We start from the raw sequence: 256,810 nt of genomic DNA, 5'->3' as shown, positions 1-256,810 counted from the left end.
CCCATAGGCTTAAGCAGTTCTCTCTGAGCGAACCAATGAGCTGCTAGCTAGCCTGCTCTAGGTCTGCCGCAGAGGAACTGCGTTGTCAATGGATACAAATTATGAAATAATTTTTTGGCTTCAATATCTCAGCAAAGATGAATCTTTCCCGCAGCGTAAGCTAGCTTACGCAATACGAAAGAACCTCTCATAAGAGAACGAATATTTCCCACCCCTGCGTTTTCAATAATAACATCGTGCACACAACCCGCATAAATACGCCGCGAGCGGCATTATGACTTTGCCAAACCTATGGGCGGCAGTGTAGGGAATAGGATAAAGCCATTACAAGCCCATCAGAATCCTCAGAATCGACAAGAGAGAACCAAAAACGCTGTTTTTCCCAGTTTACACGGCAACACATAACCAGCATTTTCAGAAATCTCCACTTTGGCCGGAGTTTTTAGAAATAATCGTTTTCTGTGATAAAAACGGGGTTTTCGTGTAAACGAGAGGCCAAACCACAGGGAAATATCTGCGTTTTCCCTTCATGTAAACGGGGCCTTTGTCTTGAGCTGACCAGCCAATTCTGTTGATTGGTGTTTATATTTGTTCAAGCTTGACAACTGTAGTGGCTTTCCTATAAGCCCAAGACAGGTGGTAAGGTGTTCCTCACACATAAAACACTGCACACAGCGATATCCGTTTGAACAGTTGTTTTTGTCCATTTAATGAGATGTTACAAAGTTTTTACATGGCATTGGTTCTATGGTAAGAAAGAACCATATTTCCGCCACCTGTCCCTTCTGATTCAACACAATTCAGTTTAAATATCATGTGATGGAACAGGTGTGGCTTTCACCTGCACCACAGATGAACACCGCCATCTAGTGGTGAAACAAACTACATTTGGCTCCTACACACCGGCCCTATAATTGTAATAATGTAAATTCACAATTAAACAACATATATATATTAGGGAGCCATAAATGTCTTTGTAAGTGAATTCCAATTCTGCTTCAGTGCTCAGCTTCTAGTAGTAAACAGATTTTGGACACAGGCCTATCCAACTGTCCTGTTTTTGTCTTCAGTTGGACTGATCGAACAAATCCATTTTTATCAGGATAGGTTTTAATTACTCTTCCCATCAACCAGGAGCCGTGAGGAGCTACAGGATCCATGATAGCAACAATATCTCCCACAGTAAAGCTTCTTCGTGGTTTCCATTATTTCCATGAACTGTTGGTCATTTTTGGACATGGTAACATCATTGTCTGATAGTTTCTCGTTAAAATCATGATTGTATTGAGCAATCAACAGATCCTCCAGCCTGGCAACAGAGATCATATTAGCAGTGACTACAGGACAGCCAGTCTCTCCTTTGTCACTACTACCACCTCTTATGCCGAGTTCAGACTGCATGATTTTAGCCCCGATTTTGGCTCGCCGACAGGTTTTGAGAAATCGCCGACAAATGCCCGAAATCACGGTGCTCGTTCACGCGAGTGACAATCAGGCAGTGTGAATGAGCAAAGACGCGATCTGAGAGAATCGCCGACGAGTCGCCGACGCCCGTGAGATATTTGGCATGCTAAATATCTGGACCTGTCGGCGATTCACAATCCTGCTGTGTGAATGTGTTCTGACTGAAAACTACATCGGCGATGACCGACAGCCAATGAGAGAGCAAGATACAGGGAGGAGGAGGGGGAGTTATAGACCAGAATATCAGTATTTTAATAGATAGGCCTATATTTACAATTATATCAAACAGAAACAAAGCACAAACATTTTCATGACCAGCAGCAATAGCAGGACATTTGCAAAATTATTTATTTACCCCCAACTCTCTTTGCAAAACACAGTCCTTGCTCCCCTCGTCTTCCCAACCATTTCCTGCATAAACTGTTTTTTTTTTTTTCATTTTCGCTTCAAATTAGTGCACAGACAATTTGTAGGCTATCATTTTTAATAACAAATTCAGTGTCGTGCGAGAACTCCGGTCTCACGCACGCGTGATCTTCCGTTATTTTCTATCACTTCTCGCGTTTGTTTGGTTGTGAAACGTAGTTTGCGGACCAGGCAGAAGTTGTCGGCGATTCTTTCTTTTGTAAAGTCATGCAGTGTGAAACCTTGTGTCGCCGATCCATCGTGCAGTGTGAACACAGCAGCAACTGAATGTTACCCCAGATAGTCATGCAGTGTGAAAACAACAGTGACCCGATTATTTTGAAAATCGTGCAGTGTGAACTCGGCATTAGTGGCCCATTCATGACCCACCCCAATAGGGTCTTGACAGCATAGGGTCCCCCGCCTTGGCTGTTAATGATTTCCCACGGTTCCATAAGATTTGAAGCATTGAGACCAATCAACAGCTCAACCTCTGCATTAATACTGGGAATTCTGATACTCTCCAGATATGGATAATCTTTCAAGTCATCCAGAGTGAGAATGTTATTCTTGTTCACAGGCATTGATGTTTTACTATACAGCTCTGGTAAATCCACAAAGGTCCGTCCATCCAGGCTTGAAATTTGAAGACCACGGAGCATGAACGTATCTACGGACTTTTCTTGGCCTAAAGTACGGAGCAGTATGGAGCTTCTTGTTCCTGTAAGATTCAGTTTTCTCATAAGATGTTCTGTACAGAAACTGGCTGAACTTCCTGGATCCAAAAATGCATAGGTGTTGACAATCTTGCTGCCTGACTTCGCCTTGACTTGTACTGGAATGATAGACAGAACACACTCCTTGTTCCCGGCCCCATTTTGACCACACGCATGTCCAATCTTCAAGCACCCAAAACAGGATCTATTTCCTTTTAAAACGCTCAGTTTTTCTCTATGTGTCATGTTCTTTAGACGAGAACACCTATCCAATGAATGGCAGCCTTTACAGACAATACACAATTTATTGATGTTCTTTTGTTGAGCAGAACTAGTACAGGTAGTTTGTACTTCAGATGGACACAGCTGTGAAACAGTATGTACAGCTGCAACAGTTGCAAGACCTTTACTAGTCGATTTAGGCTGAGCTTTAGCATGAAATGAAAAGGATGCCTGTCCACTCTGCAGATCTCCGAATAATGGATCGGAAAGAATCTTCACCTGATGCTCAATAAACCTTACCAAATCAGAAAACATGGCCCTGTTGCCGCGACGCTCCTGTAACTCACAGGCAGCAGCCCTCCACTTTTCTCGAAACTTGTAAGGCAGCTTCATCACAATGAGTCGAAGGTTAGATGGAACATTAATTTCGTCCATTTGCTGTAAATCTTCCATTACATTACAACAGCTTCTCAGAAAAATTGAAAAAGATTCCAATGCATCAACATCTTCACCCTTTATTATAGGCCACCGCATGACCTTCTCCATATATGTCTCCATATATGCTGCTGTTACTTTAATTTCACTACCAAAATGTTCTTTAAGCAGATTCTTTGCTCGGTCATATCCTTGATCAGCTCTCATATTGTGACAACTACGGACTAATGCTGCGTTCCAGGCAGGTTTTTGAGCAGGTAAATCACGACTTCAAACCACGACTCACGACTTTGTAGCGTTCCATCCAGTCACGCCAAACTACCTGTGCGCAATATATACTTATTGTTTCAGAAACACTTAAAATTGTAATACATAGTCGTGTGTGTATTTTTATCATTATAATATAATTATTAATTTGACTGAAACGTTATATTGGCCTAAAGTGCATTCTCACCGTGTGTGTGTGTGGGGGGGGGGGGGCTGCCATTGTTGTTTTGTATGGTTCCGCGGGCTATGTGACGTCAGAACTCGTAACTGGGAGTACATCGATCTAGTACGAGTTCACGGGTGGGAAGTCACGGGTTTGACTGCCGTTCCAGTGCTCTTTCACGGGTATAAGGTTGGAAAAACACAGGTTACAGGTTGCCTGGAACGCGGCATAACTCTCTTGGCCGTCCTCTTGTACACTCACCTAAAGGATTATTAGGAACACCTGTTCAATTTCTCATTAATGCAATTATCTAATCAACCAATCACATGGCAGTTGCTTCAATGCATTTAGGGGTGTGGTCCTGGTCAAGACAATCTCCTGAACTCCAAACTGAATGTCAGAATGGGAAAGAAAGGTGATTTAAGCAATTTTGAGCGTGGCATAGTTGTTGGTGCCAGACGGGCCGGTCTGAGTATTTCACAATCTGCTCAGTTACTGGGATTTTCACGCACAACCATTTCTAGGGTTTACAAATAATGGTATGAAAACGGAAAAACATCCAGTATGCGGCAGTCCTGTGGGCGAAAATGCCTTGTTGATGCTAGAGGTCAGAGGAGAATGGGCCGACTGATTCAAGCTGATAGAAGAGCAACTTTGACTGAAATAACCACTCTTTACAACCGAGGTATGCCTTAAAGCATTTGTGAAGCCACAACACGCACAACCTTGAGGCGGATGGGCTACAACAGCAGAAGACCCCACCGGGTACCACTCATCTCCTCTACAAATAGGAAAAAGAGGCTATAATTTGCAAGAGCTCACCAAAATTGGACAGTTGAAGACTGGAAAAATGTTGCCTGGTCTGATGAGTCTCGATTTCTGTTGAGACATTCAGATGGTAGAGTCATAATTTGGCGTAAACAGAATGAGAACATGGATCCATCATGCCTTGTTACCAGTGTGCCGGCTGGTGGTGGTGGTATAATGGTGTGGGGGATGTTTTCTTGGCACACTTTAAGCCCCTTAGTGCCAATTGGGCATCGTTTAAATGCCGCGGCCTACCTGAGCATTGTTTCTGACCATGTTCATCCCTTTATGGCCACCATGTACCCATCCTCTGATGGCTACTTCCAGCAGGATAATGCACCATGTCACAAAGCTCGAATCATTTCAAATTGGTTTCTTGAACATGGCAATGAGTTCACTGTACTTAAATAGCCCCCACAGTCACCAGATCTCAACCCAATAGAGCATCTTTGGGATGTGGTGGAACGGGAGCTTCGTGCCCTGGATGTGCATCCCACAAATCTCCATCAACTGCAAGATGCTATCCTATCAATATGGGCCAACATTTCTAAAGAATGCTTTCAGCACCTTGTTGAACCAATGCCACGTAGAATTAAGGCAGTTCTGAAGGCGAAAGGGGGTCAAACACAGTATTAGTATGGTGTTCCTAATAATCCTTTAGGTGAGTGTATATTGCTCTAGACAGTAAAGGCATTCTTGCTTGTCCCCGGTTTTCTTTTCAATGGCTTGTTCAAAAGCTTTAAAGGGGTCATATAATGCCATTTTTGTACAAGCTTATATGATTCTTTAGGGTCTAAATTAAAAGTTTGTAATATACTTTAATTAAAAATTCTCATTAGTATTGTAAGAAAACAGTTATTTTACCTGGTCAAAAACAGCTCTGTTTTCAGCACGCCGTTTCAGTGCATATGACTTTAAATGATAATGAGCTTTGCTCACCCCGCCCCTCTGTTCTGTGTGTACACCGTTTGTAACACAATAGCCATAACGCGTTGTTCATTATAAACGTGGGATTATGAATTATATTGAGAACGTCGTACATAGAAAACATGCCGTAATGTACCCTGAGTGTAAACCTTAGACTCATTCATCGTGAAGCGTGCAAGCGCTTTGCAAAGATAAAAATATTAATATAAAGGTTAATAAAATGTTACACTCACTTCAGTTGTTCTAGAGGTTCAGCAGGAACACGAATAGCTGGTACCGATCCTTTATTCAGGAGTAGCTTCTTAGCAAAACCAGCTTTATACTGACCCTCGTTTATAAAGCAGTCTGCTGAGAAATGATTCGCGCAAACATGAGAGCATTGACGTTGCTCGTGGGGAATATTCCCTTCGAAAACAAACTCAGCCACTGCGTCTTCAGCGGTTCGGATTTAGGAACATTAAAATGACTGCTGTGTTCGTTATTACACCCAAGAACAGAACATCACAATCGCTTAGACGCCATTCTGCTCATAGACAGTGCTCCAGCATATCAACAATGACCGCACCGGTCCGCGCAGACTGTGGCTATGATACAGACTATGAGCGAGGGCAGTTCTGTGTTGAAACCCGGCTGTCAATCAACAATCGCGGGAGGGGCGTCCGACCGTGTGACGTCACACGGTCGAACGGCTCGATTTGAGGCAGGGGAAAACATATAAGGAGATTAAAACAAAAACACTGGATGGATTTTTATCATTATATGATGGTTGTGTACAGGCACTGCCAACACACACTTCAGTACAATCAACTTGAAAAAGTGCATGTGCCATTATATGACCCCTTTAACAAAAGAGCCATACTGCAATGGATCTCCATCGAACTCCAATATCCTTCGAGGTGGAAGAGAAACCAACGCTTGCTGTTGCAACAATTGAGCAGCAATGTTAGTTTGCTGTTGTACAACATCGTACAAAGTAGAATTTGTAGTAGAAACGTGAGTGGTAATTTGTTGAGGCTACAAATGTTGCATCTGAATGTTATCTTCAGGCCTGTAGGAACTTAAATTCTGCTGCTTTGCAGATGAAGGTTTACAGTTCATTGAAGCTGGTGCTTGAGTTTGCATGCTTTTTCTCTCCTTTGGACGTACAACCATACGTTGAGTACTTCCATTGCTTGGCTGTAAAGACATCTTTGGGTTAGAGAATTTATTTGATATACATGATTTTACATGCTTCACATAATATGCATTCATTGGATCCTCTTCCTTACTCATTCGTTCAACACTTCCTTCCTTCATTTCCAGCACAGACAATTTTGCAGTGGCAGCAGCTAATTTTGATTCCATTTGTAATTGTTCCTTTTCTCTCCGCAGTTTCTCCTTTTGTCTTTGGAGATCTTCCTCTTTGGCCTCAAGAACATGCAATTTTTTCAAAGCGGTTACAGATTGCAATAGGGCTGCCTTTTCAGCTTTAGCTTTGAGACGAGCAGATGCAGTGCTTGAAGCCTTTGAAGAACCTGACGAGGAATGGGTTTTAAAGCGAGATCCTTGCTTTGAAGCATTAAATACACTGTCATCAGGATTTACGTTTGTGTCTATTAAAGACATTCCATCATCATATAAAACTCCAGCATCAGATAACCATTGTTTGACATCAGTGATGAACTCATTATTTTCTTTCAATTTGCCCACAAGCCACCTTTGTTGCTGTTCCCACTCCGTTTTAAGCATAGGCATTTTCAGCAATGAATTATGAGTTTCAACGCCATCTTTGCACAGGGTTTCATAACTCTTGAAATATTTTTGCACATCAGAAACAGTTTCTTTGGTCACTTTTCCAGAAAGAAGATCGTTGATCCTTTGTTTAATTTGATTTGTTTGAGTGAACTTTGATTTACATTGCTTTTGTAAATTCTCTATAGACAATGAAATTTGTCAGTCATTTTCCTGAATCTTTTCTCTGTTCCAACAGCACTGTTTCTCTCAATAACAGCATGGCCATGCACTGAATTACTTTCAACAACATCGGCATCATCCTTTTCACTTATGAATTCATCATCATTCATTTCTCCAATGACGCTCATTGCGCACATACGCGCGTTCCCTTTAAAGGTGCAGTGTGTAAAATTTTTGAGTATTTATTAACAGAAATGCAATATGACATCCATAACTATGTGTTCAGTGGTGTATAAAGAACTTACTTAACAAACCGTAATGTTTTTATTACCTTAGAATGAGGCATTTATATCTTTTTTTTTTTTTTTTTTTATTCTAATGAACACAAAGTACAGGGGATACATGTATCAATCACAAAAGATAAAATAAATATAACAGTACAATCAAGCAAGGCAGTAGATACGGGATAGTCTACAAAAAATCAAAATAAAAGTTCACAAAACATGCACAGAAACTACAAATACACAAAATGAATACAAGTAATTAGAAATAAATAGCATTGGAAATAGATAAATAATAATCTTCCGACAATCAGGAGGTAATTTATAATGAAATCATAATTTCTTTGAGCAACAAAGTAGTTTTAGTAGCTTTCTTATTAGCTGATAAACAAAGAGAGTCATAAAATAATTTTAAATCAACACAAAAAAGTGTAAAATTGGGCTAAGAGTCAGTCACTTTACATTTATGAAGATGAAACATACCACATAAAGTAAGTAGTTTTAATCTGTCATCCATCTCCTTTAACCCAGAGTCCCAAATCAAAAACAGCACATTCACAACCTCAAAAGTAAAGAGTTTGTAATAAGTAGAAAAAATAAGCCAGGCTACTTTTTTCCAGAACTCCTTTACACAATCACATTCAAAAAACAAATGTGGTATTGTTTCAAGATTAGTATTACAGAATGTGCACTGTGAAGAGACGTCCAACTTAAATTTGGAAAGAAAAGAGTTACAGGGATAGTAATTATGTAGAATTTTAAAGTGAAGCTCTTTCCATTTGTTAGGTAACAGAAACTTATTAAAGCCAGTCCATATATTAATGGTAGAAAGAAAAGGATAATTTAGTTTCCATTTGAAAAAAGCTTTAGGATGACAGCTGATCTTCCTAATAAGAAATCTTCTAATCCAAAAATTGTTACATTTGCCATTGGAAAGCTCCAATCCTCCAATAGATAACTGGGGCATTTCACAAACGGATACTCTGTAGCTACAGTATGACCTAACCATATGCAAAAGTTTAGGTGAAATAGAATTAATAACCCAGTTATAAACTTTAGGTGAGGAATTCACTCCAAAAAGGTTGATAAATTCATTAAAGGAGTAAAAGCTGCCATCCTTCTTCAACAAATCCAAAACAAAAATAACACCTTTGTCAACCCAATCCTTAATAAAGATAGATTTTTTTCCACGCAGCACATTCTGATTGTTCCATATAATACTCCTATGAGGGGAAAAATTGTGGCAAAAGGCAAGCTTACATGCCTCCAAGGCTTGCTTATGAAAATTAGCAAGCTTGAACGGAAGTTTGTTGCATTTAAAATCGCAAGACAATAAAAAATGTAACCCCCCACATTTTTCAAAGATAAATTTAGGTATGTGAAACCATAACAAATTAGAATCAGCATTCAGGCAGCGTTTAATCCAGCCGATCTTAAAAACCTGATTGAGAGTACTGAAGTCCAAAGCATTCACACCTCCCTCCAAAGTATTTCTTATCAAAGTCTTCCTTTTAACATATTCAGTTTTATTTTTCCACAGGAATTTAAATAGTATAGAGTCGATAGATGAGCAAGTTTTCAGGTTGACATATAGGGACAAAGCTGGGTAAACAATCCTAGAAATGCCTTCAGCTTTAGATATCAAGACACGACCATAGATAGTTAAATTTCTTTGTTGCCAGCAATTGAAGACATTCTTTAATTTTTTCGTCCGTTGAGAAAAATTATCTAAAATTCTATCTTTGGGAGATTTGCTTATTAAAATGCCTAAATATCTAACAGAACTTTTAACCTCAATACCTTCTATATAATCTTTTTCACTACTGTGAATGGATATAATTTCGCTTTTATTTCGATTAACAGTGAGACCAGAAGCATTAGAAAAAGTTTTTAAAGCTTCCAAAATAACAGGAACCTGTTTCTCATCTTTTAAAAACAGACAGGTGTCATCCGCCAGTTGACTAATTAGAAAAGTATGTTCAGCTACAACAATACCCTGAACATCTACACAGCGAGTAATAAAAATATTAAGAAACTCTGTGACTAATAAAAACAAAAATGGTGAAAAAGGACACCCTTGTCTGATGCCCCTACTAATCGTAAACCGGGGAGAAACACCATTCACCAAAGACACATTGCTGTTAATATTTTTATAAAGAGTCTGAACTATTCTAATAAAGGAAGATCCAAAACCAAATTTGCGTAAAGATTCAAACATAAACTCATGCTCGACCGTATCAAAGGCCTTATAAAAGTCTAAAAATAAAATTATTGCACTATCGTTGATCAATTCATTATAATCTAAAATATCTAAAACAAGCCGAATGTTATTTGCTATATGTCTACCTTTCATAAAGCCCGATTGTGAAACTGAGACAATTTCTTCTAAGCATGGTTTTAATCTATTTGCATAAAGGGAAGCTAACAATTTATAATCCGAATTAAGTAAAGTAATTGGGCGCCAATTATCTAAATATGAAGAATCTTTGTTAGGCTTTAGGATTAAAGTGATCAAGCCCTGCTTCATAGACTCAGTTAATTCACCTTTTTTTACACAGTCTTTGAAAACTTCCAAAACAAACTTTTTTATGTCTTGCCAAAAGGTCCTATAAAATTCAAAAGGCAGTCCATCTGGACCAGGGCTTTTATTGCGGGGGGCTTTCTGGATAATTATATCCAACTCTTCCATAGTCAAATCCATCTCACAAGACGACCGACTTCCATCACTTATAATAGGTGTGAATGCTTGAACCCTCTCAAAAAAACTATCAGCAAACTGAGGTTTAAATGAAGTAGAATAAAGCTGTGAATAAAAATTGGAAACAAAATTAGAAACTCTAGCTTCATCTGTGACCAAATTGCCCTCAATATTTAGAGAAACTATTTTCTTAGAATTCCCTCTTTTCTTTTCCAAATTAAAAAAATATGCTGAATTTTTTTCTCCGAATTCCAGCCACTTTACTCTTGATCTAACAAAGGCACCCTTAGCCTTTTCTGCATAAAAGTTATTTAATTCTTCTTTAAGGTTGTGCATTTTTACTTTATCATCTTCACTTGTCTGTTGCTTGCCTAAAATTTTATTCATTTCATTTAATATAGATGTATACTTTAAAGATTTTGCCTTTGCTAACTGTTTACTAAATCGAACAGAGAATTTTCTACACTCGTATTTAAACATTTCCCAATTAAAAGATATTGAAACACCAGATTTTGCTTTAACTTGTTCAATGATGCTCTTAATACCTAAACAATATGAGGGAATCTGTAGTAGGGAACAATTTAGTTTCCAGTATCCAGGGTTTCTGTGACAAGTATCAGAATCATATAAAATAAGATCGATAAAAGCATGATCTGTGAGGGGAGCAGGACAGATACCACTGGACTTAATAAAAGGAGACATAAAGTCTGATGTAAGCCAGTAATCTATACGCGATTTTTTTGAGAGATCTTTACTAAACCAAGTATATGAACAATCTTTATCATGCATAAACCTGTAAGCATCCAGAAGAGAAAGGTTACTACAAAAATCATTAATAATGGCGTTACAAGTACATGACTCTCGTTTTGGAGGAAATCTATCCAGACATAGGTCAGGAGCTTCATTAAAATCTCCTCCAACTATTACTGCAGCAGATGGATATTTACCTTTTAAATCAAGAATTTTAGAAGACAGATCCTGAAAAAATAATCTATTTTGTGTATGATTATTAAAACCATAAACATTAACCAAGATAAAGAAAAAATCCCCTAGAAGAATGACAACAATAATCCATCTACCCTCGGCAGAAGACAATGACTGCAGAATCGAGCCACTAAAATTTCGGTCAAATAAAATCAAAACTCCAGCGGAGTGATTAGTACCATGACAAAATAAAACCTTACTACCCCACTGATTGCGCCAAAAGGTTTCATCTTCATAACAAGAATGTGTTTCTTGAAAAAAATAAACATCCCTTTTCTGTGACGTACAAAATAAAAATAAAGCCTTGCGTTTAGATAAATCACGAATCCCCCGTACATTAAGAGAAAAACAAGACAGTTTAACCGGCATATGAACAGTAACAAACCAAAAAAATGAAAATTACTTTACAACTACAATAACAAAGTTATGAAATGTAATACAGAATACAATTAAAGTGCAAAACTTGAAACATATCCATACCCCTCGATACAGTTTAGGCTATCTGTTATGTCCCTTCCTTTCCTTACCGTATTAGCTAAATGCTCTTATATATGTCGTATTTTGCGAATGTCAATACTTATTTCGCCAATCAAAAGTAGGCCTACTAAAGTCAAAACAGCATTGAACATCCCTAGCATTTACTTTCGATCTCCATCGTCATAAAATAAAAAATCAGACATCGTCCGCAGAAATTCTCCTTCCATCCACGATAGCATTTGGACCCCTGAAGCCAGCACGACGACCCTCCTTTCGGGCTTTCTCCACCAAAGGCCACAGCTTGTTCCGTGCTTCCTTCGTCCTCTGCGTCAGGTCCTCCGAGATCCTAATCTTTTTCTGTTTCAGCACTTCTGATCTTCTTGCATCAGCCCAGATACGATCGCGATGAGACCGAGAGAGAAATTGTACAATTATCGTGCGATTGCGTGCATTGCCCAGCTTAGGCCCAAGCCTGTGCGCAACATCGATCGAAGACTGCAGAACATCTGCTAAGCCTGGTGACACCTGAAGAAAAATGTCCATTATTACCATCTTGACATTCTCCCCATCTTCCTCCAGCACACCCGAAATCCTCAGATTCCAACGCCTCTTGTAGGCATCCAGCTCATCCACTTTATCCCATAAGCGCTTGTTTTCTGCAGCCAGCGAAGACAGCTGGGAGTCCATTTGACCAGATTTAACAGCTGTATTCTCTGATTTTTTATCAACGGCGTCAACTCGTGTTGTGAGATCGGAGATGAGGGTGGAATTGGATGCAACCGATTTCTCGAGCTCCAGAAGTCTTTCCATAAAGTAATCCTGCTTCTTACCCAGTCTCTCTATTGCTTCCAGCAAAACGGCATTTGAAGGATCTGAGGCCGGGCGTCGCATTTTCGGTAAAGGGCTTGCCGCTGGAGACTCGGGAAAACAAACATCCAACGAATCCAGATCATTGGCAGCTTTGGAATAATTATGCATACGTTTAACGCTTTCAGATTTCGGGATGTCTTCCACCTCCATCCTGACGCCACACAGAAGAGCTCAAATCCACGTGTTGTGCGGCCTATCGTTAATGATCGTTGAGGGAAAAAGATGAAAAATTCGCAACAGACAGTATCTTTGATGCGGAGCGTGAACAAAACTGAAATCAGCGCATTGAGGACAAAAAAAAGTCTTTAACGGGGAAGACAAGTCAAGTTTTGCACAAAATTCAAGACAGAGCCAAGAAAATGTGACCTACACCGACGCCATCTTAAAGACGCCACTCCATTTATATCTACATAGGCACGGGAATCCCCTTCTATGAAGGTCGCCATATTGTGACGTCATATTTCTACAGTAGCCGAACGCGAACAAACAACGCTACAGAGCGCGTTTCGTCACTACCTTGAAAGAGAAGCTGCAGGAAGCTAGAAGAAGCTAGTCATAAACACCGTGAGTAGTGACTTTTCCCTTGTCAGTGGTGTAAATATGTAGTTGGATTGTTTCATGTAACTTAATTCTTCTCCCTCGCTGTGTTATGGCTTTGCTATGTGGGGATAAATGTGCTGGTTAAGTTCGTGAGACAGCTGATTAGTAGGCTACTCTTGTCATTGACCGTGAAACAGTTACAGGAATCACCAACCCGTCGATCTTGGAAGCATTTTAAGTCGATCGAGTTTCCAAAATCAGAGAAAAAAAGCCTATTGTGTGTGTAGTAACGTTAAGTGTGTCTAGGGATGCGGAGGCGCGCGCGCCTTACAATCAAGTCATTTTTGCCGCACGCATCTTTGGGCTCATGCGGACGCGTCAGGTTTAAACAACAAGGCTTTACGCTTTAACGAGCTCAGCCACAGTAACAGCTCATATTAGCCAGCTAAACTTTTACTACCCTGTTAGAAAAATATATAGTTTCATGTGGTTCTTCTCCCTCGCAGTATTATGGGTTTGCTATGTGGGGAGAATGTGCTGGTTACGTTCGTGAGACAATCAGCTGATTACTATCATTATATTATGTAACATTAAGACCCCTGATCCTCACCTGAAACTTTATCCATGATGTGGTTTATAATGGACTGTGGTACAGAAACTTGGTTTACGCTGGCTATTCTCTGCTGTCTCAGACGACGATGTTTGTCCCGTTTTAGCCACCGTAGCTTCTTCGAAAGGGAGGGGTGAGCGGTGGGCTGAGCCCTTAGTGTAAACCCGCAACCGAACCGCTAGATGTCGCCAAAAATCACACACTGGACCTTTAATGCACGTTCAATAAGCCACAAGGCGAAGATAATAATTGTAGCGATTGTACGCACGTATAAATATAATTAATTATTATTCATAACAGATTATGATCAATAATTAATAATTGAATTATTTTCAGAATTTACTGTAGCAAAATCAATAATATGATCAGTTTATCAGTTCATCCAATGAACGGAAAGCATAAACAATTTATAATTCTAGGAAATATAATATCTTCTTGGCCAAGAAAGACTAATTCCCAGCTAACAGCTAAATTAAGAAATAAATCAAGGGTCAAAGCATAGGTAACTTAGATCGAAGTTCAAGACAATAAATCGGTAAGCACATAACACAAGTAATGCTTCTCTTTTCAAATACAAACAATACTTTATTGATTATAAGCCTATGACTAACACACATAAAACTAATATAACACAAACACACGCACACGCATTCATACAAGTTGAAGAAAGACAGAGAGTGAGGAAGACTGAGTTTTAGGAGTTAGATGAGATCCCAAGTTTCTATATGCACTTAAAAGACATGACCTGAACGAACCATCAATAATTAATTTCACCCTTTTATCGTTTCTTAGGCGGGTAATTCAATTTGATATTAAAATGCACCTGCAGTTTCAGCTAAAAGTCTGGAGGTACTTGCTTGTCCTTGCGTTGCTTTTGGGGATTCCCTTTTGTCAGTGTAAAGGTGTTCCCCGGGTCCGTGGTTTGGCTGGCGGTCTCCTCGTGCTTGATAGATCTTGGGCAGCCAGTCACGTGGTGTGTTGGCGCGGATGAATGAAAGTCTTTGAAGTTGAAAGCTGGTTTTGCAGTTGAAACGTTAAAACGAAACTTTGCAGCAACACTTAACTTAGAACCGAGACTTTTAAAGGAAAAGAAAACAAACTAAGAAAAGAAAGAAAAGTGTGACGATGTGGCTTGAATTAAATCTGTTTTAACCCATATCTTGATTTGGGTCATTTGTCTCTGCGTCTACATGGTTACTATAACCATCGTCGGCTCCACCCGGCTTGTTCTGCCGAAAGAGAGCATCACAAGAGAGCAGAGGGCAAGAGCACATCACAAGAGAGGATCACAAGAGAGAGATTCTGTGTTCGGGTCTAAGATTTTAAACTCAAAATGTTTGTCCCGCCTCCTGGAGGAATTTGGAATTCGGACAATAAGATACTATATGGTTATTTGAGAAGGGAGTCTTTTCTATCCCCCCCCTTTCTCTCATCACGAATCATGTGTTATCTGTGGTCTGCTTACTCATCAGCTGAACAGAGGATTCAGTTTAGACATAATTTCCTTTTTTAAGAACATAAACATTTTTACACAGATTTCAATCAAGCCATCTTTTGAATTAAACACATACGAGCATAATGATAGGAAACACGACACTTTCATTCCAGTATCTCTAATATTCAAAACAATTACATGACTTAGATGTGATCTAAGCAGAATAGACACATACAGGGGTTGTAAACACAATATATAATTGTTATGTTACATGATTTTGATTCTGGGTCAGTCAAGAATTGTTCTGGGATGAGTTTTATTGGTATTGGAGAATTGGAGGAAAGTCCTTATGTGTGTGTGTGTGTGTGTGGGTGTCCTTATGGTCAGCATTTGTGCATCCGTGGTGTGTACCACGTGAGGGTTTAGTTTCGCAAATGGTTGTCTTCAAGATAAAGGGTATTTTTGTATGCAAGTCCACTTTTTCAGCCTTAAGGAGATGTAATAATTGATGAGGGGAAAACTAGCTCGGGACGCTGAATGGTTCAGTCTGTTTAGTCGCAGGGGTCAGGTGACTCCTTGTTAGGGCCTCTTGTTTCACCATTTCTGAACAGATCTGTTCTTGCCAAATTATAAAACATTGACAACGTCCTTCCTTTAGTTAAACAACACAAGGGTCTTTTGCCTCATAGCCTGGGGCTAATCTGGAATATGCAGTTTCTTGTGTTTGATTATGTACGAACGCTTCACTCGTGTGGGTTGCATTCTCGTTGTTGCTACATAATACTGAACAAAGTGAGATCCAGTTCAACACAACATGCAGAAAGCTGAAAGTATTGTTGATTGTAGAAGAACATAATCATTCGATTTCGCACTCAGGCCGCGATTCAAACTTCTTCCTGTATCAGTATCCAGGGGTGAGGAGTGGCAATCGGGAGAGTCGGGAGTTTCCCCGGTGGGCCACTAGTGTTTCAAGGCCCGCGAGGGCCGGTCTGATAAAACCATGTTAAGTGTTATAGCCATGCGCACTTGAGGGCCAAGCGAGGGAAAAGAAAACGTTTTTTTCTTTTTTACATTTTTGATAACGGAGCGTATATTTGCACTAAGTGCCTGTCTTTTCTGCAAAAAGACACCCGTCATGAAATAGCTACAGTGGCGTAGGTCGCAGGGCGTGTATTGCTTGAAAGCAGCTTTTGACGCGTTCGACCCGAGTTCGAAACCGCCTTTTGCCGAACTCTCTCTTCTCCCTTTTCCCAACACATATGAGATGTAAACTGTACCGCCTATACCATAAAGGTCTCTAGCGTTATATTTTGACAACGAACTAAAATCGAAACCATGATATGGCTTTGTGCCTTTATAAAACACCACAAGACTTTAATTAAGTATATAGGCATTCTGTTTGTAGCATGCCCCCCGAACAAGGATGAGACTTTTACTGGTGGTTTTATGATGTTTAATCCTTTATAATCCTTATCCATTCACCATATTACCAATGTAAGAGCTGAAATGTATACAAAACATGATCAGCTAACATTGTTCACATTCACATGCTGTCTTACATTTGTGCAAAAATGAACATATTAACAGACAAAATGCTCATATCTCAACTAATTACATAACGTAGACTAACCATGTTCCGTACAACAACGATGTTCCGTACAGATTAACTTTAACCGCCGATCGCTGAATAAATACTTTTAGGTCATACACAAAATATCTGTGTCGTCTTCATTTCTCCCTCTTTCATACCCGATCAAAACAGAGACACTCCAGCAGTTTGTTCCAGTGATATTTCAGTAAGTTTGCCAGGTACGCCCACTTCGCTTGAAAATTGCCCGTGGGCAAGCTAACCTAGCCTATACTTCAGACAGCGGCTTGGGTGGGGAGACAACTAGAGCAGCGAAAATGTACATTTCAATTTCATTTATGCTTTTCCCAGTATAACAGTCTTTATTAAATGAATAATATGTTATCACAAATTGTTAAATATATTACCCTTTTGTTGACTAAATGCTGTGAAATGGGAATTTTTAAACTATTGCGGCCGATGATCGTTTGGCGCCACTCTCAGGCAGCAAAAAAGGCAGCACGTCTGTCAGCAGTGCAGTGATGATGTTTATATTCATAAAGGGTCAATTAAGTTAATATTAACATAAATTGTTACATGATTAAATATTTTAACATTCAAATTGATTCAAGTTAATTTTCCATTTTCGCCGTTAAAAATAAGTTATTCAATCTGTACGGAACACCATTATAAGCCTGTACGGAACATCGTTAACGCTTATCATCTTCCGTACACAGGTGGAGGAGGTAGTTTTCCCCACTTTTCTCAAAAACTATTGGTCCAAAAGACATCAATCAAAGTGTGGACCAATCAATGGGTATTCCCCCGGAGCATGATCACACAAACATGCTAGTCTTGCTCTCAGAAACGGAGGAGTGGTCGCTGACGTGCGGTGATAGGCTAAAAGTGTACGGAACATGGTTAGTCTACGTTACCTTTTGCCTCTTCAGAGGGGCTGCAAGTATAAATTTGACGTTTAAACACGGCTCCGCGTCGAAGTTATTGCCGTATTTGAGATGACAAGCTATGCTATATACTGCGCTAGCCAGGGCGCGCGCGCTTCCAAAAAGAAAACAAAAGCGTGCAGCTTAAGACCGGAAGTCAACCATCTCAGTACAAAAATTTCAAAATAAAAGACAATAACCTTCTCTGTGACAAAATATACTTATGGTTATTTACACTCCCACCAAATTATGAGAGTTTGTTATATCAGGATAACAACAACGAAGAATTTTCAACATGAAATAACCATTTCTCTTAATTAGCTCATGAACATTCTAATATCAGAATTAGCTTTTGCACAGGACGCTCTACACTAGAGAGCTTATTACTGCGTTGACCTTTGTTATTCAGTCTCTTATCTCCAAAGGAGATTTTCACTCTTCTCACGAGTCCGTCCTTGCCGCTTACAGTCTCCAGGACTCTGGCAAGTCTCCATTCACCTCTGGGTGACAGTTCATCAACGTCCAACACAACATCACCTACTCTTAGATTTCTTTTTGGTGAGTGCCAGCGCTGCCTAGCAATAATGTTGTGCAGATACTCGTGCCTCCACCTGCACCAGAACTGCTCAGTCAAAAACTGCACACGACGCCATCTCTTTGCTCCATACAGGTCCTCCTTTGGGAAGGCACCAGGTGGGGGCAGTGTTGTGCCGAATTTCATGTGGAGCAGTGTTGTGCCGGATTTCAACATTGGATTTGGCGAATTGTACCTCTGATATAAATAAAACACCTTAATGCATTAATGAATGTGTAAAGACTCATGGGCGGATCTAATCCGTGGGGAATTTGCATATCATAATTAATAATTGGTAATTAATAATTATTCATGCATGTTTGGATTAGATCAGTCTTACATGTTAATAAATCTCCCGATAAGGGAGGATCTGTCATTTTACCTGCATGCATGCATGTGAATCCTTGAAATTAACCACAAGTTGATTGCAATTAATTACACGGACCACGTTTCACAAAACAGGTAAAATGAATTAGCTCAATTGTCAGGATAATATTTGTGGGGATCCACCATATCATCTTACTTTATAGGATTTCAGGAAACGCAATTCTCTGGCCAGAAGAATTGGGTTTCCCGCCCTATAAACACAACACATACTCTTTAAGGTATTTTTAATTTTAGTAAGCTTGTAGCATAAGATCTTTGGCACTTAAGGGACTTGAAACTGAGCAAAGAGACAGTACATCAATCAAATGAATATATAATTAATTTAATAGAGGCATGACTACTTATGTATTTACTACGGTTACACGGAATATATGTATTTACAAACACATAGACATCAATGAACAATACAATAAGACATCAATGAACGAGAAATGCGTAAAGTTTGGACAATGGATAACTTACACGCATGAGCGAGTAAGAGAGAGAGAAAAGGGGAGGGGGAGAGAGAGAGAACAGTGGCAGAATTTCTCCTAAGACATTCACCTCTCCGATTACAACACGAAACATCATCTTAAAGCTTCTTAGAAGCTCTATAAAGAGATTATACTTGCACAAGTTATGTTATGGTCTCTCTCTGTGTCGAGGCATTCCTGTACGGCCCTGTCTGGCCGCGTGAGCTGAGTCCTTTGTGTGTGAGGAAGCGTCACGTGGGCTGCTTGGCGCGCGTGTTGAACGGAGGTTCAAAGTCTTTGGGGTGACATTACCAAAGGGAAATAGTTCGGCTAAGTTCGTTTCACTTCGTGGAAGTGAACTGAGTCAACTACGGAAAACAAAACTTTGACTAACAAAAAGAAATAAAGATCTCTACGGGGAAATCACGCGGAGTTAACGTTACATCTTTGCATGGCTGGTGAAGAAGCGCGTGCGTCGCTCGGTCCGGCGCGTCACGCGGTCACGTGCGCGTGTTTCTCCTTCAAAGCGAGCGCGCGCTCGTTTAAAGGTCCCTTGTAGATGGACTTGCTGGAGAGATATGTCACGGGGTTTTCTTTTCAATCGTCGATTGGAATTAAACACAGAGACTTATCTAAACTGAAAAACACAAACTAAACTAGAAACAAATAAAAGAAAGGCGAAGAGCTCGCCCGGAGGCGAGACGTTACATTATGACACGAGGACAAGGGAGGAAGAGCGCGAGCGGAGGGGGGGAAGCGTCATTTATCACATTTGGAGAAATCCAGCCTCTTCCTGTCGGCTTGGCCAATTAGAGGGTTGGAATTCACAGGCGGGACTTTGGGTTTTATGGCTCTTTGTCTCAGAGAGAGACATTTGAAACCCTAATTTCGTCGGGTGTTTAAGAGCAGAATCTTCACAATTATTATAGTCCTATGTGTCACAAAGTTTTAGCAAGATGTGATATAAATGGCTAAATGGGAAACGAAGACCTCCAAAACAGTCCAAAAGTCCTCTAATAGGTCAATGTGAATAGCGCGGGAGCAAAAGCAAGTGAATAAAAGTCCATACCGTTTATGTTGTTTTCGGCCTTCTATAGTTACAAAAGGGCCAAAACAGTCCATACCGCAGTATGTGAAGGGCGGAGTGGGCTCTTAGTGTTCTGCAGGTAAGTCACTCATTCTCTGACCCTCAGGAGCTTTGCGGAGTCTGCGACAAATGACACACTGGCGGATGAAAGAAGCAACGGTTCTGCTCATCCCTGGGATCCAGTAGCCACTGGATCTGATTTCATTTTTCGGTGAAGCCTTTTCCTTGGTGTTTTACTTTGTCGTGACAGTGAGCTATTATGAGTTTGGTCACATGATGTTCCTTTGGAATCACAATAGGGTGTTTGAAAGAGTCTTTGATAGATGAAAGTCTCCCTCCGACCTTGATGAGACCGTCTGTGTCCCTGAAAATGTCTAAGTGGAACAGTTTGTTTTGATGTGGGAGCTGGTTGCCTTTGTTTAATAGTTTTATCTCTTTTCCATACGTTTGTTTTTGTACATCCTGAATGATGACATGTACTGCACTTTCTTGTTCACTCACTGTAGCCGGCGCATCTGATTTGACTTTCTTGGCCCTTCTTATGAGACGTGCTACAGCTTTGACTGCTTTGGTCCATGACGAGAACTTGGACAAACGTTCTGCAAGGCTGAATGTCTCTGTAACTTTGGTTAACATTGTCTGTGTTTTTCTGACTTCTGGATAGAGACGGTTCCAGCTCTACTTTGTGTTGTGGGCAGGTCCCTCTCCCAGAGAAAGGAGGGTCCAATGAACCAGTTGGATGAGAGAAGCTCATACCCCTTTTCCACCAACAAGAACCGGGTGCTGGTTCAGAGCCAGAGCCAGAGCTGGTTCGCAGTTGGTTCGACTGACAAGCTTACTAAGAACCGGTTTGCCTTTCCACCGGCTAGAAAGCCACAACAGAGCCAGATCTTACGTCACTGCATACGTCTCATGTTGCCCAGCAACGCTAGTGCGGTAGCGCCAAACACAAACATGCCAGGCTTGTTCGAGATGCATCGGCTTCTCGCAGATCGATCGCCGCATGACATCAAAGCACTGCGAAAGCGATCCAAAAGCACAAGGAGTCGTATGATCTCCAAACACTCCCGCAGCTCCGATCGGTCCGCGCCGCTCCGATGCATCTCGAACAAGCCATCAACAATAACGGACGTTGCCTTACTATGGATGCTCATGGGTTTGCAAAAATACATCGGAATCCAACGCGTTTGTGCAGCTCGCCGTAACTTACATAGAAGGATATTATAATCAAGCTGCTATTAGCTCGACTAGCTGCTATTTAAAAATGGCGGTCACAAGTTTCTATTCGTCTTGTTGGTCACGGTAACCCCGCCCCCAGCCCCTGAAGCAAGCGGTTCTTACTTGGCTCTGTTCTAGACCAGCAATGATTTGGTGCTACTTAAGAACCACTTTTCCGGGGGGCGCTAGTGCGCACGCGTAGGATGTAGACGTGTTTAGCTTGTGCTCTCCACCACAACTTATGCAAAATCACCAAATACCACGATAAAACTGTCCAAGGACTGATATTTTTGCTCGCCCGTCTATCTCATCCGTTAAACTTCGCTAATTTGAAAATGTCGCGGCAGAGAAACCCTCCTGGGAGGCATAAGACCATCGATGGATACATCGGCAGTGCTAATGCTAGTGGGGCTAGGGTTAGTGGGTTATGGTCAACCAAGAGCAAACAACCAGTGCACTTGAAGAGCGCGTGGAAGTGCTTGAAGCGAAATGTGAGGATTTCACAAAATACACCAGTCAGCTTCAAGCCAAATTGCTGGATTTAGAAGCTCGGTCCTGTAGACACAACATCAAGATTGTTGGTATAAAAGAAAATGCAGAAGAGGGAAAACCAACTGATTTTGTTTCCAAACTTATACCTGAACTGCTGGGGAAACAGCACTTTCCACATCCGGTGAAAGTTGATCGTGCACATCGCTCTCTGCAACCCAAACCAGCGTCGGATGGCAAGCCGCGCACCATTATGGCTCGTATTCATCATTTTCAAGTGAAGGAGCAAATTCTACGCCTCAGCAGGACACAATCAATGGAGTACAAGGGAAGCAAAGTTCTGATCTTCCCTGATTATACCAACGAAGTGATGAGCCAGCGCCGTGCCTTCCGAGACGTGATGAAAGCCTTGAGAGACGGGGGAGTTAAGCATCATCTGCGCTATCCGGCCAGACTTTATGTTTACTGGGATGAGGAGGAGAATAATCCGGAGGTCTTCAATGATCCAGCAGCAGCTGAAGCCGCTCGTTTGTTGAAGGAACGTAGCGTTTCGGCGGATGGTTAAAATGTGATGATCACTTTTTGCTTTCTATTCAAGGTGAGCGTGTTCGTTTATCAGTAATAAATGCGCCGCACTGCTGGCCAGCCTTCGAACTGTTTGCCAATAAGAGACTGTCCGGACACATGGCAATTATTAATACATCAGGGCGCGGGATAACTTCTTTTACAGGCGTATTTTATTTTGTTTTCAAATGTGGTACTAAATTTCATTTTTCAACGTATTTACGTTGTGGTTGGGGGCTATTTGAGTCGGGCCTACTATTTGTCCAGCAGCTCCTGTTTTGACCAAGATGGGAAGATACGCGTCATGTTCGGGGGACGCGGAGATGTGGGGGGGAGGGTGGTTGTCGGACTGTGTTGTTGTTTTTTGTTCGGCTCAGATGCACGTGTTTTATTCAATTGTATTCGATATTGCAACAGCATTTGTGTTTTCTTAAATTTTTCCAAAATGACTCAAGTGCAGGGTAGAATGGATGTTGGAGGCAGAGATTTACAACTAATTTCATGGAACGTGAAAGGGCTTGGTAGTGTAGTCAAAAGGGGGAAAGTTTTCAAGCACCTGAAATCTCTTTCTGCGGATATCATTTTTCTACAAGAGACCCACATTAAAACAGCAATGCAGCATAGGTTGAAATGTAACTGGGTATCTCAGATATATCAGTCGCCATTTACCTCAAATGCCCGTGGTGTGGCAATATTGTTTCGAAAAAATATCCCATTTCAGGTAACCTCTGTTAACAATGACCCTCTTGGTAGATATTTACTGGTCTCTGGTACAATAAACTCACTCCCAATAACCCTGGTTAATATATATGGTCCAAACACGGACGAGCCTAATTTTTTCAGAAAGGTTTTCGACCTGCTTCCAGACGAGAGTGACTCAAACATAATAATAGCCGGGGATTTTAACTGCTATTTAGATCCCTTTTTAGATAGATTATCTACACGACCAGCTCCTGAAATTGCATCTGTAAAGCTCTTAAACAACCTTTTGAAAGCTAGGAATCTAGTAGATATTTGGAGGATTCAGCATCCTACAAGCAAAGAGTATTCATTCTACTCAAATGTCCACAAATCCTACAGCAGGATTGACTTTTTTTTGATTAGCTCTAACCTCATTTCTCAAATCACTAATTCCAAATATCATAATATTTTTATTTCTGATCACAGCCCTTTAGCAATATCATTAAATATTTCTCTCCCAAAACAGACTTATTCCTGGCGTTTTAACCCAAATCTTGGTAACACTTTACAATACGGGTGCACTAATAAGCATTAATTCATGCTTAACTAATGCACAGATAATATTGAATTAATGTGTAACTAATGATTATCTAAGCTATTAATTAATGATTACCACATTAGGAACTAATTAAGAGTCTGTATGGTTAATGTATTAGTTCATACATTAATTGGTATTAATTAAATATGTAATTGTGAATTAATTCCCTAATAACTCATTTTTTTAACTAATAGTGTTAATTAATATGTTAATTACCAGAATGAGCCAAAGCCTTGTATTTCAACTTCCAGATAATACAGGTACACTAATATGCATTAATACATGATTAATTACTTCATTGTTAGTGCAAATTCATGTGTAAATTACTACAATTACTAAATGACTAGTTAATAATGATGTGCCTCAACAAGTAAAGTCATAACATAATGATACCTTTGCAAATCATTAGCTAATGATTAATTAATGCAGACAACTGGAAGTTGAAGTGCATAGCTTTGACTAATTGTGGTAATTAACACATTAATTTACACTATTAGTTAATAAAATATGTTATTAAGGAATTAATACACAATGACACATTGAATTAATAGCAATTCATGTATTACTTAATCTATTAATTATATAGACTCTTTATTAGTTGCTGATGCAGTAATAATTAATTAATGGTTTAGTTCATCATGAATAATACATTAACTCATGATTATCTGTGCATTAGTTAAACATGAATTAATGCATATTAGTGCACCCGTATTGTAAATTGTTACCCAAATCTTTTAAGTGATGACAACTTTGTTAAGAATATAAACTCCAAATTGAAAGATTTTATAGATTTATGTCATGATTCTGCCCTCGTGTCCTTGATTTTCTCTAGTCTTGAGGCAGGATCATGACAGAATCATGTTTTGTGTGCAAGCACATGGTCGTGTTTTGAGCCATGTGCTTGTGTTGTCTCGTTACGTTACCCCGCCCCCTTGTTATCCTCGTCTCGTCATTATTGTCTAGTCAGTTTCACCTGTCCTTGTCTAGTCTGCTTCACCTGTCTTTGTCATTAGTGTTCCCCTATTTCATCCCCTTGTGTTTGCTGTCCTGTGCTGGTTCATTGTGTCACACTTTGTGAGAGTCTACCTGTGAGTACCTTGTCTTTGAAGAACGTCTTGATCTTGTATTTGCTGTTTAATAGTCTAGTGTTTGTCAAGTGTTATCTAGTTTAGTTATCCCTCGTTTGTATTGCCTCTGTTTTGCCCCCTCGTGGGCTTTATTTCCCCCTGTTTTTCTGTTATAATAAACGTTGTGTAATTGTCTACCGTCTGCGTTTGGGTTCTTCTGCTATCTACATAACAGATTTAAATGATAATGGCGAAGTGTCTGACCTAACATTATGGGAAACACTAAAAGTTGTTTTGCGTGGTGATGTAATCTCTTACACTTCAGCCATTAAAAAGAAGAGAGAGATGAGACTACTTGGAATTAACAGCACTCTTTCTATTTTGGAAAGAGCCTACCAAAATTCTAAATCACCAGATCACTACAAAGAGATATTGAAGCTTAAATATGAATATAATGATATTATGAGTAGCCAAATTAAGAACTTGCTTCTAAAACTAAGGCAGAAGCACTTTGAGCTTGGAGATAAACCAGGTAAATACTAGCACAACAACTTAAAGGTGCCCAGGCTTCAAGAGCAATTCGTGCTATTAAGTCTAAAACAGGCATTCTTCTAACCAATCCTGCTGACATAAATCATCGTTTCAGGGAATTCTATTCTGAGCTTTACTCCTCCAAACACAATGTTTCACAATCTAATTTGAATGATTTCTTTGACTCTATATCGTTGCCCAAACTGAATGATGTTGCTATGAAATGTCTTGATTCAGACTTTACACTGCAGGAAGTCATTAATGCCATCAAGTCGTTTCCGTCGGGCAAGGCTGCCGGGCCTGATGGTTATTGCGCAGAATTCTACAAGAGATTCTGTGATATTCTTGCACCACTTATGCTCAGAATGATGCATAATTCTAAAATTGATGGGGAATTGCCAAGAACCCTTTATGAAGCAAACATTTCTTTAATTTTAAAAAAGGGCAGAGATGAAACAGACCCTGCAAGCTTCAGACCAATTGCGCTTCAAAATTTTGATCGCAAAGTACTACCTAAAATCTTGGCTACTAGGCTGAACAAATATTTGGCTTCTATCATCCATCCTGACCAGACAGGGTTTATTCCTGGCAGACTCTCCTTTTCTAATGTCAGGCGGCTGCTCAACACTATTTATTCAGATTTTAGTGGTACTAAGGGAGCTTCTATTTTGTCTCTCGACGCACACAAAGCTTTTGATCAGGTCGAATGGCCTTATTTGTTTGAGTCACTACGCAGGTTTGGGTTTGGAGAAATCTTCATCTCTTGGGTGAAATTGATATATGCAAAACCGTGCTGTTCTATTTTGACGAATGATGATCAGTCAGCCCCCTTTTTTTTGCAACGCTCGGTTCAGCAAGGCTGTCCATTGTCTCCGGCACTCTTTGCTATTGCACTGGAGCCGCTTGCTGTCGTAATAAGAGAGCACCCACAGGTGAAGGGGCTTCAGATTAGAGGTGTGGAAACACTTATCAGTTTATATGCTGACGATGTAATACTGTATTTGGATAATGCTGAAAAATCAGTTCCCCCTCTTCTTGAGTTGATCGAGTCTTTTGGTAGAATATCGGGGGACACGATCAACTGGACAAAGAGTGAGTTTGTGCCTTTATCCAGTACTTATTCACCAGGTTTTTTACAAAGTATTCCATTCAAAATAGTTAATGATCATTTTACTTACCTTGGTCTGGCTATAACTAAAGATCCAAAGCTAATATTCAAATTAAACTTCGCAGAATTTATTTCAAAATTAAAGCAAAATATTGAATGCTGGAAAATTCTTCCCTTATCAATGATTGGACGAATACACTCAATTAAAATGGTCTCCCTTCCAAAAATTTTATACATATGTCAAAATCTCCCCATTTATCTCACCGCAGCCTTTTTTAAAGACTTGGATTCAATTATTTCGTCCTATATTTGGAATGGCAAAAATGCCAGAATCTCCAAGGCTCACTTGCAGAAGTCTAGATTAGAGGGAGGGTTGGACCTGCCTGTATTTAACGTTATTACTGGGCTGCCAATGTTAGGGCATTAGTGTTCTGGCAGCAGGGATCCCTGGATAATCAGACGCCTACAACCCCTTTGTGGCTTAAGATGGAGGCCAATTCTGTAAAAAACTCTTCATTACCAGCTATGTTATTTTCCAAGCTTGAAAAGCTAGAGTCCAATAAAAACTTATGTTTTGTGGTAAAGCAGTCAGTTAGAATTTTAAATCAGGTTAGGTGCTTTCTAAAACTACCAAACACATCAGTACAAACACCCATATGTTTCAATCATTGTTTTCTACCTCCCTGGCATGACATATTGTACCATGACTGGAGAAAGAAGGGCTTGGTTTCAGTTAATAATCTGTACATTGATGGTAAATTTGCATCATTCAACCAACTGAAAGGAAAATATAATCTTCCTAACTCCCATTTCTTTCGGTACTTGCAGGTTAGGCATTACACCTGTAAGACTGGAAAACTGGTTAAAGAGAAATTATCTGACCACTGGTCTCCGAAGACACAGGACCTTGCTTGCAAATTAACATGTGAACAACTCTCTCTCACACACACACACACACACACACACACACACACACACACACACACACACACACACACACACACACACACACACACACACACACACACACACACACACACACACAGCTTCCCCCCACTCTTGCAGATCACCTGAAACTCACATAAGAATATATGTATGGTTTTAATGTGAATGATTATCATTAAGGATTGTGTTTAGTATCATTTTAAAGGTCTCAGGGTGGCTGGTACGAGTGTCTCATTCCAAAAGAAGTAAAACAAAAGGTAATTAGGTTATTAAGAATATAGAAATATCCTTCACACAGAAGGGTTTGTCTTGGAGTTGACACCTTCTGGCCTTTTGTTTGAATGCAAATTACAACTAAGCAAATGGTTACCTACCAGTAAATTTCCACTGGAACTTACATATGAAATGAGGTCATGGTATATAAGGAAATGCAACTGGAAGATCAGGGCTGTTTTCTGTATCTCAGATCAGCCCGTGAGGTTAGCTCATGTAGTTCTTAAATGTTGGGTTTGCATCTATTTCTCTTATCAGAGCATTTGATGTTTTGTATTGATGATCTTTGAACTGATTATGAAATTGGCATAATACTTTTACCTGACATAATAAATTGTTATATTTGATTATTCTAACAGACTTTGACTTTATTTTCCTTGGAGTTAAAAGGAATAGTCAAACATTAACGTATACTTAATGATGCACAGATATCATTGAAAAACACTTTCATTTTATGGAGTCAGATGAAACGAGTTAATACATAAGATAATGTATTGCATTTAATTAAAAATCCCTTTGCCATTGGAAGAGACGGAACGCGCGTTGAGACCTTCACCGCTAATTTGAATGCCGCCCTTGGATCAAATTAGCCAGACTTACAAATTGGTGACCCCCGCGACGTGATGTCGCAACAGGATTTCGCGAGCAACGTCCTTTCCAGCTAAATATGGGGATTTTAAAATCAGCATGAGGTTTGAACATCTTGTCTTTCTTCTGCCGCTGCGGTAAGTCATTTTTTCTTCCCTTCTGAGAAGTGTTGAGAAAATGTTGTTTGCATTGTTATGGGTAGGAAAGCCCTTTGTTTAGTCCGGAACTGAAATACGTGAGGACGTGATAAGCGACAGCGCAGATGAAGAATGAAAACCCTTGTTAATAGATTAAAGATATCCTTGTTTGACTAAGCAACAAAAAACGAAACCTAAAATCGGAATAACATCTTCCAAATGTTTTTCGTGTAACGTGACTTGATGAGGAGCTGTAAAACAGCCTAAAAGTTTTCAAATCAGCCGCATGTTGGTCGCCATTGTGGTATTGGCTTTGTTGAAACGAACTAGCAACACAGAGAATCGGCAAACAACAGAAAGAAAAATCTAAGTTTGTAAACGGAGAAATCGGAGAACACGTGATTTTATAAATAAAAAGGCAGATCGATGCATTGTTTATAAAAAGCTAAATTTGGAAAAACAGGATGATATTATTTACAGGCTAAAATCGGATCTCAAGGCTAAGCTCAATGTTATTGTCCATGCTGCTTCCAAAAGGAGACTAAGCTAAATGCTAGTACGGTATTGCTCATGCTACTTAAAAAACAAAGCTAATGCTAAATGCTAAAGCCATGCTGCATTCAGGAATGCTTAAACCTTTGTGTGACCGGCCCAACGGTGGGCACAAAAGCCACATTGAATGATACTAAACCTAAACTAATCTTGACAAACTCTATATTGCATTTGAAAGCTTCCACTTTAACACAGATGGGATTAAAAAGCAATAATAGAATAATTTGTATTTTCAAATTTGGAGTTGTGCTTTAAACATTGTAATGCACTCATAGAACACACTTTATAGTTGTTTGTGCAATATGTGCACATAGGCTAATTGTAAGTTTATTCTTTAAACACAGGATTGCTTTACTGTTTGTGTATTTGGAACACTTAGGTAAAGGCTGTTGATGTTGTATTCTAGGCTATGTATCCTGTGTGAACTGAATTAAACGCGTGTGTCTCTATGCTGAATGTGGTTATAATGTGATTCACAATGAATTTGAAATTCAGAAACCAAGAACGCGCATCTCATTAATCCTGAAACAAAAAACCTTTTCATATTCAAAGCTTTAGAGAACGTAGACTTTACCTCTCCACTCTATGGGAGCTGTTTCGCATACCAAATTTGTAAATGGTTACGTTTGAATTAATTCTGAATGACTCTGAAAGACTGTTTTTTCCATAGATTATTGGATTCGTATATTTCCACATCTTTCGCGTCAGATTAGCGACGGCTAATATCCGATACCATTTTAAGTGTACTTGAATGAGGAGATGGGTTAATTTCCGTCTAGGATCAGCTAATGCTGCAACCTAGATTTGGGTACGTCTAAATACTAGGGGTGTAACGGTTCACAAAATTCACGGTTCGGTTCGATACGATACACTTGTGTCACGGTTCGGTTCGGTACGATTCGGTACGTTTCCGTTACAGCAAAAAGAAAGAAATGCCAGAGAAATTTCCTTGATTTAATCTTTTTAATTATATTTTTATTAAAACTAACATCATAAAGTATGATATTTTTTAACTTTGAGCAATGATGGAGCTATACTTGACTTTTCTTAGGAGCTTATAAAACAAAACAGCTCCTTGGACAAAATTAAATGTAATATTGTAGTAGTTATAAACAAAGGTTTATTTTAGTTCAGATTAACATTTGAGGGCAGCAATTGTATTCATAATGTCAAAATAAAACCGACGTGATGTTACTTGAAAGCATTATAGCCTACTATTCCTGCCAAACTTCCATGGTTACAGTTAGTAGTTACTACAGTAAACCCATGGTGAATGTTGCTGATCTGTGGACACTGGATAGTTCATTCATGGCACAATGTTTCTTCCTGGTTTCCACGTCAGCGCTGTTTGATCCGTTAATAACGGAGAAATGCGAATGTTTCTCACTAGATCTTGCAGCGATGTTATTACTTCAGTGGCGAATTCAAATGCTTTCTTTACTGGATTTGGCTGTGTAGTAACAGTGCTGATGATTAAGATCGGCTCGCGCTGTATTTGTCCAAACTGATAAACGGTCCTTCAACCACACAATAACGAGTGGTTTCGTTCCGCTTACATTACATTTGCCATTTGATGTTGGGCAATGTTGTGGTCACGCACATTATGAGCGCGCTTGCCACGCGTGACGCGCCTTCATTTGAAATAACGAAATTTTGGTCGGCAGGAAAAATGGTCCAACGAACCGTTCGGTTCAAAAATGCGTACCGAAAACCGAACCGAAAGCCTCGTACCGAACGGTTCAATACGAATACGTGTATCGTTACACCCCTACTAAATACCTCTGTCCTAATTTAATGTTACTTTAGATAAGTGCTAAAGTAAATTATTGAATTAAGTTCCTGAGATGGCATTCAAGGGGGCTATGTATATGTCTTCGATTGTGTACGTGTGAATTACGGCAGATCCCAGATATTTAGCCAAATTACCTCTGAATTGGTTATTGGAACTGACGGGAGTGTGCCGTGCAGCCTTGGGAGAAGGAACGCTGAGCGATATAGATTCCCTGATCTAAACAGATAAAACTAAAATTAAGAGTTCAAAAGAATAATCAAACGTTAAAATGGCCATTTAAAAAGACTAAATGAGAAGAAAAGGTATTTGAAACCTAGCAAACAGAAAGGAGAAACAGCGAATGTACAGCTTATGAGCCTTGAGCCAGAAAGCCTTTTCATATTCAAATGTAAACACATGCGAACGAGCAGAGACTCTTCAGAAGACCAGAAATAATATAATTTAATTTATATTCTTAAATATAATGTAACTGTATTATAACTCAAATTATAATATACATTATATTGTAATCGCCAAGCAGGCATTAATTGGAGAAGTGTGACATTAATCCTTACAGTTCGATTTCGTTGACCTGCTATCCAGTGCCAAAAGGGCGGTGTGTTTTATTAATTTTATTAATTTTTGCCTTTAAAAAACACTCCCAGAAGTGTGGCACAGGTAATAGCCAACTGATCAAGGAACCAAATTTAGAAGGAGGGTGTGAACTAAACATCAGACAGACCACAGCCTTTTGCAGGTAACTAGAGATCTGCACTAACCAAATGTGTGAACGACACCATGAAATAATTCATGCCCACAGATCTGGCTGTAATGAAAGCAACTTGACGTAAAACCCGAAAACTGGGATCTCTAATGCTGTGACACAGCAGACTGTGAAGGCTCGACTACAAGAGCAGCTTTTAGGTGTCGCACACTGTACTGAAACAACAGCAATAATTCAGACCTGGTCAATGAAACTCGGTTTCATGTGACAGCTGGAATTAAAATTGCAATGGACATGATAATGGAGCAAGCAAAAGAATCCCACATGTCTGAATTTGAAACTGTTGAAAACATCAGAATTAACTGTGGTTCTCTCTGCACTTGTTTCTGTCAGGTTTACTTCTGCAATTCCTCAGGGGACGGATGCCAGGACGGCCGGACCTCACGATTGTTAGAACATAACCTGAGATTCGGGAGATGGGTGAAAAGACACTTCAAAGGCCATTTACATCTCACAATAGCACATCACTACATTAGCATGGCCTCCCAGTTTAGAACTGGAACTAAAATTTGCAACACAATTGTTATCCAGTAGATTCCACCCATCTCCTAGACATGAACACTGAACACACTCCTCCATCACTACACCCTCACAGCATCATCACCTGGAATAGATCAAGTCTATTCAGACTGAACCCTACACATCATGAGAAGATAAAGATGACAGAGTCCAAAAGTGTCACTTCACTAAAGATCTATTGTGCATCTTCACACTAACAGATCCAGATAGCTTCACACACATAGGATGGTAAAGCTGATCCCATGATGACCGAGGCACACATAGCATACGCTATTCACAACACTCTGCCAACTCATGGGAAAACACTGTAATATACATATGAATGGCTACAGTCACAAATCAATGATGCAAAAACAAAATTAAAGCAGAGGCAGACCTGCTATTAAATTTAAGAATGTTTAAACTTTCTGATTGTTATTAGGGTGGTTGGAAGGTCAGAGGGCCCCTGATTTCTCAACAACCACTAATAACAGAAACATCATAACAAATAGATCTGAAGTGTGAGCGCTTCAAACAATTACAGAATTTACAATTCAACCCTGTCATTGACTGTGACTTAGCCAACAACAACACACACACACACACACTCTCTCTCTCTCCCTCTCTTTCTCTCACACAAACTATCACACTCACACACAGACGCACACACACACACAAACCCTCACACAAACACACAATCTCACACCTGTTACAAGGAATGAACAATCTCCATTCATGTTCCAAGTCACTTCTTAGATTTGCATAAGTGGCTTGCATTGGAAGATTCCTGAACAAACAGTGATTCTTCATATTTTTTTTTATTTTTGAATATTATTGTTATTACAAGACGTATTGATGCATACCATTTATTTGATTGCTTTGATTACACTGACCTCTTGCTGCATTTCCTTTGAATAATTCAGACCAAAAAAATATATATATTTAAGAATTGGACATTTAATATGAGACACCCTTACCATTCAGGACCTCGAGAAACATATGAGACAGATGTACCATTCACACCTGCTGACAAGAACATGGTATTTTACATTGAATGACATGATGTTGTTTTGTTGCATTATGCGTTTCTAAGGATTTCTTCGCGAGTTCAGGTTCATATGTGTTCAATCGTGAAGCGGACATTTAAGATGCTTTTCAGGTGTCTCACACAAAGCAGTGTGAAGCAAAGGAGAACACCTTCATCCACTGAGGTCTGCCCAGACAGCCGCACCATTGGGAGGTGACAGGATTGGTCAAGAAGGGACAGATTATCATCATGGGGAAGGTGCCAGGGAAACGGAAGTTTCTCCATGAAGGAATGACACGTCAACTGAACAAGTCAAAAGGTCCAGATTGACTATATGAACTTTGCTCACATCACAGGATCACCGGAAGAAAGCCTGAACGCCTCATCCACCTGCTGGACTCAAGCTACATACACCTGGTGAGAACAGGTGTTCTGCAGGGGAACACAGCCCTCTGAGCTTCTACAGATGCTGACATTGCAAAGACAATTGTTGAGTTACATCTCAATCACGACAAACGTCTTACTATGACCCCTTAAGTGTCTGAATGTGACCCACGGGATCAAGGAGGGAATCTGTAAGACTGGAAAACTGGTTAAAGAGAAATTATCTGACCACTGGTCTCCGAAGACAAAGGACCTTGCTTGCAAATTAACATGTGAACAACTCTCTCACACACACACACACACACACACACACACACACACACACACACACACACACACACACACACACACACACACACACACACACACACACACACACACACACACACACACACACACACACACACACACAGCTTCCCCCCACTCTTGCAGATCACCTGAAACTCACATAAGAATATATGTATGGTTTTAATGTGAATGATTATCATTAAGGATTGTGTTTAGTATCATTTTAAAGGTCTCAGGGTGGCTGGTACGAGTGTCTCATTCCAAAAGAAGTAAAACAAAAGGTAATAAGGTTATTAAGAATATAGAAATATCCTTCACACAGAAGGGTTTGTCTTGGAGTTGACACCTTCTGGCCTTTTGTTTGAATGCAAATTACAACTAAGCAAATGGTTACCTACCAGTAAATTTCCACTGGAACTTACATATGAAATGAGGTCATGGTATATAAGGAAATGCAACTGGAAGATCAGGGCTGTTTTCTGTATCTCAGATCAGCCCGTGAAGTTAGCTCATGTAGTTCTTAAATGTTGGGTTTGCATCTATTTCTCTTATCAGAGCATTTGATGTTTTGTATTGATGATCTTTGAACTGATTATGAAATTGGCATAATACTTTTACCTGACATAATAAATTTTTATATTTGATTATTCTAACAGACTTTGACTTTATTTTCCTTGGAGTTAAAAGGAATAGTCAAACATTAACGTATACTTAATGATGCACAGATATCATTGAAAAACACTTTCATTTTATGGAGTCAGATGAAACGAGTTAATACATAAGATAATGTATTGCATTTAATTAAAAATCCCTTTGCCATTGGAAGAGACGGAACGCGCGTTGAGACCTTCACCGCTAATTTGAATGCCGCCCTTGGATCAAATTAGCCGGACTTACACACCCAATCAAGAATTGAAGACTTTCAAAATCTACCCCAGGAACATGAAATCTTTGATATTTGTAAGAGCCCTCCTTTCTCCAAGCGTCTTATTTCGAGAATTGTACGTTTATTTGATGACTGTATAACGGCGCACACTTTGAAAACTAGAGATACTTGGAAAGAAGAGCTAGGTGTGGAATTATCTGAATCCATGTGGAACACCTGTCTGTCTAATATTCATTCCTGCTCTATAAACAGCAGGCACCAATTAATTCAATTTAAGATTGTACATGGCTTGCATTATTCCAAAGTCAGATTACATAGAATGTATCCGTCAGTTTCTCCAATGTGTGACAGATGTAATATGACGGAGGGTACACTGTCCCATGCTTTTTGGACTTGCTCCTCATTAGCAAACTTCTGGTCCAAAATATTTGACTGGTACTCCAAAGCATATCAGAGGCCCATCCAACCCGAGGCTGGACTTGCCATTTTCGGCTGCTCTCAAGCAACGAGGACAATTCCAACTATAATGCGGCAACCATTGGAACTGGGAATGATAGTTGCCAAGAGACTGATATTGAGGGAATGGAAGTCCCCCACCCCTCCTTCCTTTCAGACATGGGTCATTGACATGCTATCCATAATACAAATGGAAAAACTCCGCACTAGTCAAATGGACACATTTTTCCGTTCTTGGAACCCATTCCTAACTCATTTTGAAAGAGTTAAATTACAGTAAACTAACTGTGTTCCTGTGTTAACAACTTTTCCTGCTACCGCTGCGTTAAACATGACTGTAACAACTGGCAATTGCTGCATCTGAGCCCTGTTTGTTTGTGTTTGTTTTTGTTTGTTTGTCTGTCTGTTTAAAAAAAAAAAAAAATAGGAACCACTTTTCCTGGTTCGGAGCTGGTGCTTTGCGTGTGGAAAAACAAAGAACCGAATTGAAACTAGGCTCTGGCTCCGAACCAGCACCAGCTCTACCTTGGTGGAAAAGGGGTATCAGTGACCTATTTACCCCTAGATGCACTATCAGCTGGATTCTCTTCTGATGGTACGTAAAACCATTGCTGAGGGTTTGTACTTTGGCGAATCTTTTGTACTCTATTCGCTACAAAAGTATGGAAACGACGTGCCTCATTGTTTACGTAGCCCAAAACTACCTTTGAATCAGTCCAGAAATACTCTTTGACTTGAGCGTAGCAGAGTTCATCTCTCAACATGTTACTAACCGAGACTGAAACTACAGCTGCAGTTAGCTCGAGTCTGGGGATTGTAGTCAGCTTGGAAGGAGAAACACGGGCTTTAGCTATTACCAATGAGCAGTGAATCTCCTCTTTAACGTTTTTGGCTCTTAAATAGGTGCATTGTCCATAACCACTCGTGCTTGCATCCGAAAAGTGGTGCAACTCTATTTCTTTAAGCTCTCCAAAACTAGCAGGAAAGTAACAGCGAGTTATGTTTACTGTGACGGGGCGCATAGCTATCGTCACGGCAGCGATATGCTGCCTATTCCAGTACACAAAGACTGAGTGCAAATGTGACCTGTATGTGTTTGTCTAGCACATTAAGGTCTTCTGTTAATAATTATACTGTTACAAATCTGCTGTTAATCTAGCTGTAAGGACTGGGCTAAAAGGGTGAATCTGAATAACTAAATACATCCTGCTAAAGACCCAAAAGGACTGAATGCAACACACACACACACAATCTCTCTCTCAGGAATGGCCAGAGTCATAAAATGCTTGAAACATTCCATGCCCTCCCCCATCTCTGCAAGAGAGATAACAGAACTCTAACACACACACACACGAACCAACACACACACACACATAATGGACCTTTACATTACACGCATAAAACGAGCCATTACCAATTGTATACGATATATTCCTGTATGTCTGTGTGTTTCCCAGTCCATGGTAGTTTAGAAATGATCTCCTAGCGTATCAGTGAAACTCTTGAGAGTTTAAAAGTTATGTATTAAGATGTATCTTCATATTCCAATTATGTGTAAATGTTGTGTTTGGTACCGTTTTAATTATCTCGTTCCAACTGATTTGGTCAGATACAGAAGATTACAGTAAAATGTATGTTTTCTATGTTTTTATCATCTTGTGGAATGATTCTGACAAATTCTGACTGGTCATAAAAGAGGCGGACACGGCCATAGTTTAACTTTGACAAGACAAAGAGAATTTGGCCGCCAAAAGTTTCGTTGAATGTCATTGGCCAGTTCGCACCTCAGAGGTGTGGACTCCAGTTCCTCTAAAGAGGACTGAACCTCCCTCTGGACTCTCTCTTCCTCCCGTGTCCTCGTGTCATGATGTAACGTCTCGCCTCCGGGCGAGCTCTTCGCCTTTCTTTTATTTGTTTCTAGTTTAGTTTGTGTTTTTCAGTTGTAGATAAGTCTCTGTGTTTAATTCCAATCGACGATTGAAAAGAAAACCCCGTGACATATCTCTTCAGCAAATCCATCTACAAGGGACCTTTAAACGAGCGCGCGCTCGCTTTGAAGGAGAAACACGCGCACGTGACCGCGTGATGCGCCGGGCCGAGCGAAGCACGCGTTTCTTCGCCAGCCTTGCAAAGATGTAACGTTAACTCCGCGTGATTTCCCCGTAGAGATCTTTATTTCCCTTTGGAAATGTTACACTAAAGACTTTAAACCTCCGTTCAACAGGCGCGCCAAGCAGCCCACGTGACGCTTCCTCACACACAAAGGACTCAGCTCACGCGGCCGGACAGGGCAGTACAGGAATGCCTCGACACAGAGAGAGACCATAACATAAGTTGATTGCAAGTATAATCTCTTTATAGAGCTTCTAAGAAGTTTTAAGATGATGTTTCGTGTTGTAATCGGAGAGGTGAATGTCTTCCTGCCAATGAAATTCTCCCAATTTCTCTGTTCTCTCTCTCCCCATCCCCTTTCCTCTCTCTCTTACTCGCTCACGCGTGTACGTTATCCATTGTCCAAACTTTATGCATTTCTCGTTCATTGATGTCTTATTGTATTGTTCATTGTTGTCTATGTGTTTGTAAATACATATATCCCATGTAACCGTAGTAAATACATAAGTAGTCATGCCTCTATTAAATTAATTATATATTCATTAGATTGATGTGCTGTCTCTTTGCTCAATTTCAAGTCACTTAAGTGCCAAAGGTCTAACTTATGCTACAAGCTTTACGAATTAAAGATACTTTAAAGAGTAACGTTATGTGTTGATAGGGCGGGAAACCCAATTCTTCTGGCCAGAGAATTGCGTTTCCTGAAATCCTATAAAGTAAGATGATATTGTGGATCCCACAAATATTATCCTGACAATTGAGCTAATTCATTTTACCTGTTTGTGAAACATGGTCCGTGTAATTAACTACAATCAACTTGTGGTTAATTTCCGGGATTCACACGTATGCATGCAGGTAAAATGACAGATCCTCCCTTAGAGGGAGATTAAATTTAATGTAAGACTGATCTAATCCAAACATGTATGAATAATTATTAATTACCAATTATTAATTATGATATGCAAATTCCCCACGGATTAGATCCGCCCTGAATCCTTACAAAATGGTGGAGAAAATGCTAAGCACATTTTAAACTTGTTTTATGAGCAAAATCAGTTTTCAATCTATGTCTATATTGTGATTTAATATTGTATGTGCGCCTCGAGTGAGCGAACGCAATGCGAACTCACCGCTGCAAAATAATGTCTGACATTCCGTTTGCCATTGTTAATAACTAAAAGTAAACTGCAGTTCATAGTATTAAATTTGTCCCACAAAAGACGAAGAAACCTCTTTTGAACGACGACATTTTTAATGTTAAACTCCCCTGTCCGAACGATGTTCTTCTGTCAGGGTGAAGACAAGATTTAGTGAATCGATGCTCTTTCACTATTCTTAAAAAGGCCTTATTTTATAATCGTTAGATTAACGATAAACTCCTGGTTAAAACATTGACGTAGCTACTCAATTGTAAAAACCTAAAGCATATTTAATCATAGGTGCTATTTGATATGTTATGGGAGTCGAAAAACAGATGAATAATTCCTGTTTTCTCTCGCACAACGCAGCGACGAATCCTGCTAGATGTGCTTGTAAAACATAGCACCGAGAAAAAAAAATCCAACACTGAAAACATTTTTCATCATAAATGCTATTTGATAAATGTTATTTGGATCCGAAAAACAGATGCCTAATTCCTGTTGTCCCTATGTGTGTGTGTAGAACAAAAATCCTGCCACGCCGTTTTGTGAAATATAGAACCGGAAAGAAATCCGTCGATATTTAAATTCCGCACTATTTCGGATTGATGCAGCAATTGAGGCGTGTAATTCTTTGCACGTCCTCTGAGACAGTCACATGTGAAAGCAGGCGGGTTGCAATGCTACTGCCAAACGCTAGGGCGCGCCCTTGAGTTTCCCAGTATCAGACGGCCTCCACGTCCTGACTTTACCCTCCATGAGCGAGATGTCGCCATCGTGTGGACAATGGTAACAAGGTCATCCTTTCCTAAATAATTTTCTCTCAGCACCATTTCAGATTATTCCAGTGAATTCCTGAAATTGTGTTTCTAACTTTCAATGCATGTGCAAGTTCCAGTTTTAATAACATGATTTCACTACTGACTGTGTACATTTATTTTGAATTTAGTTCAAACCACGTTTGAATTTAATTCAAAAGTAGGTATTAGCAGTTTCTGATGACTAATCAAATATAATGCCAACCTTCAATTTCCTACACTTATTCAAATTTGGTTTGAAACAAACAAATTTCAAATTAATTTGAAGGAAGTCTCCGTTCCTGTCGGGAATGGTTTTATGGCTTTATTTCTATATTTCCTTTTTCAAATTATTTTTAGTAATTTTGATTCGATACGTTATGACAACTGTATCCTTACTTTCTAGAAGTTACTTAACATCTATGCATATGCTTGATTTGAATTGTAGTTAAACCAGTTTGAATGCAATTTAAATCAAGGTCTCTGTCAGCCAGATTGACCACTAGGAGGAAGTGGCCCAAACCCTTAGTGGCCCAAACACGCCACTGCAGCTTGCTTCCTCCTGTGCTCTTCCTGCTGCACTTAATCTCTTCTCTGAATGGAGGCTAGGTTGTTCCGATAATTAACATCGTCATAATTTCCTTTTTGTTTGTACCATAATTTTAGTAAAGCCGCTGCCTTCGATTTTTTTTTTTCTACAAAAAATAGACACTCAATTTGATTGAGATAAAGAGAGCTTTAATTCACGTTGAGGTTCACTTGTCCTTCATCCTGTTTTGAGTTTGTAGGTAGAAATTTCTCTCGTGCTGTGGTGATTTGACAGTCATCTTTGCTTGGGGTCCAGCAAGCGGGTTCGTCTGACCTGCGTCACCAGCGCTGACTGAGCGCGAGTCTCTGACTTTCCCGTATCTCTCCGTTGGTGCAGCCCGCAACACATTACCAATTTGGCACTGCCGGTTGCGTGAGAGGGCGCACATCGGTACAGACATACGGAAGGGCCCGGGACACTGCTGTCAAGTGTTTGGGGATGACAGGAAGACCAACCACAATGCTGACTCCAACCCGAATGACCTCATTTCACCCCAGGCAAACTAGAAAAAGGTATTAAACCCATCCACTTAGTATTGGCCACAGAATCTATGAATTCCCCCGGTCATTGAAGCGTTTGGCTCCCTTCTCCTCTCCGAGCCACAAACCGCAGGCTTAGGCCTCCTCTTCCCTTGTAACACTTCCTGTGTACTATTGACGCCATTTCATTACAGACCTTTCCATCTTTGATGGTTGCATGTTACTTCAAACTTTGCTATCTTGCCACTGCTCTTTTCTGTTGTGCTCTGTTCCTTTCAGTTCACCTAGAAGACAGAACCTATCTGAGACAACAAGGAACGCTGAATAATAGTTTGACAAACCAAGCCGTTAGCATCAACAGGTGACCACTAAGCTACCGCCCTGTTAAATTTTATTCAGGCCCATACTGACCTACCTAAATTGTCCCACCGAATGATTTAACTGTCTGCATCAGTTAACCAAAATTTTCATACACGGCATAGCCCGTATTATAGCTCGTTAAACGTAGAACGAAATTGCACTGGTCTCTCTGCGTGTGTTGTGTTCCTCTCGCCCACAGTGAAGCCAGGTTGTTCCGGTCCTACAGTCCCACAACCCGCTGGGACAACCTCGACACATGGCTGACGGCCATGACGGCTAACTTCCTGCCCGAGGACGCTAGTGACTCAGAGCCTCGAGCCAAGAGCATCGCAGACGTGGACAAGCTGACGGCGCACAAACCAAGCCAAAGCTCCCACGACAAAGACCGGTCATACAAGTCAACCTCACTTGCCAGCTCATCACACAAGAACGTCTCCACGAAAGGAGCCGCATCGCCCTGGAGCACAAAGTTGCAACGCTAAGGATGCAAGCCGAGGATGACAACGACCCCTAGCTACAAGAAGGAAGTGGAAAGACTTCAAACTGCCCTGTCTGATCTTCGTCGACACACAGACCGAAGAGAGCAGTCAGAGAAAAGAACCAGAGAGGAAATCAACGAGAAACTCCGACGAAGTGACGCCCCTTGCAAAGAGCAGAGACTGAACTTAAAGAGACTCGTAAGCCACAGCCTGCGAAAGAAACTCGCAAGAGGCCCGTGCCACAACCCACAAGCTCGTTCAGCAGAGACTGAACTAAAAGAAAGAGACACTAAAGCCAAGGCCTTTAAACACTTACACACGGGCCGAGCTGAAATCCATGAACCTGCTCAACAGAGACACGATCTCAAAGACAAACTTAACATTTGTCCACACCGAGTTGAAACACTCTTATAGACTGCAGCATGACCGGAAAAGGGGAAACACACACCACAAGTTTCCCCTGACTGGTCTGCACCCTTCAGCCAAGAACCCAGAGCTGTAAAGAGGGGTTGAAAGCCCACTGTTCAAAACATCACCAGCCGCTGCGGCAGGCCTTCATTAAAGAATTCTCTGATCCAGAATCCGAAAAGACTTTGAAAAAAAAAAAAAACACAATCTACTCTGTCTCTGAACACTACTCAGAGCTGCCTCTCGAGGGCGCCCCACCAAACCATCGCCCTGTTTACAGAGAGCCAAGACCATTCCAGCCTGGAGCGGTACCCCTCTCAACATGCCACTGGTAAGCACAAGTCTGAGCACACATCAGACAAACACAGTGCCGCCACGTCTCAGACAGCCGAGACACTGGAGTCGCTGAAAAGCTTCTTCACAAAAGACTTTCCAAAAATTCAAGAGGTACGAGCCTTACATCCTATGGCTGAGCGTCATACCTACAGCAGCACACAGCCACCACAGCTGACAGCTGCACAGCCTGAGCGAGACAGCACAGTTTCCCACAGCTGGGTCCGAAACCCCAAAAGACCTGATCAAAAGGGGGGGGGGTGGGCCCGGAAACTCTGCCTACCCATCACTCTAGACAATGAGGTGAGCCTTGAAACCCGGGTAGACACCGGCTCAAACCTCACTCTAATGTCAGCTCAACTCTTTGAAAAAACTCAGTGCTAAAGCTAAGAGCGAAGATCGAACTCTTATACCCCAACTATGTGAGCTGAATGTGCAGTCGTACAGCCAGAACGACCTCCGGCTCGAACAGAGAGCTCCCACTTACCTGACAATTGGTCTGTTGAGGCCTACCCACCCGGTGCACCTCTCACAAATGGACATGTACCCCTTTCCGATGTGCAAAGACCTGCTAGAATGCTCTGAGCTTTGATTAGACTTCAAACACCTGACCGTCTGGGCCCAAGTTCAAGAATCCCGCCCCTCCAGTCACACAGGTCACCAAAGCCAGACTCCAAGGTCACAGAGTTCCCAGGAACTCCAGCAGCCATCCAGGAATACACAGCCTCAGCACCAAGTCAAGGTTCAAGTTCGCGACCCTGCACCTTCCAGCTCGCCAAATACCACGCAATGCCCACTCAACGATGCGTGACCTAATGCAGAAGGCCTCCTCACAAAGACTTCCTAAAACCCCACTGACTTTGAACTGCACAAACACAGTGCAAGACTCTTCTAAAAGGGTCCCTGATCAGCATAAGGACATAGAACTTTTAAGAATAGACGAAAATGTGTGCTCAAAGAGACACAAGACTCTGCAATAGGAAAATTTAGAACTTTACTGATTTAAAGAAAATCTCGAATAGACGTGCACACCTCACCTGCCAATAGACTACGCACGACTCCTTCGAGCCAAGCATTTGCTACATGCTGGTTGAAATGACACTGCTAAACACTACTTTCTATGACAATGAAGGGTTACAAGAAACACTAGCTCCAAATAGGGCATACGTCACCTTAACGCCAGGGTGTAGGAAAACCACCACAGTTTTAAACTACCGTTAACCTACAGGCGTGCTTTTGATCGTTGCGATCCAACCAGAACACAACGTGCGATACGCATTTTGATCGCTGGCTTGTCCACATGCAGATAAAACGATAGCTGGAATTGACATCTCTACTTTAAGTAAAAAGCCTTAGATTTCCAACTAAAAGTAGCATGTTCAGCAGTAAAGCGTAAGTCTGTTTGACACAGAAACCTCATCTCAGCAGCTTGTAAACTGTACCGATATCTATTCTGCTTTGCTTAAAAGAAATCCAAATTGTAGTATGACTAAACCTGTGTCTAACAAAGAAAGCTCAGGACAGAGTTATATCTAGGTAGACCTGGGTGACGCTCCCCTGTCTACAACTGTAAAGGCCTTACAAATTATGCTTAGATTGATGTAATTCACCTAAATGTTAGCTGCATCTACAAGCCGAGAGCTACCTAGCGATCAAAACTGTTTACTCGCTGAAAAGTCAGCATTCGTGCACGAGAGGGACGTAACTATATATGCTTAGACAAGCTTTGACTTACAGCAAATCTATTACCTTACTCTGTAAACAAATAGAATAAGTTGCGTAAGATACAGAGAAGAGTTCCATGAGTAAAATTAGCAAATGCTAAAACACATCTGCATTTTACTTAATGTAACACCGAGTCCTAGAAAGACTTAAAATATAGGTGCATCCTGTTAACCCGTTTAAACATGCATAATTCATGAAAAATGTACATACATTCGTTAGGGACTGTTGAATTGTCTGACATGCTATGGTTCCCATGACACCGACTTGTCACAGGAAGTGCTAACTTGTGATGTCACTTTGTAAACAAACCAGCCTAGGTGGCTACGTTAACCTAGCATCCCTCCAGCTTACGCTAAGCTAAACTAACCTAGCATCCAGCTAGCTCACGCTACGCTAACCTAACCTAGCATCCAGCTAGCTCAAGCTAAACTAACCTAACCTGGCGTCCATCCAGCTTATGCTAAGCTAAATAATAACTTCTACAGTTAGCAGTTAGCATCATTTACTTGAACCCTTAATCACCGCTTGTGTTCACACAATGTAACGTATTCTAAAATACTTTCCTTAACATCGGTTAGGGTTTCTAATTATTCACTTTCCGAGTTTGCAATTCCTCTTAGCTAAAGTTTACCTTCCCTAGTTCAGGCATAGTCCTTCCTAACTGTCGGAGGATAACTTCGCAGATGACCTGTTAATTAAACTTAAGTTTAACTACATGTAAACTGTGTAGCTAGAGAAGAATTCATATAGCAATAGGGATTTTCATTGGCAGGTGACTAACCCTTCGATGGGGCACACACGGTGTGGTCTGGAACACGCAATCGCCGTAACCCACTATGAAGTGGTGACCCAGGTAAATCCAAAGTTTAGTCACTAAGGCCACTGATTATTCTCGCCTTAAGATCATTCCCGTAGTTTTGATCACTTTTATTTCTTTTCGCTTTTAATTTTTTTTTTTTGCTCTTCGTTAATTCTTTAATTTCTTTGACTTTAAAAATAATAGCACTCAGCTATTCCCTTGGCTATTCGATCATCTATATGATTTACTTTTATTTCCTCTCTTATTCAAATGTGGTTCCAGTCCCCATAGGGCCCAGAAAGGAAACAGAGACACCTATACTTGTGATTGTGTTTATTTTCAACAAGCGCACTCATTTTTGTGACCCTGAAACACAAGTATTTCAGCACTTTACTAGGGCACAACTATAGTCCAGAGAATTGATAATAAGCATTATTCAAATAGGACAGCTGTCCTTTTTCCCCCTATCATTCACTTCGTCAAGCCGTAGTGAACCATGACTATGCCCTTTTCAGGACATACTCTCGGAACCACATAAAGTCTTGGCCTCCTAACATCCACAGCTAAGATAAGGATACAAGACACACTTCACTAGCTAGCCACACGTGAAACACCTAGCTTTATGCTACATACCTAGTGAACCCGTTAAACCGTGGTTCTGAACTTTTAGGGTCATGCATTAGTCTCTCCCTACAAGTGTGACAATAGTCACAGAGCCCCTGCTTCACCTGACCTTAACCTTTCAGCTCACCAAAGACTATGACAAAACAATGGACACTATGAGAAACCACCTCTCATTACCCCTCCAACCACCCACGACGCCGTCTGCACAAACCGACAACCGGTGCTCCAGACAACCTGCGTCAACAAGCACATGCTGCGTGCACTAAACAACATTCAGCGTTCTGCACCTGATGCCATCACCGCGCCACGGCTTGTGATGCCACAGTGCAAAAGGGGGGTAATGCCAATGTATGCCGCTGCACGCCGCAGCACCAGAGACACTTGCAAGACACCGAAGCAAGTGGCATACCGGCGTTCTCAAAGCGAAAAGACTGTCCTAGCCAAAAGGACGAGACTCGCTGAAATTTTTCCTCCCTTTCTCTCTTTCTCTCTCCCTTTCACTTTTACCAGGATGCTGCTGTGCCTCCAGCCAACCAGAGGGCAACCGCACTCGGACATCTCACCAGGTCTGGCACCAGGACTCCTTTTCTGCCGGACCCGCACTCAGAAAGTGAATGTGCCACCTGATCCTTACAACGCCTACAGAACACACTACCCCAGCGTAACAACACAATACAGCTGGGTAGGTGCCGATGGACAAAGGACTCCCGCACTCACGCTGAGACCGTGGTTGAACACATGCTCAAGCAACTTGAGAAAATGACTGTCACGAGCACTCACAACAGAGTGCATCCCTGCAGACCATCGACAAGACACTGAAGGGAACTGTGGTAACTTTCAACACTCACAGCGTTGAACCCCATGCACTCCAACACTCACTCCATGAAACAGCTGTTTACTGTCTTCCAGAATGACTTTGCTCAAACTCAGCTGGTAACAGCCCTGATGACAAACCTGCTGCAGGGGGTGAACTCCTCCATCGACAGCCTCGCCAGGGGTAGAATTCCACCGCACCTGATACCCTTAAGCCTCGTGAAAACCGTGCTGGCGTCCGCCATCACCACGCCACGAGTACAAATACACCTTTCCTACTCTTTCCTGCCATCCCTCTCTGCGCCGACTACAAGCAGAGAAGTTGGGGGGTTTTCTCTAACTTGCCCATCATAGAGTCAAGCCGAATCTACCGGCTCAAGAACATTGTCAAGGTCAGATTTTGAAAAGTAACATTCACATCAAGATCCACACGCCGGACGGGGTTGACTGCAACGACGGCAACACAAAGCCGTCCTAAGCTCCGAACCCGTACGTGTGCACATTGACCAAAGAAATTCACTATCTCTGCCCTAACAAGCCTCTCCTCAGAGACAACACTGACGGAATCTGCGGGCTGCAGATCAGCGACACTCGCTGCCCTGCCGAAGCCAAGCTACGCACTCAAGGCATCAAGACCCAAGCAGAGAGTGTAAGTGACAGGCGGCTCGCTAACATTCCTGTGCGCACAGCTGCACTCACTTACGACCAGAATGACACCGACACCTGTGTCACCTCGCTCCACTAGAGCCTGTGAATCCAAGCACCGGAAAGTGCCATCCTTCACCTTGACGACCTGGCATGGTACCATCTTCCATGCAAAGAGTACAAATTAAAACTGGAAATCCCATCCTTCTCCAGGTACCACACTTTCACCCTAACTCCAGAACGGGAGTTGTGGTTTGCGAAAGGGGGGTGATCCCAGCTAATTGACATTGCTCCTATCGACACAGCTCTCCAAGCTTTGTCTCGACTACCCATTCTGACTACCTCACCTGTTGTCCAAGCCTGGACCGCAGCCGACACTGCACGGTGTACCTCTATGGTAGTCAGACACACCCTGACACTGGGCTTGACCTTCATCCTATACAGGAGACTCAACGAGATACAAACATCTTCAGCCAAGCTCACGAAAGGTTTCGGACGAGACCCGCAAAAAGGGGGTGCCAAGTCAGAGACCAGGCCAGAGGCAGCTTCGAACCTCATAGAGCTGAATCCTCAGCCCTAATAACCACCTGCTGCATGAGTCATGATTCACCTGCCATCCGTCCATTGTGATGATTGTTGTCCGATTAAGTCCACACAGGGACTTCATCAGACAAAAAGGGGGACTGTAAGGACTGGGCTAAAAGGGTGAATCTGAATAACTAAATACATCCTGCTAAAGACCCAAAAAGACTGAATGCAACACACACACACACACTCTCTCTCTCAGGAATGGCCAGAGTCATAAAATGCTTGAAACATTCCATGCCCTCCCCCATCTCTGCAAGAGAGATAACAGAACTCTAACACACACACACACACGAACCAACACACACACACACATAATGGACCTTTACATTACACGCATAAAACGAGCCATTACCAATTGTATACGATATATTCCTGTATGTCTGTTTGTTTCCCAGTCCATGGTAGTTTAGAAATGATCTCCTAGCGTATCAGTGAAACTCTTGAGAGTTTAAAAGTTATGTATTAAGATGTATCTTCATATTCCAATTATGTGTAAATGTTGTGTTTGGTACCGTTTTAATTATCTCGTTCCAACTGATTTGGTCAGATACAGAAGATTACAGTAAAATGTATGTTTTCTATGTTTTTATCATCTTGTGGAATGATTCTGACAAATTCTGACTGGTCATAAAAGAGGCGGACACGGCCATAGTTTAACTTTGACAAGACAAAGAGAATTTGGCCGCCAAAAGTTTCGTTGAATGTCATTGGCCAGTTCGCACCTCAGAGGTGTGGACTCCAGTTCCTCTAAAGAGGACTGAACCTCCCTCTGGACTCTCTCTTCCTCCCGTGTCCTCGTGTCATGATGTAACGTCTCGCCTCCGGGCGAGCTCTTCGCCTTTCTTTTATTTGTTTCTAGTTTAGTTTGTGTTTTTCAGTTGTAGATAAGTCTCTGTGTTTAATTCCAATCGACGATTGAAAAGAAAACCCCGTGACATATCTCTTCAGCAAATCCATCTACAAGGGACCTTTAAACGAGCGCGCGCTCGCTTTGAAGGAGAAACACGCGCACGTGACCGCGTGACGCGCCGGACCGAGCGAAGCACGCGTTTCTTCGCCAGCCTTGCAAAGATGTAACGTTAACTCCGCGTGATTTCCCCGTAGAGATCTTTATTTCCCTTTGGAAATGTTACACTAAAGACTTTAAACCTCCGTTCAACACGCGCGCCAAGCAGCCCACGTGACGCTTCCTCACACACAAAGGACTCAGCTCACGCGGCCGGACAGGGCCGTACAGGAATGCCTCGACACAGAGAGAGACCATAACATAAGTTGATTGCAAGTATAATCTCTTTATAGAGCTTCTAAGAAGTTTTAAGATGATGTTTCGTGTTGTAATCGGAGAGGTGAATGTCTTCCTGCCAATGAAATTCTCCCAATTTCTCTGTTCTCTCTCTCCCCATCCCCTTTCCTCTCTCTCTTACTCGCTCACGCGTGTACGTTATCCATTGTCCAAACTTTATGCATTTCTCGTTCATTGATGTCTTATTGTATTGTTCATTGTTGTCTATGTGTTTGTAAATACATATATCCCATGAAACCGTAGTAAATACATAAGTAGTCATGCCTCTATTAAATTAATTATATATTCATTAGATTGATGTGCTGTCTCTTTGCTCAATTTCAAGTCACTTAAGTGCCAAAGGTCTAACTTATGCTACAAGCTTTACGAATTAAAAATACCTTAAAGAGTATGTGTTGTGTTTATAGGGCGGGAAACCCAATTCTTCTAGCCAGAGAATTGCGTTTCCTGAAATCCTATAAAGTAAGATGATATTGTGGATCCCACAAATATTATCCTGACAATTGAGCTTATTCATTTTACCTGTTTGTGAAACATGGTCCGTGTAATTAACTACAATCAACTTGTGGTTAATTTCCGGGATTCACACGTATGCATGCAGGTAAAATGACAGATCCTCCCTTAGAGGGAGATTACATTTAATGTAAGACTGATCTAATCCAAACATGTATGAATAATTATTAATTACCAATTATTAATTATGATATGCAAATTCCCCACGGATTAGATCCGCCCTGAATCCTTACATAGCCTTTCACTACAAAATCTCATATATCCCGTAGCTTTTGTGTGCACACTTTTAACAGCTAATACTGCGGTGATTTATATGCTATAGCTCCTTCTATCAATACATATCTTGCCGTTTTAAAGAAAATCATTTCATTTACGTTACAGTCATAATCAGTTACAATAATCACGCAACACATGTTTTCAGTATCTATCCGTTTATTTAGTTTAAGAGAAACATAGCTTTGACATACCATCTTTGTCGTACTGACGTCTCCGGTGTGTTTGTGTAAAGGAAAATTTGCCGCGATTGTGGGGTTTAAATGACGCTATGACTTCCGGGTCAATAGCAAATGACCCGGAGTTTGAGTTATTTATTTGTAGCTGTAGAATATGACTTGTTGCTTGTCAATTGTTAGCTGAAAATGTAGAAATAATATTCTGTAATTTTCTAGTTTAATAGAAGTAGTATTTTAGCTGTTTTTAAGCATTTATGTCTTTGTCAACTGAGCCACCCCTGCACCATAATCATGTGTTGGTATGTTCCAATTCCAGGGGTGACCTCAGGACTATAAAGTTTAGTATTGTCATTCTGTCGGGAGGAGCGTGAGTGAGAGGACATAAGTCTGTCTTTGCTCTAATTATAGTGACTTGTGTTAAGGTCAATTTTCAAACAGCTGTAAACATTTGATTGTTGTTGTTGTTGTTGTTGTTTTTTTGACTCTCATGTCAATTTACTTTATTTACTAAACAGTGTTTTTTTTTCTTTCTTTTTTTTGTTTTGTTAATTTTTTATTGCCTTTCATTGGCCTTAACTGGGAAAAAAAAAATATATCCCATCTGAACCAACTCATCCAACCTCTCCTGAGTGCTTTCATCTGCTCACGACAATTCAGTCACGTCTACCCTTAACATTTACCTTGTCTAAGTTGGCAAAGTCACGTTGCCAGCTCTCCCACCTTGGCCTCAGTGCATCTGGCAGGGAGTCGTCCCAGTTGATACCTTGATGACACATTTCCTGCAGGATCTTTTTTCCATGAAGCACATATGGCGCCAGGAAGCCAAGGGGGTCGTAGATGGATGCAACAGTAGATAAGATGCCTCGACGTGTTCCTGGTTGGTCTTTTAAAGTGTTGTCAAATCTGAAACAGTCCCTTTCAATGTTCCATTGGATGCCTAAGGCCCTTTCTTGTGGCATGTCTTTGAACGTTAAGTCCTTTGTTTTTGTCTCTACTGCACATTCAGATGGCGGGATGCTTTTAAGGACAGCAGGGTTATTTGAGATAAATTTGTGTAGACGGAGCCCCCCTTGCTTGCATATCTCTGTGGCCTCTTGTGCAAGCTGTATTGCCTTTTCAACTGTGTCTGTGCTTGTGACTCCGTCGTCCACATAAAAGTCTTTTTCCATGAACTCAGATCCTACAGGGTGTGTGTGATAATGTTCTTTAGCTAAATACTTTAGTCCGTAATTTACACACCCTGGTGATGATGTTGCACCGAAAAGATGTACCTTCAATCTGTATACCTGTGGCTGTGTCTCTGTGTTGCCGTTTTTCCACCACAGAAAACTCAGGTAATCTCTGTCGCACCGCTGGACGTGAAACTGGTGGAACATCTTCTCTATATCGCACATTAGAGCAATAAGATGTTGTCTGAACCATAGGAGGATGCCTCTTAGATTGTTAATCAGGTCTGGCCCTGGGAGAAGATGATCGTTTAGACTTGTACCATTGTGCTTGGCTGAACAATCGAACACAACACAAAGTTGAGTGGGCTTTTTGGGGTGATAAATCCCGTGATGGGGAATGTACCACTGTTCACCTTGTTTTCCTTCATTGTGTACTTCTTCGACATCACCCCTTTCAATAATGTCTTTCATGTAAGTTATGTAGTCTCTTTTGTACTTTTCATCTTTTTTGAACTTTCGCTTTAAGTGTTCGAGTCTGATTTCAGCAAGCTTTCTGTTGTTGGATAAGTGTGGCCTTTGTCTGAATGGCAGAGGCATCTCACAGTGTCCTTGTTCGTTTTTCCTTATTCCCTCCTTGAGCTTGTCCAAAAAGATGAGATCCTCTTACAAGACTGTTTTGTCGCTTGCCTTTGTGTCCTTAAAATCTGACTCTAGCACATTAATCACGTCCATGGGAGTTACAGGGGGTAATTCCTTTATTTTGATTCTATGACACAAACTTGGCTGAGTTTCATTGAGCGCTGGTGTGGAGCCTCCAACGATACTCCACCCTAGGTCTGTGCGGATAGCATATGGCTCCTCACCTTCTCCTAGTAGAACTTGTCTTGGCGCTAAAGTCCTGGGACAGTTAAATCCAATAAGGAGTCCAACATCACAACTCAAAAGAGGTGGTATCTTATCAGCAATTTCTGTCAGGTGGGGCAATTGTTTTGCTGTGTCACTAGTGGGTATGTTGTCATTGTTAACTGGAATAAACTCTTTGGTATATGAGGGGGGTAGGTTAATGAGAATGTCTGAGTCATAACCTCTCACACGCAGTCCAGATACTCCGTGACTCTTAACAATAGAGTGAACACCCAGCATGGTAGTTAGCTTTAACTTTACAGGATGAGTGTCCGCTCGTAGCTGGTTGCTTACTTCTTCACAGACAAATGTGCTGTCACTTTGTGTGTCTAATAGTGCGTAAACGAATTCCTCTTTAGACGGGCTCTGAACCGTAGACACCCATACAGGAACGATCATGGATGTGCTAGTTGACTGACCCACCTTAGTAACGTTGAGAGCTGTGACTGCCGTGGTATCATTTGGAGTACTTGGAGCGGTGTTGTCAGAGCTTCGAGACCTTTCATATGCCTTGTGATTGTCATTGTGTAGACAAGTGGGATGCCTTCCTTTGCAAATGTCACAAGTGTGTCGATTGTAACAATCTTTGGTGTTATGGCCCACCTTTAAGCATCCATAGCACAGTTTGTTTTCCTTAACATATGTGCGCTTCTCTTCTAAGGGCTGATCTGAAAAGTTAGGGCACTTTGACAACTGGTGTTTTTCATCTTTGCAAAACATGCAAGTTACCTTTTAAATTTGTGTTGCTTTTCCTTGCCTTGTTGTTTTGTACCGGTTTGCATTGTGAAGACTTGTGTGGATCTGTTTGGTTTAAAGTCCTTTGTGGTCCTTTTCTCGTAGGATGAGCTGCATGAGTGAAGAGCATATGAAGAAGTAATCGGGTTGCATGCGATCTCTGCCTCGACTGCCACAAGTTGTGCGAAGTCCTTAAAGGGGAAATGAAGCAGTCAGTCAAGTTTACATAATTTACAAGATGGATTACCACTATAATCAAATGATATAAGAAACGTGACAAATGTTAACATATAAAAGAAAAAAGAAACACCGTTATATATTTCGCGGCAAGGGCACCACCATTGTGCAGTATAACTGGTGACGTCACGGGGTTGGTTGGCTTTAAAGGCTCTGTGCTGAGTTCAGTAAAATACAGTGAAAGATGCATGTAAGCTGGTCGATCCAGCGAACAACTAACGTTAAGGTACAGTCATTGTTAGCTAACAGCTGTAAGCATGAACTAGCTAATGATAACTTGGTGTTTAGCTAGTTAACTTTATTAGTACCAGACAAAAAAACGACGTCTAACGTTAACAAACTGCACATGGAAACATTGTTGGTGATATCTGCAATCATATTCCTGTCTCTTGTCAACACCAGAGAGACGTGAAGTCATTCGTCTAAAAATCTGTTTGTTTTATTTTTTAGTAAAGCTGCAAGTCACTTGTCTTAGTTGTCCTGGCATACAATATTTTGCACAACTTCTAATTTCCATAAATCTTTGCAACAGAGGTGGAGATAGTGCATGTTAGCATGACCACAATAGACATGTTCATGGGAAATACCCTAGGTTTAAATAAACCACAATTATCAATATACAACATACCCTCTAATACTCACAGGTTGCTTTATTGCTTCAAATATTGACTTTTAGATTGAACTTTAAGCTCACTGTAGGTTGTGTTGGGCTTTTAATTTTAAGGTTCAATGTAACTCATAGAGTGCTGTAGATTGACGACAGACAAGTGGATAAAAATGGACACTCATGTCCAGCTTGATGAGGATATAGCCAAAGCTTTGAAAGGTAAACTGAGAAGTCAACGGAATTCTAATGTATTTTTATTAGGGCTGTCAAATGATTAATCGTAATTAATCACATCCAAAATAAAAGTTTTTTTTTTACATAACATATGTGGGTGCACTGTGTATAGTTATTTTGTATATATATAAATACACACACATGCATGTATATTTAAGAAAAAAATATTATTTATATATAAAATATTTATATTTATATATAATATAAATTATATATAAATCTATATAGGCCTACAGTATATACATGAAAATATATACAAGCGTGTGTGTGTATTTATATATATATATATATATATATATAAAATAATTATACACAGTGCACCCATATATATTATGTAAAAAAAACTTTTATTTTGGATGTGATTAATCACGATTAATCATTTGACAGCCCTAATTTTTATGCAAATTATTATACCGTATACATACAGTATATAAACATCTGTGCAACCGTATCAATTTGACCCAGAACAAGATAACGGCCGCAAAGAAGTTCGATATTTTTTTATGTACTGGCAGGGTAGAGTAGTGAGATACGAACACTATGTGTTAACTGATGTATAGGTTAGTTCGTTGACAGATTGATGTTACAGTTAATGGTCATGAACAAAGTTTTTTTGCGATTTGCAAAGAAGATTATATAAGGTCAATCAAACTTTACACTCACTTCTTCTGGAGGTGCAGCAGGAACATGAACAGTTGGTTACGACAGTAACCTATTGTTCTCTTTCATCATCTCGTTTCGAGATCCACCTATGGGAAAATCTTTTTTCAGGAGCAGCTTCTTAGCAAAACCAGCTTTATACTGACCCTCGTTTATAAAGCAGTCTGGTGAGAAAAGATTTGCGAATCGCGCAAACATGAAAGTATTGACGTTGCTCGTGGGGAATATTCCCTTCGAAAACAAAACTCAGCCACTGTGTCTGCAGGGTTTCGGATTTAGGAACATCAAAATGACTGCTGTGTTCGTTATTATACCAAAGAACAGAACACCACAATCGCTTAGACGCCATTCTGCTCCAGCGTTTCTTCTTCTATTAGAGTTTTTTTGGCGGTTGGCACACAATGAAATGGTGCATTACTGCCACCAACTGGTATGGAGTGTGGAACTGAATTGGCGCTTTTCCACTGCATAGTACGGTACGGTTCGGTTCGGTACGGCACGCTTTGGCGCTTTTCCACTGCATAGTACGGTACGGTTCGGTTCGGTTCGGCTCACTTGTGGTGCTTTTCCACTGCATGGTACGGTACGGTACGGCTCGCTTCGGCTCGCTTTAAATGGTACCTGGTCTGTTGAGGTTCCAAGCGTATCGTACCGGTACTAAAATGTGACGTAAAAACACTGCAGATCACTGATTGGTCAGACAGAATCGTCACTACCAGCATCATTGGACACTAAACCCGCTAGATTTAAATAACCAGTAGACAACAGCCAACGCGGTAGCATCTGTTTTTTAAACTTTAAAAAGAAATGGCTGAATCGTGGTCAGTGGACGAGGTGCAGACGTTCCTCTCGTTGGTTGCCGAGGAGCGGATCCAGCGAGAGCTATCACCGGACCTACAAACAGTGTAGGGACAAAATAACGATCAGTCCCACCCACTTTGAAGGGGTACTAACTGCGGTGGAAAAGCAACCGAGCTAAAGCGAACCGAACCGTGCCGTGTCGAGTCGTACCACGCAGTGGAAAAGCGAAGCGAGCCGAACCGTTCCGCGCCGAGTCGAACCGTACCGAGCCGAACCGAGCCGTACCAGCAGTGGAAAAGCGCCAAATGAGTATTACTTACATTTATTACAAAGGAAAAAAATAAAAAATTAAATCCTCTCAATCATATTAATTATTCTAAAATAATGAAAAACAATTCCATAACACTTTTCTTTAGAATTTCCCCTAAGAATAACTACTAAATCAAACCGTACTCTTTCCTTTTTCAAATTTTGGATCATTTCCCTCCTTTTTCCCTATTTTTTTACAGTGTATCATGACATGTTCTATTGTCTCTTGTTGTTCACAGTATTCACATCTGCCGGTGTTATGTTTACCTATTTTAAATAACGTGCTGTTTAGTCCTGTATGTCCAAATCTAAGTCTAGATATAATTGTCTCATCTCTCCTTTTCCTTCCTGTACATCTCATTTCCCCCACTTTCCTCTGAATTTTGTAAAACCATCGTCCTTTTCTCTCTTCTTCCCATTGCTTTTGCCACCTTTTCTTCAAACTCTGTTTAATAATGCTCTTCATTTCCATCTTACTGATGTTAACTTCTACATCGATGTCTTCTCTTTTTGTGGCCTCCTTTGCAGCCTTATCTGCCTTTTCGTTTCCTTTAATTCCAAAGTGTGCTGGTACCCACACAAATATAACTGTAATACCTATCATTTGAATTCTATATAATGCTTGATGAATTTCTATCAATATATCGGCTCTACTATCTGAATGACTCTTTAAACTGACCTAATGATGATGCAGAATCTGAACAAATAATAGTTCTCAATGGTCTTACTTCCTCTATCCACTGTACTGCTAACAGAATTGCTAACATTTCTCCTGTGTATACTGATACATTATCACTTATCCTTTTCTCTGTTGAAATATGAAACTCTGGAACAAAAAAAAGCTACTCCTACCCTATCTAAACTCTTTGATGCATCTGTGTAAATCTGAATATAACTATAATACTTATCAATATATTCCTGTACAGTATATGAGTAAAAAATTAACTCCATGTCTTTGTTCTTCTTTCCTTATAATACTAGATCAATAGATTACTGTCGTAACCCCGGTTCTCTGAAACATCGAGTGGAGAGATCCACCTATGGGAAGGGCATCCGTACCTGACCTCTGCAGAAGCATCCAATTGCAGAAGCATCCAACAGACAGAAGCGCGCAGCCAATGCCAGGTGAGGCCACACCCCCTTACCTACGGGCATATCACAGCTGGGCGCGCTGCTATTCCTCAGTAAGTATATTCGCTTCTCGTGCGGCAAGCGGGGCAAAGCTGGTGGATCTCTCCACTCGATGTTTCAGAGAACCGGGGTTACGACAGTAACCTATTGTTCTCTTTCATCATCTCGTTTCGAGATCCACCTATGGGAGAGACATGGACAGCTCCCCGATTGCCCAATACACTCACAGTGAGGTTCTGAAGGCCAGAGAAGGACGGTCACCTCAGAGAGGCGGTGCCTGACACGTCCCTCAAACATTACCCTGCAAGTTTTCCGCCACGCTAACTGTTGTGGACAAGCAGGGCATGAAACATGCATGAGACACATACATGATAATGGCCCCCGCACCACCAATGCACATAGCTAAACCCAAGAAGGAATGTGAATGCTTGGTGACAGGAATGAATTCACTCCTCGTTGGTTAACCAAACGGGGCTGTGGGAAAGGGCTAAGAGGACCCTACCCCTACGACCTGAGTGTGCCACCGAAGTTCTGGTAACATCCAACCGGTAGTAACGCTCAAAGGTATGAGGGGAGGCCCAGCTGGCCGCGGAGCAGATGTCCTGCAGTGACACTCCCCTGAACAAAGCCCAAGGGGTGGCTAAGCCCCTTGTGGAATGAGCTCTGATGCCCCTTGGGGCTGCACACCCTTTGCTTCATAAGCCATAGTATAGCGTCCACAAGCCAATGTGAGAGGCATTGCTTTGAAATGGGACTCCCCTTGTGCAGGGGAGCCCTTGAAACAAAGAGCTGGTCGCTCTTGCGGAAAGCACTGGTCCTGGTCATATCTGCTTGCAGAGCACGGACGGGACACAGAGCATTCAGCCCCTGATCCTCCGGGGAGGCAAAGGGTGGAGGGTGAAAAGGGTAGTTACGACCCCTTGGCTCAAGGAGTAGCAACATGAATGGAGAGGCCATACAACATGATCAAATTTGCACAAATGTATATTTAATCAAGAAAACAAACATAACTACATTAAAGTATAACATAAAATATATAGATACAAAAACAACGACATCAAGCCTTGGACTGGAAAGGGTGAGAACGTCAACAGGACAACCAAACAGCAAGACCAAGCTCCTAGCCCCCAACAGCTATTCTCCAGCTTCTTATGAGCAGCATGGTTAATCACCGTCAATTCTCCACACCTGTTTCACAGCAATTAACCTGAGGACACAAATAGTTACCCAGAGACACCTACTGGACAAAATAAAATACTACACCCCGTGATCCATCACACCTCCCTCCTAAAGACAGAGGCCCTTATACAAAGGTACTCTGTAAAAATAATACAGAAAAACACATACAACGAACAGATATAGCACAGGACAAGATTTAACCAGATTTAGAAAAACAAAATTATTGGTTCCACTTACCCTCTCTCCTTCACCACCTACCCCTTATTACTCCATCTCCTAATGCTCTCAGGCGCCTTGAGAGCACGAAGATGAGGTGAAAGATAAAGAGAAGAACCAACAAAAATGTAATAGAGCACTAGTTCAATGGAGCTCGTGACAAGGTATCCGCCATAATATTATCTACCCCTCTAATACGACGAATATCCAAGCTGTAAGACTGCAAGAATAAAGCCCAGCGAATAAGTCGTTGATTTGGACTATGCAAGGACTGTAAGAAAGTAAGTGGGTTGTGGTCTGTAAATACTACCAGCGAGACAGAACCTCCCCCCACATACACATCGAAATGTTGTAAAGCCCAAATTAATGCCAACAACTCCTTTTCAATGGTTGAATAATTTCTCTGACACAAATTAAACTTCTTAGAAAAAAAGCCAATTGGTCGATCAATGCCGTTGTCATCCTTCTGCAATAATGCAGCCCCAGCACCCAACCCACTCGCATCCACTTTTAAATGGAAAGGACGGTCCCAACAGGGTGCTGTTAACACGGGAGCAGAACTCAGCAAAAGTTTGGCATTATCAAAAGCGTTTTGACAATTTGAGGACCATTCATATTTCTGTTTGCCTTTTAACAAATCCGTTAAAGGAGCAACCACTGTTGAGAAATTTTCACAGAATTTTCTATAGTACCCAATCATTCCTAGAAATCTCATTAGCTCTTTCTTCGTAGAAGGAACTGGGAAATTATCAATGGCCTTGACTTTTGCCCAAACAGGACACACTTTACCTTGTCCTACCACATTTCCCAAATAGACCACAGTGGCACGTCCAAATTCACATTTCGCTAAATTTATCGTCAACCTTGCTCTCTCAAGACGAATAAATAAAGCGCGCAATTTGCAAAGATGTTCCTCCCATGTCTGGCTATACACCACCACATCATCCAGATATACAGCACATCCCTCAAGCCCAGAGATTACCAGATTCATCAGGCGCTGGAATGTAGCTGGAGCGTTTCGAAGACCAAAACTCATACGTTTATAAGAATATAATCCAGAAGACGTTGTAAAAGCACAAACTTCTTGAGCACGAGAAGTTAGGGGTACCTGATAATATGCCTGAAGTAAATCAATCTTCGTAACAAACTCAGCTGACCCCACCGAATCAATGCAGTCTTCAATTCGTGGAAGTGGAAAAGAGTCGGATTTAGTAACAGCATTCAATCTTCTATAATCGGTACAAAACCTAAATGTTCCATCCGGTTTCGTAACTAGAAGACAAGGAGAAGCCCAACTTGAACTAGATCGTTCCGCAAGTCCATTCTCCAAAAGATACTTAACCTCTGATTCCAAAAGTTTTTGTTTTTCGGGAGACACACGATAAAATCGCTGTCGAATAGGTTGGGAGTCACCGACATCAATATCATGCTGAATCATGTCAGTGCACGAAGGAGTATCAGAGAAAAGCACTTGAAACTCTGTTATCAGATGTATTAATTCCTTACCATTATCTTGAGATAAATGCCCAAGCATAATCTCCAATCTCTTTAACTGCTCAGAATTAAGGAGTCTAGGTTGAATTAAATATTCGTCAAAATTTCCTTCTCAACTCCATCTAACAAAGAACCACTTTCACCCCCTACAGCAAACGCAACAGATTTAATTTCAGCACCTCCGACAGCGACATTTGATCCAGTTGCACGTAACAAATAAGGCTTCAATAGATTTACATGGCACAGCTGAGACTTCTTCTTCCTATCCGGAGTGGAAATCATATAATTTTGTTCAGAAAGTTGTTCAAGCACAGTATAGGGTCCACAAAATTTTGCAGCAAAAGTGGAACTAGTCATTGGAAGCATCACCAAAACCTGATCTCCAGAATTGAATTCCCTGTTTTCTGCCTTTTGATCAAACCAGGATTTCATTTTAGATTGTGCCTTACCTAGATTTTCAAGGGCTACTGTACCGGCCCAATACAACCTATATCGGAACCCGTTTACGTAATCCAAAAGATTTACAGGCGGTTCAGTTTCCAATAAATCATCACGCAAAAGCGCGAGCGGTCCCCTTACTTTATGTCCAAATACTAAATCATTGGGGCTGAAACCCAAACTTTCTTGAGTGACCTCGCGAGCAGCGAGCATCAACCAAGGTAGTCGGCCCTCCTCCCAGTCTTTCATCAACTCAGTACAGTACGTTCTCAACAACTGTTTTAGTGTTTGATGAAAGCGCTCGAGGGCACCCTGACTCTCAGGATGGTAAGCACTGCTTTTTTGATGATCTACACGCAGCTCTTTTAATATTTGGGCAAACAAACGAGATGTGAAATTTGTTCCCCTGTCAGACTGAATAACTAGAGGAATTCCAAATATGGAAATAAATTGAGTCAAAGCTTTCACTACAGACTTTGTAGTAATATTTCGCAACGGATACACAGCAGGGTATCGCGTAGTTTGGCACATCACGGTCAATATATAGATGGAACCAGTTTTAGAAGGAGGTAATGGCCCCACACAATCAATAGTTAGATGCTCAAAGGGATTTTTCACCACAGGTATAGGATACAACGAAGCAGGAGAGATCACTTCGTTCGGCTTTCCGACCAACAGACAGACATGACAAGTTTTTATAAAAGCAGCCACGTCTCTCTTTAATCGAGGCCAAAAGAAATAACGCATCACGCTGTGATAGGTTTTCTTCACTCCAAAATGACCAGCTATGTCACCGTGAGCAGCTCTCAAAATTAACTCCCGTAATCCCTTCGATATCACTATTTGAAACACCGGTTCACCCAGAATCTTATCATAACACGGCGTCCATTTACGAAGTAATAACCCGTTCTGTGTGAAATATCCTCTAGCCAAACTTTTCATCTCATATTCTGTTTTAACAGATTCAAACAGTGTTTTTAGCTGCGCATCATTTTTCTGCTCTACAATCAAATCCTGCCGGGAAATCGACGGAACAAGCAAAGACAAATTCTTATAAAGATCATTAGAAGATTCCTCTAGGCCTTCATACTCATCCATATCATTGTTCTTACTCATCGCTCGTGTTATGGCACAGGAAGAGAAAACTTCAGGCAGTTCTTGCACACATTTGTCTGATTCTACCGAGCAGACCGGAGTGGTTTTAACAACGGGAAACACTTCCGTACCCCATATTTTACTGCCAGCCAAATTATTTCCCAAAATCAAATCCACCCCCTCGATAGGCAAAACTGACCTTAATGCAATTTCTACCTCTCCTTTCACAACCTCAGAATCTAGCTGAACTCGATGCAGAGGAGCCGAAAATATGTCTAATCCTATACCTTGAATTAGAACGCTTTTACCCGTATGTGTTTCAGAAGAAAACGGCAGTTTCGAATCCAATAAGAAAGATTCAGAAGATCCCGTGTCACGTAATATCTTAACAGGTACCCTCACCAAATCTTTCAAAGACACAGTCCCCATAGTTATGAACGGTTCGTATCCTGCTTGCAAAAGATCCTTATTCCTTCCGTAAGTCTTTACTTCTCCTGCATCTGATTTTAAACTCATTCCGGTAGTAGACACGAGACCAACGGCTTTCGGAACCACGGACTTGAACTTATTTCTTAATATAGGGCACTCTTTTTTCCAATGACCCTTTTCCAAACAATACCTGCAACTCGAATCTGGATCCACTTTTCTAGCATGCTCTGATTTGTTTGGACTCATCCTCACTGTACTTGCGCTGTTATTTGGCTTTTTATACAAATAATCACCGGCACTTTTATGAATTAGTACATATTCGTCCGCAAGAATGGCAGCCTCAGCAGCCATTGTCACCTTATGTTCATTTACATACATCGCGACACGCTCTGGGATAATGTTTTTAAACGGCTCCAAAACTATTAGATTAGAAAGCTCTTCAAATGTACTAACACACAATGATGTACGCCAACGATTAAAAAGACTTGCCAATTCCCTTGCCACCTCAACGTGTGTTTTACGCTCGTCTTTTTTCCATCCCCTAAAACGTCGCCGATACGCTTCAGGGACAAGTTCATATGCTTTTAACACAGCCTCTTTTACTACCTTATAGTTCTTTCGGTGTTCAGAAGAAAGTGAGATGAAGGCTTCTTGAGCTTTACCTTCCAAAACACTTTGTAGTAAGAGTGTACGTTCAGCATCGTTCCAACCCCTATCCTCAGCCAAGCTTTCGAACAGAGAAAAAAACACATCCGGATCCCGGTCATTGAATTTAGGCAAGAGTTTAATCATCTGTACTAAACCTGTGATTCGATTTCCACTCGTCCCCCCAAGTTCTTGCTCATTTAAGGAATCAACATTACCACCAGAAAGCTTTCCTTGTCCGATCAATCTTAACCGTTCTGCATCATGTTCTTATTTAGCTTCTTCCATTTTTTGTTGCATTCTAACTGTTTCAAATTTTCGTTCTTGTTCTCGCTCTTGGATTTTCAATTTCTGTAGTTCAAATTGTCTATCCAATTCACGTTCTTTATTTTGTATACTAAGGATTTTCAACTGTTGCTCGAATGTTAACCCGACAGGCGCTAACAACGCACGAGGCGTCGAAATACCTGCAGGTGTCAATTCTTCTTCAGGATGTGTCTCGTAAGTTAAAATTAGTATCTCTCTTAATTTCTCCTCTACAGCCTCTCGGAGAGGTTGTACCTTAGTACTTTTTGTTAAAGCTAATTCAAGATCAAAATGTTCAGCTACTTTAAATAATTGCTCTTTTGAAAGACACCCTAATTTTCCCATCGTAGGAGCAATTAAAAAATCCTGTAACAATTCCATTTTTTTTTTTGCCTTATTTTGTTGTTACTAAAAGAACATCTGAACAAACAAATAGATAACTTACCAGATCCAACAGATCACACTTCAACTGTAGGAAAAAAAGCCACCCTGTATCTAACTAATACATAAACAACTAATTATACTCAACCCTAGTCTTCAGTAAGCCCACATACAGCTCAACCAGTCTACCCGCGTCCGACGCACCAAACACAACAAACTAAAATAAAAAAAAAGCGTTAAGCGCTCTTCAGCCTAACACAGGGTTATATGGCTTATTGCAGTCTAAACCGCAACATCTAAGCAATTTAGTGTGACTGTCGGTTGGTTTTATCTCTCTCTCTCCAGTCCAAAAACCACTAATCAAAATAAATAAACAAAACCAATCCTTTTATATGACAATCCCCAACTTATTTTACCCAAATAATCCAATCCAAATTTCTCAAACCAATTATTCTACTTAACCCTCTGGGGACCAGAAACGTTTATGTAATCTGTAATCTATCTCAGTTTATGTAATCTGTATGAAAAGAGAGTGCTGTCAGATTCCCCCCCCCCAGCTCATTACACTTCATTACGCGTTAATCTGACACGCCCACGGAGGACGCGCGCTATTCAAACGCAAATGTTGAGGCAAGCCATGACAATGCCCACATCAGCCGTTCCACCGCGGCGGTAAAATGTGGGGTGTATTTTCTGCCTTTTACCGCCAAGAGGCGCTACAATCATAGACTCTGGAAAGTGTTTGTTTATTCTCTCTAATGCGTAATCTGCCGCCGCACCGCGGCTCATTCAGAGCGATTGAAAGCTGGTAGCAGATGAATTCAACAAGTGAAACGTAGTTAAAATAATTCATAATCACAATACTGAAATTAGGCTACTGAAATGAAATTGAATAAATAATGAAAAAATAAAACATTGCAATAAAAACATTTACAGATGTACAGATGATAGCTCAGTGGTTAACGCAACAACACGAGCTTCGAGGAGCTTCAATCGACCCGAGATCGAATCTCAATGTAGCATAGGCCTACACAGGGCCGTAGCTAGAGGATTTTGGGCCCCCTGAAAAATATTGATGTGGGCCCCCACCACCCTCCACCAATATCATATACTGTACAATAGATGAACATGGAGGCCCACATATAACAGAAGATGGTGATGTTGTTGTGAAACCTTTATTTTAAAAGTTAAATGTTTATATAAAAATTACAACTAATAAAAACTAACAAAAAGCAAGAAATTGCTAAATAATAATAAAACCAATTTTTAAAAAGTAATATTCCCCCCCCCCCCCCCCCCCCCCCATCAGTCTGTTATAATTCATAAATCAAAAAGTATACATTTAGAAATTGACAAGAATGCAGTCTAATTAAAAAAATAAAACCATATTGCCGTATTTTTTAATAAAGATAATATGGAACTGGTAATATTATTAAATAAAGCGAATACATTTATTCATCCAAGTGCAGTGTGTTGTATTCGTGTTTTCTCGATGTTTTAAATATCATCAGCCGGCAGGTCAGATGCATAATGCAATGCGTCGTGACTCGTGTAATTTTTTTAAAACTCTTTTTACAATAGTGTAAAAAGACAGGAATTTAGACCACGTAATCATTCGGTCGATTGTGGCGCGCACCGATAATAAAAAATGACTGTACACGGCAGACTGTAGACACAAGTTTTCTAATTCCCAGTGAAATAACAATATATAACCGGTCTTTAAGAACGTCTTGATCGACTGGGATACAACCACTCTCCTTGCCTCCCTCTCCGTCTTTTCCTGGCATTTCTGGTACCTGATTTTTGTTTTCTTTTCCCCGACATTTTTCAGTCAGTCAGTCTCCTGCTCTTCCACCAAGTTCATCGTTAACTTCAGGCTGCCGCCTCAACTCTGATTGGTTCTGTTCACGAGCTGGGGTGGGACTTACAATTTTATTGGGTCCATCTGATGTTTGTCACTGACTCTGACTGAATAATTAATAAATACTTTACTTTAGGTCGGACTAAACCATTTTTATGGAGGTAAGAGAAGCAGATATTTGGAAAAATATTTACCCAAATTCCACGTTTTTGTGGTTTTCATTTAAATCTCAGGCATACAACTAATATAAATATTAGAATTATTCATACAACAGGGGCCTAAATAGTATAACTGCTGGATTTTGTGGGGCCCCCTGGGCAGCGGGGGCCCCTATAATTGTCACCACCTTTCACCCCACTAGCGACGGCCCTGGGCCTACATGTTGTTAACCGATGTTGGCCAACAGCGTTTATATTTAACCTTCTTGATGCTTAAATAGCTAACTGTTTATAACTGTTTACTTATTTAAAGTCAAGAGTTTTGTTTAATTATTATTACAACATAAATTTGCTACATTCCTGTAGAACCGCAGCCGCTGCACAAAGGACATAAACTGATGAAGGAAGATTGTCAGCCGATTGCATCAGAAAATGAAAATGAAGAAGCACGTCTTTAGTCTGCTAAATTATTGTGTAATGTAAAAGAACACTATAATTACTTAAGTTTGAAACCAAGTTCGAACATTTCAAGGTTTAAATAAAGTGTCGGGACAGTTTTTTTTTTATTTAAAACAGGGTTGCATCGGGTTTAGAGTTTATTTCTTTTGCGATGCAAAATAAGAAACACTAGGCTAATCTTATTCTTGCGACATTTTAAATTTGTATTGCCAAAGAAATGACAGCTATATTAAACAATTAAAACAGTAGGCCTACAAAACGAAAATTGTCCAAAGCAACATAATTAAATTAAAACATGCGTTTTTCTTTGCCTCTCTCGCGCTGAATCTCTTTTTAACAAATTTATTTAGTCTCCCTCGCTCTCCATATGAAAGAGGAACATTAACACCTAGGCCTATTGTCCTGCGCGCTCGATACAGCACTGAACTGTCCCTCCAACCCCCCACCGGCTATCGGAGTCTGAGGCTGATTTAACACAAAGAGAAGTCGCAATTTACACTTAAATCGCTATTCTAGACAGTGTTGATAATGAAGGAATTAAATGATTTAAGTTACATGTAGCCTAGTGATATTTCTCTCATAAAAGTTTATTACTAAATATTTCATTATTTCAGTAATTGATGAAATAAAACTGGTTTGGGCCAGCTTTTTCCAAGCAAAACTAAATATAATCTGAAAAAACGCATGTTAATTTGTTGTCATGAACAAAATGTTCAACTCAATATTAAAGTCTACAGGGATCTTTGGATCCTTTTAACCAGGCATGCAATTTGTGAATTATTTTTAAAAAAAAAAAATTTTTATTATTCAAATAAATATCGAACCACGGTGCTTCGTGGTAATGCTGCTAAATTAAATAACATGTATTGAATAATTATGAACTTAAATGAAACAATATCGCAACATTTCGACAAATACATTATTTGATCTGTTTTTACATTTTAATTCAGGGCGATTTAGCCTGCTACATTTAATTAGAGCGAGATTTTCACCCTTGTCATTTTCTCATTGGGAAGCGCTTACAGGCTACATATCTGAGTACATCCTCTGTACCTCTCGTTTTCATATGGATTACATAATCAGATAACATTTATTAGCCAGAATATTTAGACATTTAAAGGCTTTAGACAGAGCCGATTTCTTATAGTGACTGAGCTGAAGTGGCTTTCGGTTCATTTTTGTGACGCGCAGTTCCCGGAGACAGAGACGACAGATAAACTTTTGTCGTTAGCAAAAGTTCGAATAAAACCCGACTTTAGAAAAATGCACAGGGCCACTCGGCGTGGTCTGCCAAAACACTTAATTATAAACTTCAATATTTCATTCAAAATAATCTCAAAACACTTTGTGAAATTTTGAAAATTTTCAAAATTTCACAAAGCATTAAGGCCACTTGAACTAATGAACAACTGAAACGCTGGTTTTGATTTTATTGTTTGTCATTGTTTAAACGTGCTTGTTGCATATCTCTATTTTATATTTGATATGGTCTATTGGTGAAGTAGCCTATAGCATTGATTACTGTGGAGGGAGGGGTGTGGGGATTCAAATAATTCAGCAGAAGCAGGGATGTTTAGACCAGAAGGAAATCCCCGTCCCTCCTGGCAAATCACACTTTACTTAAAACCATGTTTTTAAAAACTCTAGGTTGTAGGGAATCAAAATAATAATAATAGGCCTAATAAAAAAATATATATATACACTCACCTAAAGGATTATTAGGAACACCTGTTCAATTTCTCATTAATGCAATTATCTAATCTACCAATCACATGGCAGTTGCTTCAATGCATTTAGGGGTGTGGTCCTGGTCAAGACAATCTCCTGAACTCCAAACTGAATGTCAGAATGGGAAAGAAAGGTGATTTAAGCAATTTTGAGCGTGGCATGGTTGTTGGTGCCAGACGGGCCGGTCTGAGTATTTCACAATCTGCTCAGTTACTGGGATTTTCACGCACAACCATTTCTAGGGTTTACAAAGAATGGTGTGAAAAGGGAAAAACATCCAGTATGCGGCAGTCCTGTGGGCGAAAATGCCTTGTTGATGCTAGAGGTCAGAGGAGAATGGGCCAACTGATTCAAGCTGATAGAAGAGCAACTTTGACTGAAATAACCACTCGTTACAACCGAGGTATGCAGCAAAGCATTTGTGAAGCCACAACACGCACAACCTTGAGGCGGATGGGCTACAACAGCAGAAGACCCCACTGGGTACCACTCATCTCCACTAAAAATAGGAAAAAGAGGCTACAATTTGCAAGAGCTCACCAAAATTGGACAGTTGAAGACTGAAAAATGTTGCCTGGTCTCATGAGTCTCGATTTCTGTTGAGACATTCAGATGGTAGAGTCAGAATTTGGCGTAAACAGAATGAGAACATGGATCCATCATGCCTTGTTCCCACTGTGCAGGCTGGTGGTGGTGTTGTAATAGTGTGGGGGATGTTTTCTTGGCACACTATAGGCCCCTTAGTGCCAATTGGGCATCGTTTAAATGCCACGGCCTACCTGAGCATTGTTTCTGACCATGTCCATCCCTTTATGGCCACCATGTCCCCATCCTCTGATGGCTACTTCCAGCAGGATAATGCACCATGTCACAAAGATCGAATCATTTCAAATTGGTTTCTTGAACATGACAATGAGTTCACTGTACTAAAATGGCCCCCACAGTCACCAGATCTCAACCCAATAGAGCATCTTTGGGATGTGGTGGAACGGGAGCTTCGTGCCCTGGATGTGCATCCCACAAATCTCCATCAACTGCAAGATGCTATCCTATCAATATGGGCCAACATTTCTAAAGAATGCTTTCAGCACCTTGTTGAATCAATGCCACGTAGAATTAAGGCAGTTCTGAAGGCGGAAGGGGGTCAAACACAGTATTAGTATGGTGTTCCTAATAATCCTTTAGGTGAGTGTATATATAGGCTATATCTGTAAAATTACTTTTTTTACAGAACTGCTTTTGAAATTACGATTGGTAGCCTCGTACGATTGGTACAGATGCAACGTCGTTCTGTTGGATACTATTGTTCCTTAGTGTAAAATGGAAATGCATGGTAATTTTATTTTATAAATATAAGCAAAAAACTGTATGGTGTAACAGAGTTTTAGAGCTAGACAAATCTCTCTGCATTAATAAATATAAAATTTGCAGTAGACCATGTTTGATCGGGATTTGAACCCATGTCATCTTGATGATCGAACCGTAAGTTCTACCGCTCGGCTATGAATTTTCTCACTGAGCAATGCCCAAACGTTTGTTTCTCACGTGAGCGAGAAAACGTTTTGTCGTTAGCCTGTGAGTGTAGGCCTACTTTAGCCTACATGAATAAAAGTAGACCTTTTACAGTTTAAAAGATGATATCTTATCTGTATGACCAACAATTACGCAGTAAGTTCTTTTAGCTGTTATGAGAAAAATAAATCCAAATGAACGCGCCGCCGCGTTTGTCAAACTCTAATTCAACATGCCAGAATAAAGCCAGATTTTAGAATAATGCATAGCCACTCGGCGTGTTGTGCCAAAATACCCTAATTATAAACTTCAATATTTCATTCAAAACCACCTCAAAACGCTTTGTGACATTTTAAAAAGCCGTGAATGTATTAAGGCCACTGGAACCAGGATCGTAACTGAAACGCGCTGCATGTCTCAATACAGGAAGCGCTGGTTCAGATTGTATTGTTTGTTGTTTAATCGTGCATGTTGTATATTTAAACATATTTGTTTAAAAATAAATGTTTGTTGTAGGCTTATTTGTAAATTACCATAACTTGTAGAATTTCATCCTTACTGTTAATTGACATTAGCCCCACTTACGTTTTGATAAATGTCCCTTTGCGCCACCTGGCGGTCATTTCGCGAGCGACTTTGAAATGCGACTGGTTTCTTTTTATTGTATTGGTCTACTTTAAAAAATAATACTTTATTGGTCTACTTTAAAAAATAATACTTTATAAGACATTTATGGGAAAAGACTATTTTCTTTTCAAGATGTTTCCAACTGTAACTTTGAACCAATTCTGTAGACTGGCCCATATAGCATTTGACCAGGATTTGTTTCCAGGTATGACTAAAAATGTGCTTTTGGCTTTCATTTATATTTTGATTGTTTGTATATATATATATATATATATATATATATATATATACGTGTGTGTGTGTGTGTGTGTGTATATATATATATATATATATATATATATATACATGTAGGCTATATATATATATATATACAAGAAAGAATGCAATGCCATATATACATATATATATATATATATATATATATATATATATATATATATATATATATATTGTCCTTACATTCTTTCTTGTGTGACACCCCTGAATGAAAGGCTCATTATTATGCAGGGTCACTGTCTGAGAACCACTTAATTATTCATGATAGGGGTTGGGCCGTTCCGCCCATCCGCATATTGCCTTGCAAACAAAAAAAATGTTTTTCACAATTTAAAACAATCTATTGTTTTATGTGAATGATTAGGAAGGATGATTTTCAGATCATTTTGAAGCAAAAACTCTAGGCAACAACATACATTAGTCAAAAGTCTTGTGGACTCATATTTAGTATGTTTTTTGTGTCCTTATTTCAAAAACTTTATTTTTTAGTTTTTTCAATAACCACGCATAAACAATATTCTCTCAAAAATACAAACATGTACATACATGTTGCTCACACATTATGGTAGTCCTGTTTGTGCTAAATAGAGTGCAATTTCACCTGTGCCATTAATATGTTTATAAGCAACTGAAAAAAGCACAAATGTCAGAGCATGTCAAAACATCTCAAGGACCCCAAAAACACCTTGGTCCCCAGAGGGTTAACCTCCTGAGACCCTGCGACCTCATATGAGGACATTACATTTTTGCCTCTTGACACAATGATAGTCAAATTTGTAAAATTTTAGACCAATTGGCAACACTTAGGGACACTGCCCACACCTCCCTGTGGTGATATCACAACATTACACCATTGTCAGTGAGAAGAAAGTGGCTGGAAAATGTCTGGATTTTCAACAAAACAGTTCTACAGCAGTTCCCGAAAGAAAAATGACCCGGGTAAAAAATCTATTCAAAATATATGAATGAAACAAATGTATTTATGTACAATACTCTCTCTATCATCATATGGGGATTAAAATTTGACATATTTTAGTAATAGTAGCACTCTAGGACATCAGTAAATGTGAAGCACTTGTTTGAGGACATTGGGACTATATAATGGTATTTATTCTACCATGTGGTTAGCTAAACTTAGGGATATTTAGATGGATAGCATTAGCAATAGCATTGAAAAAACAGCATTTGTCTGCGCGCATGTGTGTGTGTGAGTGTGAGCAGAGTAAATCATGGTGAATCACACTTGAAACATTGTAAATGATAGTAAATAATACTACAATATGGTTTATCAAAGTCAATCATGCTAGAATCCTGGTAAATCATTCTGGAATGACAATAAAAGAAGACTTTATTGATCTTAAAATGGAGAAAAGAGTCAATTCAATATTTCACTCAGCTAAAGCTACACGGATATCGGCAGATAAGCCTACTAAGACCCCAGTATTAGTATCTCCAGCAAAAAAGCTGGATCTCTAATTTGTTCACGTTATCATTACAGCGAAACTTTCATTGTCAAGAGCAGAACGACTGCTCATGGCTGGCAATTGCAGACAACTCTGAGGTGGAGGACCTCTCAGATGGGGAAGATAATGATCCTGCTGTGGACGAAGTGATTCCACAAGATGTTGACCTCATGGATGAACAACCTGATTTTTCGCTACTCGATGTTTCACCACCCGATTCATCAGATGATGATTCCGGTGAAGAATACACACCCTCGGATGCAGCTGAAGATACTGAAGAGACTGACTCTGAGAATGAAATTCAGCCAAATCATCCACAAGTGCACAGACGTGGACGTAAAAAACAGCATGCTGAGAATGATGAGCTGGATGAGGAAGATCAGAGACATGGAGAGCCCAGACAGAATGCTGAACGCTGGAGGTTTGTTCCATTCAGACCAAATTTGGTCCAGTTTCAGGATGGACATGATGGACTGAAAGATGAGCGAACCGGTTGGCAGCCACTGGATTATGTGGAGCAGTACATTGACTCAGACCTGATGAAACTCATTGCTGACTGCACAAATGCCATGTCACTGGGTAACAGTGGGAGATCTATCAAAATTTCGGTAGATGAGATGTATCACTTTTTTGGAGCAGCAATCTTGATGTCTTGCGTGGCTTATCCACAGATAAGGATCTTTTGGTCCAATGCCCTACAAATCCCTGCCATTAGTAACACAATGTCACGTGATCGCTTCTTCAAACTTAGGAGCCATCTGAAAGTAGTTATTGACTATGATGTCTCAGAAGATAAGAGGGAAACCGACAAATTCTGTAAGGTGAGGCCTTTTATGGACCGTATACTTACCAGCTGCCGCCTTCAGGCTCGTACAGAATGCGTCTCAATAGACGAACAGATGATCCCGTTTACAGGGGCATGTCCATTCCGACAATACCTGCCACTAAAGCCAAATCCAGTGGGATTGAAGAACTTTGTGCTGGCATCTGTGGATGGACTCGTGTTAGACTTTGAAGTCTATCAAGGTTCAAAAACCCTGGCTTCGAAGGTTCAGGACTCAGATGGATTGGGTCTAGGAACACTAGTCATCAAACGTCTTTCTGAAACCCTCACAGCTGGCACTCAAGTGTATTGTGATCGCTTCTTTACTACCATACAAGTAGTTGAGCACATGCTGAAGGATTATATTTATCTTACTGGTACAGTGATGAAGGGCCGAGTCAAACAAGCAATGAACAAGTTACCCGATGACAAAACCCTGAAGGACCAAGGGAGAGGTTCCGTCTCCACAGTAACCAGGGCAGATGGGAAACTATGCGTGGTCAAGTGGTACGACAACAAGCCAGTTGTGATGCTCTCCACTGTTCACTCAGAGCAGCCAGAAGATACTTGCCAGCGGTGGTCCAAGAAGGGAAAAAAGTATGTGACCGTGACACGACCAAGCATCGTGCGCGAGTACAACTCAAAGATGGGAGGTGTTGACATGTCAGATAGGATGATGAGCTACTACCGAATGTCTGTGCGGACGAAGAAGTGGACAATTTGCATGCTGAGGCACTTCACAGATCTTGCCCTGGTCAACAGCTGGCTGCTGTATCACAGAGATAACCAGGAAAATGGCACCCCAAGGAAATCTATCATGAAGTTTCTTGAGTTTCGCATGGTAGTGGCTCAGGTATTCCTCAGAAAGTGTGATGTTCTTCATGAAGGTGCTCATGTCGCAGAAGAAGAGAATGAGAACGGAAACCTTCCACCACCAGGCAAAAAATCTCGGGTCGCTCCAATCCCCCATATCTCAGTCCGTTCCAGTGCTGCTCATCTCCCGGAGATGATGGCCTTGAAAAGCCCCATGCGTTGCAGAGTCAAAGGCTGCACTGGGAAATCCCGTGTGCGATGCATGACATGCAAAGTGCATCTGTGCTTGCAAAGTGAACGAAACTGCTTTGCAGCATTTCACACCGGCCAATAGGGGCTATTCCAGACAGGCTGGAAAGATAGAGGGAGCTAGTTAGAAAAAAAGCCACAGTTCAAAGGCTGCCCTGCTGAATTCAACTGTTTTTGGACTGTTACTGTTACAGTTTGCACTTTAGCTTTTTTACTAGCCATGTTTCAGGCTGTTTACATTTTATGTAGGCTATACACTGATGTTTACATTTTCAAATAAACTGTGAAAATTTGGACTGTTACTGTTACAGTTTGCACTTTAGCTTTTTTATTAGCCATGTTTCAGGCTGTTTACATTTTATGTAGGCTATACACTCTGATGTTTACATTTTCAAATAAACTGTGAAAATGTCTCAAATGAACTTTTTTATCAATGTAGTCTATTTGTGTCAAACAGTAAGGTAGACCCACTGTACTCGTATGAGGACATTCATTTTTGAGAGAACTACTTATCGTATTAAGCTGAAATTTTGAATTTTGATTAATTAGGAAATTCTGGCCCCAACAGCAAATAATATTTTGTAAACGATATGATAGACCCACTGTCCTCGCATGAGGACATCCTTTTATGCAAAAACTACTTCCTGTAAAAAAACAAATTTTAGTTATTTAAAATTTGGGTTTAACCTCCTCTCGGGTCTCAGGAGGTTAAAAAACTACCCAAATCGCAATTCTAATTAAAGAATTACCCAAACCATAATTCTAATTAAAGAATTAACCAAATCATAATTCTAATTAAAGAATTAACCAAATCATAATTCTAATTAAAGAATTAACCAAATCATAATTCTAATTAAAGAATTACCCAAACCATAAGCCAATTTAGTTTGATCTCGGACGAGCCCCCATATGTTACGACCCCTTGGCTCAAGGAGTAGCAACATGAATGGAGAGGCCATACAACATGATCAAATTTGCACAAATGTGTATTTAATCAAGAAAACAAACATAACTACATTAAAGTATAACATAAAATATAAAGATACAAAAACAACGACATCAAGCCTTGGACTGGAGAGGGTGAGAACGTCAACAGGACAACCAAACAGCAAGACCAAGCTCCTAGCCCCCAACAGCTATTCTCCAGCTTCTTATGAGCAGCATGGTTAATCACCGTCAATTCTCCACACCTGTTTCACAGCAATTAACCTGAGGACACAAATAGTGTTACCCAGAGGTCCCTTACCCTACTGGACAAAATAAAATACTACACCCCGTGATCCATCACAGGGTCCACTGTGGGTCCACAGAGGGTCCACTGTGCTGAACTTTCCCTCACAAGGTGCCCCCAAAAGTGGGGGAAAACACATATCTCCTGAAAACATGAACTGGGCAGTCTCAAGTGCAGGCAGAAAAATAATATCCGCGGATATTATTTAATTCGTTTTTTTTTTTTTTTTTTTTTTTTAAAGTGTTATTTAGTTATGTGTGTGTTTTGTGTTGGGGAACACAGGATTAACCGACCTTAGGTGGGAGACCCTGAGTTAATGTTACTCCCAATGGTCGAACAACAGGCAGGCCGCTTGCGTTCGGGACCGCCTTCCTAGGAAGGCATAAATTGCAAACCTCAACACGTAATCGTAACACATCAAGGCCCGTGAGACCGTGTTAACAGTCTAGCGGGACGCTCCAGCCGTGCTTATGAGCTTCGCGAACGCTGGAAAAAACGTTTTTAAGAGTTGTTTCCTCAGACTGGGCGGTGGTCCCAGCGTTTACCCGTCGTAAATATTCCTATCCTGGTCGGTGGCGCTCTGTGGAGCTGGCCACACAATGTTGAGACGAACGGCCGCTCGCTCACAAACTTCCAGGAGGATGGACTGAGGCAAAGCCGCGTGAGCGCTAGCCTAGGGAACGCTAAAAGGACCGCGTCATCCCCGTCGCCGGAACCGACCGGTTCGTCAACGAGAGTGAGGTTTTCCCGTGAAGATGTCCTCTTCAGGGAATGCGGATTGGCCTGATGTCAGCTCAAATATTTTAGAGAGGTGGCGCTCCGGGAGTCCCCCGGTAGCGCGTCATCATCACCGTGTCTCCCCTCCGAGTCAGAAAGGCCGAGCACGGCGCGCTGGGTCGTGCAACTAAAAGCCGGCTTAGTAAAAGCTACATGGGCAGCAATTACAATGACCGCAATTCTCCGGGTTCTCCAAAGCTTCTTGAGCGTGTTAAGCCCAAGCAGACTGCGCAGAACGAGAGGGTCCTTAGCGGCGATGAGAGCACCACACGCGGCCTGGCAGGCTCGTCGTGATAGGCTGTTCCCCGGGGGAAGCGGCTGTTTAGACGGTCACATAGCCATGGGTGGGCCAGCGGTGAAGAACTCGGAAAAATCCGTGGTGGGCAGCCATGTAAGGAGGAGCAGGTGAAGGACAGCGAGAGCTCGGGCGGCTCCGGATGCAAAAAACACAGCGGCTAGGCTGAAGAAACGACTGTCATTCACGTCTGGCGGAGGCTGATCTGGCGATATGTCCTCCTGAAGACTTGAAAGTGAGCAGCGTAATGTTAATCCAACCAAACTGTCAATGCAGAGATCGCGAGAAGCGAATGTCAAATGAGGAATAGCAGCACGCCCAGCTGTGATATGCCCGTAGGTAAGGGGGTGTGGCCTCACCATGGCCGTAGCCAGCTATGAGGTCACCGAGGTCCGGACCTCGGTCATTTTTTTTACATTCAAAAATAAAATGTCAAGCTCTCTGAATGATTAATTAGCAGTGTTTAAACCACCTCATATGAGTGTTTGCAATTCATGTTGCTGCGAGAAGCTGGCGCAGTGAACTGAACGGGGCTTGAGAGCGCGTTGTGAACGCGGGTGCAGCCTCCGTGTTGCCAGATCCACCTAATAGAAAGGTGGCAGTAGTCACCTGTTTTTCTGATTTAATGTGACACTTTAGGAAGTTATTAATGTGGAAAGGTTTAGTGATATATTAACCTTATTTCCAAAACACAAGCTTTGAACTTATTTCGGATTATTATTATTATTTTGTTTTGCTTGTTTTTCGTAGCAATATCTGGCAACATTTAACTGTCGGCATTAATGTCATTTAAAAAAAAGAAGCTTATAGACAAACTGTAATTGCATAAAGCTACCACATTCGGTAAGACAAACGCAATGACAATCGATTATCTGTAAGAAATGTATAACACTATCAAAAACAATAGCATAAAACAGATCTGTTAGCCTACAGAATGAAATTTGCCAAATAACTTACTGGCCAGCTGGAAGACGGCGCATGCTGTTTAGTTAACCTTTCACAAAGCCATCATAAAAACATGAATTAAAGCAGTGTTTCTCAACTAGCAATCTATTCAGTCAGCATATTTGTGTTTGATCTGTGTGAATTTCGTCCGAATTTGACGAGTGATTAAAAGATGGCTAATTCGTAACAGTTCGTACGACCTCACTCGTACGAATTAGTAAGATTTTTGCTAAAACGTACATATTTGACGAGTTGCCCAATTCGTATGAATTCGTACGAATGACCCTGACCCCGCCCCTAAACCTACCCATCACGTGGGTTTAGACAAATCGTACAAATTCGTACGAATGAGGTCGTACGAATTCGTACGAATTAGCCATCTTTTAATCACTCGTCAAATTCGGACGAATTGGTCGTGAGATTGCGTTGCACTTGCTAGACCTACTTTTTCTTTGCACAAAACTCTCCAGAAAGTGCCATTTTGGTTTATTTTTCACAAAAAAAATCCCGGGGGGGCAAACCCTCGGACCCCCCTAGTGAGAGACTACCCCACACATAATTAAATCCAAATTTAACCCCTGTATATATATATATATATATATATATGCCAAATTCCATTAAAAAAAAGGGTCACAGCTTAATGTCCATTGGGAAATGTGGGTCCAATGGCCAAACCATTATTATAGCAAAATTCTTTACACAACACCCCGGACCTCACTAATTTTCAAACCCTGGTTACGGCCTTGGGCCTCACCTGGCATTAGCTGCACGCTTCTGTCTGTTAGCCAGACTTGGTGCAATTGGATGCTTCTGCAGAGGTCAGGTACGGATGCCCTTCCCATAGGTGGATATTGAAACGAGATGATGAAAGAGAATTACTTATACTTCTGGTAATATCCAAGGTGGTACTATTGGTAATGGTACTGTTGGACTGATTTTTAATTCCGTTAATTTTAACTCTGTCGCTTTTTGTATAACTGTCCACCCAAAGCTTTTTGTCTCCCTCTTCTCCCTTTCCCAACAAGATTTTAAAGTGATTTGTGCTGGGTGATCTTCATTATGGCCCTTTATTTTAACCCAATAATTCAGAGATAGCTGTATTTGTCTCAACTCGAGTGGCATTTCTCCCATTTCCACCTGCAGTGCTGCCGTTGGAGTTGTTTTTAAAGGCCCTGTACATAATCTCAAAGCCTGAAACTGAATGGTCTCGATGTGCTTGATGCCGATCCATACACCACACATCCATAATCTAATACTGATCTAATTAATCCACAATAAATTGCCTTCAGTGCTGTTCTGTCAGCTCCCCAATCACTTCCCACCAAACACCTCATAACATTTAACACCTTCCTACATTTTTTAATTACTTTCTGGATATGTACATCCCATGTTATTCCCTCATCAAACCATATCCCCAAAAATTTAAAGCACTTCACTCTTTCCAATTCTTGATTATATAATTTTAGTTTTACCTCAGTACATATTCTTTTCTTTGTAAATGACATTATCTTTGTCTTATCTACTGAAAACTTAAACCCCCATTTATATGACCACTCCTCTATTTACGTAATAGCTTCCTGTAGCTTTTTAATAATAAATTTCATATTTCTTCCCCTCTTCCATATCGCCCCATCATCCGCAAAAAGTGAAAATCCCATCCCATTCTGTACACATCATTTATTAATATGGAGAATAATAAAGGACTTATTATACTCCCTTAAGGTCTTCCATTTTCAACAATATATTTCCTTGAATAACTCTCCCCTATTCTAACGTATCAATCTTCCTTGTAAAAAGTCCTTAATCCATCTATACATTCTTCCTTTGATACCTAATTTACATATTCTAATTAACAAACCTTCTCTCCACATCATATCGTAGGCCTTCTCTATGTCAAAGAAGACAGCCACTACACTTTCTTCATTTACTTGTGCTTTTCTAATTTCATGCTCTAAACATACAGTTGGATCCATTGTATTTCTTCCTTTCCTAAAGCCACTTTGATATTTGGCTATATATCCGTTCTTTTCCATATAGTACGTTAACCTTTCATTTATCATTTTCTCCATTATTTTGCATATGTTAGAAGTCAAAGCGATTGGTCTATAATTCCCCGGGTTTGTACAATCTTTTCCTGGTTTGCGTTTTGGCACTACCACAGCCTCCTTCCCTGCTCCAGCGTATCAACAATGGCGGAATATGATGACAGCTCGCTCAGGGCGGGTCTGTGTTGAAACGCTGCTGTCAATCAACAATCGTGGGAGGGCACTGCCAACACACATTTCAGTACAATCAACTTGTAAAAGTGCATGTACCATTATATGACCCCTTTAAATATAACTCTGCCATAGCATTTCACTGATCTTTATGCATTTTGTTCAAGAGATTATATATGCTGCTGCACTTTTTTTAATGTACAATGTATTTTGTAATGTACACATAAAGATACTATATTAAAGTTTTCTTGATTTGAAACTGTATGTCTTAACATTTATATTGAATTATTTTTGCACTTTTAATATACCATTTAAAATACTGAATAAAACAGCTTTATAATAAAGTATTAGTGTAAAGCTAATCCATTTTAATGCTATTTAAATGTTCTTGAAGTACATTAAAATTAAGCTTCAAATATATTATAACTGTACTCTAAGACAAAAGTATATTTAAAATGAACTGTAATGAAGTACACTTAAATGTACTTGAAGTGGTTCCATTTTGGCACAATTTAATATTAAAATATAGTGCAAATAGCTTAAAATTGATCTTAAGCATATCTTGAAATACACTTAATATACTTGAAGTTGATTCAAAATAATACATTTTACTGGGTATATTGCTTACGTTTCAAAGACAATAATGAATTTGTAATTTGTAACACAAATAAAGTACACTTTAATATCACTATAAGCATGTAATTAGTCCCTACACAGGCATATACTTAAAGTATAAAGTTGTTCCAATTTAGTACTGTTACATCCCCTGATGACATAGAGGTATGAGGAAGACGTAAATAATACAATTGAAACACACTCCTATAGTTTTAGTCTCTGGGAGTACTGTGGGTGAATGACGCAATGACAACAAATTACTGCAGGCAGGTGGTTCGCTTTATTTACAACATAAAATGTTATAATTTACATAAATGAAAACAAACAAATAAAACTTAATCACAGCTATATACAACTTATAAAAAATTGAAAAATGATAATTGATATAAGCCACAGAGAGAAAGAAGATGAGCGGTGCTAAACAAACAAAATAACAAAACCAAAGCACACACACTAACTAATCCCCACTCTCTAAACTAACTGAAAACAAAACAGAAAATAAAGAATTCTTCAGCGCTTAACACGCCATAACTAAAACTTCAAGAACTAAACAAACAAAAATTACACATAGTTGCACACGCTCCTTCCCTAGTGTGTCTAACAATGGTAATTCTACATGTATGTAAGATGTATGTCACGTGACGTACTTTCCTTTTCTCTTCTCTCCGGACTGGTGCAGTTTTTATATCAGTCAAGAAGTCCTCTGGGTGAGCAAACACAATCAAATAAGCACACAAGCGAACCACCACAAAGTCAGTACTTTTCAACAACAGTAACACAAGCCAACAAACACTCCAATCTCCTCCTCTTCCGTTCTTCAGAGTGCCTTATATCCACAGAGTGCCTTAGAACCACAGCCGATGATTGGTTGTCTCCGACCAATAGCAGCACCTACAAACAAAGATAGCAGAGAATGGGAAAACAGGAAGAAACCAACAGCAGAGGGGAGAAATCATAGACAGTAAAAGACATGGACACAGCGACCCCATAGACTTCAAAGGAGAAAAGTGAAGTCAAGTAGAAGCACTCACTTCCTGATGGCCGAGCGCACTGCGCAGGCTCAAACTGAGCTTGACGACATATATGTGACGTGAGCAACCTGTCTGACAGTTGTAAGTCTTCTAGTAGCTGTGCCAAGACGAATCTGAATCATTCCCTTCCGAATCTTGCAGAGCCGGAGAGCGTGAGTATGAAGCTGTCCATGAGCTCGCAGCAGGAGCAACTTTATGACTCTATGGGCTTCTCCCTTGACTTTATCGGACGTTATGCCTCCACGTCCCCCCAATTGCCCGCAAGCCTCTCCTCCTGTCTATACGGTAATTTCTCTACTGTGCGACAGAGAGTCGAGTGGTTATGACGCAATCGTTAGCCTACATTTACAAAAACGGCTTCTACGGGGCCATAATGTAAGATGCAAGGTAATGGAGCCTTTTATACATTGTCGTGTTTCTTTAGAAATAAACAATGGACAAATGGAGTCTTTAAACGCCTCCGATGTAAAGTTATTCGCTATCAAAGTGACGCCAAAATGAATGGGAGTCAATGGAATGCTAACAGCAGGTGAAGGCTTGCTAGCCAATGGCGGCCCCCAAGGAGGCTTCACGGATTACCCCCTTGGGAGAAATGCAGCAACCAATGAGAAAAGGGGAGGGAACAAAAATGCTAGCATGTAACAAGTACACTAAATACACTTTAAATTATGCTTTACTACAATTTAATTACTACTAAATATACTTAGTACAAAATTAGTTGTTTCAAAATAGCACACTTCAAGTTAACTAATCATTAACACACTTGAAGTATACTGATAAATAGTCTGGCTGCAAGTATACTTACAGTAGCATTTTTTTTTTTTCACCAGGGTTGCAACTACATCAACTATCAGTCATTAGAGTATTAGTAGTTTGTCTGCTTAATATCTACGAACTTTTTATTTTGATGCTCCCCAACAAACAATACTTACTATGAGTAACATTTCAAGTACATGCCAACTTATTCTATTAACCCTAACCCTAATCTAACAGTATACTAATAATCTCATAAGAGTTAGTTGACATGTAGTTGGAAATTAATAAGAGTTAGTTGACCTGCAAAGTTACTTATATTTAATGTCTAAAGTGGACTGAAATGAAGTGTAGGTCTAACGCATCTTTGAAAAATTCTACAATTGTCTCTTCAGTGTTGCAGATAAAACTGGTTTGACTCTTATATTTTAAACTTTGCTTAAGGAGAACTTTGGACTGGTGTGGTTTGAGCAGCCGCAAAAAGGCAACGCTTCTATGATAACACCTAAGTCAACACGCAGGGCTTCAGCAGAGCAGGTGAGCAGTTATCTATCCCATGTTATATTATTTTAACATATATTTTCTAATCCTTTTGTTGTTAAACTAATGCAGAGTATGCGCCTACGCAACTGGGAACCAGTCCCCTAAAGATATTAAGATTTAGTTTGTACTATTTACTATTTATATTTTAAATGTACAGTATGGTGAATTCAACAAATTGTCGAACAGATTGTTTTGCTCAGGTGATCCTGTAATAAATTGCGTGTTCTGTCAGGTGTGAGAACGAGGAAGTGCGTATATAGTTTCATTTCCACGCAAATCTGAAGAGTGTTTGTAACCCCATTACATTAAAAAAAGTAAGAAACTATTGTGCATAATTATTCTTTTTATTTGTCGTTGTTACAGGCTACTCGAGTACTGTTTCTTGCTTTTAATCAAGTTTTGTTTGTTTTTATTTTAAGCTTTAAAGAATGAATCTGTGAGACACAAATTGACTTTACTTTTTCCTTAACGCATCACTAACAGAACACAGATCTGATCATTTGCCTTTTTAAAATCGGATGCAGTTATGACCAGCAAAATATTCAAAGGCTATATTAATTGATAATATCAACAATGAATGGTTAATAAAAGTGGACGTGCAAAGTCCTAACCTGTACTTACAGCCGAGCACAGACGGTACGAGGACCCTAGAATTTACTCCTTTTATTTTAAATGTTATTTACTGGCACAAATAAAAAATGCATATTTATGTAGGCTAAGTGAAACATCAGTAACTAAATTTATTCGCTATGCCTGGCGGAACAAAAATGTTGTTCCCATGATAGGCTACTGAAAGATGTGGCTGTTTTTTTTATTAATAAAACTGAATCTATTTCACACTGATCTAAATTGCTATGTTCTGTTTTTATGAAATTGACAATTTCATATAGGCCTATGAATTACATCGTAAATGTTAATCGTATTGTTATAGCTGTTGGTTAAACAGGTAAACAAAATAAAACTCACAATGTTATAGGTGTTAAAACTCACAATAAAATAAAATGTATTGATTACAATATTTGTTGGCCAACAATGGTCTTGGATGTTATACATTTACCTTATGTACATTTTTGATTTCTTGTCGCAATTGTGTGTTATAAAGTCAGAATTGCGTATTATAAACTCAGAATTGTGAGATATAAACTTGCATAGAAACTCATCACCTAACTAATGATTAAAAAACTAATTAAGCGCTTGTTGGTAAGTAAGGTTGGGAATTATTGTATCCAATACGGCTGTCACGTCACGTAACAAAAGAACGAAAAACTTATGCCGCGTTCCAGGCAACCTGTAACCCGTGTTTTTCCAACCTTATACCCGTGAAAGTGCACTGGAACGGCAGTCAAACCCGTGAACTTGTACTAGATCCATGTACTCCCAGTTACGAGCTCTGACGTCACATAGCCCGCGAAACCATACAAAACAACAATGGCAGCCTCTACGGATGCAGTGTTTCTGCAGGCGGTACACGGTGAGAATACACTTTAGGACAATATAACGTTAACTAGTTACGTTAACGTAAACTAGTAGTTTTCAGTCCATTGAGTGCAAGGATAAATTAATACCAAATACTTTTCCAAATATACAAATAAAGTAAAATAAAAGGTATAACAGCTTATCTTGGCTTATGTGCCGTTTTTACTCCTCCGTTTCCCTCAAATAAACAAGGAGTGAGCACCTTTAGCGACATAAAATATTACAAATGCGCATAAGCCCCGTAAGGTCCGGCATGCTGGTTTGTTTACATCTAGCTACCACAATTCCTTGCGCTCAGGTAGTTTGGCGTGACTGGCCTGGATTGCTACAAAGTTTACGTTAAAATTTACGTGGTCAAAAACCTGCCTGGAACGCAGCATTAGACCCGAAGACTCGGGAGGTGAACTGATCATTTCTGTTTTCGGTGACTGCATTGCCTTAGCCTATGGGGCTATCACAGGATGAACGAACGACTCAAACCCACTCGAGAGGTGAACTAATTATTGCTGTTTCTGGTACAGAATTGGATGTTGTGCATGCGCGGTCAAGACAAATTGAACGAATCACTCTCTGAGACAACTCGTTATTCTTGTGTCATGTCAAAATGAACGAATTGTTCATGATCAACCTATCACTAATTTGAAGAAAGACCGTGGAAAGAAAGATAGCTGAAAGACATTTCAAAAGAGAAAAGGTCAGAGGAATATCACTGGAAAAAGAAGGGTTATGATCAGACAAGAGCTTTAGAATACGCAATAATATTAGAAACGCTTTCCAGCGCTGGAGAGACAGAAGCGGGAGGGCCTGAAAACGGATGCAGAGGTTGTGTTGTTTCTGCTCCATACGTGAGTAACTTTGGTTTTGCTATGTTTCACAGAACCAAGATATTCTGGTGTTGTAATGTTAGCTATAGTAACAGGACAGTTTGAGTGTCATTGTTTGTCTGGAGCTCTTGTGCTGCTCGTGAGACTAACAACAATCTATTCCTTGTATATACTCTTGTGTACTGTAAGTTCATTTTTAAACTTGACGTTAGTTTGTCATCTTCAGCTTCAGCTATGATAAAGAGACATCCAATCTTGCATTGCATGTTTGTGCATTTTGGGGTCAGAGCAATGAAGGGAGAGGTGTGTTTGTTTAGATTGATTTCAAATATCAACAGTGTTTCTCAGAAATCGCTTAGTTCATGGCCGCGTGAACTAGGGGTGCTGAGGGTACTGCAGCACCCCCTGGCGACTGATAACATTGTTTTGATGTGCGGTAAGGAGAAGACACGAGACATGTTTTAGGTTTTAGCCATCAACGTTTTATCTGCGTTCACCCCGCCCCGTAACCCCAACATTATTGCTTCCGGCTGGCAATAGGTGACGTATTACATATCATGACATCTCCTTTTTTTTTTTTTTTTTTTTGAGAAAAAACAACAACAACATCAACTTTAGTCACCTTGTATATAAACCCACCATTACAAAAAAATCTGTATCACTGCCCAACATACAGTAACAGCATTTTTTTTAGCATCCGTCAGGCTTTAATTTAACATAACACTGTCCTTGGAACTGTGACATTGTTTAAACTTAAAAGGAAAAATCATAGAACTACTCCTCAATAAGCCTTCTTGGTTTTGAGACTACTCATCCACTTGCAGTTTTCACAGCTAGACTTGAGAGCTAAGTGGGACTGACTTCTCTTTTCCCTGTTTGAGTGTCCATTTCCTGTTTTTTCTCTGTGTTGTCACACCCATTTTGTAGAGTCACATCTGGATTGTCCGCGTCCTTCCTTGGTGTGCCACTTTGTTCTTTTGACTTCATTAAAAACTTTCTGTTCCTTCTGTACACCTTCCCCTCAGGTGTCTCAACGACGTAAGATCTTGGCTGCTCAGAAAGTCCAGTAACTTCAGCTGGATTCCATGTTCCATCTTGCCATACTCTTACATTGTCGCCAACCTGAAGTTTCTGAAGAGGTCTGGATCTTTGGTCGAAATATTTCTTCTGCTTCTTTTGTCTGCTTTCTAGCAACTGCTGTACTGGGTTGGTTACCATGCGAAGCTTCAACAACTCTGATATAATCGGAAGTCTTGTTCTCAATCTTCGACCCATCAACAGTTGGGCTGCCTGGAGATGCTCCAATATCCTCCATGGGTGTGCTTCTCAGATTCAGCAGAGACAAGTAAGGATCTTTCCCATCAGCCTTAACCTTCTTAAGCATATGCTTAACAGTCTGCACCCCTCTTTCAGCCATTCCATTCGACTGTGCGTGATGGGGGCTTGAGGTTTTGTGCATGAATTCCCACTCTTTCGCAAAAGCTTGAAATTCACGTGAGCTAAACTGTGGCCCATTGTCTGAAATGACTGTTTCAGGGATTCCATGTCTGGCGAATTGTGACTTCAAATGGGTAATGACTGTTGTACTCCTTGTATCTGACCTCAACCACTCTACTTCAATAAATTTGGAGTGGTAATCCACTAAGATTAGATACTCCTGTTGGTCAAAAGTAAACAAGTCAACACCTATTTTCTGCCAGGGTCTTTCAGGAACACTGTGTGGATGTAAGGGCTCTTTGGTTTGGCGTTTTTGGTGTGTGCTGCACACTTCACAGTTGTTTATCATCTCCGTTATGCTTTGTGACATTCCAGGCCAAAAGAGCACATCTCTCCAGTGGTGTAGTCTAGTTTTTTGTAGTGAGTATACTGTGATATACTCTCTCTCCTTCTCTCCATTCAACGCTGTTTGCGTCATATCCCTAACTATATAGTACCACCCCTTGCAAGGCTAAAGAGTCCTCTGATTTGCTAGATACGTCATGGTAACCTTCCTCTGATTGGATAAGAAAAATATTTCGCCATCGGCAATTTTTACATTGGTTGTTGCTTGCGGAATCTGCCAAACAACATCGATTTCATTGGCCCTTTACATTGTGGTATTGCGCAACAAGGAAGTGTGTTTATTTACAAGTCGGCTAAGTTATCACTGTTTTTAGCTGAATCTGAGGAAGACGGTAAAAAAGACCACACCTCTCTATCATTAATAGTTTTTAAGATATTTACACATTTGTAAAAGTATGCCATTTTGGGCGGTACCGCCCAATCTGTCCCCAGAGGGTTAAGGCAAATGTGTTCCTATTCACAAAATGAGAGGCTTTTATGGTCGCCCATCAATGCAAATGTCTCTGTGTATAGAAGGATCATAAACATGCTGGTACAGACGTACCAGTTCGGCCTGATTCGGCTCGAAGTCGTTCATCTTCGGATGCGGCGCCGCGCGCGATGTTACAAAAAGTGACGTAATTTTGCTGTGCGCACCTTCGCGCTCTTGCGGACGCGTCGAGTATAAACAAGGCTTCACGTGTCACGCGCGCTTCAGTGTGTAGTAGAGCATACATTGAGCGCTCATTCACAGAAACACGCAGAACATGCTTTAATATTCATAGACACTTAGTACATATCGAGATTTGATTAATTGTATCATTACTTTTGATTTGTTCATTCAAAAATGGCCAAATTGCGTGACGTTACGCTTTACAGCTAAGTTACATTATTTTGTTGCTGGACTCCGCGATTCGATCCGTGTCGCTGCGCAAACATAGACGTCACGGCGGGCGGGCGGCGGGGTGAATTTATGAATGAAAGTTCTTTCACAAAACGATGTTGTTACGAATCCTCACGCTTTTTAAAGAGGGTATACGGAGATCTTTGACATTTCCTAGTGGGCATACGGAAATCCTTGACATTTTCTAGTGGGTATACGGCGTATACCTGCGTATCACGTAGACTACACCACTGCATCTCTCGCTCTCCGTCTGCAGCCTTCTATGCCTAGGTGACTTTCATGAATTCGCTTCAGCATTTCTGCTCTCATTGATGCTGGAACTATGAGCCGTTCTCCTTTGAACAAAACTCCATCCACAACTGAGATTTCCTCTCTGAAGTTCCAATATCCTTGTATTTCTTTTGCTGCTTGGCTCTTCTTTTCAGGCCAACCATTTAGCACTGTCTCTGTGAGTTTTGTCAGAATCACATCCTCTTTAGTTTCCTTTTTGAATTCATTTAGTTTCTCATTTGACACAGGTAGGTTTGACATTACCATATGCACCTGAGCTTCTATTTCTTTATCAGGAGAGCCGGTCTCTGGTAAGTATGCTCTGGATAATGTATCAGCTATATACATCTCCTTACCTGGCTTGTACTGTACGTTCACTTGATATTTTTGTAATCTCATTAACAGTCTCTGTATTCTAGCTGGAGCACGGCTTTTTCATTATTGCTTCAAGAGGTTTGTGGTCGGATTGTACGTCTACCTCTCTTCCATAAACGTACTGATGAAAACGCTCTGCTCCAAACACAATCGCCAACATCTCCTTCTCTATTTGCGCGTAACGCTGTTCTGTTTCAGTCAATGCACGTGATGCATAAGCCACTGGCTTGTCGTCTTGAAGTAGAACAGCACCCAGTCCACTTTTAGATGCATCGACAGAAAGTGTTACTGGTAAACTGACATCATAGTATCTGAGCAAGGGGGCCTCAGTGAGCATTGTTTTCAATTTGCTGAATGCGCGCTGATGTTCTTCCTCCCACTGCCAGGCAACGTCATCTCTAGTAAGTACATGCAATGGCTCAGTATGTTGTGACATGTTTGGGATGAACTTTGCGAGGTAAGTGACCATGCCTAGAAATCGCTCCACATCCTTTTTGCATTCAGGAGTGGGCATTTTTCTGACAGCCTCAATTTTGGTCTGATCTGGTTTCAAACCATCCTTTGCGAAGATGTGACCGAGATATTTGATTTCCTCTAAGCCTATCTTGCATTTCTCTTTATTCAACTTGAAGTTCTTGACTCTTGCTCTCTCTAACACTTGCCTCAGTCTGTAATCATGCTGCGCTTTTGTTTCTCCCCAGATCAAAAGATCATCAATGTATGTCTCAACACCTTCAATTCCCTCAAAAAGTTGCTTCACTGTCCTGTGAAAAACTTCAGGAGCAGAGTTGACCCCAAATGGGAGACGGAGGAATCTGAAGCGGCCAAAAGGAGTGTTGAATGTACAGAGGCGAGAGCTGGCTTCATCTAATTTGAGTTGCCAAAAACCTGAACTTGCATCCAACACTGTAAAGTATTTGGCTTTTGAGAGTCTGCTAGTTATTTCCTCTACCGTTGGTAGCTGGTAGTGTTCTCTCATTACCGCTGTGTTGAGATCTTGGGGGTCTAAACATATCCTTAATTTCCCATTAGACTTTTCCACAATCACAATGGGGTTGACCCACTGTGTGGGCTCTTCGATTCTTGCTATTACATTCATTTTTTCCATTCTGTTCAGTTCTGTTTTCAGGTTTTCTCTCAGGGTAACTGGAATTTTTCTAGGTGGATGAACTCTCGTAACCACATTTTCATCTATTCGGATTGTGTGCTCGCCATCCAGGCAACCTATGCCTTCAAACACATCAGCATATTCTGTGAAGATATCCATTTTGTCACTTTTGCTCAATTCCATCACTCTCTGCATGAGCCCCATTTTGTCACATGCATTAATTCCTAATATTGGTTTAGTATCTGACTTCACAACAATGAATTCCAGTACAAGAGTTTTCTTTTTGTATTTCACTGTCCAGTTACACTTTCCTTTCACTGGTATTTTGTCTCCGGTGTAAGTTGACAGTTTCACATTTGTGGGTCTTAGAATGTTCTTTTTTCCAATTCTTTGCAGCAGGCTGTACGGGATTACATTGGCTTGCGCACCAGTATCTAGTTTAAATTTTACAAGTTTGTGCTCCAATTTTAAGTCAACTGTCCATTCATCTGTCCCTGTCTGCGTTTGCACTGCACCAACGAACAGACTAGGTCTCTGATCTGTGACGTCATCATCAACCGCATGCACTTTCTTCGATTTACACATCTTAGCAAAGTGGTTCATTTTCTCACAGTTCTTGCACTGTTTGCCATATGCGGGGCAATTGCGTGATGCATGCTCCGTTCCACATCTTTTGCAATTAAAAGTGCTTGCTTTGTCTTTTTCATTCGGTTTGTATTTATTTCGTTGCTCGTTTTTGCGTGTCTGCTTATGTTTCACTGCATCGGCGTGTTTGCTTTCACGTGCAGAGGCATGTGCGTTGTGATCCTCGTCATGCATTTGCTTCATCTGAGCTTTTGTCATTTCTGACGCGATACACAGCTGGGTAGTTTTTTCGAGACTTATGTCAACTTCTCTTAAAAGTCTCTCCCTCATGGCATCTGACGTGATTCCACAGACAACTCGATCTCTTATAAGAGATTCTTGCAGCAGTCCAAACTCGCACGACTTCGCTTTTAGCTTTAGTTCTGTGATGTATTGGCTAATGGGCATGTCCCCTTGCACAGACGTGAAAAACTTATACCTCTCATAGGTTATGTTCTTTTTCGGGTTACAGTACTCTTCAAATTTCTCCATTATTTTCGTCAGACTATGTTTATCATCGTCTTCTTCGAACGTGAAGGTATTGTACACTTCAACCGCTTCTTCACCGGCTACATGAAGAAATAGTGAGGACTTTACCTTGGCTGGCTTGCTAGCGCTTCCAGTCGCGTCTAGATACAGCTCAAATCTTTGCCGAAATCTCCTCCAGTTTTCCGACAAATTACCGTGCAGTAGATCAAGTCCTGCAGGTGGCTTTAATCCTTCCATTTTCGTTACTTTTTTGTCGCTTTATCTCCTTTAGTACTTTACTTCTGACACCATGTTTTGATGTGCGGTAAGGAGAAGACACGAGACATGTTTTAGGTTTTAGCCATCAACGTTTTATCTGCGTTCACCCCGCCCAGTAACCCCAACATTACATTTGCTTCCGGCTGGCAATAGGTGACGTATTACATATCATGACAAACATGACTTTAAATAACGTTTTTTTAAAAACACCTTCTACCTTTATAAAATTACTCTAAAGATTATTTCATTTTTATATGTTGTCGAGTATGTTTTTATGACTCTAAAATAAATAAAATATATCAAGGCAAGCCGATCTCGCATGGAGTGAGTGACGTGACACTGGTTAAGAAACAGCATCTCAGTTGACACTTATTTAAGCTTATTAAAGGTCATATAATGCCATTTTCATACAAGTTAATTTGATTCTATAGGGTCTAAATGAAAAGTTTGTAATATACTTTAATTAAAAATTCTCATTAGTATTGTAAGAAAACACTCATTTTACCTGGTCAAAAACAGCTTTGTTTTCAGCAAAATTACCACGCCGTGGTAATTTTTTTCAGCACGCCGTTTCAGTGCATATGCCTTTAAATGATAATGAGCTTCGCTCACTCCGCTCCTCCATTCTGTGGGGCATTTTGACAACACAAGTGGAGTGTTGCCTTGACAACAGTTGAGGGTATATTTTGGAGAAAGAATGGCAGCGGGAGTCTCTGAGGACACATCTGTGCAACCATATCAATTTGTACCGGAGTCATACCCGGAACAAGGTGGCGGCCCCGAAGAAGTTGGACAATTAAGGCTCGAACAGGACGTTTCTGAATGGTTGTTTAACGTAATGTCACTTTTATCTATCTTTGTATGTACTGGCAGGGTAACGTTAGAGTAACTTAGTGAGATGTACGAACGCTATGTGTTTACTGATGTATACGTACTCAGTTTGTAATAACAAAATAACCATAACGCGTTGTTCATTATAAACGTGGGGATATGAATTATATTGAGAACGTCGTTCATGCCGTAATGTACCCTGAGTGTAAACCTTAGCCGCATTCATTGTGAAGCGTGCAAGCGATTTGCAAAGATTAATATAAAGGTTAATAAAATTTTACACTCACTTCTTCTGGAGGTGCAGCAGGGACATAAATAGTTGGTACCGATTCTTTTTTCAGTAGCAGCTTCTTAGCAAAACCAGCTTTATACTGACCCTCGTTTATAAAGCAGTCTGGTGAGAAAAGATTTGCGAATTGCGCAAACATGAAAGCATTGTCGTTGCACGTGGGGAATATTCCCTTCGAAAACAAAACTCAGCCACTGCGTCTTCAGCGGTTCGGATTTAGGAACATCAAAATGACTGCTGTGTTCGTTATTACACCCAAGAACAGAACACCACAATCGCTTAGACACCATTCTTGTCATGGCTCTGAACTGATGACAGGAAACAATCGCAAGTCAATCACTCTTTATTGGCCAGATGAACAAGAAGACAAGACAACGGGTGCGGAAAGATGGCGCAGGGACTTCGATGGTCAGATCCAGATCCGGGTGCAGTGGTGAAGTGAGCCAACGGTGATGAATAATCCAGATATGAGACGATAACCACAGGAACACGCAACAGGAATGCAGGAAGACAGGACTGGAATGCTGAGGGGGGGGGGGGGGGGGGTGGAGGGGTAATAGGTGGCTGGTAACCTAAACTACACTCAAACGGAGATAGACCCGTGGCCGACACTGGTAACGCGTTGTGGGCATACTCCACCATGGACAGTTGTTGGCTCCATGAGGAAGGATTCTTGGAAACCAAACATCGCAACACCGTTTCCAGATCCTGGTTGGCTCTCTTGGTTTGGCCATTGCTCTGGGGATGAAACCCTGAGGACAGACTAACTGTCGCTCCCAGTAATTTACAAAACTCTTGCCAAAATTTGGACACAAACTGGGGTCCCCTGTCGGAGACCACGTCTATCGGAAGGCCATGTAAGCGAAATACGTGATCTACGACTGTCAACGCTGTCTCCTTAGCTGAGGGTAATTTGGGTAAGGGAATAAAATGAGCCGCCTTCGAGAACCAGTCCACCACGGTCAAAACGACTGTGTTACCTGGGAGGGTGGTAATGAAATTAGGGATGCACCGATCCACATTTTTTCACTTCCGATCCGATCCCGATACCTGAATTTGGATATCGGCCGATACCGATACTTTTCCGATACCAGAGCTGTGTTTGCTTTAATATTATTATTATCATTATTGTTGATTTTATATGATGCTGAAATAAACTCCTCTCTACAGGCAAGTATGATATGTACGTATGTATGCATGTACACTCTAAAAACTCCTGGGTTATTTCTTCAACCCATTTTCTGGGTTATTTGTGTTGGGTTAAAATTATGGGTTATTTTTTCAGAGAGTACCCATTTTCTTGGTTATAGGGCTAATATTTTGACCCAATTCCTGGGTTGTTTGAGTTTCTGGGTTATTTTTCAAAGAGTAACCCATGTTCTGGGTCCCCCCTCGGCCCCCCCCCCCTGCAGTTGTTCTGGAATTTTCTCACAACAGTCATTTGAAATAACCGACACTTCGCGCTCGATCCGTTTTGGCCTGTGCTTCCTCGATGCAACTTCGTCGTGTATTCAAGGTAAGCGAGTATTTTCAGTGTTGGTATAATGTAATATTTTCTGTGTCCATGTCCCCGTTGCTAGTTTAGCACCATTTGCTGAAAAAGTTACCATGGCTTATAGTTGCTACGTTGAGACTAGTGTTAGCTGTGGTAATTGTGGTTGTCATGTACGTTAGCTACACTATCGCGAAAACATCTAACTTGTAAAGTCAAAATAAATATGTGTTTTGAGTTTGTCAGACTAAAGAAGAAAGTGTTATTAACCACCCAGACAGTTTGAAATGATTAAAAATAACGCTAGGTTCATGAAATTAGGGTGAAATGAACAAAATGGGTGAAATGCTTTTTACACATTGTTGAGAAATACATTATGACCTATTTAATGTGTTTAGAAGAAAATTACTGAATTCACTTTAAAAGGTCTTTAAATTCTATTTTTCATAACATGTGCTGTACTTATCTCATTGTTATAATAACGGCAATAATACGGTAACGTAGCTACAGTGCAGCTAACTTAGTGGCAACGTCGCGGCTAGAGCGACAACACAATCGTTGAGTTATTTTTACCAGCTGCGCCGTGCTTATCATATTATACAGTGCTCTACTGGCTGAAGTAGTGAGAGTTAAAACCTGTTAAACTTTGCAAGTGTGCCGCGCACTGAAGCGTTTTTTGGTTAAATAGTTCAAAGTTACTATAAGATTTAATGTTATTACCGTGACAAACTATACATCATATGACTCAAGTTTCAGTATTTGACCACTATTGTATTCTGATAAACTTATATTGACAGTTATGTCTTAATTTGTGTCAGAAGTTATGAAAAATATAGTCGATAACTTTAATATGAATTATGATCGTCAGCCGCTCTCATTGAAAAAAAAAAATCCTGTGCTGTCGTCATGACAGCGCTTGACAAAACAACGTGCCTCAGGGCTTTTAGCTAAACAATTTGCAGATTTGGAGAAATATTGATAGATTCTCATAGGTTTACATCAGAGTTCTATAGACAGGAATAATATTTATTGAATTTATACCCAAATGTGTCGATGTAATAATTATGAGCACTGGATACTCTGATGCTGTGTTTTCAATCCATAAGAGCAGCCTGAGGGCGCCCTATGCACATGTAGTCCATATATGTTACACACTAAGAAGTCATAATCATGTGACATTCCAGGACGTCCCTGACATAAACAAAGCTAACAGAGATCGCTGTAACATGCATATAAAGATGTTGCGAAGACAATAAACATGATTGCAATGATATTTGATTGACCTGTGTTCTTCGAGCCATGCCAGGTATTTTCATAATAATAGATTATATTTATAATGTAATGCTAATGGATATAGACTTTATCATCGTGCAGAATACTATAAAATAATATATTGTTTGTCTGATTTTTTTATCTGAAGCCAAATCAGATCACAGAAGGTTATTTAAAACAGCCAGTCGTTAGTAATTATAATGCAGACAAAAGAAAAGCATATTTTATGCTTTTAGTACAAAGGGTTCATGAACTGTATCTGTTTCAGTTTGGGTATGCCATTTCTGGGGATTTTTCAAAAGTGGGGTTTGCAGCCTAACAGATTAAAGAAGCGGGTCAAGTCTTCGAATTGTTGCTAACCTCTATATTACTATGTTTTCTCCAGGTCATTTTAAATGGACAGCTTTGTCGCTGATATGCTAACTGAGGGGCGGCTGTCTGAGCTGATAGAGAATTTTAGAGGTGAGCATTTTACTCTTACTGCCCTTATATCATCTCTCTATACCTAAAAAAATGTCTTTAATTGGGCTTAAATGTGTCGGTGCAAGATTCTGTGAAAGTCACAACTTCTTTGACAGTGGAGTATGCATATCTATATAACCCTTATAGTTTAAAAAAAATACTTGTGCCTTGTCTTTAAGCTGTTATGCATAAGAATAGGCCAGATATTCACCATTAATGTCATTACTCTTGTTAATGAAAGAAAAGATGGACAGTAGTATAGACTGTCATTCACACTAAATGGGTAATGCTGCAAAATTACCACATTAGTTAACTAGGAAATTGGGCCACGTTAAAAAACAACAACACAACATTCCCTTAAAAGTGATTATTTTTTTAGCTTTATAATCAAAGAGTGTCTGGTGAGTGGTTCACAATTGTCTCGACTTATTAATAATAATACTCATGTTGTCTTGTTTTCTGTCTTTCAGATGAAGACATCTCCATAGATGAGGAGGCATTTCTTCTCTTAGATAAGGACACTATCAAAAATCTTGTCCCCAAAGTTTGTCCCAGGCTTAAATCCCTGAAGCTCTCCAGAGACACAACCAATGTTTGAAGACTTTAAAGGAGAATTACGGAGAAAAATTAACCTAGAGGTAATTAACACATGGTTACCGAGTCGACCATTCTTTGGGATTTGTTTTCATGATAATCGAATGTAAAGAGTATTATCTCTAAAAACTGATTAGCTTATAACGCTAGTATATGGGGCATTGAATACAAGTAAAAAGAAATCGTTAGTTAATACCACTAACAAGGCTCAAAATAGCCTCACACTAACATGGTAGCATAATGAGGGTCCCTACATGCAAACAGATTCAGTTATTTTTAATCATTTCAAACAGTCTTGACCAGTCGAGCCACGAACGCCGTGCTAAGACAGCTGAACTGTGACTTAAACCTATAGACCAGCTCACGTAGCACGGCGTTCGTGGCTCAACTGGTCAAGACTGTTTTCCAAAGATGGCTCCTGCCTGTACGCGTAATGTACTGTCTTTATAAAGTATCTTCTTTTTAAACTGTCTGTACACTTACACAGTTCTCAATGCTTCGGTTTGCATGTAGGGACCCTCATTATGCTACCATGTTAGTGTGAGGCTATTTTGAGCCTTGTTAGTGGTATTAACTAACGATTTCTTTTTACTTGTATTCGATGCCCCATATACTAGCGTTATAAGCTAATCAGTTTTTAGAGATAAAACTCTTTACATTCGATTATCATGAAAACAAATCCCAGAGAACGGTCGACTCGGTAACCATGTGTTATTAACCCCTAGGTTAATTTTTTCGCCGGAATTGTCCTTTAAAGGACAAGTTCGGTATTTTACACTTAAAGCCCTGTTTTCAGATCTTTTCTGATGAAATAGAACGGTTAAGATTGAAATTTGGACACATGCTGCTGGCCCGAGAATTTTTGGTTTCTGTGGTAGCACCCCCCCACCTCCACAATGGCTGCATAGGTGCACTGGAACAGTCCTACGATTAACTACGATAAAACCTGTTGGAAAGCATCTTTTGCAGCGATTTTTGTGTGCGCATATCAGTGAACACCCCGGACCACTCGGTGAGTTTAACGTCTTTGTAAACGAAAGTTTAATGTGTTTTAGGAAGGATTGTTCCAGTGCACCTATGCAGCCATTGTGGAGGTGGGGGGGGGGGGGGGGGGGGGGGTGCTACCACAGAAACCGGAAATTCTCGGGCCAGCAGCATGTGTCCAACTTTCAATCTTAACCGTTTTATTTCATCAGAAACTCTGACAACAGGGCTTTAAGTGTAAAATACTGAACTTGTCCTTTAAGCCTTAGGTTCAATCAAGTTATTGAATGTTGTCAAATGTTTTGAGAGTTGTTTATTTTTCTATTTTTTCTTTCTAATATTGTTATTACAGTCTGACCTAAAATAAATAGGAAAATAAAGATGTCCAAGTGTGTGTGTGTTTTTTTATATATATATATATAGTTTAATTTAATGCAATAAAAATGTAAAAGTGCTTGAAGTGTGTAATATAATTTAAAACAAAGTTTTATTTTCTGAAATAAGGCATACTGGCATAGTAACCCAAGTTAGGTTATTTCTGACCCAACTCCTGGGTTAAAAAGGGACCAACTAATTTCTGGGTTATTTAAACCCAGATATTGGGGTTGTTCTTTTGACCCAGAAGTTGGGTTATATTAACTACAGTGTTGGGTTTTTTTAACCCAAAATTTTGGGTCAGGTATTTAACCCAGAAGTTGGGTCAAAAAGAATAACCCAATTTTCTGGGTTGAAATAACCCATAAATTAGTTGGTCCCTTTTTAACCCAGGAGTTGGGTCAAAAATAACCCATTATGGGTTATTTTTGACCCAGGAGTTTTTAGTGTGTATGTCACAATATATATAGATATATATTAAACAATAGATAAACAAAAGATAGACAATTAAACAAAGATACACATTATACAGGCCTACACAGTGCTTTAATTTCAGGAAGGTGTACTAACATTATTCAGGTATGGTCTAAAAAGAATTATAATAAAGTAATCAAAAGTAAAATAGCACTGCAAAGTTTATCATAGATAGATTTATGCTTATTAAAGCTAAAGTTACTCATTCAAGAGCTGTGAGTGATTTTCTCTTTGCCTTTTGTTGTTTGATTCTCAGTAATGGTGCAATCGTCAGCATGTTTATTAGACTGCTTCCCCTTTTAGAACGAGTGCAGATGCGATGCACCATATTTTCTCCCAACTATTTCCATAACTACGTCCATTTTAGACATAAACTGTTTAAGTGAATCTCCAAGCCGGTCATTTTGACATTTTTGTGTAGGCTACATTTGATCGTTTAGACGCGCATATGAAGCCCAAAGTATACAATGTGCGTGTCTCGTTGCGGTCTGTTTCGGAGCGCGCGCCGCATTGGGAACAGCATCTCTTGCTCAGATTTTTGTGCTTTTAATAGCTCTTTTTATTATTAAAAGGGTCCCGCAATTTAGCAACAGTAGAGACTGCATTTTACAACAATCACCGATCATGCTGATTCTGTCTTAAAGTTTGAGTTTTAAGGAGAAATGACAGCGCACTGCTGCGAAGGGAAGGAAGTTGTGCTAGACAGAATGCGGCTATAGTTTTTAATGGTTTTACCTCAATATATTCTATAATCTTTGGAAATCAGACTAATATCACAGATCTAAAGTGTAACCATATAGGCTACGTTTGAATGTTTAGTTCTGTCTTCCGTCGTCACTCATTAAGCAGGGCTGTCGTGTTGTGTGCGCTGTGGCACCGCGTGAGAGATCTCTCTCTTTCTATTCTGGACTGCGAATAGCAAACATGCATCACAGACAAATGGTTTAATTAATACGGCTTTGCAAACATTGCATTTTGCTGTCTTGCTCTGCTGTGGTGTTTCCAGTGTGAAGTATTTCCACCATAGCATTTCCACACAGCGAACATGTTGGCAGCTCAATGCTATCCTGCTAGCTGGCTGCAAACTGCGGAATGGATTTCCTGAGGGGGGGTCTCTGTGTCTCATTGAGCCGCGCCTCCGTTCAGGATATCCATTCCACAGTTTGCAGCCAGCTAGCAGACTAGCCGGCGGGCCGCGAGAATCACTTTTGGAGTCATTTCAGCAGACAACGTTAAAGCGCAGACATGGCTCATGGATATCGAATATCTCCGCAGGTTGGATTGGGAAAATCCGATACGTGAATTACGCTGGTATCGGTCCCGATACCGATACTGGATCGGATCGGCCCCATCCCTAAATGAAATCTAGAGCGATATGGGACCAGGGTCTAGAAGGGACAGGCAGCGGTTGGAGTAACCCATCTGGGGGTCGATTGGAGGTCTTACCAGTGGCACAAACCGAGCAAGCCAAAACAAAATTGTGAATGTCACGAGCCATAAGTGGCCACCAGAATCGTTGCTTGACTAAAAATCTAGTGCGATTGACTCCTGGATGACAAGCCACGTTGGAGCAATGACCCCACTGGATGACGTCAGACCGTAATTCCTCCGGCACAAATAAGCGATTCGGTGGGCAACCGGGCGGAGGCGTTACCCCTTCTAAGGCCATTTTGACCTTCGATTCGACCTCCCATGTGAGTGTGGAAACAAATAGGGTTTCGGGTAAAATGCACTCGGGAGTAGACGGGCGTTTGGAATGATCAAAAATAAGAGATGAAGAGTCGGGTTTGATGTTCTTGGAACCCGGGCGGTACGAGAGAGAAAAATCAAAACGACCGAAAAAAAGTGCCCACCGAGCCTGCCTGGAGTTCAATCTTTTGGCAGTTCTGATGTACTCTAGGTTCTTGTGATCAGTCCAGACGATAAAAGGTATAACAAATAACTTGACTGCCAACAATTCCCTGTTACCAATGTCGTAATTACGTTCAGCTGGGGATAAATGATGAGACAAAAACGCGCAGGGATGCAGGGATGCATCTTGTCGTCTGCAGAAGAGCGTTGGGATAGCACTGCACCTACCCCCACCTCTGACGCATCGACCTCCACCACGAACTGACATGAAGGATCAGGGGCAATAAGGATGGGGGCTGAAACAAAGCGGCCTTTCAGTTTAGCAAACACAGCTTCTGCTGTGTCTGACCACCTGAACGTAGTTCTGGGGGAGGTTAAGGCAGTCAGAGGCGCGGCTAGTTGGCTGAAATTGCGAATAAAACGCCGGTAGAAATGAGTGAACCCCAGAAACCTCTGTAGGGCCTTACGGGAATCTGGGCTTGGCCACTCTACCACAGCCTTAACCTTCTCAGGATCCATACGCACTCCTTCAGACGAAATGATGTACCCTAGGAAAGGAACAAACTGTGCATGAAAATCGCATTTCTCCGCCATGACAAAAAGCCCATTCTCTAGCAACCTCTGAAGCACTCGTCGGACGTGTTACACATGTTCCTGGAGAGGAGAAGAAAAAATCAATATGTCATCCAGGTAGACATATATGAACTGATCTATCATGTCTCGCAACACGTCATTGACCAGTGCCTGGAAGACTGCTGGGGAGTTGGACAGCCTTAACGGCATGACCAAATGTTCAAAGTGCCCCCTGGGGGTGTTAAAAGCAGTCTTCCACTCATCCCCCTCCCTAATGCGAACCAAATGATAAGCGTTACGCAAGTCCAATTTCGTGAAGAAATTGCAACCTCTCGAAGGCTGAAGACATCAACGGCAAAGGATACATATTCTTTACTGTGATGTGTTTCAACCCTCGGTAATCAATACAAGGTCGCAGAGATCCGTCCTTCTTCGCCACAAAATAGAACCCCACCCCCGCTTGAGAAGATGAAGGATGGATGAACTTGGTTGCTAGAGAATCAGAAATATATTTCTCCATAGCCTCCCTCTCTGGGACAGAAAGCGAATATAACTTGCCTTTAGGCGGAGACTTACCTGGCAGTAAATCTATGGCACAGTCATAGGGACGATGCGGAGGAAGAGAAGCAGCACGAGACTTACTGAACACCTCCTTCAGGTCGAGGTACTCTTCAGTAACGAAAGAAATGGTGGGGAGTTCTTGACCGTTCAGTGCGTTTACAGCAATCTTGTGTGTGAGAGGCTTGAGGGGAATCTGAAACTTGTGTGCAAATGTATGGTCCATGAAATTACCTTCAGCCCCGGAGTCCAGAAGTGCTTTACAGTTGTGTTGGTGGACTGACCATCTTAGTCTTACCGGGAGGAGCGTAGATGTAGATGAGGTCTTCTCGGCGGAGATCCCACCCGATAGTAGCCTCATACTTACTATCGGGCTTGACCTTTTACCGCGCAGTTGTAGGCGTAATGTGCCGTTCCTCCGCAATAGAGGCAAAGGCCCTCGGACCTCCGCCTCTCCTTCTCCTCCCAGGAAAGCCGAGCTCGCCCTACCTGCATGGGTTCGGGATCGTAGACGGGGCTGACCACGTCCCTGCCGCTGGACCGTGGACCCTCGATTCCTCCAAGCGTGCGTCGACCCGCAGGGCCAAGTCTATCAGTCCGTTCAAAGACGTGGGGAGGTCCAGGGCGTAGATCTCCTTCTGGACGCGGTCAGCGTGTGACGTCACACGGTCGAACGGCTCGATTTGAGACTGGGAAAAACATCTAAGGAGATTAAAACAAAAACACTGGATAGATTTTTATCATTATATGATGGTTGTGTACAGGCACTGCCAACACACATTTCAGTACAATCAACTTGAAAAAGTGCATATACCATTATATGACCCCTTTAATGCATGTTCTGACGTCCTCGTTCTCACGGTGTCTTTCACGTTTGACTTCATTTCCCAGCATTCTGTCTGTCACTCATCAGTTCATTGCACTCAGCTGTTTCCCATCACCTTGTTAGTTCTGTGTGTATATATACCCTGTCTGTTTTAGTGTTTGTCACGGGATCGTTGTTTTATGTCCCACACTTCGGATGTTGGTTTCTGTTTCCTGGTTCTTGTTTGTTTCTTGTCTTTCGGATTGCTTTTGTATGGATTTTGACCTTTGCCTGGACTGTTTGTGAGTACGGATTACCCCAATAAATTAACTGCACTTGGATCTCTCTCTCCTGTGTGTGTTCGTGACACGTGCGTGCTGGGATCCAACACCAAAGTCCCAAGGGCAGGTGCCCGGGGCTCATATAATGTACAATCACCAAGGACTCACAGAGAGTCTGAGAAGAGAGGCTAACAGCGTCATTCCCAATAAATTAGCATCTAAGGGAGCTAATCACTGTCACAGTGTTTCATACAGTTAGGGTGAAAATATTCGGCCTGAACTGTGTAACAGTATGGGTCTTTTGCCCATGGGGTAATTTTATCGGTCAGCGAGCGGTGCTCGAGCGATTGTAGTATTCTGCGCCAAAGCAGCGGGGCAGACAGTACTTGATTTTATACTGACAATAGTTTAGCCTGTAAGGCGGGAACCTCTAGGTTATAAAACCTTATAAATGTAGACGGGGAGGCCCAGCCTGCCGCCATACAGATATCAAGGTAATCCGCTAGACCAAGCCCACGATGAGGCCATGCCTCTCGAGGAGTGCGCTCTAACACCTAAATGGCATTTAAGGCCTTTTGACCTGTATGCCAGTGCTATAACGTCAACTATCCATCTGGATAGGCTCTGTTTCGACGCGGCTAGTCCCTTAGCACGTCCGCTGAACGAAACGAAAAGCTGCTCAGTCTGTCTGAAAACGGACGAGTGAGACACATAAGCTTTTAATGCCCTGACTGGGCAAAGGAAGCTCTCACTCATCTCCTCGTTATGAACCGGCAGGGCGGACAGGGAAATGACCTGGGCCCTGAACGGCGTATTGAGGGATTTAGGCACGTATCCGTGTCTTGGTTTGAGTACGACTTGAGTCATTTGGCCCAAATTCCAGACACGTTGCACTCACTGAGAGCGCTTGCAAATCCCCTATGCGCTTCACTGAAGCGAGCGCTATGAGAAACGCTGTCTTGAATGACATGTGTTTCATGTCCGACAGGTGGATCGGCTCAAACGGGGCACCTTTCATGGCTTCCAGAACCGTGGAAAGGTCCCACATGGGGACTGAGGGGGGTCTGAGAGGATTTATTCTCTTAGCTCCTTTTAAGAAGCGGATGACCAGATCCTTTTTCCCCAGTGACTGGCCAGTTGCGGGTTTTGTAAACGCAGCTATGGCCGCCACATAAACTTTGAGCATGGATGGGGTTCTACCCTTATCCAGCAGCTCCTGAAGGAAGGAGAGCACTTCCGTAATCCCGCAGTCTGGGGGTGAAAAGCCTCGGGCTCTGCACTAGCCAGCAAACACTGACCATTTCGCGGCATAGAGTCGTCTAGTGCAGTGGTTCCCAAACCTGTCCTCACGGCACCCCAACACTGCACGTTTTCTTGAGCTGATGAGTTGAATCAGGTGTGTTTGATTAGGGAGATAAAGAAAACGTGCAGTGTTGGGGTGCCGTGAGGACAGGTTTGGGAACAACTGGTCTAGTGGACGGCGCCCACCAAATAGGTCTACCTGCGCTCTGCCGAATGTCTCCCACAGCAGGAGGACCGTCTGCGGGTGGAGAGACCATTCTCCTGCTGGAACATTGCTTCTGGACAGTCTGTCTGGCCCCAGATTCAGGTGACCAGGCACATGTGCTGCTCTCAGTGAGCGCAGATTGTGCTGTGCCCAGACCAGGAGGCATTCCGTCAGCCTGGAAGAGGTTTCAGGATCTGATGCCGCCCTGGTGATTTATGTAGGCTACCACCGACATATTGTCCGAGCGGACTAAGACGTGGTCTCCTTTTATTCGGGGACAAAAGCGCCTCAGCGCATTGTCGACTGCCATCATTTCCAGACAGTTTATGTGTAGGAGCTTCTCTCGTTCTGACCACAGGCCAAAGAACGGTCTGCCTTGGTGCAGCGCTCCCCATCCCGAGGTGGAGGCGTCCGTAGACACCACCTGCACACTCGAGAAAGTCCCCAGGCTTACACCTGACTGGTACCAGTCGGTCGCTCTCCAAGGTAACAGAGCTGTGACGCATTTCTGGTCGACCTTGAGGCGAAAATGACCGCAGGCCCAGGCTCGAGGAGGCGCATACGAAGCAGACCCAGCTGGAGCACTGATGATGCTGAGGCCATGAGACCCAGAATTTTCTGAAACCTTTTGAGCGGGACTATAGTCCCGCCCAAAAGGTTGAGCGGGACTATAGAACCGGCGTTTCATAAGGGCTCTGATCTTAGATCTAAAATGGGTCTGAGACCCCCGTCTTTTTTCGGGACCAGAAAATATCTGCTGTACAAACCCCCTTCGCTCTGAGCTTGAGATAAAGGCTCTATTGCCCCTTTGCTCAATAGTGTCGCTATTTCGGCTCGAAGTAGATGGGCTACTTCTGTTTTCACTGTGGATTCGACGCGCGCCGTGTAACGGCGGGGGCGTCGAGTGAACTGTAGCGAATAGCCTCTTTTTCTAATGTTCAGCACCCATTCTGATATCTCGGGAAGCTGTGCCCACGCGTTTGCATGAACAGCTAGGGGTAGAATGATATTTGGGCTCTGGTCGTGACATAGGGACGACAAGGGAGCCCTGGCGTGCTGTAACGTGAACACTGTGTTTGCAGTGACTGAGGCGGGGGGCGCGCCGATCACGGCGGGCAGCCTGGCCGCGCTCATTTCCCTTATAGCAGTATGCTGAGAAAGAGCGAGCGGGGCGAGCCCCGTGGGGCTTAGCATGTCTGTGAGTGAATGTGGGCGCGGGACAGCGGGCACATTTACTGCACTGAAAACACCGTCGGCCAGGGCTGACTGTATGTGTGTTGGTTTTGTTTTTACAGAAACCGTGGGACATGTATTGTGTAGTGTTTGTGGGCACTGGGTCGTGGGCACATTCACTACATTTGATGCACAATCGACATGAGCCGATTTTATTTGTGCGAGCCCTGTATTGTGGCGGGCTGTGTCTGTGTGTAGAAATGAGCACTGGGTTGTGGGCATTTTTATTACACTCATAACACCATCGGCCGTGGCCGGAACACCAGAAATTGCACTCTTTCCGCGAAATCTTTGACGGAAGATCCGAAGAGGCCTGTCGGGGAAATGGGCGCGTTGAGGAACACAGAGCACTCCGTATCCGGCATTTACGACAGCGTCAACCATAGATGTCTCTCGGCGACAGTGAGAGAAGCCATAGTCCGCCTCATAGCCTGTGCAGCAGATTTCGCGGCGCGAAGAGCCAGGTCTGTAGCGCTCTGTAAATCCGGCACGTTGATAGCACCTGGGCCTTCCTCGTCCAGTTTTCGGAGAAGGTCGGCATGGAGTATCTGCAGTATGACCATCAAGTGGAGTGCCGATACAGCCTGCCCAGCGGCGGTGTAAGCGCGGGAGTGCATGGCTGAAGTAGTGCGGCAAGCCTTAGATGGTAGCGCCGTCTTAGCTCGCCGTCCAGCAGAGGGAGGGCAAAGATGGGCTGCTACGGCTTCTTCCACGGGGGGGAGCGAGAGGTAACCTCTGTCTTTCGCACCGTCCACCACGGAGAATGCTGCAGAGACAGAGGAACACACTCGGGCTGAGAAGGGGGCGTTCCAGGATTTCGCGACCTCTTCGTGAAGCTCAGGAAGAAAGGGGGCGGGTCTGGAAGGCGGTGGGGCGCGGCCCCCTTGAAGGAAGCACCCATCCAGTCGGTTGCGCGCAAGCTGCGCGGGCGCCTCCCATTTGAGGCCAAGGCTCGCCACGGCCTGCGAGAGTAGACGCATCAGCTCCGACTCGATGCTGGCTCGTTTACCTGACGGTCCACGGGCGGAGGAGGGGAGGTCCACAGTAGAGTTGTTCCGATTCCGATACTAGTATCGGAAATGCCGCCGATACCAATAAAAATTCTGCCATCGGTATCGGCGAGTACTTCTATCCGCGTACCGATCCGATACCATTTTCTTAAACAATAACTAGTTATGCACGCTAGCTTTGCGTAACGCTGCAAATCGGAGCTCAATTCTTCTTCGCTGCTCTAAACAGTGGTTGCTTGTGGCAACACAGGAAGTTGTGCTGTTGCCACACAAGCAACCACTGTTTAGAGCAGCGAAGAAGAAAACGAGCGCGCGCCCTGCAGTATGTCCGCAGTTTGGCAGTTTTTCAGACTGGACAACCAGCTAGTAAAACGGCGACATGTCTCATATGCCATACTGCAATTTCGAGGGGTGGAACAAGTATTGGCAACTTCAAGTAACACCGAGTAACCCCGCAGAACACGATTACACAAAGGCAAGGGCAGAGAAGGATGAGCCGTGCCAGAATCAACTATCTCTGAAAGCTTCATTCAAACGAAGAGAAATGTTTTCAAAAGACAGCCAACGAGCAATAAATGTAACCGACAACATGTAAGTTATTAAGTTTATTATTCTGGATGACCAGCCGATGTCAAAACTGAAATGCCGTTTATTTAACAAAACTGTTTATGGACCTTAAATTATAAAGAGATAATTTTCTTATATTATTCATATATCATTTTTTTAGATTCCTAGATTTATTTGTTGCACTTTTTTTATACAGTTATATATTGTAAATCTAAAATACCTTTTTTCAGTTTACAGTATTAGATGTGTGGCTGCATTTTAAGTTATTTTTCACTTAAGAAAGATAAATAATATATTGCTGTGAAATGTATGTCAGATAATAAAAATAATCTAGTTCACTGTATGTATTTGTTCATGTTTAATTAAGGGATAAGTCTGAAGCACACCATAAAATAATTCTATCAATTCATACAGTATAGATACTGTACAGACCCAGGTATCGGATCAGTACTTGGTATCGGCCGATACCCTGAGTCCAGGTATCGGGAAGGGAAAAAGGGTATCGGAACATCTCTAGTCCACAGAGCTCGCCCAATCCTCGCTGTCCGACGCTAGTAGAGAGCAGCTGGCCTCCTCTGCAGACAAGGCTGGCTCGTCGTCACCGGCAACGGAAGCGGCGACGGACGGCGGCCGCTGTCTGTCGGTGAGTGAGCCGAGCGAAGCTGGCGGGCGAACCGGCGAGCATTCGCGGGCTGGAGAAGGCTCAGGGACCCGTTGAGTGCGGTGCTTCTTACGGCGCGGGTGGTGGTGCAGTCTCGGAGAAGAATGGCAGGCGAGTCCTCAGTCACCATAGGCAATAGCTCGCAGTGAGGGCATCCGCCGTTAGCGAGCGCGAGAGCTGCATGATCCTCTCCCAGGTAGGAAACGCAAATCACATGGCGGTCCCCGTCGCTAAGTGGGGCTCGGCAAGAGCCACAGGATGATGGCATCTTTAAAAAGACATCTTTAGCTTTTAGAAAAGGTGAGTCGCGGCGGCGAACACACACTTAGCAGAGTGTAAAAGGATATAGTACGCCGGGTAGCGTAGCAGGAACGGCAACTGAAGGCGTCGAAGTGAAGGCCAGCAGCTTCAGATGCAATGGCTCGTCCTGCAGAAGGCTTTTTCCAACGGCGCGGCTTCTCACTCCGGATCCAACGCTGCGTGAGCTACGTTGAAGAGATGAAAAATCAGTGATATCAGCCATATTTATAGGGCTAGGCCACGCCTACTTTGGCGGGAAGGTGACGCAGTGGGCGAGAAGCGCCCCCATTGGACCGTCACCAAAGGGCCTCTCTGAGCTACGTGAGCTACGTTGAAGAGATGAAAAATCAGTGATATCAGCCATATTTATAGGGCTAGGCCACGCCTACTTTGGCGGGAAGGTGACGCAGTGGGCGAGAAGCGCCCCCATTGGACCCTCACCAAAGGGCCTCTCTCGATAGGCTGCTGCAGTTGCCGCAGGACAGCCAATAGGCACGCAAGCCGCCTATGTCTGTATGCTGCCGCAACGCGTTTTACATTAATTCAAAATTAAGGATAATTTTTGGGCTTCAATATCTCGTGGAAAAGAGGTTTTCCCCTAGCGTAAGATATTACGCAGTACGAAACAACCTCTCGTAAGAGAACGCCATCTATCGATCTGCGCTCGATTGCTCTTCCTTCATCCTTCAACCCGGATGTCTGTCTCAGTAAATTGAAATTGAATTTGAGAACTGAATCTGAATTGTGAGAAGTGAATGTGAAGATATATAGAGAGTTTAATTATCAGTGAGGATCAAATTTTATTGGACTTCAGTTCCAAATGAACAGATTCAATTTCAAATTATGTTATTTAAATTCAGTTTTTCAATGCAATGATTCAAGTTTAGCAATTCAAATTCAAATATAAATTATTGAAATTCAGTTTCTGGTGGCACATATTTCAGCCCATAGTTAGCTTTCAGAAGGGCCACCGGCATGTTTCATCAATGATGCAGGTGATATTATAAAAATTACATTGAATTATGCCATAATAAACATTTCTGGGTCAAGACAAATGGATTAAATTGGCTGATGGCCTGCATTCATTTACGTTATAAACATTATAGGCTGATCAAAAGCTTGTTTTTTTTTTACCATCTGCCTCATTTGGTGCATAACAAAATAGAATTACAAGGGAAGAATTACAAAGCACATATAATTATTTCAGTGTGTTCATTTTTGGATGTTTTATTGTTATCCATATTATACTAGCATACCGTAATGTAACATGGTCGACAGTGTATATTATACAGGAAGCTGCCAAACATTTCAGTATTGCATAACCCGTTCGCGCGGTAGATGACGCATACAGTGTGTAAGAACCAGGAAGCCTATGGCCTAGCCTATTTTCCAGGTATCAATATCGATAGTCTGTCTCTCTTTTAGACAAATCTCTTTTCATTTGATTTTTGATTTAAGTTTTTGCCATTCCTGGGAATAAAACAGGTAATTATAACCATTTAAGTAAGATTATATTTGAAAGCCGTAATTTTAACAGACAGACATCATAGATAGGCTAATATATCTTTTAGCAACTTTTAATTTGAACATAGCAAATATCATACAAACCAGTTTATTAAATGTCACATTTTCATCCGTGGCTATTCGATGTATAGGCCTAGTCTAAAACAATTTCATATAGGCTATCTTTCTGGCTATTTATGAATGAGGAGCGCACTGTTATCGGCGTATGGGCAGCAGGTGTGTTCAGAAGTGCATTGCACAAACTGAAAACTATAATATTGTAACAAATTAATTTATAATTTAAGTGAAGATCTTTCAAGTGAGGACCCATTACCGAAAGCCTATCAATTCTTCGAGGTCTGTCCGCACATCCCCGAGTTTAATTTTTATGAAAACATGCAAACTAGTCTAGTGTAGGCTAAGCCTATATTTTAGAATCTATATTATTAGAGACAAAATTAAGAGGTTTCCCGAAGCACAACGGATACCGGTGTGTCGACGCGCGCAAACCACGAGACTATTGGTGCCGACAAGCAAGAACATTTTTAACACCAGGAAAAGGAAAAGGAAAAGTAATCGGAGTGTCTATTTACACTAAGTGCAAATATCCCGCATTGTTGGTAGAAACTACCAACTAGTTTCGGATCGGATAGGAGTAGGTGTGAGGTAGGCTATTTATTGTTGTCCCAATAAGGCGACATTCATATAATAAATACATAATTTACTCTCAATATGTTATAATGCTAACTGTTTTATAATGTACTAAATACTGAGTTGTAAATGTTATCTAATAGCCTACTATTTAGTAGGCCTACTTATTGCAAAGAAAATAGGCTGCTATTTTTACAGTGTAAATATAATCTATAGCAATTTTCACTTGGTGTAAGCATAGAAAAAATACTGCTAATTTCAGTTAGTGTAAGTAGAATTTATCGCTATTTGCACTTAGTTTAAATAGCATAGCATATCGCTAAGAAAATGGAAAATATGCTATTTTCACAGCGAGCATCTAAATGCTATTTACACTTAGTGCAAATTTTTTGCAAATAGCTGCTGCCAAAAATAATAGGCTACTTCAGTGTACTCCTATGGCATTATTTCAGGAGCTAAGGTTTTCACAAAGACAGTTTCATGTTTATACATTTTCAAAATGTTTATACATTTTATAAAACGATTTAATCAAAAATGGACTAAAAAACTATGTAAAGATTAACACTGTGTCTATTATCAATGTAAATTAATAAGAAAATAAGTAATAATGCTACTCAGTGCCTGAATTTGTGTTTAACATCTTTTGACAGTTTATTTGAAGATCCATGGCATTCCAGTTCCAAGTAGTTCCAGCAGTACCTAGAAAAACAGACCCCCTAATAAAATGTTTCATAGACAACAGGGCAGAGAGACTTCCAAAATTATTAAAAGGCAGAGATATTAATGGTTTGTACTCTTCTGAAGATTGGAATGATGATGTTACACCATTAACAGCAGCAGTTATATGCAGAAATGAAGAAATCTGCTCATATCTGCTTAAAGAGTCGGCTGATCCTAACAAACCCTCAACAAATGGACAAACACCTCTACATTATGCTGCTTTTTCTGGAGTTCCATTGAGTATTGTGAAAAGATTACTTGCAGCAAAAGCTAACCCAAATGGACATGGAGTACACATGTTTACTCCATTGCAGTGTGCTGTTGATCATGACCGTGAAGACATTGTGAAAGCACTTATAAAAGCTGGAGCTTCACCCGGAAGGAACTATGGGGTTAATCTAGAACTTGATGAAAAGGTGGAGAGAATGATTTGTCATCTATATTCACAGGGTGAAGTGTCTGAGAAAGTACGTATATCTTTCTCTTTTCCTTGTGCTGTACGAACGAAAAAACAGACTGAAGTTTACAGAGTCTATAAGGAACATTTCTTTCAAGAGGATCCTTTTGTTCCTTTGATTTATTTTGAGCAATATTATGGTGTAGTTGGTCTTGGCGTAGAGCAATATCATCAGAGCGCCATCAAGTGGTTAAAAGACACAAACAATGCAGAAAGATACATTGAGGGACTCATGAAGCGCTTCCCAAGAATCCCTCAGGAACACTGTCCGATTGCACTGAACTGCTTAAATGTTGCTTTGTGTGTCAGTGAAAGCATCTCTCCTCAGGTATTCAGTGAACTTGTGCCAGTTCTAACAAACAGTCTTCAGCGCTTTGGAAATGCACAAGGAGAAATAGTCAATCATCTGATACTAAAGATACTCAATGTCATGATGCAGAAGACGTCTGAGCAGAAGCTAAGTACAAACAATTCTGTCTATGAGAAGTTATGCAAAAGTCTATTGCCTCTCACACATCCTGATTATTCAAGTCTAATTGGAGTGTGGACATATGGACTGTTCGCCAATATAAATGTCTTTGCTCCTGAACTTGTTGCATTGTGTGGATTGTCTCCCATTCCAGAGATGATACTTATAAAAGCAGAGACAGAGATGGATGAAGTCATGAAAAAAAAGCTGCAAAAGTTTGATGAATCACTAAGACATCCAGCAGGTGCAAGTGCAGTGGATAGTTTATGTGAGGAGACTGCTGCTCTATCAACATGCAAGAAGAAGAAGAAGAAGAAGAAGAAAAAGAAGAAAAAAATCCAGCAAGAAGTGGGATCACAAGAAGGTGAATTGCAAGATAAAGAGGATCCGTCATTTCCAGACACTGTAGTTAAATCCATCGAGGAATCAAACTCAAGTGTGCAGCCGTTCACACCGCCTGCTGAGAACTCAAGAAGGTGGCATCAAACCAGTCATCGCTGGAGGCCCAAGCTTGAGAAGCTAGCTAAAATGGATGATAACAAGACATATAAGCCAGGAAGTCTTACTCTTGTACTCAACCCTGAATTTCTGATTGCTAGGGGAAGTGATGGAACACAAGTTTTTCTTGGTTTGAGGGATGACGGCACAGAAGTGGCTGTAAAACGAATGGATAAGTTTAATTACCAAGACCTCAAAAATGAGGAGGAATTTCTACGACATCCAGACCTTGATAGTCCCTCCATTGTGCGATATGTGGACTTTACAGAAGATGAACATTTTGGATACCTTGTTCTTCAGCTTTGTGAGTACACACTGGAGGAATATATCCAAGAGCATTTACCAGATGATAACACTGAGAGAAGTTTGGTTCTGAAGAAGCTGGTGAATGAAGTTCTCTGCAGCTTACAAGTTTTACACCAACCGAAAACCAAAGTGCTTCATCGGGACATCAAACCCCAGAATGTTCTGATTGGTAGGAGTTAAACCTGATTTGCAACATCTGTGTAATTAAAATGTCATCCCATATTTTTCCCCTTGAAATAATGTGGACTTTCCATTTGTTACAGACATAAATGGAAAAGCTAGATTGGCTGATTTTGGCATAAGTCGCCGACTAAAACAGGGTGAAACCACCATACGAACAAGAATTGCTGGAACCAGATGCTGGAAGGCAAAAGAGACAATAAAGGAGAAGGTCAACACTGGGTACAAGAGGAGCTCCGACATTCAGGTGTGTTTTCAACATAGACTGTAAGGTTTTCAAAAATAATCACTTAACTCAAAGTGTATTGTTTAATGAGAAAGAGTTTAAATGTAGTTGCAATAATCGCTTGAGAATCCGTACAACTATAACAATGGATGACTATTATTCTGATGCATGAAACTGAGGAAGAACTGTTGGAGGCACAGTTTGATCTTTGGTTAACCAATCACCGAAAAGGGGAGTTTAATGCTTGCCTACACTTAGAAATCAAATATTCAAGCTGTTTATTCATTTTCTACCACTGAATATTTTGAAAAACTAAAGGCAGTTTTTTATTTATATTATTTTTTATATTTTTCGGCATTCAATAAAAAAAAAAAAAAAGACTTCAACAATGCAACGGGTTTTTACTGAAAATTCTGCATTAGTGATAACTGTAACCTGTTTGAAGGTTGCTGGGATGTTAGTGTACTACATTCTCTCTGGAGGACACCATCCATTTGGTGAAGATGTTGATTGTGAGTCCAACATTTTAAGAGGAAGATACTCACTGGAACATCTGGATGATGAAGTAGCGAAGGATCTCGTCGAGTGGATGATCAATGAAAATCCAGAGGAGAGACCAACCGTGGAGCAAACCCTTGCACACCCCCTCTTCTGGACTGATAAGAGGTATACTGTGATTTTGATGATATTTGTCTGGTTAAAAACAGCAATCAAATTGAATAAATATGTCCAGAGTGTCAATGAGCCATTAATCCCAATATATTCATTTTAGGCCTAAAAACAATCTATGTTTTCAATCACAATTTATATAGCTTTTAACATGGTGTCACAAAGACACTATTAGAGACACTATAGAGATGACAGAGCTGTCAGCTGTATATGATAAAGCTGATTGTATAATGTTTCTGAAATCGTTTCAGGAGAGTGCGGTATCTGAATATATTGGGAAATGAGAAAGAGGCTGAAAACTGTCGTAATGCAGATACGGAGCTCCTTAATGCCATTGCAAAATACACAGAGGGGAAAAGCTTTTCTGAATGGAAATCTAAAGTAAGTGTAACCTCAATGCAGTTCATATAACTTATGAATACATACAAATGAAGATAATTTATATTCTTCTGTGACTGGTGTTTTTTTTTAATCAGACATAGCAACCTAAAGTGAAAAAGCAATCAATGGCTTTAGACACCTGCCTCTTAGTTACTGTCGCTATGTCCGACAAGCTACGCTGCTCACACACACACACACCATGTTCTCACGCAGTGATAAATACATCGCAGACTGACAACACGCTGACAGACAGGACAGACCAGGTTACTTTTCGGTTACTTTTGATATGAAACATATTAAACAAAGTCTCACCTTTTAAATTTGGTCATTTTTTAAAATAAATTTAAACAATAAATACCGTTTTGTGGCTCTTTAATGTGTCGTGACAGATCGCTGTAGAGCATCAGTTAAAGCTGCTAGTGATCCGATCATCTCTTCCTTCTAGTTCATTTATAGCATCAAATAAACATGAATGAACATAAGAAGGAATGTTGTTTTAACCGCAGAAGGGCATCAGTACATTCTGTTTTTCAAGTTCAAATCCTTCCATGTTAATCTACCAGGGCCCTGTCCCAAATGGCACACTCCGGACTTGTAGACTTCCTCAGAGTCCACACCTCGGTGACGTCATGTAGTGCAGACCTATAGGGCCCTTAGCGCGAGTCCGCGAAGCCGCATTGAGAGGTATTTTTGGGACAGACTCGATCATCACGCCGGAAACAGGAAGACGGTCTGATTTATTTTATTTTATTTTTTTAACTCAGATCAGATTTTATTCTGCATGAATAAAAGGAAGAATCAGATTGTTGTTATGGACAGGAGCTACAGGTTTGGGGAAATATGCTGCCTATATTGTTGTTGTGTTTACATATGACTCAGTAAAGCCCTGACATTCTGTTCTATTTATTTAATGAATCATAATGCGATCGTATTATTCAGCTCGCTATTATTAGCCTGTTTGAGACATCAACCACTGGTCGATGATCATAATGTTTGTATAAACTGTAATGATAATTACACTTAAATATTTTCTTCTCAGGCCCCATCCACACTACTGCGTTTTAGTTTAGAAACGGAGAATTAAAACGAATACGATCTCCGTCCACACCAGCGTTTTAGCTGTGTATTAGAATTGATCTCCGTCCACATTAAAACGACTGAAAACGCGGATCACGTGACCATTCACCAACACTGGGCATGCGCGTGCCGGTGTAAACACAACTTCATTGATAAAATTATCCCACCATGCTCTGGGTTAACCGCAAACCGACGCTCCATGTACGGTCAACGCCGCCGCTGCACACAGGAATTGTCACAGATCGCTTAATATCGCTTAAAATAATAGCTTGACTCCGGCGCATGTAGGCAGTTATAGCGTTGTAAAATGCAGAATTTACTTGTACAACAGCTGCTAGCAAAGATATACGCCATGACTGATGACACCCAATCATAGAGCCGAGCGTGAGCCTCTACTTTGTCATCATTTCTAAAGTCCTCCGTTTTGACCCGTCTACACTAAAACGCCCTTCGGAGATTCAAAACGAAAAACGGATCGGCAGCGTTTCTAAACTTCTCCGTTTTGGGTCTCCGTTTTTGCCGTTAGTGTGGACGGGAGGTGCAAACGTAGCAAAAGGTCTCCGTTTTTAAACGAAAACGCAGTAGTGTGGACGGGGCCTCAGCCATGTTAACAATTGTCCGTGAGCGAAATCTCCTCCCATCCGTTGTCTGATTGGCCTTTCGCAAGGATTCCTGGGTAGTTAAAAGTGCGTGGAGCCTGCATCTATGCGGGCTTCGCGGAAGACCGCTTCAAGGGCACAAAGGGGGCGCTGTTGAGCACACTTCAGAGCGTTAAAATGCTCAATGGGACGGCCTACGGACTCGTAGAATCAGCGAGCACGCGCAATTTAAGTCCACGAGACCGAAAGTCTGCATGAAGTGCGCCATTTGGGACAGGACGCAGCTCTCCTGACTGCTTTGTCGGACAAAATGGCGGATGGCGAAGTATGATTGGTCAGATCACCTGTCAATCAAGCTCCCTGCGAAATGTCAATTATTGCCCAAATTAAGACATACAATTGGCCTTTCTATTATTGTTAAAGTTGAAGTAAATTTGAAGTGGAATACATTGCAGCTTCATTGTTAAGTGCCAAAATATCTTTTTTCTCAGTTGCCATCTGAGATTGTCCAGAAACTGGATGGTAAGAAGAAAGCCTATCCTGAGAACACACTGGGCCTGCTGCGTTTTATACGCAACCTACATGAGCATCAGTGAGTTACAGGAATAATTAACAAATTAATTAATTACTGTTAAATTATGGAAAAACAATGTACAACCCAAGCTGTGACTGTGTTTACAATGCAAGGTGGAACAAATGATCAATAATGATCAACAGAAGGAAAGAAGTATCATACATTTGTAAGAAATCAAAGTAACTACGTTGTTTGTGTGTTGTTCTCTCCACAGGAAAGCAGATGCTGGGAAAATCAACCTGATGACTATATTCCCTGATCTTTTTGGGAGTGTGTACCTGTTTGCTAAGGAGAGAGGATGGAACGCCAGAGAAAGTGTCAGCATGGACATCAACTCAGCATCATGATTGTAACCTAAATCTGAGATAAAATGTAATTTTGCAGTCAACAATGATTTCTACATAGTGACTGATCACAAAAAAAGGAAAATGACAATGAGTAAAGCTTTTATATATATATATTTAGGTTTTCTCTTAGTTACAAAAAAAAACAGTTAACTGTTTTATATATATATATATATATATATATATATATATATATATATATATATATATATATATATATATATTAAATGTAAAATATTTTTTAATTGCACACAATTGACTTCATGGATCATGAAACCTCAGTGCTGCGAAAAACAAAAAAAAGTGCCTTAACCTGTGATTGGCAGAAAAACATGTCATACATTAATTTATCATAATCACACCTTTTGATAACCCTTTGGGCATATTTAACAGGAAGTAAATAAATTGTGTCAACTTGATATGAAGATTGCACATTACAGTACTTTAAAAACTCCCCATCAAAAAACATCTCATGTATCATGCATGCATGATTTGCGATTTAATTAAATGGTATAATGATATACGTATGTAATATGATATAATATAATGATAAATAATGATGTCGTGTTTTGTGATTCAAATATTAATTGTTAAATAAATAATACAAATATTATAAAAAGTTATGAATAATAATAAAATTATTTTGAATCAGTGGTTGAGTGGACATTTTGAAGAACCTAATGAAACCACAGCAGCTTTTTAATCGTTTGCCGACTTGGAGTGCATTCAAGACATGGTTTTAAAAAGGTTTTAGGCTACGGCTGATATTATGCAAATACTCAGTACACAATATATAATGACTATTCAGCTAATTTGAAACAATGAACAAATGTTAATCACAATTCATCTTAAATGGTTTTATAATACTTTCCATTATTTTGTGGTCGCCATCTACTGGTTGGATATGTACTATGCCTCTCTACAATAATAATAAAAAAGAAACTACACTTTTATTGCATTGCATTATTCATTGTTTCATAAATTCGCTACTAGATATTCACAGTTACTCGCCACGCCCTCACTAATATTCTGAACACTGATGCTGGTTCAGTGTTTCACAAACCCGGATCTTGTGCACCAGCTGACCCAGAGTAAACAGTGGTGGCTGAGAGGAAGGGTGAAGTTTCTGCCTCTCAATAAAGCTCGCGCAAATACTAGCCTAGTAGCCTTAGATATAATAACATCAAATATTATCGGCAAACACTGGAAGAAATGAACTCGTCCAAAAGAAGTGAAAGTGACTGGCAAGGTTTAGTGAGCGAGGTGAGTGCTGCGCTACTAAAACACGGTGGTGATGATGATGATGATGATGATGATGATGGCTGTTGCCATATGGTGCTGCATCGCTGCCAAAACCACCTGAACTCAAGCTTTTATACATAATCAAATGTGCTTTTAAGTTGTTAAAAACTGTCTGAATTTTATCTTGCCTATGTTTAAGAGTGCCTCCCACTTAAAAAACTCATGTAAAATCTATAAACTACGTCAAAAAAAGTGTTCTGTTTTAAATTATTATTTTTTTAAAGTAACGTACCTCCTATATTCAGGTTTTCCAAGACCATGGGAACCCGGTTCCTTAAAGAAAAGAAGGGGATAAATTAAAATGAGAAATATATTTATTTTTTTAGTTGTTTTTGCTTATTGTAATGCTTATTTTAAATAAGTTAATTGTTAGTCATCATGATAAGGCCCCCTTTGAAGTTTACTATGGACCCCTGGTGTAGAAACACTGGTGAAAAGGTGGTTTAGCTGGTTTGCTGTGGATTCAAGGTGAACTACCAGCGCTTTACTAGTCTGACCAGCAGCTAATAATAATTTAGAGAAGACCAGCAATGAGAAATTAGTGACAACAAAGGACCAGCTAGAAACCATGTAAAAACCATCAGTGGTTTTAGCTAGAATTTTCAATAACGGTTTAGCAATTTATGATGAATGTTAGACTTAATGTGTTTTTTAATCTGATCATACACAGTTTTGGTTTGCTGATATATTTTCTTGTTTTCTAGTTTAGATGAAATGTGTTTTTTATGTAACAAAAGTTTTGATCTCACTTAAAGTGCTTTTGTTAGTTTTTATGGCACTTTATAAAGAAATGCTTTATAAATAAACACATTTCTTATTTATTTAACTTTTAACTGCTTGCCCTATTGATGCATGGTAATTAAATATTTAAAGCCTCATTATAATGTTTGTGTTGTTGCTACTATTTTACATATTTTTGTGCCTCACCCTCACCACACGTACACTACCAGTTAAGATTTTTTTTATAGACGTCTCTTATGCTCACCAAGGCTGTATTTATTTGATCAAAGATACAGTTAAAAACAGTAATATTGTGAAATATTATTACTATTTAAATGAACTGTTTTCTATTTGAATATATTTAAAAATGTAATTTATACCTGTGATGGCAAAGCTGAATTTTCAGTATCATTACTCTAGTCTTTAGTGTCACATGATCCTTCAGAAATCATTCTAAAATGATGATTTGCTGCTCAAGAAACATTTTCTTATTATTATCAATTTTGAAAACGGTTGTGCTGCTTTATATTTTTGTGGAAACCCTGATTCTGATGTGACACTGAAGACTGTAATGGCTGCTGAAAGTTCCGCTTTGCCATAACACGATTTTAACACATATTAATTTTAACATATATTCAAATAGAAAACAGTTATTTTGAATTGTAATAATATTTCACAATATGACTGTTTTTACAGTATTTTTGATCAAATAATTGATGAAAAATGAACGGTGAGCATAAGAGACTGTTTTCAAAAACATCATTCCAAACTTTTGACCGGTAGTGTACAGGTCCACACTGGCTTCTTGTTTCTGCAGTTCTTGATATGCAAACGTAAACTGGAGAGCAAGAAGGACGGCCTTCTCATTCTGTCCAAAGAGCTGGACACCTGTCAGCAGGAGCGAGACCAGTACAAACTGATGGCCAACCAGCTGAGAGAGACACACCAGAGCTTGAAGAAGAAATACAGAGAACTATTTGTGTGTCATCTAACCGATTACTATTCATTATTATTTATATTTAAAAGTGATGATTTCTTGGCTATATAGTTCATCCGTATGCTTTATAATGTATTTCAGGATGGCGAATCTTCACTTCCCCCAGAAAAACGAAATCAGGTCAGCTGATTTATACTTTATTTTACTTTACTTTTCAGTTCCTTGCAGGTCATAACTTTCTTTTTCTGTTTGCTTTTCTGTCTTTCCCTTTCTCTCAGGTGAATTTGGCTCAATTGTTGATGGATTCGAGGGAGAGAAATAAGCAGCTCGTTGAAGAGGTGAAGGAACTGACTCAGAGACTCAGTGAGACCCAGGGAGACAATAAGGTACCCATAAAACTATTTAAATTAGCTATGTTTGCATCCAAACTCGAAAAATTGGAATATCATATAAAACATTTGCGAATAAAGCACAGTTTCCATCCCACGTGTTTAAGAGAACAAAATCTTCTCTTCCTGGGAAACTGGCGCAAAATAATAATACGTTTCTGTAACCGGAAAAGCATGTGATTTTTTTCCTACTTAACAATCCACAGATGAAACGCAATATCAAACACGGTCATGGAACAGTTGTATACAAGTTTTAATGAATTGAGTACAAAAGAAAAGAATTTTTTCTGAAATAGAAATATTTTGTAGCATTATAAATGTCCGTAATGTCACTTTTGATAAATTTAATGCATCCTTGCTGAATAAAATTATTTTCTTTCATATCTTTCCAAAAAAATTAAAACATCTTACTGACCCCAAACTTTTGAACGGTAGTGCATAATGTTACAAAAGCTTTCTATTTCCGATAAGTGCTGTTCTTTTGAACTTTATTTATTTATCAAAGAATCCTGAATTTTTTTTTTACACAACTGTCTTCAATATTGACAATAATAATAAATGTTTCTGTTTGCAGCCTTGGTGAGCGGAAGAGACTTCTTTTAAAAAACATTTTAAAAATCTGACGATCTAAAACCTTTGAACGGTAGTGTATGTGTCCTTTTCTTATCCCTGTTGTGATCTTCTCTTCATAGCTGTTAAGAATGACCATCACAAAACAGAGGCTTGGGGATGATGAAGTCGGGTTCAGACATTTCCCTGTTCATGAGCGTGAGGATCTGGTCAGGCAACTGGAGAAAGCAGCACTACATGTGCGTCTTTATGTTTTATATGATTCCCATACTTATTTATTGCACTTCTCCAGTTCTAGTGAATGAAAAAACATATTTTTCGAGTTCTTTCCTGTATGCTAATCATATATTTTCACTGTAATGACGGTAAATCAAATATGGCGCTTTGTACGAATATCTGCTGGTACTGTTTTTTAAGAGAGAAGAACTTGAACACAGTCTGAAGACGGTGAGCGACGAACTGCAGGATATAAAGGCAGAGAGGACCGTGTTCAAGGAGAAAGCTGAACGTCTCAACCTCGAGCTGAACCACATCCTTGGAGGCCAGGAGAAGCGCATCATCGACTTGGACGCCCTCTGCATGGAGAACAAGTGAGGGAGTGTTACTGTAGCTTGTCAGATCTTCATTATGTTTAATAATTCAGTGGTTCTCAACTTGTATGACTCCAAGGCCCTCTATTGTCCACAACAATATTTGATGACCCACTCATGCAGGCTAGGTTTCTAGGTTTCATTTGATGTAATAAAGGAGTTTGGTTTTAATTATATATACATATATATTATTATTATTTTTTTTACAGTAACTAAGAGTGTCCATAGATTAAAATAAGTAACTAAAATAATTATAATTAAAATAAGTTACAGAATTCCCCAAAATTAAATAGCTGAATGTTTTTCAGGGTTGTTTGACTTTTCCAGGTGTTTGTAATTTACTGGATATGTGTTCTTTTTTCTTTTTCTTTTTTTTAATTTTTACTCACAATGAATTCGACTTTTCTAGATGTTTAGAACACTTCTTAACAAATTAATTTGACTTCTTGATGTTTATAAATGACTAGATAAAGGATTTTAAAAATAATAATTTTACCCTCTCTTCTTAACTAATGAATTTGACATCTTTTCTAGATGTTTATAATTGACTAAATAAAGAATATTTAAAAATAATTTTCACCCACTTTTTTTAACCAATAAATTGAACTTTTTTTAGACGCATGTAATTTGCTGGATAAGGATTTCTAAATAAAAATTTTACTCACAATTTTGGAGCTTTGCATAACTAGAAAAATATTGATTCTTTATAAAAATGCGTATGGCATTTAAATGTTTTATTAATTTACATGACATCTAGAAATCACATTTTTAAAATTAGACTTCCTCATACTGTATATCCAGGTTTTCAAAGTCCTTGAGAATCTTGGAGAGAGTAAAGAAAAACTAGAGAGAAAGAAAAACTACTACAGATATTGAGGGCATGAATTAAAATTAGAATTAGCTTGATTTTGAGTTGTTTTATCTTTTTTTTTTTTTTTTATCTTTTTTTTAAATCAAGTCATCTTGAGGCCTAGAGTTTTCTGAGGCTCTCTTGTGAAGAATCATATTAAACTGTTCAAACTGGTTTTTGAATCATTGTAGGTGGTTTGCTGCTGGTTTAAGGTCTCTAACTAGCCCCGCCAGCAGCTGATTGATCATTTAGACCAGTCATGACTAGTAAGTGACCAGAAAGGACCAGCTGGAATCCATTTAAAAACCATCTGAAGCCTGTTTTAGTTAGACATTTAGCAAGGTTTTAGCAATTAAAACAACAAATCTGGAGATTTCGACTGAATGTGTTTTGTAAGCAGTTGTGGTGTACAGTTCACATGTATGTTGTCTTTTTTCAGTTTAGATGAGATGTTTTTCCATGCAACAAAAGCTTTTGTCATATTGCAGATACTTGCATGATAGATTAAAACAAGTTCAAGAGGAGGTCAGCCTGTTGAAGAGGAACATACAGAAATATAAGGTAAGGCTGAGAAGTCTTTTACACGGCTTTAATATTTTATGGTTTCATTTTTATTATTATAATAACATTTTATAATTAATATTGTAATATTTCTCTGTATTTGCAATATTGCTGTCTTCCTGAATATCTTGTAGACCGCTCTGGATCGAAGAAGAAATCCTGAAATCTCCTGCAAGTCTAACAGCAGCGCTCTTACTGGAGTCCTTTCTCCTAAACAAGGTGCTTGAGTCATGTGATTGCTTTTTTCTTAGAAGGCTTAGAAGCAAAGAAATGTTGCTTTACAGCATATCAAATGACTGCATACACTTGTGTGCGTTTATTCACTCAAATACACCTCTATTCCTGCTGTTTGCAGTGCAAGGGTTGCTGTCAGAGGAGAATGGTTGCAGTTTACCAGCCACACCTCAGTCCATCTCAGACCTGAAGTCTTTAGCGACAGCCTTACTGGAGACCATTCATGAGAAGAACATAATCATTCAACACCAAAGACAGACCAACAGGTTTGTGTGTAACTGTATTTGCACTGACAGTACAGAAAAAGGTTTGGTGTAGAAACAATTTTCACTTGCTAGTAAATTTCACAATTTTTAGACGATAACACATTGAATTAAACATGATATTTTGTTTGATCATGATCTTTTCTTGTAAAACGTACTCCAATAATCTTTATTTACAACTTAAAAAAAAAGTTTTACCAGTGTATTTTTAAAAATCTACATTTAAAGGGATAGTTCACCCCAAAATGAAAATGCTGTCATCATTTACTCAACCTCAAGTTGTTCCAAACCTGTATGAATTTCTTTGTTCTGCTGAACACAAAAGAAGATATTTTGAAGAATGTCGTTAACCAAACAGTTGATGGACCCAATTGACTTCCTTTGTATGGAAAAATAAGTCAATGGGGTCCATCCACTGTTTGGTCAACCATTCTTCAATATATCTTCTTTTGTGTTCAACAGAAGAAAGAAATTCTAACAACTTGAGGGTGAGTAAATGATGATAGGATTTACATTTTTGGGGTGAAATATGCCTTTAAAAATCTTACCTGCAGGCTTCACACACAAAGTGTTGAAAGAAAGAATGTCTCATATTACATACATAAATCTGTATAGGGTGAATTTATTGTGCATTATAGAATTCTGGGAAACCGAGTTGCTGATTTGGAGAGGAAGTTGAAAACTCTGGAAATTTCGGGACTTTGGAGTCTCCCAGGTAAGAGTTTCTTGCATGTTGATCATGTTTTTGTGCTTTCCATTTTCCATTTGTTGATATTGTTCTATTGTTACTAGAATTAATTGTCCGTATACCCTCCCATTATCGGATATCTAATTCTCTAAAATCTTTGTGTTTGTAGGATAGAATTGTAGCCTTAAATGCAATAATGATATTCCAGTCTCTAGATGGGACTCATGTTTGATTTGAGGTTGATTTTGTCATGCTTTATTTTTTTGATGCGTTGACTTAAGTACTAAAGCACATGTAAAGTGCTTGATTATAATTCGAACTGTTGTTCGAAATTGCATTTAAAGTTAATATATCTTTAAATGCACTAAATTGCAACTTAATTACAAATGTGTAATTAATTACAAATACATGACACAATATTCTATAGAAATGACATTAAAGTATATTATATCCTGCCCCAGTTTCTTCCATTTGTATTGTTCACCAGGCAAAACTTGCAAGTCTGGTCACTTAGAAAATTAATGGGTACAATTCTTTCAGTTAGACATTGGTGCAAATCCCAAACCCTAAGTATGAGCAATAGTTGAAGTGATGGTTGACTTGGCAAGCACCACTAATGAAACGATTTTAGTTTAGTTTCATGGACCTCATTTAATTTTTTATGGGCCATTTAATAAGTGTCTACATTGGCCTACTTTTGTAGAAAATGGGCGGACAAGCACTAGTAAAAGAGAAGTACTTGCAGTCGCCGTCCACAAGAGTGTAGTAAAGCACTGTCACTGAAGCACAGATCACACGCTCACATGTCATAAGACTGTCATTCTGCCGCCATAAAACTGACAAGCATCCATTACTGAAACTGATTGCCCACATTACAAACACATTTGGGGAATGTGGTATTATTAGGGAACTTTGTGGATGAGAGAGAGGATCACAACTCAGTCTTTGAAAGTGATCGAATGGCAGAGTTGGTGGCCTTGCAGAAATGAACGGGGGAAATCAAGTTTAAAGTGCACTCGCAATTTTTATCCCCTCATTAAAGAAGTTTTAACTCTAAAGAAATGAATAGTACTTTTGGTACAAAATGTTTAAAGTCACTCACATGAGATGGACACTAATAGTAGCCTAATAAAAGCTGATTTAGTGTGTGTCTCCATGCCAATAGGTGTCAGTATAATACATATTGGACACTTGTGAAAAAGAAGTGCACTTAAAGGGTTAGTTCACCCAAAAATAAAAATTGTCATTAATGACTCGCCCTCATGTCGTTCCAAGCCCGTAAGACCTCCGTTCATCTTCGGAACACAGTTTAAGATATTTTAGATTTAGTCCGAGAGCTTTCGGTCCCTCCATTGAAAATGTATGTACGGTATACTGTCCTTGTCCAGAAAGGAAATAAAGACATCATCAAAGTAGTCCATGTGACATCAGTGGGTTAGTTAGAATGTTTTGAAGCATCGAAAATACATTTTGGTTCACTTTATTCAGCATTGTATTCATTTCCGGTTAAAAGTATGTTTGAAAAAATATATACTTGCGGATATAATATGATAGCAATAAAAAGCCACTTTAGTTTAAGAGACTACATTTCACTTAAGTTCAATTTTAAGTTCAATTAAAATTTAAGTTACTTAAGTTCAATTTTCAAAAAGTGCACTTAATAATTCCAAACTAAAAGTTTTAGGTTCAAGTACATTTTAAAGGATTGCTTTTGTCGTGCTTTAAAGAAATACACTTATTTTGATGTGTTGACTCCAATATTAAAGCACATGTAAAGTACTTGATTATAATTTTGAGCTGTAGTGTGTTATTCAATATTACATTTAAAGTTAATATTTTAAAATGTAAATTGCAAATTCATCATTACAAATGTGTTATTCTAAATATATCAAAATAGATGACTTATAAGTTTCAATAGAAATGACATTAAAGTGTATTTTAGATTGTTTGATATTTAAAAAGATTAGTTGCATATAAAGATAAATCTTATATAAGTGGGTCAAAAAAGCACTCTACAGTTTAGCTTATTACATTTCATTTCAAATAACATGCATTTAAGTGTCTGAACTTTTACGTACAGTTATCAAATAAGTATATTCTTTTAAAGTATATTAATTCTGTAATAAATAATATTTCTAAAAGTATGCTAAAGTGTGCTTAGCTTGGACATAGTGAGTGCATTCGAGAGAAAAAATAAAAGACGTGTTTTTTTTTTTTCAGATCGTAGACATCCCTGTCCTTTTTTTCTTGTTGTCTGTTTAGTTGACAGGTTGTACTTGTTTCCTTGTTGACTACTGCAGTCCTGTCAGAACAGCCTGTCTGACTTAAACTCCTTTTCCCCTTACGACTCTTTTTACCTGTCATCGCAATGACAAAACAACAAGTGAGAGAGATCATTTCTTGTTTGAAATGTGCCAGAAGTCACCATGAGAGGAAATTAGCAGTCTTCTGCAGTGACTTCTGCGACTTCAAGCCGTACGATGTGACGCAAAGCTCGGTTTGTCCATAAAACTAGATGGTTTTGTTCCCCAGTGTGAGGCAGGGACAAGCAGTGAATGAATGGATGGATGGGCATCTGCCAGGTGGGGATCGCCTCTCATCCATCCATCCTGTTTTGCACAGCGGGCCGTGAAGCAGCCGCAGTGAAGCTCCATGCTGTTCGGCATACAGAATTAGCCCGGCTTTTTAATTAGCTCAGAAGCCGGTCTCCATAACACAACAATGACCTTTTCAAACAAAGGAAGTTGAGCTTTAAGCATCATTTCAGTGCCTCTTAAAAATAAACCCTCTCTTGAGATCTTCAAGTTGTCCAGAGGAACATATGGAGGTGCACGGCTGCTGTCAATCTAGGATCATTTCTGGAGATTTACATAGTGTGCTCAAAAAGTTTTTGGCCACTCAAACCACTCTTAAAGGGATAGTCAACCCAAAAACGAACATTTTGTCATCATTCACCCTCATGTTGTTCCATACCTGTATGACTTTATGTGGGACACAAAAGAAGAAAAAATGTCTCGGTGTTGTTTGTCAATACAGTCAAATCTTGTTTCGGACGTCATTGACTGGTTAAAAACTGGTTAATTTTTTTTTTATTGGTTTAATATTTTTTTATCTAAATGCAATGACGTTTTTAACCCTGTAAAGCCTGACTTATTAAATTATAGTCAGAATTTTTTTTATTTTTTTTTTAATGCAATAGTTCATTAAACTTTTAGACAAAATCTAAAAAATATAGAGCTTGAAGAGGAGAAACACTTACATTTTAATCAGAGACTTTTTGGCCAAAAAAAATTAAATTCTGCTATCTTGTAAAGTAAATCAATGAAATATTTATACCATTATAGCAGACTACTTGCATAAAATGCTTATAAATATCAGTTGTCACTCTATATATTCCAATAAAATGTTTTAGTAAGATGATATTTGCTTAGTTTTATAATCAAAGGTCTGCAGTTTTTATGATTGTGATTATGATGATTGAGATAGGAACAAATAAACGTTCCACAAAAGCCTAATGGATCGTATTTGATACTCACATTTTAACATGATTTTTCTAAAAAAAAATATATATATATATTTATATATGTATGGATACTCAAAGTAAAGTTGCTTTAGTCCAGTAAGTGTTCATTTTGAAATATTAATAGAAAACTTGCTAAAAGACACTGAAGAGGACATTTTTACAATTATACTGAAAGGCCGTTTACTTGCTAAAAAAGTATAAACTATTAATCAGACAACAGATGGCATGTAGAAGATTGTGTGCAACAGGTTTCTCAGCAACATTTTGATCAAATTGAAAATAGTCCTTAGAAATGTGCATATTACATTTGATACAGTATGCTTTGCAGTGTTAAATATGACTTGAGTAACCAAATACTTTTTGTGGCAACAAGGCTTACATCCATGTTCATGTGGATCTCTTAGGCTCAGTGCTGCTTTACGCTGCCGTGGTTCCTATTCACTGCACGACTCTCTTGTTTATTATATTTCATACCACCGTGGCCCTAGAAAGCAGTGTTTAAACTGATCAGACAGTGGAAGCATGGAAGCACTGGTTGGCCAGTGTTATGATGGCACCAGCATATAGTGCTCAGTCCCCTGTGGGCAACATATGGCATTAACCTGTGATGCATGCAGCCAGTACTAATGAAGACAGATGAGGGAGCTGTAGTCACTTTCTGTGTGTGAGTGTATGTGGCCAGTCTGAACCTTTTCAGTCTCCATATGCACAGTACCTCTATAAAATGTCACCCTTTGTGTAGGAGAGCGGTGTACATTTTTTTGTGTGTGTATATATATATATATATATATTTATTTTGAACTCTGTTAGAGTATTTAAAATCATATTATAATTTTAGTAATTATAAAGTTAAAGTTTAAATTTAATTTGACAAAAGGCTTACTATCCATACATTTTTGTGCTATATGCCACATTGCATCTTTACACATTACAGCAGACACACATCCTGCTCATAGCAGTCATAAGCCAATACAATCCAATACAAATTGTGTGCACTAATAATTATGTAATTTGTTTATCATTTAATTAATTTTATGAAATGACATTATTATTATACTATTTATTATTATACTGTATTATTGTTGTTTTTTATTGCTTTAAAGGTGCAGTAAGTAATTTCTGAGAAACTGTTGCTATTTGAGATCAGCCCAAACAAACACACCCCTCCCTTCATTGCTCCGCCTCCAAAATGCACAAATACACAATGCAATGTCTCTTTATCATAGCTGTACCATACAGTACACAAGAGTATAAAGGCAAGAGTTGTTTATTGTTGGTCACAAGAAGCACACCAGCTTCAGGCAAACAATGACACTCAGAACTGTCCTGTTACTATAGCTAACATCACAACACCAGCATATCTTTATTCTGTGAAACATAGCAAAACCAATGTTACTCACGAATGGAGCAGAAACAACACAACCTCTGCATCCGTTTTCAGGCCTTCCTGCTTCGGTCTCTCCAGCGCTGGAAAGCGTTTCTAATATTAACGCGGGTCCTAAAGCTCTTGCCTGATCATAACCCTTCTTTTTAAAGTGATATTCCTCTGACCTTTTCTTTTTTGTAATGTCTCTCAGCTATCTCTCTCTCTACAGTCCTTCTTCAGATCCCCCTTTTGTGCGCTCTCTCTTCTCCCCCATCATGAGTGGACACGCCCCTTACTGCTGATTGGCTACAAGTGTGCTGTGGAGCTCAGTCTGATCCACCTTCAAATCGCTTACTGCACTTTTAAGCGTGTTGTACATCTGGTTTTATCAAAGAGATTAATTCTCTTCATTGTCTATTGGTAGTTTGCATTGATAACAGACAGTCCTTTCACCCTGTAAATGATGTCAAGCTCCTCTCTGTGGCGTTCAACAGGAGGCAGAGATGCCATCACTCTGAGTGCCACTCCTCTGTGCTCTATTGACCATCCGCATCAGCCGGAAGCACAAAAAACCACTAACCCACGACCTCCTGCAGGTGAGCGTGTGTAATTGTGTGTAACCAAATCTGCCATTTGCTAATCATCCCGCCAAGAGGTTGAAGAGCTGTAATTAGCTAATTCTCTGACCAGCCCACCCCTCTTGTCCCTTTGCTATCACACCTATCCTTCACGCACACTCTCATTGGTCAGGCCAGATGAACGCCCAATCCCTTTCAAATGTCATGGCATTTGGCAAATGCTAGTGAATTCTCGTTCGCTGACATTCACCAACTTTTGGGGCGTGTTTTGCGGTCAGGACTGGCCCATAAATATGGATGCTTCTATGTAAAGTGGTATTTCTCGTTTCTGTTGTCCCACAAATAAGCTGCATGCAGTGTTTAACCTTTTAGCTGAATGCTCTCAAATATGGGTCAGTAATCCAGCAGAATAGGCACCAATGATGCAGAGGAGAGGCAGAACTAAGCTGTTGCCATCGCTGATAGGCCGTCACACTCCTTTTCCCAGCTGGATGCCTTTGTTGTGTGTGTTTTATTTGCTGGTGTGCTATTTGAAACTTACACATGCTTTGCCACTATGTAAGGATTGTGAGTGATTTAATAGTAGAGTCTCATAACACTTATTTTACATGATTATCTTATCTTATATTTTAGTCCTTGCCAGGGTTAATATAGTTAGCTAAAAAATGTGTTACTTGAAATAAAATAAACATTAACTGAAATGATTTAAAAAAATATTAATTTCAGTTAGTTGCCAAGGCAAAATGTTAGTTTAGGAAAAATAAATAAATAAAATATTTTAAAAAGAAAAAATTACTAAAAACGTCAAAATCTGGCAGATTTACTAAAACTTGAACTAAAATAAAAATGAATATGGAAAATATAAATACATATCACAGGATTTGTTGTCTTCACCTCCACAGCCGACAGAAAGCAATCCAATGGGACTCATGTTCATGGATGAGCTAATGTATTATAAGTTTATTTAACATTACTGTTGCATGAAGCAGGGCAGCACCGAGAGCCTGGGATATTTTACAGAGCTGTTTTTATCATGCTTATATGCCGCAGTCTGCCGCTGCCGCTACTTTAGTTTTGTTGTTTGTTTATTTTATGACTAAAGTTACATTTAACATCCACCTCCTCATATTAAAAATATGTTTTAGTGTGCTGAAAGTGATGTTATAACGTTACTCTGTGCGTTGGCTCTGTGGCTGGTATGAGAGAACTTGTTGCACATTGCAGTAAGCTAGATCGATGTTAGAATATAATTTGAATAAAACAAAAAATATTTGTTTTATATTTATATTTTATCAGGTAGAAACGGCAAAAAAAAATTGTATTTCTGAGGTTAATCCTGTAATCACAAACATTTTTGTAATTAACATTTCAAATTATTTGATTTAAATTGTTTTTAATATACTATCACTCCTAAATTCTGTAAATGAAAAAGTTTGAAAACATGCAGCTTTGTCAGAAATATCTTTGAATATTGTCTCAGAATATGGGGGCCTTAAAGGTGAAGTATGTAAGTTTATTGGATCACAAGTAGACAAGGAAGACACGTACCCAGTTACACCTGGTGTTTTAATCTGTCCCTTTTGTCCACTTTCAACCACTTCTGTCCTGATTTCTTTATGGCCGATATTTCAGATCTTTCGATCTATTGGAGGAAATGAAAATACCAGGTGTAAACGAGGCTGTGTCTCACTCGTCTACTTGTGATCCGATCGACCAAAACACATCTAAATACCAGGTGTAAACAGGGCCTTTAATGCATCCAGTTAGACTGCATCAAACAGTTGTGGCGCATTATGTAAAAAAGAAAAAAGGCCAGTGCAGATATTTTGAATGGGTTTATTATAAGCGAGATGCTCGTGTTCGCTCTAGACAATGACACATAGCAACCTGGCTAAACGTATTCTTAATATGTTGGACCTTATTGAAAGTAGCCTATTCTTACCTGTTTAATAGGGGTGGAACGGTACATGACGCAAATTTGACGCTCTATTCGCGTTTGGTGTGACCGCATAATGGGCTGCGATGTCAAGATTGCAATGCTGGAGTGTGTGTGTGTGTGTGTGTGTGTGTGTGTGTGCGCGAGAGAGAGAGAGATGCGTGGGCACGATCGAACTGTGTGTGTGTGTGTGTGCGTGTGTGTGTGTGTGTGTGAGAGAGAGAGAGAGAGGGAGGCGCGGGCGCGATCGAACTGTGTGAGAGAGAGAGAGAGACGCGATCGAACAGTGGAAACATAAAAAACATACTCCGTCATTTTGTTCATACAGATCATTAAACCTGCAAAGTATTTACTTATAGTTGTGTACACTCGCAATAAAACACAACATTGTGCTTTTGTCACACCGTAAACTCTTGTCAAACTGTAACCTACAACTGTCACCCAACCAAAATCACACACACACACACACACTGTTTTAAAAGCAAAACATATTTATCCAACTCCATTTCAAAACAGTCTTTGGGTCCCATCTTTTGGACATTCATCGTATTGCATTGGTTTTCATTTCTTGTCCTCGGAGCACTAATCTTACACATTCTACATTGATTAAAAAAGAAAATCGAATGTGTTTTTAATGGTAGTATTATTTTATACAGAAATCAATTATTTATAATTCAGATGAGAATAATGTTACATTGTTAATTAATAATGTTAATTAAAATTAAGGAAAACAAATATATTGATCTGAAATATAGCAAATTAATTTTAAATTAATTCAGGTACAATTACCAAACATATCGCAAGGTCTTTTTATTAATTTAATTAATAAACTAATAATATAAAACTATTGTCAGTGCACTACAAATAAACTGGTTCTATGCCTTTAATAATAAAACTTATTTAAAAAATACAATGCCTTCTGCATTTTTGTTTTGCTTTTCCCTCCATTGTACCGAAATCGCACCGAACCGTGATGTCTGAACCGAGGTATGAACCGAACCGTGACTTCTATGTACCGTTACACCCCTACTGTTTAACATTCCTTTAAGAGCCCGTAAGAGCTGTATACGCGAAAGGGGCATTTGCAAAGTTGCTTTATTTTTGTAATTCCGCTAGGTGGCGCTAGTGTCACAAAAACTACATACTTCACCTTTGACTGGCACCACTAACAAAATCTCTAATGTGATCTCTGGATTGAACCGCTGTAGCCCTCATAGTCTGCCATTTTCAAAGCGCACTCACCATGGTATGAATTCTTAACTGAGCTTCACTACTGTGGTAAACGACACATTTGCCTCGCAGGGCTCCATTCCATTAGCATGGCACTAACACAATGTCCATTAATCTTCTTTGTCCCCCTGATTGGCTCAGATGACAGGACAGGAAGAGGAGGGCCATCGCCATGGGAGCAGGACACAGCTGGCAATGACAGCTTCCCGAACATGTGGCGCGGCTCCCACCCCTGTCCAGATGGAGGCGGAGAGGAGGTGGACACACCTGTCACCCCTGACAACGGGGAAGAGATCGTCTTGTGTGGGACAGACATTGTGAGGCAGACTAATGGGCAGGTCGGGACCGAGGTGAAGGAGGGTCCTGTCGAAAAAAAGACAGGCGTCTGCACAAAAACGTTTTCCGGTCGGGAAATGGAGGGAAGCCCAACTGTGAACGAGGGTGAGGTTTTAGGGGAGCTGTGCCTGATAGCGGAGGAGGCTGAAGATGCAGCTTTGGCTCTGGCTCCAGCGATGCAAATATCTTCAATTACTTTTGACCAAACCGCCTGTGAAAATGTCAACTTTCAAGCCTCTGTGGGAATTCAAAGAGCTTACTTTGAAAATATTTTGGAAGGTGCCTCCATAAAGAAAGAGCCGATTGAACCAAGTGACTCTTCTATTCTATAATAGGAGGTGGAACTGAAGGTCTGAAGACGCTTTCCTTAGAAATGTCTACAATGTGGTGATTTATTGGTCAGATACAAAGCAGCTGAATAAAAATCCATAACACAATCCAGATTACATGCAGTATGCAATACTGAAGCCAAATAAACAGCTCGATTTTTAATGTTTTGTCTGTTTCACTGCAAAAAAAAATATTTTCTTATAGTATTTTATCTCATTTAATTCAGGAAACGAGACGTATTAATTTTGACCTCACTTAAAATACTTATAAGGATTACGTGCTAATACATACATAGACTTGAATAAGTTATTGCTTTCTGTCCCTTTCACACACATTCATCCATACTTGTTGAGAAGCGGCACACACACCTCAGAGTGGACTCAGCTGACAGCTGCTCCTGACTGCAAATACATCAAAACTCAAAGTTTGAACTGCTTGTTCTGCAGAAGAGAAGCTTTTTCTTATTTAATCTCTCTCAGTATTACACGTACACCGGCACATCGGGCGGCATGATGCCAGGCAGCTGATGCGGCATTAGGAAGGACTTTTGGGAAACAGATGGGAGTCAGAGCTAATGGAGTTATGAGGCTTACAGTCTCTGCAGGTTTGGGGTTAATCTGGTTACCCATTCACTAGTCCAAGAATAATGAAGCAGGATGAAAAAATAACAAATTATATTTTTCATTAAAAAATGAAAGAGACACTGTTAATTATGGCTGACTAGCTTTCGTGAGGCACACTCGCAAGGTCTCTCCCTCTCTGCCGTGCTCGCGCTATGTATGTTACACGCGCAGTATGTTCTGTCTCGCATGCGCGCTCTAGATTCCGGGAGATTTGAACTAATTTGTGGGCATCAGGGAGACTTGGGATGTCTGCAATGGCCACAGACAATTTGAGGCAGTGGTGGGGGAAGTGACGTATGCCGTAAAGCAGTCGGATTTTGTAGTTCTTTTTGTGCTCGGGTTACTACCCGAAACCCGAAGTTACATAGTGCAAGTAAAAGCGATACACACCACGTCAGGCTATGGGAGACGTGTCATTTAACCTATTGTAAGTCGATGTACCATCACAAGGGTCTTGGAAATATATTATGAAGGTTGAAAAACTACATAGTGTTACTTTAAGTGAGTATTATTTTCTCCGTTCGCTACAATATGTCTATGGCATCGCTGTCGAAGAGTAGTAAATCCACTTCACCAGTTCATTAGAGTTAACAAAAGTTATCATGAGCATTGGAATGTTTGAAGCTGATGTCATAACAAATCAGAAGACAAAAGACAACAAGTGCAGTGCTGAAAAGGGGCGGGGCTACATAAGGTATAGAGGGTATGCGCGTGACGTCACCGTCAACCGTAGTGACTGTGGTTACGCCCACTGAGTGGCAAAAAGACTGAGCGGCAGCATTCATTTGTTTTCAGCGTGAATGCCACAAAAAACACACAAAACGCATCTAAAAGCGAAGAGCTTTGCGATGGACTGTACAAATAGATTTGACAAGAAATCTGAGGTATATTCTTACAGACTGACGAAAGCTACAGAACAGAGAAGCAAATGGATCGATGCGATTCACAGAAACAACTTGATCCAGGCAGCGAAAGGTGGATTTGCAGTAATCAGCATATCATTTTGTGTCAATATGCTGAAGGGGTAAATAGTTGGGGTATTACTTAGGTGTAAAATCAAACCCTATATATTGTTATATTGTAATGACAACTCATCAATTAAATATATCATCGTATATTCTGCATAATTGGATGTTTTTTTTAAATAAACTTAGTTTTAGGGCTGGATAATATGATGATGTATTTCCCCGGCGTTGAAATCACGCACACATTTAAATGTCAGGAAACAGGATTCCTGGCTGCATGTCAATATCCATGGATCACTTGATCTTTGGTAAGTTGTAAGGAACACTATATCGAGTCCAACCTTTAGTTTAAACTGATAATCGTTTGTTTTTCTCGCGTTTTCACAGTTTCCCCTATTAACTCCAGTCATGCAGCATGCAGCTCTTTTGCCACTCAGTCCGACTGTGTGTTCCGGCGGGAAAGTAACGTCAATGCATAACCTCTATAGCTACTAGTTGAATCATAAGTTCTGCACATTCACAGAAAACAGCTTCCGTGTTGCAAGTAAACTGAATATAGAATGTAAAAGCAAGAGAAAGAACCAAAAACTTCTTGTGTTACAGTGCAGCACGATGCACTGTAGGATCTCTCCACAAGTAGGAGGCAAATCTGTCGTCTCCACCATCTCCTGTCACAGTCCCCTGCTGCCACTGACTACCTTTCACTCTATAGTACTGTAAAACTTCTTAACTAGGACCAAAATCAGAAGTTTGACGCGACACACCGATTGACTCCACGGTGCGCTGCCATCTCCCTGCTGCCTTATGGCAGGTCGTCAGTCACTGTCTTCCCATTGGTACACATATTCTCCAGCTGCCTTTTCTTGCTCTTTGGTCCTATTAGACAAGAAACGCTGCATTTGTACAGGAGGATGCGCACGTAGGCTACATTGTTGAATTATTCATTGAGAAACATATTCAGAAGCAGGTGATAGGGAGGTTGTATGAAATCTTGTGGGATTCATTTTACAGGAGCGCGTGCATTTTGAGCAGCCTGCGAGTACTGTTCAGTTCTTACTCATAAATTATGAAAATAATGGCTTTCGATGGAAGTGTGGTGATGGAACTTTTGTCATCCACATCCTTTTTTTTTTTTTTTTGCTGAAGAAAAAAAATATACAGGTAAATAATCATCTTCCTGGTGAAATATAAAACGTTAGGCTATACTTTTTACATTTATCATAGGCCTATTTAGTTCAGAATTTTAAAGTCCCCCATGTAGTCAATCATTTTATCCCTTAAAACTCATCTTTGATCATCAAATTTACATATTTAAAAGTTTTTCCTTAAAAAAAAAAAATAATGTCATAATAGCTTGAATGTAACTCTACACTCTTGCCTCATTTAGTATACGAGGTTCTATGAATATGCAAATTAGCCCCGCCTCTATTCACCCAGCTTAGAGATCCACTCGTTGATCATCACACGTTGACGTGATTGGTTACAAGGTAGCTTGTGACATCAGAAACACCAGTGATTTTGAGACTGTCTTTGGTTCACTGCAGTTTTAAGGAGATAATACTCAGCAATGGTGTTGACATGAATTTCTACATGGTTTGTCTTAAAGTATAATAAAAATGCCACACAATTAAAAGCTTGATTTTCACCACAGGGGGACTTTAGCATATTAAGCGGGGATTAGGCTACTGTTGTGAATTTATTCAAATTTGGCATAAGCTAATGCCAATGTTTCATGATGGGTCAAAAAGACACCAGAGCATAGAAAAGTCTGTTGCACTTGATGTCTTTTTTTATGTTATGTTAATTAGTTGTGTTACAACCAGGGTTATTAATAAAACTTAAAACCATAAACATTTTTGTTTATTTAAATAAAATTAAACATAATAAAATAACTAAAACTGATTATAATGACTAAAATAATAATAACTGATGCTTCCATGGGGTTAATAACCTCAGTGAGATATGCTTTCCAGGATATTGACATGGCTTTCATTTAACATTATTTATGTGGACACAATTGGACTGAATTTATGTTTTTTGCCCGATAGATACGGTTAAATCTAAAGGCTCAAATGCTAGACTAACATAAATTGTTCTTGCATACCACTCCTTACAAAAACAAATTTAAATGGGTAATTTATTCATTTTCAAATGGATAACTGCACACCCTCCAGTTAGTTTTCTTAAGAAATGTACCACATCTCAGAAGGCTTTAGAGTTTAGTCCTGAGCTGTGATCCGAGTAATGGAAGCAGTAAATACAGTTTTGCTTATAATATCTCCCAATATTTTAAGGAGCAAAATGTTCCCAGCAAGTAGCCGCTGAAGTGACTCTGTCATCAGGCATGTGGAACTTACATAGGCCGACAGCTCACGGCTTTGAATACATCAACGCACAGTAAAATATTATAATTCTTTTCAGTTCACGATATCAGGCAAACACTAGAGTAATCCCAATTCAGACTTTATGCATAAACATTATTAGCTCAAGCATAGCACTGATCCTAAATTCAAATCTGTTCACTTAGCCTATGGCAGCATCTCACAGCAGACATTGCATCTCCCTTCTGAAATTCATTGCATCCAATTATTTCAGCAGTTTTCCCTTCAAGAGCAGTGTCCCAAACAGACTTTAAGAGGAAGCGCACGGCACATTGCGTTTTATGCCCTTATTTATATTCTGTTTGATTTGTTTATGCCTTGGGAATTGAGGCAGCTTGTCTGTCGGTGGTTGTTCAGTACATAAATCATGAAACCGAGCCAGGAAAACTTCTGGATTTCTGATATTTACTAGTGAGTGGAAGTCATGTCACTTCTGGTGGCTGGTATCTGTCACTTTGAAATGTGTGTTAAACTCATAAAACACAAGTTGCGATAGTCTTTGCTTCCCTATTGCAACATATATCAGAGTGAAATGGCTTCTGAAAAAATAAAATAAAAAAGGCTGGATTTAATTTTGTCCTTAAGGGGGTTGACTGGATGGTTGGATGTGTGTGGTTTGCTATTGGTCGATCAGATCTTATGCGAGTGACAGGTTCTCCTGTAAAAAAACAAGATTTGTCAATTTTGATTTCATGCCGACTTTAATGTAGCGGTGATGTGGACATCCCTATTCAGAATTAGAAAGGTCAGCATTGTATAGTGGGCAAATAATAAAAAAAATGTTTTGCAGAAACCAACAGGTGACGTCACAGACACTATGTCCATTTTTTTTTTTTTTTACAGTCTATGATTGAAACTTTCTGTATGGTGTGACCACCTGTGTACACAAGAAACTAAAAGGACAGATCTAATGACTTTGAAAATCAGACAGTGTGTACCTGGCTTTAGTTTCCTTAGTCTTAGAGTACCCCAAATAGTGACATACAAAATGTGCAGTTATCAAACACACCTGATTCAGACTCTTCAGCTTGCACAGTAAAGAATCCATGACCTGAAACGGGTCTACCAGATATAGGAAGACATCCAAGATGTGTACTGCTGGGGTTACTAAAGTTTTTACCCTACACTTTTAAAAATAAAGGCTCTTTGGCCTTTATAAAGTTCCTTTAACATTAATGGACACAAATGTTCTTTATAGTAAAAAAAAAAAAAAGTTCTTTCGACTATTAAAATGTTAGTCACACGGAAAAAAAAAAGTTATTTTAAGAACAATTCATTGAAAAGTTGTTGGGAAACAAATATGGTTATTCCATGTCATCACAGCTAAAGTCCCCTTTTAGTACCTTTATTTTTAGGAGTGCATTTACTATTAGAAGCTGGCATGCAGGGCCATTGCAAGCAGGGCAAACGTTGGTGACAACTTTAGGGGCGCCCTGTGGTTTGAACCAAGGGGGACCCATAACCCCCCGGAACATGATTTCAAGGGGCCCCGAATTCCCAAGCTATGTCCCTGTCCAAAATGATTCTGAAAAGACCAAAACATGAATTGCTGGATGCCAGGAAACCATTCAAAACATTGAAAGAGACATTTAAAGCAGTGTTTGTAATGGCAATAAATCTAGGGAATTTCAGGGTATTAAATATTGCTTTAATGTAGGACACAGACAAAGTATACACAAGGAAAAATCATAATTATCCTATTTGAATCTGCCCTTCCACCATATACGACTCATCTTGGACTCTCAGTTCCCTCCTCCACATTTTTTCTTGGGGAGCAGTTCAGTCTTCTGCCACAGACTTGGAGTAGTAATACCAATCACACCGCAAGCAATTCTCTGTCCAGCATTCCCACTGCGTTTACTCTCCTCATCTGAACCCATTCCCAGATCATCCTCCTTCTCATGAACCACCACCGCACGTCCCAGAATGGAATAAGGCCCAAAGAGCTTGGCGTCTGGGAGCTTCAGGAACTGCCTTATAACTCCTTGCTCCGAAGCAAAGTTGCCCAGGTCTCCAGGATGATGAGGGTGGTCAACGCCGTTTGGATTGTAATGAGGACCAACAGTGATGCTGCCTTGACTGAGGTCTCCATACCGATGGATGTGCATGGCACGCTGTTGATGATCGATGGCAGGCAAACCACGGAGGTTGATTTTCACTTCTAAATCTCCATTGGGGAAGAGCTGCTTGAAGAGGATTTGCCCAAAGATCTTTGGCTGGCAAGGTGGCAAATTAGGGCTGGGAGTTACTTCACAAGTGGCATAGATTGTGTTGTTGAACTCCACGACTTCCGGCTGTGGAGCTTCGGCAATCAAACAAACTGGACGTTTAGAGAACTCTCCTCCTTGTATATGCAGCACCAGCAATATCAGAGGGAATATTAGGATGATTTTCTCCATGTTGCTCTTTAAAGCCTACAATGGAGAGTGGATTCAGTGAAATCATGCCATTTGGTTTAAGAATGAAGTATTTTTGATAGAATAAAGGTCAAAGCTTTGTTGCAGGGAGCTTTGAGAGTGGAAGTTACATTAGGTAAAATAGCACAACCGGATTAGTTTGCAAGGGAAAACAATTTGTATTCATATTTGAATTGCCATGTACCCTTGTGAAAAAGTGTGCTAATTTGTATTGAACGTGTACTTGTAGCTAGTACTTAAAATCTTGAAAGTATACAAAAAAAAGAAAAGTCTACTTGCAGAGAACATAACTGATGAAATAAAAAGCCACTGAAGTGTACATACAGTACACTTTCAGAAGTATGTTTCTTAAAGAGTCAAGCACTTTTAAAAAGTTCACTTTGCAATGTAAAACTAAAAGTTTTTTGTACATTGGTTTAATCTTTTTGTTGTGCTTTAAAGTAAAGAATGGAGAGACAAAACACATGCCAAAAACAGAAAAGGTGCATTACCGTATAACTGAAAAGTTGTCCTTAATCCGTGTTGAACCTGATTATGCAGTCACAAAAACACTACCACACTTTATCCGTGTGCAGACTGAACTGGAGTTGAGAGAATGCTCCTTTGCAATCACACTTTTGGCTGCTCTTTTAGGAACTCATGTGGAGCTACAAGTTAACCATGATAGTCTGTTAGCCTGTTAGTCACTAATTAAGTTCACCTGCGTTTCATTTAGCTCCCTTTGTTTGCCTGTGTATACATAACACTCAGTTTGTTCAGTTCTTTGTCTTGCATTGCACAATGTGTTCTCCACTAGATTATCTTCATTGTTATGTGTTTATTAAAATAATACTGTTATAGATTCCTCTTCTCTCCATTTGGTAAATCAACTGTAACTCATTAATTCTTAGTTAGTGTTCAATTGCACGTGAAGTTCATGCTTGACACCACTTCTTATAGCAGATATTCATCTCACATAAGTTGTTCTTTTTCAAGAAACCATTTCTACAGACTCTGTCCCAAACCTGACAAGCCTATATTACACATGCAATTGGACTGTTATTAAATTGTCTTTGCAGACAGAAGTAAAAATGTCTGGGAAATTAATTCTATGGCATTGATTTTAAAATCCACTTTTAGTAGGGTGAATGCAGGTAAAGTGGGACACTTTTTGTTAAATGTAATTTAGATACCTAGATTTTTTTTCTTTTCTTAATTTGTTAACTTAAAGGTCCAGCTTTAATATTTTCAAGTTGATACGTGTTATTTTCAAGGTATACCAATAAACATTTTGAGATCATGCACTCCAGACACATTTCTTTTCAAGTAAAGTGGGCCAGCTGGTCACGCAAGTTGAACCATCCTTGATTTATCAAAAATGATCATGCATCTTAAAAACACATGGTTTATTAACCCATATTAGCAAACAAATAAATTCCACAGCATATTTAACAAAAAGAATATAGGCTAGATATAGGCTATGACGAGTAATATTCATCAGTTCACTCAATGCATGTTTAAAATTCAAAACAAATAGAACATGTTGTGTTGACATTAAATTTGAATATCAGATATCCGAATATGGATGAAAATAAACTCTACAACATATTAAAAATGGGTTCATATTTTAAAGCGTTATATTCTGCATCTACATTTTGCTCCTCTCATCCTTTCTTTAGATTGAACTGAATTCCTCATCTTATTTTCTGCTCTTTCCTTTGAGTATAATTTGAGAATAATAACTGAAGGTTAAAGGTCACCCATTTTACCTGAATCCTACTGGCCCACTTTATCTAATACATTCAGCCAAAGCGGACAGCAATATTTAAACACCTTACAAAAAAACAACTTTAAAACATTTTATTATTTGCATTTTGATTCCCTGTCAACTGTAGTAACAAACAAAACTGTCAGAATAATATACTAATTTGTTTATTTAGCGAGAAACCTTATAATTTAGAAAATCTTATTTGAGAGGTTGTCTACCTTTAACAATGAGGGTGTCCTCCCTTGAGATGTGGCCACACACACCAGTGTCATATTGGATCAACCAAAACTATTTTATCATTTAAAGATAGTGTATCTTTAATTAAAGACCATTGTCTTGCTCGTAAAGTGTAAACCCATTGAGCACAGTACAATCAAACTAAAACGGCCCACTTTACCTGCATTCACCCCACATTTATTTTTAAGAGTGCATTTGCTATTGGAAGCTATGGCCAAAAAGTCTCTGAAAAAGACCAAAACAAAAACATGAATTACTGGATGCCAGGAAACCATTCAAAGGCATTGAAAGTGTTTGTAATGGCAATACATCTATAGAATTTCAGGGTATTAAATATTGCTTTAATGTAGGACACAGACAAAGAAAACACAAGGAAAATCATAATTATCCTATTTGAATCTGCCCTTCCACCATATCCGACTCATCTTGGACTCTCAGTTCCCTCCTCCACATTTTTTCTTGGGGAGCAGTTCAGTCTTCTGCCACAGACTTGGAGTAGTAATACCAATCACACCGCAAGCAATTCTCTGTCCAGCATTCCCACTGCGTTTACTCTCCTCATCTGAACCCATTCCCAGATCATCCTCCTTCTCATGAACCACCACCGCACGTCCCAGAATGGAATAAGGCCCAAAGAGCTTGGCGTCTGGGAGCTTCAGGAACTGCCTTATTACTCCTTGCTCGGAAGCAAAGTTGCCCAGGTCTCCAGGATGATGAGGGTGGTCAACGCCGTTTGGATTGTAATGAGGACCAACAGTGATGCTGCCTTGACTGAGGTCTCCATACCGATGGATGTGCATGGCACGCTGTTGATGATCGATGGCAGGCAAACCACGGAGGTTGATTTTCACTTCTAAATCTCCATTGGGGAAGAGCTGCTTGAAGAGGATTTGCCCAAAGATCTTTGGCTGGCAAGGTGGCAAATTAGGGCTGGGAGTTACTTCACAAGTGGCATAGATTGTGTTGTTGAACTCCACGACTTCCGGCTGTGGAGCTTCGGCAATCAAACAAACTGGACGTTTAGAGAACTCTCCTCCTTGTATATGCAGCACCAGCAATATCAGAGGGAATATTAGGATGATTTTCTCCATGTTGCTCTTTAAAGCCTACAATGGAGAGTGGATTCAGTGAAATCATAACATTTGGTTTAAGAATGAAGTATTTGATAGAATATCAATAGCTTTGAGAATGGAAGTTGCATTAGGTAAAATAGCACAACCAGATTATTTTGCAAGGGAAAACCATATAAAATAAATTGTATTTTATTAAATTTTTTTTAATTGCCATGTACCCTTGTGAAAAGATAGTGTGCTTAATTGTAGTGAATATGTACTTGTAGTACTTAAAATCTTTAAAGTATAATAATAAAAAAATAGGTCTACTTGCAGAGAACATAACATCATTGATGAAATAAAAAGCCACTTACCGGTATGTACATACAGTACACTTTCATAAGCATATTTCTTAACACACACGTCGAGCTCTTTTAAAAAGTGCACGTTGCAATGTAAAACTAAAAGTTTCTCTAAAGAACATTGTTTTAATCTTTTTGTTGTGCTATCAAAATAAGTGTACTTGAAGTGCTGACTAACATAGTACATTATAAGTTGATCTGTCGTATGTTATTCAATAATTAAAATAAAGTTAATATTTTAAATCTTTTAAACTGCAACATCATTACAAATGTTTCACTGCATATATATGTTTAAATACATGACATACAAGTTTAAGTGGAAATTATATTATTTTTATATGTAAATTTTATTTGCCATAAATGCACAGTAAATATCAGTAACGTTACATTCAGCAGTAAACTTAATCCAGATTTGTAAGACAATACAAGTAATTATGAAATTACACATAAAAATGTACTTCAGTCAAACGAAGGACTGTTTCAGCTAACTGCATTTAAAATAGAATTTAAATGCATAAACATGCAATTAAGTATAAAAAAAAACATTACATTCTTGTACGCAAATATATTCTTTAAATAATTGTTTCCATAATATGTACTCTTGCAATATGTACAGCATACTAAAGTGTACTTATTTTTCACAAGGGCAGGTCAAATAAAATACAAAGCATTTATATTTTTTATTAAACTTTTAACTTTAGTTTTAAATCAAGTCAATGTTTGCAAGCATGGAGAGAAAAAACACATGCCAAAAACAGCAAAGGTACATTACCGTATAACTGAAAAGTTGTCCTTAATCTGTGTGGAGAATGAATATTACAGTGACAAAAATACTACCACACTTTATCCGTGTGCAGACTGAACTGGAGTAAAGAATGCTCCTTTACACTTTTGGCTGCTCTTTTAGGAACTCATGTGGAGCTACAAGTTAACCATGATAGTCTGTTAGCCTGTTAGTCACTAATTAAGTTCACCTGCGTTTCATTTAGCTCCCTTTGTTTGCCTGTGTATATATAGAACTCAGTTAGTTCAGTTCTTTGTCTTGCATTGCACAATGTGTTCTCCAGTGAAGATCCGCTTCATTGTTACGTGTTTATTAAAAGAATTGCTGCCATAGATTCTTCTCCTCTTCATTTGGTAAATCAACTGTAACTCATTAATTCTCAGTTAGTGTTCAATTACACGTGAAGTTCATGCTTGACACCACTTCTTATAGCAGATATTCATCTCACATAAGTTGTTCTTTTTCAAGAAACCATTTCTACAGACTCTGTCCCAAGCCTGACAAGCCTATATTACACATGCAATTGGACTGTTACTTATTGTCTTTGCAGACAGAAGTAAAAATGTTTGGGAAAATAATTCTATGTAACATCATTACAAATTATGTCTAAACTTAAATTGTGTCCATATTTTAAAGCGTTATGTTCTGCATCTACATTTTGCTCCTCTCATCCATTCTCCACTCTACAGATTGAACTTAATTCCTCGTCTTATTTTCAGCTCCCTTTCATTTCTTCCATCTCTGACTCGAATTTCTAACGGCACTCATTTCTGTTCTCTAAAAAAAAAGTAGATTATACATGTCAACTAACAACCAAAGTACATCAATTTATTTAATGAATTTGAATATTATTACTTAAAGCAGCACTGAGTAGGAATTCCGTTTTTGTCAAAAAAACAGCGACCCCTAGAGTCGCTGTGGAGTACTTGTACTGTCGTGAATAGCACTCACGCAGAGATGGCTCGCACTCACGGCCGGATCCCCTCCCCCTGTACACCGGTACCTGTTCAGTAGGATGGATGCTGTAACGAGTGGAAATAAGGTATGGCCCCTTTAAGAGCTGCGCGTGCCCTGTTTAACTGTCGGCAGTCTGTATTGTATGTTCGCCTCGAACACCACATGTATACGGTGCCGGGTTATTTCTGTTTGATGCTCATTTTATCAGAATTTTAACAGATCTGTTTTTTGCCGTAAAGCAATTCGTTACCTCGCGAGACCTGATATCACACGATACTTCCTGACACTGAGGCCGGCGGCCCGCCCAAAGTTGCAAGGGTGGTTTTGCGGCTCACAGGCACCAGGGGGGTGCGAGACGACCACCATTCAACACGAAATCAGTAATATAAACATTACAATGACTCCAAAGCTGTTCGGTTAAGGTAAAAAAAGTTACTTAGTTCACCTTTAAAGTTTAAGGACACCGACTTTACATGAATCCTACTGGTTTAATCCAACTTTATCGAACACATTCAGCCAAAACGGGTCAGCAATATTAAAACTCCTTATAAGAAACTGTAGTACCAAACCAGGAACAGTCACAATATTTGTGAGAAACCTTATTTAGAAAATAAAATCTTATGTCAGAGGGTTTTCTACCTTTAACCATAAGGGTGTCCTCCCTTGAGATGTGGCCACACACACCAGTGTCATATTGCATCAACCAAAGCCATTTTATCATTTAAAGATAGTGTATCTTTAATTAAAGAACATTGTCATGCTCTGAAAGTGTAAACCTATTGAGCACAGTACAATCAAACTAAAACGGCCCACTTTACCTGCATTCACCCAACATTTCTTTTTAGAGTGCATTTACTATTGGAAGCTATGGCCAAAAAGTCTCTGAAAAGACCAAAGACAAAAACATGGGAATGTTCGTATTAAATATTCTTTAATGTAGGACACAGAATACACAAGGAAAATCATAATTATCCTATTTGAATCTGCTCTTCCACCAAATCCGACTCGCTCATCTTGGACTCTCAGTTCCCTCCTCCACATTTTTTCTTGGGGAGCAGTTCAGTCTTCTGCCACAGACTTGGAGTAGTAATACCAATCACACCGCAAGCAATTCTCTGTCCAGCATTCCCACTGCGTTTACTCTCCTCATCTGAACCCATTCCCAGATCATCCTCCTTCTCATGAACCACCACCGCACGTCCCAGAATGGAATAAGGCCCAAAGAGCTTGGCGTCTGGGAGCTTCAGGAACTGCCTTATTACTCCTTGCTCGGAAGCAAAGTTGCCCAGGTCTCCAGGATGATGAGGGTGGTCAACGCCGTTTGGATTGTAATGAGGACCAACAGTGATGCTGCCTTGACTGAGGTCTCCATACCGATGGATGTGCATGGCACGCGGTTGATGATCGATGGCAGGCAAACCACGGAGGTTGATTTTCACTTCTAAATCTCCATTGGGGAAGAGCTGCTTGAAGAGGATTTGCCCAAAGATCTTTGGCTGGCAAGGTGGCAAATTAGGGCTGGGAGTTACTTCACAAGTGGCATAGATTGTGTTGTTGAACTCCACGACTTCCGGCTGTGGAGCTTCGGCAATCAAACAAACTGGACGTTTAGAGAACTCTCCTCCTTGTATATGCAGCACCAGCAATATCAGAGGGAATATTAGGATGATTTTCTCCATGTTGCTCTTTAAAGCCTACAATGGAGAGTGGATTCAGTGAAATCATGTCATTTGGTTTAAGAATGTAGTATTTGATAGAATATCAATAGCTTTGAGAACGGAAGTTGCATTAGGTAAAATAGCACAACCGGATTAGTTTGCAAGGAAAAACAATTTGTATTCATATCTGAATTGCCATGTACCCTTGTGAAAAAGTGTGCTAATTTGTATTTAACGTGTACTTGTAGCTAGTACTTAAAATCTTGAAAGTATACAAAAAAAAAAAAAAAAAAAGGTTACTTGCAGAGAACATAACATTGATGAAATAAAAAGCCACTGAAGTGTACATACAGTACACTTTCAGAAGTATGTTTCTTAACAAACGAGTCAAGCACTTTTAAAAAGTTCACTTTGCAATGTAAAACTAAAAGTTTTTTGTACATTGGTTTAATCTTTTTGTTGTGCTTTAAAGTAGTAAAGAATGGAGAGACAAAACACATGCCAAAAACAGCAAAGGTACATTACCGTATAACTGAAAAGTTGTCCTTAATCCGTGTGGAGCCTGATTATTGCAGTCACAAAAACACTACCACACTTTATCCGTGTGCAGACTGAACTGGAGTAAAGAATGCTCCTTTACACTTTTGGCTGCTCTTTTAGGAACTCATGTGGAGCTACAAGTTAACCATGCTAGTCTGTTAGCCTGTTAGTCACTAATTAAGTTCACCTGCGTTTCATTTAGCTCCCTTTGTTTGCCTGTGTATATATAACACTCAGTTTGTTCAGTTCTTTGTCTTGCATTGCACAATGTGTTCTCCACTACTAGATTATCTTCATTGTTATGTGTTTATTAAAAGAATACTGTTATAGATTCCTCTTCTCTCCATTTGGTGACTCAACTGTAACTCATTAATTCTCAGTTAGTGTTCAATTACACGTGAAGTTCATGCTTGACACCACTTCTTATAGCAGATATTCATTTCACATAAGTGCATATCTGACAGTTGTTCTTTTTCGAGAAACCATTTCTACAGACTCTGTCCCAAGCCTGACAAGCCTATATTACACATGCAATTGGACTGTTATTAAATTGTCTTTGAAGGCAGAAGTAAACATTTCTGAGGAAATAATTCTTCTATAGCATCGATGATAAAATCCCCTTTTAGTAGAGTGAATGCAGGTAAAGTGGGACACTTTATGTTAAATGTGTAATTTAGATACAGTACCTAGGTGTTTATTTCTTTTATTTATTACTTTTAACTTTGTCCAACTTTAACATGTACATTTCATAACATTTTTATTTTCAAGGTATATACCAATAAACATTGCGAGATCATGCACTCCAGACAAATTTATTTTCAAGTAGTGTGAGCCATCCCTGATTTATCAAAATTGATCCTGGATCTTAAAAACACATGATTTAACACATTAAACAGCATATTTAACAGACCCAAAAGCATATAGATATAGGCTATGTAGAGTAATATGCATCAGTTCACTCAATGCATGAGTAAAATTCAAAACTAGAACATGTTGACATTAAATTTGATGAAATATGAATATCAGATATCCGAAATTGGATGAAAAGGAACTACACAACATTAAAAATGGAACTACAACACATGCAACAACAAATTGGCTAACTAATTCAATAAAAGGAACATTTAAAATGGTAACCAATTATTTAAATTTTCTGTCGGTTTTCTCTAAACACGGTCAATGAACTTCAATTGTGTCCATATTTTAAAGCGTTATATTCTGCATCTTTTTGCTCCTATCATCCTTTCTTCAGATTGAACTTAATTCCATGTCTTTTCTACTCTTTCTTTCCTTTGAGTATAATTTGAGAATAATAACTGAAGGTTAAAGGTCACCAACTTTACCTGAATCCTACTGGCCCACTTTATCTAATACATTCAGCCAAAGTGGACAGCAATATTTAAACACCTTACCAAAAAACAAAACCCACTAAAACACTTTACTCTTTGCATTTGATTCCGTTAACTGTAGTAAACAAAATGAACTGTCAGAATAATATACCCATTTGTTTGCATTTAGCGAGTAACCTTAGAATTTTAAAAATAAAATCTTATGTCTACCTTTAACCATAAGGGTGTCGTCCCTTGAGATGTGGCCACACACACCAGTGTCATATTGCATAAACCAAAACCATTTTATCATTTAAAGAAATAGTGTATCTTTAATTAAAGACCATTGTCATGCTCTGAAAGTGTAAACCCATTGAGCACAGTACAATCAAACTAAAACGGCCCACTTTACCTGCATTCACCCCACATTTATTTTTAAGAGTGGAGCCATCTGCTACTATGGCCAAAGTCTCTGAAAAGACTAGAGACAAAAACATGGGAATGTTCACGTTATTAGATATTACTTTAATGTATGACACAAAGAATACACAAGGAAAATCATAATTATCCTATTTGAATCTGCTCTTCCACCAAATCCGACTCGCTCATCTTGGACTCTCAGTTCCCTCCTCCACATTTTTTCTTGGGGAGCAGTTCAGTCTTCTGCCACAGACTTGGAGTAGTAATACCAATCACACCGCAAGCAATTCTCTGTCCAGCATTCCCACTGCGTTTACTCTCCTCATCTGAACCCATTCCCAGATCATCCTCCTTCTCATGAACCACCACCGCACGTCCCAGAATGGAATAAGGCCCAAAGAGCTTGGCGTCTGGGAGCTTCAGGAACTGCCTTATTACTCCTTGCTCGGAAGCAAAGTTGCCCAGGTCTCCAGGATGATGAGGGTGGTCAACGCCGTTTGGATTGTAATGAGGACCAACAGTGATGCTGCCTTGACTGAGGTCTCCATACCGATGGATGTGCATGGCACGCTGTTGATGATCGATGGCAGGCAAACCACGGAGGTTGATTTTCACTTCTAAATCTCCATTGGGGAAGAGCTGCTTGAAGAGGATTTGCCCAAAGATCTTTGGCTGGCAAGGTGGCAAATTAGGGCTGGGAGTTACTTCACAAGTGGCATAGATTGTGTTGTTGAACTCCACGACTTCCGGCTGTGGAGCTTCGGCAATCAAACAAACTGGACGTTTAGAGAACTCTCCTCCTTGTATATGCAGCACCAGCAATATCAGAGGGAATATTAGGATGATTTTCTCCATGTTGCTCTTTAAAGCCTACAATGAAGAGTGGATTCAGTGAAATCATGTCATTTGGTTTAAGAATGTAGTATTTGATAGAATATCAATAGCTTTGAGAACGGAAGTTGCATTAGGTAAAATAGCACAACCGGATTAGTTTGCAAGGGAAAACCATATAAAATAAATTGTATTTATTTTTAATTGCCATGTACCCTTGTGAAAAGATAGTGTGCTTAATTGTATAAAATCTTGAAAGTATAAAAAAAAAAAATAGGTCTACTTGCAGAGAACATAACATTGATGAAATAAAAAGCCACTTACCGGTATGTACATACAGTACACTTTCATAAGCATATTTCTTAACACACACGTCGAGCTCTTTTAAAAAGTGCACGTTGCAATGTAAAACTAGAAATATCTTTAAAGAACATTTTAATCTTTTTGTTGTGCTTTCAAGTACACTTATTTAGATGTGTTGACTAACATAGTACATTATAATTTGATCTGTCATATGTTATTCAATAATTAAAATAAAGTTATATTTTAAATCTTCTAAACGGCAACATCATTACAAATGTTTCATATATGTTTAAATACATGCAAGTTTAAGTAGAAATTATATTAAAGGTATATTTTATTTGCCATAAATGCTCAGAATATCAGTAACGTTACATTCAGCAGTAAACTTAAACCAGATTTTGAGGACAATATAAGTAATTATGAAATTACACATAAAAATGTACTTCAGTCAAACGAAGGACTGTTTCAGCAAACTGCATTTAAAAAAAAGAATAGTCATGACAATGCATAAGCAATTAAGTATAAAAAACATTACATTCTTGTACGCAAATATATTATTTTTAAATAACTATTTCCGTAATATGTACTCTTGCAATATGTACAGCATACTAAAGTGTACATATTTTTCACAAGGGCAGGTCAAATAAAATACAAAGTATTTATATTTTTGATTAAACTTTAGTTTTAAAACAAGTCAATATTTGCAACCATGGAGAGAAAAAACACATGCCAAAAACAGCAAAGGTACATTACCGTATAACTGAAAAGTTGTCCTTAATCCGTGTGGAGAATGAATATTACAGTGACAAAAATACTACCACACTTTATCCGTGTGCAGACTGAACTGGAGTAGAGAATGCTCCTTTATACTTTTGGCTGCTCTTTTAGGAACTCATGTGGAGCTACAAGTTAACCATGATCTGTTAGTCACTAATTAAGTTCACCTGCGTTTCATTTAGCTCCCTTTGTTTGCCTGTGTGTATATATATATAGCACTCAGTTTATTCAGCTCTTTGTCTTGCACTTCATTTGGTAAATCAACTGTAACTCATTAATTCTCAGTTAGTGTTCAATTCCACGTGAAGTTCATGCTTGACACCACTTCTTATAGCAGATATTCATCTCACATAAGTGCATATCTGACAGTTGTTCTTTTTCAAGAAACCATTTCTACAGACTCTGTCCCAAGCTTGACAAGCCTATATTACACATGCAATTGGACTGTTATTTAATTGTCTTTGAAAGCGGAAGTAAAAATGCCCTGTATTTTCAGATTTATAGAGAGAGCAGTGCAAAGTCTTGTTAACGCTAACTTTGTTTTTCCCATCACCATCAATTCCCAGCCACGACCAATGATCCAGTTGCTATTATGTAGCTTGTTAGCCGTGCCATGGCTGTGTAATTACCTGTGTCTGTGGCAATGATTGTCTTCTGCACTAGCTGATTCATTACAGTAAATTATCATAGTCTGTAAAGGAGATACGAGAGCTCCTTAAATTCAGAGACTCCATTTAAGATTTTCTCAATACAGTTTTTGGGGATATACGAATATTGGATAGAAAATTAACTTTTGTTGTAAGAATCCCATCACATCGAAAATTTCCTTTATAAAAAAAGACGTGTGCTTTTGTATACTGAATGTGCACTAGTCAAGTCACCTTTATTTATATAGCGCTTTATTTTTCAAGCAGCTTTACAGTGATGACAGGAAAATTATGCATTTTGACAGTTGTTCACTGAAGTCAGATCAGTGTTGATTCAGTTCCTTTGTAAAGATCATTAATTAAACAAATCTGTACTGTATAAAGCGCTATATAAATAAAGGTGACTTGACTAGTGCACGTTCAGTAAGCACACTTCTTTTTTATAAAGGAAATTTTCGATGTGATGGGATTCTTACAACAAAAATGACAATTTTGTCATTATTTATTCAAACATAATCGTTCAGCTCAGTTCAATTCTCACACAACAGCATCAGTACAGTCAGATCAATAATATTGTTGAATATAAAGTGTCAGGCCGGAGGCGAAAGTGGCAATGAATCCAAACTCTGTCACAGTGACAGAATGGAGAAAAATAAATAAATAAATAAAATGTACTTGTAAAATATAATGTAATTTCTATGAAACATTGTATGTCATGTATTTAAATATGTGTATATGAAGTTGCAATGTACATTTAAAATATATTAACTTTAAATTTAATATCAAATAACATAAAGTCAACACATCAAAATAAATGTAATTATTTAAAGCATGACAAAAGACAATGATTTATAATGTAGCCTAGCCTGCTTAAAATGTAAAGTAAAACTTCTAATGACATTACAAAGTGCACTTTTTAAAAGAAACAGTCATGACAGTAGTCTAACTGCTCACTTAAGTAGCCTTTTATTTAATTAATGTAATATTATCTGCAAGTATACTTTTAAAAAAAAGAAACAATACATTCAGTCCGCTCCTAAGTGTAGGCTACTTCTTTTTCACAAAAGTAACTGAAGTTTTCTTTCACGTTTGCTAAAAATATTTTATAGCGACACCTAAATAAATAAAACACATGTAGTTTCATGTAGGCCTATATTGTATGAAAATAAAATAATTGGCTGTGTTTTCATGTAAATTATGTAATTTGTATGTAAAGTCCTACAGATAGCTATGGTGAGTTTAGAAAATCCAAGGACACAAACTCTGTAGAGCCCAATCAGCCCATAGGGTAGAGCCCCGTGCGGTGAAAGCAGGAACTGCAGCACTGAGAGGGGGCGGTCGTTTTATTTGGCCCTAGATATAATATCCTCCGGGTCCTTCATGACGATCATCCACAACGTACATTATTTAGCATACTTCTCTTTTAATATTTGGCCAAAATACACGGAGAACTGCAATGAATAAAAGGCATAAACAGAGGCGGGTGGTGTGTTTATCCTTAGTGCACTTGAAATAATAATGATGAGGTAAGTACTTCCGGTCGCCATCTTGTCTTTTAGCCGTATGTGTGTGTGTGTGAGAGAGAGCAGCGGCTGCGTTGGAGTAACCGACAAACTCTTTCCTCTTTTACCTTATTAATCTTTATATTGCGAGATGTCAAAACGGCATCGGTTGGATTTAGGCGATGATTATTCGTCGAGCAAGAAGAGATCTTCTGACGGGTATGTTGAGCTTGAGGAGGGTTTTATCTGTCCGCTGAGGAGGGAAAGAGCTGCTAGGTTGCACTAGCATGCTCACACTTGTGCTGGTGTGGCTTTATAATAGCAAGGATTCTGACATCGTTGCTAATAAATAAAATACATAAAACGCACAGCTGATATCCACATAGGTTATTGTAACACTCAGGAATGCGGGTTGTTTGCTCAGTTGCGCGCGAGTCTTTGTGACTAGTGCCGATAGCACGTGCGCTCACAATACTGCATGGGTCTGCTCGCGCGTGCACAACAGCAGGTTGACGTACAACACACACTATTTACGTTTCACCTGCTTTCTTGATTCGTTACTTTCTAGTTCTGGCTCGGTGTGTAAAGAAGCAGACATGAACCCTGTGTGGAGATATAACGTTACACAAAGATGTGTTTTGAAGAAGGCCGCTAAACGAACACTAGACTAGTGTTATATGTTGTGTAATCCTGACTTTTGCCGGTGTCGGAATGTAAAGCCGCGTTTCCACCGCAGGAACTTTACCCAGGAACTAGGAACTTTGGCCTGGTACTCGGTGTGTTTACACCGCAGGAACCAGGGTCTAAATGAAGTTCCGGGTAGATATTTCCCCCTCCGAAAGTCCCTGCTCGCGAGGTAGTACTTTTTCAAAGTTCAGGAACTTTCGCGGGTGGGGCTTGTGCGCTGAACATGCTGATTGGTTGTGTTCACGCCGCATTATGATTGGATAACTCCGCGCAGCATTTTATTTTAACCGGAATTTTTAGAATCTATTGCAGTTCGTGGCTTCATGCAGTAATGAAGTTCCATGCAGTAAGAGTTGTCTGTCTGCAAATATGGAATTTAATAAAAATAAAAAAGGCAGCCGGACCGACGACGAGATTCAGGCTTTATTAAGCGTATTTGCGGAAGAGAAATTTTCTGTGCGTTCGTCCCAGCCTTCTCACGGTCAATGTCCGCAATAGCTGATAACATACGCTGTCTAATTTTAGATCTAACGTTAGCATTACGAGCTTTCTGAACACGCTTTAGTATCAGTGCTCGTCTCTTTTCTGCCGTTTTGTTAATTACCTGGTTAGTAAACCAATACATCTCAAACAACTGCAGCACAGTGTGAATCTCTTCCATATTTATTATAAATGTGGCGCTCAAAACTGATTACTGTCTTTTACAGTCTACTGTCCGTCACAAGCAAGCAATGAGCAGTCGCGCGCAGTTTACCCGGTACTTTAGACCGCGATGTAAACGCAGAAAGCTACCGGTCTGGGGCAAAAAAAGTTCCTGGGAAAAAAGTTCCTGGGACAAATTGTTCCGGGCAATTGCGGTGGAAACGCGGCTTAAGTTAGTTCACTGGGCTCTGAAACTCTCCGCAAAGAAACTAGCTAGAAAAAGTAAATTGGAAATAAATAGTGGGAGTGTGACCGTGTGATAGTGTAAATTCTAGGGTTTTATGTTAATAAACCGGATTATTGGTTGCCCACGGTCAAAAGCGCGGCCTACTGTTTCACTTTGGACCATTTGTAGTTTTTAGCGGCATTTTTTGGTTTTCAAATATCTTATTATTCATTTTTTTTAACATTTTTTTTCTTTATTTTAAATGATTGCTCGTAGTAATACTTGAGTAGTGTTGTCCGAATCTGTCGGAATAGTAAATCGGTTAGGTCGTCAACTTGTTGAACCGATGAGTGAAGTGAACAGAGTTAATGATGATTTTACACCTGATTGCAAAATAAATTTCTTCATTTCTAATTTGATTATCATTCGCAATGTTTTTCTTGTCGTCATTAAACACATTAATAGGGATGTTTATATACCATTATCGATTCTTTTTGTTATTTAAAAATAAAATGAAATAGAAACCAATTAAAGTTCAGAATATATAACAATGTTAATTATGCTATGTAAAATACACATCTATTGCAAAAGAAACATCCGTGTTTAAACTCAACTAATATAAAACATATATTTGTAAATGATCAGTGTGCAGGCATTTTTTGTGTTTTATGTACGATACAATAAGAACAAAATACAAACAAATGCTCAAATAAATATAATAATAAAACAAATATAATTTAAATGAACAGTTCTTTAATTACAGAAAAGTCTGTAACATTACTGTTCAGATGAGTAATATGAACTACAAAAACAATCTAAAGGAATCAACTGTAAATTAACACTACATAGTTTTCACTTTATAAATTGATAGATTAATGATTATTGATGTTATTCATTCAAGAGTAGTGTTGTCACGATACTAGAATTTCTAACTTCGATACGATACCTTGAAAAATATCGATATTCGATACCACGGAGAAAAAACTGCCACAATATTAAGGGGGTATTTTTTTTAATTTAAAGCTAAATATAACAAGTCTAGAACATGACAATGAGGTATATTTTACATGAACAAAAATGTCCTGAGTTCTATTTGTTTACATTTTTTAATTGGACCAGAGCTAACATGATGTATTTTTATTACCAACTGTTATCAAAGATTAAAATATACTGTAACAAAAAAGCACTTAACAGTATCAAATTGGAGGATAGAGAGTCAGTAATGTATAATAATAAGATTAAACATTCAATTTTCAGTTAAAGGCATGTCATTATTGAATTCAGAGATGCCATTGTCTAGCTGTTTAGTTTAATTAATATCTGTAATCAAATTGATGATAATCGCTAATGAAGGAAAATTGCAGAATTAAATAATAATTTTTGAATAAAGTTAAATAGGCACCAGTTAATTTACATTTGACCACAGTTACAATATTTACTTGTCTAAGATTCCTCAATCAGATTATGTTAACTTTAAGAATTAAAACGAGACAACACAGACTCTTATCAACAACAATAGGCCTACTAGGCCATCTTGGTTAATGTTTCAGAAAAGTTCAAATGAGAAGAGTTACAGTGTTTCCTTGAGGATTTTTTTTAGCAGTGGGGGCAGGTCTGTCCAAACAACAAACACCCCTGATGCTGAGCATACACTCACCGGCCACTTTATTAGGTACCCCATGCTAGTAACGGGTTGGACCCCCTTTTGCCTTCAGAACTGCCTCAATTCTTCGTGGCATAGATTCAACAAGGTGCTGGAAGCATTCCTCAGGGAGTTTGGTCCATATTGACATGATGGCATCACACAGTTGCCGCAGATTTGTCGGCTGCACATCCATGATGCGAATCTCCCGTTCCACCACATCCCAAAGATGCTCTATTGGGTTGAGATCTGGTGACTGTGGAGGCCATTTTAGTACAGTGAACTCATTGTCATGTTCAAGAAACCAATTTGAAATGATTAGAGCTTTGTGACATGGTGGAAGTAGCCATCAGAGGATGGGTACATGGTGGCCATAAAGGGATGGACATGGTCAGAAACAATGCTCAGGTAGGCCGTGGCATTTAAACGATGCCCAATTGGCACTAAGGGGCCTAAAGTGTGCCAGGAAAACATCCCCCACACCATTACACCACCACCACCAGCCTGCACAGTGGTAACAAGGCATGATGGTTCCATGTTCTCATTCTGTTTACGCCAAATTCTGACTCTAACATCTGAATGTCTCAACAGAAATCGAGACTCATCAGACCAGGCAACATTTTTCCAGTCTTCAACTGTTCAATTTTGGTGAGCTCTTGCAAATTGTAGCCTCTTTTTCCTATTTGTAGTGGAGATGAGTGGTACCCGGTGGAGTCTTCTGCTGTTGTAGCCCATCCGCCTCAAGGTTGTGCGTGTTGTGGCTTCACAAATGCTTTGCTGCATACCTCGGTTGTAACGAGTGGTTATTTCAGTCACTGTTGCCCTTCTATCAGCTCGAACCAGTCTGGCCATTCTCCTCTGACCTCTGGCATCAACAAGGCATTTCCGCCCACAGAACTGCCGCTCACTGGATGTTTTTTCTTTTTCGGACCATTCTCTGTAAACCCTAGAGATGGTTGTGCGTGAAAATCCCAGTAGATTAGCAGTTTCTGAAATACTCAGACCAGCCCTTCTGGCACCAACAATCATGCCACGTTCAAAGTCACTCAAATCAACTTTCTTCCCCATACTGATGCTCGGTTTGAACTGCAGGAGATTGTCTTGACCATGTCTACATGCCTAAATGCACTGAGTTGCCGCCATGTGATTGGCTGCTTAGAAATTAAGTGTTAACGAGCAGTTGGACAGGTGTACCTAATAAAGTGGCCGGTGAGTGTATATCTATAACGCTAAATAGTAGCCTACCCCTGGAGCCTGTTACTTAAGTCTGTTTTCACCTATACAATAATATAAAAAAATGAGTGATGTGAGGGATTATTGATAGTCAAACAATCTGTTGGGATACTATTGGCCCGCTCGCGTGTCCGCGGCTATTCTCCGGACATGCCCGCTCGCGGTGTGCAGCTCGTGTCCGCGCTATTCTCCGGACATGCCCGCTCGCGGTGTGTAGCTCGTGTCCGCGCTATTCTCCGGACATGCCCGCTCGCGGTGTGCTGCTCGTCTCTGCGCTATTCTCCGACATGCCCGCTCGCGGTGTGTAGCTCGTGTCCGCGCTATTCTCCGACATGCCCGCTCGCGGTGTGTAGCTCGTGTCCGCGCTATTCTCCGACATGCCCGCTCGCGGTGTGTAGCTCGTGTCCGCGCTATTCTCCGAAATGCCCGCTCGCGGTGTGTAGCTCGTGTCCGCGCTATTCTCCGACATGCCCGCTCGCGGTGTGTAGCTCGTGTCCGCGCTATTCTCCGACTCCGACATGCCCGCTCGCGGTGTGTTTTTTACGCGTGTCCGCGCTATTCTCCGACATGACCGCTCGCGGTGTTCTTTATCAATCAACCAAAGCCGGTCGCGGGGGCGCCGCCCTCGCTGTCTTTCCATTCACTTCACTTTTGCTATTTAACCAGAGCGAATGGGAGACGAGTGCGTCACGTGTGGTGTTTGTCAACGCGCCTTTTGAGAGAAGTGAAAGGGCTAGTATCGATACTTCGGGAAATTAGTATTGGTACCGTTCAGATATTTCAGTATCGATTTTTATCGCAATATCGATATTTTTGACAACACTATTCAAGAGTAGTGCTGGGCGGTATGACCAAAAAATTAAATCACGGTATTTTTCGGTATTGTTTTTCATGCATGACTGGGTGTTAACCACATTTTCTACTGATTGAGAGAAAAAATATCGCAGTAGATTGACTTAGCATGCCCTATAAGGCTATACTGTCATGAGTGAATATTGTAGAAAAATTCCACACTAGTATTAATACAGGTTTCAACAAAATGATGCTGTTTACAAAGAGGTGCCAGCAGGAGGCGCTTCAGGAGCGGCAGAAATCGCGGTTTTCCCCTGTAGCGGCTGAACACAAAGCAGCAGCAGCGCTCATAAACGCTGCTTTATCAGGAAAGATTAAATAAAAATAACAGAGAAACATTTCTAAAGACAGACAGTTCCCTTCAAAGATACATTCATGTAAAAAACTGCGTTTTGACTTTGAAACGTGCAGTGCTCATGTTTATTCAACGATGTCGAAGCCTTTTGGAAAATCGATTCAGCGAATAGATGTCGAAGCCTTTTGGAAAATCTATTTGGGGCGGCAGTGTGGATGATATTGTGAACCAATGTATGGGAAACACTCTAATATAATTTGAAAGCTAAGCTATCAATTATAGTTTAACCAATCCGTCAGTGCAACAGTCGCGCTGTGTTCCGAACGTTGTTAAAGCGACATACACTGGTATTGCGGTATATAAAAAAAATTAGGGATGCACGATGATATCGGGACAACATCGGTATCGGCCGATAAAAGCTTAAAATGACCATCATCGGCATCGGCCGATATGAATATTTCTGCCGATGAGTCTTGCCGATAGGGTGGCGTGTTTCCTATGCGCACGTGACGACCGTGAACGAAGCATGAGCGCCAGCAACTTAAACTTCCAACTAGGGGTGTGCGTCTCACGGTTTTTGATCGTGGACGATTAAAATGTCTCCACGATCTGCTTTTGAAGAAAAATCATAGTATCGTGCATTCTATCAGTTCAATTCTGGCGCCTTCATCTCAACATACTGTACAACGCGACGTACATTCACATCACATCACATGTAAACGCAGAGGTAGAGTTACACTCACGGGACACTGCAATTCACAAAAGTTCATTGTTTGCATGTAGGGCTGCAACAAACGATTATTTTGATAATCGATTAATCTAACGATTATTAGAACGATTAATCGACTAATCGTCGATTATTTCGCAGACTAATCAGTAAGTTTGGAACGATTATTCAGCTTTTCCAAGTAGTTAAAACATTGAGTTATACATATTCTAACTATAATATAAAAAAAGAAAATCATTTCAGCTTTTGAAATAGTTGTTTTAATGAACTTTGAGCCAACTAAACAGGTCATTCTCTTTAAGTTTTCAGATTTTGGTCCAACTCAAATCACACACAAATGCTCTCTAAGCATTGTTTAATAGGCCCACTGCTTTTCTTAGAACTGAAACAGAAAAAGGGACATTTACTTCAGGACACAAAGAATGGTAAAATATGAATCTGCAAACAATTATTATAATTATAAAATTACAATCTTTTTTTACATGACAATTGAGCTGACAGAGACGTTCTCATTCACCTTTTAATTTATAGTATGATAAAGTAACTGCCATGATATTCTTCCTATGTCATAGGAAGGATATAACATCTCGTTTTGTAAGTCTTCATGATTATTGAACAAAATACAGGCAAGTGATAAGACTATAATAATACCTAATATACTAATAGTGTTACAATAATAAAAACAGCCCTGACTCCTAAGCTCGATCAAGCTTTATTCTATACAAAATAAGTCATCACATTACTGTAATTATATTACTATTGATAATATTATTACTATTATTAGTAGTATTGCATTCTCTAATAAAGAGAGATTTACCGCTGGTTAGTAGGCTAAGCTCCAGCTGGAGAACACTCACTTCTCACCGGCTCCTCTTTTGCCGGGATGTTTCCTCTTGCACTCCAACATGCATGTTGTGCTCCCGTGAAAATTGCACACGACAGCATTCTTGATTTGAAGTTTTGTGAAACTTTCCCAAACCTAAACCTTGCTAGTTCGGATTCGTTTGCACTGTCATAATTCGCGCTGTTTTCTCTTCTACCGCAATAGCATTTGTAAGGGCTGCACTACACTCTAGCGCTACAGCGCCGTAGCGGTCAAATCGCGGGATTGCAGGCCCTTACATTAGGTCACGTGAGATCAAACGACTACTCGACAACAAAGATATTTGTCGACAAATTTTTATTGTCGACGTTGTCGACAACGTCGACTAATCGTTGCAGCCCTATTTGCATGTGCGTCAAAGTCTTGCTAGGTAAACATGTCATTCACGTGCTGATGCGCTGTTCTAACATCCGCTTTTCTGAGCGCGTACACCCGACGCTCACAGGAACTAAAAGCCTGTCACAGCGCCTGCATACTGGACTAATCTTTCGAGTCTTATTGCGCTGATACTGTCAAATACACACAAGGTTTACATAAATTTGGTTATGTCTAAAGTGAAAGCAAACAGAGAAAATCTGCTTGTCAAATGCGTGTATATTAGACGCGTCGCGTTACTCGCGTGCAGTTCTTAAAGAGACAGTAATAATATTCTGCCGCTTGTCTTTAAAGAGATACTGCACCCAGAAATAAAAATTCTGTCTATCTAATGTTGTTTCAAACCTGGATTCATTTCTTTCTTGTGCTTAAATATACTATGGAAGTCACTGGAGTACAGCAACTGTTTGGTTAGCCACATTCTTCCAAATAACTTTTATAATTTCAACAGAAGAAAGAAACTTGAGAGAGTAAATGACGAAGTGATTGTGAGTAACTGTTGCTGTGATGACGGATCTATTTTATAACCAGCTGTAGGGATGTCACGGTACCAAAATTCCAGTAGTCGGTACCGATACCATTAAAATTTTACGGTTCTCGGTACCAATTTCGGTACCACCGCAAAATCTGTTTGAACTATTTTTCCAATTTATTTAACTATTTGAAAAGAAATATTAAATTCAATTCAATTACTTTATTATTTATGACGGTAAATTTATGAAAGCATTGAAGGCTACATGCTGTTTAAACGAAAATATTGATGATATTGAGAAATGAAAAAGTGAAAAATAAGCAACCTATGCACTAGGGGTGTAACGGTACATGTATTCGTATTGAACCGTTTCGGTTCGAGGCTTCCGGTTCGGTGCGCATACAAACCGAACGATTCCTTGGACCATTTTTCCTGCCGACAAAATTCGCGCTGGCGCGATCACCGGAACGTTGCGCAACATCAAATGGCAAGCGTCATGAAAGCGGAACGAAACTGCGCTATTGTGCTTCACGGATCGTTTATCAGTTCGGAGCAGCAACATTTGTGCAGCGGGAGCCGATCTCGATCAAGCGACACTGTTACAACACAGCGCTAAGAGATCCAGTAAAGAAAACATTTGAGTTCGCCACTGAAGTAATAACATCGCTGCGAGATCTAGTGAGAAGCATTCAAATTTCTCCGTTATTAACCGTAGATCTCTATTAGATCAAACAGCGCTGACGTGGACACCAGGAGAAATATTGTGCCGTGAATTAACTAGTAATACTTTACGTCCACAGACCAGCAACATTCACCATGGATTTAATATAGTAACACTAACTGTAACCAGTTTGGCTGGAATAGTGAAATGCTTTCAAGTAGCCCTACTTCACACATCTTTTTCCAGCACTTCAAAACTCAAATATTATATAAATAAATAGCCTATATGAAGAGTTTAGATGCAAAAGCCTCTGTAAGTGCCATTTGAAATTTTCTTCTAGAATGATCATTTTTATGAAGCTTGTACATTTAAGTTCAGTAATTTCACTCAAATAACAATTAATAGGCAATCTTCATTGCCATTTAAGTGAAATTACTGAACTTAAATATACAAGCTTGATAAAAATGATCATTCTAGAAGAAAATTTCAAATGGCTTTTGCATCTAAAATCTTCATATATTTAAATGTTATTTTTAATGTGATGACCAAAACATTATTTGTTCATCCTTCAAAGATGACCCCCATTTATAAACCTGAAAGTTTCAAGATGTAGGAAAACTCACTTATTTAAAAAATATTTTTTATTTTAACAAATAGGAAATTTCTCTGGCATTTCTTACTTTTTGCTGTATCGAAAACGTACCGAACCGTGACTTTAAAACCGAGGTACGTACCGAACCGTGATTTTTGTGTACCGTTACACCCCTACTATGCACACATTATTATTATTAGTAGTAGTATTTTTAATTAATGGAGACGTAGTTAAATATATTGTACAGTAGCCTAATATAATTATTTGTCAATTTCTTTAAGTTAAACCGAACTTTTATTTTGACGGGTTGCCGTGAAGACCTTTGAGTTTCTGTGCGAGTATGATATGACGATAGTTTTTCTCAAATGAAACGGTAAAATGCTCATGAAGTAGGGTTGTGACGGTGAGGATTTTTTTCACACCGGTTAATCGACGTGTTACAACACCGGTAATACCGGTATCACCAGCGGGGGCTTTTAAATCGCTAATTTAAAGGCACATGTAAAATGCGCGCGTTTGCACGGGCATGCATAATGGTGGTCGTGCGGAGCAACACTGTTTTGTTATTGTGCGCTGAATTGCCGCTCATTTGAAAACGATTTTTTTTTACATCGCTTATAAAAAGCTGGTGCAGCAGTGTGCACTTCACTTTCACTTATATAGCCTAGGGGTGGGCGATATCTCGATATTTAAAATATATCGAGATATTTTTTAAACACGATATGGATTTTGACATATCGTATATATCGATATATTGTTTATATTTAATCCTGATTTCGCCACTTTGCTTGTTTGCCTTCTCTGTGCTGTGCTCGCCCCCGCCTCCTTGCTTTTGTTCCCCCTCACCTCGCGTGTTGTCTCATTCAACAATTGTCTCATCCGCAACCAGCCCGGAGGCTACAGAACTCCGAGTGTGTCTGTGCGCGAGCGACAGAGCACGAGAGAAACCGAGTGTGAGCATTAATTGCATTAGTAAATTGGTAGCCTACATACTACAATATATAATTACTATATAAGAGGCATGGAAGTTCGATTAATGGACTCCAGTAATCAGAAGGCTACTACAAACGTCTTGTTTTAAACTATTGCAGGGCTCGAATTTCGGCGCGGGTATTGCGCATAATTCTAATCATTCCCGCAGGTCTCCCATTTATAATGCGGGAAATTCCCGCAATCGTAATCCACACAGATTATAAAATCAAATCATTCTTTTAACAACTATCTGCCAGACGCAATTTCACAAACAGCGTGAGTGTTCAGCGGTGCCGCTTCTTTCTCGTCTCTCATAATGTGTTGTGCAAGGCAGGCATCAAGAGCTGCGGCGATAATACACACTCGCGTTTAGGAGTCGGGACATGATGGATATTCACTCGCACAATCGGGCCAGCAGTGCATCGTGACTGAAGTTTACCATTTGCACGTCTTTTTAAGTCTGTCTTACCAGTTTAAACATTCAAGCGATTTTAAACTAATCAGTGCTCGCGCGCTCTCTGAGAGATTATTTTCTATGCGCACATTCATAGAAAATCCGCCTTAAGAACAGCTGGCCAGTAACAAAAGTTATTTTTCGCGGATTATATTGCTTTAACACGCTAAATTGTCAATTTCGGTCGTCGTGAGTATACTCTAAACATAGTCGGTTTTGTCTTTAATAAGCATAAAACGCATGCCAGTATAATGAACACAGGATCCGTGCACTACCTCTTAAAGTGACGGCAGCCATATGTGTGTCATTCATTTTGTTGTCAATACAACAAAAGATAGCTTTAAGTTAAAGGAATCAGGATTAATAACCTATGTATTTAATTTATTCAGGACTAAAATACTACTCAGTGTTATTTTCCATTTGATTACTTTATTCAGTTTCTGTATATGAATCACGTGATTAATAATGATGACGAAATTCAGGCCCTGTGTTTAATTTTTCTCATTTGGTTACATTCTGTTATGGAAAATTAATTTTCTATTGATTGTAGGCCTATATTTTGAGTTGTATTCACATCCATTTTCCTGTAAAGATATCGAGATATATATCGAATATCGAGATATAGCAAAATATATCGAGATATATTTTTTGCTCCATATCGCCCAGCCCTAATATAGCCTACATTAGCGTCGGTGGATTTGAACTTGTCTTTAACTGAGGCAATCTCTCACGACACATTAGAGCCACAAACCGGTAGGCCTATTGTTCAATTTTCTTTGACTGACCAAATTTGAAAGTTGAGACTTTGTTTCATATTAGATATTACCTGCTCGGTCCTGTCTGTCAGCACGTTGTCAGTGTCCTTATAGGCTACGTGAGTTGCACGTATAAAATTAAGTTAACGAACAACCTCGATCCATCAGGAAACGCCATAGGTCGCTGAATTTCACTGCGCTTCATGAAGAGTTTTCCTTTTGCGTGAAGAAGCCGTTCGCTGGAGATGTGTTAAAGATAGCGGAGTGCATTCATGATTATTAGGCTGCCGGTGTAATAATCCTCCTGGCTCCTGGTCTGAGTGAGTCATTTACTCTCTTATCTTTGTTCTTTGATTAACTTTAATGACACTTTAAGACCAGCTGCTGACAGAGACGCGATCGACACGCGTCCCATTTTCTCACAAATCTCTACGTTAATTTAAGACTTTATTTAAATCATTTAAGACTGCTCTTATGAGGACACTCGACAAAACTGACATTTTGGCATAATTTGTGTGTGTTATGGTTTGTTCAAGCCCGAGAGAGAACTCGATACTGACGCGCGTCTTTTCTGTGGGTCGGGCGCGCGTGTGTGTGTAGGCAGGACAGCGCGGTCTCTTTAGTCTTGTCGCGCTTAATATCATTCACATTAATAAGAGTGTGATCATACAACGGTAGTCAGCGGGTGACACAAAAAAACGGATACTGCGTAATTGCGTTAAATATATAAATATATGCCTATATATATATATATTTTTTTTTATCGGTGTCGCGGTGGACAAGTGATGAAACCGGTGTTGCGCCTGAACACCGGTAACACCGACTACCGTAGCAAGCCTATCATGAAGTGACTCTCAGAGTGGCTCTGGAGATGAATAGAATCATGAATCATGTCATCATATCGTGACGCAGCAGAGACTGAAAACAACGCGAGCGTCACTCGTGCTTCAGTGTGTGTGTGTGTGAGGTAAACTGCCACGTTTTTCTAGCTGGTAATTAAACTCAACTAAACGCTTCTTATTTGAGATTAATTAGATATAGACAACATAAAAGTAATCTTACAACTTACATCTGCACCAAAAAGAGGCGAATGCGCACATGAACTTGACCGTGCTAGTCTGATGTTGTGGACAGCGCGTTGAAAAACGAAAGCACAGAGAATTTACAACATCCTATTACTATCGTGTTCTCATTATTATGTTATGCATAGATTGGCGCTGCACATCTTGCACTTAACTGTATTTCATGATCAAAGTGATTCCAGGCATCACAGTTCGTGCTTTCAAATCCAGTTTCACTTTATTTCGCCGGTCTGGAAGGCGTGCTGTCTAACGCTAACAAATCAGACCGCAGGAACCGCCCCAAATGCCACAATAACCAATCAGAGAAAGAGAGAATTTTTTTTTTTGGGCGATCATTGTTTTCATGATCAATCGTCACTGTCACGTACGAGTACTCGAGTACCCGTGCCCATCCCTAATAGCAATCGCTGTTAAACGATCTAAATTTATTTTTTATAAATATACCTTCTGTGGAAGGCGTAGGACCATAACATGTAAATCCAATCATTATATTTGGTCCGAATGAAATAAGAGGTCCTACCTGCATGTCAACGTTTGTTTTACATACCCTCGCGCACCCTGTTCGCGCAGACATTACGTCATCAGACGACGGTCACGGAGCACCGCAAACAAGCATCAGCCACCATTTACAGTTCCTCCAAAATAACAAGCTTATGCGTTCATGCCATAACTATCATAATTAAGAGATGAAAACCTGTGGCGTTCTAACCGGAGCTTTTCACGTCCTCAGACTCGGAATTATGCTTTTCAATGTCAGTGTCAGTCAGGTACTGGCTCTCCAAGTTGTTTGTTCATTATTATTGTAATGTTATGTTCTTTTGAGACATGAGGTAGTTTAACGCCGTCTCTTGTGACGCTTTGCAGAGTAGGTGTGTGTGTGCCTTCATGTGTTTTTGCAGGAGGTGTGGCTTTGGATGGTGATTTGCAGGGAGGTTGGGATCTTATGCTTTTAATGCTAGCAGGCTAACGTTAGCATTTCCCAGATCACCTACTGCACTTTTAACTTTTGGTTTGCCAGAAAACTAAAACCAGGGCATTAAATCTAAATCCCTGCTTACGTGTTACTATTGCTTGTCTTCCCATCAAGTAAGGACCGGGACAGAGATCGGGACGATCGGTCGAAGGATCGCGATCGTGACCGCGACAGAGACCGAGACCGTGATCGGGACCGAGAGAGGGACAGCAAGGGATCAAGCGTGCCCCTCTGCGTACCTGCCGTTGGGATACTTCCTCTGAAGCAGACAGCCATGAATCAGCAGATCAACCCCTTTACCAACCTGCCTCACACACCGCGTTACTACGAGATCCTCAAGAAAAGGCTGCAGTTGCCCGTTTGGGAGTACAAAGAACGATTTAATGACATCCTCAACCGTCATCAGAGCTTTGTGCTCGTTGGAGAGACAGGCTCTGGAAAGACCACACAGGTCAGACAGCTCAACGTTTTACTTATAAATACAGAAATTTGACTAGCTTGTGAAAAGCCGTAAGGCATAAGTATTTCCACATTTTATATTCTATGATATATTCTTTTATATTCAATTGCATAAGCTAGCATCTCACCCAGTGTCCAAAATTAACACTTGCCAAGCACCACATATGAGTAATAATCTGTGTATTTTTACTAGGGATGCACCGAATATTCGGCCACCGAAAGACTTTTATCACCGAAACAATACGGCCGAAATGTTGTGATGACGCAAACAGAAACCGCGACCTGCACATGCTTGTCTGAAGCAACATGTCTGCGGTGTGGACGTATTTCAGTATATTTGAATCCGCGAGGAGACGGAAGCCTTGTTTATACTTTCGCCTGCCTCCGCAGCGCGAGTCTCCACAGACAGCGTGCGCACCTCTCCAAAAGGTCAAGGCGCTGGTCTTGACACGCTCGCCGTTATACTATTCTTTGAAACGACAGGGGACGACTCAAGTAACTGTCCTCTAACCATCAGGAATCGGTGAGAAGAAGAAAGATAAACACGTGACAATGTTTATTTTTTAGTATACCACCACCAATACAAAAATAATCATGTAAAACCCAGTAAACCCTGAGATTATTACTTGTGACATTACAAAAAAAATATGTATATGGGAACATGTATGTATACAACTAAATTAACGCTCTCTTAAATATTTTTTAATTTCACTAAACATATTTCATTAAAGGGGTCATATAATGCCATTTTTGTACAAGCTAATATGATTCTTTAGGGTCTAAATTAAAAGTTTGTAATATACTTTAATTAAAAATTCTCATTAGTATTGTAAGAAAACACTTATTTTACCTGGTCAAAAACAGCTCTGTTTTCAGCACGCCGTTTCAGTGTATATGACTTTAAATGATAATGAGCTTTGCTCACCCCGCCTCTCTGTTCTGCGCATACACCGTTTGTAACACAATAACACAATAACCATAATGCGTTGTTCATTATAAACGTGGGATTATGAATTATATTGAGAACGTTGTACATAGAAAACATGCCGTAATGTACCCTGAGTGTAAACCTTAGACGCATTCATTGTGAAGCGTGCAGCTAGCAATTTGCAAAGATTAATATAAATATTAATATAAAGATTAATAAAACGTTACACTTTAGTTCTTCTGGAGGTTCAGCAGGAACACGAATAGGTTCCGATCCTTTATTCAGGTGCAGCTTCTTAGCAAAACCAGCTTTTACTGACCCTCCTTTATAAAGCAGTCCACTGAGAAATGATTCGCGCAAACACGAAAGCATTGACGTTGCTCGTGGGGAATATTCCCTTCGAAAACAGAACTCAGCCACTGCGTCTTCAGTGGTTCGGATTTAGGAACATTAAAATGACTGCTGTGTTATTGCACCCAAGAACAGAACACCACAATCGCTTAGACGCCATTCTGCTCATAGACAGTGCTCCAGCATATCAACAATGACCGCGCCTGTCCGCGCAGACTATGATTGACAGGACGAGCGAGGGCGGGTCTGTGTTGAATCGCTGCTGCCAATCAACAATCGCGGGAGGGGCGTCCGACCGTGTAACGTCACACGGTCGAACGGCTTGATTTGAGGCAGGGGAAAACATATAAGGAGATTAAAACAAAAACACTGGATGGATTTTTATCATTATATGATGGTTCTGTACAGGCACTGCCAACACACATTTCAGTACAATCAACTTGTAAAAGTGCGACCCCTTTAAGTTTCGTGTACATTTGTATTAAACATGGACCTTTGTTCATTAAAGCCGGATTCACATATAGCGCCTAAAAACGCGTAGAAAACGCTGGGCGCGCCGCATTCTCCTTTTTCCAAAGCGCTAGGGTGGTTGCGCTCCGGTTGGTTCTTGTCACGTGACCTACTGTGCGCTTATGGTGCGCTTGCGGCATTCTGAAAAGTTGAGATGTTTTTATCTCGATGCGGAGCGGACGCGCTTGGAAAAAAACCTGCGCGTCGCACCGTGACCGCGTCGCTTCCATTATGAGCGCGCATACCGCGCGCCTACATTTGAAATAACGAACTTGAGTGCGCAAAAGACGCGATGTGTGAGCAGGCCCTAAAAAGGCTTTTTATGCTATTGTATGCTAATGTTTTAAATTGTAAGCAACTAATTTAGACGTGCAAACTGGGTGCTGGTGTGATGAGAAGTTCGTGCTCGGCTTTGTTTTTATGAGAGAACATTTAATTTTAAAACCCTTCTGGAGGCCAGTAGATTATTAATGTACACATGAGTGGGGTCAAGTTAAACATTTTAGTTTGAATTTTATTTTATATTGTGCATTGTGCTAAATAAATATTTTGCATAATTTGTAATTGATTTATTCTTCGAAAATTTTATATTAATTTATGCAATTGCAATGCCTTGATTTTAGTAAAGTTTGTACACAGTCGTAGCCATAAATGCAATGGTACCGTATTTTCCGCACTAAATGGCGCACCGGATTATAAGGCGCACCTTCAATGAATGACCTATTTTAGAACATTTTTCATATATAGGGCGCACCGGATTATAAGGCGCATAAGATACTGCAGTCAAACGTTTGACTGGGTTTGCGTTATGCATCCACTAGATGTCAACAAATGTCAACAAAAAAGTCAGATAAAGTCAAACTTTATTATGCGTTCTGACAACTCCGTTCACTCCCATGGTAACGTTGTTCAAACGTTAAAGGAAAACTCCGGTCAATTTTAACATTGAGCTCATTTTTTGTAAATTTGGAGTGCTGTCAGTACAGATAACAACGGCAAAAACCGGTGTTGCCTACACCGTGTTATCCTCTTTTTAAAATTTGCACCCTGTTGACTTAAACGGGAAAAGTTTTAAACCTGCTTTTAGCCTCTTAACAACCTTAATGTGTCATTACAAGTGCACAGCCATGTGAGTGAACACGGTGAATCTGACTCCAGTAAATGTGAAAGATATGAATAAAAATGATGTTTATTCAGCCAGCTCACATACCCGTATTTTCTTCCTGTTTTCGGTCGAAGTCCACAGTAGGCGATTGTCGAGTGCGCGCGCGCGATCATTGGTAACTAAGCAACAGTGGAGACTCAGACTGTCAGCTGTCAGCCGATAACGGTGCTGTGTGGTGTTCTGAGAATATCAGCTCAAATGGATAGTTCGGATAGTTCATCCGAATCAGATGTTGAACACACGGAGGAGGTTTGATCGCGCACGCGCGCGAACTCGACAATCGACTACTGTGGACTTCGGCCGAAAACAGGAAGTAAATACGGGTATGTGAGCTGGCTGAATAAAGAGATTATTCCTGCCTTCGTGAAAGCTCGGATCACAGGAGACTGATATATCAGCCCAGGCATCCACGATCCATTGGCAGATAGTGGCGTAAGTCGCCCGGCGCTGTCTCCCCGTCTTGGTGAACGTGTGTTCACCATCCATTAGGGGTGGAACGGTACATGTATTCGTATTGAACCGAAACGGTACGGGCGTCACGGTTCGGTGCACGAATTTGCACGGAGAATACACGGTACAAATAAAAAAAACCCCTCTTAAATAGCGATAAATTTCGCTCTATTCGCTTTTGGTGTGACTGTGAACGCAGCAATGAACAGGCTGCGATCAAGATTGCAATGCTGGAGTGTGTGTGCGTGTGTGTGTGTGTGTGCGTGCGAGAGAGAGAGAGAGAGAGAGGCGCGATTAACAGTGTGTGTGTGTGTGTGTGTGCGCGCGCGCGCGCGTGCGAGAGAGAGATGCGCGGGCGCGAATCGTGCGATCGAACTGTGTGTGTGTGTGTGCGCGCGCGCGTGCGAGAGAGAGAGAGAGGCGCGGGCGCGAATCGCGCGATCGAACTGTGTGTGTGTGAGAGAGGCACGGGCGATCAAACAGTGGAAACATAAAAACATACTCCGTCATTTTTTTCATACAGGACATCATTAAAACTGTAAATTGTTTACTTATATTTGTGTACACTCGCAATAAAACACAACATTGTGCTTTTGTCACACTCTAAACTCTTATCAAACTGTAACCTACAACTGTTGACAAAAGTTTTTAGTGGTAGTATTATTTTATACGGAAATCAATTATTTATAATTCAGATGAGAATAAAGTTAGGGTTAATTAAAATGAAGGAAACAAATATATTGATCTGAAATAGCAAATTAATTTTAAATTCATTAAGGTACAATTACCAAACATATCTCAAGGTCTTTTTTTCGTCTTTTTAATAATTTAATTAATAAACTAATTATATAAAACTACTGTCAGTGCACTACAAATAAACTGGTTATATGCCTTTATTAATAAAACTTATTTAAAAAATACAAGTCTTAAGACATTTATATAAAAAGCCTTCTATATTTTTGTTTTGCTATTCACTCCATTGTACCGAAATCGTACCGAACCGTGACGTCTGAACCGAGGTATGAACCGAACCGTGACTTCTGTGTACCGTTCCACCCCTACCATCCATATATAACGCGCTCCGCATTATAAGGCGCACTGACGTTTTTTGAGAAAATTAAAGGCTTTTAAGTGCGCCTTATAGTGCGGAAAATACGGTACTAATAATCGGCATAATTTCTTTCGGTGTTTCGGTTTTCGGCCTTGGTTTCCTCTTTTTCGGTTTCGGCCAAGAATTTTCATTTCGGTGCATCCCTAATTTTTACACAGTATACTGTATAAAGCAGTGCTACGTACCAACTGGATGGCCATTTTTTTTAATGAATTTTAAAAATGCAAGGTGATGAGAATGTTATTTGGCTTAGTGCAGTTATCAAATCACAAGTTCTCTGATTTTAATTATATTGCTCCACTACAAGTGCTCTGCGTTTGGGTCAATTATAACTTTCCTTTGAAAACTCAACGTGTACCGACCATCGCAGAGCTTGACAAAACTTTAGGGGCGCAATTTAAAATTGATCAAATAATGTGTTTTACCTTAATAAAGGGATACAAGGGACGTTTACAGGCAAAATTATATATATTAGATGTCACAATAATTATAAAGCTTTTATCATAGTATATGGTATTATTACAGCATTGAATTAAGTTAAAAAAAAATGTTGTCCTCCTTACAGGTTTAATAACTTTTTCGTATTAAAAAAACATGAAGTACTTGCTTATTAGGGCCTATATAAATTTAGTAAATTTAAAAGCAAAAAAGTGAGTGCACAAGTTTGAAAATAAATATCTATTAAGTCTTTAAGTATTAAATATTTGGATTTATACATGCATCTGAATGGCTGTTTGAAACATTTAAATACTGTTCAGAAGCAGAAAGTAGCGCAGCTGCTTTGTTTAGAGTTACCAGTGTAACGGCTGCCATCTGCTGTCAGAGAATGAATGTGCACTTTCATTAATCGCATTCTGCCATTCTTCATCCATTATTTTTGAAGCTGAACTTTATATTTTAAGTTTAATAATCACATTAGGCTGTATCGCTGTTTTCTATTTTACAAATTAAAGAACTCTTAAAGTGACAATTAAGATGTTTGTTATACCATTTAAGATCTTGACAAATAAGAAATAAGAGATAAGAAAATGACAAATGGGTCACCCTCCGGTCTCATGGACTTAACGGACACGCGGCAGCCATTGTATGTCCACAAGACCGAAAGTGTGAATGAAGTGTGCTATTTGGTACAGGGACTTAGACATTTTAGTCGCACTCTTTCCCCTAAAATACATTTTACAGTTTGCACACATCTATTTTAGTCACAAATGTGAGTGAAACACTCACACTGTCGAGCCCTGCATCTTCCCAAATTTGTAATGAGAATCATTTATAAATCGGTTGTCAACAAAAGAGAAGCTTAAAGATCTCCCTTCACTTTTCTCCAAAACAAAATCAATGTTTTTTTTGTTTGAAAGCAAAGAAATTTGGATGACCATAAATATTAGTATTGTAATCTTACGGTTGTTCTGTAAAATCTAAAATTTGTTATTATAAAATTATATTACAATAATTTTATTATATTATGTTTATTATTATTATTTTTATTATATTAGTAGTAATAATTAGGGTTTTTAATTCACCATACACTATTACTATATTTCTTTATTGATTTGTTTTAATTTTTATAATTTGAATAAATGTTTTTGAATGGTAATAATAATTTAGTTATAAATAATTTATATTTTACAGTACTATATTTAATTATTGATTTGTTAGTTTCTGCTATTTAAACAAAATATTTTAAATAATAGTAATTATAATTAGTAATAATTATATTTCTATTTTTTTTTCAGATTTTATTTTATAGTGCAATAGTAATATTTCTTTATTGATTTAATGTTGTAACTTAATATTTTGAATAACAGTAATAATAATTATTATTGTAGTCATATTAGTGATACTACTAAATCTGCGGTACCCTTTTTCACAACCTTGCCAAGAGGGAATCTGAGACTGGGACCAAATGTACTCATTCATTTGGTTTAAAGAACTGAGAAACCCAGTAGAGCATAATAATGAAACGCGTCCTCTTTTTCAGATCCCTCAGTGGTGTGTGGACATGGTGAGGTCCCTCCCTGGGCCGAAGCGTGGCGTGGCTTGTACGCAGCCACGTAGGGTGGCAGCCATGAGTGTGGCTCAGAGAGTGGCAGATGAAATGGACGTCATGCTGGGACAGGAGGTTGGGTACTCAATCAGATTTGAGGACTGTAGCTCTGCAAAGACCATACTGAAGTAAGTTATAGAAAACAAAGTTTTAGACATCAAATAATGTGTACATGATTTTTCAAGATAGTGGAAGTTTATAGTAGTTGGGTACATTTTGATAAAAGAAAAATACATTTGGTCTATTTTGGTGACACCTGAGATGATGAAGAGAGATTAAAAACATGTCTTCTGTCTACAGATATATGACTGATGGTATGTTACTCCGTGAGGCTATGAACGACCCCTTACTGGAGCGATACGGTGTCATTATTCTCGATGAGGCTCACGAGCGCACATTAGCCACAGATATTCTGATGGGCGTCCTCAAAGAAGTGGTCCGTCAGCGGTCCGACCTTAAGGTATGTGATGCTGCTGATCATGTATTTGCACCACCTTGTGGTTTTTTTTTTTAATTGCATATAAAGTGGGGGACATGTAGGGAAGAATATTAAATTTGACATGAAATAGAAATTCATCCCGTCTATATAGTATTTTCTAAATGCATCTTAATAATCGATTACAGGTGATTACACTTCAAGGTGCCCTTGTTACACTGTTGTAAATACAAATGAGTATTGAGTAATATTAAATCGATAGTTCACCCAAAAATGAATTACCCCATGATTTACTCGCCCTCAAGCCATCGTAGGTGTATATGACTTTCTTCTTCCAGACTAGGGCTGTCACTTTACGTTAGAAAATCGATTGCACAATCGTTCGGACCAAAAATACCAATACCAAAATATACCAAAAATGTGTTTTAGGTGGACAGATCAATACAGTGCACAGAACATGTAGGATGTCGGAAAATAACAATGTCTTTTCTGTTAACCAAATGCTTTTTTAATATTTGCTATTACTTCAATGCAAGTGAACAAGCGCACCGTTATTTGTTGCTCAGTGACGTGTGTGTTCAAGTAAGCCAGAAATGCGCAGATTCTGCGCTATACACTGTATTTAATATATCATGGGGACTCACAAGTTGAGTATTTGCACTAAATCCGCGCAGATTTGGCTTACACGAACTTCCCCAGCTAAGAAAGTGAGTAAACATAGAAACACGCCAGATTGTCTCGTGATTTGACAGTTACCGTTCAAAGTTCATTTTTATCCGCATTTGGCGAGTTGGAGGGTGTTAATTTCAATCTCTGAATGTTGCGCTCCTGTTTGTCATTGTGCACGAAACTTCACGCCAATAAATCATCAGAAATATTGCTGGCTCAAGCGCCCTCTTTACGTTCGTCCTAATGCCTGTTAGTTGTCCGTGGATTTGCCTATATGTGGTGATGAAAATGGAAACGTCTTTAGACATGGAAAATCGATTCAATTAACACTTACGTCTCAAAAATCGAACAGGATTTTTTTCACAAAAGTGACAGCCTTATTCCAGACGAATACAATCTGAGATGTATAAAAAAAATTCCTGGCTCTTTCAAGCTTTATAATGGCAGTGAATGGAGGACAAGATTTTGAAGCCGAAAAAAGTGCATCCATCCATCATAAAAGTTCTCCACACGACTCCAGTGGGTTAATAAATGCTGTTTGCCGGAAGCTAGTTATTTTAGTTTTTAAAGTTTTAAAACCGCACCGATTCGCTTCAGAAGGCCTTTATTAACCCCCTGGAGTCGTATGGATTACTTGTATGATACTTTTATGATGGATGGATACACTTTTTTTGGACTTCAAAATCAGGACCGCCATTGACTACCATTATAAAGATTGGAATAGCAATGATATTTATGTAACTCCGATTGTTCGTCAGAAAGAAGATAGTCATATACTCCTAGGATGGTTTGAGGGTGAGTAAATCATGGGATCATTTTCATTTAATAATCTGTTATATAAACGTGCATTCAGTGTGAGAGAAAAGCTTCAGTTTTGAAGCGGAATCAAGCTGAGCCAGGAGAAATCGTCCTCTTAACAAATCAAATCATTCTGTGAGCGTCTGTCTCTCTGTATATTCTTCATCGGACTGTTGCCGATGATGCCGTTCACACACCTGACAGCTGTGTGGCTGTTTGTTTGAAGACAAACGTGGCCATTCCACTCAGAAATGTACAGCCAGTCGCTTTAGTGGAGGTAAAGCGACTGCTGCTGGGTCAGCCCATTTGAAAGCCATCAGCCCAAGGAGAGCAGAAACGCAGGGAGTTTTATGGCTGAAATGTGCTGGACCGATTCTCATAAAGCAGATGGGTAATGACTACTTGTTGTCAGGAACAAATCAAAGGTTATACATGTGTTCAGAGACTGTTAAATAAGGTCTAGGTGACTCCAAGTGATCCCTCGGCCTAGTGTCCCCATCCAGCTTTAAAGTTTAATATGCTTTAAGAGCAATTATAGCGCGTCATGATGTGGAAAGGTGCCGGGTGGACCTCAAAATGGCTCTGTGTTTTTTCCTCCATTAGAATCATAATGTCCCCAGAGAGAACGATATGTGCTCGCTGTAGACACGGGCAAAGAGTAGCGGCAAGTGCTGTGTGAAATGGTGTCCTTTCAAAAGCCAATTGAGTCCATTTTCTCCTCCCCAGGTCATCGTAATGAGCGCCACTCTGGACGCTGGAAAGTTCCAGGTTTATTTTGACAACTGCCCCTTGCTCACCATTCCCGGCCGGACGCATCCCGTGGAGATCTTTTACACGCCCGAGCCGGAGAGAGACTACTTGGAAGCGGCCATTCGCACTGTCATCCAGATACACATGTGTGAGGAAGATGAGGGAGATGTACTGCTCTTCCTTACTGGACAGGAGGTAATGTTACTGATGTCCTGGTGGATTTGTTTAAATGGTTCATGCAGAGTGGTAAACGCTTGATTTTAACCGTTATGTTTTCAAGGTTTGAAAAGGTTTGTTGTCCTTGAAATGGTTGATATTTTTGGTTGAAGTGCTGGGAGCTTATCCTGTAATAGCGACGTCTCACCTCATAAGTATTAAAATAGTAATGAATGCACTGGCATCACGCTACTCGTATACGTTGAGAGACAGTAGAGCTGCACGATTAATCTTTAAACGATCTCGATTCAAACACCCATGCGAATCTTATTCCTAAATGACAAAAACTTCACACCGGAACTAGGCTTGCTATGATAGTCGGTGTTACCTGTGTTCAGAAGCAACACCGGTTACATCTCTTGCACACCGCGGCACACTGTCGATTTGATTTTTTTTTTTAATATAAAATCATTTAGGTCAGTTAGAGAACAGACACTATTAAACTGAACATGTCTGCTTAATAAATCGTGAGCCAAACGAGAGTTGCTGCACAGATTAGCAACAGGAGTCAGGTTTCATTCATCTTGAGAGTGAGGAGCTGACTGACAAGGTGACTGGAATATTTGGTGTCAAAGCGAAATGTAAAAGCGAATCTTAAAATTTCTTACGATTCCCAACCCTTTAATATCCTATTATATATAATATTATGTTATATTATGTTATTATAATTTTATCCTAGTATAGTGATGCTTTATATTAGCCTGGCTCCGCCCTCCTACGCACTTCCGCTCAATTTCATTTTCCTTCAGTACTACGTCTGGGACTGCTGTATATTCTTAGGATTCCAGAAATCAAATTTTTGTAGGACCAATCAGCGAATAGAGGGAGTGGCTGAGAACGATGACGTTGATGTAGCGCGTCAGTTTGAGTTGGAGTTCAGTAACGGCAGCGGAGAAAGACGTGAGAAAATCTATTCGGTCCGTTGTTGCAAAACTGCCAAATATACAGAAGTTAAAGCCGGAGCAAGATCAATGTTTGCTAAGTGTTGTTGGTGGCCATGATGTTGTGGCCCTCCTCCCGACGGCGTTCGGGAAAAGTTTAATTTTCCAGCTCACTCCGCTAGTGGTGAATGAGTTAGCTAAGGCGAATGATAGAGATGCAAAGCCGATAGTTGTTGTCGTCTCCTCTTGTTGCACTAATGGAGGACCAAGTGAGGGAGGCAGAAAGGTTAGGAGTTGGTGCTGGGCAGCTCGGCGTGCACGATGGTCACTGTACAGCATTTGCGGCAGATCCGAAACGACCGCAGCGGCGTATTGTTAATGATTACACCCAGCTTCGACAGTTGACTGAATACATCACTGTCCTTAGAGTCAAATATACATTTAGAATTTAGAATTGTTCCTTGAACTCTTAAATTCGATGAACAAAACATGCAGCTCTCGTTGACAGACATCTTATTCTAAACATAATCCTCTGATCATTCGGACTTGTTTTTTTATTGTTTAAAACAATACACAAGTAATAACAGAAAACATAATACAAAAACAAACAAAAAATAATAATAATAAAAAACAAAACAAAAATAAAACGGTAGGGGGATAATATAAAATAAACATTAACAAGTTAAGAGAATTACATGACACTGAAAAAAGGAAAATAATTACAAACAGATAATGTTTTTAAGACTTTTTTTGTTCTCAGACAACTGAATTGAAAAGAGGTATTTTTAAAATTCTTTCACAAATATAAGAAAGAGAGGTTCAGCATTTAGATATTTAGATTTATGAATATGGAATTCGGACTTGTTTCCAGCCGGGTTTCGGCGCATGACATACGTCACGACCACACGTTAGCGATTGGTTATGGCAGATCCTGAGTGACTCTGGGCAGATCCAATAGTTTTGAACTTTAACAGAGAACCCGCCTACAAGGAAGTAAACGTTTCTCAATGGAGCGAGGCCAGACTCTCTGTACAAATGAAATGTACGAGAGTCTGGTAGAACCAGGCTAGCTTTATATATTTTTTGAGGGGGGAAATCAATCTAGCTGCCGGTGTTAAGTTTTACGGTTAAGTAAACATATTAAAAATATTTTATCAATTGATGTAGAGATGAAATAAAAAAACTAAATAAAAAAATAATGAAATAATAAAATTCAAATTAATTCTTAGAGAAAAAAAAATAGAAAATTAGAAAGGTTGCCTTGGAACCTAACTGAAATAAGTTTACGTTCAAGTACAAAAATTACGAGAAATGGATTTGAATCAAAGCTAAAAAACGAATAAAAATAAACGACAAAAAAATACTCTAACATTTTATTTTAAGGTGACGTAGTTACACGTTACATGTACTCACTATAGCATTTACAGTAAATTATGCATAATTACAAGTAACTAACCGTAACCCTAACCTTAACTCTATAGTAAGTGCATGTAGTTAATTAATATAACTCAGTACTTATAAGTAAAATGTAACTACATCACCTTAAAATAGTGTAACCTAATACTCAAACAAGAATTACAATTCAAGTATATAAAAATTAAGGTTTATTCGAAACCTTATCTTATAATATAAATAATAGCGTACTAAAATAATACTGCTAGTCTGCTACTAGTTACTGATTTTGAACAACAATGAACCATACAGCTCTCAGATAGGGATAGTCATGTATTTTCCCTAAACTTTAATTGTTGCTTGCAAATAAAATTATTTAATTATATTTGTTTGTCTGCTGCGATTGATGTCACAGCTCTGGATTGTTTGTGTTTGTAATCAGCGTTGTCATCAAGTAACTATCTGCCGCTCCAAAGTAATTTAGTCGCACGGAATTTATGAAGCATTAAAAGAAAATACAAATATCGTAGAAGAAAACAATAAAACCCAATTGTGGGTGCTTCCTGTTGTTTTGGCTGTGTGTGGCTTTGACTTCACATTCAAGATGCTCATTATGAGCCACATTTGTCATTTGTGACATTTTTCAAGCTGCCTCGCACAGAACAGTTAAATAGTGCAGAAGAGATCAATGCTTAGATTGATAATGGCCATGAACACAGCTGGCCTTGGCGCAAAGGCACAAGCCTGTGAGAGATGGCAGAGAATGACCTAGATTCAGCCCTGAAATTAAGCCATTTATTATTTTACGTCTCCTGCAACCAGTGCTCACCTGAGCGCAGTGGAGGGTCAGGGACCCACCCAAATGATAAATACGGTCACAGATGGAGAATCACCAGCATTCCCTGCATATTTGTTCTCTTTTGCAAGGCTCAAAGACAAATTAACTTAATGTCCTTAGATGCTTTACATAAAGATAATGAGAAGACCAATAAATTATGCAATTAATCCAATAATTCAGAAGATTTAAAACCGCGTTCGCAAAACATGCCCGGCAAATGAACATCTTTTATGCCACATTGAGTCTGACTTGTCAAATAACTGAACATTGTACTTCCTTCATTTATGTCTCTCACTTCCCTTTTCAAAGAAAAGTCACTTCTTCGCACCATCCACCTAATCAGATAATTTGACACCCTATTTATTAACGGCAGACTCCCGTCATTAGTTTCTCCAGTGGGTCTGGTCGTGTACATCCGTTTTCATTTGCAGGTGGGAGATTGATCGCTGGCTCGTTGCAGAATGAATGAAGTAAGTTGCAGTTGGAGTGTCTCCACCACCATTGGATGATAATTGAGTGGAGACTTATTGATGCGCAGGATTGTTCTCTTTGCAGTGAACTAATCATTATCAAGTCCAGAATGTCAGCGGACACCAGGAGCTCATCTTCATCATGAACAGATCAATTCCGTGTTTGCATACGTGATGTTTAAGTATGTGTTTTCTGCATTGTTAGGGGTTTCAATTGTAATTAAAAAAATTGTTCCAAACACTTGCCCATCTGCCATTGTCCTGTCTAGACATGTGCCGGTATTCGGTAATGCGATAAATCGCGGTAATGAATATGCACGATATTGTTATCGCGGGGACTTCGAAATACCGTGAAAAATAATAGATCCGAATTTAGATTTTTAGAACGCGCATCAGCTTATTTTCCATCAACCGCTTAAAAAAACAATGCGTATGCTGCGCAAAACACGTGCGCACTTTGATGTAAACAATCCCCACATCACATGTATAAGCACTGTGTGCATGCAGTGCGCACTCTAGGCTTGGGCGGTATCCAAATTTTGATACCGTCAAACCTCCTCCCTATTTTACCGCGGTATACGGTATTACCGCGTGATAATTCAAAATTATGACATAAGGCTCAGAAGGCATCACCAAACTGTTGGTTTGAGCAGGGATGAGTCACAATTTTCGAATATTTGATTTTATTATAGAATATGGAATAGGTTGTGGGATTATTGTCTAAAAAAAATCCCCATGTTTTCCGTTCTGATGCGGTGGTGACACGTTCAACCAGAGGGTGGCGATGCCAATAATGCATCTAAAAGCTGTCAATCAACTCTCAGACAACAGGAGAAGATGCACATTGTCTCACACCAGAGCATGCGAGCGGAGTGGTAATATTTCCTCCAGAGCAGAGAGCGCATTTCTGAAGATCCCGCGCCGCGTGCTCAGTCCACTCAGCCTCGCGCGCTCAGAACGCCCGCAGTGACATGCTGGTTAGAAAACATGTGAAGTAGGGCTGCCCGTGCACGACTAAAGGTTTTTTTTTCTAGTTGACTAGTAGTAGTTGATTTAAGCCATTAGTCTAATCACATATTTATATTGATTAAATTACTTAAATATATATAGGAGAGAATGCTAAACCATAATGAGCGTTTTCGTAATATATTGCCTATTCTGCATCTCAAAGCACGCATAAAGCTTGCCACAAAGAACCGGCAAAAGTAATTATAATGCATGAAACATTTGAATTGTTTATTAATGAAAAACTTTCTATGTCAGTGGCTGCACAGATAAAGTTTACGATGCAGACTCTCATCTTCGCAGTAGTGAACGCGCATAGAGAGAAATGCACACTTCATATGAATTAGCCTACACAGAGAGCAGCCCATTTCTTTTAGTTTTTAATTGTTTTGTTTAAAAGTAGACATTTCAAGCTTACTATATATATACACTTCTCAGATATTTAAGGCATCTATCTTATACGCTGAGTTTCGTTTTTTTAGGAGACGCGCTCCAGTTCACGCGCCGGTGCCTCCGTGTCCGGCTTATATTGTCTAATAAATATGCTTTTATTTATTACTCCAGGCAATTCGTTGATGAAACATTGATTAAAATTAAGATACAATTTATACAAAACGAAATTCACTTTAAAGAAAGGCTTTCTACAAAACGAAAGCCTCTCACGGAGACTTCAGATGCCCCAACACCTGCGATGAGACGACTCGACGCCGGCGAAATGTTATGCCCTAAATTAATACATGATGATTAACTAACTATATTCTTCTATGTACATTTCTGAAATGCACTTTCTGTAAAGCTGCTTTGAAACAATATGTATTGTGAAAAGCGCTATACAAATAAATTTGAATTGAATTGAATTGAAAACAAAATGTAATAAGTGGTCAAAAATCATGTCTGACCCATTCCAAATGTTTTCCGATATTGGGCATCTTATCATCCTATCTTATTCATCTCATGCAGTTTCCTTTTCATATAATCAACATAGATGAAATAAAAAAATAACAACATTATATTATTAAACATAAATATGAAAAGAAATACGTTTTTTTTTTTTACTTATAGCCTATTTAAGTGTCACACCGCTCCGCTGTATAGCTGTGTAGCCTACATGCATGTGTGTGTGCATATGGTGGAGGGGTGCGATTTTCGAATAATAATCAAATAATACCAGGCGATCTTCAAATATTATTTTTGCTTGAAATGCCCATCCCTGCCAAACTGCAGAAGTCGTGTTCTTCTTCGAGACCAGGTCACTCGGTGCGCAACTTGCCATCTTTCCCCCTCTCTCCCCCACTCTTTCTCCTCCACACTGTCACGTGATGACAACCACACATAAGCATTTTTAGCCATTAAATAAATTATATTTAATATTTAATCCTTGTCTCCTATATAAGTGCATTGGATTTTTTTTATGACGGTATGACGATATTGAAACTGATACCGTTGCTATTTTTAGATCCCGCGGTATACGATATTACCGTATTACCGCCCAAGCCTAGCGCACTCTAGTCTAATGTAAACAATCCTCACGTGGAGAAGCACGGCGGAAGGAGGAACGCTGCCGACTATTTATCCCCCGCATGGCTGCCAACTCTCACGCATTCAGCTTGAGACTCACGCAATTGACACTTTCACACGGTCTCGCGCCACACATCCATTTTCTCACGCAGAGAAAAATCGCGGAGCAAAGAGGACACTGACACCGACAGACTAGACAGAGCAGGTTACTTTTGATATGAAAAAAACATCAGCTCTCAGGTTCTGTCCATTTTATAACGAAATTCAGACAATAAATACTGTTTTGCTGCTTGTAAATGTGACGTGACAGATCGCGCGCCTCAGTTCAAGTAAACCGATCATCTGTTATTTTTTATTAAAGATACAGTACAACCCACCGAAAGGTACGTACTTTCGATCAATCAGTGTTTTTCAACCACGGAAAGAGGTCAATAAAACTGCAGGAGAACAATTATGTCACAGAACGTTACATTTACCTCAGGAAAGCCATTTAATGTTAGTTGACTATAAGAAAATAGCTATAGAGAGGAGTATTTAGCTAAATATGTGCACTATATTACATATTTTAATATATGTTTACTTGTCATTATATAATTGTTATTATAATGAAAATTACGGCAAATTACCTTTTTATATTTATATTATTATTATATTTATATTGTATGCATTATATTTAATTTCTCTCTGTATGTTTACAGCATTATGTGAGATATTTTTTCTTGAGAAAAATTTAAATGCAGGCTATCTACTGTAGCCTACCTAATATTTATCCAAATGAGTCAATATTGAATCAAGATTGAAATTAAATCCAAGAATTTAATTGAAATCGTGAAAATTGTGTTAAGCAATAATACAAACAGTAGCCTCAGTAACTGTACCATGTAAACATTGTAACATGTTGTCACTAAAAAATAAAATTAATGTTTTGACAATCACAATTACACATTGTGATGCAAGTTTTTTTTAGATACCCCCAATCCATCTGTTTCTCTTGTGCAATTAAAATATCGTGATAATACCGTATACCGTGATAAAAGCTCAATCAATTAATCGCAGCATGAAAATTTGATACCGGCACATGCCTAGTCCTGTCCCAAACTTGCGCTATTGTTCCAGTTAAAAACACGAACACACCGGAGAACTGCTACAAATAAATGAAATGTGACTTACTAGACACATTGCTATAATCAGATGCTTTCTTGTTCTTAACTGCTGTTTTCTTACTGCCTTTTTGTCATTGAGAGTAAAGCATGCAGCACATATTCACACCTTCGTCTAAATGCCTCTTCTTGCATGTGGGTGGTGTCAGGATGTTTTCTAACAGTATATAGCTGCAAAGGTATTTCAAACTACTTTTTACCCCTAAGCAAAGAACAGAAAAGAATTTCATATCTAGCGTTGCAGGTATTTATTCGCTTTGGTGGCTTGTTAATGTGTTTTTAATTAGGTTAACTCACTTCAAATGGGCATGGGCAGTTGAAAGGGTGCTGTGCCTAAGCATTTCCCATCTTAAGCATGTGATGAGACTAATGATCACAGTAGTGGAGTTGGCTATTATATTTCACCCATTTAAAAAAATGATTGAGTATGCTAAAATTTAGGCCAAGAATATGTTATTTTAGGCTGGTCACACAGTAGCTCAGTTTGCTCCTTTAGATCAATTATAGGGATAGTTCATCCAAAAATGAAAATTATTCCATGATTTACTCACCCTCAAGCCATCCTAGGTGTATATGACATTCTTCTTTTAGACAAACACAATCGGAGTTACATTAAAAAAATATATATCATTGCTCTTCCAAGCTTTATAATGGTATGGTAGTATAATGGCTATCCAAAAAAGTGCATCCATCATAAAAGTAATCCATATGACTCCAGGGGGATAATAAATGCCTTCTGGAGCAAAGCAATGGGTTTGTGTTTGAAAAATATCCATATTTAAGACTATATAAACTAAAATAACTAGCTTCTGGCAGAAGGCCTATGTAAGTACGCCAAAAGAGTAACCCCTGATGCGATGTATGATGCAGGATGTAGTAGCGTAAGCTTTGACGCCTCTCGCAGTTCAAACAAATAGTTCTGGGCAACAAATTCAAGCTCCTCCAACATTTCTCTTTAAAATGTCTCGTTATAGACTTCTAATTATAGACTTCTGCGCTGCCACGTTCATCAATACGTCATGTGTCAGGTCAGACGTCACTTTCACAATAAATCAATGCATACGGCTGTCTGTCAGAAGCTAGTTATTTTTGTTTTATAAAGTTATAAATATGGATATTTTTCTTACACAAACGCATCGATTCGCTTCAGAAGGCCTTTATTAAACCCCTGGAGCCGTATGGATTACTTTTATGATGGATGGATGCACTTTTTTTGGACTTTAAAATCAGGACCTCCATTCACTACCAGAGCAATGATATTTTTTAATGTAACGTCGACTGTGTTCGTGTGAAAGAAGAAAGTCATATACACTTAGGATGGCTTGAGGATGAGTAAATCATGGGATAATTGTCATTTTTGGCTAAACTATCCCTTTAAGGCGCCTCATTTTAGTTTGTCCACTCCGTTTTAGGGGATGAAAAGGTTCTTTATCTTTCCCGTTAATGCAATGAAACTTCAGAAGAAACAAATGACTTGACTCTTGGCTTTTCGCAAACTTGCAAATAGCAATTATTTTTAAACCACACAATTTCTCAAAAAGAGAAGAAAAAACAAAAAACAGTTGCAGTTATTTGTTCAACTTTGCTCGTTCAAATCAGGTCTAAATTACCACTGATTAAGATTAGTTTTCTCCTTTAGATCTGTGCCAGCTAATTTGCATCTGCAGCATGTAGATTAAAGGGTCCATTTAAAATATTTTCCTCCAGCATTGTATCATGCCCGCTGTGAGAAGCGAGGGATCTGGATTTTGGCGCCTTGCTCCAGGTGCAGGCTCTTCTGCATTGGCACAGCCGCGTGTCCCTCTCTCCCCGGCGCCTTGGCAGCACGGATAGCAGTCCTCCTGACAGCTGCCGCTTCCCAAGGGCTGATGGACTATTAATACTTTGGCTAATTTGATCAATCCATTCAGATTTGCCTTGTCCTGCACTGTTGTGGCAGAGCTTTGATTAAGATGCACATGGCCACCGGCGCCATTTTCTGCGCATATTGTACCCCAGGGAGCAGTGCATAGCGTGTGTGGACTACCATGCCTGGGATATCAGCGCACTTACGAGCTTTAATGCTTTTATGGACAAATGATCGGCCATGGCTGCTTAGATACGCAATGAAAGAGTTTCAAGTAAAATGTCTCTGAGATGTTAAGGGCCTTTTGATGTCACAGTGCATGTCTTGATATCGATAAATGCTTTATTGTAACAGCCTGAAGTTTTTGTAGAGATCATTGCTTGACTGTTTATCGTTGATCTCTTTCCTGTTTAAGTCGCAATGCTCACTTTGGCCTGAGGATGGCAGTACTGCATAAGCTGTGACTTTGAAATCAGTAGGTCCGTTCCACTTGTGATGAGCATAATGTGCTCATGCATGAAGAGACAGCTTTTTAGTAAATGCTGAGCATTCTTCATTTGTGAATAGTGAATATTTTCTCTGACTCGTGAGAGAAGGCATTTAGTAATAGTGGTCTAGATTAACTTTGACACATTCTTGTAAAATGTGTAGCTTTTGAATGGTTTGTGCTTCAGTATGTACTTTTTTCAAAACAGATTTGAGCTGGTTGGATCAGTGCTATCTCTAATTTGCTGTGACGACTGTCATGTATTTCTAGATCTCAAGCCCACGATTTTTGGGACGTTCAGCATCACTTAACTGATCTGTTGTGATTTGCTCCTGCTTATGCATCATTGCAGCTTTCTCATCTCACATTAGCCCTACTACATTGCCATCTGGAATAATAAAGCTTGCGTGTGAGTGTACACACACCCTTGTGGCTGCCGCTGTTGATGGCGCAGCCATAGGAATCTTATGCACTCCAGCTTTCCTTTTCTCACTCGGTCGACACAACTGGCATGTCAAGTGTACCGCAACTAAACCACCCAAGCCTCAGTGATTCTGGTGTTTTTCCAGCATTGGGGAATTGATTCAGCAGTTAATGATGTTTGTAAAAGAAGCTAAGGTGGAGATTAGTGGGTAGCTGATCCAGAATCAGTTGATATGAGTTGGACATAGAGGGCAGATTACACAAATCATTACTGTTTGTCAAAACGCCCTATTCTCCATGTTTTTTTTTTAAAGGACCGTTCACTAAAAATGACAATTGTCATCATTTACTCATTCATTAATCTGTATGACTGACTTTTTATGTGTAACAAAATATATTTTCCATACAATGGCAACATTAAACTCCAGTGACATTTGCTGTATGGACAAAAATACTTGAAACATCCTTCAAAATATGGTCTAATCCCAGGGAAACTGAACCAGTCACAAAATCCTAGGGCAGTACTTCTCAAAGTACGGACTCCGGTCCGGACCCGGAGGGAATTCAATCTGGACCCGCCTCCATTTCGTATTTCAAGAGAACTAATTGTGTGTAAGGGATTACAAGTGTGGATTTCCTACTTTGATAAACGCATGTTAAAATCATTTGTTTCGTTTTTTATGTCTTTTTTGAAACGGTCCGAAATTAAAGCGAAGGCGAGATATTTAAAGTTTCATTCCGTGATTTAGTTGCCATGACATCCAGTGAGCGTATGACTTTTGACGAAAGCGGGCGCGACGCGGCACTTCACCACAGTAAGCGTTTGAATGGGTGTGGAGGATGTCATTGTCCAGGAAAAGAAAAGTTGACAAAGACAATAGAGTTTTCAAAGATGACTGGACAGAGAGGTATGCGTTCATTTTGCCCCAATCCAGCACAAAGCCATTCTGTTTGATTTGTAACGAGACAGTTGGAGTTGTGAAGAATGGAAATGTCAAACGACATTATGTAACAAAACACAGATATTTTGAACAGCAATAACCACAAAATACAGAGGCACAAACAGCAAAACTACTGACTAATGAACATTTAACATTTTGTTGAGAAAAATACTGACAATTAAATTAATTGGTTTGCCACTTTTGCACTTGTTATTAATGTATTCTGAATGCAAAAGGCACCTTATTTTTTTCATAAAATGAGTGTTGACTTGTTATGCATGTTTTAAAAATAAGTTTTGTAATAACCAATAGTTCCGGACCTTTGACATTGATGAAAATTCAGATTTGGACCTTTGAATGTAGACTTTGAGAACCCCTGTCATAGGGGAACATTGTGGTTTTGTTACAATGTTTTTGTTTGGTGGCTTTTGGGTCCAATTGAAGAAGAAGAAGAAGAAGAAGAAAAAAAAAAAACTAGCCATTTTCTGGATGGAAAATACAAGCCATCCTAGACTAACCTCTCATAATAAAATCACCCAGGCTCTTTGGAAAAAATAATCTGCAAAATATTACGTTGCTGCTTAATTGCATGTTTCATGCCACTTTCAAAGTGTCCAGTGAGTCAAAATGTATTAGTTTACACATTAATCACCGTTTGAGGTCATAACATAGTATTGTGCAAGGACCAATGCTAGAATAAGTCTTTATTAATCCATATTCTGTACCTATAATCATAATTTGTGTGAAAAGGAATAAGTTGTTGGTGTTTTCCTGCCACTATAGTGTTCATTTCAGCTGCAAACTGCAGTATATTGCATGTGTTTTTGGAGTTTAAAAAATATATATAAACTTATCTGTAAAATGTAAAAAAAAAAATCTTTCTACTTCTACAATTTGTTTCATTAAATGTTACCTGCATTTTCTTTCAATATTTGTTAACAATTTACTAGCAATTTCTGAGTGAACATTTTTTTTTCAATGTAGAGGCACATATTGTTCCTAATGTGTAGTAATTCTATTGAATTGACTTACCAAAAATGTCTGTCTTTTGGCACTTGGTGTTAATTTTGCACCTGATTCTCAGTCTGCGGCCTTTAACGTCCGTCTGTTTACATTCTAGGAAATCGATGAAGCCTGCAAACGGATCAAACGAGAGATTGACGATCTCGGGCCTGATGTTGGTGACATCAAAATCATCCCGCTCTACTCCACGCTGCCACCACAGCAGCAGCAGAGGATCTTTGAGCCGCCTCCACCACGCAAACCAAGCGGCGCCATCGGCAGGAAGGTAAACATCCCCGCCACGCATCACGATACATACATGGAACTAGAGTGTGTTTTGAACTGCTGCAAACAGCATTTTCATGAAAGGTATTGCATTTAGTACCTCTGTGGTTTCCTTTGAAACATTGCATCAAAGAATCAAAATATCTCAAAGACAAACGTGAAAGGGATGGTTTACCTAAAAATGAAAAAAATGACTAAACAAAAATTAATTACACCAGTCTTTGAAACACAATGAAGATATTTTCAAGATTCTCAGAATTTTTCCCCATGCATTGAATGTCTATTTTTAAAAAGTACAAGAAATGATAAAAGTAGTGAACAAAATTCGAATTGATTTGTATGAACGTAAGGAAGGTAAATGATAGACATTTTTGGGTCAAGCATCCCTTTCACTTTTGTCAGTGGAATATTGTATCAAACAATCAAAATATCGATATGTGTATTGGCACAGCCATAGTAGCCTTTTTAATCCATTTTAAAAAGTAGAGGATGAGAGAATGACTCAAGTTTGTCTTTAGAGTGAAGAATGAGGAGCAAGGAATGGTGGAAATTAGGTTTTTCTTTTTTCTCCCCTTCCATCTTTAGCTTTGGTGAAGCAATGACTCATAACATATGCTGTTTTTTCAGCATATGATTTTTTTCCTCAAATTTTGGAAAGGAAATTTACTCATCCTTCCATCATTTGAAAAAGTGTTAGAGCAGTAATCATATTTTTTTCTATAGTCTGTTTTGGACCGTTTGCCTTCACTCCCTCCTGTTTTGCTTCCCGTCTGTCGCCTGACTTGCCATTTCTCCATTTTTGGCATGTTGTCTTTGATAGAATGAGATTCACTGTAGATGTTTTATCAGAGCTCATCCACTGTAAAGCGTTTCATCATCCGTCATCCTTTACTCTTAGCAGGAGGTCGTGCAGACACAATCGTCCTTTTGTTTTCTCTATTCCCATTTCACTTCTCTCAAACAACCCTGACGATTACAGTATGAAAAGCACCTGGACGTCTGCGTGACTGGCCAACGATCTGACAGAATATCATAACTGATCATCAGCTATGAGTTTGCAAACATTTAGCTGAACATCTGATGAGGAGTTGATTAATGAGTCATCGCCCCAGCTTCCCCTACAGAAACCGATCCGCTTGTCATTATTGCTGGCAAAGATTACTGATGTCCTAATGAGCGAACGCAAACGTTCACTGATCTGCAAATTTCCTCATTCTTGTTCCTTCAACTTGATGGCTGTATTTGTAGCCTTAACGAAGTCTTCGCTACATGCCTGGTTTGCTTTTTGATGTACCGAACGGCATCAGTATCCGCCTGCTTCAGATATCAAGTATCTGCCTCGTCCATTCCTCTCCACTAGGGCATTGTGTCATTTCATCTCTCCCCTGACCACTTCCATGTTTAAAGAGGCTCTGGGTTTCTCCGAGGTTTGATTACTCGTAAGCCAGGGCATAAGCTGCTTCAGAAGTTCAAACAGCCGCCGCTGTATGCCTGCACTGTTCAGAAGAAAATTAAAGTGAACATGGATTCACAGGGGCTGTGAATGTGAATATGCAGGAACCCTTGTGATGCAAAATAATGTTGAGAAAAGAGAACTGCTTGGTCGGAAACTGTTCCATTTAAAAAATAATAATAATAAAAAAATTTCATGACATTTTTATTTGATTTGTTGCTATTTATAGATTTAGAAAAAAAATAATATATGTCATATTTTTAGTCAAAAGCTCAGACTAACAAAAAAAGTAACACAATGTTTCCCTTCCAGCTACTTTTCATGAACTCCAAAAATAGATTAAGAACCTTCCCATGCAATTACTTTGTCCATACAAGTTTATTTCAGCGCAATGTTTTTTAACCAACCAGTGTTTCAGTATTATAGAGATAATATTATAGTTTTTTGTACTAATATTTGGAAATATTTATCTTTTCTGATTTAGTTAGTTTTAGTAATTTTGTTGTTCCTTTTAGGGATGTCTATTTACATAATTTCCCATAATCGGTCATTGTTTAAATTAACAATCAATAGGGGTGTGACGAGATCTCGTGCCACGAGATCTCGCGAGACTAAATATGACGAGATTTCTCGTCGAGTGAAAAAGCTGTCTCGCGATATCCCCATTAATATTCCACCGCTACACTCACATTCGCCTAAACTATCGTTTTGTTGTTTTTATAAAAAAATAAAAACCATTATAAACTAATGCAAAAGTCTGCTCTGCTCATCCAGCACGAGTTGCCGTTGCAATCAGTGCAGCACGAATCACAGTTCACTGATCGCATGACGATGGCGGAGGATTCGTTGCGCAACAGACTAAACGTCTGGTAAATGTCTTATCTTGTAGAATGCGCGCTCAGCACCGCTGCTCCCTATACGCGCGGTCACGAATTTGTAAGTGAAAGTAAAACACAAGCTCCCTGATGTGCATTGCGCACAAATTAGGCTGCATACATAAAATAATCCGTCTCCCAATACCCATCTCTGGACTGTTTATTTGCGGCTATGGTCTCTGTTGGCACTGCGAATATTGAGAGAGCACTGTAACGTACAAAGGACAACAGACAAGGGAGGCTCCGTTTCTGAACTTATAATCGGAACGCAAGAACAACTGTAGAGACAAACACACCAGCCTCGTTTCTCTCGGCCTTTTCCGAACTCACCGCATTAACCCTATAACTGCCGGTGCAAAATAAAACCGCAATTTCACAACAATTATAAAGAGTCTGTGTGCTAACTTTGATTATGGTTGCACTCGCACTTATTGTTTGCACTTAATAAGACTAAGAGAAAACAGTTATTTATTTTTGTTATTTATACGGTTTTTATTTCTCTGTTAAATGTGTGTTAAAAGGAGTTCAGTTAGGAGGTCACACACAGCCTCAATCAGAAGTTCTGAAAGCTCTTAAATGTACAGTAAGGTCTGAAGAGACTAATGTGAAATTATACAGGAGAAAAGCCAGTCAATAAAAACCTTTTACAGTGCTTGAATATTGTTTTCTTTCAATGCATTTGATAATTCATACTCATAAAGTAGACCTGAAATGACATGCATTAGAAGATTATTAGTTAAAACATTGAAAAATGCACCTGCATACTATTTTTCCAGCCATGAATTTTGTCATTGAGGATTTCTGAAAAATTGTGCAAAAATCTCGTCTCGTCTCGTTCTCGTGAACCCAATCTCGTGTCTAGTCTCGTCTCGTGAGATAAGCGTCTCGTCACACCCCTAACAATCAATTCATCGATTAATCTCCGAAGCATGGGTGCTAAGTTATCACGTTACTTAACAACCACTTGGCTGTTACTAACCAAAAATAGCTGTTGTTTACAGTAAATATAGGGAATATGACCACTTAACAAGTGCTTTTAAATTTGCTGACACTAGATGTGCTCTATTTTCATAGTGTGAAAAACCCCCCCTGTTTTACATGAAAATGTGATCTGTAAAATCATTGTACATAAGTCATATATCATTGAAAAGGTCTCAACTTTCAGAATACAAGCACATTTGTTTGTTAGAGACCTAACTGTGCCAAGTATTTGTATGAAAAAGCACCGCTGACACATGTAAACCGTATACACGATGCTTTTGCGCCAAGTTTTTGTTTGTAACTTGTTTGAACATTATTAAAACATTAGTTAACCATAGTAGTTGGTCTCGAATGAGCCCAAACACAACATAAGACGATGCGTAGATCACGGAGTGACGTCACATGCTGCTTGGCTAAAGCAATAGGACGATCACGCAGTGTTCTCCAACTTTATTTGATAGTTCATCCAATGGAAAAAGGATCTCTGGTGTGGCGGGTGGGTATAGTGTGGGTAGGGACAATATGTAGAGACCAATCGAACACCATTTTTACCACTGGAGCACTCTGGGATTGGTTCGATCACTCAAGAGTGACAGGTCTTTATTTACTACGCGCCATAGAATAGGAGCGCACAGTTAAAACAGCGCTGGAAGATCACTCATCCACCAGGATCTTATTACTTGTTGTTTATTCTATGTACTTTTATTGTGGTGTTTACACTAGTTCTTATGTTCCGTAAAATCACTTGTTTGGAAGGTTTTTTGGACCCTTGGGTAATTGTTTTGAAATAAACGGCAAACCTACCTAATCCATTGCATGACTTGAAGACATAATGCATTTAAAATACGCAACTATGGCGGGCTCGATTCAGTTTTCCTCATGTCTGCTGCATGTGTTTTGTGCATGAGCCGCACACACCTCGAAACTATGCACTCTAATTTGCTTGCTTGCTTAATCGACCATCGATATGTTTTATCTATAAAATTATCAACAATTAAACATTAGCATCCCTAGTTCCTATTGTGATTTGTTTATTTTAGTACATCGTTAAACTAAATTACAATGAGATGGTTTTTTACCTATTTCCTGGAACTTAATAAATGTAAGTTCCTGTGTTGGTTAACTTGCATGCTAAAGGTAATCGTTTATTATTATTTATAGATTATTATGGTCTCAATACTGCCATTAGCACAGTTATTGCTCCTTGAGTGAAGCAACATACAACATCATGGTTGTCATGCAGCCCTTTACTGGTGACATTGTGTGTCAATATACATTGTGACAGAATGTTAAAGGTTTGTTGCATCAGGTCATTTTAACAAAGTAATTTGAACAAGCAGCAAAAATAGTTTTTTTGAGTGTCCAGTATGTGTACAGTGTCTCATATTTATTTCTTTTTCTGGCACCTTGTTTTTCTGTCCTTCTGTGGCAGCAGTACATAAGGATAGGCTCAGATTACCTTGTAAAAATGTCAACTCTTCACACCCTCTGGCATATATTAAACACAATGCATATAAGCCACCTTTAGCAGATACGGGGGGTGCGTGTGTGGATTTTAAGATCTGCACCTGTGCAGTCACATCCTCCTTGAGGACAAATCCAACAGCCCTATTGCACTGCTGATGCATGGATTTATTAGATGGGATTTAACTTCATGTGACACTCGGCAGTCACATGTATGGGAATTGAGGACTGTGGCAAATTTCGGCAGCAACATTCTTGTTGATTCTTGAGTTAATTGGGATGTGGTAAGATCTCCCTTGTGCTGTCTGCAGGAATGGAGGGTTATGAAAGATTTTAGGAGACTGTGTGTGCGCGTTAACCACCCAAAACAATCCTTAATGAATATCTGCTTTGGATGGCAAATCTTGCTTGCTAATAATGGTTTCTGGACAGAAAGTGGTCTGCCTCCAGATGGTGCAGTATGCAAGGTATTTTTACCCTTCTAACCTGATAGAGACCATGATCAGGCATACCTTTGCTTGTAGTCAAAACATTTGATATGTCACTCTTCACTCTAAGGATTGTCATATAACATGTCTGTTTTAAAGGTTGTCGATACGCCCAGTAATGATGATGATTTTTGGATCTTCCCTTCATGCAGCTTTAAAAACCCTGAGGCACAATGAAATTGCGCTATTGCTGACGACATGTCTGTTTAGTTCAATACAGAAACATACAGACGAGAATAGTCTCGGCCTATTTGCAATTGCCATGGTTTCCATAGTCACTTTTTATTCAGAGTGATTGAAGGCAGGGTTTCCCTTATCTTTTTGAATATGAAATGCTAGCGACTCTGTCTGGTCAACTGCTGTCATGTCGACATGTTTATAGATAATTACCTGAATAGCAGTACATTCGATTTAATGGCACAAACATTTGAAGGTAAGGCTCTATCACCCACCAGAGGCTTAGTGCCACTGCGGTAATGCAAAAACGCACTTGTAAAAGCATTTGTCACTGTTTGCAAACTTACACCACCAGTCAAACATTTGGGATAGTTGTGATTTCTTTAATGCTTTTGAAATAAGTCTGTTCACCAAGGCTGCATTTATTTAATAAAAAATGCAGTAAAAACAGTAATTGTTTTTATTTTAATAAAATAATTTATTAATGTGATTTGTATTACTTTGAAGATACAGTCTTCAGTGTTTAATATGATCAAGAAACATTTCTTATCTATTATGAAAACTGTTTACTATTTTTGTGGAAACTGAGATAGTATCATTTTTTTTAAAAAGTTTGAGTTAAAAAAAAAAGAATACTTTTATATCACGATACTGAACTCACTATACGATATTATTGTGAATGGATTTAAATGAATAGGCTTGCTGATAACCCAATGCACGGGACAATGGTGACACCAAAATAAAAATATTCATGATCCTGAAGCTGAAAATCCAGAATAATTTTAGACGAATATGCTTGCACTTGTCACTGGCTAGATATATTTCAAATAATGTATACCGGTAGGCCACTTTTTACTGGTAACATAAGACATTTGGCATTATCAGAACCCACAAATATCCCCCCATTGCATAATTATGCTTTATATTCAACATTATAGTATTTTATTGTAGTACTAACACAAACTCTGAAAACTAAAAACTTCTCACACAGTAATTTAAATTTTTTCGGTAAACTATACACAATATATTGTCACTATCCACGATACATATTATTGCATTTTTGTATTGTGATATATTGTGACACTATATATTGTTATATAGAAAGGACACTAAATTGAACAAAAGTTATTCAAATAAAGGCAGTTCTTTTGAACTTTTCTTTTCATCAAAGAATCCTGGAAAAAAATGGCATCAACTGTTTTCAACATTGATAATATATGTATATTATAATAATATTTCTTGAGTGCAGTAATGATGCTGAAAATTCTGCTTTGTCACCACAGGATTTACTTTTTGAAATATATTAAAATTGAAAATGGTGGTTTTAAATGAATACTTCACAATATTACTATTTTACTGTGTCATATAAGTGAACCATTGGTGTCTATAAGAGACTTAATTATTCCAATCTTATGACCAGTAGGCTATGTAGTGTATGTCTCTACCTTGAGGTATTTTACCAAAAATGAACATTGAATGAGAGGCTCATTCGAGAGAATTGAAACTGCACTTATTCAAGTGAAATGTTGCTGGTATTAGCCTTGTTCAGTCAGCCCGCCAACTTTTTTCCAGACCACTTGCTTATGGATCATTGCTTCCTAAAAGATGCAATTTCTCAACACCTCATGGTTCAATGAGTATGTCTAAGTACTTGTAATGCATTTAGTGTTTTTGCTGTGAAATTCATTCCAATGGTGCTCACCTTTTGATAATTTCCATGGCTACCACTCTGGAATATATTTCATCTCAAAGGTCTTTCCCAGGTGGCCCTGTTTTCTGAAAGGATGCAGACTGGTTAGGAACCCTCATTTCTTTTTATCATGTGTCTGGAGCGCTCCGGACCCCTCTGTCATTCAGTGGTCTGTTAGGAGCACGCTCTGTGGTCATTGGGTCGTGGCCCCCAGTCTCCAGACTCCAGATGGCCTTTTTTCAGCAAAGTCTCCCGGCCTTTCTATGAATATATAGGTAGATGATTCTTTTCAGCAGCTGAATTACATCAGGTCAAAGGCTCCATGAATAGAGTAAAAAAATAAATAAATAAATTCTGAAGCCAAGCATTTTGTGGCTAGAGCTAAATCCACTTATAAAAGTAGGATTTAAGTGCCTGAAAGGCATTTTGAGGAGGCTGAATTACATGAAATATATAAGCTTTCTCTATTATTTGTTTTCTGTTAGTAATAGAGGCCAGAAATTATGAAACTCAAATTACATTTAGCCAATTTACATAGCAAAACCTTTTTTTTTTTTTTTTTTTGTGGAGCTTGCTAAAGGAAGCACTTATAATACTATTACTCCCACTTAAAGGCACACTGTGGAATTTTTGGCCACTAGGGTGCGCTCGACCTGTAATTTTCACGTCTAGTTCCCCTAGAGGCCACAAGCGCCGCAGCATTGTCGCAAAAGTCAACAAACAGTCAACCGGTCAACCTCCCGTGTCTTTATGTGTGTGCAGACGGCATTTGATTTGTATGTTGGAGAAAGTAACCAAAAAAAAGTGACCAATAATAATATAAATCCTATAAAGAAAACAAATTGAATAAAAGTAGCATACGCAGAAAACAATGTCTGATCAGGTAAGTCGCATTGACAAGGGTTGCCCAATCCTGCTCCTGCCGATCGTCTGTCCTGCACAGTTCATCTCCAACCCTAATCAAACACACCTGAAGCAAACAATTAACGTCTTCAGGATCTCTTTGCAATGGGTTGGAGATGAAATCGAGTAGTCGGGAAATCGTGTAACAAAACTGATATAACTCACTACATATTTCCGTTATTTGTAGTCTTCAGTTTGTTTTTCCTTTTACACAAATACAAACATATGAGCTGAAAGGAAAAAAAAACATTTACATTTGTATACGGCAGTATGTTGTGACTTATATCAGTTTTGTTACACGAATTCGCAGTAAATATTACATTATATATACACTTTTATGCCGATGTTTATTTTAAACTCTCCCTTTTTCTTTTTTTGGTCTCCTCTGACAAAATCTTTGCTTTCTTCCGAGTAGCTGTTGATTCAGCCATGATGACGACAACATACAGACGCCGTGAAACGCGAGTTGAGCTCTCATGTTAGAATTTGAGGAAGTTGGGGTGGTGGGGGACGTGACGTATGCCGTAAAGCGGTCGAATTTTGTAGTTCTTTTTGTGCTCGGGTTCCTACCCGAAACCCGAAGTTACGTAGTGCTAGTAAAAGCGATACAGACACCTTCAGGCTTCGGCAGACGTGTCATTCAACCTATTGTAAGTCGATGTACCATCTCAATGGGTTTTGGTAATATATTATAAAGGTTGAAAAGTTCCACAGTGTGCCTTTAAGGTCAGGGTTTTAAATAAATCCATAACCTTAATGAATTAAACTTCAGTGCTTGTTTTTTTGCTTTAGGCATTATTTATAACTCAAACTATGTGCGTATCGCTGCAAGACATCTGAATTCTTTTTAATAAAAAGGTGCAAAAATCCCATTGATTTTAATCAAAAGAGGGAACCTGAGCAATATTTAGGAACCAGAATATCATAGAGAGTCAGTTGGCAAGAAATGGAAATTCACCCTATTCATTTATTAATCTTATTATGAATGATGCATCCATGCATGAATCATTTTCTTAAATGTATTTTTTCAAGATTTATTTTTGATCTTGCAAATTTTAATAAAATGGTTATAACCTGATCTTCCGGTGACACACCAGACTTCTCCAGTCATTTAATCCATGACTTGCAAGCGAGAGACATTCAAAACTATTGTTCTCTATATGAATGTACACCTCCTTTTGTCATTGACAACATCCTTCTTCAGCTCTGGGGGCTGCTCAGATTTTTCCGGGCCACTCACATAGTTTTGAATTGAACACAAAGCAAAACCTTCTAAAATTATAGAGACTTAAACCTACCATGCACTCACATTGGGGTTTCTCGTTGTGATGCATGACACTCCCATTTGGCTTTTTTAAACTTGTGCCGGTTGCCTATGCAGTGTTATAAAGGTCTTCTGAAGCTTTTGCTCTCTTCTTGAACACTGTCATCTCAGCGTATCAAAGACAGTCCACAGTCTCTAGCTCAAAGATGATTCAATATGTCACTATACCACACATGATGAAGGCCACCTGTACTGTAAAGGGACAGAGAGAGCGAAGAAGCGAGACGTGGCATTAATAATACAGTTTCTTAGAGGTGTGCTTCTCCAGGGAGGGGAAGATGGCTGCGTGCTGTGCACAGACACGTATCTTGCCGCCAAAAAGAGCAATAGTAATGTGTCTGGACGGGCTGCTCGGCGGAAAGCAGTCCGGCTCAGCCAGCACACTCCCAATTTGACTTGATTGCAGCAACTGTTGCCTTACTCCCCTGTTGGGTTGTATTAGTCTTCCAGCTTGTGACAGCTCACTGAAGTGTCTTTAAGGATTTAATTCCCACTGATTTTTTTGTGTGCCTTTTTTCACCCCCTCGCCAGTTACCACAGGACTTTTTTCTTTAATTTGATTTTTCTTCTTTTTTTTAGTTTGATCAGATCAGTGCAGAAGAGTCTAATCACCAATGAAATGTACTAAAAAAAGCAACCCTGCTGGTGTAGAGAGTGGTTGGAGATTTGAATAAATTCTTTCTGCCAAGTATTCAACTTGGCCACATAACTTGTCCCACACACTTGTGCAATTGACATGAATAATTTCTCAAATTGTGTAACTTAAGTGAAGTGACTTTTAGGGCTGTCACTAATGATTATTTTGGTAATCGAGTAATCAGATGTTTTTTGTGGTAATAAAAATAGACCCAAGCTAGCCTTTAAAAAGACTTAAAGTAACACTATGTAGTTTTTCAACCTTCATAATATATTTCCAAGACCCTTGTGATGGTACATCGACTTACAATAGGTTAAATGACACGTCTGCCATAGCCTGACGTGGTGTGTATCGCTTTTACTTGCACTATGTAACTTCGGGTTTCGGGTAGTAACCCGAGCACAAAAAGAACTACAAAATTCGACTGCTTTACGGCATACGTCACTTCCCCCACCACTTCTTTAAATTGTCTGTGGCCTGGGAGTCTCCCGCATATTGATAGCGTCTCCCTGATGCCCGCAAATTAGTTCAAATCTCCCGGAATCTAGAGCGCGCATGCGAGACAGAACATACTGCGCGAATAACATACATAGCGCGCGCACGCCAGAGAGGGAGAGAGCGAGAGACCTTGGGTGTGTGCCTCACGAAAGCTAGTCAACCCGCCACCCCCCAGTCACCAAGATATACCTCCCTGAAATGACTTCTTGCAGGTTGGGATGTCTGCCGCTGTTGATTCCAAAGCCGGTACTGGATAAACAGCGAGCGTGCGACAGTAGGCTGCGGTAGGCTAAATTATTTACGACAGCAGTAATGGACAATTCTGCTTCCAACCTGTAGGGCGACCGCTGAGGAAAAGTTACTTGGTGTTGCTTTAAAACGCATAAATAACAATGAAGCAATAATCTTTGATTCAAATAAAATATCAAAAGCAAGCAATCATGGTTTTATAGAACAACAGTGTACAAATGCATCAGATAAAATCCTTGTTTAATATTGGCAAAACGACATTTAATTAAAAAAAAGTGTATTTAATCTTTAATATTTGGCCTTTTGTTTATAATAGAAATGCTACAGCCACTGCAATATCTTGAACAAGAATATGTGGACATCAAAACATGTAAATTCAGAGTGACGGTTTAAACTTTGTGTTTGTGTGAACGGTGCCAATCTGAGACGCACGTAACCTACAGGCGTGGAAATAATTAATATTAAACTAATAATTAATATTAAAATGTTTATATTAAACCTGCAGGGCATATATTTAATTGAATTGCAGCCTTAGCGAATTTAAAATGGCACTATGCTATAGTATGTTTTTTTAATTGTTTATACAGCGTGCAGCCTAAGAAAATGATCTAACAGTTAATGGATTCTTGTCTGTGGAATGCGTCACTTCCGGTATTTTGCTGGGTACTCAACACGGGTAAATTGCTGTACTCTGAATTTGATCGTGGAATTGTGGCAGCCCTTGTGATTATTACTCTTAAGACATTTTAAAGTGTGATGGGGAAAAACGGACTTTAACCATGTGTAGAAAGCAGAAATATTGTACAGACTTAAGGGTGGGCTCTCCTGTTCCTTTTGGCCATTCCTTCATAGCAGCGTTCTAAAAATCAATTTGATATTCATTGCATTTTTATAGCAACATACTTAATATACCAATCAGTAAACCATAGCAACCACAAAGCAACGTTCTGAAAACATTCAGAACACCATAGCAACATGGCACCTTTCTGCAGTAATGTCAATACTTGCTACTTTTAAATGTTGTGCATAGTCATCCGAGTCATTTTAGAGTGTCTTGTACAACTTGTTCAAAAAGTAGTTGGACTTCGCTTTCGATTTTTGCTTTCATTTATTTTTTTGGTCAATAGCTGTTTGGTCAGTTTGATCTCAGTCTTGACAGTAATGTTTCACCTCTCATAGGTTGTGGTTTCTACAAACATCGCCGAGACGTCCCTGACCATCGATGGCGTGGTGTTTGTAATTGATCCTGGCTTTGCCAAGCAAAAGGTTAGTCTTCTCTTCTCTGCCTCACTTGTCTAATCTCACCCCATCATCTGTTTCTCTTGCTTCTGAAATCCCCAGATAAACCCAGTGGCGGGGCTCTGACAGCGACTCGAGATGGAAAAGCTAGTTATTTATTCTGCTGACATTTCCCTAGCCCAGCTGCTGCTGTCATACATGTAGTCCAGTCAGAGATGAAGGATGGCTTCGCTTTGGCATATTGCTGTGGTGCAATGGTGTGCATTTATTATTCACACAGCTCTTTCCTTTTCGTCGCACAGGTGTATAACCCTCGTATTCGAGTCGAGTCGCTGCTCGTAACGGCTATTAGTAAGGCTTCGGCCCAGCAGAGAGCCGGTCGTGCTGGACGTACGCGCCCTGGAAAGTGCTTCCGGCTCTACACCGAGAAGGCCTACAAGACTGAGATGCAGGTTTGTGTAACGGATCATTACTGCTGTAGGCATCTGGGAAGCGATTTGATTATATGCCAGCGATGTTGGTTGGGTCATTTGTTGATGAAACAACAGATTGACTCAGTGGTCAAGCCAGACACTGGTTCCTTCACAAGTCTTTAGTACTTCAAGCCTCTTTTCTGTACACACGTACAAATGGAAAATGTCCATATCAACTAAATGAGTTTGAATATTTCCTCAGGAGCTGCAACTTGAGGGTATTAATAGAAAACATCAGCTAATTTGTTTTCCTTTTTCTTTGTTTATCCTCATTTCTCCTGTCAGGATAACACATACCCTGAGATTCTCAGGTCGAATTTGGGCTCTGTGGTGCTACAGCTCAAGAAGCTTGGTATCGATGACCTAGTGCACTTTGACTTCATGGACCCACCAGGTAAAACCCAGGTTTTGAGTTTGTTCCTCAATGTCTGATACTATAAAATGGTTCTGTGTTATGGGGCAGCACACTTCCTCACATAAACGGACTGATATTTCTGAGTCTTTGCTTTGATCGTGTAATTGCTTTTATGCTATATGAAGACTGATGTGGAAATTCATTAAAACTGCATGATGACCAGACTTGTAGTCGCTGAATATTAACGACTGGAACATTTCCTTGTGATTGGCTCATCATCTTTTCTGAACGGTTCATGACCGTAAAGATCTCTAAAGTCACCCTTAAAATGCTGTCTTATTGAAGCTTTCTACTTCTTGAAATACTGATACATTTGACTACTTAAAACCACCTAACTAAATGTATGGATGGGTAATATAAAAGACAATATTCTGTATCGTTTAGGGCTGCCTACAAATAAGGTTTTTCTTGTCGACTAGTAGTCATTCACTCAAGTCGTTAATCGACTAATTGCACATTTATATTAGTTTAATTACTTAAATATGCTGAGGAGAATACTAAACCATAATGAGCGTTTAATATATACAGGCGTAATATAGCCTATTCCGCACTAAAGTGCACGCATAAAGCTTGCCGCAAAGCAACTGCAAAAGTAATGATTATGAATGTCGGAAAAAGAGCAAGACGTCATTTTAATTATTTATTAATAAACTAGTGTTTTCGGTGTCTGTGTCAGCTGCAAAGATGTTGACGATGCTGACTCCATCTCCGCAGTATAGTGAACGTGACTGCCTATTGAGAGAACCTTTCTCTCCATGCACCTTTCATACGGATTACAGAAGCAGATAGTTTTTTTTTTTTTTTTTTTTTTTTTTAAATTGGTTAGTTTAAAAGGAGATATTTCAAGCTTTCTATAGATATTTTTCTCATGTCTGTGAGGCAAGTAGTCCATAGTCTTGAGTTTCAGTTTATTTTTGTGACGCGCTCCAGTTCATAAAGCCCGAGGCGTCAGAAAGCGGCATTCTGTTTGTTTTCTTTATTTTACAAAGGCACAATGGTTTCTTGTTATTGTGAGATTACACAAATAAAAGTAGGTTTACAATTTCGAAAGATGTATAAATTTAGTGTTTTAAGTTTTTTCTTTTTCTTTTTTTTTTAAAGTTATTGTGCTGGTAACTCCATGTCATACACTAAGCACGCTATACTTTAGCTTTCACACTCCGCACAAACACTTGGATATGCCCCTAATAATAGCACACGTCTATCTAGGTTAATATTGGAGCGAGCAGCCATGTAAAGTTATTTGTTTCGTTTGATAAGGTATATTTAAGGGCGATGTTAAAGGTGAATGTTTGGATTTCCTGCCAAACATACTGTAATTACCACAGAGAACCCCCGTAAACAATCTGTCCCTCACGGACTGCGTGACTTTGCCACTAGTTTTCTTTTTTTCTGCGACTAACCGACTAATGAAATGTTGGTCGAATAAGTCTCTTCTAGTCAACTAACGTTTAGTCGACTATTAGGAGGCAGCCCTAGTATCATTATTTCTGCATTTGTTCAGAAATATCTTAAAGGGATAGTTCACCCAAAATTTTACATTTTTGTATTTACTCACCCTCAAGTTTTTGATATTTTGAAGAATGTCGGTAACCAAACAGTTTCTGGTCCCCATTGACTTTTTTCCACACTATGAAAGATATGGGTGACCTAACAGTTGATGGGCCCCATTGACTTCCAAAGTATTTTCTTTTGTGTTCATCAGAATAAAGAATTTCATACTGTTTTGGAACAACTTGAGGGTGAGTAAATGATGACAATTTTCATTTTTTTTTTTTTTTTTTTTTAAAGCAGCTCATTAAATAAACAAGGCAGTAAAATAGATTTATAGATAAATGAATTCAAATAATTCAAATACAAGTGAAAATGTAGTTAGTGACTTTATTAATTTATATAAACCAATGTAACGATACGAGGTAATAATAAAATTATATCTCACACACACAATTATATTATTTGTTTATTAATATATTTAAAACGGTAAAAAAAGCTAAACATTTGATGATGCTTACAAATTTGCTGAAACAAATATAGGTCGTTTAGTTGAAGTTCCCAGGGTACCATAGCTTATGCATTTGTCTACCTGTATTCAGAAAGGGTTAGGGATTAGATGCACACAAGAGGCCAAATGAAAACAGCAGGAATTTGTAGCACTGGATGAGGCTGATGGAAGCCATTTGCCTGGTGACATTTGCCAAATACTCGCTTAAACTTTCCTTACTTTAATGTACCTTTTAGCTTTCCTTCTCATTGATTTGCCTTCAGTTAACACATCGGCACGTTCCCTGTTACAGTTCATTTCTGATGTGGTGTCCGCAGTGTAAATTACTTTTACAGGCGGGCTCACTGCATGGCATCTATACTTAATTATTGCCCAAAACGGATTACTTGCCTTAGCACGAGAAAATGCTACATCCTTTCAAAACAAATAGAAAAAGTATTTCTGATATACGAGATCAATATTTGTTCATAACAAACTGACCGCTGCACTTTTTCTAAATGAAGTTTTCCTGACTCATTGATAAAGACAGCCACAGTCTTTCATCCTATTCAGCAAACTTCTCCAAACCTTAGGCAATGCTAATTTTCAGTTAACATGCAACTGGTCATTAGAGCCAAACTCCCTAGAGCCAAAGGTCAGTAATTGAATTTGTTGGTGTGTGACCAGTGTTGATGCATTAAGTAGAGCTTCCTCCCTATAATTGAATTAGTGGCGCTGCTGTTTGGATGTCAGATGAAAAATTAGTCCCCTTTGTCTTGAATTAAAAGTTAGTTGTTGTCCAGGGGACCACAGCCACAATGTTTTTACTGCAAACCGATGGCTTTCATTTGCCTCTCTTATGTTGCTTTTTTATATACCTCCAATGTAGCTAATGCAAGTATCCCATATTACTTTTGCTCAGGCTTGGGATTAGAATGAGTGATATGTATCTATTAGGGATGTGCACGAATATTTGAATTTTCGAATATTCGACCTGTAATTATTATTAGAAAAATAAAATACTATTCGAATTTTACTACGTTGCTTTGCTGGCCGTAAATGCAGTGTATCCATGATAAATCCCAAGCACAAGCTCGCAGTTATAATTAAATGCACTGGGTGTCGCTGTGGAGTGTGTTAACAAGTTGTGTGTATTTGATCACATAATGTTGTCGTCTGCCTCGCGAAGTTTGGAATTACTTGAAAATGATCTTACTAAATGGAATTACTTTTGATCAAATTAATTAATTAATCTGAGTTATAATATCATCACCAAAATGAGAAATCACATGAAATCCAAACAGTCGAATGAGGAAAGACAGCTGTCCAACACTGCATTCACGACTGCAGGTAAGCGCAGCTGGACCCCGCGTGATCCGAGATGACAACTTATCTTATAGCAAAATTATTTTGAGACATACTTCCTTTAAGTTTCGTTGAGGGAGACCGGTTTAATAACAGAAAACGCAAAGTGCTGTGAGAAACTTAGAACACCGTTATCTTTGTGTCTCTGAAGCGTCTGTCAGCAAAGCGCCTTTTCTCACTCGAGCATAAATTGCTGGCATGTGGATATTGTTTTTCTCAATATCAACGTGAAACAATATAAACACGATAATCATATGCTGACTCGAGTGTGTGTGTATGTTCTGTATGATATCTGGCGCAATCTGCTTTATTAGGCGTTTTTTTTCCCGTTCGCGCTGCTTGAGCATGCTTTTATTAATGATTTTGTTTTTTATATTTTTTGTTTACACATAGGCCTACTGTTTAATGTTTTCAACTAAAAGAAAACTGTAACATATATTGTAAGCTTGTTGTGTATATTGCCTAATTGTAAGCTTGTTCAGAAACGGTGACAAAAACGTAAAAAAAAATTGAACTTAAAAAATAACGTATTTTTCGTTAAACGTCATTTAAATAAACGAATATTCGAATATTCGATTTTTATGAGCCCGAATATTCGAATGCAATATTTTTTAAAAATGCCCATCCCTAGTATCTATGATAATACTGTAATTGTTGTTTTAACAATGTGCCTGGTGTCAGAGAGCACGCGAGTACTGGATAGTTTAAAATGTTAAAAACGCTTGAATGCTTAAACTGATAAGACTTAAGACGTGAAAATTATAAACTTTAGTTACGATGCACTGCTGGCCCGATTGTGCAAGTGACTGTTCCGTCATGTCCCGACTCTTAAACGCAGGGCTTAAAGTATTCCGGCATCATGCCGGATATCCAGTGTGCGGCCGTGAGGAAAAAATTATTATTTTCGCATGCGATTCATTTTTGTCCAGCTTTAACCAGCTTTAACGTGTTAAAATATTTAACGCAAAAACGCAGCATCCGTTCTTTCTGTCATCCTTTAGCTAGGGTTATGACCATGTTCTTATTCACGCAAATGCTTTAAACCACTCATGCGCGACAAGACAAAAGAGAACGCTGTCATTGAATATCCTCCTGACGCACACACGCGCGCGCGCTCACACACACGACGCACAGAAAGACGCGCGCCAGTATCGAGTTCTCTTTCGCGCTTGAACGAACAATAACACACACATTTATGCCAAAATGTCAGTTTTGTCGAGCATCCTCACAAGAACAGTTTTAAATGAGTTAAATAAAATCTTAAATGGAAGTTAATAGTACTGAGAGAATGAGATGCATGAGATCCTGTCAGCAGCGACATATCTTAAAGTGACAGGAGCCATTAATACTGTATGTCAGTAAAGTTAACCTAAAGAACAGAGGGAACAGCGAAAATTACTAACTGCTCTTGACTAAAGAACGCTTGTAGCTTTGATAAGGATTAATCTATATTTCATTTATAATTTATGCAGTGCGGACTGTTTTATAACCTTATTCAATTTCTGTATGGTACTGGGACATTTATTATGGGTTTAAGTGAGGATCGTTTTAAGTTCACTTAAATTAAAGTTTTTTTTATATTTTTTGAAGCCTAATGTTTAAAATTTGGGGGAAAATCATTTTCATCGAGACATCAGTAGCTATAATATTAGTGATACTGGCTTTCATTCATAAAAAGATGGCATTAAGATACAGCGTTAATACTTGAAAGTAAATGGTGCCATTGAAGATAAGTCCGTCTGCCCCCCCCCCCCCCCCTCCCCTCCCCCAAACAAGTTCAGGCTCAGGATTTTTTTTCACTTTAACCCCTGTAAACGCGAGAGTGTGGTATCGACGCCTGCAGCGCTTGGCGAGAGAGAAGGACGCAGCACCGCTGAACACTCACGCGGTTTGTGAAATTGTGTCTTGGAGAAAGTTTTAAAATGATCGATTTGATTGTGGATTAATTTAGGCTACAATCTACATGCTAAAGTGAATCAGTGTTTGCAGGGGGAATTTCCCGTAAGTGGGAGACCTGCGGGAATTATTACAATTATGTGCAATACCTGCAACCTTGCGCCGAAATTCAAGCCCTGTGCTAGTATCTCCTCCTCGCGTACCTTCATAGCCTGGTTGTACTCGACGGTGTGTTTTTGCTTGTGGTGAAACCAGTTTGTTGTGTTTCCACCTTTTCCACCTGTTTCCACCTTTAGCGGTAACATTTTTCTTGTATATTTTGCAAAATATTGTGCTTTGTTGGAGGTCTGACCTCTTGTAACCAAACCACTTCCATACTATTGAAGTAGCTCCCTTTTTAGGTAATTAATTGTCATCGGAGGCTGACATGCTGCTCTTACTGTCTGGGGTGTTGCTGTTGTGCGTGCTAGGGAACGTAAATGCTCCATACGTCATTGCGTCCCTATATCGCGATATTAGACTTTTTTTTTCTTCTTTTTAAAAAATATTGTCCAATTATTGTTCAACAAAAATATAATTTGTCATTCTCACACACCTACTCAGAACACCTCCGACAGCCTGGCAACTACCCATGGCATTTTCTAGTGGCATAGTTTAATTTACAAAAATGTCAGTTTATTATTGTATTGTAATATAATATTTTTCTGGCAGCTCCTGAGACCCTGATGCGAGCCCTGGAGCTGTTGAACTATCTTGCTGCACTGAATGATGATGGTGACCTGACGGAGCTGGGCTCCATGATGGCTGAGTTCCCTCTCGACCCCCAGCTGGCCAAGATGGTCATCGCCAGCTGCGAGTTCAACTGCTCCAATGAGATCCTGTCCATCACCGCAATGTTATCAGGTAGTATGTGCTCATGTACACACATGACCCTACATATGAATTATTAGAGAAGAATGGCTATGAAATTTAATCTAACGGACTATGAAATATTAATGCTTTGTAGCTCACTCATTATCAATTAGAAGCGTGTCTAAATATGCTCAGGACAAAATAACAAAAATATGTTAGTCTTCTGTTTTATTGTCTACATATCCACAATTTTAAGTTGCCAAGCGAGTTAATCATAATGGTTGCATAAACAGTCTGCTTATGCTTTTAGCTGCTTGGCTGAAGTCATTTTGTAGAACGACTCTCAAAGGAAGGACTCGCAAACAGTCAAGTCTCTTAATGTGTCACTCTGTAAGACTGCTAAATTAGAATGGAGCTTGAGCTATTAAATGTCTGTGATGCAGAGGGGTGGGGGAGAGTAGGACATAGGATACGACCACTTAAGACAGGGGTGTCCAAACTAGTGTTGTGATATTTCGATACGTGTCGATACTGAAATATCTGAAACGGTTCCAATACTCTTTTTCTGCAGTATCGATACACCAATCCAAGCTGCACGTTCTCGCTCTTCCCTTCGACAGTGAATTGACACACATAACCCTCCGCTCTCTCACTCGTCTCGTTCGTTGAATAGTGCTTGTATTGTGCATAATTTTAGTAATTCCCACAGGTTTCATGCTCACACCAAAAGCGCGAGCACACCACTGATCTATATAAGTGCCGTTCACATAAAGCCGCCTCTCAAACAGTTCGCGAGTACCAAATTGACTTATTTTTCGTGGCTTGTTGCAGTCAGTTTTCCCCAATGGTATCGAAAATGGTATCAAATATTGATATTTTTCAAGGTATCGTAAGTTGGAAATTTCAGTATCGTGACAACACTAGTCAAAGCTTTGTTTAAAGGAGGTAAATGCTCAAACTTAATAAATGCTCTGTGCTGCGGTTCAAACAAGTAGTGCTGATCCGCTTTTGGCGCGTTTAAGGTTCCTCATACACAACGGAAATGGCAGCACTTATTAGTTATCAAATTGTATTCACTCACGGTTTACTGCTACATCTAGCCAAAAATGTAGTGCTGTCACCTTGTGTTGACATTGTGAAACTGCATGATTTGTAAATTATCGTAATATATTTTATTAGACAAACTTTGGACACCCCTGGCTTAGGAGCTGTCGCTTACTAGCGCTTTAGAGGTTCAAGCTTTGTTTGACAGATCTGAACTGACCTGAGTAACCCTTCAAACAATTCTGGGTTCCAAATCAGGTCCAATATAACCTAAAATAAAAAAATATGAACCTCAGTTTCCTATTAAAAAAAATATATCAATATGTATATTTTAAAATATTTAAAATAATTAACTTTTTTTTAGGGCTAAAGTTAAGATTTCTGTATTTGAACTGCATATCAAATTTACATCCATTTTGATTCCTGTTTTAACACATTTCATAAGGAACTTAAATATCTTTTTTTTATTATTTAATCTTAATTACAAACTTAGTGACGCATATTCGTCAGTCATAAATGAAACGGGTAAGCTTTCTTCACTCATGCAAAATCATGACATTGTTTAACTATACTGTGAAAAAAATATATAAATAATTGTAATAATGAACTGATTAAAAAATGTGTTTAATCGCTTAAAACTGCAATCCAAACGAATGTAAATGTAAATGCAATTCAAATAAATAAATTTAGGCCTAAGTATTTTTGTGTAAATGGCAGCATGTATTTTAAATGAACGTCAGTCAGGTTTGACTGTGTCGAGTGACCTTGTCCCCCCAGGAAAATGATCAGGCCACAGGTTTAGCTTAATTTCCCACTGCAATAATTTCTCTCTTTCAAAAAGGCAAAACGAAAAGCCGAAAGCAGAAGCTCTCCCCCCACCCCGTCCTACCATTTGGTGTAGTCTACCCTGTGCCGTGCTCTAGCCTCAGAACTAGGCCTTTTGTCCTGTCTGGGTGAACGCTTGACTCATCCCTATGGGCGGCTATGTTGGGGCCCATACCAACCTTGTTTAGTCCCACAGTGCTTTGTGCGTCCCACCGAAGCCAAGAAGGCAGCTGACGAGTCCAAAATGAGGTTTGCCCACATCGACGGGGACCACCTGACCTTGCTCAACGTCTACCATGCCTTTAAACAGAGTACGTATACACACACATACACTTGCATCTTATACTCATGTGAAATGATTCCCTCCCCCCATTTTTAATTAGCCTAATTGCCTAAATCTATTACAACTAATTTCAGGTTGTTTTTGTAGGTGGCTGAAAATCGTAATTTGTTTCATCAAAATCAGTGCCTTCGAGGCACCATGGTACTAAAACTGTTCTGAAAGGCACAGCGAATTATGTGCAGTTCATTTCTCACTTTAGCTTCCATATTTTCTCAAACTCTCATGGGGTTTCTTGCATCTCACTCGTTATCTAGTTGTCAGTGCTTATTTGAAACATTCTAAAAATCATGAGAGTATGTTTGTGTTCATGTGATGCTGACAAGTAGGGCTGCACGATTTGGGGAAAATGTCATATTGCGATTATTGAGGTCAATATTGGGATATGCGATTGCGATATAATAAACAAATGGTTTCATGAGTCAACTTGCTTGGTTCTAAAGCAAAATGCACACACAGATTAGTAATAATTCTGAAATGTGTATTTCTCAACTCAAACTAACAACAACAACTAAATGATTGATAACACCTATAATGATCAATAAGCCATTGATGTCTGGATAAAAATAATTTAATTTTAATTTAAGTGAACTTCAAACAATCCTCACATAAACCCATAATAAATGTCATATTTACCTGTGCTCTTCCTGTCTAACAGGTAGGACATATACAGAAATGGAATAAAGTTATCAAACAGTCTGTGCTGCATAAATGATAAATTATATGGACTAAAATCCTATTTAAAGCTACACAAGTTCTTTGGTCAAGAGCAGTGAATGTTCCCTTTGTTCTTTGATTAACTTTACTTACAGAAAGCGTTATTGGATGCTGGCCCTTTAAGAGTTGCTGACAGAGACGCGGATCTCACACGCGCCTTATTCTCTCGCAACTCTTTACGACCATCATAAGACTGCTCTTATGTTATGAAGACACTTGACAAATGATATTTTGGCATAATTGTGTGTGTTAATGTTCGTTCACGAATCACTTCAAGCGGAAAGAGAACTGTATTCTGGCGCGCGGTCTGTGCATGCGCATGATTCTGGCGCGCGTCTTTCAGTCAGGACATTCACAGGCAGCGCGCTCTCTTTTGACTTGTCTCGCTGAATGGTTTAAAGCATTCGCATGAATAAGAGCGGGATCATGTAACACTAGCCAAAGGGATGACAAAAAATAACAGATGCTGCGTTAACAGCCCTAATTAGTTTATTTCATATAAAATCACAGTATTTTGCGTCATATAATCGCATAGGCTCTGACATCGCGATTACGATTGCGATATGATGAATCGTGCAGCACTACTGACAAGTTTCATGTTACGGCATTTTAATTTGTCAGTACAAAAAAGTCCAGTGAATTTGATTGTGTAATTTGTATAAACCCTTTAAATTAGAACCAGATTACATAAATGTTGAAATCAGCAGAAACAAGAGTCTACAGTTAACACTCAGGGACCAAACCTTTAATATTCATGATACATCTTTTTTTCACCCCATAAGGAAGACATCGGTTATTTAAACCATTTTGTTTAGGCAGAATTTGCATTGGGGTATAACACGTTGAAAAAATGCAGCGCTGGCCATTTAGGGTTTTCACAACTGTTTTTCAATACACACAGTTAAAGTGAAAAGTTTTGTATTCACAACACAATTCAGCACACAAATGTAATTAAAAAGTAATATATTTCAAACAGTAAATGTACTCATGAAAAATCATGAAATTTCAGTATTTGACATTTTAATGTATTTATATAGAAGTAAAATAAGAAAAATATTAAGATGTTAAATACTTTGTAAATAGATAAATTGTTCAGTTAATATGCGGTTTTATTTTTCCTCACAAAAACGGTTGTTGTGGTCAATTCTAGAGTGTCAGCTTCTAGTACGTGTTACCCACTTTTAATGACAATTAGGTATTTAATTGCTTTATACAAATGTTGCAGTTCTGCCACTCTGGCTCTCTGAGGGTTGCATTTCTTCAAACTAAACAATATGGGCCAATAGCTGGTATGATCACAATATTTATTGCATTCCTAGTAACACTACATGAATATATAGTTCTGTCATTGTTAGACGATAATTTTAAAAGGTGACGTGTAAATATTTCTGAAGTCAAGCAAGCCATTTGTAGGTTGATTCCCACGAAGGCAAGAAGCATGTGGTTCTGAGACACTGTTTGTTTGAACATCCTGACAACGTTGGCTCAACCAATGGCTTGAGTTTGGAGTGGTACTTTGTACTTTGCCAGTAGCAGATATGGAAAAGTGTTTGGAAAAAATTAGTTTGAAAAGATTTTTTTAGCAAGTCCATTTTGTGAGTGCTGCAAAAGTTACACACTTTACCTTAAAAATAACATATTTCAAAGATTTCAAGATTTGACAAGATGCATAATTAGCAATTTAGAAGTTTATAGATGATTTTGCAGTGCTGGTCTGAGTTCAGGTCTGCTTGTATGTTGCCCTTAACCTGGTTTTAACGTGTAACCTTTCTATTCGAAGACCACGAGTCAGTGCAGTGGTGCTATGATAACTTCGTTAACTACCGCTCACTGATGTCGGCTGATAACGTGCGGCAGCAGCTCTCACGCATCATGGACCGCTTCAACCTGCCACGACGCAGCACAGAGTTCACCAGCCGAGACTACTACATCAACATTCGCCGAGCTCTAGTCACCGGGTTCTTCATGCAGGTGTGTTTGCCTTTAAATGTAACACAAATATTCACTTAAATTCGTTTAACCTGTTAACTGTCAGTGTCCTGATAGCGGGACGGTTGGCACGCTTTTTTTATTGCCTTTTTCCCCCACAGATTTTAGTAATCATCACAAAGTAGATATCATTTGAAAAGGTTAAACGCTCAAAATTCATCACTGAAAACTATTTTGAAATTGGAAATTATTATGGAAAAAGTACTTCAAAACTTTTTTTTAGTAGGCTTAGTTTTTGTGATACCAAAAACAATTTGGAACACAACTTGTTTCAACATATGGCTGTGATTTTTCTTGCAAATTATTCCAAATGATTTTGTGTGAAATAAAAAGTTTAGTTGACTACATATGATTTACAGTAAACTAACTTCCTTTTAGAAGTGCTTTCACTTTTGCAATAATCTGGAGACTATAAAAGGAGACCAATCTTAGGTCAATATTCAAAAATTTTCATGCATTACAACCATTCAAGTTCAGATCTATGCTCAAAAAGGCGGAGGGTGACAGTTCACAGGTTATCGAACAATGTGAAAAACCCAACCTAATAAGATTCTTCAGTCCTGCTAGTGTTTTGAATTGCAATTGTAGATATCCATGCATGATGTTACAATTTACCCAAAATACATCTCTTTGCACAATGTCCATTGCTGTTTTCCTCATTTAATCCCGGGCAATGTCTTCAGCCTAGAGCAGGCATCCTCAAATAGCAGACCGTGGTCCGGACCCCAGCTTGGTTCCAACCGGACCGCCAGACAAAATGACAACTGTAGCACCATTTTACCGTTTCTACATTTTAAAGTGAGCAGCGCGTCAAAACAACGGAGCTGTTCACTCCACAAGCGCTCAGGGCCATTTATGGTGATGGTCATTCTATATCCTCTAATATTTTTATCTAGAGCCAAATGCGCTTCATTCAAGCGCTTTCTGATCCGTACGCTGTCCCGCTAAAGACGTAAAGTGCAATGGTTATAACAACAGTAGCAGAAACATGGTGAGCAGCAAAAAAAATAAAAAAATTGCTGAAACAAATTCAGAAAACGAGAATGCAGCAAATAGTCATAAATTCAGTAAATGACTCGGACCATTCAAACCAGTTTTTTTTTTTTAATTGTATCTACATTTAGAATTTAGGCCTATTAATTAGCATGTTAAGAGCATCTCATAATAAACAGTTATATATGAGAGAATTATTTGTAGAGGGTAAAGTCAATTTGTTTGAGATTACTAGTTAACTTTGTTTTCTGCACATAATGAGAGCATTTTGATTGTTGTTTGTTTTTAGTAGATACTTATTTTAAGCAAAATATAAAAATGGTCCAGACTTCAAGAGGAAAACCCGGAAATACCGTAGTTTTTTTTAACTATTCACATGGCCTTCTGCCATACATGTGTATCTAAATATAAAAATAATAATAGCCTGATAAAACATCTGATCCCTGATCTTTTAATGTTCACATCTATTTGGGCTCACTGATATATAATTTTTTAATTCTCAGATGCCAATGCACCCAATTTTCTCATCTTTGTTGACTAAGTTTTTACCCCCCTCTTTTACAAAGTACAACTGCTGCCCTGATAAAAAAAAATAAAAAAAAAATAATAATAATTTTATTTATATATATATATATATATATATATAATTTTCCAAAAACTATTGTTTAGACTTCCGATAGGTAGGAAATATAGAGACCGGACCAGTTACAATAGATCACCCTCAGTGTCAAAATGACGGACGACCAAATCAACAATTCTGTATATAGTGAATATAGTCACAGCTGAAGTGGTGTCAAGACAGTAACGCCCTTTAGCCATGATCATTTATAACAGAACAGCCTGGGATGATCTTACAACTTAAGGATTTATTTAAGACTCAGTCCACTTTAGTTTTTTTTAATCCTAAACTAAAGTACAGCTAGTTTTAAAGTAGAGCTTGATTTCTCCTTTTATTCTCTGTCTGAATTAAAAGATACCGTGTCTGTTGGGAATGCAGAATCACTGAGGCTTGCTAATGTAATGCAAGGCTTTCTATCAAAGTGCGACCATTTAATGCATACAAGAAATCAAGGCAATTTTCGTCCCACGTAGCGAAAATAAATGACGTTTTTATCGAGTCGCTCTCCGGGAAGGGGGTACCTGAAACAAGTGACCTGACTAGTTGAATTACTCCATTAATATTGAAATATTTGTCAACATTAACCTTTACTGGTGAGACAAATTTGCACCTTGGTGCACGAATTACCGGGAGTTGCATTCCCGACGTCTCTGTTTGAGTCGGCCGTTTATTGAGACTGATTGCCCGGGTTAATCTCGACATCCTCACACCGCCTGTGTAGGTGCCTGAAGAAACGTCAGTGTGTGCGCATTTGGTTTGCTTGTGGTTGATTTATTTGTTAATTTGCGTGTCTGGTTTTATCAGGTTGCTCACCTGGAGCGCACCGGCCACTATCTCACAGTGAAGGACAACCAGGTGGTCCAGTTGCACCCTTCCACCGTACTGGACCACAAGCCCGAGTGGGTTCTCTACAATGAGTTTGTGCTGACCACCAAGAACTACATCCGCACCTGCACTGATATAAAACCCGAATGGTAAGCTAAAACATGCAAATGCAGTATTTGTTTGTGCATTGTTGGCAAAGAGTAAATGTCTTTGCAACAAAGAAAGGAAAAAGTTAGTAAACATTCTGTGTACCGTCTCATCCTGTAGGCTGGTGAAAATCGCTCCACAATACTATGAAATGGGCAACTTCCCTCAGTGCGAGGCTAAGAGGCAACTGGAGCGCATTGTTGCTAAACTTCAAACCAAGGAGTACTCTCAATACTGAACCTAAGCGAACGGTATAAGGACTATACATTTTGAATTCAGTATGCGCTGTGCAATGCTTCTGAGGTTGTACATCATCACACATTGTCATTCAACATTAGATTTCTGTCGGTGTTTTGTTTTTTGTTTTGATTTGTCGTCAAGATATAATTATTTTTTTATAACTCTTTGCTCCGAGCTCCGCCGTGCATTTTGGCACCTGATAAAAACATAGTTAAATTGGTCGATTTAGGCACTAAGGATTGATTGGGAGCAAATGCTTAACAGGGATACCACCATCAACTTTTTTTGCATGAGCATTCATGTGGATGTTGACATTCCTTATTGACATTGAGAACTTCCTGCTATGTTATTGAGTAGAAAAGTCCCTGTTTATTCTGTAAAGGAGCTTTTACTTCAATAATAAAAAAAACCCTTGATATCAGTCATGCTCAATCAAGTTCATGCGTACTATTATTTTTGTTGAATAAAAATAAAAGAATCAATTATACAAATAGTAATACTTACTGCGTTAGCTTCTGAGGAGGCCCTAAATTGCACAAATGCACTCACAGCTTTGCAGTTGCAGTCAAAATAAAGAAGTATAGACCATAATGTTTATTAATGGTTTGATGGAGATTTATTGAATGAGTTCTGTTCAGCTATTATTTCTATAAATCAGTGGTCATCTTTGTTAGGGTTGAGATTAGGGCAGTCATGTTAATGTGCTCATTTATGAGGTTAATTGCATGTTTTACAGCATTCATTTTTTAATCATATTCAGCCGATTTGGGATTCCAGCAGTTTCCTTCTGATTTCTAAAGACTGGTTGAAGAAATACTTTGACCCATGAATAGTTGTTTCACACTGTTGAATACAATCGCAACAATCCAGTATCTGGGCGCTTGTTATCTGTTAATGATGTTGGAAAAATTAATTATTTCATACCTTGAATGCTATTTGGAGCACAAAATATTATATTTTGGAAAACCTTGTGTGGTTAATTTGAGATCATTCAGTTAATTTTATTTCTCTGGTCTCTTAATTTGATTCAGTTTGTAAAGCATCACTGTTATGCCCTGTTACTGGAAAAAGTTTGTTATTAGTTTAAATAAAGATATTTAAAATTGTAAAATATAAATATAAGATGAAAAACTTAATAGATGTAGATGAAAATAAGAAATGTTGCCTTGGCAACTTCAACTAATAAAACTAATTAACTAAAACAATATATTGTATATTCTAAAATAATTATACATAGACATATTTAAAAACTAATAAAGTCAAAGCTACTTTTTAATATTAATACATGCATGTCATTTGTGCAGCATCCGAGGGTTTCAATTGATTAGAAAATAAATACTTGATACTCAGTACTCAACTTCTGGTGAGTCGGTTTTGTTGCAGAGCCTGAAAGAGAAAATAAACAGCTATTGAAGAGCACAAGGCATGTGATGGATACAAGTCATTGATTAGCCCTTGCCCTTGGAGTTCAGTGAAATCAATAATTAAGAAATGGAAAGAGCGTGGCTGTCAATGTACCTAGAGAAGGATGTCCTCAAAACCTGAGTGGCCATGCAAGGACGACACTGAGAGAGGCCACCAAGAGGCTGGTGACCAATGAAGGACTTACAAGCTTCAGTGGCTGAGATTGGAGAGACTGGATCCAACAACTGTCATGTGGGTGCTTCACCAGTCACAGCTTTATGGAAGAGTGACAGAGAAGCCACTGTTGAAAATGTCATATGACATCTCTGCTGCAGTTTGCCAGAAGGCATGAGGAAGACTCTGAAGCCAGATGGAAGAAGAATCTCTGGTCTGATGAGACCGAAATAGAGCTTTTGGCTATCAAACTAAATGCCATGGTTGGTGTTAGCCAATCGCTGTGCATTATCAGAAATGCACCATCCCGACCATGAAGCGTGGTGATGCTGCGGGGAACTTCTCTGAAATCAATGCAGCAAAACACTGGTAAATCCTGGAGGAAAACTGGATTCAGTCTACGACACGCACGACTCGGGAGAAGATTTGTTTTACAGGTCAGTGACCCCAGCATGAAGCCGAAGTTACACAGAAAGTCCTGAAGTGGCCATGACGAAATCTAAAAAAAAATGCTGTCCGTTCACAATCTTCATAAAACCAGACTGAGCTTAAGCAGTTTTTCAAAGAGGAAGGAACGGAAGCATCGCAGTGGGTGACTGAGATTCATCCAGACAGACTTAAGGCTTTTGAAACACTTCAAAAGGCACTTCAACTAAGTGAAGTTGCTCCATTTAGAACTGAATCGAGAAAACGTATTAAATTCCAAATCAGTTACTGAATTGGAACGTAAGGCGCAAAAAGGATGCAGAATGCAATTCAGATTTGATAGTAAGGAAGTACAAATGTGATTTTCTTTTAAATTAATCTTAAAACTAATTTAAAAATAAAAAGACATTTTTGCCAAGTCATTTTAGTAAATTCCTCCAACTTTCAATTTAACATTATATGGAGTGACACTAATTCACACTGATAAATGGAAAGGAAACCAGTGGCTGGTTGCATTAAGTGCTTGACTTACCAGTTAATCATATAATTTAGTTTTCTACAAGACTTATCATAAGTCAGTTAAATAGAAATGCATATTGGTCTAATTTGATACTGAAAAGTAAGACTGATAACACTTTAGCTAACTACTAGTTGATCAAACTAGTTCTTAAGACACAGTAGTGTCTGTATATGCAACTGGCTCCTGTTCTCAAAGTGCCTCTATTATGCTTCTTCGGGATGTTAAATAGCGGTTTGTGGATGTAAAAGGTCTGCAAAGATCAAAAGTGCAGATAAATGGAGTTATTGTCTCCCAAAGGAAAGAACCGATTCTGCCTGAAACGAGTCGTCAGTAATTCCAGCCTTACTTCCTGGACAAACCTGTGTAGGTTTGTAACAATTTTGCATAATGCCTGCCTATGGTTTTTATTAGCTGCCTGCGAACAACATCTATTTTGACCTGCCCTCAAACACTGGTTGAAGCTGAGGCTTGGAACCAGGGTTTGAAATTAACTTTTTCACTCACTGGTCAATTTGGCTACTAAATTAAGTTACCCGCCATTCTGAACTTCAACTAGCCAAACAAAAGAACCAGATCAACTACGTCACCGCATATATACATGGAGATATGTGTGTGTGTGTGTGTATGTATATATATATATATATATATATATATATATATATATATATATATATATATATATATATATATATATATATATATATATATATATATATATAAACATACACTCACCGGCCACTTTATTAGTGACTTTGAACGTGGCATGATTGTTGGTGCCAGAAGGGCTGGTCTGAGTATTTCAGAAACTGCTAATCTACTGGGATTTTCACGCACAACCATCTCTAGGGTTTACAGAGAATGGTCCGAAAAAGAAAAAACATCCAGTGAGCGGCAGTTCTGTGGGCGGAAATGCCTTGTTGATGCCAGAGGTCAGAGGAGAATGGCCAGACTGGTTCGAGCTGATAGAAGGGCAACAGTGACTGAAATAACCACTCGTTACAACCGAGGTATGCAGCAAAGCATTTGTGAAGCCACAACACGCACAACCTTGAGGCGGATGGGCTACAACAGCAGAAGACTCCACCGGGTACCACTCATCTCCACTACAAATAGGAAAAAGAGGCTACAATTTGCAAGAGCTCACCAAAATTGAACAGTTGAAGACTGGAAAAATGTTGCCTGGTCTGATGAGTCTCGATTTCTGTTGAGACATTCAGATGTTAGAGTCAGAATTTGGCGTAAACAGAATGAGAACATGGAACCATCATGCCTTGTTACCACTGTGCAGGCTGGTGGTGGTGGTGTAATGGTGTGGGGGATGTTTTCCTGGCACACTTTAGGCCCCTTAGTGCCAATTGGGCATCGTTTAAATGCCACGGCCTACCTGAGCATTGTTTCTGACCATGTCCATCCCTTTATGGCCACCATGTACCCATCCTCTGATGGCTACTTCCACCATTTCACAAAGCTCTAATCATTTCAAATTGGTTTCTTGAACATGACAATGAGTTCACTGTACTAAAATGGCCTCCACAGTCACCAGATCTCAACCCAATAGAGCATCTTTGGGATGTGGTGGAACGGGAGATTCGCATCATGGATGTGCAGCCGACAAATCTGCGGCAACTGTGTGATGCCATCATGTCAATATGGACCAAACTCCCTGAGGAATGCTTCCAGCACCTTGTTGAATCTATGCCACGAAGAATTGAGGCAGTTCTGAAGGCAAAAGGGGGTCCAACCCGTTACTAGCATGGGGTACCTAATAAAGTGGCCGGTGAGTGTACATATATATATATATATACACACACACATACATATATATATACACACACACACATACATGCATACACATATTCATATACATACTGTGGTGGCCAAAATTATTACAATGGTAAGATTTTTAGACATTGAAAAGATATTTTAAAAGACCAAGGCTGCTCACCAATCCACAATACAGCAAAAACTAATATTGTGAAATATTTTTACAATTTAAAATAACTGTTTTCTATTTGAATATATTTTAAAATGCAATTTATTTCTGTGATCAAAGCTGAATTTTCAGCATCATTACTCCAGTCTTCAGTGTCACCTAACACTTTCTATTTCAGATAAATGCTGTTCTTTTTAACTTTTTATTCATCAAAGAATCCTGAAAAGTTGTACACAATTGTTTTCAACATTGATAATATTAAATGTTTCTTGAGCAGCGAATCACCATATTAGAATGATATCTTTAGGATCATGTGACACTGAAGACTGGAGTAATGATGCTGAAAATTCAGCTTTGCATCACAGGAATAAATTGCATTTTAAAATATATTCAAATTGAAAATGGCTATTTTAAATTGTAAAAATATTTCACAATATTACTGTTTTTGCTGTATTTTGGATCAAATAAATTAAGCCTTGGTGAGCAGAAGAGACTTCTTTTAAAACATTAAAAAATCTTACCGTTCTAATATTTTTGGCCACCACTAATTTATTATAAAATTTGGATTTCATGCATTCATTTCTTTGTCAAACAAAATCCTATCATCTAGCCGTCTCCTCCCTTCCTCTTTCATCCTCATCACCAAAAATGTGTTTTAGGTGGGCAGATCAATACAGTACAAAGAACTTTTTCAAAAAAAAAGTAGGATTTTGGAAAATATTTTCTTTTGTCAACCAAATGCTTTTTGATCTTCGCTATTGCTTCAATGCAAATGAACAAGCGCGCCGTTATTTGTTGCGTAGTGACCTGCATGTTCAAGTAAGCCAGATATGCTCAGATTTTGCACAATTCTCTGTAGTTAATATATAATGATGAACCCTGCTTGGAAGAGTTTGTATAGCCCTGCCTCTTTTCAGCGTTACACTTGTTGTGTTCTGTCTTCTGGTTTATATTTCCACAGCATGAAGATAAGATCTTACGGATTTATGAATGAATCTTCCGACATTTGTTTTGACATCCGCTTCAAACATTACAATGCTCATGATAGCTTTTGTTAACTTTACAATAAGTAAATTCACTTCTCCAGCTAACTACTGTTCAACAGCGATACCATGGAAAATGGAAGTTCAAAAACAAAATTCTGAAGATTGCGGAGCGCTTGTTTATCTGGCGTATAAGGTCTATTAGAGCAGAGTACACTCTCGGAAAGAACGGATCCCTATTCGAACCGTTTCAGACACTGTGAGAAAAGAGGCAATGTACACTCACCTAAAGGATTATTAGGAACACCATACTAATACTGTGTTTGACCCCCTTTCGCCTTCAGAACTGCCTTAATTCTACGTGGTATTGATTCAACAAGGTGCTGAAAGCATTCTTTAGAAATGTTGGCCCATATTGATAGGATAGCATCTTGCAGTTGATGGAGATTTTTGGGATGCACATCCAGGGCACGAAGCTCCCGTTCCACCACATCCCAAAGATGCTCTATTGGGTTGAGATCTTGTGACTGTGGGGGCCATTTTAGTACAGTGAACTCATTGTCATGTTCAAGAAACCAATTTGAATTTGATTCAAGCTTTGTGACATGGTGCATTATCCTACTGGTAGTAGCCATCAGAGGATGGGTACATGGTGGCCATAGAGGGATGGACATGGTCAGAAACAATGCTCAGGTAGGCCGTGGCATTTAAACGATGCGCAATTGGCACTAAGGGGCCTAAAGTGTGCCAAGAAAACATCCCACACACCTTTACACCACCAGCAGCCTGCACAGTGGTAACAAGGCATGATGGATCCATGTTCTCATTCTGTTTACGCCAAATTCTGACTCTACCATCTGAATGTCTCAACAGAAATCGAGACTCATCAGACCAGGCAACATTTTTCCAGTCTTCAACTGTCCAATTTTGGTGAGCTCTTGCAAATTGTAGCCTCTTTTTCCTATTTGTAGTGGAGATGAGTGGTACCCGATGGGGTCTTCTGCTGTTGTAGCCCATCCGCCTCAAAGTTGTGCGTGTTGTGGCTTCACAAATGCTTTGCTGCATACCTCGGTTGTAACGAGTGGTTATTTCAGTCAAAGTTGCTCTTCTATCAGCTTGAATCAGTTGGCCCATTCTCCTCTGACCTCTAGCATCAACAAGGCATTTTCGCCCACAGGACTGCCGCATACTGGATGTTTTTCCCTTTTCACACCATTCTTTGTAAACCCTAGAATTGGTTGTGCGTGAAAATCCCAGTAACTGAGTAGATTGTGAAATACTCAGACCGGCCCATCTGGCACCAACAACCATGCAACGCTCAAAATTGCTTAAATCACCTTTCTTTCCCATTCTGACATTCAGTTTGGAGTTCAGGAGATTGTCTTGACCAGGACCACACCCCTAAATGCATTGAAGCAACTGCCATGCGATTGGTTGATTTAGATAATTGCATTGAGAAATTGAACAGGTGTTCCTAATAATCCTTTAGGTGAGTGTATATTATGAGAAAATGTAAGTTTTTTTTGTACTTGGATGCATGTAAACCGCTTGTAGGAGACTCCAAAACAAAACTAGGAACCTTTAAACAAGCATAATTGCGGCACTTTAAATACTGAATTTTGCACAACCTTACTAAAACTAAAAACTGAGTGGGTAAATACTTAAGCAAACAATTTTTAAAAGTGCATTACATTTTATTTGACCAAGTTTTAGATTTTTTTTTTTTCTTAGAAAATTGAGCATTTTTTTAAATTGAGCAACTGTGGTTCGATGTTGCAAAACAATAAAACATGACAACTTCATATACCTCTTTTTTTTTTGTATAGGGATTGCAAATAACTTCTCCAACTCTCATTCTTTAGGCTAGTTCAACTGTCAGCCTGCTGAGCTTGCTGAAGCGTGAAACCAACAGAAATTGTACAGCTGAGCTGGGCATCTTAGAAGAGAGGGTCCTTGAAAACAGTGGCTTCCTTTAGGCCCAGGTCAGCTAAGGTCCACTGAACATGCCAGTGGTCAAAGTCTCATTGTTGTTCCTTTGTCATTGCATTTCCATTGTATTTTAGTTGTGCCATCATAACAATTAAAGCATCAAACGAATGATCCTGTTGATAGGGGAAAAGAGCTTAATACCTCATTTTCAGTGTCTTTTGAAAGAGCACAGGTATTTGTTTCACTGTTTTTTCCCCGAGACATACAGAAGGCAGTGTCTTATTAATCCACGGCAGTGCCTTTCCCCTTGGCCCTGAGACTTTAAAGTTTCATTGTTGTGTTTTGCTGCACTTTCGATAAGAGAGAACACGGCACCCAGGGGGTCTTTTTGTTCTATTTCCATATTAATCCATTAGTCGTAGATGAAGACCAAATCCATTTTTTCACCTATGGCATTATACACCACGGTTATGTGCGAGGAGAGGGGATGAGCCATTTGCAAGGTGACACGTGAGAGAGATGCAAAAACTTCAAAAGCGACCTTAAGTTAGCATTTGCCCTCAATTGAAGTTTCAAAGGAATATCACCAGAAAGGAGGGGTACTTGTGTGGAGTAGATGAGAAGAGAGGGGGGGGAAAGGAGTTTCACATCAAGGCTACCACGTGTGCAATATGCAAATGCTAGAGATTAGCATGTTTATTTTGATCTTTTCTGACGGGAGGAAAAAAATATTGTTCAGCCCCAAGTTTTTAAATAGATGGCTTTCTACTCACGAGCACACATGTAACCGTGAAATAGTGCCAGAGATTACCGTGGTTCGCTGAAGCCAATAGAAAACACATTAGTTTGAGCTGATCTAGAAATTATGTGCCATTGATCTAGAGGGGAAAGGGGTTTTGTCATACTGAGTGTTTCCAATTGATCCTTCCCAGCATAATTACCCAAGAAAATCATTATTTCTCTAAGTAGTCTCTTATTAGACTGGTCAGTGGCATGAGCTGGAGGCAAAACCCACAATTTTGGCTTATTTCAATAAAACGGTTTTGTCGTATTTGTCGTACAAGTATCATTTAACCATTTCTTGAAAGCATTGTATAATATATAAATGTCACGATTATTCTGCCCAAGATCAATTCATAACCCCCTTGAAGTGAACTAACTACTGCTACTATGGTTTGAGACCCTTTTTTCTACAATGTCTTAGATATATAGTCAAAAACCCAGAAACTAATTGACATTTTAGCACTTCCTGGGTTTTTTTAATGGGTTTTTGGTTAATGGCTTGAAATAAGGTCTGTGGTTAACAAGCTCAGGATATTTTCACGTTTTATTCTACATCATAAAATACACCGGTAATACCCCCTTGTGGTTATTTTTGAAGTTTCTATTTTTCTTGAAAAGAGCTTTTTACTTCTGGTGATTGTATTCAGGCTTCAATTTTCATTAAAAGTGTGTTCAGTTGTGAAGATTATCATGGATAAAACATGTAAGAATCATAACGTTTAATTGATCACAGAGTTTATTTTCTGCAATAATCCAAAAGCCAAATGAAAAAATCCTATTGTGTTTTTCAAGGTAACCAGGGTGATACAAAAAGGCATCATCACTTGTGTATGTATGTATGCATGCATGTGTGTGTATTTATATATACAAAATAATACACGGTATACACATATATTATGTGTAAACAAACTTTTATTTTGGGTGCGATTAATCATTAAGCAGCACTAATTCAGTATGAAAACCCTTTTTAGGTTGTATTTGCAAATAAAAAAATAAAAAATGAGATCTGATAATTAAAATCCTTCCACCAATGACTAAGTTCTGCATGTTCCTGGGTCAATGTTTTGATCCTGGAACAATATTCCAAACAACCAATCAGATTTGAGGCTACAGATTATGTTGTTCACTTATAATTTCTCTCTGATTTTAGGTAAGTTATGGGTAGGGTTAGGTTTTGGGGGTATAGGGATATGGTTAGGACGATGTTTTCAGACAGGAATGTTGTTCCTGGATCATCAAAATATGTTGGTCCAGGATCATGTCTTGGCAAAATAACGGTGACCCTGGTTTTATATGGTCCCGACTGTACATGATAAAAATAATAATTCCAAGACATTGTAGAGGTTTTCAAAGTAGGGCCTGGGAATATATATATTTTTCCTCACACAGTGTAAATGGATCTTTATAATGTATTTATTAAATGCAAAGGGGATCCTCAAATTTAGGGGTCCTTGAAATAAATAAATAAAATCTCCTGTTCTAGACAGTTTTGTGGTAACTTTCAAGGTCCATAAAGATATGGTTTACTGAGTCTGGAACATTGACTAAAGTAACTATGCACACTACTGCCATCAGCATGCATTAATTCCCTTCAAAATTGTGTGAATAATTCAGACCTGAGAGTATTTAACATGATTGGAATTAGAATTTAGGAGTAACAACGTCAGTGTGTAGACATTGTCCTGATGCATTTTCTTGCAAACGTAGCCAACTTGCATAGTATGACCAAATATCAGGCTGATGCATATAGGCCTACAGGACCACCCGCAGCACTACGACGATGTTTCCTTCAGCTGGAATTGTGTTTTTTGTGGGCAACCCAACATTTCCCTACCTCCCTTTTCATGTTGTCCTCCACCTGTTGTCCTGAATGAAGCAGAGACAGGTGTCTTATCTTCATCGCACAGTGTTAGCGAAGCCAATCTCGGAGGAAGATGTCGACTGGAATGTGACAAATCCATCTGTCCCGGTTTGAATTTGTATGCTAATTTGAAGTAATGGCCCCTCTGGTGACAGAGCGATGGAACAATTCAATCACGCCATCTCTGACAGGAGCTCAGCAGCCTACCTGTGATAGGTTCCTGCGCGGCGGACGCAAGGTTGCCGTTGATATATTAGTCCTACAGGGAGAGGAGTATCATCCTGCTTGTTTGAAACAAACTGCAAATGGTGAATCTTTGAGAAATTAATCTCACCTCAGTTAAAAGACAGTTCAGGGTGGTTTGCCACCATCTGCATAGCTGAAAATGGGAGAAATGAGCGCTTAACAAGATTCTGGAGCATATGCTATGACTTCTATTTGCTTTACCAAGTTTCTCAGTGAGAAACCAAGGTGTGTTGGGGCTCGAAGTATATAAGCTCAGCAACCCAAATCAACTTTGCAGATATTTATTGGAAAGGGTTTAAACAATATTTGTCATGCTTGTTCAATGAACTAACAATTATTGCACATGTGGAACAGTCCTTAAGACTAACAATTTACAGCCAGTAGACAATTAAGGTCACATTTACAATAAATTAGGGCACTAAGCAGACCTTTCTACTGACTGAAAAACTTCAGAAAAAAAGATACCCAGGGGCCTGTACCATGATGGAAGTTGAACAAACTCAGGGTTACAGGATTAGTTTTGAGTTGACCAAACCCAACCAATCTAACCAGGCTTTGTTGGTACCATGGAAACGCTCTTCATCAACTTTCTCTGTCAACTCAGGCTTTGATCTGGAGTTTAGGTGTGACATCAGTAGCGAACAGCCAATCATCTGTGATTCATTTCTCGCGAGAGAAGCAGCGCAATTCAATTATCTCTTCTGCAGAATATTACAAGATTGAAAAATATTAAGAATTTAAACAAATTTACACAGCAAAAATAAAATAGCTGTCTATGAAAGAGGACAACTAAAAGAAAAAGTCTTGCTATATCAGTGCAAGTAAAAGTTGTGAAGTTAATTTATACAGTTGATAGAGGTATAGAGAGAATCGAACATTTAAGCTCACATGTAGTCAAAATTATTATTCTATAATAAGCATTAGTAAAAGCCAGACGATTTTGTCTTTAAAAATCATTTGCTATGTAGTGACATTTAATTTGGAGTAGAAACAGGTGGAGTGACTTTATCCTTTGCTCACAGCTGATTGGTCCAAGATTTGCAACCTCTTAACATAACCTACCCCGGACCAGGTTAGCCGTGGACCGCAAGTTACTATGGCGATGAACACTGCTAAAAGCCAAACCTCTTTCATGGTGCCTAAAACCCAGGGTTGGTGCAAACTAAACTGAAACATACCTGGCTAGCCACCTAAACCGGCTTCATGGTGTAGGCCTCTGATCACCTGCGTGAACATGCCATAGCATGAGGACTACAGATGTAGCCAGAGCAATGTCCATAATATAAGTACAAATCACACTGTATGACATGGATCTAATAAACTTGAGTACGACATGTATGTAGACTGTGCGATGATGACACCTATTAAATAGTAGACTATGAGCAAGTTAGTATAGAAGAATAAAACATCGGCATGAGCTAGTGGTAAACAAATCGAGCAAGATTAATCGCACTTTAGCAATTGTGGTTTTTATGTACGCTGAAAAAAAGAGGAGTAAGCGAAGGAAGAGAATATGATGCTAGGGAAAACGTATTGCTAGGGCATGTTAAGTAGTTTTAAGTTTTAGCGCCATGTCGTGTTGATGAATACACCATTTCATGTTGCAGCTTTATTGGCTAGTCAGTAGATGTATGTCGTAGTAGCAAACACACTGTGAGATGATCATGCTACATTTCTGTCAGTGACAGCAGCCGTCTTTGAACCTCTCTCACTGTACAAAGTAGGCCCACCGTTTAGGAGCCACTACCACAGAAATAGCCACGACTGGTCATCTTTCGCCTGGGACAGCCCGAAATCGTACAATGTGTACCGGACAGAAGACAGTGCTACAGGAAGGACAGTGGATTGTCCTTGCAGTGCCAAACCACATAACCATACAGAATGGCCAGACTGGTTCGAGCTGATAACTCAACAGTAACTCAAATAACCACTCGTTACAACCGGGGTCTGCAGAAGAGCATCTCTAAACGCACAACACGTTGAAGCTTGAAGCAGATGTCAGCTAAGAACAGGAAAATGAGGCTACAATTTGCACAGGCTCACCAAAATTGGACAAAGGAAGATTAGAAAAACATTGGCTGGTCTGATGAGTCTCGATTTCTGTTGAGACATTCAGATGGTAGAGTCAGAATTTGGTGTAAACAGAATGAGAACATGGATCCATCATGCCTTGTTACCACTGTGCAGGCTGGTGGTGGTGGTGTAATGCTGTGGGAGATGTTTTCTTGGCACACTTTAGGCCCCTTAGTGCCAATCAAGCATCGTTTAAACGCCACAGCCTACCTCAGTATTGTTGCTGACCATGTCCATCCCTTTATGACCAGTGTACTCATCAGCTGATGGCTACTTAAAGCAGCATAACACACCGTCACAAAGCTCAAACCATCTCAAAGTGGTGTTTTTAGCATGACAATGAGTTCATTATACTCAAATGGCCTCCACAGTCACCAGATCTCAATTCAATAGAGCAGTTTTGGGATGTGGTGGAATGGGAGATTCCCATCATGGATGTCCAGCCGACAAATCTTCAGCAACTGCGTGATGCGATCGTGTAAATACGGACCAAAATCTCTGAGGAATGTTTCTAAAAGCTTGTTGAATCAAAGCCACGAAGATTTAAGACCTCCAACCAGTGAGTGCATATACATACTATAAATGCGCGGTCTTTAACGCTATCTGCACTAAAAGGAAATTATCAGATATGAGAGCACAATAAGGATGATGAACAAACCCAATCTACTGCGTTTACTTGCACCACTTTCGTTACCAGAGTTAGGTTTAAAAGAGCCTCTTTTTTTTTTTTATAATATCCGTCGGCTGTAGATTTATTCAGTTTCAGTATATCTACATTCGTTCACAAAGCAAAAGGAAATATTACATGAAAGGGCTCCCTAAGAATCACTAAAATTAAAGTCAATAGATAACCATCTAAACTTTCAAAAGCACTTACCAAGCACTGCGCCTGTAAGATAAAAAATACATCTGTTGCAACATTTGATCGATGTATCTATGCTCTTTGATATGTAGAGCAGGCTATGTAGAGGTGTTATCAGGCAATTCAAAAAGGAAACATCACCACAGAGGATTTTAATACATGACTGTAAATAATTAAGAAAACAATGTAAATTCATTATCCTGTTAATTCACAGAATGAATTAATAATTTGCCGTCATTGATGTTAAACCTTGCACAGCAAAAGCCACAAGTTTTTCATCAACTAAAGACTTACATTTCAGCCAGTTCCTCAAACAAAGCTATAATTTGGCTTCAGGAGACTTGGATTATAATGCATGGCTTTTATGGTGGTGCTTTGACACCTAGCATTAACATGTGCTACATATTTGGATATTCTTTAGCTGGATTCTACTTAAACCTTGATATCAAAAGAAAGTCTGTGTTAACAGTACTTTTTCAGTAATTTACCAAATTTTAAAAAACACTGACAGGTGATTCAAAATGCTTTCCATCCTTTTGACAGACAAACACTCAGGTATCTGGTTTGTTGCATTTTCCTACTTATATAAAGAGAGAGAGAGAGAGAAAAGTAAAGCATGCTAATAGGGATTAGAAATTATGTTAAGAAAAATAAAATTTTAAATTGCTTCCAAGGATTTGATGAGTGTCACAAGAAATTCCAAGTAGGCTATAGTCCAGGAGAATAATTAATGAGATATAGGCTAGTTCAATAAACTGGGTGACCAGAACATTGTGCTTGTTTTTTTTTTTTAACATTGCCAAAAACACATAAAGAAAAAACCCACAATATACACTTATCACCTCGTGTGCTACGGAAGAAAGAAGGTCATACAGTTTGGAGCGACATGTGGGTGGTGAGTATATAACAGAAGTCTCATTTTCTTTGGTGAACTATCTATTGTATACAGACCCAACAATCTATAGCCTTTTTAATGGAAAATATGGACTGTTGCACATATCCCCTAATCAGAATGAAGCTGGTTTGAATGCGCACCACAAGGAGTGCAAGTGACAATCTTATTAATTGTATGCATCTTATCTTATTCATTATCATGTAGAGAAATCTGCAAATATTTCCAAGCCAGTTTGCTATCCTGATGCTTGCAACAGTTCAGGCCTCATTAGGTGATTATAAGGTTAATTACCTGTAAACATGAGGTGTATACCATAATATGTATTTTACTAGTTTTATTTCCTACTGCCTCATCTGAGTCAGGCAGCCCCGTTAGTCAAATGTTTGAAAACAAAGATCCAAATAAGAGGATACAAACAGGAATCAAACCACCCTTTTCCAGTGGAGAGATCCTGGTTTTTGGAGCCGACGCCGGTGCGCACGTGACGGAGCTGAGCTTCCGCGGCTCACAGTTTCAGTTCGTTAAACCCAAGGACGAGGAGAACCGAACCGGCTGAGACTCGTCGTGGGGAAGAAATAGACGTTTTCGCCTAAGAAATATTTGAGCGGGAGCACGGGACAATGGACGCTTATGGGCTTTCGGACGACGAGCTCTTCTCCTCCTGTCTGCTCAACTTCACCTGGGAGAATTCATCTGAGCAGGTAAGAGCGGACACCTCGGGATACCTCTCCTCTGCCCTTGGATTCCTTGTATACGCCTTTTATAGCACCGAATTCTCTGTGTGAATTGTACTGTGACTTTCAGCGGAGTTGTGTAGCCTATGTAGTTGGGATCTTAAAGGGACAGTTCACTCAATGAATATTCTGTCATTAATTACACTCGCATGTCGTTCCAAACACGTAAGACACGTTTATCTTCGGAACACAAATGAAGATCTTTTTATTGAAATCTGAAGATTTCTGTCCATCCATAGACAGCAACGCAACGCATCTACCACTTTGAAATTCAAAAAGTTCATAAAGAGATCGTAAAACGAATCCATAATTGAGTGGTTTAGTCATAATTTTCTGAAGAGACAGGGTCGGTTTATGAGGAACTGATTGAATTTAGGTTTTTATTCACATAAAAACATTCATCAACTCACACATCAGTTGTGGTAAACAGAAGCTCAAGCATGTTCGCTTGACGTGCGAGAACCAATGATGTTCATTCTTGAGTGTTATGCAGCATGTTTGAGCTTCTGAAAGAGTTATAGTTATTGCGCGTCAAGTAAGTTTGGTTGAGCTTCTGTTTGTGTTCTCTGAATGTGAATAAAAGCCTAAATTTAATCTGTTCATCATATAAAGCGATCGTGTCTCTTCAGAAAATCTGGACTAAACTGCTCAATATGGATTAGTTTTACGAACGATTTATGAACTTTTTGAAGCGTCATTTTGCTAGTTGCGTAGCTGTCAATAGAGGGACAGAAAGCTCTCAGATTTCATTAAAGATAAAGGAAAGTCTTACGGGTTTGAAACCACATGAGGGTGAGTAATTAATGACAGAATTTTCATTTTTAGGTGAACTATCCCTTTAAGGTGAGTCTTGGGTTGGGCTCAATCAAAACCAGTGTTTTGGCGCCCCTATTCAATGCTTTTAAAAATGCTTTTCCCCCCATTACATACTGTACGTAGTGTGTCATGATCAGGGATATAGCTAAACTATTTTTTTGTACGTTTCTGCCTTAATATCCTGGAAAATTACCATCAAGCTGTGGGTCTCAAAGTTGCACTCTCCCGTCACCAAATTAGAACAGTCGACACATGAATTAATTGGCACTATTTTGTGTTCATTTCAGGATCAGTCAACAGAATTTGTGGGATAATGTTACCACAGAAAATAATTAAATTCGACTCAAAACGCAGTTACATTAAACCAGGCCTAACTCGGTCCTGGGGGGCCACTGTCCAGCAGAGTTTAGCTCCTGCTTGCCTCAACACACCTGCTGCCTGGAAGTTTCTAGAATGCCTAGGAAGACCTCGATTAGCAGGGTCAGGTGTGTGAGCTAAACTTTGCAGGACAGTGGCCCTCCAGGAGCAGGATTACTGGACACCCCTGCAGTAAATGGAAGTAAACAATCCATGAATGTTAAAATACACAGCCACTTAAAGGCTATAGAATAGTGTAATAGTGTAATAGTGCTACTCTGTATATATCCAATAGATTATTTCAGATTCGTTGTCATGATGATAAAATGCAGATAAAATAGGCTATGGCCCTACATTTCTGCAGAAGAGTTCTTGTAAATTCTTTAACAGAAATATGACCATAATAATTTACTATAAGTGCTTTAACTGCAATTTTGGCCTTATTTTTAATGCAACAAATATCTCATTTGAGCTTGTATGGGTGTATCCCAGTTCAATAAATTTTTATAAAAGCACATTACATTAATTATTCTATTAAAACTTTCAGCTGTTGAGCAAAAAGGATGCGTGAAGTTGTAAATAGGATATAACTTCACAGAAAAGCTTAATAAACTATTTTGTGTAAATATTATGGCCATATTCTGAAAACAGCATTTTAAGGTTAATGGATTATCCTAATTCACTTCCATTGTAAATGTCTCACTGTAACCCAGAATGTTAGCATTTTAGTTTTTTTTTTTTTTTTGTGGTAATTAACATTATGTTACTATGGCTGTCGATTGAATAGTCCTTTTAAGGTTTAGCTTTGCGTCAATTACTCACCTGCATGTTGTTCCAATAGGTGTTTGTCAACATTGATCAACTCACAAACATAAAGAATATAATATATTGTCACCATATTGTATCAGCCGATATATATTAATTTTTAATGTTATCGTTATCGGCCCGATAAGAAAATGTGGCCGATATATTAAAGCCGGTAAATAATGGATTATTTCCTTCAGCTGAAACACTTCAGATGCTCACTGGTCGCCATGATAGTTTTAAAATTGCTTGAAATATGATTTAAATCACTTTGGACATGGCTTTTAATGGTGAGACTTGTTTTTATAATCAGGCTCTCAAAAATTAAATAAAAATTTATCGACCAATATATCGGTTATCGGCTTTCAAATATAAAGAATGATCGGGTATCGATATCGATCAAAATTTTCATATCGGTGCATCCCTAATATAATAAATGGTAAAAAGAAGCTCAAACATGCTTGCTTGACACACAAGAACCAATGAGGTGTGTTGTTGCATGTCAAGCAACTATATTTCAGCTTTGATTTACCATATTTGATGTGCGTCAAAGTTTTGGCGCAAACGACTTTCAATGGAGGGACTGAAATTTCACTAAAATTTCATTAAATATATTTTCATTCGTGTTTCTAAGATGAACGAAAGTCTTATGGGTTTGGAACGGCATGAGTGTGAGTAATTAATTACAATAATTTCCATTTTTGGTTTTGAACCCAAGTTGTATTTCCTTTTAATGTAGTTCTCATCATATATGAGCAAAGGGTGGCCACAGTGTTGCTAGACCATCTCTTGTTTTATGAATCTGACTGATTCAGTTCACTTTCAAGCAAACGTCAATTCACAAAACGGATGCCTCGATGAGGTTACCTGGAGATCACCCATGTCCTTGATATTAATAATGAACACAATTGACAGAATAGTAAAATCCATTGCAGGAATGACATCTATAAAATAGAAGCAAAGAGCTTCACCGTCCTGTTTGGAAGCAAATCAAACCGAAATGTGATTTTGGTACAAATCTACAGAGATGTAAGGTATGGATCTGTGTGTCAGATTCACTTTGACATCAGTGCTCTAGAGATACTTGAAATTAAATTGTATTTGACACATATCATTTGAGACATGTGCTGGGCAAAGTTTAAATGATGTATGAGTCTGTTTGTTGGAAAAGGCACCCGACATACAGGAGTATTGGATTGTGCAATTTCATATGGGCCTTACTTAAGACAACTTATACTGGAATGTAGTGGATGGGTGAAGGCATTCATTTGATGTTTGTATAGTTATGCACTAGGGAAATGAGTTAAGAGCTACAGATTTTTATTATTTTTACTCAAAAGCTTTTTTGTTGTTGTCATTTTTCATAGTTTTCAGTCATTTGACTGTTGCTGTACATTCTAAAACGCTTAACATAAAAAACACTCATTGTCAGCATTTCCAGTCTCACTTGCGTAACATACTAAGGTTTGTAACAAATTTGCACAATGCCCGCCTATGGTCTTCATTGGCTGCCCGTGAACAAAGTTACTTCTTTAACCCGCCCTCAAACACTGTAGTTGAATCTGAGAAGCAACAAGTTGTGTTGTCGACATGTCGAATAGATGCTGTTTTCTGTGCTGTGAATCCACTATGCACTTCTAAAGGATGAGGACTCGCGCTGGAATTGATACGGTAAAACCGACGGCATTGTTACTGTTCGTATAACTGAGTAGGCTATATGTGTGCTGAGGAAGCCTGTAAGCGATAGACCAATCACAACAGACTGGGCCGTCTGACCAATCAGAGCAGAGTAGGCCCTTGGAAAGGAGGAGTTAAGACTGAATCCTTTATCGGGTCGTTTCAGACAAGTTAAGGAAAAGAGGTGATGTGCAATGTATATAATGAGAAGATTGAAGTGTTTTTTGGACATTGGATGCATATAAACCTATATTATAGCAGACCTGCACAACAAAATTAGGAACTTTTAAAATAGCATAATAGGGCCACTTTAAATGAATGTACTGAGACTGTGATATTAAAAGATTGATGATGATGCAAAATAAATATGAACGCTGGGTTCATCCACTTGCCTGTACATAGCATGTTTTATTAATAAGGTAATTTGGTCCTCCAATACTTCACTGTCTAAATGCATCAAGCTATATTAAGCATTTTCTTTATGATAGTTTTATATGGAAAACACTTAACGTGCAATTTAGCGCAGTACATTAATATTTTGGTCTCTTCTGCGCTACTATATTTTTAAAGTTTGACCTTTTAAAGGTGCTATATGTAACTTTTCTTCTAAAATGAATCCTTTTTTTATTGCGTGTGTGTGAAGGGGTTGTAATCACACATTACAATGATCCACTTGTCGGGTTCTGCTATTACCTCTGAAGGCCGGTATTCATATTTATATGTGAAATCTCCGGGTCGGATTTCCTGCGAAATCCATCGGATGTGACGTGCATGCGCGCTCCCGAGCCTCTCTCCTTTTTATATACAGTCTATGCGACCGACGGCACTGCAGCTGACGACATGGAGTCTGATAACACCTAAAAACGACCTGCCTCCAGCACAACACACACTCCAACACAAACTCCACATAAATATAAAAAACAAAACAAGTGTATCTGCTGAAGCTCGTCAGGGCAAACGTGAATTGGATCGACTTAGGACGAAAACACGGATCAACATCGGCAGAGCGTTTGAATTATGGAGAGAGCTCCGCTATTTTTATTGTGATAAATTACAAGTTTTCAGATATGCTGAAGTAATGGTAAACTCTTATGAAATAGCAAGGTAAACTACAACATATGAGACATGAAATGAATACAAAAGACTGTTCCAGGATAACAAAAAGTAGGTGCTTTAGGATGTAACTTTTATTTTATGTACTAGATCTACTGTCTAACGTCACTCATCCCACTACTATCATATTGTTTATAATACACATTTCCAGACACGTTCAGTACAGTAAAGTTAGTTCCTACGATCTTACTGTTACACTGAAATTGTTCAGTCTAGTTCACTAACCGTTTTCGTTATCATATTATACATTCACCTATGTTGACATTGCTGATTGTGAAAGATCCGAAACAGGTAATGGTATACGAATGGTTAGTGAAACACCACATGTCGGCTAAATGTAGTCAATGTAACGTTATTATCATGGTACGAGCATGGAGCATTAGTTCAACGTCAAGCTGATAAAAGTAGCCTATTATTGTAACGTTGCAGTGGGAGTTTACATGAGTTTCCAGCATGTTGTGTGTTGTGCCGAATTTCGACCCCCTGCCAAATTATTACGAAATTCGAATTCGAAGTTCGGCACAACACCGGTACCACGAGTGCTCTCTCTTGTGTTCGAGCATGCGCAAGAGCACGAGCGCTCTTGTAAAAATTGGTTGCAATCTGAAACATCACCGATAGAGGCCGCTAAAAAATACATATAGCACATTTAATATCACTGTCTTAATACATTAAGCCTTGTTTAGTATTTTCTTTATTATAGTTTTATGGTAAATTTCTTAACGTGCAATTTAGCATGTTGTGCTCATAGCCTTGGCACATCTGCTTACCTGTATAGTGTGGTTCATCAATAAGGTGTATGTTACTTTAGTAATAGTACACTTTTGGGCAATGGAGAAAAGCCTTGTTTTGCCCTCCAGCAGTGGCGGTTCTAGCCCATTTCAACTGGGGGGGCCAAGCTGGGGCCAGTTGTACTGTTAGAGGGGCCAGTTACATTTAGACCTTATTGTTGTCATATCATTTTCTGCACTGCTGCAGGCATTAACAGGCAAAATACCGTGTTTATAATCATTCAACAATGTATTTGCATTTCCATTATATTTTTACATTTGCATTACATATTCAGTATTAGTCACAGTAACTGTAATAGACATGATGTCCTTCTTTCTCTTGATTTTGAGAACTATAGAGCAAAAGCAATGGGGACCAAGAAGCTTATTAATTAATTTACTGAAAATAACTGACTTGATATGTCTAACCGTTTACAGGGTTCCTGCACACTTTTTAAAGTCAAATTTAAGGCTTTTTAAGACCTAAAGAAATCAAAATTAATACCGTACATTAGGGGTGTGCAATATTGACAAAAATATATTTCATTATTTTCAACATTTTGTTAATAATTAGATAATATTTTACTGATTGTGTTTTTGTGCTGGTGCCATGGCTGGTTTAGGCCTGTTGTTGACAGCTGACTCACGAAGATATTAATATTTTTCATATTCTATGCAGTGGTCAGTTCACAGCAGTGACAGAAATACATTTTTTAATTAAGACGCAATATTTGCCACCTTAAATTGATTTCCAGGGGCATTTTCACCTATATATGGACATTTTTTCTAAACTTATTTAGAGTTATGCATCACCTTTTATGTCAAATACTAACATTCAAATTATACAGTAATTATACTTATTTATACAATAATACTTAATTATGCAATAATTATACAGTACCACTGTTACCAGTCAAATTAATTAATTCAATCAAAATCCATCTTTGCAGTGCAGAGGTGACACAGAAGTGGCATTAATATATTTACACTCCATTTACAATTGCATAAATAAAGCTATGAGATTTTTTTTAAATCAATATTTAAAAATGAAATTATTTCTAATTTTAACGTTTTAATTAAAGGATACTTTAAATATGAAACTAAAACCGCCAGTAGGCGGCGGCAAGTCCCTGTAAGAGGGATTCATTCATTCAACCGATTTGTTCAAACGGCGGATTTATTCGGGAAAGAAGCAAGTGATTCGTTCAAAACGCGGATTTCAGTCAAGAAATCATCGCTGTGTTGCATTGAGACTCACTACGGTTTCATTATGAAATTCTAGTCGGCGAAATAAGGGGAAAACAAACAATATTGACAATATTGTGTCTAAAAACTAACTCCCAATGTTAACTTATTGTTAATTTAACTGTTGTATAACATAAATATCACAGTTGCAATTGTGCACGGGAAAACGGCACTCTTGCTGATGTGATATTCTAATATAAGAACATAATATGATATAAATATAAGACAAAAACTAATTTGGGGACATAGCCTGAGCCTACCTATGAACTGCACACAGCAGTGAAAGGACGATAGACAAATGCTATGTTAGCTCACAGTGCCTCGTACATAGTTAAAACAATGATTACAATATCATAATAGACAATACACATCGCACACCCCATACGCAGATTACGCACATAAAGAATGAACTTACAACTGAACTGACATTTACCAACTTTCTTCTTCTCTCCTCTCTCGCGTGCAGGAGACAGGCGTTATTCTGCCGCGATTCCCGCGAATGTGATGCGAATTGTCACGTGAAAATGCAAATCCACAAAGATAGAAAAATAAAAAAATAATACGCATACAACGATAACAAAAAAACAGTTTTGTAAAAATTATTTCAAACTCCACATTTAGGGGGGCCACAAGGGGGGCCAAGCTTTTTGTCACAGGGGCACTGGCCCCCCTGGCCCCCCCTCTAGAACCGCCACTGCCCTCCAGGTGGGCGTTCCAATTAGAGGTCGACCGATTAATCGGTTTTGCCGATTAATCGGCACTATCGTTATCGGCAAAAATCCACACCGATAGTTTTTCCGGGTTGCGTCCGTTGCTGGAGCGGCTGAGAAGTGCGCGCGGTCATTACACAGCACGAGAGCGCTCAGAACAGAAGAGACTGCTGACATTATACAGAGTGAGAGCGGCCTCTAGAGGACAAATAACAAACTATCACTGGCTGAGTTGTTTACGTTAACACGTGAGGCAGCGCGCAGCAAGGAGAGAACACGAGAGCGCTGACATATAAAACACAGACAGCGAAACGGTATGAATACATAACACTAAAGTAGCTACATATTGCCATATCATTACAAATTAATTCATTTGTTGACTAGATGCTGCATCAGCAGAGAAAGAACAGTAGTTTGCCGTCGAGGCTGTGAGGACTCTAACATTACCTCAGTCAACCGTTAATGCAATGTGACAAAAACACACGCAGACCTGACCCAAATGTTTTATGGCGCAATTGTTACAATCTATTTGCATTATTTTTATCCGGCTGGTCACTTTTATGCATTCATTAGCCGACGAAGTTGCATATTTAAAACTAGTGACGTGATTGCTTTCTCAACATTGATATGTTCATGCAGCCGACAGAAACGTAAACTCAGAAACGCGTTCGATTTAAGATCTTTTTAATCACTACAATAGATCTTGTTATTTTTGATTAGATAATCATCAAGTGTTCTAAAATATAGAAGCAAATAAAGTGAGAGACTATAGGCTATATTACGTATACATAATACAGGTCTTTATTACATTTTAATGGCCATCTTTAAGCACGACTCTTTGGAATCATATGAAATGGTAACACTTTACAATAACATCGCATTTTTAGCATTAAATAAGGTTAATACAAGTTGTAGAAGAATTATTCATTGTTACGGTAGTTTGTTAATTTCAACATTTACTAATGCATTTGAAATTGAGTTTTAATTCTTATTTTATCTTTTATTACCTTAGTTAATGTACTGTGAATGAACTAACTTGAATGATAAAGGTACAATTGTATTGCTCATATTAATACATGCAGTAAAAAGGTATATTGCATTATGCATATAGTTCATGAAAGCTAGTTAATACATCCTTGTTTACAAATGGGACTTGCAAAGTGTTATGAAATGTACGTATGTTTCTAGGTTATAGCTAACGAAACCTGTAATATTTTAATGTTTAAATTATTTTCTGTATAAAGTTAATATATTCATATTTATTTATTTAATTGAGCACATTTCAGTTCAGCACTGTTTTATTGTGAGTATGATGTTTGTTTTTAATCCAGTATCCATTAAAAAAAATAGCGGTTGAATTATCGGTTATCGGCATGTACGGTCAAACCTAGATATCGGTATCGGTATCGGTAAAATCCACTATCGGTCGACCTCTAGTTCCAATACAGGTGTGACATCAATAGTGAGTGAGAACTATGAATTAACCACCCTATTTTGTCCTTTCTATTTTGTGAAAATGTCAAATAAATTAAGAAAATTTTTATTGTATTTTGCTCTCAAAACTCTTGATTTTTCCCTTTTGCTAGCGATGTTGACAAAAGATTGCATTTATGAAAATTAATTTTGAACTACTAATAGCAGGCAGTGCTAGTGTGCAAATAATAAAAAAGTCGAATTTTAACATGCCATATGATTGTACCATTGATAACCCCCAAAGGATTCATCGTTTAATTGGTGTTCAGCCCTAAATTTAGCAAGGTAATTAAAAGCCAGAGATGCTCCTCATTTCCAGAACTTCCAGAGCCGATTATGTAGCTAATGCACTGAGCTCCTTCACTGTCCGTGTGCAAGCAATCCACCACTGGGATCGCTGAAAGCTTCTCCCCCAAAAAAAGCTTTTCCCTGAAAAGAGGTGGACGAGCTAAAGAAAGAAAAGTCTGGAGAGGGTGTACTTTTGCCTTCTGCTGCCTTTTCCCTCCTGTCTCGAATGGACTAAAGAAATAAATAAATAAAAATAAGTGCAGTGTTGACACACTGTGTCCTTGTGGCCAGATTATCCACTCATGCCTGAGCGGTGTGTAAAGCCTCTACATTATTCAGTCAGCTGTGCGTGGCATGCTGGGCCTGGGCTGGGAGAGAGAGATGTGGAGAAATGCTGGGAATTTCTCTCAGAGAGAGGTTCACTAGATTTAAGTTGGACTTTTAAGCTTCCTGTGCTTGCAGCGTGCACATCCGCCTCGCAGTCCGTAGGAAGGATGACAGGTTAATTTATGAAGTGTACTGTATTCTCTGGGGTAGCTCAAGTTTTGTTAGTGAGTAAAGCACCGGGAAGTGTTTTCAAGGCTAGCGTTGCTGGAACGCCTCTTGAGGGAGCTGTCCAGGGTGCTAAAATTTTAATTCTACATTTCACATGTGACGCAAACAGTTGTCAGGCTTTCTGTGCTCTTAAAAACTACGAGTTCGGTTCGTCTCCACTGATCAAACAAGTGTCCTTTTTTACAAAATGACCTAAAATTGCAGACCCTGGTGTCGTCAATGAATATTTTTAGATCTTAGCTCAGTGAGCTGGTAAAGGAAGAAACTATTTGTAAATGGTTTTAAGTGGTTTGATGATATGGTTTTAATGTTATGGTGAATCTCTCTTCCTTCCTTTTTTTTATTTTATTTTTTTACTTTTTTGATAATGTTGTGCTGCTCATCAGGTCACTTCTGTAAAAGAGATTTTAATCTCAGAAAGTTTTATCTGGTTAAATAAAGGGCAAATAAATACAAAATAAAACAAATAACTTTATGATTAATCAAGCTTGCAGAGATGAAACGAGCCTTCCTTCTTTTTTTATTATTTTATTATTATTTCAGAGTATGGAATATTTTTAATCAAAACAGTTATTAATACAAAACAGAACATAATACAATTATCCCTACTTAAAGGCACACTATGTAACTTTTTGGTTCAAAATTAACTAAATTTAAATAACGAACGAGTTATTTATAGTTATTTATTTATAGTTATTTATAAATAACGAGTTAATACATCATCAATCCTTTTTCCAAAACGTGTTTTTGTCTTACCCTGAAAACCCCCCAGCTTTTATTGAAAACAAGCTCAGAAAACGACTCGTTTCAAATTTTGTCTCATTATTACCTCATAGTGTCACGATGTGGGTTTGTGTCCTGTCATGTTCTTTGGTTCCCTGTCTTGTCTATTAGTTTTCCCAGGTGTTTCTGATTTCTCACGCCCCCTTGTTATCTTGTCTCTCGTAAATGACAATACATACTTTTTTTTTTTTTATCGAAAAGGATGAACTAGAATAGCCTAAGAACGACAGTTTGACAAACAATCATGGGCGTAGATTACGCGGGGGACGGGGGGGACGTGTCCCCCCCCCACTTTTTATAAAATGTAAATTTGTCCCCCGCACTTTTTCATAGGGCAAATGTCTATGACAATGTTTCTATGACAAGCTGAGGTTTTCGCGGGTGTGTATAGCCTGCCCTACATCGAGATTTAAAATCCAAAGAAAGGATAGTCTATCTACATACGTGACTTTCACGCTTCCATGGTAATCAGTCACTCGTGCGACACGCCCATGCTCGCAGCCGCGCCGAATCCATCAGTTTGATAGAGTTCAAAACGGCACCCGTTTGCCCCCGGACCCCGGACCCCCCTAGAAGTAGGCTACCGAGATTTACCTACAAAAATACTGTGGGAAAAACAGTAGGCTATATGATGGCCTACGAAAAATAAAAATGTTATTATCTAATTAAAATACATGATCAGGATTTTACCACCTCCGCCTCGTTTTAAGCCAGGAAAAACCCTGCAATATAAAGTACTGAACATCTACATTTCTTTCTTTCTGTTTTATTGCTTTAAAAATAAATAGCATATTAAGCCACTTAACCTGTCAACAAAAGTCTGAAAAAAAAATGGTATTACACTTGACATTCTGTCCCCCTCACGGCCAAATGATGGCTACGCCCCTGCAAACAATGGTACATTCAGTCATAATTCCGTTTACACTAAACCCCGCAAGTTATTAGCCTATTTGTCAACTATAGTTTTAACTGTGGTAACTCCAAGTACTTAAAATTTATTTGCACAACCAAGATCTATAAAGCATATTTAGCCTAATTCATGTAAATGTTTCACATTGTTGGCAAATGTTTCAACAATGTAATGATATATTTTTCAGCATCTGAAGTTTTCAAAACAATTCCACACGTGTAATGGCGGGGACATTAAAACTTATTTTAATATGCAAAACTGTTACCTAATCATAGCAGTGGGCGTTTACTTCCAAGTCTTGAATGTGGCATGTATATCAAAACGGTGCATTCAAAGAGAGGGTCAAAAACAGGATATAGAAAATACTAATAAATATAGGATGTTTTTTTTATGTAAAAATCGTGACAACATTATAATAAAAAAAAATCGAAGTCTGCATTTGAATGTTTGGTCTTTTACTTCAATTTTACAACACAGTATTCTTTGCTATTGAGCCAGTCAGTATCTCTCATCCTTAGAAAATGTTCTGAAATAGGGGTCCACAGGTGCCTAACCAATGTGTCTACCAGATGAAATCATCTCATCGTAGTGTCTTTTCTTTGTGCCATATTGCCGTGCCATGCATGAATGCCGGTCTAATCAGACATCTCAAAAGAGCTGCTGCATGTTCACTGCTGACCTGTTAAACATCTTTTTGTGTCTGATTTGTTTGGTGTGTGTTGCATGAAAATGTGAACACATAGCACATGATCTGGAGATACCATAAAAGCGAAGAGAGTCTTGACTGCTGAATTATCCTCAATTAGTTGCTTCACACAAATGCATGAATAAGTGTGATTAAATAGTGGCCCATCCATAGTACAAAGGAAAATATTTAAAGGTGTGGTGTAGCAATAAAAAATGAGCTGTTGAAATAATTAGACAATTAAATGGTGTATATATACAGTATATATAATGTATATGTAATCAAAATGATTCAACCCCCATGGACAAATCAAACAAATTAAATGAAATAGCTCAACACAACAAATGTTTCAAGCGATTTCCCCAAATTCAACTGAAAACGCAACTTTTAATGACTTCTGCAGTCTCAAAATTATTCAACCCCTTCATTGCAAGCATCTTTAGTACCTAATAGAACACTCTTTTGCCTTGTATGACCTGCTGCAAACGAGATGTATAACCTGACACCAGCTTCTGGCTAGTGTTGTCACGATACCAAAATTATTGTTTCGATACCGATACCAAGTCAAGAATTGCGATTTCGATACTTTTTCGATACTTTTCCTGAAAAGGGAGAAACACTCTCAAATATCATTGCTGTGCTTTATTTTAAAACTGGGACAAAATTCCAATCATAACACACTAATAAATGAAAATTTGAACAGCAGATAGGCTATAATAACCATTTGAACAAAATATGAAATATGAAAAATATAAAAAATAAATTAGAGCAATGACATTCAAGGTAAAAAAATAAATAAATTTAGCAGCATTATCTCAGTTATCATAAGAAACATAAGATTTTATCAATATCAATGCCACTGACGATTCTGCTTATCGATCCGATTCTTTAATGATTCTCTTATCGATTCATGATAGCATTGTGTGGAAAAAAGTAGTCATATGCTTTTTCGGGGGGAAAAAACAAGTGTTTTTATTTGTTTTATGTAATTTATGTAATAAATGAAACCTTATTACAAAGTGTTAACGATTAGTTATACACCGATTCAGACAGATCAGTTGTTTTAACCATTCATTAAAACGAATCGGTTCAAATGAGTCATTAGTTCGCGAATTGGACGTGTCATTATCGGACGTGTGCGCGTTGTGTGATTATCCAGGCGGTTACATCCCACTGTCATCACAGAAAACATTTCATGACTGGATAGTTTTTTTCGTTTATTTAAAGTGTGGTTTATGTCAGCTGAATGTGCGGAACGATTCAGAAAAGATAAGGCAACGTATTTTACCACAATTTACACCCAGCGGTAATTCAGAAAAAAAAACTCCGAATGCTCCACATGAAACTTTAGTCTCCCGACCTTACCATCGTGTCGAATTATTTTGATTAATATGTGCGAGGGAGAGAGAGAGAGAGCAAGACAGCGCTTAGTTTTGAGACGGTGAAGCCTTGTTTATACTTTCGCCTGGCTCCGCAGAGAGAGAGAGAGTGCGCGCGCGCGACCGGGGCTCGCTCACTCTCTCTCTCTCTCTCTCTCTCTCTCTCTCTCTCTGCTCGTTCAGTTCACGCGCCCTGTCACACGCGCATGAGGAGAAAAACACAGACGTCCATAGGGAGGCACTGGAAGCGTGCGTTGCACACACCAACATGCAATACTCTCTTACAAATCTGGAACGCGGTCATTCTTAGAAGTATCGATACTAATAAATTTAGGTATCGTGAAGTTTTTAATTTCCGAGTATCGCGATACTTTTGAAGTATCGGTGCACCGTGCAACACTACTTCTGGCAGCGTTTCTGAGGAATCTGAGCCCATTCCTCATGGGCAATGACCTCCAGTTCAGTAATATTCTTGGGTTTGCGTGCTGCGACCGCCTTCTTCAAATCCCACCAGAGATTTTCTATGGGGCTGAAGTCAGGTGACTGTGATGGCCACTGTATAATCTTCTAGGACTTCTTTTGCAACCAAGCCTTGGTGGAATTTGAGGTATGCTTGGGATCATTGTCCTGTTGGAAGGTCAAATGACGCCCAAGCTTCAGCTTCCTCACTGATGTCATGACGTTTTCTCCTAGGAATTCCTGATACTTCAATGAATCCATCTTGCCTTCCACACACTGCAGGTGTGCCAGGAAGTGCCAGTGGATGCAAAGCAGCCCCAGAGCATCACTGTGCCCCCACCACGCTTAACTGTAGACAGTGTTTTTTTGTCCAGTTCCAGGTTTGTTTCATCGCTCCACAGAACAGAATCCCAAAACTTCTGTGGCTTATTTAAATGATTTTTAGCAAATTGGAGCCGACTTTTCTTGTGCTTTTGGGTCAGTACTGGTGTACGGCTTGGAGATCTGACATTGAAACCTTATGCATTTAGTACGCCACCAAGTCTTGCTACAGGTCTTTTGCAGTCCCTCAAGGGTTTTTCTGAACTTGCCTTCTCAGAAATCTGGTAGCAGCCGTTGATAGTTTCCTTTTTCTGCCCCATCCAGGTAGTGTAACCACTGTTCCTTTAACTTTGAACTTGCTAACTATGCATCTAATTGTGTTTCTAGGAACATTTAATGCCTTCGCTATCTTTTTGTATAGGGTGATGAAATCTTTTCTTAAAGCTGCAGTCGGCAAGTCTGGCAGATTGAGTGGACTTAGGCAAAATTTTTAATGTTTTTCAACTCTCATGCCCCTCCCCCACTATCAACGGATACCCTCCCACCGAGTTCGTGCTCGTCAGTGCATGTGCACCAGGTTATCTGTGAACGCGCCCGTCTCATCAGCAGCATCCATCAACACCATGGAGTATTTGGAGGTCTGCTGCCCTGGCTAATCTACCGATAGATTGCAATTGCTAACGTCATTTATAATCTAAATGAGCATACTTGATTTGTTAGTGTTTTGAAAGCGAGATACATCCGCCATCACTCTACGTTACTGCACGAACTTCCGGCGTGTGCATATGATTGTAACGTGGCGTACGCGAGGGGTGGCGTGTGCCCGATCTGTGATTGACAGTCAGATCTCACACCCCCCTGCGCTGATTGGACCCGATGATCCGGGAGCTGTGGATTTTTGCAAAACAAATAACACGCTCCAGGTGGAGTTAGAAGCTCGGGTTTTTTTCTAAAACCACTTTATTTATGTTGTTCTGTCGGATTATAGTGTCGATTTCACTGAATATGATAAAAAAAAATTTTGGCGACGGCAGCTTTAACTTTTTGGAACATTCTTTTGACTTATATTTCGAATGCCGAGTTAACACTGCACAATTTTCAAAGTAGTCGGGTCACTGTTCTTTTCACACTGCGTGACTATCTGGGGGTAACATTCAGTTGCTGGTGTGTGCTCACTGCACGATAGATCGGCGACAGGGGGTTTCACACTGCATGACTTAAAAGAAAGAATCGCCGACAACTTCTGTCTGGTCCGCAAACTGAATCATTTAGATTACAGCATTTGAATCATTTAGATTACAGCAATATATACAAATAGAAAAGTTATTTTAAATTGTAATAATTGTAATTCATTGTATTACTTTTTACAGTTTTTTTTGTTCAAATAAGCTTTGGTGAGCATAAGTGTAATAATGTTTACTGAAGGCAAGTTTGAAGAACCCAAGTGCAGTATTTATTTGACCAAACAAGATCAAACATAAAAACATAGGCATGGCATGCAACTCAAAACAAGGACATGACATGACATGACCCACAGAGGTTACAGTGAAACAATACTTGACAAAGTAGCAAGGCTAACATGAGGGCTTAAATACACACAACACGACAAGGGACACCTGTGAACAAACAAGACAATAAACCAATCAGAAAATGACACACAAGACAAGGGAACACATGGCAGGATCACATGACTAGAACAGGGGATCACATGACAGACATGAAACAAGAGCATCCAAAACCAAAACAAGATGTGACAATAAGACACGTTTTGCGAGCGAACTTTGTTTCTCGGGGGAACGCAAACATTTTGCGATCAAATGCAAAGTTTCTCAGGGGAACACAAAACATTTGCGAGAGAATAAAAAAAAAACATTGACTTATTATTTTTCCTCCCATCTAAATTTTTTTTTTTCACCAGCATGTCCCTTTAGGGGCTCTGTGCCACATCAAAAGGTTATCAGTTTATACACTATTTCCACCATGAAATTGATTCATACTCTTTCTTGTTCGCATTGAGGTCAGTAATGTTTGTCCTTCAAAATACCAGGGCTTGTTACAAGAGGAAAGCAGCAACATTAGGTGATACTGGTGTTCTGTCAGTATAGAGAGCATGTGTTTGATGATTGTTTACTGTAAAGATGATAAACGGGTCTTAGAGCCAGCGTTTTACTCCAGGGTAGGGCAAAGAGATCACCTCAACTACACCTTAATTACTCAGGGTTCAGGGTGTTTGTGTGTGTGTGTCTATGAATGTTTGTGTGTTGCCTTCTTCTTTTTTGCCTATACTGCCTCACTGTGGATTATAGCATTGGACACCCACATACACTTACCTGGAGGTGAATCGCTCATACGCTCCTATCTCAGTCTCCCTTGCAATTACCGTCCTTCCTACTTGCATTTCCATTTATTTATTTATTACATGTAATGACTCCGCAGGCTCTTGTTTTGGTGGCAAGCCTGGTCAGGTCTGGCCAGCATGGGTATATTAATTTCCAAGGCCAATCTGCAGCGGATGGATGAAATGATTTTCGTGCTTTCAAGCTTCTTCGCCACACAAATGTATTCTGTTATAAAGCAGCCGGTAGAGCAGACTGCAGGTCATTGCGAGAGGTTGGGAGTATTTTTATGCAGGGAATATTACTCTGCCACTTCTTGAACTCTCCTTATTTTGTGATTAAATAGATTTAGGCCTTGAGTTCTGCTGCTCCAGCACTTCCATCCATTTTCTTTTTTCCCTTACGTGTTTTTGCTCCGAAGCGTTTTACTCCTGATGCTTTTGAGACGCTCATCACATACACACTTTATAAGACAATACTGCGATTAGGCAGAGGGAGTTGTGATTACTGAGGCAAGTTTGAGAAGTTTAACAGCAGGCTCACGTTGCGCTTTCACACTGACGGTGTTTCTGCTGTGCAACAGAACTGCATCTCTATACAGAAAATCAAGTAATCACTGTAGGTGACAATATTGAGCGTTTTCAATATGATTATCAGGAGTGTGGCGTCAATGTGAAATGTCATTTACTTGAGGAAGGGGAACATATTTCTATTCAAATGGTAATCAATCTTCATATATCACAAAAGGTTTTGTTTATAGATCTACAGAGTTTTTTCTCCTAATGTTCCACTGATACATGACACTACTGAACAGCTAATGACACTAAGGCCCCATCCACACTACTGCGTTTTAGTTTAGAAACGGACAATTAAAACGAATACGATCTCCGTCCACACCAGCGTTTTAGCTGCGTATTAGAATTGATCTCCGTCCACATTAAAACGACTGAAAACGCGGATCACGTGACCATTCACCAACACTGGGCATGCGCGTGCCGGTGTAAACACAACTTCATTGATAAAATTATCCCACCATGCTCTGGGTTAACCACAAACCGACGCTCCGTACGGCCAACGCCGCCGCTGCACACGGGGAATTGTCACAGATCGCTCGAATAATAGCTTCACTCCGGCGCATGTAGGCAGTTATAGCGTTGTAAAATGCAGAATTTACTTGTACAACAGCTGCTAGCAAAGATATAGGCTACGCCATGACTGATGACACCCAATCATAGAGCCGAGCGTGAGCCTCTACTACGTCATCGTTTCTAAAGTCCTCCGTTTTGACCCGTCTACACTAAAACGCCCTCCGGAGAATCAAAACGAAAAACGGGTCGGCAGCGTTTCTAAACTTCTCCGTTTTGGGTCTCCGTTTTTTCCGTTTTAGTGTGGACGGGAGGTGCAAACGTAGCAAAAGGTCTCCGTTTTTAAACGAAAACGCAGTAGTGTGGACGGGGCCTAAAAGAGTCCCAAACCCTTGTAAATCAGTTTGAAGGAAAATGTAAATCCATTTGATGATTTGATGAGCCCTTCAAAAATCTTGCGCTGGCAATAATGAATGAATAAAATGAAATATTAGCAATATGTACACTACCATTCAAATGTCTGGGGTCAATATATATAAAACGGTTAGTTCCAGTCTTTGATTCTGATTGGTTCTATATGCCCTCAGTTTCTCTTTACGCTCGGTTTCTCTATCGGATAGGTGTAGAAGTCAGGCCACTCAACCGGAGGTAGCGTTAATCCCGTCAGATCGTCCATCCATTGAGTGAACGTGTACGGGTCAGCCAATCTGGTTCCGTCCGTTAAAATTAACTTTTGCAAATAACAATCGCGGTCCTGGACACTGAGTGACCTTACACATTAAGAGAAAATCAGATTTTCTCCAGTCATTGTTAAAAAACAAGCTAAAAAAGCGTTAGGGAAGCGGACAGAAGGATCGTTCTGCCTCCACCTAAGCTCCGCCCACAAAAAAACGTCACCATATACCAACTGAAAAGGGGTCTATAGGCCTATCTGCTATTCATCCTTTTAACAGGGTTTTCCCGTGCACTGACACGCTAATCATTTGTTAGTTGCGTCTTGCTTTTCCATGTTCACAACAACTTAAGTCCTTTCAATATAAAAGTATTCTCTACTGACTGACTCACTCATAAAGACAGTCTTTGTTGCAATCTAATGGCTAAATAATGTAAATTATGTTACTGTTCATGGCCAGGGACTATTTTTTAATAGCAATAATGTTTTACCAAAAATCAAAGAAAGGAGAACTCCAAGGCACTCTCAATTGAAAAAGGCGGCGATATATCCAGAAAGCTTCCCGTTGATTTAGCTGTCTTTGTCTATTACCTTTTCTTAAGGATAAAGGAATGTGGTCAATCCCACAAACCTGTAAAGTAGATTTGTCACTATTGTGATGTTCCATATAGTGTCTTGCCATGGGATAGTTGGTGTTTCCTGTGCGGATTGCGTATTTATGTTCAGCCAGTCTATCCAGTAAACGCCGCAATAACGCAATAATGTTTTATTTGACGGCACTTCGCGTCGTGCCTAGCAACACCCTTCAGCCGTGACTTATTCACGATACGGCACAGCCTCTCGTACCTTATTGATGATATATATGATATATGAGTTAAGAACCAATTTTACTTCAGTTCATTCATAACAAGTCGAGCTTACTGCACAGTGTGCACATATTCCCACAGCATTCAGACTTTATACCGCAGACGCAGTGAGAGTGTTATTGTAGTGTTATTCTGAACATCCAGTGCTTTTTGCTTTTGTACTTCTGCTCAGTTACTCATTCAGTCAGTCAGTGCACTCAGTCACTTCTGGAAGCAGCTCGTGAGCAGCACAACAGTGCAAAAAGACCTGCAGCTACTGTCCAACTGCCTTTATTTATTCTTTCCCTTAACTTAGCCCATCAATTAACATCAGTGGAATTCAGCAGATCAGCAAGTATTGCCGCAGTCCAGGCTTGTTAAGTCCGACTCTGTGGGATAGCAATCCATAAGACTGGGTAATGCTCCGAGCCATCAGGACACACACAAACACAAAGGATGCTTGAGCAATTCTGTTCTCTCTCTCTCTCTCTCTCTCTCTCTCTCTCTCTCTCTCTCTCTCTCTCTCTCTCTCTCTCTCTCCTCTCTCCTCTCTCCTCTCTCTCTCTCTCTCTCTCTCTCTCTCTCTCTCTCTCTCTCTCTCTCTCTCTCTCTCTCTCTCTCTCTCTCTCTCTCTCTCTCTCTCTCTCTCTCTCTCTCTCTTTTTCTCCTCCATCACATGCTGAATCCAGAAAGCGAGTCAGACCTGAGTTAGTTAATTGAGCTGGGAGAACCTGCAGGGAAAAAGGGTCCTCTCATGTTATTCCACAACACTTCCTCTCATTTTCTCCAATTAAAGACCTAACTCGTTTATGACATAGATCTGAATAGAATCATTTTGTACCAGATAGATTTGGAATACGAAGAGAAAAGAAAATGTATTCCATTTTTTTATTAGCCACATGTAGTGCATTAAACATTACTTTAAAAGGGGATCTATTATGCCTATATATCTATATTTGTTTTTGGTATCTTTGATATTTTAATAGGTTTTCATATAGGTTTTTAATAGGTTTTCATGTACTTTATATTGTTGCAGCACATCTCTTCCTAAGTCTGTCAGTAACGCTTTGTTTACTTCTGGTCTCTATGAAGTCCCTCCTTTCGAAAAGCGCAATGTGCTCTGATTGGTTAGCTGAACCAGAGTGTTGTGATTGGTCAACCGCTTCGAGCGTGTTTGAGAAATGTCACGCCTCTTACCATAAGCGTGAGTTTCAACACAAACTCACTACTAACGCAACTCAACCAGGTCCCGCCCCTTTTTTTTGTGTATGCCTTGGGCAGGAATTATTTAAATGAGGAATATTGTGGAGTGTACTTTACCGGAAGAAACCACAAGACAACAATCGAGGTGTTTCAGGGAGTTCAGAAACAGTGCGCACTGATATAGAGAATAACTACCTTTGGAGTGAATTTGTGCTTTGAAACTTTGTAACCTTTTTCATGCTCGTTTTCATTGAGTTTGTAAAAAAATGTTTCTGCCATTTGTCTCCTTCAAAGGGAAAAGATTTCTGTAAATCCACTGGTCACCTGACTCGTGGTCGTTGTGTGCAATTCCCAAAAAACTGGAAGACTTTCCCAATATGCTATAAGCGGTAGGCTTTTTTAAGAACAACATTTAAAAGAGAAGAGGAATTAGAGAGAAACAACAATTTTGTGTGACTAATATGTAATCATTTCATTATTAAAAAAGAACTGTGATCTCATTATGAGCTTTTTCAAATGTAATGTAATCTAAATACAAGTTTGTGATTTTTGGAATCTGATCACGAAATCCAGATTGCATTTAATCAGTTACTACCCAGCACTGAAAACAATGTAGAACGGAGCAAGTCATTCAGACAAGGCAGCTGGTGCTTTGCATGTTGTCATATTGCAAATAAATGCAGTGGCAAAGGCAGATTAATATGATCTGAGTGCAATAAGACGGTTTATGGCACTCACTAGCCCTAGAGGCCAATAGTAAAAGTCATGGCAAGCTGTCGAAGGCAAGACTAGAGGCCTGTTTAACAGAGTGAGCTTGAATGTGACTGATTTCAGATGATCAGTCAGGCAGATCAGGGAGTTCTGTTTGTTTTATGTGAAGGAACCGTTGGAGTAAACCGATTCAGACCCGCTTGATTTAGAACAAATTTAAGCGAGTCAATTGAGGACTATGATGCTTATTTTCTGGTCGAAATATAATCAAAAATTGTAAAAACAAACAAACAAACAAAAAAGGGAGATGTTCAATTTGATTCAAACTTGGGTAACACTTTACTTGAAGGGGTGTGCATAAGACTAACATGACACCTTCATAATCATGACATGACACATGTTATGAATATGAAGGAGGTTTTATGCATGTTTATGACAACTGTCATTAAGTGTCATTCGCTCAATTATGACATGTTTTATGCAAATAAGACATTGTTTGAGATGTCTTTGTTATGACACCTTGACATAAACCAATACATCATAACCTGTCAGTGTCTTTGTCATGACAACTTGACATTACTAAGACAACACAACCTGTCATAAACATGACATAGCAGATTAATTATCAAACTTAAGAAACCACTTAGCTTTATTGGTTAACATTACATTACACTGTCAGGTGGTTGGTTTTGACATTGGCTGTCATGAAGCCATTATAACTGTTTAATGACAAATTCAATTTGTACGACTATAGTTGAGGTCAAGAAAAATATTCATGACACAGTTATAATGGCCTTATGACAGCCAATGTCAAAACCAACCACATGACAGTTTAACTTAATTTAATGTCAAGTTGTCATGACAAAGACACTGACAGGTTATGATGTTATGGTTTATGTCAAGGTGTCATAACAAAGACATCTTAAACAATGTCATATTTGCATTCAAAATGTCATTATTGAGCGAAAGACACTTAATGACAGTTGTCATAAACATGCATAAACCCTACTTCATATTCATGACATATGTCATGTCATGGTTATGAAGGTGTCATGTCAGTCTTATGTACACCCCTTCAAGTAAAGTGTTACCTTTATTTTTTATATTTCAGACGTTTAAATAATCACATCAACACAATAATGTCTCTGGTAGCCATCTTTTATCGTCATACGTTAACTCATACATTTATCGTAAATCTCTTGTGAAAAAATACACTTTAGCATACTTTTTTTTAAAAGAGTACTTATTATGGAAATAATATACTTTAAAAGAATATACTTAAATGTGAACTGAATGTAAAGTTTTGAACACTTAATTGCATGTTAATTGCAATTTAAATTTATATTAAATGCATTTAGCGGAACTTTAGAGAGTTTTTGTAACTCACTTAAGTAGGACTTTAAGTGTATCTTTATATGTGATTTCATAACACCTTCTATTGTGTTTGAAATATGGCTTATTGAATGTACTGACAAGAATTGTACTAATAATGTCATTTCTAATGTGTTCAAATAAGCTTACTTCTGTAGAGCACGAAAAAATATTAACACGAGTTATTATGTACTTCAAAGTAAAATTTTAACATTATCACAAAGTGCACATTTAAGTGTACTTAAGTGTGTTAAGAAACAGTCATGAAAGTGTACTCTCTTAAGTACAATTATGTGGCCCTTTATTTCATTAATATTATTTTATTTGCCTACTCCCAGTTCAGACTGAATGGGAATGACACTTTTGTAACAGCATGGTGTTTCACAGAGACACTGGATCCCCTAACAGCAGCTCCTCACGACCATGTAAATTGCAAATTACGTTTAACACTAGTCATTCAAGCGCACATTCAGAAGGCACTGACAATCCACAGAGAAGCAGTTTTAAGTTAAAATCTTCAGAATGTCTTGCTGCCAGTCTGTCTTAATGGAAAGCCATTAATGCTGGAATGCCTGAACAAATGCTTCGGCTTGCAGGAATCGCATTTGTTACCGAGGGCATTTGTTATTGAAATGGGTGGCGTGCTGCTATTTTGCACATATGTGCATGAATAATATCTCCAAATCCAGCAAGTTTATTTATGGCGAGAGGCTTTGTGTCTGTCTCCGGTATTTTATTTGTTGGGAAAATTCTGTCGCTTTGAGTCCTAAACAAACATCCTTGTCTATGTGTGTGTGTGTGTTTATTTCTTTATTCTTTATTACTTAGCTGTGGCAGAACAATTTTTGGTAACACTTTACAACAAGGTTACATTAGTGAACTACATTAGCTAACATGAACTAATAATGAACTGCACTTCTGCAGCATTTATTAATCTTTGTTAATGTTACCGTACTAATGCATTATTAAAATCAAAAGTTGTATTTGTTAACATTAGTTAATGCACTATGAAGTAACATGAACACACAATGAACAGCTGTGTTTTTATTAACTAATGTTAACAAAGATTAACAAATACTGTAACAAATGTATTGCTCGTGGTTAGTTCATGTTAGTTAACTCTTTCCCCGCCACTGAGAGAAATTTCCGGCTTTCTGTGTTTTCACTGTTATACGGTAGGGGGTGCTATGACACATCTTCTGAAAGAGTACTAAATCTACTGATCAAAAGACATGTGAAGAAGAAGCAGAAACAAACAATATCATACGTAAGCAGAGGTATTTGTAAAATAACTCGAACACCCACATTAAACAGCATAGAAATCAAAACTGCATAATGTTACTGAATGAAATGTCGACCCCCGATCTGCTCCATCTGTGTTTTGATCTTCGTTCTGAATCCGATCTGGGTGTAGTCTTTGACGAAAACACGTTTTCTCAGCTTTTTGTTAAAAATGTTGTTTTTATGAAACTTACCCACTTATCATTGTAGACAAAAAAAGAATGCATTAAGTTAAAATAAAATGTGTGTTTATTTTTAAAGCAGAGGCTCTGTTCTTTCTTTTGATACATTGGATGTTCAGATATTCATAAAACATTAAAGGTGCATTGCGCAACATTTCATGTTAAAAATACCCGTTTTTCTAACCCATACATGCTTAAACAATTGCCTGATGGGCTGAATGAGCCCTTCTCTGATCACTGCGATTGCCTCTATAATCTTGTACAGTAAAATAAATAAGAGGGATTCGGGCCGGAACGTGAGACTGGGCGTGACGTCATGCGCGTTCACGCTCACCAGGCTATGTCTGGCAGGTTTGTGTATTCGCCGCCATTCTCCGTATCAGCGAGGACAACTCGAGCGACAAAACTTTAGTCAACTTTCGACAAAAGTAGAAGATGGATTCAAAGAGACCGGCTTGTAGTTCATTCCAAACCCCAACGCAAACTCCACGTAAGAAAAGAAAAGAGAACTTTTGTCTTGTGCCACCAAAAGGGCCAAATTGGAGTCAGACAGGCGTCGGAATAAGACGAGAGTCAACATCGGGAAGATTGAGCTATTTCCCTGTAAATGTAACCTTGCAGTGTGTGAACTAATGACATGTGTGTAGTTCCCCTTTTTTGTCTTCTAAATGTATGAACTATTGTGACTTTGCCCAGGGACAGCAGTTGAAAAGTATTGGCACATTTCACATAAATGTTCGTCAGTGTGTATTGTCCCTGTCAAAATATCTACTAAATAAATCAGCACTACATGTAGTGATTCGCTATTCGAGTAAAACAGTTCAAGAATCTTGAGTGTGATATAAAATGCTGAAATATAAGTTAGATAATAAGACACAAATTTTGAGCAAATTACTGCCTAATTGGGATGTATTGCTATTGGAATATGCTACTTAGCAGATCAATAAAACAGGCTATACCCCCTCAAATCTTCGGCGGATTAGCCTGTTTGGCTTTTACGGTTACGTCATAGTGCCATTTGATTGTTTATTACCTTGAGACATTTGAGTGTACTTTGTTGACCAACTGTGTATGGTATGATTATTATTTTGAGCTTTTACAAAGTAATAACTTATATTGTTCATGAACGTGTTTCCATAATAATACAATCATAAGTGGATACAGTAAACACATAAAACAGTTCAACATGGAGATAGATGGAAACAAAAACCGAAGTTTTCTACTACCCCCGTTTTCCCCTCACACATAAGTGTGTAATTTACTCAAATGCCTTTCCTTTCATATATTTAAAATGACTTGCAGATTTATAACTTTATTACCTCTGAAGACATTATGACTGTAAACAAAAGATTTGTGCGGCTGATGCTCCTTTGGTTATGAACAGCTCGTGCATTGCGTGTGCGTGTGGTCCATGAGCGTGCACACCTCTGGTTGCAGTTTCGCTTGTCACCAGAGGGGGCATAGTTCTGCAAAAACTCAGAGACTTGCGCAAGGCACCTTTAAATTTTGGGAAAATGTTCAAAAATGCTGGCTGTGGCTGGCAACTTTTATAAAATAAACACTGGTGGGGAAGGAGTTAATAATGTTGACAAATGACACCTTATTGTAAAGTGTCACCCAGTTTTTCCACAAGTCAGTTTCACATTATAGACCAGCAAGTGCTATTCTAGAGTGGAAGCATCTTCTATTTTTTTATTGTATAATTATTTTTCATGGAGCTTATGAAAAAATGCATATCACCTTGACATTCATGCGTCTTTTTACCCATGAGAACGACCCCCATCCAGTAGCTCTCCAGAAAACACGAATACGGTATTAATCTCAGTCTCACATGTTGATCCTGTTCCGTCACATTAGCTAATGAAGACCGTTTGGAAGCGCCACCTCTTAAAATGCTGCAATGGCACTTTAATGGGAACGCCACGTCCTATATGTACCTGGCCGAGGACACCAACAGTCTATAGAGTTTGTGCGACAAAGAGAAAGAGATGGTCACCTTACCCTGGGCTCATTGTGACAGCTGGCAGCCGCTGCAGAGTCACCTGAGCGGCCCATCGGAAATCAATAAGCTCACTCTTTAATTGTGTAAGAAAAGAGATTCAGTGTTTACGGCACCACATCATCTGTTAGGACAACTTGACTTTGGTTCCACCGCTCGTGATTGCTGATCACGGGACAGATTATTACAATGGAGCTTTTCTATCTGTATTTTCAGGCTCCGTTTAAAATGCATAGAGCCAAAGTGTTCCTGCTACAGGCGTTTTGTATAAGAGCAAACTGCTACAGGCATTCCCGGCTTATTAGTGGTGTTTGGTAGGGCAAGTATGACTATTAATATTGCAAGTCTTGTGACTTAATTGTATTGAACGTGCACTTCAGATCTTGTGAAAAAAAACTATGCTTGCAATTAGATAATATAATGTTACTGAAATGAAAGGCCGCTTAATGGGATAGTTCACCCAAAAATTCTGTCATTAATTACTCACTGTGTCGTTTCTAACCTGTAAGACTTTCATTCATCTTCGGAAACACAGATGAAGATATTTTTAATGAAATCTGAGAGATTTCTGTCCTTCCACTGAAAGTCTATTCACCAAAAACGTTCATAAAGAGATCGTAAAAAATAAATCCATATGAATTGAGCGGTTTAGTCCAAGTCAGACACTTTATATGATGAACATATTTAATTTAGAACATGAAAATAAGTTTAACCGTACTTGCTTAATGCATGAAAACAAACCTTGTTTTCTTGTGGAAGCTCAAACATGTTGTCAACATGCAGAAATAAACCAGTGGTTCTCATTGAGCTTCCATTTACAAAATTGAACGCTGTAAACATTATTCGCTGATCAGATCAGATCAATGAGGAATGTATTTATTTATTTAAATTAATGAATATTAAATTCATTTATATGAATATATATTGGTAGCAGTCCCAATTTACATAGAATGTACTTATTATAGTAATTACAATAAGGTACTAACCCTTAACCTACCCCTAAACCTAACCTTAATCCATTAAGTTGCCTAATATTCACCAGTACTTTCTTAGTAAGTACACATAAATGCAAGTACTGTCAAATATAGTTCAACCTCAATATAATAAGTCTGACATTTGATTATCATAGATAAAGATAAAGCAGCATGTATCTTCAAAATGCACATTTTTCAACTCCTTTTTTTAAAGATTGTTGTTTTCTTATGCTCACTGCTACAGTTTTTCAAATGCAAAGCTTACATGCAACTTTAAAATATGAAAGTCTGATTTCATTATGTTTTGTTTGCGATTGCATTTTTTTTTTGTCCGTTTGTTCGCTTCATCAGCAGTCTCCAGGTGTCACCGGTAGGTGCTGAGATGCAGAACCATCCAGAATGTGCAGTCTCTCTTGCCACATGCTGTGTCTGTACCTTTTCATGCATTTCTTATTAGCCAATCACCTAGGGAGAGAGCAAGATCCAGAACCCTGATTGGGCCCCTGGTGCCTAATCAAGTGCCTTAGCCACAGTTGGGCATTTGCATCATTTGATAAAGGGACGTTGCCACCACAGCTGCCCTTCATCTGTCACTAGTGTGATTTCTGCCCTTTTGCACCGCAAATTTATGCTGTAAAATGCATAAATGGCTCCAGCAAGCACAGCATTAATGACATATTTTATAGGCTAGAAACATGAAGTGTCCTATGCCTCCATAAAAGAAACAGTTACCATTTTATCTGACTAACGCACTTGCTGTTGCATTATTATTATTATAATAATTTAGAAAATCCTTGAAATACCTGCAAAGTGTTGCTAATTTCAAGCGTGCTGCGGTATTCATGGAGGCTGGGAGCATGAAGGTCTTTCACTGATTGTTTTCTCTTTCTTTCTTTTCCCACTGAGCTGATTTGAGAGAAAAAGATGCTTAATTATTTATACCTGTCTGTTACGGCAGAAAAATCATAAGGACACTAACATGCTACAACAGGGTAAATCTAATATTCACCCCATCTTTTGTCAAGTTTGGATGTTATTCTTGTGGAAATTCCTCTTCTGTCAACTCATGTTATAGTCTGGGGACGCGCAAAGCTGAAGTGAATTCTGAACAGGTGATTTTTTTTTTTTCAGTCTTTCTGTCTCAATATTTATGTCACTGACTCTTTTATCGCTCCTTTCTTTACGGCTGTCTCTTACTGACACACACACACACACACACTCTCTCTCTCTTTCTCTCTGAAAGCTTCAATGAGAAACAATAGTGTTGAACTGTGACGATATACTGGTCAGTAAACACAACGACTGAGAATTCAGTATAGAGTCTTTAATAAACTTACAGTCAGGAGAATACAGGAACAGGAGTAATAAACACTAACCGAACATGCAACATTAACGCAAGACAAAACACTGGGGAGAACTAAGGGCTTAAGTACACAAGGAGTGTTAATCAACTGAACAGAAACAGGTGCATGAAACTAATTAACAACCAACGAAACTTGGGTACGTTTACACGACAACGATATGCTTAAAACAGAGAAGTTTTTCCTTTGAGTTTTCCGCGTACAGACGACACCATTGTCAAAACGATCCCCATTCACACGGATTCACGAAAACGACTAAAACGCTGTATTCTGCTGCCAGGCCATTAGATGGCGATGAAACACTATAGACTGAACACGTAATACACATGCGCATGACGTCATAATCTTCAGAGATTCGCGTTTTTGTTGTTTACACGGAGACCGTTTTCAAAAACTTGCACTTTGAAACCCGTTTTCAAAAGTTTGTGTTTTCAGGCACCCAAAACCCCGTTGTCGTGTAAATGAACGGCCAAAACGCCAAAACGCATACAAAGTTTTACGTTTTTAGGTGAAAATGGTGTCGTGTATACAGTCCTTAAAACTGAACACAGGCAACCGGGAACAGAGGGAAAACGAAACCAAAACATAACAGAATATACATGTTACATTAACAGGGATGGGCAAAATTAAGAACTTCCTTTCAATTCACAATTTCTAATAGGAACTGAACATGGCAAAACCTCACAGGAAATCAGAATGACAAAAAGTGAAATTTACTAATTCAGAAATTCAGTACTGAACATTTGTTTTCTGTGCTGTGGAAATGTTCCTCTGAGAGGAGCGAGGCCTTCCTTATAAAAAAAAAAAAAGATGGCACATGAGAACAAATCATGTTTGATTAAGGCGGCAGCTTTTTAAAGATACCCATGGGGTCTCCTCAAAACAGTTTTTGTCTTGCACTGCAAATTTTGGGTTTAAAATTACAGCCTGCTACAGTCTTTGTTGTTCACTGTTTAGATTTGATCGTTCTAAAAAAAAAAAAAAAAAAAAAAAAAAATAAAGGAAACAAGATTTTTCCTACTCTAAGACATGACTTCATTTGGTATTCACTAAGGATAGCTTTTTAATTTTTGTAACAGCCTCACAATATAAACTCCCTGCCACTCATTGCTCCCTGAGAATTTACATATAAAGTGTCTGATAAGCATATTTATGTGTTGGCTGTGTGTGTTTGCACATTACAATGGCGAACATAAAAGAGGGGAGGGGTGGGGGGGGTGCGAGCGATGTGTTTTGGATATCTATTAAAAAAAAGGAAAGGAAAAAAATGTATGCGAGCGCTTTAGGGATACGGGATGGGGTGTGTGATTGTGCGAGAGAAAGAAAGAACGCATGCAGGAGATCCGTCTCAGCATTGTCAGGAGGATTTACGGCGCAGGTGTGTAGCCATCAATCACGTCGGCGTATGCCAAAGACAACTTTGTGTCTCGCTGCCATTTGTACGGCTGTCCACACAAATTGATCCTTAACAAGACGCTTCTCCTCCCCTTCTGAAGGGACACTTGCCTTTTAACAGATCCATGAGCGCTGTGCTTGTTTACCCTAATGTTGGGGAAAATTTTTATTTGACACTTTGCAAATGGTTGCTTCCAGCACACCAAAACCAGCAACAATTCTCTGATGTTAACCAGCTAGGACTGTATTCTGACTGGCTTTGATTTATAGGGGGTAAACGCGCATTTGTTTTGCGTAGTTGAGATGAATATTATTTACTGAACTGAGATTTTTCTGTTTGCTGCTGACATGTTTTTCTTCACATTTATGGTTGCATGCATGAATTTCAGGGATTGATAGGTTCTTTCCTAGTAATTAGTCATGTATAAGCAGATATTAAACGGACACTGCTGTGTCTA

General features: G+C 39.3%; 8 protein-coding genes across 12 annotated transcripts; 4 read left to right on the top strand and 4 right to left on the bottom strand.

The window, feature by feature from the left end:
* The first annotated feature begins 56,368 nt into the window (after positions 1 to 56,368).
* On the top strand, positions 56,369 to 72,231 carry LOC130090444 (piggyBac transposable element-derived protein 3). Its single transcript, XM_056257817.1, has 2 exons — positions 56,369 to 56,425; positions 70,297 to 72,231. Exons 1-2 carry the CDS (start codon positions 56,369 to 56,371, stop codon positions 72,229 to 72,231), a joined length of 1,992 nt encoding a protein of 663 aa, XP_056113792.1.
* A 35,383-nt stretch (positions 72,232 to 107,614) lies between these two features.
* Positions 107,615 to 113,572, top strand: LOC130090453 (uncharacterized). 4 transcript variants are annotated; one of them, XM_056257830.1, is made up of 6 exons: positions 107,616 to 109,593; positions 109,688 to 109,851; positions 110,276 to 110,496; positions 110,751 to 110,880; positions 113,048 to 113,148; positions 113,345 to 113,571. In XM_056257830.1, exons 1-6 carry the CDS (start codon positions 107,640 to 107,642, stop codon positions 113,475 to 113,477), a joined length of 2,703 nt encoding a protein of 900 aa, XP_056113805.1. In that variant the 5' UTR covers positions 107,616 to 107,639; the 3' UTR covers positions 113,478 to 113,571. The 4 variants fall into 4 exon arrangements, with proteins under 4 accessions (XP_056113808.1, XP_056113807.1, XP_056113805.1 ...); XM_056257833.1 differs by lacking the exon at positions 110,751 to 110,880 and having other exon boundaries at positions 107,615 to 109,593; positions 113,345 to 113,469; XM_056257831.1 differs by lacking the exon at positions 113,048 to 113,148 and having other exon boundaries at positions 113,345 to 113,524.
* A 1,081-nt stretch (positions 113,573 to 114,653) lies between these two features.
* ccdc149a (coiled-coil domain containing 149a) lies at positions 114,654 to 130,039 on the top strand. 2 transcript variants are annotated; one of them, XM_056257827.1, is made up of 12 exons: positions 114,654 to 114,737; positions 116,314 to 116,475; positions 116,575 to 116,613; positions 116,712 to 116,819; positions 117,515 to 117,631; positions 117,810 to 117,982; positions 119,321 to 119,393; positions 119,528 to 119,612; positions 119,749 to 119,893; positions 120,529 to 120,605; positions 125,962 to 126,063; positions 129,353 to 130,039. In XM_056257827.1, exons 1-12 carry the CDS (start codon positions 114,687 to 114,689, stop codon positions 129,877 to 129,879), a joined length of 1,659 nt encoding a protein of 552 aa, XP_056113802.1. In that variant the 5' UTR covers positions 114,654 to 114,686; the 3' UTR covers positions 129,880 to 130,039. The 2 variants fall into 2 exon arrangements, with proteins under 2 accessions (XP_056113802.1, XP_056113803.1); XM_056257828.1 differs by lacking the exon at positions 125,962 to 126,063.
* A 5,541-nt stretch (positions 130,040 to 135,580) lies between these two features.
* Positions 135,581 to 136,799, bottom strand: LOC130090449 (extracellular superoxide dismutase [Cu-Zn]-like). The gene is made up of 2 exons (XM_056257824.1): positions 136,755 to 136,799; positions 135,581 to 136,260 (listed from the first exon to the last, which is right to left on the bottom strand). The coding sequence occupies exon 2, from the start codon at positions 136,243 to 136,245 to the stop codon at positions 135,589 to 135,591; it is 657 nt and encodes a 218-aa protein (XP_056113799.1). The 5' UTR covers positions 136,246 to 136,260; positions 136,755 to 136,799; the 3' UTR covers positions 135,581 to 135,588.
* A 1,775-nt stretch (positions 136,800 to 138,574) lies between these two features.
* LOC130090448 (extracellular superoxide dismutase [Cu-Zn]-like) lies at positions 138,575 to 140,471 on the bottom strand. Its single transcript, XM_056257823.1, has 2 exons — positions 140,434 to 140,471; positions 138,575 to 139,353 (listed from the first exon to the last, which is right to left on the bottom strand). Exon 2 carries the CDS (start codon positions 139,336 to 139,338, stop codon positions 138,682 to 138,684), a length of 657 nt encoding a protein of 218 aa, XP_056113798.1. The 5' UTR covers positions 139,339 to 139,353; positions 140,434 to 140,471; the 3' UTR covers positions 138,575 to 138,681.
* A 1,893-nt stretch (positions 140,472 to 142,364) lies between these two features.
* On the bottom strand, positions 142,365 to 143,639 carry LOC130090447 (extracellular superoxide dismutase [Cu-Zn]-like). The gene is made up of 2 exons (XM_056257822.1): positions 143,586 to 143,639; positions 142,365 to 143,096 (listed from the first exon to the last, which is right to left on the bottom strand). Exon 2 carries the CDS (start codon positions 143,079 to 143,081, stop codon positions 142,425 to 142,427), a length of 657 nt encoding a protein of 218 aa, XP_056113797.1. The 5' UTR covers positions 143,082 to 143,096; positions 143,586 to 143,639; the 3' UTR covers positions 142,365 to 142,424.
* A 1,842-nt stretch (positions 143,640 to 145,481) lies between these two features.
* Positions 145,482 to 146,223, bottom strand: LOC130090446 (extracellular superoxide dismutase [Cu-Zn]-like). The gene has a single exon (XM_056257819.1). The coding sequence runs from the start codon at positions 146,201 to 146,203 to the stop codon at positions 145,547 to 145,549; it is 657 nt and encodes a 218-aa protein (XP_056113794.1). The 5' UTR covers positions 146,204 to 146,223; the 3' UTR covers positions 145,482 to 145,546.
* Positions 146,224 to 149,456: 3,233 nt separating this feature from the next.
* On the top strand, positions 149,457 to 212,200 carry dhx15 (DEAH (Asp-Glu-Ala-His) box helicase 15). Its single transcript, XM_056257826.1, has 14 exons — positions 149,457 to 149,627; positions 163,046 to 163,382; positions 169,887 to 170,080; positions 170,253 to 170,412; positions 172,582 to 172,800; positions 184,903 to 185,070; positions 196,988 to 197,074; positions 197,350 to 197,499; positions 197,806 to 197,914; positions 203,889 to 204,080; positions 206,087 to 206,209; positions 208,736 to 208,926; positions 211,361 to 211,530; positions 211,649 to 212,200. The coding sequence occupies exons 1-14, from the start codon at positions 149,560 to 149,562 to the stop codon at positions 211,764 to 211,766; spliced, it is 2,286 nt and encodes a 761-aa protein (XP_056113801.1). The 5' UTR covers positions 149,457 to 149,559; the 3' UTR covers positions 211,767 to 212,200.
* Positions 212,201 to 256,810: the final 44,610 nt, after the last annotated feature.

Source organism: Rhinichthys klamathensis, unplaced genomic scaffold (genome assembly GCF_029890125.1).
Source record: "Rhinichthys klamathensis goyatoka isolate OS25496 unplaced genomic scaffold, OSU_Roscu_1.1 h1tg000145l_1, whole genome shotgun sequence".
NCBI lineage: Eukaryota > Metazoa > Chordata > Actinopteri > Cypriniformes > Leuciscidae > Rhinichthys > Rhinichthys klamathensis.
This window is presented reverse-complemented; position numbering and strand designations above follow the sequence as displayed.

Excerpts from the sequence above, each read along its gene's own strand:
- LOC130090444 (XM_056257817.1), top strand. The coding sequence starts at position 56,369 with ATGGCCCCCGCACCACCAATGCACATAGCTAAACCCAAGAAGGAATGT. Across the intron at positions 56,426-70,296 it reads AGAAGGAATGTGAATGCTTG|CGAAACTTTCATTGTCAAGA; the intron begins GTGACAGGAATG and ends TTATCATTACAG.
- LOC130090453 (XM_056257830.1), top strand. The coding sequence starts at position 107,640 with ATGGCATTCCAGTTCCAAGTAGTTCCAGCAGTACCTAGAAAAACAGAC. Across the intron at positions 109,852-110,275 it reads AGAGGAGCTCCGACATTCAG|GTTGCTGGGATGTTAGTGTA; the intron begins GTGTGTTTTCAA and ends ACCTGTTTGAAG. Across the intron at positions 113,149-113,344 it reads CGCAACCTACATGAGCATCA|GAAAGCAGATGCTGGGAAAA; the intron begins GTGAGTTACAGG and ends TTCTCTCCACAG.
- ccdc149a (XM_056257827.1), top strand. The coding sequence starts at position 114,687 with ATGAACTCGTCCAAAAGAAGTGAAAGTGACTGGCAAGGTTTAGTGAGC. Across the intron at positions 119,394-119,527 it reads GGAACATACAGAAATATAAG|ACCGCTCTGGATCGAAGAAG; the intron begins GTAAGGCTGAGA and ends AATATCTTGTAG. Across the intron at positions 120,606-125,961 it reads GGGACTTTGGAGTCTCCCAG|GAGGCAGAGATGCCATCACT; the intron begins GTAAGAGTTTCT and ends GGCGTTCAACAG.
- LOC130090449 (XM_056257824.1), bottom strand. The coding sequence starts at position 136,245 with ATGGAGAAAATCATCCTAATATTCCCTCTGATATTGCTGGTGCTGCAT.
- LOC130090448 (XM_056257823.1), bottom strand. The coding sequence starts at position 139,338 with ATGGAGAAAATCATCCTAATATTCCCTCTGATATTGCTGGTGCTGCAT.
- LOC130090447 (XM_056257822.1), bottom strand. The coding sequence starts at position 143,081 with ATGGAGAAAATCATCCTAATATTCCCTCTGATATTGCTGGTGCTGCAT.
- LOC130090446 (XM_056257819.1), bottom strand. The coding sequence starts at position 146,203 with ATGGAGAAAATCATCCTAATATTCCCTCTGATATTGCTGGTGCTGCAT.
- dhx15 (XM_056257826.1), top strand. The coding sequence starts at position 149,560 with ATGTCAAAACGGCATCGGTTGGATTTAGGCGATGATTATTCGTCGAGC. Across the intron at positions 170,413-172,581 it reads GTCAGCGGTCCGACCTTAAG|GTCATCGTAATGAGCGCCAC; the intron begins GTATGTGATGCT and ends TCTCCTCCCCAG. Across the intron at positions 172,801-184,902 it reads TCTTCCTTACTGGACAGGAG|GAAATCGATGAAGCCTGCAA; the intron begins GTAATGTTACTG and ends TTTACATTCTAG.